Below are 243,836 nucleotides of genomic sequence, written 5' to 3'. Positions count from 1 at the left end.
GTGTGCGTCCGGCCCGTTTCCGTCTCCGGGCACGTTCTTGGGGGCTTGTCCTTGTGCTCTTGCTCGCTGTAGTGTGGGTGTATCTCACCAGGCTCTGGGGAGACCTCTATGGGGCACGGATGCTGCCATGCCTGGGCAGCATGGGCCCTGCTCCTTGGCATCGAAATTGCTCTTCGGTTTGGGGGCAGGGGAACCGAGGGAAGGTGTGGATGGGATCTGTGACGTCTCCCTGGTGCGTAGGAGCTGGACGGGGAGCGGGTACTCACAACCATGCGCAGCGGTTTAGGCATGAATGGGGATGCTGATCCAGGTGGGTCACGGGCAGCTGCCCGCCCAGCCAGCCCCTCCATGTTCCTCACCCCTCCAGCCCCGCCGTGTTCCTCATCCTGCCAGCCCGCTCCAGTTTGTAGCTCCTCTAATGCCTCTTTGTCTCCTTTCAGTGTCATGCTGGTATTTTGCGGCTTCTGCCCTGTGACAGGATCCTTGTACCAACTGTCACTGGACTGACTGTGGAAGGGAAATAACATATGGGTGAGATAGACCTTAGTTCTGCTCGTCAGGATAATTAATTCATTAGCAAGGTTCAGCACCAGGTTTGTTTAACATGAACTCCCTCTCTTGTTTCAGCTGCAGTTTCTTTAGAGCAGTTGGTGTCTCCCTAGAAATAGGCTTTTATTTACATAATGCTGACTCCAAACCCTTGAGTGGTTGTAGGGGCTGTAATTTATCCCCTGAGGAATGTCTGGACAAAGCACGGCACTAATTCTGCCACCTGCACTGATGATGTGTCTGAAGAGACTATGTCAAGTCTCTATTAAAAGCTGAGAATAAGACAGAAAGCCTGAAATCTTTACCTACAGAAGATATATGTGCGTAACATAAGGCTGCTGCTAATTCTTCCTGGGGATTAATAGAGACAATCAAGGACACTTTCACTCAATGTTGCTTTTCTTTTTGTAAGGCAAAGCTTCCCCAAACCTGAGGCGAGACGGAAACATGACTTTGAGGCTATGTTGCTGTCTTTCAGTCAAATGGAAATAGCTGTCTTTATTTTAAACGTCTCTGTTGGCACCGCAGTGCTGACGCTTTCTGAGACAATGAAATGGACAGGAATCCATTTTGCAGGCTGGAAGGAAGGCAAAAAAATAAATTGGAAGAATGAAGAGTGAGGAGGAATTGAGGTATTCACAGTGTTCACAGCGCAAGTGATTGGAAGTGATGGGAAGAAGGCAGAAAAGGGATTTATTTGTTTAAAATACAGGACTAGGTTTGACTTCAAGGTGCCCGTTGCATCACCAAGGAATCCGCGCTGCCGTGTGTGTGCTGGGGCGCAGGGCAGGGATCCCCTGCAGACACCCCCAAACAGAGGCAGCGCCCCCTGCCAGCCCCACAGCCTGTGCTGGGGCTCCCGGCAGCCCCGCGAGGGGGTCACAGCCTCTGCGGCCCTGGAACAGCTGTCGGTTTGTGGAAGCGGCCAAGCTTGCCCTGTGTGGGGCCAGAGGAAAGAGGGTGAGCTGGGGAGACCGGAGTGTGCCAGACCTGGAAAGGTCAGGGTGCAAGATGTGCGCCCAGAGGAATGCTCGGGGCGGCACTTGGACCCCAGCTCGGTCTCTGCAGGTCCATGACAGGCAGATGCCAGCAAAATCTTGCAAAACATGGTGAAACCAACACCTGCCCAAGCAGCTGGGGAAGGATTTGTTGAGTTTCCTGGGTGTTCCTGCCTGGTGTGACCTGGTTCCCCCCACGAGTCCTTCGGCCAGTGCTGCTTTCAGCATCGCATCGTGCAGCTCCCATGTCCTGGTGAGGTATGAAGACATGTCTGCAAAAACGTGTCTATTTTTGCACTGCAACTTGTCACATTGCACCTGGCTAATGAAATTTGTCCGTCCTCTCTGGCCGATGACATTATGCTCATTTTACTTCAGTTCACATCTTGGAAGCAGAAAGTTTCCTGTCTATAAAATTCCTGCAGACATTGATTTGTTGTCATCTCACGGTAGCGATTTTTCCCTGCCTCGCTGTTTATGCTCGGCATTGCAGATGCATCCAGAAATCGATGCTGCTGCTCTGGCTCCCGACAGGCAGCTCCGGGACCTGCTGCCCACGGCTCTTGTGCTGGTTTTCCTGCCCGTGGTCTCTGCCGTGGCCCTTCCCTGGGATGATGGTTCTGTTTCCCGAGTTCCCTATGTAGGAAACTGCTCGGGTGAGTGATCAGACACGGGTAAATCTGGGAAGGATCCTTTTGACGTCTGCCGACGCACAACCTGCCACGAGCCCGGGGTCAGCGCGAGCCTGGGATGGGTTTGGCAAGGCTCGCCATTGTTGTGAACAGTGATTAGTATTAATTAAGCTGCTCTGCCCTTGTGCGCTGCTGGCAGTGGAAGCAGCAAGCCCAACCAACTGTAAATCTGGCTGTGGGGATTGTGGGTTTCCAACAGTCCTGGGCTAAAGTCCAGTCCCAGAACTTGAGGAGGGTTTGATTCTTCAGTTCTTACTAAAACTCTCCAGCTCCTTTCTGGGAGATTGGGGTTGATGTTTTGACAAATCCTGTTGCTAGAAATTAGCTTTTGAGTCTGGCTCTGGGAGGGTTCGCTCATCCCGACTCGAACGGGAGCGCAGGTGGCGTTCCAAAGGCACATGTTCGCTGACACCACTGTACTGGTTGGCACAGCATTTTAGTTTGAGAAGCATGTAGTTCTCCTAAGTTTTCCCTAAGCTTCTGCAATTCTGAGCATTAGAGAAAAAGTATCAGTGAATTTAATAATATTTAATAAAAATATAGTATTTATTTACTTTAATATTATTCTTCTAAAGTTCTTGTTGCTGTTTAACCTGCCATCTTGCTGAGACGCAGCCTCGGGGCAGTTCCAAGTTCCAGAGGCAGCTCCAGAGCATCTTTCCTCTGTGGTGTTAGTCTTCCCATAAGCGCTTCCACTTTCTAGCATTTGTGTTCTGATAATCTTTTCATGCATTTCTTGCAATACTTCATTTTAATGTATATTCTCTTGTCACTGCAGAATGGAATTCAGCCTTCTGGTAAGTGATATCTAAATCACTGCTGCAAGGAGAGGATGAAATACGGGTGTGTGAGGGGGAGGCAGAGGCTGCGACTGAGCAAGAAAAGCTCGCACAGCAAGAAGAAATATCTCCAGTATGAAACGTGCTGCGTTCCCCGCAGCTGCTGTGTACTCACGTGCGTGTTGTACGAACACGGCTGTGTCCTCTCGCCATTTAACTGGGAGATTACCTGGTCTGTGTGTGCAGCCGCGTTGTGCATATGCAACGACTCAGGTGTTCGTTGCACACGCAGCGGCATCTGGAACCGCTTGCTAATCCACGTCTGCCCGTGCTCAGAGCCGCCTGTTCCGGCAGTGACATTCCTGCCGTGTGTCCAGGGCTGGAGCAGCGTCTGCTGAACCTTCACTGTGCATTTGGGGTCACCACTTGACCCTGGGCATTGGGGTGAGGCCCTTTGAAAGGAAACCAAAAAGGAGAAAGATGGGTGGGTTGTTCCTGGCAGTAAAAGCACATCAGGGCAAGCAGCAGAGTCAGCCTCTCCCTCTCTCTTCTTTGGTATTTCCACCTCTCCTGTGTTTGGTTTTTGAGGAAATAGATGGTGTCTCTGTTCCATCCCTGTTCCCCAGACCCCTCTCCATTCCCTCTTTGCTGCTGGTTTCTCCTGGGTCTGTCCCCACTGAACACGGGTGGCCAGACCTGAACAAAGTCCCCAGATAAGATCTTCCCGGCGCTCTGCACAATGGAAACTTCCCTGAAACCCGGCCAAGGTGTCTGCTCAGGGAGATTTTCATCCCTGAGGGATGAGATTTTCCTTTGAAATACTCATTCAGATAGCATGAGTGTTGCTTATTCAAGATTATATTTTTTCTTGGCTTTATACATTTCATTACAACTTCGTTTTTTACAGTCAATTCATGACACCTTTTACAGGTACAACTGGAATCAATTTGAAGCTCAGTCTTAACAAAGCCAACATTTGTCAGGCTTCTGTAACTTCTCTGTGTCACTTTTTGTCAAGAAAATATTTTTCCAGTGCTGCATTTGAAACAGGAATGAGCATTTTAAGTCCCACAACTTTGCAGGGATTGGGAAAAGCTGATGATTTCCTACAATAAGGCTCCTCGAATCCCTGCCCGTACGCTCTGTGTGCTGCCTTCCCGTGCAGGCAGCCCCGTCAGCCCCCTGTCACATTTAGATGCCTCAATAATTCTCACCATTTCCTAAAGAGTTGGTTTCCTCCAAAGAACTGGGGCCACCAGCACCGGGCAGCCTTTTTAACCCAGAGCAGGGGAAACGGCGGCGAGCGAGTGATCCAGGCTACAAAGGGCAGCGGAGCCGGCGGTGACGTTACTGGTGTAAATCAGGAGGCGGCAGCGGGTGCTGCTCGGGGCAGGGGCACAGGGTGGGTGCTCACGAGACAGGGGTTTGGGGCAGGTGTGTCTGCTTGGCTGCAGGTTTTATATACAGGCAACTTTTTCCATCTGGGTTGCAGCACAGAAAGGGAGGACGGCGCAGAGTCTCTGTGAGTCCCGAAGAGCCCGAGCGGAGCCGGGAGCCGTCCCAGCGCTGCAGCTGATGCAGGTGACACCGCGGGCTGGTGGAGGCTGCGAGGGGACAGGGTGACCTGTGCTGGTGGTGGTGTCACCTGCAGCTCTGGCAGGACCTGGGTGATGTGCCTGGTGCTCGGCTGCTTTAGTTTGAGATTCTGCTGTGCACCAATCATCTGCCTATGTCTGTTATTTCAAAGTTAAATTTCTGTTGATAGTTATTATTTATAACTTTATAGTTAGTTTATTTTTATCACTTGAGCTTTGGTTTATTGCTTTTAAAAGTTAGAACAAGACAAATCCTCAGATGCTTCCCTTGGCAAAGGCCCCCACCAAAACACGTGTAACTTTTCATCTAGGGGACACAGAAATAACAACAGCTTCAACAGCAGTTTGGCTTTCTTTTGTGTGAACATGTAGGATATTTGGGGCAGGTCCCAGGGGACAAGGACAGGGCTGGTGTTGACCCACGTGTGTGGACATGACCCAGGTCCTGCAGCCCCAGGCCCAGCACAGGGGGGTTCTGGCTGCACCTCATTCCTCATGAGGTCGCTGGGGGCTTTGGAGTCTCTGCCCCCGCTTCCCACTCTGCTGTGTGTCTTCCCAGCAGGGGACTCTGCTGGAGATGACGGTATTGAAGCTTTTTGGAATCGTCCTTTTCTGTGGCCTCCTCTCGCCCTCCCAAGAGGTCCTGTCGGCTCTGTCCTGTGCCGTCAGTCCAGTGGCGATGCAGAATGGTAACTAGAAACATGAGCTGTGTTTGGTTGGAAAGCTCTGTGGGGCCATGACGTGGAGTGAAACTTCCCGAGTGTCTTCACCTTTATTTTATAGTTCCTCGGGGCTGCAGACTTGTAGTGTCTGGCAGCCCCCGCCGGGCTCGTGGCTCAGGGAGATCTGCTCTAGAACTGGGACATGTTTCAGCACCGAACAGCCACACCGAAGTTCAGGGCTGTGTCTGGGTTATTTCCTCTTTTTGTCTTAGTTTTTCATTTCCATATTGGAGCAGCTGATATTTGGCAAACAACTGCTGTGATGTTTAGCAGCCATGTTAATATTTGCAGTTCTCCAGGAGGAAAAAAAAGAGGCTTGTTTCAAGTTGTTTCTGTTGAAAAAACAAAAAGCAAAACAAAACCAAACCAAGCAACCAAAACTGCTTTTCAAATGGGAAATGAGTTGCAAGTTAAACCCAAGTGGTGTTGTTATCACCCCGGCAGTGTCTGACTGTCCTGCAGCGGTCAGTCGGACGCTCTCTCCTGCTGGTTCGGTCACTACGGGCAGCTTCGGGTTAGCGCATGTTGTAAAACATCATCCCCTGTGTGATCTGGCTCCACTGTGACAGCTGATGACCCTGCAGCAGCTCTGGGGCGGGGGGGTGCGCTGGTGCTGGCTTTGCCAGGCTGGGCCTGGGTGGGCGGGTGCGGCCGGTGTGTCCTGCAGTGCTGTGTGTCCTGCAGTGCTGTGTGTCCTGCAGTGCTGTCTGTCTTGCAGCGCTGTCGAAGACCATCCTGCAGAGCAAGCTCTTCGAGCGGCACCTGCAGGGCCTGGTGCTGCCCAGCATCCTGGGGAATGGGGGTCTGCTGTCCGCCCCCACCAGCATCACTGGGTGAGTGCAGGGCAGGGGCTCCGCGGGGGCAGCATCTCAACCGGCAGCTCCGCAGCAGCAAACCTGAGCTGCAGCTGCACCCTTGGCCACAGCAGTTATCCTCATCTTGTGGTGCTGTTGAAATTCCAGCCCACCAAAAGTTGTGTGTTTAGATGGCGAGGTGCATGGCAAGTTGTGGAAGCAGATGCAGAATGTCAGCACTGCTGCTGCTGTTGAGATCTGAGACACTCGACAGCACTGAGCAATGGAGGAGGGGGCTGCAGAGAGCAAAGCTGCCTGCTCTGGGAAGTGCCTTCCACCCCAGTGTGCTTCCAGGCTGCCCTCATTCAGGGTTCAGCTGCAGACCCGTCTCCCACCATGGAGTCGCTACCTTGTGCTTACAGTGCTCTTGCCTCCAGCTGGGGGTGCCCCTGGTGACACGGGTGCTGTGGGTTCCTCAGTACATAGAGCTGTGCCCCTCTGCTAGCAGAGCTTTCAACTTGTGCCGCTTTTGCTGTTGTTCGCAGGCTGCACCTGGTCAGGTCTCAGCTCCCCACGCTGTCGGTGACGCTGCTGTCGGGGATCGGGGTCCAGCTGAGCATCGCTGCCGACCTGGAGCTCCGGGGCAACTGGTGAGTGGGTGCGTCACCGTGAGAGCCGTATCCACAGGCTTCCTCCTGTGCCATGTTTTGCACCTTTTATGGATTTCTAGGTGTTTCTTACCTGTAATAAAGTCACGGAGTAACAGGCACCAAGGGATGACTGGTGGCAACTGTGATAAATTGTGGTGCGGTTTGTGGCCACTGGCTTTGCTGGGTTTCTCTGCTTAGAGGCTGAGAGATGAAATCTGTTCAACCCATTTGCTTTTTCAGCTTGGTTGGCCTTCTTTCAGACCTAATTGATATCTCGGTGGCTGTGAACATCACTGCAAACATTAAATGCACGAATTTTGAATCGGGCACAGTGCAGGTCGTCATTGAAGACTGCCTCTGCATTCTCGGGGCCATAAAGATCAATCTCCTCTCTGAGTAAGTGCCTGTGGATTTATGTTTGCCATCGCCTGCAATCCTCCTCTCTTTATCCGCTGATCTGGACAGGCTGCCAGGACACAGATGGTGCTGAGCAGATACAGGGCCAGGCCTCGGGGAAGTCGTTTCTTTCCTGTTGCCAAAGCCGGTTGCTTCAGTGGAGCTGGGAAAAAATGTGATTGTTGGAAGATGAGGGTTAATCTGCCATGCTTGTCTGTGGAAATTTAAAGAGGTTTGATGCCTCTTCCATTGTACTTCCTTTAATTTACCTTGTGAATTGATATCCAAAGGGTAGGAAGAGCAGAACAGGGGGTGTTCCAGGAGAGCAGCTTCTTGCCCTGGTTTCACACTCTGCCCTTGGCTGCTGTCACGGAAAGATGTTGGACATATGGACTGTGGCTCTGACCGCTGTGGAGATGTGTAATTCCATGCAAATGTCCCTTCTCCCGCTCAGACTTATTAAATTTTTGGCAGAAGGAATTTGCTGACTTCATGTATTGATGGATGCAGCAGTAAATTGATCATGAGAAATATTTTCTTTTACTGCTTTTGAATTACTCACTTTTCAGGTTCACTGAATTTCTCCTAATTATTTTTTGCATTATGCATTATATTTCAATCAGTGCAGCAGCTGGTTTGAAACAGACTGTGTAAGTGAGCAGAGGAACACAGCTCACCCTCTCTGGGGTCACATTTTAAGTGTTAGCAGGATAGAAGTGGTGGTGTGTAGGACGTGGGCTCTGGGGTAAGGGGGAGCGAGGATGGACGCATTTGGCTTCGTGGCAGTTCCTCAGATGCGTCTATAGGCAGAACTTGGGCATAAAGAACAAGACATGATGAATTCCTGCTGGCTGTGGCTTGCCGACTGTGCTGCTGCATGTTCCAACTCAATAGCCCAGTAATATATTGATTATCAAAAGTAAATGGCTCTGCGCTGCCTGCAGGCATCCTGCATCCCTGAGCGATCTGTTCAGCAGCAGCGCTGCAATGTTACACAGCAGATTTCTCCTTGTTATTCTCCATGTAAATTGTTTCCTTCCCATAACTAACACGGAGATATTTCATAATGGCTCCACCTCCCCTTAACTACAGCACTGATTTAAATAGCAGCCAGCTGAACACAGGTGACGCTGCGGGGGTCTCACTCCTTCACTCCAATGGTTTCTGTACCCCCCCAGTGCTGGAACCAGCCCAGTTCTGTCCCAGTGAGGCCAGCAGCTCCGTCCCCTCCCGCTCAGCCCCGCTGGTGTCACCTGCAGCAGTGTCACCTGCAGCAGTGTCCCTGCGGGGATGGCTGGGGACCAGTGGGGTGTGAAATAAAGGCTGGAGATGCCTTGGTCTCCTTTCCTGCAGCTGTGTGTGTAGTGATGAGGAGTTTTATTTTTTTCTCCTTTCCAGCTTCCTGTCCCTATCAGTAAATGAGATAGTGCTTAACCAGCTGACAGCCACTCTGCCCGGTTTGGTAAGCCTGAAGATTGCTCTCCTTTCCTAGCTGAAACACAGAAATATTGGGAACAGCATGCTGGGAGGTCACAGCAAGCTGCACCGTTATTCGGTGTTGCTCCCCGTGTCACCGGCGCTCATTGCCAGCCCGGCTGTGCCCGCGTGTTTCTGCCTGCCAGGCGATGCCTGGGGCGCTCCCCAGCCCCAGCGGTGCCCTGGGTTTGGTACCCAGCTCCAGGGATGCTCCACTGCCCCAGGTCCTTCCCAGCTGCTGCCCGAGGCCACGCAGCCCCTCTGCCCCGGGGATTTGGACAGAAGGGGTCTGGGCAGGCAAGGGTGCTGCTCCTGCAGAGTGGTGCCCAGGGCTCAGCGTGTCTCTGTTTGTGTTGCAGCTGTGTCCAGTGGTTGATATGGTGGTCAACCTGGTGAACATCCACCTGATGAGCACTCTCAACGGTGGGTGTCTGTTGGAGGGGGAAGTGCTGTGGCCACATTTCCAGGCTGGTCCAAGGGCAGGAGCTGCTCCCTGTGGGGCTGTCACCGAGCCCCGGAGTCCCACCAGCAGCCTGAGAGAGCTGCTCGCACCTTAGCCCTCCTTATGCCTTTTTTATACATCACCCTTGGCTTCAGCTTTTCTTTGATGCTTTTTTTGGGGCTGCATTCTGAAGGCAGATCTCACCCAGTGGAGTTTGGGGATGTTTTGGCTGTTTGGAGCAGCAGTGAGCATCCCACAAGCTGTGTACGCTCAGGACCTGGGTGTGCGGTCTGGCTGGTGGCCGGTGGCAGGGGACAGTTTGTGTTGCTGCTCGTTTCCTGACATTGTAACGATGTTTTTTCTCTCTGAAGTGATGATGCCAGTTGGTACGGCAGGAACGATTCACTACCAGCTGGCCAGCCTCCCATTTACCTCCGGCTTGTTCCTGGAGCTGGATTTGGATGTAAGTTAGCGCTGGGTGACAGGACCCTGCAGGTGTGACTGTGACATGGTGACTGTTCATCCTCATCCTGGGAGCACTTGTCTCCTTCCAGTGCAGCCACAGGGAGGAGCTGGGCTGATGGTTTGTTTCTGGAAACTCTGACTGAATATTTAGATCCTTACCCAAATCACCCCTAAGTCACTGCGTGCACTTTTCCTCAAGCCTCCGTTTGCTCTGATTGCAAACTTGTCCTGAGTCTGTCCCAGACTGCGTGTCTGCTCTTCATCACTGCCGAGACAAGCAGTTTGCATCCTCGCCCTCCTGCAGCCTGGGCGCAATTGCTTTCTGCCTTCGCTGTTCAGTGTCCGTGGTGGGTCAATGCTAAACCAAGCTAATGGGCTTTTTTACTACTGTCTCACTGGGGAGAAAAAAACAAAGAAAAAGAAACCAACAAAAACCAAGCAGTACTTTCAAATAGCTTAAATAGTGGCTAGCGAGAAGTGACTGGGACTGTCACAGACCCCACACCCTCCCTCTCGAGGATCTGGGCTTTGAAGGGTCGATGTAACATCCGTGTCCCCTCTCCTGGCAGGGTGTGGTGCAGGACGTGGGAGGCAGCATCATCCCCCATGACTCGTCCCCCGCTGCTTTGCCTCTGCTGCTGGACAATCTGCTTGTCATGGGCGTGCGCCCAAGCTTCCTCAACGCCGTGGTGACCCTCATGTTCCAGATCCCATCGCAGAACCTCACCTGCACACCCGGAGCTGTGAGTGTGGCAACCCCTGTGCCACCCCGGGGAGGTGGTGAGGGACACACGTGGCCGTGGCTCTGCGCAGGCTGTGCACCATGTCCCTGTGCCCACCTGCCGATGCTCCAGCCCCCGCGCTGCCTCCTCCCTGCTCCTGTCAGTAATCTATAGCAGCACGTGCAGCCATCAGCCATTGTCACCGTACGGGCACCCCAGGGACCTGTTGAAACCAGTCGTGTACTGGTTATGCCACAGACTCCCGGAGGTCTGTCATCCATTTCAATGAGTCTTCAAAATATCATCGAGAAGAGCAACTTTGCACACACAATGCAATTCTCCAGGCCTATGCATTTTTTGTACCTCTGATCTGTATTTCCACTGGGAAATATTAGGGGTCCACACACTGGAAAATGTGGAAAGCCCGTGGGTTACGTCTCCTCCTGCGGCTGGTTGCTCTCACCTTATCAACTGACCAGGAATTGCCCTGGCAGCCGAGGAGCAATGGAGCAGGCGGGGGCTCCAGTGCTGGCGCCTGCGTGTGGCTGAGCTGCCCGGGGACAGGGGGTGAGGTAGGGCTGGGGGACCGGCCCCAGGAGCACAATGAGCTGTGGGGACAGGAACACAAGTAGGAGAGGGATGGCCCTGGCAGGACAGTGTTGCTGGAATCGGCTGGAGCGCTCATTGGGGCTGTTTGTGCTTCTGTTCCAACAGTTCTCTGGTGCCAGCCAGCTGCAAGAAGCCATCACGACCCTCGCTCCCTCGGAGGTGAGTGGCTTTTGCTGGTGTGAGGATTTGTGTAAACCTCACCAGGTCCAAGGCCATCCAAGTGATGCACCTGGACGTGCTGGGGAGCTGCTGCCCCAGGTCTCTGCTCCTCTGCTGCCCTCCCCATCGCTCTGTCCGGCTGTGCCAGCATCGCTTTGTCCTGGTCCCTTCCAACCCAAACTGTTCCCTGATTCTGTGCTGCCACCTGCCTGCTGGGAGCAGCTCATGGGCTGGCGGTCTGACCCAGCCCATGGTGCCTGCTCTCCTGTGTCCCATTGGCTCTACCTGAAGTTCTCCCGCTCCCTAAGCAGGGGAACGTCTCCTGCAGCTCCCAGCATTGACAGAAAGAGCTGGTAGACATCTGGCATCCCCCGTTTCCTGGGCACCTCTCATGGCCGCAGCCCCTTGGTGTCCACCTGTGTCCCCTCAGCCCCTCACTGCCCCAGCAAGGAGAGCTGACCTCTGCTGCCTGACCTATTTGCTCTGTAAATTGGGCTTGTCCAAGGTCTGTGTGACCATGAGGGAGACCCTACAGAGTTATGGGTCTATGAGAGTCCCCCAGAGAGCTGCCTGTCCCCCGCCGGGTCAGTGTGTGAGGTGCAGGATCCACCTCCACGTGTCCCCAATCGTCATAGTGCTCTGTCTGCCATGGAACCCATCCTCTGAGCATTCAGCTGGCCTTGGCTGGGAACCCGCTTATCCTCTTGGAGGAAAACCAAGCCACCCTCAAGCTTTCAGTGCTGATTCGCGTGTTTGTTAATTTGGATGGATCCATCCTCAACCTCCTGCTCCTGAAGGCTGTAAGTGTGGATGGCAAGACCTCAAACTGGTGCAGGGTGCAGCTGGGCAGGTGGCTGCCAGCTGGGCTGGGGACACCTCCACCGCCTGATCCTCACCCTCTCTGCTTGCAGGACCTCGGGCTCAACGTCCATGTGTCAATTGCTGGAGGCAAACTGGTGCTGGGCTTGTCCCTGGGCAGGTGAGTCATCCACGGGGGCGCTGGAGCTAAAGCAGAGCCCCAGCCCACTCAGTCCCTGGGCAGCCCCAGCCCTCGGCCGTGCTGGGCGCTCCGGCTGGCTCAGGGGAGAGGTCTAGTTTTCTGGGAAGCAGTGGCCAGAAGAGAGCAGGACAGGCTGCGATCCATTGGGGATGCTCCCAGTGCTGCAGCAGCGTGTCCCTTGGTGACACAGCATGTCCCTCAGTGGCACGGCGCTGCCAGAGCTCCTGGGTGATATCAGAAGGGACGGGGTGTTGCACAGACACGCTGTGACACAGCCGGGCACCACTGCCCTTGCACGGGCTGGGGATGTTCTCTAATGTTGCTCTGGAGCCACTAACATGGAATGTTTCTCAGTGTCTGTCAAACAGGCGTTTCATTTCCCCAGTCTGGGCGTTCTCTGGCTGGCCGATGGCACAAGGGGGAAAGGGACTGCTGGCTTTCGGGAAATGTGACAGCAGTGGGAAAATAGTAGGAGACTGGGGGAAAAGGCTGGGTCAGTTTTATAACCAGGAGAAATGAGGTAACCTGAATAACTGTGAGACTGTCAGCTTGACTGGGATCCTGGGCAGTAGCTTGAAAAGTCTGGTGTTGGCCATGAGTGATAAAGGACTAAAGGGAAGTGCTGTCATTAATGCCAGTCAAGGTATGATTAAAGATTGGAAAGCGTTTCTTATAGTGTGATGCTTGAGGATTTTAAGCCATTTCACTTGTCAAAGAGTTAGATTTAGAAGGAACATTGGCATTGCTTGTATGCAGCAATATAGAGAATAGAAATGCATCAACGGGCTTTTAATTCAATAGACAAAGATATAACGAGATTCAATGGAAGTAGAAAAGAGAAATTCCAAGTGGAAATAGAGCATATGTTTTAGCTATGGAGATAGTTGTGTGATTGCAGTGATAGATTGGGAGCTGTAGCAAATTCTCCAGAGCTCCTGATCTGTAAACCCAGGCTGGGTGCAGCTCCTACAGCTCCGCTCTCAGGCGGCTCCTCTGGAGGGTCAGTAACTGCCCGGGTGCAGAGGGGAGGCAGGAGCCAGCGTGTGCCCTGCTGCACTTACACACAAATAAAAAAATAGTTTAAGCTTTTATTTTCCTATTTTCTTCTCTCCTGCAAGTGTGGCAGTGCCTGCTCTTTGTGTTACAATATTGTGATCCCTTATGGACGCTGTGGTGATGCCTCCCGGGTCCCTCGCGCAGGGGCTGGGGGCAGCGATGGGATCAGGCTGTGCTGGCCTTGTGGCTGACGAGCCTTTGCTTTCCTTTCCCTGCAGCACTTCCATCTCCCTGGAGTCCTCTGATGTTGGCATCAGTGATGTAAGTCTGGGTGCCAGGCTGGGCTTAGTCAGGCGGGCAGAGCGGCTCTGGGGCAGGAGGGGACACGTGGCTGCTGCACAATGCTGAGATGTGTCCTGGCTGGGGTGGGTAACGGCTCTGAGGGTCTCGGTTCTTCACTCCTCTACTCTGTGGGTTGTAGCAATTCTTCTTTTGCTTCTTTTTGTTGTTGTTGTTCTTCTGCCTTTTCTAATAATGCAAATGTAAAGCCTGGAGTCTGTTTATTCATCCCTGCTTGGCAAAGCTTACACGGAGCTCCAGTGAGAGATTTACCTGGTAGAGAGATTCCCAAAGGAAGGATGAAATACAAATCAAGGAAGAAAAGTAGACTTGCTTTGAAGAAAAGAGGGACTGTTTGTTCTTGTGCTGTGTCAGCGGGCAGTGGTTCCCAGTCCCGAGGACGGGGGGCTCCCAGCGCTGCTGCACTGTTTGATGCTCCGTGTCCATGGCAGTGCTGCTCACTCTTGTTCCTTGTCCGGTGCAGATCTCGATGCTGCAGCCCCACTGCATCAGCCTGCTGGCAGAACGGCTGGTGCCCTTTCTCAATGGTAAGGTGACCGGCAGCGCTGTGACGTGGGAGGGCTCGGGCCAAGGGGCAGAGGGATTTGTGTGTGACTGGACCTGCAGCAGGAGAGCTGGGGCGATGGAAAGTCTGCAGTCCCCGTTCTGAGCCTGGGCTTAAAAGTCCCAACCTTATTCTTGCACTATTTGCCTCAGCTCCAGCCCTGAGGGTCCTGGTAGCGACTGGTGGCAAAGAGCGTCAGGAAAGCCAAAATGCATCATTCCGGTGATGCTGCAGCGTTCGTCCCCCCGCGCAGCTCCGCTCCCCTGGCAGCTCTGCCGTGTGGTGGGAACCAGTTCAGGACCTGTCTGTTCCCCACAGGAATTCTAGAACTCGGGATCCCTCTGCCGAACGTGCTGGACATTTCCTTAATGAAGGCGGATATTCAGATATTGGTGGTGAGTGTCCATCGGGCTGTTTCCCCACAAGGCACCAATGTGGGTCACTGAGACCTGCCAAGGGAGTTTAGTGTGCAAGACCTGTAGATTTTAAGCCTTGAAAGGCCAGAAAATGTTGCTCTGCCTGACCTCCTTCTGAGCACTTCATGCCCATGAGTGTCAACAAATCAGATCTGCAGTGAGGAACGTTCAGCTCCCTGGGCAGGTCCTGTCCCCGTCCCGGCTGCTGTTCCTTTCAAGAGAGCTCTGGGAGCAGCTCAGACCTGGGTCTGGGAGGCTCTTTCCAGTGGCCCCATTTAAAGTGTCCTTAATTACACCAAATTCCAGCCCTGGGCACCCTGGAGATGTCCCGGAGCAGCTGGAGTGTTAGCCGGTGCTTCCCAAAGGGTTCCGTGCCTTAGTCCAGGTCTGCCGGGAGGATTTTTGCGGAGGGTTTGTTGGCTCTGTGCTGGCCCTGGCAGCCGGGCCGTGACGCGGCCGTGTCGCTCTTGCCCCTTTGCAGGGGTTCCTGTTGATCCGGGTGTGAGCACAACAGCTCCAGGCGCCGAGAGGGGGGAAGAGAGACCAGTGGGACGGAACATCGAGACCAGCATCATCGCTTTTATTTTCTCAACTTGATTCAAAATTCTTTAACATTTAAGACACTTTAAAGTTAATTGGCTCATGTGAGGGGTAAGATATGTTCATAAGCCACAACCTGATAGACAGCTCTGTGTACAAATATTTATATGGAGAAATTATCATGATTTGGGGGTCACAGAGCAGTTGCATGTGGTGCTGCAGTGCCATTGTTAAATTTGTTCTGAGGAAAAATTGTTCTTGATATAATGAAAACATTTCACATGGCTTTCTCAGTAAATGTCGCCATCCACGATCAGAAGGATCTGAAGTGCTGAGGGGGAGCTCAGGATACATTTGCCATGTAACTCTTTTAATAAACATTCCCAATTTTTTAGTGCTTGGAATGAGGTTCTGGTTTCTGATGCTTCTCAGGGAGAGTATCTGTCCAGCCTCTTGCTGTGGGACCTGGTTCCTTTGTGACAACAGCTACTTTGTTTTTTGGTCTGAAAACTTTTTCTACTTGAACTTCCCCAAAAAATTACACTTGAATATTCAGTGGCTGCTCTTGGCTGGGGTGACCTGCTGACCAAATGCTAATCCACATACAGAAATCAGAATGAGATTGAATTTCCGAAGGTCATGAAGCATTTCCCAATAGAGTCTGGACACGCTGGTACAGCCGTGGTGCTGGTCCAGCGGGGCTGGGGGCTGCCTGGCCCTGTCACACCGAGCGGGACGGGTGTCACCGTCACCCGCGCCAGCAGCCGGAGCACTCACAGCCACCTCGGGGCTACACGGTTCATCAAACTCGCCGTCTCCATCCGTCGTTTTGCCTGCAGGCTGGCACAAAGGGCTTTGTTAGCACAAGGTTTTGTGCTGGTTCCTGTGCAAACATCTGCTGTATGGTAAGTAAAGTTTAGACTCTTTTCTGCACTTGTTTGGCCAGCGCGTCTGTATGCATTCCGGTTTGCTGGGAGGGGATTAATTTTGCTGGCGCTACAGAATAATCTGTGATTGTCGCTGTCCTGGGGTCTCTTCGAGTTGAGAAGGAAAAGCGTCACCGCGAGTCTGGGATCGCGGAAAAGTGGAAATATTGTCTTGTGTGTCTGCAAATGGCTTTTCCTCCTGGGGCTCGGCCTCTGTCACATTGTCTGTCACATAGGGCTGAGCAGAAGGGGCAGAGGAGCCTTTTCTAAAGGAAAGGGCAGCATGTCCTCAGTGTAACCTGGTACTTCTGCAGCTCTAAATCTATTGCTCTGAATTGCTGGTATGTTCAGGAGTAAATCCAGAGCAGGAAAAACTGCAAGTTGGAATTCACAAGCACTGGAACAATCCAGTCCCCAGGAGAAACACCACGCGGGGGTGCAGAGCCAGGCAGAAACGCCTGAAGCCAGAATATCCACCGGCAAATAAATACAGATTTTTACTACTGTAGTTTATTCCTTTTGGGAAACTGGTTTAAGATATATTAGTCAAAGAATAATGGTTGCAGCTCTACCAGGAAACTTTTATTAGGAGCAGTTCCCGCTATTGCCAACTTCAGGCATTAAAATCATTAGTCAGGTCCCCAAGCTGGGCATATAAACCTTCAGGGTTTTTTACTCCTTATAATAAATCCACTTGGCTTGTTTTGTTTGCTTTCCTATTTCTGAGTCTCTGAAATATGAGGTTTTGAAGTGCTTTTCAGCAGCTCCAGAGGCCAGGAGCCCTGTGCTTAGCTGTTGCATGTGGAAGCAGATGTGTGTGATGACCGTGGGTTCGTGGGCAGCCCCGTGGCCGAGCTTGACCGGAGCCAATGGTCACAGCGCGGGGGCTGCTCCATCCCAGCACCTGCTATGGGGCAGCTCCATCACCACCCCACCCTGACAGTGTGGGCTCTCAAGTCTCTTGTGGGTTTTGTTGGGTTTTATTTTTCTCCCCCTTTATTTTGCTGAACAACCTCTTGAGCACAGAGATGCATTTGATCTGTAGGAAAGAGCATCCCAGTATGGACCAGTGCAGCTGCTGGTGCCCCAGGCAGGCGTGTGGCACCGTCCGACTGTCGACAGCCGTGTTTCCATCAGCGTTTTCTCTGTGATGGGCTTTGTCAGAAATATACTTTTGAAAATATAGCTGGCTTCAAGTCTAAAATTAGAAACCATTGTGCAGGCTGATTTTTTTTTTTTTTTCTTCTTTTTTTTTCCATTTCTAACCCAGGGAAAACCACTACCCATAATGTTCCCATAGTAACGTGAGGAGTGGAGGAAAAGCAGACGCAAGGTTTCTTGTTGGTAGGGGCTGTGTTGTTCTGCAGCTGAGAGGCACAGGGCTGCTTTGAATCCATATAAGTTAGTGGAATTTTCATGCTTCCTTAATTAAATGTAAGGTCTGGACATCTGTACTGGTGCTAGTTCTTAGCAAAATTCACCTGGCTTTAGGTGCAGATTGTTGAAGGGAAAAAAAGTCAATAGTCATATCAGAAAATGCAGTATGAAAGAGAAATGTTTAATTAAAGTACAGAACATTGTTACAACCCATCCTCTTTCTGCAACAAAAATACCAAGAGCAGGACTGGAAGAGAAAGCTGCTAGTGCAACGCTGTTATCATCCTAAGTCTGATAAGGTGGTGTTTAGATAAAGCAGGAAAGCAGATATTCAATATTTCAAGCAGTGACAAAACACGAGGGGTGATTTCAGCGTCAACAGAACCGTTCTGCTCCTGTTTCACTCCGGACACCAGAGTTCAGACCATGGTGCTCTGCTCGCCTGCCCGGGCCAGCAGCTGCAGGTCGCAGGAGACCAAGACGTAGTCCTGCAGGGAGGATGGGCTGAGGGGTCTGGCAGCCCCGGCCCCCCGGCACAGCCACCGCTGGGCAGCGGGGACAGAGGAGCTGGGACTGCGCAAAGTGATGGAACGTGGTTCTGCGGGTTAACAGGCTCGAGGAGCAGGCTCTGATTTGTTCTGCGGCCAGGAGGTAAGAGTCGCTCCCGAGTTCCCTTTAAATCAAACACAGCAGGGAGCGGCTCAAATGTCTTATTTCTTACCTTGTGAATCATGATGTTGACATTGGTGTAGGTGAAGTTGGAGATGTGGGGCAGGATTACTCCTTCACTCAGGACCTCTAGGAAAAAAACAAAAGGAGGGGCAGTTGTTGTTGGGGTGCTGCCTCTGTCCTCATTGTGTGTCCTCGGTGGCGGCTCCGCTGCAAACCCACCGTTGAGCTGGGCCGGGACCTCCGCACGCAGCGTGGGCAGGAGCAGCTCCTCCAGCAAGGCAGCCTGCCAGGGGACACGCGCTCAGCTGGAGCAGGGCAGGGACAGCAGGACAGGGCTTGGGATGCTCACTGCAGCTCTCCCAGTCCCGCTGGACCTGCTGCTGAGCAGCGAGCACCCACAGTTCACATTTCCCTGCTGCCACCCACTGCCCGGGGGGTTTTGGGGCAGCCTCAGCTGGCTGGTGCCGCTGGGGTGACCAGGCTGGCAGGGGATGGTGCTGAGGTGGGGACTGGTGCACTCAGCAGGTGACAGCAGCACGGCACAGGGATGGAGCACAGCTGTGCTCGGTCAGTTTGGGGTGTGGGGCTGCGGGCACCTACCGGCACAGGACCCACATTGGAGGCAGCCAGGCTGAGGTCATTGTCCCTAGAAAAGAAAGAGCAGCACCGGAGCTACTTGTGAGGAGTTGTGGTGAGAAGTGGCTTTGACCCCCAAACACCAGGGCTGAGCCAGCAGCAAACTTGGTGCCCAGGTGTGTCTGAGCAGGGACTGGGGCTGGACTGTCCCGGGCACAGCAGCGAGGGCTTGAGGAGGTTTTGTCCCCCCTGACAACAGCTGCATCGGGCAGTGAGTGGGCTGGGGACACTGTGGGGCTGCAGTCTGGAGCAGGGGTGCCCAGGAGCCCCCCAGGACCCCCCGCCGCAGCTGTGGTTGCCGATGGGGCAGCCACAGGCAGTTCCCCCGGCAGCGGTGCCGGTGGCGCAGCAGGAGCAGGCAGGGGTGCTGGTGTGTGCTGGTCGTCTGCATACGCCTGTGCTGAATGCGGGGGGTGGATGGTGCAATTCCCACTTTTCTCTCTACATTACTGGATTCTCACTGTTTCCTTCAGGGTAGAGCTACCTCTGCAATGGCCAAACCATGAAAGCCAAGAAATTCCCCAGAGCACTTTGCCTCTCCTGTCCCTGCTCTGATGGGGACATGTCCCCTTTGAGGTCAGGGCAGAGCTGGGGACATTACTCTATCGCTGCTGCAGAGATTGTCATCCGTGTGTCGGCGACGCTCAGGAGGAGTCCCGCAGACATGTCCTGAGGAAAGGGAGGGCAGGATCAGAGTCAGCAAACAGTCCTGCATCAGCTCTGAATAGTGGGATGCGATGAACCTGTCCCTGTGCTACCACCTGTGACACATCCCTCATTCCTGCGCTACCCAACAGAGGGAAACGCTGCCGGGGACTTTGAGTGCTGCAGCAGGTAAAGGCCAAACCAGCAATGACTGCAACCGCTGGGGTTTGTGGCAAAGTCTTTGCTTTCCTGCTTCCGTGCAGCTCGGACGTTCTCGCAGGGCTCACTCACCACGTGCACGCTCACGAAGCTCTGCAGCGCCGGCGATCCCGCCCCAACGTGCACGGTGAGGAAGAGCTTCAGGGCTGCCTTGCCTTCCTCCAGCACCATCCGCGGCGAGCTCCTGAACACAGCTTGCAGCGTCACCGGGACGTCCTCCTGGAACAGGGAGCCCATCTGCCGAGGGAGGGGGGTTGTTTTGGGGCATGGCAGGTGCCGGGGGGCATTGCCTGAGACAGGGCTGTGCCCCTCGGAGGGACAGCATCAGTGCCAAACCTGTGTGATCTTCTGTGCCATGGCAGCGGTGGTCAGCGGGCTCTGAAAGACAAAGCACAACTGGTGAGGTGGCTGCCAGCTGCCTGGGCTGTGCTGGGGCTGGTGAGAGTTGTGCTGCTCATGGGGACACACAGGGACCTTCCTGCACATCAGCATGGGCTGGGAGCAGCAATTTGGTTACTCTTCATGGCAAGTTCTCCATGCACCGTCACACCAGCAGCATGTTTGGGAGCCTGGGGATGCCTGACTCCAACAGATACTCAGAGACACCCACGCTTTGCAGGGTGCACAGCTCCTTGAAGCCATTCGTGGGGCAGGGCTGTCCCTCCAAATGCAGGTTTTCTACCTCTTCCTCGCTTACTCGCTCTACTCACCGGGATGGTCATGTTGAAGGCTCCGGCCATCTCCAGGGCGAAGAAGAGGCTGGTGTAGAAGTGCTCTGAGAATGCCAGGGTGAGGTGGGAAGGGCTGGAGCTCGCGGGCTCGGGCATGCTGAAGGGCACGGGGCTGACTGGTAGCGGGATCGCCATCCCTGCCACCTGGAAAGTTGTCTGCAGGGACACAGGCAAGGAGAACAGGAGTTTGGGGTGTCTTGGGCACATAGTGCTGGGAGACAGGGGCTGTCCTGAAGGCTGGAGCTGGGCTGGGAGTGCTGGAACACGGGGACTCACCTGCAAGGAAATGGTGACTCCCTGCTCGGAGAACACGGGCGCAGCCAGGGGCAGGTACTGGACCTGGCAGTTCGGTGTGACGGGGAACTGGGCTGTGAGGTGAGCAGAGGGATGCTCAGGAGGGGCGGGAGCAGTTAGCGGCAGGTTGAGCTGGGAAGTGTCTGGGTTTCCCGAGTAAAGGGGTGGGGATGGAGCTGGGTGGGGGAAGCAGGTCCCAGGGAGATGACAGTGGCAGAGAGAGCCCGTCCAGCCCCATGACCTGCTCCAAAATGAGCCCCGGAACCCTTTGCCTGTGAGGACACTGAAAACTAGATGCTCACCTGTCAGAGACATCAGCTGCTCATTTGGGAAAAGCAGCAATTTGGAGACTTCTGGGCAAATCTGTAGAACGAAGAACAGAAAGAGAGGCAGTAGATGAACACAAGGGTCTGCTGGTGTCAGCTGTCCCAAATGCCTCTGGTGTGGGTGTCCCCATCGTCTGACCACGCGGCAGCAGGAGATGGAGCCCGTCAGCATTTGGTGACCACAGGGTAAAGCACCAGGGTGGCTTAAAGTGCTCCAGTTCTTACAGAACTGCACGACCTGATCTTGTGCTGTCTCATGCCTTTGTCTTACCTTATTGACATTAATCTCCTTGTCCATGTCTGAATTAGAGGACTTGCTGGATGAAAACAACAGAAGATGTTAGGCAAGAGCCAGCTTGGCCAAGCATTGCTGAGTGTCTTTTATCTGACTCAAAAAGCAGCCAGAGAAAGTATTGCCATTATTTTCTATCATCTATTAGGCTATGATTACAATTCAGAATCCTAAAACACTGAGGAATTCCATTAAAAATGTTCCTACTTCACTACTTTAAAAGATCCAGTCCCTTATGAGAGAATGAATCTCAAAATGGGGGGAAACCAGCCCTGCAAGCAGAACAAAGTTCCTCCCATGCAGATGAAGTTTTGTGGTAACCTTTGTAAGCGTTTAAGGCAGCGAGCAGAGCTCAGTCACGTCACCCTCCTGCCTACAAGTGGTTGTGCCTCAGTTTCTTCTTTTCCCCCGTTACCCAGGTCCCAGAGGAATGAAAACTGCGGGGTCGACCTTTCCGTGTCCTCGGTGCTCTGCTGCTCCTCCAAGGTGGGTTTGCAGGCAGAGGTCACAAGCTTCAGGTTCCCCTCGGGGGTCATTTCCAGGTGCAGGTCAGCCAGGATGGACAGTCGCGTGGCCTTGGTGCTGGGGCTGTGCCGGGAGAGGAGGAGGCTGGGGTAGGGGAAGCCCCCGTCCCATTCACCCCGATCCCCTGGGACCCTGGCTGCCTCTGTCCCATGTCCCCGGCACTCACGGTGCAGGGGTGACATCCAGGTCCGCATCAACGCTGAGCCGCAGGCCGGCATCCGGGATGAGTGACAGGGACAGCTCGGTGACTTTGACGGAGTTAATTTGCTTCCTGCAGGAGCAGAAATGAAGGTATCGGGAGCGATGTGCAGCCCCTGGCTGCTCTCACAGGGGGCAAAGCTTAAAAGTCCATGAGATCCGTACAGTTCAGGGACAAATAAGTGCCCAAGGGTGGAGCCAGGGCTGAGACCCCAATGGAGGAGCCAGGAGCTTGTTCCTAAACTGCCCTGGCAAACAGCCAGGTTAGTCTCCAGGAGGAATTTTGCCCTTGTTGGCAAAATACTTTTGTGGCGATATTCAAAGCGGTAGGTGGCAAAGCCAAGCTGCAGACTCACCTGCTGGGCTCTGGGGAGCTGGGAAGCAGGTTTGGGGCTGTGGGGGCCACGAGGTCCTGCCTGAGGACGTTCTCCGTGTGCGGCTTCGAGACTTGAGCAACTGCGAGACAGGGCAGGTGCTTTATGAGACCCTCTGGAGCTGGTGGCCCGATGGACAGAGCTGGACAGGCTGAAATCTGTCCAGGTGACATGCATCCGTCCTTCGCTAACCCCACTTCTATCCCTCACTAACCCCCCTGTAGAGAGGGGATAGTGAACAGCAAAAGGTTCTGGTCACAGTGTTTGGTATTTTGGATGCTGCTGCCTCCCCTCCCTGCTGTCAATGTGGGAGATGCAGGATCTGGACTCACGGTAGCTCAGTCCTGATGGGGTGAGGATGCCCCCGCAGTCGGGGGACCTGGTGGCCTGAGCAGGGACCAGGAAGCTCAGGAAGATGCTCAGGGTGCAGAGCGTTGCTGTGTCAGCGCCTGGAGAAGGAAAACACCCATGGTAGATGGTGAGAGTGGCCCTGGCCCAGCCACCGCAGCATGTGGACATGCTGGGGACACAGCTCTGCTCCCTGGGGGGGTCGTGAGCTTGTGTGAAATTTGTGGAATCCTCCCACAAGTCTGTAAGCTGGAGCGGTGCCTGCAGCCACCTGGCACCTGCTGAAGAGCACATATTGGCCTAAAACTGGTGTAAAACTAGCAAGTAAATGGGAGCTAAGATTAGTTGAGGAATGAATGTAAGTTATGGAAGAGGCTAAAATCAAATCAAAAGGTGAAAGTGTTACCTGTCTCTAAAAACATTTGGGAATTGTTTATAATGTTTGTAATGCTCTCACAATATTAAGAAAACAAGTAATTCAGGCTGTTTAACCTACATAAAATATTCATATTTACATCAGTCTTTGCAGAAAGCAGACTTCTGATGAGAACTGAGCCTTGCAGAGACACCCCAAAGTAAGTACAAGCAATGCCTATACCAAGCTATTCAGTTTGCAAATGAACCTTTACCTTTCCTGGCCAATCTTCTCATTCTTCCAACTCAGCCTGTGTCTCGCCGTGGCCACACCAAGGATTTGTCCTGGCTTTATATATCTTCACAGCTAAGGCTTGTGGAGCAGAAATTGGCAAAGAGGGCTGGAAACCAGGACATCGGGTGGACGCTTTGTTTTACATATGATTTTTTATTGTTTCCCCACATACTTGCTTACATTGGCCATTGACCGAACGCGGTGAAATATTGAGCAATGGGTGCTGGGGCAGCTCGCCTTCCTCATGGTGCTCCTGAGGAGCACAAAGAAAGGGCTCTGGGAGAGAGTGCCAGCAAATCATAGTTGGAAAGTGAACGTGGGTTTCTGTGCTGTGCAGCTGTGCTTTCCTCCTGTTCCACTGGGGCATCTCCAGAACCTGCTGTACTTTGTGTCCCGGTGCAGATCAGTAGGGATGAGACCCACACGTGTTGTGCTGAGGTCTTGGCAGTAGGGTCAGGCCTGGGTAAGTCTGTTGAAGGCAGCAGGAATGTTTCTGTGGGGCTCAGGGAGTTTTACACCAGAGAGATCAGGCTTTTTTAAGGTATACCTCCTCTGACCTCCAGAATGGCCCATGTCCCTTTTCCTTCTTCTCTTTAACCCATCCCAAATCAAAAGCCACTGGTGATGTTTACTACAGCTGGTAGAAAATGTGGTGGATGATGTCCATCCTCTTTGATAATGTCTCTACAAGCTGTGAAAGTGTTCATGGAAGGGAGTCCCAGTCCCTCTCCTCCCTGTGCTTGGGCTCCATGGTGTTCTTCTGTCTTCCTTGGCCTGGAGGACAGGACGTGGACCACCTGGAAATACCACATTGGCCCATCCTCTGTGGTCTCACTCAGCTCTCCTCTGACTTCCCCCACAACCCCGATAGTTGTGATCTCAGCTCCAAGCCGTGACCGCTCTTCCCAAGAGGACGGAATTGCCCGTTTTGGTCTGAATCCCTTGGCAATGGGTGTTCAGCACTTGCTGGAACACCTGCTGCTGGGTGGGAACCATTGTCCTTGTGCACTGAGAAGTGAGTCACTGGGCGCTGGCTCCAGGTGCATCTTGACATGTTCAGAGTCTTGGCTCTCCCCAGCGCCGGGCTGCTGAGAAACGCTCAGAAAAGCAGAGATCAGCCACGTTGTGCATTTCCGTGGAAGCATCTGAATAGCCCTGTCAAGAGAAAATATGAAGATATACGTCTAGAAAATATGAAGATATACATCTAACAGCATGCCGAGGGAGAGCAGGATTTACACTTCTGCGCTGATGAATGCAGCCCATTTAGAGGCAAGAAATGTGTTCGTGAAAGTAAATCCACTGAGAAGGTTGTGACCTGCAGACATGTCCCCCGGGGCTGCAGGAGGCGTTTCATGGCATCTGACATCAGTGGGGAGACAGACACAACCTAGAAAAGTCCCTGAGAAATAAGCCTTTGCGGTGTTTTAGAGCAGCGGTTGGAAATTGGCCCCTGCTCGACCTTGTTCCAGCACAGGTAATACCGGCAGCTCTGGAGATTTATCTGTGGAGTGTTGGTGTAAATTTACGGTGGCGCAGGGTCTGGGAATGAGCTGCAGGGACGAGATGGCACCGCGGTGCTTAGAGGTGGATTTTCTCCTCCTGAAGAGCTGTTCTGATCCTGGTGATCCCTGTGGAGCCTAATTAGGTGTCAACTTATAGCATAATGACTGATCAAGTTACTGCCGGAAAGACATCTTTCTGGCATGATGCGTTCCTTATCAGGCGTTATCTGTAAACCTTACGCTCCTGTCAGATAAGATGTAAATCTCCCTGTCTGGGCTTAGCAGAGAGAGTGCATCACTGGGAGGGGAGTGATGGCAGATTAAACCTCATGACATGTTTTATACAGAAATGAAGAGAAGAAATAAATTACTCGGTGCTGCAGGATTCCGCTGGGATGAACTTCTCAGGCGGTTCTTCTCAGCCTCGCTCCAGCCCTGCTGAAATCTGTAAGAATCTTACTGAGATTATTGCAATTTCCACTGGGTTTTCCACCAGCTGATCTCATGTCCCTCCCTGGCATTTGCAGAAGCTCCATGAACTTTGGGGGGTGAGAGCCACTTGTCCCAAGAGTCACTGTTACACGGGTGTCTCCAACAGCAGAATTTACCATTGCAAGTCTTAGGCTTCTCCTTGCCCCCACTTCTGTCTGTACCATGTAATTAAACAGAGCAATTTTTTCTCTTTTGGACTTGACAAGTTTCTGTTGGCTCCTCCTGGGGTTGAGCAAGAGCTCTGGCTTCAGCCGGCCAGGAGCACATGCCTGGTGCTGCGGCTCCAGGGCTCACCTGGGCTTCCAAATTTATCTGTGAAATTATTTGTATTGGCAGATGTCAGCAGCCCTCGGTGATCAGGTTACACTGCAATAATCACCCAGCCCTTTTATTCTTTCATTTTTCCTCTCTCTCCATCAGGGTTTATATATGGGCTGTTTCTTGTGCTCTCCAGGAGATCTGTGCGAAGCCTTGACAACCTCTGGGGACCTTCTGTGGGGAAGAACTGGGTGAGGTGACAGCAGAGCCGGTCCCCGTGGGAGCTCTCATCATGGAGGGGGCAGCAGCTCATGGCATCTCCCCCGGTGCGACAGGAGATGGAGGCCAGGGCGGTGGAGCCATGTCCACAGCCCGTGGAGAGGCCCATCTCACCTCCTGCCATGTCCACCAGCCACAACCTCTCCTGCTGTCCCTGGGGCCATGTGCTCACCAGGCAGCTCCAGCCCTTTCTCTACAGCAGGTTTTCAGCATCACAAGCAGCTCTGGTGCTTGTGGAAGAGGGAGGCTCAGCATCCTCCTTGGCTATCAGCTGCAGGGCGGGTGGTACAGGACACAGGCACGTCCTGATGGGCTGTTGACAGATGTCTGGATTTTGGGGAGTGATTCTTGTATTCAGGCTGTGTTTTGGCCGAGGTAGCTCTGTTGGATTTGCACTGAGCCCTGCTCGCTTTCATCTAGTGTGAGCGCAGCACTCAGGCCCTGTTGTGTGGTTTGGGAACTGTCTCCAGCTCACTGTGTCTCTGTCCGTTGAATCCCGTACACTCCTGTGAGCCGCTGTCAGCTCTGGAGCTCTGTGAGCAGCCGTGCTGGATCGGAGGATGTTCAGGATTTGGTGCGTTTTATTGCTCGGTGGCTGGCTGGCATGGTTGGGAGGAGCTGATGGGCCAGGAGCTGTCCTGGGGATCGATCTTGGAATGATTGACTGTGGTGAGTGCTCAGCTGTGTTCACACCCATGTGTGGACATGAGTCTGTCTGCAGAGAAGTGGGCAGCGCTGTGCACAGTCTGCATCCCCTGCGTGTCCCCTGTGGGATGCTGCACGTGGGACCCCACGGCTGTGACACCCTGACAAGAGCACATGAGTTATCTCAGCGGTGGGCAGTGTATTATGGTGGGAACCTGAAAATGTGCCCGTATCTCATGTCTAAAATCGCAATGTGTGCGCAGTGAGCACCCACCAAGCTCCAACGATTGCCAGGGACAGCAGAGATGGCTGATAATCTGAATGTATGGCATCTGGAGGGTCCTGATGGTGCCTGTGTGTGTTAAATGGGAACATGTTAATAACGATGTCTCATAGGGCGCGGTGGGGGCTGCTGAGTCCCCTCACCCTCTGGCACAGGCTCCTCCCTGTGCATTTTGTGCTGAACTCCTCGTCTTGTGCAAATCTTCCAGCGGTTCCACTGCTCTGAATGAGAGTGATGTTCTGCAGAAAATGGCAGAGGAAGCAGGAAACAAAAAGCCAAACGCCAAACCCATCAAAGGCATCTCAGGGTGAGTGATGATCAGCAGCATTTCACCGCGAGCCCCAACCTGGGAATGAGAAAATAAAAGCAGAAGGTTGGGAAGTGTCAGCCTGGAGGCAGAAACGAATCACTCCCTGCTAACAAGTGCAATATTAAAGCCAGTGATTTTCTGCATGGTTGTGTCTACAAATACGTGGAGAAACTATAACTTAAAGGCAACAAAGCGCGTCGGCTCCCGCTTCAGCACCGCTGGGGATGCGGCAGCGGCTCTGTGGCGCGGGGGCTGTGCTCTCAGAGCCAGGGTGCCCAGGTTCTGTCCAGAACAGCCCGAGGGAACCCCAGGATTTTGGGGGGGATCAGAGCTGGCCCTCGGTCCTGCAGATTCCTGCTGAGTGAAAGAACAGAGAGGTTTTGAATGCCAAAATGCTTTTTTTCCCAAAATTAAACTGCGCAATCTTTTTGTTAGGAAGGAACATGTTTCTAAATTTAAAAGTGGTTTTAGATGGAAAGTTTAAACAAAAAGTGAAAGAACAAGTGGTGATGGCAGCATCGGTGACAGGTGACTTGGCTGCCAGCAGCCTAACCTGGCAGCTCTGACGGCTCCTCTTTCCCAGCTCTTCTCTCCCATTATTTCCCTGCAGGCTGAAGGTGAGGGGTCTCTGTCCCCCAGTGGTGTCGCTGGTGCTGGGCTCGGGGCTCTCTTGGTGCGAATGGCCATGGCTGGGAAGAGGTGAGGGGGCAGAGCCACTGGCGGGGCTGGGGACCTGCTGTCCTGCGGTCTGTCCTGCTGTGACCCAGCTTTGTCTGAGCAGCATCATGGGAGAACACGTCGAAACGGCTCCGGCCACGAGGCTGACGGCAGCGGTTGCGGCAGGACCCACGGGTGTCCCCAGCTTCAGCTCCAGGACCTGCCACATCACCCTCCCAAGAATTAAAACCAACCTCCCCAGCTGGTGAGTGACCCCGATGGACGGTTTGCCAATATTAATAATACTTAAGAGGTGGGTAACAGCACCATTAAATCTCACAGTCTCCAGGGGTCGGTTTCTACGGAACACAAATATTTTTCACTGTTAATTTTTTCCACTGAGGGAACCCAGATGTTTTATGGACCAGCTCAGGCCAGCACTATCTGTGTAATTCCAGGCAATGTTAATCTTTGGCATAAGTCTTAATTTAAGTGCTGTGCTCTCAGGATATCAGAGATACCAGAGCTTCTTTAAGGCATGGAAACCTTTATTTAAAGCCAGAAGGTGGCATTCTTGAGAAAAGGTTTGTAGAGAGAGAAAACATCTTTTATTAGACACCTGGCATGTTTTGGCTTAATCCGTACCAGAATAGGCTTCTTTAGCACTTGACTTTATCGCCTTTTGGTTTTTAGTCAATAACGATTGCTATGTGCATGATGGCTGTCCCTGCCGCGGTGTCCCTGCCGCGGTGTCCCTGCTGCAGTGTCCCCTGCCGCGGTGTCCCTGCCATGTTTCTCTGCCCAGCGTGCTGCCCGAGATCACAAGCATGTTTCTGAACAGCACCCTCTAGAAGGTGCTGCCAGGTCGGGTAAGTCCCATCCTCCTCCCACCCTCTTTTCCCAGAGACCATCACCTCCTCATCCCCCTGCACCGCCGCAGGTTTCCCGGTTTTGCCCCACAGAGGAGCTGGCAGGCTGCTGATGGGAGCGTTTGGAGCAGTTACTGGTTTTCTACCATCAGCACCCGCAGCGCAGGCACCGTCACTGCGCAGAGCCCGGTCCAGCCGGGGGTGAGTGCCGCGGTGCTGGGACAGGGCTGGTCTCCAAGCTGAGCACGCTTTTTCCTACTGCTGAGCATAGACCAACTTGACTGACTCCCACTGACTGTGGTGAACACCTTCGATGCTCAGCACCCACCAAGGCAATCCCCAGAGCAGTGAGCTGGGAAGGAAGGGGAATGTCACCCCTTTGCTTTGACCTTCCACAGGTTTCCAGGGTGCTGCCTCCATCGCAGCTGGTGGTGACTCAAATGTGAGAAGCGAAAAAAACGGTGGTGACCATCACCGCAGACAGAAGCTCTGTGCGCCTCTTCAGCAGCACCAAGTTTTGGGTTTCCCCTTCAGACTCTGCTCCCAAATCCCGCTTCGTCCTGGATGTTGTGAGTTGAAGCCTTTTGCCATTGGTGAGGGCTCAGTGTGGTCACCCTGCCCGCGGGGGACTCCCCTTCCCTGTCCCCAGCAGGACAGTGACCTGGAGGCGGTGTTCTTTGCAGAAGCAAAGCTGCAGGTCCCCCTCTCTCTGCAAAGGTAACAAGGCTGCGGGTCCCCAGTGCCACCACCGGCACAGTGCCAGTCCCCGTCTGCTGGGGAGGCACACGCTGCACCTCAGCCCTGCGTTTTCAGAAGGAACCTTTGCGTAATTTCTTTAGCATTTATACTAACAGCTGTTTAAAAACAAGTGAGGGTTGACATGACATAATCCAGCTGACCTAGAATGACTTGGTTTGGTTTTGTTTTTTCTCTCTAAGTTTGAAGAGCTGAAGTTGTCCTGGCTCAGGGTAAAGAAGATGCTCCGGGTGGGGGAGCAGCCCCTTCCTGCTGGGGCCAAGGTCTGGGTGAAGAGTTTGTGGGTTCCTGCGACATTTCTCCCTCTTTCCTCAACTTTTCAATAATGTGACTCCACGAGCTGAAATGCGAAGACCCCACCGCCCCATGGCGAGGGTCTGGCCAGCAGAGCCAGCTGGGCATGGCTGGGCAGGGGTTGTGTTTCTTGGAAGGATGGGTCCCTGTATAAATCACATTTGCAAAGCGATAGCGGATGCATCAGTGCACGGGGGCAGCGCCCCCATCTGCAGGAGGGAGTGCGAGAAGGGCCCCCCCGGGTGTATGTGCTGTGAGAGGGGAGTGTGGGTGGGATTAGGCTGCTTGGAATGGGTTAGAGATGGGCATTTAGGTATCGCCATGTATTTATTTGCATTTCAGAAGTGCCTGGCATCGTGGTTTATTGGCTGCATTGCAGATGCTGATCCCAAGCCTATAGTTCACTGATTGCTAGATAATTACCTGCCATTAGTAACTCAATAAACAGCTTCGATCTTTATTTCATGGAGCCAACAGGATTTGAATGTTTTTTCCTGGTGACAGGTAGCTACTGCAGCATTAAGGATATCTTTGAAAAGATCATTGTGTTTTTAAGAAATTGTCCCCAAGAAAATCTGGCTGTGAGACGGGCTCTGCAAACCCCATTTGTTTTCTGGTGTGTGCTGCCGGGCCCAGCAGGCGGCTGTTCCACAGCACGGGGAAGGAATCGTCCTCGTCAGGAGCCCTGGGCAATGGGGGAAGCCACCATAAAACCAGCTCCCCATGAGGACAGGGCTTTGTGGTGCCTTCTGTCTTCGTTTTGCTGCAAACACTGTCAGTGCCAAGCACATTTTTTAAAGAGGTTTCCCTTATTGTTCTTGCATTAGCTAATAAATAATCAAACAGTTTGAATCTGAATTCCCTTAAGAACAAAAATGAATCACAATATCTGTACGCAGTCAAGGCTGGAAATCTCAGGGGGCACCAAGCTGATTTTTCTGGGAACATTTAACCAGCTGCCAGGCTGCACCGTCACGTCACGGGTGGCTGGTGCCCTGGGGCACTGGGTGGGTGCAGCCTTGGGACACGGCCCCCCAGCCCTGACCCCCAGCAGCGGGGGTGTCCCAGTCTCTCGCAGTAAATGGTCCCAGAGGAATGATGGAACACCCCAAGGCTGTTCTGGCTCAGAGGTCCCCACAGAGCTGGTTTCCTCAGGCAAAAGGTCCGTGTCTGGGTGATGTCTGCAGCCAAGCGGAGCAGAACCCTCTTGTTTTCCAGCTCGGGCTGACGTTTCTCTTTGCCTGCCTGGCCAGAGCCCCGTGCGAACGCCAAGATCTCTGACGCTTTGTGGGGTTTGTCCCTCTCGCTGCCGGCCCTTTCGTCTCCATTTCCAGGAGATCTGAGCATCAAAGCAGCATCAGTTTGCATCGGTCTCTTTCTTCTCCCTTAGACCAAACCCGTCCGGGTTTACTCTGTGTTTCCATCCTCACATAGTGATTTGGCTTTGTGTTCTTGGGGCTTTGAAAGTCACTTTAGCGAGACCCGGACCTCACAACGTCATTCTCTTCGTGGGAATCTGCTTCAACTTACCCAAAATATTTAGTTGTTAGAGACCTCTGCATTCAGCAACGGCTGGTGAGAGGCCAAGTGACCGTCACACCTATAAGGTCACTTCTCGGGAACTATTCCGGCAGTGCTCAGTGCCCCCCTGCTGTGTGCTGACCATTATCAGCTCTCTCTTCATGGTAATTCGGGTTTCATGTAGTGATTGCCCAAAGTATAAAGCGTTTCAGGAGGGACAATAACATAATACCATCTTGTTAACGCCCTCTTCCGCTTTATCAGATGTCATAATCTAGCCATGACAGAAAGGCTTTGTGCTCCCGAGGTGCCCGGCTGATCAGGTTGCAAGGAGAGTGACAACTCCTCAAGCACTTTGGCAGCTTTGCCATCCCTTCCATGGCCTTTAGCTGGGATATTTTTTAATCCAGAATTAAAGTGTGACAAAATCTGGCTAATCTGCTGGAAATACTGATTTCCAAGTTTGCAGAAAGTATTAATTCTGCACAAGCATTTTTCTGGACTATTATTCTTCATAGCTGGGGAGCAGCCCCTCTACCCCTGTTGTTACTGAGCCCATCGTGAAGGGGACAGTTCACTGCTGTCCCCTTGGCCAGCGCATTGTCCCCTCTGCCTCGGGCAGCCTTGGCTGTGCACACCAGGATGTGATCTGCACACAGGGACTGCGTTTGCATGTAGGATGTTTTTCCTTTTCCTGCCCCAAAAAGCTGCTGTCCTGGTGCAGCTCGAGGCAGTGGCTCCCGGGGCAGTGGCTGCTGGTGATCGGGCCAGGATGGGGCAAGAGGCAGAAATCCAGTGTGGCTGCGGGGCACATGCTGTTGGCTCAGCAGAAACTTTTGGTCCTTTTCTCCTGGCTGTAGCAGTAAATGAACTGGTAGTAAATGAACCAGGATGGACCAGGTGGAACACAATTTTTTAGCATGAAAATACTTGGCCAGACATCTAAGAGGGCAGGGCCTGGACAGAACTGCGGTGCCGAGACAGAAGACCCTGGGCAGTTGCAGGACATTTGTTGCATGAGGTAGTGGGACATCTCTTGATGTGTCAGCTCTGGGACCAACAGAGTCCCTTCAGGACTTCCAGAGCCAACAAGATCTGGCTTGGGAGCTCCCCAGCTTCATGGTCAATGGCATCACCCTCTCCAGAGTATGTCCCTGTCACAGCACATCCCACCTCCAGTTCTCCTGGAGTGCTACGAGGCAGCGGTGGTGGACCTGGAAATAATGCTGTGCCAGTTAGACCAGTGCAGCATTTCCAAATCTGATGGGGTCTCTCCCAAGAGTCTTACAGCTCGGGGTATCCGTAAAGCCATGACACCCAACCGGTAGACCTTACCATGGTGTCACCATTCCTTCCCAACTCAATAGCTCCTTTTCCTCAATTATCAAACGGATCATGAGCCGCTCAGGTCGCCGGACAGGCTCTGGTGGCTTTGGTAAATGTTGGGTAAGGTCACAGTCTTTGGGCATGTCAGGGTGGGAACCCTGGGCATGTCCTGCTGGCCTGGGTGGTGAATGTGGGCTCTGCTACTATCTGCACAGTCTGTCTTTACACTGAGAAAGGTGCTGCCTGGTCCTTCATCCACCACCCATAATGTGCGGCACATCTCCACTGCACGGGCTTACTGTGAGTGCTGCAGCACGGAGGACTGTACAAGTGCTGAACAGCGAGGGGTGACCAGTATTTTGACACACCTTTTAGTCAAAACCTCAATTTATTTGAAAAAAAGAAAGAAGTATTTTATGGGGGCATGGCTTTTCAGCCATGTCTGCGTCTGGACAGGAGCACAAGCCCCCAGGCTGATGTCCCAGCCTGCTGGGTGTGCGGGCTGGCCCTGGGTTGCCCCGTCTGCCTTGGTGCCTCCAGGGCGTTGCTCAATGATTTACCCAGCTCCTGATACCTCCAGGGAAATATTTGCGGTAGAAGTCACCAGAAACCATCCGTTGTTTGTTTTGCTCCCCACCAATTACCCTGGATGTCCTCAATGACATTGGGTGCCTCTTTCCTGCTGCGAAGCTCTATAAATGGGGACACTTGGTGCAGGTACCTGCAGAGGACAGAGACATGGGCTGGAGAACATCTCGCACGCAAGAGCTTGGTCAGGTAAGAGCAAACTTACTCCTCCAAAAGCTCTGCTTCTGTGAACCTGAATGCCGAACCCAAAGGAGAATCCTTGACATTCATTTGGGTGTATCGGCTTTTTAAAAAATTGTTATTCTTGCCTGCTGCCTGCCTGAACCATCCTCTGACAAGTCAAATGTGCACCAGCTTTCACTGTGAGTTTCTCAAGAGCAGCCATGCACATTCGTTGTATTTGCAGTCCTTGGAGAAGAAAGGGTATTTCATGGTTTTCATGAACAATTATAACTTAAATTATTTTTTGTAAAACTTGGTTATCACAGATAGATTTTTACCTGAGGTGAATTAGAACTCTCACGCTACTTTTGATCCCTTTTTGATGTGCTTTTTCCATTTAAATAGATTTTGGGCAATGTAGTTCATTATTGTAGGTCCTGCAGAAATATTTCGATGACACTGAAAGTTTAAAAATTATTTTCTCTTTCTTAAATTTTAGCAAAAGGTGCTTTCATGCAGAGGGAAGCCTCAGCTGTCTGGTGTTTGTGCAGAGATCCTGACATCCAAACAAGGAGATGCTCTCCTTGTAGATGTGTTGCTGCTGCTGTCCTGTGTAGATGCCACTGTTTTTCTTTCCGTGACTAGAGATGATCATATGTCAGAAGTGTCTTGTTTTCCCACCATGTGGGATACAGGATCTTGTTTCTCTGAGAAGTTTACCACCCAGATCAGCTGCTCCCCAGATCAGCTCCCGCACTGGGGGTTGAATCAGAAATGACTCTACAGCCACTTGGCTGCAGTGATGGTCAGTCCTTGCAGCAGCAGTTGAAGTTCTGGTTCCTCCTGCAGGAATGTTTTGCTGTGCCCACCACTGTGGTGATGAGGTGGGAGAGGTCCCAGCAGCTCCAGCTCTGATTTTGTCATCCCTGCCTGGAATTCCTCCTTTTTCTTTCCTTCACCCTCCTCTGTGCTCCCTGCACTGGCTGGTGCTCACTGTCCCCACATTGTGCTGAGGACAATTACTTTCCGCAGTTGTCAGGACCAAAGATGTTGGCGTTCTGGGCTGGGTTCCTCCTCTGCAGCCTGTTGACCCCTGGAATCATGTCCGCGGTTGTCAAAGTGGATGTGGATGGTAAGTATAGAAGAGACAGGATTTATCTTTAGTTTTGAGACCAGTTCTACTCTTTCTGTCTCTTGACCATGCTCAGAAAATCAGAAGCTGATCCAGATCCATTCAGCACTAGTGGCAATGCTGATAATTTGCATTTCTAAAGTGCTTTGGAGGTGGCACTTCAGATACTTTACAGTGGCTGGTGCCACCTCTATTGTACAAAGAGAGAAACAGAGGGACAGTGGAGGGGAAGGAGCAGCCAGGGTGGCACAGCACACCTGTGTACTGAGTCCACATCGCTTACAGTCACCTCTCATCCTTTTTTCAGATACTACACACTCACTAGCCAAACGTGACCTCCAGAAGCTTCCACGTAATCTCCTTGGTGGCAATCTGCTTGGTGGTCTCCTTGGCGGAGATGGCCCTGTTGGCGGTCTCCTTGGCGGAGATGGCCCTGTTGGCGGTCTCCTTGGCGGAGATGGTGTCCTTGGTGGTGTCCTTGGTGGAGATGGCCTTCTTAGTGGTCTCCTTGGTAAAAATGGTGTCCTTGGTGGTGTCCTTGACAAAGATGGTATCCTTGGCGGTGTCGTAGGCAAAAATGGTGTCATTGATGGTCTCCTTGGCAAAGATGGTCTCGTTGATGGTCTCCTTGGCAAAGATGGTGTCGTTGACGGTCTCCTTGGAAAATATGGTCTTCTTCATAGACTTCTTAGTGCTGTGATTGGCAAAAATGGTCTGCTTGGCAAAAATGGTCTCGTTGGTAATCTTCTTGGTGGAAATAATGGAGATGCACGAGGGTGAGTGAGAGTGGGAGATGGGTGTCCCTGAGCTGCCCTCAGTGTGTCTGGGCCATGCTGGGGAATGACAACAGCTCTGTTCTGGAGCCTGCTGTCTGAATCCCCCTTTTCCCCCAGGGCAGGTTCACAAACAAGGGTTGGGCTGTTGGGAGTTTCTGTAGGTACCTGCTGTGCAAGGGTGACCTGTAGGTGTCACAAGCTGGTCCCGGGTGGGAGGGATCCCTGCTCACCTGGGGCGGAAGGACCCCAGGATGGTGGCTTTGCCATCAGCCACAGCACTGGGGGCTGAGGGGATGGGGCATCTATGGTACAAACATGCCAATTTCTGCCTTTTCCTTGTTCCAACCACCCAGGCTGAGAATTGTGAACAACACCCTCCCCAAAATCAGCCTGCGCTCCGTGCCAGGCTTGGGGCAGCAGGTGGGCTACAGCACCCAGCTGCTGGTGGAGAGCACCAGGTACAGTGTGGCCATCGGACACGGCTTGGGGAGTCACCACCTTTTTGGCACACAGGTGTCCTGAGCTGCCATGTTTCCCCACCGCAGCGCGCCAGGCAGGACACTCTGCGTGCCAGTGGAAGCAGATGTGGCCATGCTGGTCCGGGACAACGGGGCAGCTCTCCAGAACAATCAGGACTGCGAGACTTCTGACGTAACCATCCGTGTGAGGTACTGTCCTGGGAGGTGACACCCCCGTGAGCGAGTGCTCATGGCCAGCACTTGGTCCCCAGGGTGGGGGGACACCTTGGTGCTGTTGGCCATCGAAGGTGGCACTTCTGTGCCTGATGCCTTGGAGGCTGAACTACCTGGCTGCCAGCCTCCAAGATGAACTGCTGACCTTTTTCCTAAAATTCGGGCTCAAGAAAGAATATTTGTGTGTTGTGCTGGTAACCTAGTGCTGGGCCAGATTCAGAGGGCTTGTTTGTGGTGATACTTTGGCACTGAAGTAAAACCCTGGACAGTGCAAGCGAGGCATTTTCTCTTGTGCAAAGTACTTTTATTTTCCAGCTCCCAATTGTACATCACTTTTTATTTCCTATTTTCCTGGTACCCAGACCCCAAGTGCCACTTCCGGATCAGCCTTTAAAGCGCTTCCTAAGTGATGCCGTGCGCCAGGTGGTGAGTCTGCAAAGCGATCTTTGTTGAAGCCGTGGGCACAGGGCTGGGCAGCGGGCAGGGCAGGCAGGGCAGGCAGCGGGCCAGGCTGTCCCTGTGCACACGGCTGTTTGCACAGCTGCGGCTCAGCCAGGACAGCCAGCACATCCTCTCACTGACGGACACCATTCCACTCCGGCACCATCGCCTGTGCCCAGCTCCACGCTGGTTTAGTGGTCGCAGTGAGAAAATCTCACCCAGCAGAGCTGTTTTCTGCTGTTAATGCAAAATGCAGCAGCTGGTGCTGTGGGTCCCAGGGCTCTGACTGTCCCCTCTGTCCCCAGGCATGTGACATTGCCAAGGCCAGGCTCGGCATGGTGGGCTCCTTGGTCAGCTCCAGGACCTGTAAGTGCTGGCACCCCCATCCTTGTCCCCTGCTCCTGTCTGACCCCTGTGCTTAGGGTTGGGTGTTTTTTTACACTGGGGTAAATACAAATATTTTAACAATTTCCTACAAACACAACTCTCAGCTCAAGCAAACATGCCATTTCCCTTGTCCCAGAGCAGCAGCAGCAGCAGCAGTTTTTTCCTGCAGAAAGCCACTTCAGGAACTGTTGCTTTTAGAAACAACATTTTTGCTGCAAAATAGTGCTTTTCAGTGGCTTGCCCAGCTGGGAACACTGAGCAGGAGCTGCTGCTGGTTCCAATACCTCTTGGGACTGGGGGATTTGGGAGCATCGCCCCTGACTTCAGTTCAAACCTTTCCTCCCGTGTCGCGCAGCTGCGGTCCCGCAGGGGACTCTGGACAATCTGCCCCCCTTCTCCATCCTCGGTGCTGACACCATCCAGCTGGATGTCAATGTAAGTGCCCCTGCTTCTCCGGCCCAAACACTCTGACTTAGTGAGTTTGGGTAATTCATCGGATGTGGTGGCTCTTTGCCGAGGGCTTGTCTTGCCCCAGCTGCCTTCAGGAAAACATTTGCTAGAAGGTGCTGGTGAGCGTGGTCCTACCATGTCCTTGCCAAGGCCACCACTGGGTCTCTGTCTTGTTTTTACTTGCTAATCCCTGAAGGCAGCATGAGCCAGACTGGCTTGACACTGCTTAATTAAGTATAATTACAGCACTCTCATAGCTGTTAATCAGAAAAGCTTAATTTCATACACGAGCAATGGCCACCATTCACAGGCAGGTTCCATTTAAAAGCGTTTTGTAAAAGTTTGGTGTGTAATAAGTAGGGACCATCATCAGGCTGAAAATATTGGCAGCATGTGTTACTGCTCAGGGATGTGATGGGGTTTTAAGGGAAAGCTGCAGCGGTGCAGCTGCTGCTGGTGTAGAGCAGCCTGAAGATGCCGTGTGTTCATCGAAGTGTCGATTAACCCCGTGTGAGCCTCTCCAGGGGCGGGCAGGGTGCTCGGTAACACCGCAGCCCCTGACCCGCTAATGTCCCTCCCTGCTCTATCCCTGTAGCTCGGTGCTGGAGACGCGACGGGTGGTGTGGTGGCCCCAGCCGCGATGCTGCTGTCCCGTGGCCACCTGCCGCGGCTGCGCCTGTCCCCGCGTGTCCTCGCTGCCCCGCTGGAGCAGCTCCAGGCTCAGGGAGCCCTTGACGTCAGCATCACCAGCGACATGGTGGGTCGTGACGCCCCTCTCAGGGCTGGGTCAGGGTCCTGGTCACTCTCGGGTGGCCTAAGAGTGCTCATCACTGTGTGTTTGTGGGTCCAGCGGAGCCCAGCATGAGCTTTGCACAAACCCCAGTTCCTAATGCTGCCGGTGCTGTTCCCACAGGTGCCTGATGGTGCCTTGCTGTCCACGGCCGCCCTGCAGCCCATCATCCCCAAGGTCAGCTACCTCCTTCATGTGCACCAATCCCCAACCCCACCGCCGCTCACCACGCCAACACCCCCTTGTCCTGACCCCCCAGCTCGCCAGGATCCTGCCGGCCTCTCTGCCGCTGCAGCTGCGTGTGCGGGTGGGCAGCGAGCCCGTGGTGGCCATCAGGGACGGAGGAGCCACCGCCACCCTCAAAGCCACCATTGATGTGGTCAGCCCGGCCCTGCAGTCTGAGTCCCTCTTTTCCCTCGACACGGTGAGTGGGCTTTCGGGGGATGAGACCTCTGAAAAAAGGGTGAGCAGAGTCTGGCTGTTCTTGGGCTTAGCCATGTAGTACTTGTATTTTTTAATTTACTACATCTTCAAAACAGCGATACCTAGTCCTTTTGTAACCAAGCACAAGTGAAATGTTTAAGGAATAATACAAAATAAAGACATGAAGGGTAAACCCTGGGGAGAAAGATACCTGATGCCATCCATCAGAAATGCAATTTCTCAGCACAGACAGGTGTTTTTTCTCAGAATGAGTTATTTACAACTACTCCAGCTTTTCTTTTCGGTCTTAGGAGTTACACAGGGAAATAATTTCATTTCTTCCGTTGTTCCAATTGCAGGACATTGTTCTGGACTTGAACCCATCAGTCTCCGATGGCAAACTGCAAACCTCCCTGGCCCTCAACAGGTAGGGCAGGGCTATGCAGTGGGTGCTGGTGGGACACTCCTGGGGACCTGACAGGACAGTGATGGGGAGGTCAATGGGGATGTGGAAGAGGTGTAAAGGGCTATGGAGCTTTCCTGCCTCCTCCCAGCCCCAGCCTCACACCAAGGGATGTCTGAAGTGATGACAGAGTTGTAGAAAAGTTGCCCTGTTTTCCAAATCCTTTTATCTTTGTGTGGCTGAGAAATTCCAGTCCAAGAAGGGCCTGAGCAGCACCTGGAAAGCGGGAGGAGGGCTGTACCCGATGCACCCCAACTCTGCTGTGTTTGTTATCTTTTGTAGCATCAACCCCACGCGGGTGCCCACAGGACTTGGCCCTCTCAGGGTGAGTAAGTGCTGCCTCGGACCAAGGCGCTGCAGCCAGCGATGTGAGGGGCAGAGGCTTGCTGTGGAGACAGAGAAACAGACTTTCTATTCTTCTTCAGTCTTCCCATTTCTCCTTCTCTCAGCAGAGGCTAATTGCCATCTGCCCTGTCGGTCCCCTGTGTCCCACAGCAGTGACACTTGAATGTCTATGTTCACTTGTTGTCAGCGCACGGGGGCTGCTGGGAAGGGGGAAGGAATAACCAAGAAGAAATTATCCAAAGAGCAAGTCCTTGTGTGTCCCCACCCTCCGTCCTGGAGGAGTGTCGCTGGAGGAGGGTTCCAGCCCTTGTGTTTCACAGCTCCGAGCAGTGACAGAAGGGAATTGATGAGCCTGACATGGCTATTTGCATCTCAATAGCAGTTGCTCTCTTCTTCAGACACTGACACACGTTTTCTTCCCCTCAGGTCTCCTCGCTTTCAGAGTGGCTCAAGGAAGTCCTTGGTACCACATACATACCGGCCATCCAGGGTACGGCTGGGTCTGGACCCCCTCCTCCCACACCCAGCCGGGTTTGGTGTCTCTCAGGGTTCCCCCATGATGAGACACTTTGACTCGGTTTTGCAGATGCCGTGGAAGTGGCAATCCCTCTGCCCAACGTTCTCAACTCCAGCCTGGGCAATGTCCCAGTTGATATCGCCAAGGTGAGGATGGCATCTCCCATGGGCGCTCCCGCTTTCCAGGAGGCTCTTTTGCCTGTCTGAGCCCCCAGGAAACCTCATCTGGGATATGGGGGAAAGGTGGCAAAGGTCCGAATGAGAAAACTGAATATTTTTTGTGCTGCTTCCCCCAGGCAGATGATTCTCTCGAACAGGCCGCTCTGCAGTGCTCCTGCTCAGGGGACCCCTCGGCCCGGCTCGCCGGCTGAGGTGTCACCAGCCCCATGGCCCCGCTCCCCCCGCCAGCCCCATCTTCAGTTTCTCTTGTGCAACGTCCTGTGCTGTCGCCGTGTCCTCAGGGGGACAAGTGACTGGCTGGTCGGCTGCTCCTGGCATCGGGGCAGGGGAAGCTGCTCGGCTGGGGGTGTGTGGGGGTCTGTGACCACTTTTAAAACCTGTAGTCAGGAAGCAGAGCTCTTCTTTAGGCATAGAAGTTACTCTCGTATTGCTCTTTCAATAAAATCTTTCTCTGCCTCAGTATTTCTCTCTCTGAATATTTATTTGATGGGGGTTTCTGGCTCCACCGTGCCCCTGTGCCATGTGGCAGCTGTACCTGTAGCACACCTGCCGGTACCTCACAGCAAGTGCTTCTGCAGCTCAGAGGCTGTGGCACAAGGTGAGAAACAGCAGATCCCCGGCTCGCCATGCGGAGGATGCGGGTTCAGCAAAGCCTTTGCTGACATTCCCTGCTCATTTGGAGCCCGCTGGGGCAGCAGCTCCTGCCGGGGGCTCTTTTGCAGCAGGTCCCACCCGGAGCCCGGCGGTGGCTGTTGTGCAAGGCTCTGCAGGAGCCAGGCACAGATAAACCGAGTTTACACCTCCCCTTTAATAGCCCATTATCCCCTCATTGTGCAAGATGCACGGGTTGTTTTCAGCTGTGGCCTTAGCAGCAGGTTTTATCTCACAAAGGCATTAAGTGTTGAGGACAGCAGGACAAAGGAGCCCCTTTGTCTGGAGCTGGCGTGGGTCGGGTGTCCCAGCGCACAGGGGCTTTTCTGTGGGAACACCGGGAAAGCGGCTGGTGGCCGCGGGGACGGGCGGGATGAGCCTCGGGAGCTGCTGCTCAGGGCGAGCACTAAAGGAGATAAAAACCTCCCGGTGCTTTTCTGAAGCCTCCCCAAGCGTTCACTGGAAACTCGAACAATTACCCCGGTAGGGCAGTTTGTGTGAGACAGCCCGAGTGCAGGGTTACCCGGGGTTTGGCTGGAAAAAGCTCATTTTCCAGCACGGCTCTCAGGCTCATTGCAGCTCCACGTGCTGCAGCTCCAATCTCGGGCTCCTCCTTTGTATCAGCGCTTGGGTGCTGATAACCCTGATAACTGGGATCCAATAACCTGTTGCTCAATGCTTTTCCCTGTTTTAGAAATCTTTATTTATTTTGGAATATATTAAAACCACAAATGCTGCTTTCTACACCCAATCCACTAGCCCAGCTTTTACAATTTAGGCATCTTTCCACTTTTTCCGCATCAGCTTTGCTATATAAGGGCCCGCTGTTCTGCACGGGGAAGCAGAGCTGCAGGTCTCCCCTGGACCGAGAGCCAAGCGCTGGAGACCAGAACCAGGCTTTGAAATTCGGGACAAGATCGGGTAAATATGCTCAAAATAGTGGTGTGGGGCGTTGTGAGCCTGGGGCCACAGAGTCACCATTTCACATACAGGATTTACAATACACTCTGGTGAGCAAGAAAAAACAGGGGAAAAATACCAATAATGGTAGAAATGCTGGAATTCTGAAAAAAAATGAGAAAAGGTTGATATAGTGAAATAGAAATCCTTCCCTGAAGAAAAAAACATTAATTTGATACAAAAGTTATGGATTTCATGTGTTGCAATGTCCTCTTAAGGTAGTTGTTATTATTTTTATTATTATAAGGGTAAAACACACCATTTTAAAAAGAAGGGCTTTATTCCAAACATGAGGTGCCTGTATAATTGCAGCATTAATTTGCATACCCATTTACAGGGTGGTTATTAGGGAGGGGGCCTCAGTGCAGTCTACAGGTTATAAGTAACAATTTCATACTGGCAACTTACAGTTATGTCACCATGACCAGGGATGGAAGGAGCAGGTTGTCCGGGCTGCCCATAAATAGGAATAAACAAACAGGTGCTGGAGTTGTGCAGAACCCGGCCTGGAAAGGTCCCTGCAGATGTGGACGCCCCCTCCTCCCTCTCTGTGTGTGTCCCCAGCTGTTGGATGAATGTGACTTTAACTCAGGAACAGTTTTGGTTCTCCTAAAGCTCATATAAATTTTCTATTTGCTAAAAAATTTTCACTCAGCTCAAAATATCCAACTCCCCTTTATATCCAGGTGCCACCAAGGAGAAGCCACCATGTCACCAGCCCTGGGCATCGCCCTCCTGTGTGCCCTGCTGACCCCAGCACTGGGCCAGCGCACAGACGCCGTCCTCAGGCTCAGCAAAGGTGTTTTAAGCGATGGTGAGTATCTCTGTCCCCTTTAGGAGGAACCTGGGCATGGGAACCACCAGGGTCCCTGGGGCTTGACACCGTGGTACCAGCACAGCCCGATCCACTGGGGAGGGAAATCGCACATGGAGGTGACGAGCATGAGGCTGCATGTGAACCCCCCTCAAACTGGAGTAATTTCTGGAGTCATTAAAATTCCAGCTGGCCAGGCTTCTAAAAGGAGGGAGACATCGCTCATGTGGGACATTGCATGTCCCAGAAGCCTGCACCACTCAGGAGGTGTGAGCCACAAAGCAGATTGATTATCCCAAATTCAGGACTGATCAGTGCCCAACCCTGCGATGTCCCACACCTTTTGCTGTCTTACTGGTGCAGCCGCAGACAAATTCCCCCAAGCTGCCTTACATGGCGCCTCCTGTCCTGGCTCCCAAAACCCTTTTTCTGTCACATCACACATGGCACAAACTGTCAGCGGGTAGCTGGGGACTGGGATGGGCAGTGATGGCAATGGAGCACCGGCCCCTGGGCAGCCCGTGCTGGAGGAGCACAGAGAGCGGTGGTGCGGGCAGGGGCTGGCAGCTGCCTGCAGGTCCCTGCGGCGGTGGCCGGGGGGCTCTGACGGCAGCGATGTTTCCAGCTCTTGCAGGCTCGCTCCGGCACGGCGACGTCCTCCAAGGTGCCCTGGGAGAGGTGCCGCTGGGAAGGGGCCGTCCTGGTGCAGATGGAAGTGCAGACCTGCGGGGTGGCCTCGGAGGAGGTCTCCGTGGTGGTGGTGGTGGTGGTGGTGGTGATGGTGGCCTGCTGGGTGGGATCACTGGTGGTTTGCTGGGTGGCGGGGGGCTCCTGGGGGGGCTGCTAGGGGGTGTGCTTGGTGGAGGGGGTGATGCTGGTGGTGGTGGAGGGCTGCTGGGGGGGCTGCTTGGTGGCGGGGGCGATGCCGGCGGTGGTGCGGGGCTGCTGGGGGGGCTACTGGGGGGTGTGCTTGGTGGAGGGGGTGACGCTGGTGGGGGGCTGCTGGGGGGGCTGCTGGGTGGAGGGGGTGAAGCCGGTGGTGGGGGGCTGCTGGGTGGGTTGCTGGGTGGTCTGCTGGGTGGAGGGGGTGATGCTGGCAATGACTTGCCAGGTGGAGGGGATGGTGGAGGTGCTTATGTGGGGTGGCCCAGAACCTCCCGCAGAGGCAGGCCGGCAGCTGATGGTGATGTCCCCAGTGATGGTGTCCCCGCAGGGGTGGTTGGAGGAGCGCTGGGACAGGGAGGTCTGCTCGGTGACAGAGGTCTCCTCGGCACGGCAGGGATCCTTGGTGGCACCGGTGGCCTCCTTGGCAATGGAGCACTCCTGGGCAACGGAGGGCTGCTGGGAGGCGGTGGCGTGCTCGGCGTCCTCGGGGAGGGCGGTTTGCTGAGCACCGTCCAGGGGCTCACCGGGTAAGGACAGCACCAGAGGGTTCTTGCCGGGGGGCAAGCCCTGTCCTCTTTGGGGTAGTGATGGTGCTTCTGTAGATGCTCAGATCTGCCTTGGGGCTGATGCTCTGGGACAAATGCTGCCTGGAGGTCTCAGGTTTGCATTGCCAGCTGCAAAGGAGCCTCTGGAGCTGCGGGCAGAGGGTTGAAGGAAACAGCAGTCAGAAGGCGCTTGCCCATAGAGGGTGCCCCAAGCTGTCCCTCGGCCCCGTGGAGCCGGTACCACGGCTGCCAAACCAGTGCTCGTGTGTTTGCAACTGCCTCATTTTAACTCATTTGAAGCCCAGCACGGAACAGAAGCAATAATATGGCAATGAGGACAAAGCTTCTGATAAACTGGAAAATAACTGAGTAAATTTGGTGTCTTTTGCCATTTCTGGTCTAAATGGCCTCTGAGTCACCCACCCCTGAGCAGTGGCTTTGTGCAAGCAGCAGAGCCCGGGGCGGGGTGCTCAGACCGTGGCACTGGTGTCCCCTCGCTGTCCCTGCAGGCTGAAGATCGTGGAGCTGACGCTCCCCAGGGTGTCCCTGCAGCTCCTGCCCGGTGTTGGTGTCCACGTCAACCTCTACACCCGAGTGGCCCTGAACGCCAAGTGGTAGGTCGGGCCACAGGGGTGTCCCCAGGGCACTGCTGGCTCCTGGCAGCCGGGAAGCGGCTGCTGCTCTGACGGTCACCGCTTCCCCTACGCAGCCTCCTGGGTTTGCTCGACATCGCTGTGGAAGTGAACATCACATCAAGGGTCAGGCTGACCATGGATGACACGGGGTCCCCCAGACTGGTGACAGAAAGATGCAATACCCTCCTCGGTGGCATTAAAATCAGACTCCTGAGAGGGTGAGTGACAGAGGTGTCCTTGGCCAGTGTGAGCAGAGCGGTGAACACACAAGGGCATTTCCCCATCACATCCTAATCCCATGGGGGACTGACACCAGCAGCCACTGTCCCTGCAGGTGTCAGTTGCTCACTGGACATGTGATGGGGGTGACATAAGGGCTGCTGGAGGTGGTGGTCCCTGTGTGCCCCTCGCGCAGCCACAGCAAATGGACGTGTTGTCCCAGAGGGTCACAGGACCCCACAGCAGGCCTGGAGGGACATGTCTGTCCTATGTGCCGTGTCCATGGGTCATTTTAACTGACATTGCACGGGGTCTTCTAAGGTGTAAGCGCTTGGTGTGTAAATCAAACAAACCACTTGGGCTGGGGCTGTTTCTGCTCATTTAAGGAGACTATGCACCAGCAGATAAAAGGCAGCAATAAATTTCCCACTGGCTATTTTGGGATGCAAATTACACTTATCTCATGCAAAATCCAAGCATACATGATGCACTTTGCTGCCGCAATTGCCTTGCTCCAGGAGGTCTGCGCTCCATGCTATTCACAGGGAATTGTTTAACAAGCCCCATTTACTTTGCAGCAGGTGTTTTTTCATGGTGCTTCTTTATTTTTCCACAGCCTGCTCCCAATTGTAGATAATTTATTGGCAAGTGTCCTGAACAGGCTTCTTCCTAGTCTGGTAAGTCAGAAAAATTCTCCACCTTGGAAAGGAGCGATAAGTCTGAAAACCCATGGTGCAGCTCCCCCAGCATCGCTGCTGTCCCTGCGCGGGACCGTGGCTGCTGTCCTAGTGCTGCTGTGTCCATCCCCACCCAGCGGTTTGGGGTTGGGGGGTGATGTGCCACATCTCCATGTGCGTGGAGAAGCTGCTTCTCCCATGCCAACGCAGGGTCAGTGAGCCTGGCACAGGCTGCCCCAGTGCTGCGAGCTTCTAATGATGCCCTGGGCTGTGTCATGGGCTGGTTGGTCTCTGGTCCCTCCTGAAAGTCCCGGGGACTCTCCAGCTGCCCTACATGGGCTTCTGAGACCTACCCCTGTTATGGGTGAAGTGCCCAGGGCTGGACCCAGAGCTGGTGCAGGCCCCGCAGCACCGTGGTGTCACTGTGGGGACCGCCATCCCACGCCCTGGTGCTCCTGTCTCCAGGGAAAATGAGGCAGAGCCAAGCTGGGCTGCATGTCCCTGTTCAGCTCCAGATGTGGGTCACTCATTGTCCCTCCCCGACTCTTGCAGCTCTGCCCAGTGGTCGATGTCGCCCTGGGACTCGTCAATGACCAGCTGGGGCTTGTGAACTGTGAGTGCTCAATGGGTCCCACGCTTCCCCCATGTCACCTCTGCTCTGGCCACATGAAGACTGTGGCACTATCCCCCCTGCTGCACCCCAGGCAGGCAGAGCAACCTCCCCACATCCCCCCGCAGACCCCAGTCCTGCCCCGTGCTGGGGGGGGATCTGGCAGCTCCCTGCCCAGAGCCTGTCGCCCGGGCATCAGCAGACCAGAGCCCCAGCACGCCCGCGGATGCTGTCTCCTCCCCAAATCTCCCTGCCCTCTCCCCGGCTCTAAGCACAGCCCCCTGGGTGCATCAAGTGGCAGCAATGTGGGCTGTGAGCCATCCCCTCCTCGGGCCCAAGGGGCTGCTCTGAGTCCCCCAGCAAGGCAGGGCAGGGGACATTGCCCCAAGCGCCGGGGGAACCGCTGAGCTGCTTTCTCTCCCCAGCACTGGTGCCGCTAGGATTGCTGGGCAGTGTCCAGTACACCGTGTCCAGCCTTCCCCTGGTGACCGGCCAGTTCCTCGAGGTGGACTTGAACGTGAGTCCTGCAGCTTCTCCTTCTGTCTACATAAAGGGTTGGGGTGTTTCACTGGGGTTTGGGGGACTCTCCTTGGGGCACGTACACCCCAGCAGCACTGTCCACGCTCTGAGGTCACTGTGAAAAGCTGGGGAGGTGCTGGCTTGGTGCCTGGCTCTTGCTGCTGTCACCGTCACGGGAGAGCGCAGTGGGGTTTGCATTTCATGAACTTCTGGACAAAGGAAGTGTCATGGGGCCTGACTTGGCGTGGCCATGCGTGCAGCGATTTCACACTGAAGGAACATGAAGTTAACCGTAAAGGCAAATATTGCAAACATTTTGGCTTGTGTTTCCTTCCCCTGTACCTGCAGACTGTCGTTGGACGAGTGGCAGGGGGACTGGTGGACTATCCACTGGGAAAGCCAGAGACTGTCCCCACACCGCCCCGGGTCCCCATGCCACCCCTGCCCCCCATGGCGGCCACCAGCTCCTCCCAGCTGTTCCTGTCCGTGAGCTTCCTGAGCAGCGTGCTGGCCGGACTGCAGAGGCACCGGGCCCTGGACCTGGACATCTCCACCGGCATGGTGAGCGGGAATGCGGCCTCGCTGGGGCTGGGAGTGCTGGGGGCGGTCAGACGTGCAAACTGGTCCCACTGGGCAGTGCCTCAGCTCCTCTGTGCCATTTGTTATGGTTCGCTGCTGTCTTAGGTGAAAAATGAGCCTGAGACCATGTGGGGAAAGCCCCAGGCATGTTGCTGGTGAAAGCAAATATCTGCTGACCACAGTCACACAGACACGCAGCATTTCTCTCCTCTCTGTCACAGTTCCCTGAGCTTCCGCCACTGACGACATCCACTCTAGGAGCCCTGGTCCCCACGGTGAGTCCTGGTTCTCCCAACACCGACCCCACCAGAGAAGCTGCATCCCGGGCAGGGATGTCCCCCTGTCCCTTCCTTCTCAGAGACACCATGCCATGAACTTGAACAAGCTCTGACTTGGGTCCAAAACTGCCTGGTTTGTCACCCTGTCACCTGCAGCTTGCTGGGTTAACAGAGGAGCCGGACAGCATCCCCGTCTGCCCGGGCTCCCTGTGCTCCTCTGGCGGGATGAGCTGCTCCAGCAGGGCTCAGGGCGTCTCTGGGCTGAGCTCACAGCTGGGCTGAGCTCACAGCTGGCCTGGCTTTGCTTCACCACGTGTGTGGGGATGAGCAGCGTGGGTCAGCTGCGCAGTGGCTCCTGCTCACAGCACCAGCCGTGCTCCCACTAGAGCAGAACCTTCCCATCTTTGGCTGTTGACAGGTTTTCAGAACATACCCCGAGCCACGTGAATTGCTGCTGAAAATTGCCGTCCCTGAAGCACCACTGGTGAGCTTAAGGAAAAATAAAGGTGTGATCCAGCTCAGGGCCACAGCAGAGGTGATGGTGATCCAGCCAGGTGACGTCCAGGAGTCTCTCTGCCTTCTGAACATCGTACGTATGAAAGACCAACCCATGCACATCCCCTCCCTGCATGGTGGACACACGGGTGCTGGCAGAGGTGACCTGCACCTGGTGTGACACGGGCTGCAGGGCTGGCCCTGGGCAGGGGCTGAGCAGCTGAGCGCTCTGTTTGAACACAGGACACCTCCCTGCTCGCCCGGTTTTCAGTCATGGACAACAAACTGAAGATCAGCGTCATCCCGGAGAGGTAGGACACTGGGCTTCATCTGGGGGGATGGCAATGGAAACGGGGCCTCCTGGACTTGGTGACAATGAGGGCACGGGCAGGGCTGAGTGGGCAGGGGAACTGCTGGGATTGACCCCCCCTCTGCTTCCTCCCGCAGGGCTGAGCTCTCCCTGGTGTCCTCCTCCGTCGGCGGCTTTGATGTAAGAACACGAGTAGCCTCAGCAACGCACGAAATCTATTGCAGAAAGCCAAGTGCTGATAGATGTTAGCTTGGGAGAAATAAGGGCCAATTACAGTGTGACAGTTGTGCCATATTTTAAATAGCACCTTTCTTTCACCTCCAGAGATGGATTTTTTTTTAATGGATGATCCATGAGCAATTTTCAGAAAAAATCCTGGGAGGGAGGCATTTTGTATCCTCAGTGAACTGCAGGATCCCGTACATGCCCCTGGTGTCCAAAGGTCAGGAGAACCCTGGGCTCTGCCATGGGTTGCAGCAGTGGTTACTGAGGCAGCTCTAGCACAGGGCCTGAGCAATGCCAATATTTTGGAACTAAAATTCACCACAGAAATCTTAAAGTCCAATTTCTGTGAAACTGGGAGTTTGCACTAGATGGTTGTGGAGCTGGAGCACCAAGGTCCAGGTTGGGTTCAGCTGGTGTGAGTAGGGTGACCCAACATGCCCAGGCCAGGCTGAGGCTGGGGACCACGGGACGGGGACCAGCGCTGGCTCTAAGTGACTCTCTCCTTGTTGCAGGTCTCGCTCCTGGAGACGCTTGTTGGCCAGATTTTTGATTTTGCCTTCCTGCCCACAGTGAACAGTAAGGAAACTTGAATGCCTCATCCATGCAGTTGTGCTGGACTGTGCACGATACCAGGGGTTTGTGCAGGTCACACCTGACCTCGTCCTGTAGAACAGGAACCAGTGGGACCGATCTGCAGTGACGGGGAGGGCTCATTTCAGGCAGCAGCATTTGTGGGGAGATGAACCCCCACATCACAGCACAGGGCCCCACAGCCCCTCTGTGGGGCTGCCCCTGCCTGCTGCTTTTGCTCACAAATTACAATGTCTTTTGCCAAAGCGCTCAGTCCCATGACCCAGAGCCTTCCCGGGGAGCCCGGTGCTCACGGATGGGGGGTTTGCACAGGGGGAGGATGGAGTTGGGGGCTGAGCTCGACTGTGACCCCCCTTCCGTGGTGCTGAGCTGGGCTTGTGACCCACAGGAGTGCTGGGTGTGGGGGTTCCGCTCCCCAGGCTGCTGAACATCGACTTCACCAATGCGAAAATTGACATAATCGAGGTAAGTGGCGGGGTTTGCCCTAAGATTCCCCCTGGCACCCCGGCTCCATGTGCCTGTGGCTTGCACGGAGGATGCTCAGAGGAAAGGTGACCCCTTTGCTTCACCAGGATCTCATTGTCCTGTCGTTGTGAGCTGGGGGCACCAGGCTGGGAAGGGAGCCCCGGTCTTCAATGTCCGACCCCGGAGAGACCCTGGAGAGTCCCCACCGCATTTCTCCTCCTGCCTAAGAGAGTGAGGCAGCAACTTGGTCTTTTCTGTGCAACTGTTGTGTCCTACCTACATGGCTTGGAACAGAAGGAACACAGGTGGCTTTTGCCTCCGAACCTTGTGTTTTGGACTCTTTTGTGGATGCTCCGAAGGATGTGGGTATATTGTGTGTTCTCACACTCAGGTTCAATAAAGTCCAGCCCTCTCTGCAGCCACAACTGGTGCTCTAGACTGGGGTGGTCGGTCCGGTGACCCCCAGGGCTCAGGACAGGCCCCCTGTGCTGGAGGTGACCCCCAGGGCTCAGGACAGACCCTGCTGTGCTGGGCTTTGTCCCAGGAGTGCTCAGGGACCTGGCAGTCATTCCCATTTGTGCCCATGAACTCTGAAGAACTGCACAGTCCATTTGTCACAGGCTCTGTCCTGCGGTTCAGCTGCCTGTTGAAGCAACGAATCCGTTGCTGATTGAAGGTTCTAAAGTGTCTATTGCCCCTGGGGTGGAACGGACCAGAGGGGACAGCTGTGATATCGCTGCCTTGGGGACAGTGTCCTGCCTCTGGCCAGCCCAGATCCACCCTCAAAGCCACCTGGAACCTGAGACTCAGGCTTTCTGTCATCTTTCATATTCTTTTTCTCTTCCCTCTGTATATATTTGCCCATTTTCTTTTATTTGTTGTCTCTCAAGCCTCCTTTAAACTGCCAAGATCTGTCCTGGAGGCACAAGCCATCTCCTGCATGCCTTGGGGTGACAGGCAGTTTTCACGGCACAGCTGGCTTGCCATAAATCCACACGCTCTTTAGTTTGTGATAACTTTTTTCTTTTCTAAATCAACCTTGTGCTGTTTCTGTATGTAATTAAGTCACTGGGAGGTAATTGCTCACCTCACACCGTCCTCAGACCCTCGTGGTCCCTTGAACGTGATGGAGCATCCCCTGGAGTGGAGCTGCCCTGAACTGTCTGGGGACCCTCTGCTCAGCCAGAGACCCAGGAGCATCCCCGGCCCCCCACGGGCTCACTGGGTGCTGCTGGGCTCACTGGGTGCTGCTGGGCTCACTGGGTGCTGCTGGCCACAGTCCAGTGCAGCTGCGTGTGGCATCCGGGGTCAGGCTGGTGGCACCTGACGGGCAGTGAAGAGGAGCCGTCCCTGCTCCATCCTCCCTGGCTTTTCCTGGTTCCTGCCACTGGGTATATAAGAGCAGCTCCCACAGCGCCCGGGGACATCGTGAGCAGCTGCACCAGCACATCAAAGGGCTCCAGGTAAGTGGCATTAAGGGACTGTGGCCACAGAGCTCCTGTTCCCACTAGATCACCTACAGCAAAGTAACTTGGCTTTGAAAACAAGAATTTTAATGATGTTTTCCTTTGATTTCTGTAGCAGCATTTAATCATTTATGCAAATTAATTTTTAAAGCTAGCAGTGCTCTTGCTTGTCAAATTCCACCTTTATTTTTGTTGTTAAGTTTGCTGTAACAAATAAGCTAGCAGAAATGACTAGGATTTTGTTCATTATCTTGGTCACCAGAATTCAGAACAATTTTCAGCTTATCAGATCTCAGCTGGTATAAAATGAGGGTTTATCTGCAAAGCCATACCTGCATTTTGCATGTACGAGATGTTCAGCTCGCTTAAATGTGTGTGACCAAGGAGGTACCAACCTGATAGATATTGTTAATAACTGCAGAGGCAGTTTGTCACGTATTCTCTCTAAGAGCCCTTGTAAAAGACCTGCCGACCATTTCAGCCTCCCTTTACAATGCTGTGCACGTCTGGCAGAGACCCTCCAAAAAATCCCCCTGATTTTATTTGACACTATTTTCAATGGGAGCTGCTCAAGCCTCTCTCTTTCTCTCCCGTTCAATAATCACAGCTACAGGAGCTGTGCATCATTACATGCTGATCAAAGGGAAAATGTAAAAGACAGGCTACTGAATTAAAGTCTAATTTAATTGTGCCAAGAACTGTCATAGAGGGATTTTTTTTTAAGTATCTGGAGCAGATAAAGAAGTTGTTCAGTCTGACCTAAATAATGTTGTTTCTCTGTGTGGAACCTCTGCAATCTGCAGCCCATACGTTGTTTTTCTAGAAGGGCCGGTCGGGGTGGCTGGGCCGCGGGCTCTGCCGGCGGTTGCTCCTCAAACCAGGGCCATGGCAGCAGTTCTGCAGGTGCCTCTTTGGTGTCTCTGCAAACACTGTTCTGTGCACACACAAACACTCCACAGCGCTGGTTGCAACCCCAGGCTGTCCAGCTCCTTTGGGAAAGCGAAGTCCTTGAGGGCGCTTTCTTGCGAATAGAGGCAGATTAAATATGGGAAAATGGGCTCTTTTCATAACCTGAATGGAGCAAGATGAGAAAAACAAACAACCTGCCCACAGAAAAGTGAGTCTGATGTTGGCTGCACTTGGAACTTTAATAACACAAGGTGTTCTTCATAAGGAGGAGAAGGACACACTTTGACGCGCACCGCTCTTTATCTGGCCGTGCCCCTTTGAGTGTTCTTCTTTCAGGACCATTTTGGCGCTGTCACCAGCCATTCGTCTCTCTTGGCACAAGATCCTCCTGCCTTATGTCCATCTTTCCTGCTCTCTACAAAGTGGCATTTTCTCCCTCTGAGCCTCCCTACACAGTCAGGCTCCCAGCTCTGCAGTGGGTGGCCTGACCGGGCATGGGGACACCAATGACTCCGGAGGAGCCGTCACAGTGTTCCAGCTGCTCCATGATAACCAGCAGCAGTTTGACCTCTGGGTGGTCAGAGGGTGCTGTGGGGCAGGGCTGGGCTCTCGGGCTGGGGAGGGTTCCTGGGGGCTGTATGACCTGTCCCACCACCCTGCGGTGGCACATGTGAAGGACAGAGAGTGGGGCCAGTGCCCAGGCTGCCGATTCCCCTGTGCTGGAGCTGGTGCTTGGGCTGATGTGTGTCTCTCCACAGGTGCCGGGTCAGGAGATGTTGCCCTTGTGGTGTCTCGTCCTTCTTGGGGGCCTCCTGCCCCCCTGCCAGGGCCTCCTCAACCTGGGCAGTGCCCTTGGGCTGAGCCCTGCGCAACCCAGCGATGGTGAGCTGGGGGGTTTCCTGCGTGTCCCTGGGGAGGGTGGTGGTACAAGTGGCCACATACACACCCCCTGATCTTGGTGTGTCCTCTGCCATGCTGGGCTCATGGAGTGTCCTTTTGCTCATCAGGGACCTGCCAGGCTCGGCTCCATGGGGAACCAGCTTTGGTCAAGCTAATGTGGCTGAACCAACCTCTCTTGTCAATGAAATCTTTCCAACAGTGCAAGTCTGATTAGTAACTGGGACTTCCTCGGTGCAGGTCTGCTTGGTACTGGTCTTCTCGGCAGTGAAGGTCTCACCAGCAACAAAGGTGGATTGCTTGGCACAGGCCTTCTAGGTGGAGGTGGCCTGCTTGGTACCAGCCTCCTGGGCAGGGGCAGTCCAAGTGGAGAAGAAAGTGGAGGTCCCCTTGGTGCAGGAGAACAGTCCAGCAGCTCTGGGATCCTTGGCACAGGCCTCCTAGGTGAGGAAGCTCTACTTGGCACGGGTGTGCTTGGGAGATGAGGGCTTCTAGGTGGTGAAAGCCAGAACAGTAACGGAGGTCTGACTGTTGCAGGAGGACAACCTGGCAGCAGCGGTCTGCTCGGCACAGGCATCCTTGGTGGGGAAAGCCTTGGCAATGGCCTTCTTGGCAATGGCCTCCTCAGCAATAAAAGCCTTCTTGGAGATAAAGGTCTGCTTGGCACAGGCATCCTTGGTGGGGAAAGCCTTGGCAATGGTCTTCTTGGCAATGGCCTCCTTGGCAATACAAGCCTTCTTGGAGAGAAAGGTCTGCTCGGCACAGGGCTGCTTGGAAAAGGAGGCCTCCTAGGCAATGGAAGTATGCTTGATCTTGATGGTCTTCTGGGTGGAGGAGGACTCCTAGGTGGAGAACTGCTGGGTGGAGGAGGACTCCTAGGTGGAGGACTGCTGAGTAATGGGGTCCCTCACAAGTCAACACACTTGGCCTGGTAAGTCAGAGCAGAAGCTTGGTGGTGGTGGTGCTCACTGCAGGGTAACAAATAATGTTCAGAGGACAGGCTCCCCTGAAGGGGAGCTCCAGAGGACCAGATCCTTCCTGTTACACAACCACCAGCCCTGGGCTTGCAGCTCATGTGAGGAGCTGCAATGGGTGAAATTCCAACCAGAGGCAGGAAAAGTCCTCCCCGTGGCAGTGATGTGACTCTGCAATGGGCACCCCGAGAGGCAGGGGAAGGTTGAGGTTGAGTCTCAGTGGGACGTGGTCCTGAGAAACCTGGCCCTGCTTTGCAGTTGGGTCTTCTAGGAGCGGGATTGACCCTTCCCCGTCTTCACTTTTGACTGAGAATATCCACACAGGTGACAGGTCAGATGGTGAGCAGGGAGCGATGGGGCTGTAGGGTCCGCTCCTGCTGGTCACGCCATCTCAAGGAGGCTTTGCTTCTGCGCCCACCCCCAGGTTGAAGGCACTGAACCTCGAGAATGTCAGAGTGTCATGGCAGATCCTCAGTGGGCGTGAGCTCATGCTGAAGCTGTACTCGAAGCTGGTGCTGCGCTTGCCAGGGTGAGCAGGGCTGCTGGGAGCGAGGCCGCGGGGCCTGGGGCTGCTGGGGCGGACGGGACGTTCCTGGTGCTGCAGAAACGTCCCCAAACTCTGGGCAAGGGGCTGGCAGGGGAAGCTCTGCGCGGAGTTGCTGCTGCTCCCTGGGGACGTTCCCAGCTGTCCCCACGCCAAAGGCACAGCCGTAGTCTGCGGTCTTGGCAGAGGCAGAGGTGGCGGAGGCAAAGAGCCAAGAAGGCTCCATGCTCCTTCATGTTGCCTTGTCCTTCCTTGTCCTTCCTCCCCTGAAGCCAAAACTGTCCTGGGAACACCTCAGGGCCTGTTGGCACACTGTCCTTGGGTGACAATCTGCCAACAGGACCAGGGGCCTGGTGAAAGTTCTGGGACTAAAACCTTGTCCCAGCTGAGCCCAAGCTGGCAGCTCAGCCACAGACTCTGCTCATCTCTCCTGCTTTGATCTCCTTCATAAGCCCTCGAGCCACAACAGTTACCTCCTTGTTTTTCAGGATTTTTCACTTTCTGAGCGGATCTTCGGTAGAAACGAACATCACGTCCCACATTGCCCTGACCCAGGACACCCCCGGGGACCTCAAGTTCATGGTTAAGGATTGCAGCAACCTGCTGGGCGGCTTCAGGGTCAACCTGCGCCCGGGGTGAGTGCCAAAGTGCCGACCATCGCCGGGCTGGTGTCGCGCACCGGGGTCCCGTGTCTGGCCTTGAGACCACCCAGTGCTTCACGAGGAAGGTTAATTTAGCAAAACCCCCACGGCAGCGTGTGGAGTGAGTGGCAGCTCCATCACCGTGGGGTTTTCTCATAGATCAGCCAAGTTTTTGGAGAATGCTGCAAGGGGTGGGATGTTGGTGTGTGCAGGGGAAATAGTGAAAGGCCTGTGCAGGACCAGCCCTTTGCGAGTTTGCAGTGGGGCCAAATTTCCATCTCAGATCTGGGCAGCACAGATTTATTTACACATTAACAATCAGATTTTGAGAGGCAGATATCCAAGTCCTGAGCATCTGCAATACCTGCTGTAGCCTGGGGGAGCTGTGGGCCTGCGGAACTGTCACAGCAGAGCCCAGGGGCAGCGGGCGCTCCCGCCCGCACTGGGGCAGCACAGGAGCTCGGCTGGGTTGGGTTGGACACCTTCCCTGGTAACTGTCACTTGTTTCCCTTCCCAGCCTCCTCACCAACCTGGTGAGCCGGTTGCTGAACTCCTCTCTGCAGACCCTCGTGCCTGCGCTGGTGAGTGCCTGGAGCCCCTTCGCTGTAAGACGCTGCGCTTGAACTGAAATTACTGCTCTTGCCATAACTATGTAGCAGATTTACGTATACGTACATATATATATATATATATGTGCGTGCACAGACACACACCGACATCCCATAAGTGAATTCTGCAGACTTCCTTGGTCTTTCTTACAGTCAGGATTTATTTGTTAGAAGTAATTCCAATTCCATCAGGCAATGTTACGGGATAATTTGTAATCAATTGCTTTCTGAAGCGCCTCCTGGTTCCGCGCCGGTGCAGTAAGCAGGACTGACAGCCTCACTTAGAGAAAAGGTGCTCGTTAGAAAATCCCTTATTCTGCTAAATAGAATCTGTGCCATCTTGAGAAGAGGGCTGAACAATTTATATTGCTCTTTTTCCACGGAGGAAACTATGCTGTAGGAGCTGATTATTCCATCTTGATTTAAAGTCTGTGAAACCCAAATGCTGTTAGGAAAACGCGCTGCTACACCCACGATATTCTCACCAAAGTTGTGCCTCTTGTTACCACTGCAGCTTTGCCCATTAGTGAATATTTGGGTCAGCATCATCAATATTAAGCTACAGTTCCTCAACCGTAAGTTGTTAACTTTCCTCTGTTAATTTTGAGAGTGACGTGGGGGTTTTGCGTGTCCCCGGGGGAGCAGGAGCAGCCCCGCTCCATCAGCAAAGCTGCGGTGGTGGCGCTGTCCGGCTCAGCCCCCACTGCTGGCAGCACCGAAGCACCAGGATCCTCCTGTTCCCAGGGCTGGTTTGTAACCAGGGCCACCCCGAGCTGCTGCCAGAGGGGGCTCTGCCGGGACCCCTGTTTACAGCCCTGCAGAGCGCTGGGTTTTCCCTCCCAGGCTCCGTTGGTTTCTATCCCTGCACAGACACAACTGCTGCTTCCTTGCAAGCCACATTGTCCCCATTTACCCCAAACACCTCCCAGGTGATGGGGCATGTGCCTGGCACCTCCGGCTGTCACAGGAACCTCTGAACCCCAAGGGGAAGATGAGGGTTTTCCCTCCTCTGGTGACAGGGATGTCCCTGGGCAGCAACTTTCCCTCCTCTGGTGCCAGTGCGGCTCTGGGCAGGCTGCTCCTGGACGGACAGACAGGCACAGACAGCTCCTCTCCCTCCCGCAGGCCTCATCCCCTTTGGGCTCCTGGGGAAGATCCACTCGGCTCTCTCCAGTTTGCCGCTGACGTCTGGGCAGTACATGGAGCTGGATTTGCAGGTCTGGCCGTGTCCCGTCCCTCTCCCCCCACAGCCCCCCAGTTACACATTTTAAGACCTTTTTTGGTTTTTGTAGCGTTCCCCATTCCCAGGCGCCTTCATCGACTGGCTCCTGCAAAGTAAGTCTGGCCGTGATGCATGATGGGGATCCAGTGGTGTTTGTGACCAGAGGGACAGTGGGGCTGCCTGGGGGGACAAATCCTGGCACAGGGAGCAGGTCCTTGTGACCCCCATGGTGCAGCCAAAGCCCTGGGGTGCTGATGCATCTCAGGGCAGCATCACCAGGTGCTCACACCCACATGGCGCAGCGGTGCTGGGGCATAGTCAGTGTCCCTCGTCGCCGGACATGTCCCCGGCTGCTCTGTGCTTGGTGGCTGCAGGCATGTGGTGGTGAGACAAAGTCTGTGGCTCATACTGTGCCCTGCACAGCCTTGGAAAAGTCGCTTCACCTCTCATAAACGGATTTAATAATATTTACTTAGTAGGAGCGAATAATGGTCCTCGGGATGCTGTGAGGATTAATTAATATTTGCAGAGGTGATTGGAAGAGCTTTCAGCTTCATCTGCAAAGTTAATATATAGGGGAGGGAAGGAAGAGCTGGAAGCCGTCCCAGCTTCCCCAGAGGTGAATTCCTCGGGGCACTAAATCATCTCAGCCCATAAAGCTGGGGGGGCTCTTGGGCTGCTGCAGAGCCCAGCCTGGGGCACGGGCTGCAGGGCTGGCGGCCAGAGGTTCGGGTGGGCACCACTGACCTGTGTCCCTCTGCCCCAGTTGCAGGAGTCAACCCCGGGAGTGCTGAGTAGCTGCGGGAGCAGCAGCGCCGTGGGGTAAGGACCGTTTGCTGCTGGGACTTGGTCACGGCTCTGCTGCCGGCTGGGCCAGTGCTGGTGCCGGTGCTGGGCAGGATGCACCCCGGGGCTGACCCTGATTCCTGGGGCAGGAGGGGACAGGGAGCACGAGGCTGCTCCGAGCTCCCGCGCTTCCCCAAACCTCAGTTCTGGTGTCCCCTCAGGTGTCCTGGTGGCAATTGCCCCCATATCACCCTGAGGAGGAGAAGGAGGGATGTGAGGAAGATGACTCGATGCCTGCAGAATAGACATGAAAATGGAGGAACCCCACCAAGAAAATACACTGTATTTTCCTGCTTTGTATTTCAGCCTTACCACACTCTGATGTCTCTGTTCAGTCCCGGGTTAGCCATGCCGATGGTCAGCTGTGCCAAGGGTTAGCTGTGCCCCCTGCCCTCCCAGCTGTCCTGGCCATGAGCTGCTTGTCACCGCAGTCACTGACAGAGCCACCCCAGTTTCACGCTGGACCAGGACATCCTCACATCCTGGTTTGTGCCCCCACGGCCGCTGCACTGGGACTGAGTTTGCACCAACTGCACCAACTTCCCGGGAGGGGCAGAAAGAAAAGGAACAACTGCTGCTGAAATGTGAACACTTTGTGTTTGCTCTCCTGCTTCTGCTTGATTAGCTGACTATTTCAAAAAGAAATGTTGCTGTTTGTAGTGATTTCATACTGTTAGAATGCAAAGGCAGCCTACAATCTAATCCAAACATGTACTTGGCTGATGTGTTCCCAACCAGTTATGCTTTGAACTGATCACAGTGAACGCTATCCTGTCGTGTAATCTCCAAGTGGATTTGTCTGTGTTGTGGATGAGGCGGATTCACGTCCCTTCTGTTGCTTCTTACAATAAAAAGGATTTTTCTTCATCTGTATTCATCGCATGACTTGGTTTATTTTCAAACTGCCGAAGGATTTTTGCATTTGCAAGGGTTTGGTTATTTATCTCTCTTATCAGCTACAGAAGTAAGTCACAAGCAAAGAATATTCAAGAGCTAATTGTGCTAGGAAGGTGGGAACCAAACGTGAACCTTGGTGTTGCTTCTGTGCTTCAGCCGTTACCCTTGGCATCTTCATGGATGCAGAAAGGGGCGGAGGACAATTCTGTCTGGCTTCCCATTTCCACAGCAGTGTGCTGAATATTAATGAGCCTGAAGCTGGTGCGGCGGCTGCTGCAGGTACCGGCTGCACCGGCTGTGGGTTGGGATGGGTTTGGTGCAGCTCCCGGCTGGGTTATGGGTTTGGTGTGAGCGCTGTGCCAGGCAGCTCCTTCGCTGTCCCCAGAGCACCCGACAGCTCTATTGGAACCGTCACCGTGCGGCGGGCTGGTGTCACACCAGGAGCACCTTTCTCCTCCTCGTTACTGCAAGAGGTTGAGTAGGGAAACCAGGTTCTTTTCAGCTTTAATCCTCCCAGCCTGTGTCCCTGGGTTTGCTGCTGCAGGGGGGGCACAGGAGGATCCAGGGGGAGCATAAAAAGTCTTTGTCTCTTTTTCCCAGAGAGAACCCAATACAGCTGTCCAAATAGATTGCACCAACTCTGCCTCACGGGAGGTATTTTAATTCCTCTGTTGACTCAGGCTCTCGGGAGCACCCGGCGTGGCAGAGCTCAGCCTGGGCTCAGAGCTGCACCCCCATGTGTCCGACCAGCTCTGCACCCTGACTGCGAAAGGAAAAAATACTTGAAAAACTGTCTGGAAGATATAAAGCCATTAATGAAAAACATCAGAAAACAGATATCAAGCAATGACACCACGATGAGAGCTTACTAATAGGGAAGTCTAAAGATAAAACTAATTTAAACCTGATGAGACAGGACATCTCATCTTCAGGAGAATGAGAAGTCAATAGTCAGCTGTCAGCAAAGGAAATAAATTGCTCAGGAGGGAGGAGGCAAAGCCACAGGACTCCCGAGCCCCAGAGAGCAGCACTTACTGTGACGGACGTGCACGATACGCTCTGAATTCACAAACTGCGAAAAGCCGGAGCTGCCACTCACAGCAGCAGCTCTGCCACTGATGTTCAGCTCACGGCCCCAGATACAACTGATTTTAGAAACAGAAAACATTTTTTAAAGTGTTTCATGTTGCATTAAATCCCTAAGCTTTACACAAAGAGCTTGGGCACTGGTGATGAAAACCCAGGGGAGGAAACCTCAGCAGGCTGCGGCTGCAGCGGTACTGCTGGGGGGAGAAAAGGGGGCCGGGGAAAGGGCCGCGGGTGCGTGCAGCCCGTCTGCTGCAGGGAAACCCCCCGGGAAGGGAAAGAAAGCGTTTCCCCCAGCAGGACGCTCAGTGGCGACGCCTCTCATCACCTGCCACGGCTTCAGCAGAGCAAAGGCTCTGGCCAACCCACATCAAACTGTGCCTACAGGCTGCCATCGGGAAAATGTCAGTCATTCCTCCAACTGCATTGATATTCAGAAAGAAAACAGCCTGCAGCCCTCTGGGGCTTCTTGGGAAGGACGTGACACAGCACAGGCAGCTCTGGCACTGGGAAAACCCACCTGCTGCCTGGAGAGCCCTGGAGAGGAACAGGGCTGGGCAGGGAGCGACGGGCGGTTATTGTGAGATTGTCCTTGTGCAATATCGGGCAGTGAGGAGCAGATGAACGCTGGCTGAGAGCACCCGCCGCCGCCTGTCCCTCCTCCATGAGCACAGCCCAGACCTGCAGACAAACAAACAAGACATGCAGACAAACAGGTTTGTGCTTCAGGGCTGGGGGACAACCGGGCCTGGTGAAAAAACAAGCTCTTGTTCTCTTGGAGAGCGACCTTTCTGCCCCGTGGAGCTCCCACTGTGCTGGTGGTAGGTCCAGGACAGGAGAGCGTGTGGACTGCACGTGCTCAAACCCTGGGCTGGGGAGACACCTCGAGCACGGCTGTGCCTGGCAGTAAATGTCAGGGCTGTGCTGGGAAAAGGGAGCTGCCAACCGCCTCGTTAGGTGTTTGCCAATGGGTGAACAGGGTCAGACCTGTGACAGGGCTGCTGGCTCCTGTGGCCCCTCGGGGATGCACCAGAACTTGTTTGGGATACCAGAGGTGAGGGCTGAGCTTCATCACAAAATGCATCTTAGGAGGACACTTACAAAATTGGTTGGAATTAAGGCTTTTAAACACTACGCTCTGGAAAATAAAAACCTAGCAGGCTTCTTTGTGGGTAACAAATCCCAGACACTCATGGTCCTGCCAAGTCTGGATACCAATTCCTGGCTCTGTGCTCTCTCCAGAGGAGAGATTCTGCGCCCGGTGACATTAACCAGCAATCCCAGCAGAACAAGCCCCTTCCACCGCTGAGCTGTGCCCAAATACCACAACACTTCAGTCCCAACTGCAGAAGGCACAGGTGTAAATCAGCGTGGGGGATTTGTCATAAAATCTGTGGAGTTCAGGCCTCTCATCCCTGCTCAGGCTGGGAAAAGAAACAACCAGGAATGAGCTCGAGGCAGAATGAACACAGACACGAGTTCAGCTTCCTTAACAGCCAAATTCAGGGAGCAAATCTGACACAGAAACCACATCCCACCTCTAGCCCCCGAGAAAAACACGTTCCTGCTTCCTGGCAGAGCCAAATGACGAACTCAGCAGCCAAGGTCAGTGCAAGCGCTGCTGCACGGATGTGTCGCTGCTGTAAACCTCAACCCTCGTTCCACAGGCCCATAAAAACTAAGGAGGCGAGGCAAATAGTGAGTGCTACGGCTCCCGGGGGAGCCTGTGCAGCCAGCACCATCACCTCCTCATCAGAATGTAAAACTCAGCTCTCCTCCTCATTAGTCTCCTGCTCTTAAAATAATGATTGTAAAACGGCCACAGCTGGCCCCAAGGCTGGGTGCAGAGGGGGACGCTGCACCCTGCGCTCGACCTCCCACTCGGAGAGGTGCCGGGGGAGGTCAGAACTGGCAGCGAGAGGTGGGCTCAGCCCTCCACGGGTGCTGCCTCCAGGCACTTGGGAAACCAGGCTGGGAGCTGCCAGGGGGCAGGAGAACCAGTACACTGTCCCAGTTTTAATTAGCAAGCAGACAAGGGCTGAAGCACCTGCTACTGCTGAGGGACAATGCTTACACATCCTTACACATCCCGCTGCTTCCTCGGGTGTTCCAACCCAAACAGCTTCGCACTACCACTTCCTCCAAACCCATCTTCCAGAGCTCACCAGGCTGCAGAGGTCCAGGACCTGCTCTAGGAATTTAGGCCGAGGACACGTCCCCATCCGGAGCCAGAACGGCAGCCAGTGTTTGTCAGCACCTCAGAATCAGCACTGACTTGTGCTGATTGTGCAGATTCACTTCCCTGAGAAAAGAATCAGCTCTGAGATAATAAGCAAAATGTATTTGTTTCTTCAACTAAGGCCTAATGAATATTCAGTGAACCATGCTGTTCTCAAAGAGATACAATTATATCCCAGAAAGAGCAGAGCAGGAGAGAAGGCTTTCTAGCAAAACCCTTTCATGTTTATTTTAAAATTCCGCACATTCATGTAGTGACTGCTCTATTAAGAGCTGATCAGCTGTTCCTTCAAAATTTGTCACTGGATAGAGCCTTTTATGATTTATTTAAATAAAATTATTACCTATATTAAAAAGGATGATTCTTTCTCCCATCTCTCAAGAGAGAGTTTACTCACAAGTGCAGGTTACAGGTCCTTGTTTGAATTTAGCAGGCCAGGCTGGAATGTCACACAATGCAGCCGGGGCAGCTGTTGGCTGATAACAAGAAGGAACTATAAAACACACTTAAAGAACTCATTGGCCATTTAAATCAATACAACCCTTTCTCTCCTCTCTTGAGCAAAGGGAAGGACATCACAGATGTCTGGATCACAGCCAGTTCTCCCCCTGCGTCCCCTCAGGCCTGGGGATGGGGAATCCTCACTAAGCCGGACCCAAACATCCCAGTGCAGGGCCATGTTCCCTCACCCTCAGGTGCAATAGACAGAGCATCACTCGTGCACATTAAACACCATTTTATATTCCACGGTTCAGTGCCACACCCCATCATACAGGCATGGTGCAGTTCTCACGTCCCTACTCCAAACATTCTGCAGATCGGGAAGTTACCAGCATTTGTAAAGAGTTCATCACATCCCTCCCTGTTCTTTCAGTTCTTTGCTCCCCATGGCAGCACTCCTGCCATTCCCCAGCAGCTACTGCAGCTGTATTTTCTAGGCACTGCCAGTTTTTGCAGCTCCTAAATCCACTGGCGCGAGCAGGAAGGCCCTGCTCTGCTGCCAGACATGTCTTGGGCTGGGCCGCGGCAGAGGACGTGAGCAGAGCACAGAGCTGCAGCACCCGAGGGTGCGCCCAGCGGACAGCAGGTGAAAACATGAGACCACACACACAGTATGGGGTTTGGCAAGTCCATACCCGGCTTCCATCCCTTCTGCCTTCAAACTCACACAGCACTATGAGGGCTAGGTTGTTGCCAAAATAATAAATTATATGCATATTTTATTATTATTTCACACATGTATTCTAATATACATACATTTCCCTGTTTCTATCCTACCTCCACCTGACCAAACTCCCGTGTTTTTTCCTGGAGAAGAGGCACTGGTAGCAGCGCTGGCTCAGCGAGCAGCCGCGGCGCGGGAGAGGCTGGTGCGGCAGAGCAGGACTCCCCTCAGGGTCTGTGAGCCAGCAGCCGTCACCTGCAAGGGACACACAGCCATCCTCAGGAGCAGGAATGCCCAGGAGGATCCATTCTAATCCTCGGCTCTCATGGCAGCAGCTGCTCTCGAGAATAGCACTATGCAAAGAAGAGAGCCTGAGGAAACACATTGCAGACAGGTCACCTTCACCAGCACGTAGTCCCCCGGCTGGGCTCTGACCGGCGCCCGGCAGCCCGCAGCGTCCTCCGTCTCGGTGTCGGGGAAGATCACCTTGATGTTGCCGTCGTTCCTCCCGCACAGCTCAGAGGCAGAACGCTTGCTGGGCTGGGAGGAGGACAGGGACCATTACCTGTGACAGCTCCTGTACACCGCTGGGCTTTAGAGCCTCAATAATTAATTGAGCGCTATTGTCAGCATTAAAACCCACATTCCACCCTATTAAACATGCCGGATAACAACGTGCTACAGCCAAAGCTGCTGCGTGACACCCCCGTGCCACAGCCAACGTTTCACAGCCCGCACTAGCACAGTGCTCAGTCAGCCAGAGGGAAGCAGGACACTGCTCGGCACACACTCACCCCCTCCACCAGCACCAGCTGGGCCTGGCCCACCATCGCCCCGTGTGCCCTCGCAGCCTCCTCTCGGAACACGGTAATGAGCTCCTCCAGCCGCCGCTTCTTCACGTCTGCAGGCACATCATCTTGCAGCCGGTGATACGCCCGGGTTTTCTGTGAACAGACAAAACAAGTGTGGCCCCTCAGTAACCAACACGCTGAGATCAGAACCTCGCCTGACCCCAGCCAGCAGCAGCCATCCATCCATACATTAGTTTGTATTTACAATCCCGGGGAACATTTTCAGTTGCTAAGCACCAGCAATGTCCTTCAGTTCCTCACATTCTTTCTGCACCACCTTTGTGGCAGAGATTTGGTGCAGGGCACTGAGTGTGTGTGGAATAGTTCTGCAGCTCCTACGAGGTGTGTCTGCTGCCTGACCGGCCACAAAGTCAGGCAATGGATTCTACTCCATCCAGTCCCAAATGCTGCAAGGTGATCCATATTCCCTTGCTTGTGTTTCCTACCTCCTGTCCTCCTCCCCATTGGCATCATGCACTTTGAGCACATTCTAAAGGAAACTTATCACCTATCCACTCTTCTCATGGAAATACCTTCTGAAAACTCACCACTTCCCTCCAGACTCAACTGTCAGAGTTTCTGTAGCTGGCTCCAGCTCAGCTACATCAGCACAACTTTCATTAGCAAATACAAATGTACCTGCAGACACATCTCTGCAGCCAGGACTGCTTCCCTGCAGTCACTCTGGGGCATCTGCAGGGCCAGGTCACTCGGTCACGAATCAGCCCTGACGCTCACACAAGGAGCTGGAAGCCTTTCAGGCACAAAGGTGACCCCTACAGAGCCACACACACTACAAGTGCTGCATGCAAGCAAAAAAATCTACCTGTATACCAAGTCTTTAGCTATTATCTTCAATAGCTTTTGTTTTAGTGTCTTATTGTGAGCAACAGCACTCAGGAATTAGGTGAGATACCCAGAGAGAAGAGTCTTCCCCCTTGGGCCCTGCACTCACCTGCCTCATGCTGTAGGCAAACAGGAACCCCACGTTGTAGCGCACTTCCCGCAGCAAGGACACAGTCTGCTGGTGATCTTCCTCTGTCTCTCCGCAGAAACCAGCAATGAAATCACTGCTTAAGCTCACTCCTGTAAGAAAGACACAGCTTTACAGCTCCCTCAGGGAAGAGAGGAACACTTCACAGCGAGACACAGCTGTGCTGAGCTCAGACCCAGCCTGAGGGAACCCCTACCTGGAATGGACTCACGCACATGCTGTACAAGCTCTAAATACGCTTCTCTTGTGTATCTGCAAAGAACAACAGGGATCTGCTAATCAAAAAACCACAACAACAGTGAGGAGAAAGCAGCACCCTAAAAGCAGGCAGGGTACAGGACTGCCCGTGGGGACACTCACCCCCGTCGCATGGTCTCTAGGACTCGCGTGCTCCCACTCTGTGCTGGCAGGTGAAGCTGTTTGCAGATGTTGTGTCGCTCCTGGATCAGCTGCAGGACCTGCAATGGGCAATCATGAGACAATGTCACAGGCAGCTCTACACTACCAGGATGCCTGCCTAACAGGATTTCCTGGGTAAAAGGCAACAGATTCCAAACCTGCCAGCTTTAGCACAAACATTTACCCCCGGGAGCTGCTGTTCCCACCCTGTGATTCCGTGTTCCCTCTGGGAAGGAAGTGCAGCCCACACACCAATCACATCTCACAGTTCAGAGCTGCCTGCCCTCAAGGAGGGGTCTGGGTGTTTATTGTACACTTGCCTCATCAGGAAAATCCTTGGGGTGTGGAGAGGTGAAACGGATCCTCATTTCTGGATCAATCCTAGAAACCTGGTCTAGAAGATGCGCAAAACGCAAGCCTCCTGGTTTAGCTTTGTAGACTGTGCTAAAGCCACGACTGAGCCCTGGGGCAGCAGCTGATTGAAACTGCACCTCAGATGTGTCTCGAAAGCTGTTGACGTTCTGACCCAAAAGGGTCACTTCCTTCACTCCCTGCAAAGATAAACAGAGAGGAAAAAACATAACCCAGTCAGGATGGTTGAGCTGCAGGGGCAGCTGCTGTTTCATTCATACTTCAAGAAGGAGTCTTCATAGGAAGCCCTTCATTCCCTGTCTGGTCCAAGGTGTGACTGCACACACTGTCACCAAGAACCATCCTCTGCCTCACCTGGTCCGAGAGCATCCTCACTTCCTGCAGGATGGAGGCGACGGGGCGGCTTCTCTCACGGCCACGCGTGAAGGGCACGATGCAATAGCTGCACATGTTGTCACAGCCCCGCATGATCGACCTGCCCAGAGGAGAAGCCCAGGTCACACCATGATTGCTCCAGAGGAATTAACCGTGTTGCATCCTGCCCTGCTCGGACCTGGCCCAGCGCCAGCACACACAGCACCAGCTCTGAACGTGGCTCACACCACTCCAGGCAGAGCTGCCTCCTGCGTGTCCCCCTCACACCCGGTTTCCTGAGTGCAATTCCAGGAAACCTGGGAAGCAACTACTGAGGCACAGACTTGCAATGTGGCTGAGGTGAAAGACCCCTCTGCAGTCTGTTCCCACAGACAGTGACACTGTCCTGTGCCCCATGGCCCCATTGAGCAGAGTCTGATTTAATGTTTTGGAATCTTATCATCAAAACCAGGCAAATGGAAACAAAACCAACAGAAGTTACAGTGCATGCAGGATCAGAACTAAATAGGAGAACCTGGGGCAGGACACAGCAGAAGGCCGGGGATGCGAGAGGCACAGAGCTCAGAAAGGCACAAATGTCGGTGGGACAGAAATCACGTGGTGCAGCACAGGGCTCAGACAACCAGCGCTCTCCAAGGAGAGGAGCCCAGACACCACACCCCTGAGCAGCTGCCGTCACCAACATGGCTGCTCCGCAGAGCAGCGTTCCCAGAGCTGTAGAACCACACACAGGGCAAAGGTACTTACACAAACGCTGTGGTGCCACCCACACTGGTCTGGACTGGCAGGATATCTGCGTAAGTCTCATCCAGCGACAGCAGGACATTGGCAGCTTGCTGGCCAGACTCTGCCACGGCCAGTAGCCGCGGAAGGTCACGGTATGCATCAGGGCCTGCCACAATATCGACCAGCTTCTCCCTGTGCAGGATCTCCTCCTTAAGCCTCTCGGCCATGCATCCTGCACCAAAGGAGAAGGGTCCTCGTGAGGCAGCGCCTGTTACTCCTCCACACCCCTTCCTGGCTGCCCTCCCCCTGCAGAACAGGCCTGATGCCACTAGGGAAGGTGGCACGATGGGACATGGCACAGCAGCGTGTCATACACTGCTGTGCATTCCGACAGGTACCCAGGATCCCGATGCGGAGAGGTGGGCGAGCCGGCTGCCGCCGGGCTTTCAGTGCCTTGAGGTGCCGCAGGCGGTTCCAGATGGTCTGCTCTGCCTTCTCCCTGCCAGGGCAGGACACTGCCATTACCAACAAAACAGCTGTCACTCCCATCAAACTGCTGCTGTTCCAATCAGATACACACTATTTCAATCAAACAGCCATTATTCTGATCAAACAGTCGCTATTCGTTCCAAGCAAACAGCCGCTATTCTGATTATCACACTTTAACAGTCCCACAGCGTGAAGCGGACCAAGTGCTTTGAGAAGAGAACTCAGGTAAAGACAGGGAATCATCCACTTGATGATCTGATGGCATGAGAAAGTGCCATTTGTGGTGTGATTATGGTTTTACTCTAGCTTATCTACTATCACATTGCTCGCTTGGGAGCATCTGCCCTGCAGAAACTAGGGGACAAACTCTTGCCGAGACAGTCTGCCTGAGCCCGCCAACATGAGCTACCCTGCAATGACACTGATCACCCAACATCTGCTGCGTTCAGAAAAAAAAGCAAAATTGTCTACATATTTATATCCCAGATTTCCCTTAAAACTTATTTTCCAAATTTTTAAAGCACAGGCTCTGTACTGGGCAGACAGTCACTTCAAGAGAATATAGAATAAAAAAAAATTATAATCATTAAAGCACAAATATGCACAGATTTCTAACGGCCCATGACGTGTACACAGAGCTTACACTACCAAAGAGCTTCTCACTCTACAGAAAAGCAATTAATAGCACAACTAATGTTACACGTTGTAGCACCAGCTAGCTCTACCTCTAGCTACATGGGCAGTTTCACATCTGCATGCTCTTTTACTCACACAACACATTTATTGCCTTGTTTTTTAAATGGTAATTCCTTAAAAACCGTACAAAACCAGCAGTGACAAAAGTTTCCTTACCTGACAGAACAGGTGACAAGGAGAATCACATCTGCCTAAAATGAAAACAACAAAAAAGGAAAAAGAATTTGTAAAAGCCAAGTGGTAAGTACTCATGCCCTGCACAGGAAACCTGACTAGGCAGACTACAAAACTCATTTAACTCAGTGAAGAAGATCTGCCCAGGTGCATGGCAGGTTTCTGCAGAAGACAAGCAGAGCCTTCCAGTAAATGGCAGAAGTAAACTCAGACAAAGATGAGTCAGGAGTATCCCGCTGTGTCCAATCCCTCTCCAACTGAGAGGAAACCCAGCAGTTTAAAGACAAAAAAACCCTGAAAAAGCCCAAACCTCACAGCTTTCTAGCATACATTAAGTAGTTTCTTTACTCTCCAGAACTTAAACTGCAGAACCCACGACATCCTACAGGACTGTGCTGCAGACAGACGCCAGGACGCGCAGGCACAGCGCAAGGCGGCGCCTCCAGACCCGCTGCCGGAGCTGCCAGTTCCCCACCTCAGCCAGGTCCCTGGTCCTCACGTAGCCGCTCTTCTGCAGGATGGCCCAGGCGATCTCGGTGTCGTTGACGTTCATTTGGCAGCCGTACGTCTCCAGGTACACTGCAACAAAGGCGCCGTGACACAGCTGCCTGCCTGGTGCTCTCAGGGACCCTCTCCATAGGGAGGAACTTCAGTCCCACCATGGGAGAGTCAGGCAAGCTGCATAAAAGCTGCTTCACTCGCAGCCCGTACCGAAAGGATAAAACAAACACAAAGACAGGCTCTGAGGAGCCCGAGGGCCTCAGGGCACGTCACTGCAACACCACAGGCCGTGACTGTGCCTGGCGCCTGGCAGAGGCGCAGGAGCCGTGTTGTTACTGAGACAGCATCGAGTGCAACGAGCCCCATCCCAGAGCCAAGAGCTCTGCCCCATTCCCGAGCCCTGCCCCTTCTCCGGCTGCCAACGCGCACACGGACCGCAGACAGGTCAGAGCAACCGCTCCCCAGCGCGCCTGCACGGCCGGGGAGACACAGCAACGGGTACGTGGGCAGCGAGCTGGACTTCTGCTAACGTTAAAATAACCTTCTGGCCCCCAGGGCACCCGAATAACCCGAGTGTGCCGGGCACGCTGCGCTGACCCCGCTCCGGCTGCGGGGCACCACGAACCCCGGCCCCGTCCCGGCCACCCCCCGGCTCCCGGGCCCCGCCACGGACCTTTCCCGGGCCCGGGGGCAGAGCTCGGCTGCGGCTCCGGCTCTGGCTGCGGCTCCCCCGCGGCGGCCCCTCGCAGGAAGTGCCGCAGGTCCGGCCCCGCGGGCAGCGCGGCCCTGCGCCCCCCCGGCCCGCAGCGCGCTCGGCGGGCGGCCCCGGAGCGGGGGAAACCGGCCGAGCGGAGCAGCCCCGCGGGCCGCAGCGCCCGGCGCCAGGGCAGCATGGCCGCGCCGGGGGAGCGCTTTGCGGGACGGACGGGCGGGAAGCGGCGCCGACAGGGCGGGGCGGCCCCGCCGTGCACCGCCCAAACGGCCCCGCCGCGCCCCCGCCCCTGGGCGCTGCGTTCCGCCGTTCCCGCCCCGCTGCCGGGCGGAGCCGGAGTCCCCGCGGCGGAAAAGAGAAATAACGAGGAAAACATGATGGTGTGTGGTGCTTTGCCACGACCGCAGGGATAAAAATAACCGAAACAGGCGTTCCTCGGCGCCTGCGGCCGCCTCCGGGCCGGCGCGAAGGGTCCGGGAAGCATAACACGGACATGACGGTCACGCACAACCACAGCCCCCACCGGCCGCCTTTATTGCCATCAGCTGCCTCCGCCACGGCAGAGGCGGGAGAGGAGGGGACCGGGGGGCTTGGGGTCCGGGGACCCCCCAGCAGTGCCGGGTGAACCCGGGCTGGGGGGGTTCAGCTCCAGGGGGGGCGGTGCTGCCGTCCGGGCAGCGGGGCGCGTTGCGGCAGAACCAGGCACTTCAGCTCCAGCGGTGGGGCCGAGGGGAGGGAAGGGGTGACAGGGGCAGTTTTGGTGCTCGAGGTCCCTCTCGTTGCCTTATCTCCCGATCTGGGGCTGAAACTGCACGTCTGCTCCCAGCAGCAGGAAATTCTGGGGGAAAAAGAGAAAGAATGGTGCTGCGCCTGGCCTGGGTGGCTGTGGCCCCCAGCACCCACCACATCTCAGGCAGGAAGGGCAGGCACAGGGGGTTCTGCCAGCCCTGCTGATGAATTTTGCCCTGGGACGTTCCCAAACTATTTCACAGCCCCACCCTTCCATAAATGCTCAGCATCCCCATAGTGAGACCCTCTGGGGCTTCCCCAGGGCCGCCCACAACAGCAGCTTCCTCTGCTCCCAGGCCCTGGCTGGGCTCCTGCCCCCAGCCCGGCTGCGGTGCCGGTCCCGCCGCAGGCAGATGTGTCCAGCTGCAGCTGCTCTGGGCTCACAGGCAGCATCCTGCCCAGGGAATGCAGGGGCTGGAGGACAATGCTGCTGCAGAGCTCTGTGTGCTGCTATAAAAAACATCGTGGGAAACTCAGGCTCTGGGTTTAAGAACTGGGGGAAAACGTGGTGCCACCCAGGGGGTGCAGAACCCGGACCCAGCCCATGGAGAGGGGAGAAGCAGAACCCAGACCAGGCCCATGCAGAGGGGAGAAGCAGGGCTCTGGTGTGCAGCTGTGCCGCCAGGATCCCAGCTGAGCATCTTCTTGAGCCCAGTGTGGGCAGGGGAACTGGCTCCTCACACCGAGCGGCAGGCGGGGGCTCAGTGCGGCAGGACGGGCTCTGGCCAGGTGCTGCCCTGACTCACCTGGTGGAACCGCACGAGGATGTTGGAGAGCTGGATCCTGTCGGGCAGCGGCAGCGGGAAGCCCTGCCCTAACCTGGCTGGAAAAGACAACACACATGGATGTGATGGGATGGAAGGGGAGCAAGGGGAAGCACAGGCCATGCAAAGCAGCGACCACCTCCTTTCCCCGTCGCTTTCTTTGCCCACACTGCTCCCGAGGGAGGCAGAGGAAATCCCTAAACCCCTCCTGAGCTCCACAGAAGGGCTGGGGGCTGCATGCTGTGCCATGGCACCCCCCCGCCAGGCCCCTGGCAGCCACCAACACCACCCTGGCTGCATGTGCAGGGAGTCACAGGAAGCAGTGAGCGGGGGCGAGGGTCTGGAACACATTAGGATGGGCAGCAGGCTGAGTTTTTCCATTGCGTTCACTGCTGGATGAATGTCACAGCACCAACAGGCTCCTGCATGCAGCTGCCCACAGCCTTCGCCAGGCACCTTTTCTGCTGTCTCCTGCCCTCACTGCAGCTTTACCCACCCAGCAGACTTGACAACAGGGATTTAATTAGTTAGCTGGGCCTGCTCAGATGGAACAACCTGGCCAGCAACTCCTCCAGCACCCCCATTCCCCCCAGCAGGTTCTCACCATTGACACGCGGGAGCAGGATTTTGGAAGCCACGATATTCATGATAGACTGCAGCATTCGCACCTGGGGGCAGAGAAAGGGGCAAGAAAGAGAGCTTTAGTCTGCGGGAGAGCAGATGACAGGGCACTGGAGGATAATTAGGAAAAGGAAGATAGGGAGGAGCTGGGATGGGCACACGTCTCCAGAGAGCAGCGGCTCTATCTGGCCACGCTGGTGTGGTGGGAAGAGCAGCAGTGAGAGGTAGCAGCAGCTGGTCCTGCACCTGCCCCAGCCCCACAGGCTGAGGGGTCTGTGAGGTCAAGCGCAGGGTCCTGGGTGCAGCCCCAGGCCCTGTGTCAGGGGCAGCAGAATGAGCCCCCTCCTTGGCCCCCAGCAGGCTCTCAGCTCCATGGTCATGGCCAAGGACGGCTTACCTGGAAAGCACCGACATCCGACCGCTTCAGAGAGAGTTTAATCCTGTGCAGAGATAGAGGTGATGCTATCATGGCTGTCCCCACGGGGAGAGTGAGTCCCACCTTGGTGCCACCTGTCGATGGCTGGGGGGCTCCCGCTCTCTCCAGCCCAGCTCATCCCCTCTGTATCCTGTCCCCAACTCTGGGACCTCCCCACCTCACCTCTGTCCCCAGGAGCTCAGAGCAGAAGCCTCCCCAGCCCCCCAGCGCTGCTCCCCCTCTGTACCTGCCCACAGTCAGGCTCCCAACAATGTGCCCAGATGTCACATCCACGACGGCAGAGACGTTGGTTGTCTAGGGGGAGAGTGCAGAGCTCTGGCAGTGCTCACCCCCTCACCCAGCCCAGACCCCTAGGGAACGGCCCAGACCAGCCGGGGCAGGTTTATACAGTTAAAGCCGGCACTGGTCAGCTTGGGTGTTTTCCTGTTGGGGACACCCCACGGCAAGGCTGGTTTTGGACCGTGAGCAGCCCCTCTTGTGGCAGAGCTCACAGCAATGGCTCAGCATCACTAAGCGCAGCAGGAGGAGGGTACACAGCTCCAGCTGCTGTTTCAGCACTGCTGAGGAGCGGGAACGAGCCCAGCAATTGGAGTGCCACAGGCTGAGCCCAACTCACCAGGCTGAGGAGGAAGAGGGGAGCCAGGGTGGCATCGGGGAGGACGGCGTATGCCTGCACATCCACCACGGGCTGCAGCGAGAACCCCCCGGGTCCAATGCTCAGGAACGGAGCGGAGCGGGTGGAGAGCCTGAACTTCATCGGCAGCTTCGGGTACATTGTCTCCAGCTGCAGAGGAGCAGGGAGAGGATGGAGACAGCAGCACAAACCCCTGCACCTCGGGGAGAGCACCGTGCACGGAGCAAACCCCTGTGCAAAGAGCAGGAGCTGCAGGGGTACTCACCTGAGGAATGAAGGCTGAGAAGGTGGAGGTGTTCAGGCGGAAGTCAGCACCCCCTGGGATCTGCGGGGATGGGATGGTCACACAGGGATGACACAGAGTGGCTGAGCTGTGGTGGGATCAGCACTCCGCTGCCGTGCCCCCATCACACAGCCCCCAGCTCTCAGGCTCAGGCAGCTTGTCGGGGAAGCCAGGGGAACACCTCAAGTCCACAGGCTGCCACTGAGCTCCCCTGCAAACGGAACCCACTGCCCAGGGGCGCAGGGTCAGCCCCATCCCAGCCACTGCTCACCATGGAGTCCGAGATCTCAAAGACCAGTGCCCCGGCGCTGTGGTAGGCAAAGCTGGCGGTATTGAAGAAGTAGCTGGAGGCTCCAAAGTAAACCATGCGTTCATGATCCGGGGGGAGGCCCAGTGGCAGTGGAGTGAAAGGGACGGTGGAGCGGTGGGCCAGGGAGAAGAACTCGCCCTAGGAGGAGGGAGAGGGGTGAAGCAGGAGGTACTGAACCCATTCCCACTCACCTGTGGCAATGGCATCAGCCAGCTCGAGGTTCCCCAGTGCACCCTCTCACCTTCAGGCCCGTGTCCAGGGAGCGGGTGGTTGCAGTTGGGGGTGCCACCAAGGCGTAATCGATGCCAGTCATGGCATCTATCCCGGCTGTGACTGTAAGACACAGGACAGATAGATCAGTGAGGGGAGGTGGCACGGGGACACCGGGAACAGATGCCTCTGCTGGCATCCAGGCAGAGCTGCACCTGGGCTGCCCAGTGCACCTGTTCAGTCCCAGCTTCGTGTGTGTGTGCGCTTCTGTTGAGAAGCAAAAATCCCATTTCCCTCCTAACTCAATTTTTCAGCCACATGGACTAACTCTGGAGCAGAGGAGTGGTTGGGGGTCCCTTGGCTACAACAGCCTGTGCCCCCGCCCCAGCTCTGGGGCACGGCGCTTTGGTGGCTGCTGAATGGGTGCATGGTGACAAGTCGCTGCTTGTACAGCTTTCCCAGCTCCCAGCATGGGTGTAGAAGTACAAGGCAATGGGGAGCGGGCACAAGACAAAGCACTGTCCTCACGGCTGGGAAGAAATGCTCCTGAAACCCCGTGTGGTGCCGTCTGGTACCTGGCAGGGTCCGGGCATAAGGCTGGAGCTCATTCCGCACGGCCTTGGCCACGTTGTCACAGACCTGCGAGCAATAGAGGCAGCGAGGTTGAGCGAGGGCAGTTCTGCCAGCACAAGTGGTTCACCCCACTGGGTTGAAGCATGAGCTGCACTCTCTGCTTTGCTGCTCAGTGCTGGTTTTATTCCTTACAAAAACCACCTGCTTAAATAAAAATCCCTTCCAACTCAGGACATTCTATGATTCTATGACCAAGACCTCCCAGTGAGCAGGATCTCCCTGTGACAGGCTCCCCTGCACTGGGGGCACAAGGGCCATCCGGGCTGGTGCAGCAGGAACAGGAGGCAGCCCCGGTGCGATGCTGTCCCAGCCCCTGCTCTCTCCTGCCCATCACCCCTCGCTCTCACACATGGAGGAGGACATCAAGAAACATGTGTTGGGCAAAGGGGCCTGGAGGAGGAGCCCAGGGCGGCCACAGTCTCCTTGGGGCCCCAGGACTACTCTCTTCCAGGAGGCAAAACAGCAGAAAAGGCGTTTGAGCCCCAGCTTAGCTCCTGCTGCCAGCCCATCTGCTGCCGCGGCCTCGGGAAGCCTGGACACAGCACCGGGAATGGCGCCCGGGCAGGAGGATGTGCTGCGGGAGCGGGATTTGCCTCTTCTCCAGCTGCTCCTTCCCGAGCAAGGTTCACATCCAGGGAGGCTGCACTGCCTGCCAGGCAGCCTTGTTCTAATTACTGTGAACAGCTTGTTGCCATGTCTTGCTGCAGGTCCCCTGCATGCAGGCTTTTGTATGGGGGTACAGGACCAGACCCCCCCCGACACACCATTAAAACAAGACAGCAAATGTCTGAGCTCCAGAAATGAGGGTTTCCACCCAGCACTCCCCAAAGCACATGGGAGTGTGGCTGGTTAAAGGACAGCTCCAAGTGGGCTTCCTCTGTTAGTCAGTTTGGCTGAGGTGTAAGATCTAATTAACTGACCACATGGAAACAAAAGGCTTTGTTAATTAGTAACCAATTACACTGGGCTTTGGCAAAGGCTGCAGGTTTCAAATTCAGCCTAAACCACACAATACTATGGAGACGGCAGTCAGCGATGCCCATTTTCACCAAGTGGGCAGCACAAACACACCTAAGTGTCCTGCTCCAGTGCAATCCCTCCATGTGCTCTGACCCCTCACATCAACTACCAGCAGGGGCTGAAGCCACCAGGAGAACCCGAGTGCTGCCTGGCTCACGTACCTTCCCCTCCAGGGCCTTACGCAGTCTGGACTCAATGGCCTTTTTGAAGAGGTTGTAAAGCCACCTGCAGAGAAAACCAGAGAGGAGTCCCTGAGCCCAGGGGCTGCTGCAGGGTTATGTATCGGGAAAAGGAGACACTAGCAATTCTGGACACTGGGGACCACCATTCCTGCACCAGTTTGGTGTCTGGCTTAGATGTGAAGCCACAGCAGGACAAATCAGACCAGGTTCAAGTCCATTCAGCTGCCTCTCTGGACGAGAAGAACATCGCCAGAGCTCAGAGGAGCTGCCTGGGGTGTGTGAATGGGCAGGATGGGTGGTCTCCCAGGGACCACAGATGTGCCAGCATCTTATCCCTGCACCGGGGTCTGGGAGCCAGTTCCTGTGGCAGAGGGGCCACACGTGGCATTTCTAGCCCTGCACAGTGAATACGTACGACAGCTTGCCCGAGAAGTGTACGCGGACTTTGGAGATGTGGGTGCTGCAGCTGGATGTGTCAACAGTGGGTTTCCCGGAGCTGTCACTACCCAGCCTCAGGTTGATTCTGATATAGATGTTCTCCACATTCAGGTTAAATGAACCACTGGACCGGCTGCAGGGAGAGGAGCACAAGAAAGGGACATTTCTCACCAGTGAGTCCTGGTCAAATCCAAACCAGCCAGAGCTTTGGGACATCTCTAATTAGCTCAGGCTGTCCCTTGTAGTGAGCACCCAGAGGAGACCAGCAAGGCTTTCAAACTCAGGGAAACCAAATTGCACTGGAACATAAATGAGGAGAGGTCACCTTTAGATGGAGAGGACTGAGAGCAAGCGTGGGATATGGAAGAGAAGAAGGAGAGATAATGCACAGCTCCTTCGTTATCCACCTTGTTCTTGCCTCCCACCCTGTTTTAACCATCTCAGTGGCTTTACAAGCGGCAATGACCTCTGCCCACCCCAGTCCTGGCTCAGCTCTGTCCCTGTGGGAGCTTGGGAAGGTGGCCCCAGTGTGAGTGGGAGGGATGGTCCCTCACACCCCAGGTACCCCAAGAGGGGAGGTGGTGTCCACATTGCTCCCCAGCCACTTGCGAGTGTGATAAACGCTGCCTGGCCAGCACCAAGGGCTCCCAGCACAGAGGGAGACCTGGGGCTCCCCTGGGGCCAGAGGGTACCCCAGGGTGAGGGGCTCCCAGATGTGCATCGGGAACACAGCAGCTGTGGGAAAGACAAGTCAGCACTTCTGGAGAGAGCGAAGCAACAACTGCCCAGATACCGGGGAGACGGAGAGGAGAAAAAACCTGTCCAGACCCAGAGAGCGGGACACAGAGCGAAGCCCCTGAGCAGGGTGGAGGTAGCTGGGCACATACATGAATCCGTACTTCACCCGCCAGTTCCCGTTCAGCTCGGCAAAGGCGTTGGAGATGGAGACCTGCAGGCCCACGTTGGGGACCAAGGAAATTTGCGAGTGCGGCAAGTGGAAAGTGCGAAGGTCCAAACTAAAAATAAATAAATGAAAAATAAGACATAAGTCACATTACAGGGGTGGCTCACCTGTGGGCACAAAGCTGGGGAGGGAGGGAGCGGGGCCACCGTGCCAGCAGCGTCCTCAGCTCCCGTCCTGCTGCGGCACAGCCACGCCTGGCAGGGATACGCAGAGCAGAGCGGCGCCTTGGGAAACATTGTCCCCGCAGCCACGCACAGCAGCTCCAAACCCCACACAGCAGGAGCGAGAGGTGAAATGGGGCAGCGAGGAGCTGGGCCAGAGCACGGGCAGGACTCACTTGGAGATCTGATAGTGCACCCTCCCCAGGAGACGAAAGTCACCCGAGATGTCCGGCAGCTTCAGCCGGGCCAGCTCCTTCTCCAGGAAGGCGATCGCATGCTGGTGGGCTGCAAGGGCAGGGGGAGAGCGTCACCACCACCCGCTGGTACCAGGGCCGCTTCCCACTGCCCAGGCCACCTTTAGAGCTCATCTGGGTGCACAGAGCCCCTGTGAGCACACAGGGAATGCTGCCTGACATCTGCTTGCAAGCCCCAGGGGCAGGTGGTGTCCAGGAGGCACAGAAAGGGAGCAGAGGTGCCAGTCCTGGGCTGGGCACCCTGCAAGGGTGTGGGAGGTCTCAGCACCGCAGGCAAAGCTGGCTGGAGCACACGACCCAGGGAGCAGCTCGGCACAGATGGGTGCTGCAGCCCTGCATCCCTCTGGGGAGACACGTCCTTCCCTCCCGCACGGCTGGCAGAGCGGCCAGGTAAATGAGCCGTTTCTCTCGCAGTGTATTCCCATCCATAACCGTGCTCTGCCTGCCTCAATAACCCAGCATGGGGCATATCCATCTCCATCACTGCCCCCTGCAGCTCCCCCCCGCAGCTCCCGTCGGGCTCACAGCTTGGCTGCCTCACATGTGCTGTGACCACGGGACACCCCAGCCCTGCGCATCCACCACCTGCCCGGGCAGACCCCCCGAGACCCCGTGGGGCCACACACCCCACAGGGCTCCAGGAGGGGTGGTGCGGGCAGGTGGGTGCATCTGCAGGGACCCCTGGGTGATGGTGCGTTCAGCACCCATGGCCGAGGGTCCCCTGTCTGCCCCAGGACCCTGCACTCCGTGAGCAAGAGCCCAGCTCTGCCCCTCGGCCACTGCAAAGAGAGAAAGCAGAGGCCAAACCCACCATAGTCCAGGCCTGCCTGGGTGATCCTGACCACGAAGCCGGGGTTGGTGGCGCCGGTGAGTGCCAGGCACAGGGCCAGTGCCCCACATGCCACTGCCAGGCTCTGCGCTCGCATCCTGGCTGCCCCGCGGTGCCACTGCCGGACTGTCCTTCCGCACCCCCTTTATATCCCTGCCAAAACGGGAACCGCGGTGAGGCGGCTGTGCAGACCAGCTGTGGCGGGGCGTCCCCGCAGCCCCAGGGCTTCCTGCTGGGCCACCGCCCCGCACCTCAGCACCGCTGGCACCCGCGCCAACGGCACGGCACACCCACACCCCACAGCACCATCGCTGCAGAGCAGCCTTGGGACACAGTCAGGGCTAAAGAAAGCAAATTATGGTTTCTCACCCCATGTGAGCAGACCCCGGGTCCCCCGCACCCATGGGGCAGCTGCCTGCACTGGGGTTGCATCAGGACACCTGAATCACAGGGTGCCCTGCACCTCCAGCCCTGGCACCAGACTCTGCCACAGAGCAGCCCTGTGTGGAGGGGATGTCCAACATGCCAGGAACAAGCCCCAGGTGCAAAACTCCTGGAGCCCTGACGTCCCAGCGCTTGGGCTCACAACAGCTGGAGCCGGGTGCAGCCAGGCAGGAGGGGCAGCAGCCCACAGCCCCAGCCGGACCCTCCTTGGCTGCAAAACAAAACATTTAAGCTACTTTCATTTCCCATCAGGGAGGTGGCAGGAGCGGGCACAGGAAGCCCTCAGCAGCTGATGCAGGCAGATCTCATGTTGCATCCAGGGAAGTCCTGGTTGCCAGAGGCAACATCCCTGATCAGGAGCTTGTGAAATGCAGCTATTGCTCAAGCACAGCCTGGGGCTGTCCCCATGGTGCCACGGCCCCTCGAGGCCTGGGGAGACAGGAGCAGAGCCTGGGTGTCTGGAGAGCTCAGGGCTCTCGGACCTGCTCTGCCTTCCTCCATGTTTCAGCCAGGGGCCCTTGCAGGCTGCTGGGCAGCTGCACAACAAACACCTACAGATGCACACACAGCTATGGCTCCAAAGGGCAGCACCGTGGCTGGCGGTAGCGCTCGGGTACAGGGCAGGAAAACAAGGACAGAGCAGCCCAGCAGGTCTGGTGCTGCTGGTGCTTGCTAGAGACAACGGCCATGGAAGAGCCACATCCCACAGGCACCCAGGCAGCATCCCAGGCTGACATCCTCTTCTCTGTGCTGGCCCCAACCCACCCTGGGGACCAGGAGCCCATGGGCACAGCTCATGTTGCCCAGAGAGAAGAAGCCAACAACAGAGAAGAAAAAGGCCAAGTCCTTGCTTGGTCCTCATCAACACTTTGCTGGGTCTTTCTTGGTGCAGACAAGGTGCTCCCAAAACCCTCCTGTCCATGATGCTGCATCTCAGCAGAGCTGTTTTGAAACAATATTTAAGATATTCAGGATGAGCATTGGGGAAGCAGAACCTCTTCAAGGAAGAGAAATGAAATTTCATGGAGAGCAACACAGAGAGGAAGCAAAACCAGAGGAAGCAAAACTTTCTTTTGAGTATGAGAAATTTTAAAGTTGAACTGAAAAGACCCTTCAAACAGCACAAATCCTGACAAAACACTCCTGTGCTTGGTGACAAACAGCTAAAAGCACATCTAACACCCCGGCCAGTCCCGGCAGTGCTTCATGAGAGGGATGACAGCAGGGAACTGAGCGGGAAGCGCTGCCTGGCCCTGCAGAGGGGACAGGGCTTTGCCTGCCAGCTGGCTGTGCTGGGAACACACCAGTGTCCCCAGGGCTGGGGTCTGCTGTGCAGGAAGGGTCATTGTCAGATGGGATGGGCTGGGAGGTGCGGGACGGCCCTCTCCTGTGCCACTGCTGTCCCCTGCCGGGGCTGTGGCTCGGGACCCGTCCCTGCTGTCCCCAGGCCACCCCCAGGCCAGGGCTTCCTCTTGCCCTGCCGCTCCTCAGCACACACGGGCAGCTCCCCATCCTGCCCGCAGCTCTTTCCACATCTCGTGTGGTGCAATGGCCCAAACCATCCTGCCATGGCAGGCTGGGGCTCCCCGGGACCTCAGGGTTGAGCTGTGCCCCAGCTCCATCCCCAGCAGCCAACAGCTCGGGTGCCCTGGGCTCACTGACACTCCAAGCCCCGTCCCGGGGGGCCCTGGCATGGGCTGCTGCACCCCAGCTGTCCCGGCACAGCCGCTGGCAGATGTGAGGCAGCACAGCGGCTGCTATTGATCCTGGGCTGCAAGCAAGGACACGCGGGCACGTTTGCCTTCTGCAAGGAAATTCGGCCACATCCTTTTCCTGTGATGCCACAACTGCCCTGGGATTTCCCCAGGGCTGGGCAGTTCCGTGAGTGCCAGCAGCATCACTGCTGCTTGTCCTCTCTCCCCAAGCCCCAGCAGAGCTGCAGGCTGGCAACACTCTGCTAGGGAAATGCAGGGGAAAACCCGGGGAACTTGGCAAGAAAAGTGAGAGCAACCCAGCTGGTTTTGCAGGGAATTTGGAAAAAGAGAAGTCCACAATCAGAAATAAAATCTCCCCCTATGCATCTCCAGCCAGGACAAGTTCACTGCCACCAACAGAACCAGGCTCTGACCAGAACTGTGGCCACCATGGTTGTCTCTAGACCCACAGGGACTCCCCCAGAGCTCAGCAAGACCCTGTCAGCATCGAGATGTGGAGGGCTGCAGCTCCTGCCCGCTCCCACACATGCGGGATCGCTGTCCCACCCGCTCCTGCAAGTCCCTGACAACCTTGGATCAGCAGCATCTCAGAACATGGCCAGGAGATGTGCGGGGGCTCCCGCACTATATGTTTTCCCAGCTGCAGGACCGGCCTGACCTGGCCCCGGCTGCTCCTGGAGCCGGGAGGGCTCTGTGCCAGTGCGGGGTCACCGCTGACGCCAGCCCTGACCGCTGCATCCAAAACAGGCAAACGGAAACACTCGGGGACCCAACTGCTAATAACACAGGAGTCCTGCACAACACAGTGAGCGGCTGCGCCAGCAGACAAGAACCCTGGCAGCAGGGAGGCGGCCAGAAGCAATGAGCCTCTCAGACACTGTCCCCGACGCTTGGTTCACCACCGTCACTCTCCCTCCGCCCAGCACCCTGGTGGCATCCCAGGGTCCCCACGGGAGCAGCACTGCAGCCAGAGCATCGCCCCCTCCTGCCAGGGCTGCCATCACCCCAGACAGGCAGGCTCCTCTCGCAGCACAACAGCTCGTGACATGAGGTCTGGGAGCCTCGGGGGAGACAAAAGGGGATGCAGAGAGCTGAGGGGGATGATTTTGCAGAGAAGTAAAAATAAAAATGCAGGAATGGTGACCTCAGGCAGAGCCTGGGGGGATCTGAATGGTGGCTCTGTGCCGGTGGAGAGGCAGAGCAAGAGGCCACATGCAGCCTGTCCTGGCAACTGCTGGGGACAAACAGGACATGGAGAGAGGGAGCAGCAGAGGAGGGTGAGCTCATAGGGTCAGGGGCACCCAGGAGGCCCCCAGAAGCTCTGCCTTTTGCTGGCCAGGCTTGGTCCCCAGCACCATTCTGTCTCAGGAGAGCACAGGGAGTTGCTGTGGGTGCTGCAGGGACGTGGGGCTGGGTCCAGGGTGGGCTGGTTGAACACAGCTGATGGGAGCCCCCAGGAGCCAGGCTGGGAGCTGCTGCCCTCAGCCACTCCCTAACGCTGGGTTCCCCCAGGCTCTGCTTTGCATCCTCCCCCTCCTGCTCCCCAGTCCCAGTGCTGCAGAGGGACCCTACCTGCTGGTTCTGGGACCCAGTCAATTGCCCTGCCTCCTCCCTGCCCACTGTCTGCTCACCAGCCTCTCTGGAGGTGGACGAGCCAAAGGAAGTTCTTGGGCTCATTTCAGAGGTAACCAGGCAATTAAAGAAGGTCAAAGCATGAGCTCATACTCCCCTTGCACTCAGTGATATAAAAAGGCTGCAGCAGCGTATGTGAACCAATGCAATTAAGGAGCAATTGGCTGCTGGTGGGGAAGGGAGGAACTGGCTCAGCAGGCCCCAGTTTGCATTATGGATCCTGGGCAGACGGCTTGGGCAGGGTTTGAGCCAAGGGCCAGCGCTGCACAGAGCTGCAGTGGTGCCTGTGAGTCTGTGGCCACACCATGGGCTGCAGTGGTGTTTGTGTCGCAGCTGTGCCATGGGCTGCAGCAGTGTTTGTGTCGCAGCTGTGCCATGGGCTGCAGCAGTGTTTGTGTCGCAGCTGTGCCATGGGCTGCAGTGCTCCAGCCCCTCTGCCCAACTAGCGTGACTGCTGGTGCCTGAGCCCTTGCAGCACTCATGACCTGCACTGGCGACGAGAGGGCTCTCGCTGGCTCCCAGGGAAGTGGGAAGCAGACGCAAGCCCTCCCTGGCGCTGTCCTCCCTCCAAGGAGCCAGCAACCCAGCTGTACTTCCTCCTGTCTCGGCTTGTTTTCACAGCGTGTCCTTTGGCTGCTCACAAATCCCTGGACAGGCGGTCGTTACTGAGACTGACTCGGCAGCTCCAGCCCACGCTGTGGTTGTCCCACCCATCCCTGGTCCTGTCCCCGGTCTCATCCTTGAGCCCATGCTCAGGAACACGACAGCAAACAAGACTTGAGCCTGAGCAGGGAGCAGAGGGGCTGGAGTGACGGACACTGTGCCGGGGACTGGGGAGCTGTGCTGAGCCAGCAGCAGTTTGCACTGGGATAGACCAAATCTGTGGCTTTGGCGCTTATGCTGATTGTTTTTATAGGAGTTCTGGTTGCTAAATCACACAATTCTGCCTTCAAGTAGGTACTTTCCATCACTGAAACATCCAAAGAGCCCTAGGAGACACTCTTCTTCTGCTGTGCTTTTAGGCCAATTCACAAATGAGAACTCAGGCTGTGCTAAGTGCTGTGTTTCGAATCCAAACCAGCCCTGATGGCTCACATCAACGCCGGCCTGTGTTTATTTAAAACCAGGGGAGCCGCCGATGGCGCATGGCTGCCTGTACACACACACACACACGCAGTTTTGCATCTTCCCGAGGCTGTGCTGGACCCCCGAGCCAGGGCAGCAGCTGCTGGGGGGCGGGGAGCGGGTCGCCCGGCACCGTGCCGGGGAACCGGGCAGGACCCGCCGGGGCAGCCGCCCCCCCCGCCCCATCTCCCCGGCAGACGGAGCCGGCGCCGCGTCCGCCCCTGCCCGCCCGTCGCCCTGGGGGCGGCCAGCGAGGAGCCGGGGGGGCCGAGGGAGTCCCCGGGAGGAGCCGCCGCCTCGGGAGCCCCCGGCGGAGCTCAGCTCGGCCCGGCCCCCCCGGCCCCGCGTTGCTACCCGAGCCGCCCCCGCCAGCCCCCTCCCCCGGCCCGCCCCGCCGCCCTCGCTCTTTCTTCGCCTTTTCTTTCTTTTTCCTTCTTTTTCTTTTTATTTTTTTTAATCCCAGCAGAGGCGCGGCGGCCGGAGCCGGTGCGGCCGGGAACAGCCGCTCGGAGCGCCGGGCGGGGCGGCCGTGGGACGGGAGCGTCGGTGCCGCGGTGCCCCCGGCCCCTCAAAGCTTCCCAGTAAACATGGTAATTCCTTCTGCTTTCCCCTCCGCTCACATTCCCTCGCTGCAGGCCCCCCCAGCGCCGGGTGGGCAGCGAGGGTGGGGTAGAGGGGGGTGCAAAAGTGGGGTGTGAAGGCGGGGGCAGGTGTGAAGGTGGAGGGTGGGTGTGAACGTGGTGGGTGGGGGCATGAATGGGGGACGCAAAGGTGGGTGTGGATGGGTGCGAAGGCGGCCATCTGCTGGGGCAGGCGTGTGGAGGGCTGCAGCTCCCGGTGCATAAACTTCCCTGCAAAAGTTTGGCAGTGGGAGGGGTGCAGCAAGTGGGTGCTGCTCTGTGAACCATGCCTGGATGCAGGTACAGGACACTCGGCAGATTGTTCACGGTTGGCCGTCTCATTTGTTGCCGCAGCTGGCATGCTCCGTTGCCCTGGACTCTGGGCGATGCTGTGCTCAGCCCTGGCCTCCAGCTCCACTGGGGCTGTTCGTTACCAATGGCATCGGGCCCTGCCAAAGCTGCTTACAGCAAGAGCTGCAGGAGAGGGAGAGGAATTGTTATTCAGGGCTAGTCCCGGCACTCAAACTTCACTCCTTTTGAGCAGGGGGGAGAAGGGAGATGGAGCTGAGTCACTCTGTGGCTTTGGGCACAAGTTAAACAACTTTACAGCACCAAAACACCAAGCACAGCTCATCCTGTTGGTGTAAACCACTTTAAAAAATATGGGTATTTGGGGAGAAATATCAATCTCTATTTAACAGCACTTTGGCTTATTAAAATGGAAATAGCTTTGCAAATGTAAATCTCCTTATGCTCTCTAATGCCTTTTGTTTCGGCTCCGTGCTCCCTTGCAGCTGGCGGAGGGGCAGGGGCTAATTGGTTGCTTTTGGATTTCTAAAGGCTCCCCAGCCGATCTGGCCTCAGCTTCTCCCGCGAACGCAGAGCCGCTGCACCACGGTTACCCCAAATCCTCCGCCACTGATGAACTGCTTTGTGACACTCAATGAAAACATTTTTAGTCATTCCAGGCCAAAATACTCCCCAGCACAACCCAGGCTGCGTCTGGTACCTCCATCATCAGTGGTTCCGCCCGCCACTGGCTCACGCTGTCCCCACTGCTGGATGCCATCCTGGGCGCTGTCGTTCCATTGACAGCAAAGCAGCTTTGTTTATTCGGTTGATTCATCCTCTGTGCGTCCTTTGCTGTGGGGTTTTGGTGGTGGTTTGGAAGATTTTCCTTTTTCCCTGCAGCAGGGCTGTTCCCTGATACCCCAAGTTTATCCCAGCCGGTTTACCCAAACTCTGGGCATTTCTCCCCAGCTGCCAAGGTGTGGGACCAGGGAGGCTGCTCCAGGGCTTGGGGGACAGAGTGGTGAGAGATGGGGTGTGGGATGGGGCTGCTGGCAGCGCGTGCCTTTACCCCACGGCCAGGTTTGGGGCTGCCTGTCCCCCCGCAGCCTGCCCGGAGCAGAGCCCTGGCCTTGGGGCACCCGCTTTCTCTTTCTGTTTTCATTTGTGTTTTTATCAGTGCCACATGAGCTCAGTTGGGAAGAGTTTAGTCTGGTTTCAAAAGAGCTGGTTTTGGGATGTGCCAGGGCTGTGCAAGGGTGACCGGGCAGTGGGCTCTGGCGCAGGCAGGGCTGGCCCATCTCTCCAGGCAGCATGAGGAGCTGACAGATCCCCCTTTGCTGTGACAGACGGTGGCTTCTCACCTCAATGCAGGGACGGGGAAGGAGCTGAGCTCGGTGGTGGTCAGGGCACCAGGAAGGGACTTGCTCTCCTCCTGCCAGGCCTGAGGGCAGGAGATCCCTGTGTGGAGACACAGAGAAAAAGTAACGAAGAATTATCCAAAGTGTGACTGGAAAAGTGCTTTAGCTAAAGCACATTAAAGCTAATTAAGCTAAATTAACCGCGGCCACTTTGTATAGGCTCCCAGGCCAGGGATTAGCTGCCTGAAATTAATGCTCACCTTCAGCTAATCCCACCTTCAACTAATCCCACCTTCAGCCTGTAACCCACCCTGTGCTGCCTGTAGCACAGCTGGGATTTCACCGGAGCCATCTGATGTCTTCCCTCTGTGCCAGCCAGGTCTGCACAGCCATCATCTCCTGTGGAGCTGGGAAAGCGAACTCAGAGCCACCAGTTTACACATGGCACAAAAACAGCGTCCTCGCCTTGTCTGGCAGCAGCACACGGGAGGGGGCTGTAACCCAGCAGAGCGCTCCCCAGAAAACACTGGGAGGACTAATTTTGAGTTTGGTGAATTCAGCAATGAGTCTGAACTAAAACACCCAATCCATCTTCAGACGTCTGTCCTTCCTGCCATCTGCTGCATCCTGTAGCTGAGCCTGGTGCATCCCCATGCTCTCCGTTTGGCTGGGCTGAGCCCCTCGGCTCCTCCGTCTCCGCACAGCCGTGTTCCTGGCAGGGCCACAGCTGTGCTTGGGACTCACCCCGGGCTCCTTAAACCACAGCCCAACACTGGGAACAGCAACGTGCTCGGTGCGCTCTGCACCCAGTCCCTCCCCAGTCTCCAGCCCAAGCAGGTTTGAAGCTGGTGACGTTGCCAGTGTGGGTGGCACAGGGACCAGCAGAGCCGTGGTGCTGCGGTGGCAGGATGGTGGGCACAGGCTCCAGGGGTGACAGTGTCCCATTGCAGGGCCACTCTCCCCACCAGTGACACTTTCATCCCGCAGGACGCCGGATCACTGGACACAGCGGTGCAGGGCGCACTCCAGGCTCTCTACCCGCCCTTCGAAGCCACAGCCCCCACGGTGCTGGGCCAGGTGTTCCGGCTGCTGGAGACACGCTACCAGGGGGACGGGCTCTGCTGCCTGCTCCGGTTCCTCATCCCGGCCAAGCGGCTCTTCGAGCACGTGCGACAGGCAGCCTGTGTAAGCCCCCCGCCCCGCGGAGCCCTCAGAGCCCCCACCCCGCCATGCAGGTCTGCCCTGCCTCCTGGTCCCTGCACTGGGCTGCAGCTCCCTCTGCACATCCACCTCCCTGTCCCCATCCCTGCCCCGCAAAGGGGACCACGGTGAGCCCAGCTCCCAGCATAGCTCTGGCACAGAGCCTGGCACACACCATCCCCTCCATAAGGGCAGGGGGACTCCTGGGTCACCTTGTTTTGCCCCTGGAGAGGCTTCAGTGGGGTTTCCCCTCTGGGTACCACACAGCACCTTGGGAACAGCCATGGGCTCGGATGGGCTTGCAGGGCCCTGCTGTGGTTCAGTTCAGGGACATCCGATCAGGTCACTGAGCTCTTCAGCCTCCATCATGGGAAGGGCGGAACGTGGCAGTGAGAGCACGCGGGCTCGGCTGAGAGGGCATGAAGCCAGCGAGGCTCTTGCTCATGTGCTATGTTCTTCCTCCCTCCCAGGCTCCATACTTTAACTGCATCTTTCTCCATGAAGGCTGGCCCTTGTGTCTGCATGAGAAAGTGGTCGTCCACCTCGCGCCACTCAACCCCCTCCTGCTGCGCCCCGGGGACTTCTACCTGCAGGCTGAGCCATGCGAGGAGCTCTCGGCGCGTATCACCCTCAAACACCTGTCCCTGGACCTGCACACGGTGGAGGAGACGCCGGTGCCCGAGGCCGCCTATGCACTGCTCTTCACCAATGAGTGGCTGGAGGAAATCAACAGCAACCAGGCCCGGGTGCCCCTGCACACGTGCCTGGTGGCCACTGAGAACGGCGTTGCCCCGCTGCCATGGAGCAGCATCGCCACACCGGAGTTCATCGACAAGCCCAAGGCTGCAGCCGATGATGCGCCCGCAGGGGCTCAGCATGGCCCTGCTCCAGAAACCACAGCTCAGCTGGCAGCACCCAGCACACCTGTGTCCCACGGCACAGCAGGCGTTCCTGGACCCTACAGCAACATCGCAAGCACCATCCCAGGCTGCAAGGGCACTCCGCGGAAATCGAGCCAGGGCAGGTACCCGGGACTGATCAAGGTGGAGCAGGCTGGGCTGCAGAAGCAGCCAGCTGTGCTGGCCGTGCCCAGCCTCTGCCACATCCTCAGCCAGAACCTGGAGGGCGAGTATGTGGACCTGCTGGAGCCCTCCCAGGAGCAGCCGGACCTGCTGACTGGGTCTCTGCCGCCTATCTGCCCGGCGGGGCCAATGGGGGCCAGGGTGACACTCCCCTGGGCGAACGGGGGGCCAGGGGCAAATGCTTCTGTCTGCGGGGGGGCAGAGGAGGGTCCCTGCACCCCATGCCTGGGGTGGACACTGAGCCGGGAGCAGGGGCCACGCAGCCCACGGTGCCGCCACCGAGACTCCTACCTGGCCGCGCTGCAGAACCCGCTGAGCCTCAGCCCTGGGCTGATGTCAGCCATCCTGGAGGAGCCAGATGGCCCGGGCCCTGAGCCACCCCCCACCACTCCTAATGACACCCCCACACAGCTGGGTCCAGGGTCTGGCACCCGCCGTCCCCACAGAGCGAGTCCCAGGGTGCAGGCAGGGGCACAGCCAGGCAGCCCCCACCTCCCCCCGGCCCCCGCGGGCTCCAGCCACAAGTTCTCCTTCCTGAAGGGGCCGCGGCTCGGGGCAGCCCCTGGGGACGAGCGAGCCGCCAGCCAGCACGAAGGAGCCTGGAAGAAGATATCTGCCATCTACTCGCCCAGGATGGGCAGAGCCAAGCCCACCGGGAAAGGTGATGTCCACGTTGGGGCCATGGCACCTGCCTGGGCTCTGGTGGGGCTTTTGCATTTATCTGCCTGGTTGCACATTGGCAGCTCCTCTATCCTCTGTCCCTGCCAGCAGGTATGAGTGGGACGGCCCTGGAAAGCAGCAGCTGCAAGAGCAGCCCCCCTGTGCCCAGCACTGGCACCTCTGGCCGGGAGCCGCCGGCCTGGCAGGACCTGCACGCTGGGCTGCTGCGCTCGGGCATCGTCACCCTGCCAGGTACGGCGGGACCTCGGCGGGGACGGGGAGGCCTCTGGAGGGACAGTGAAATGCTGCTGGAGACGGGTTTCTGGAGGAGGGTTTCAGGGCTTTGCCAGAGGCCAGAAAGCTCCCAAGCAGAAAATTTCCTTTCAACTGGGAAAAAAAATGAAAAACATAAAAACAAGCAGTCTGCTCCGCGCAGCTGCCCTGGTTCCCAGCTGCAGCGAGCCCTCCCACACCATTCCTCACCAGTGAAGCTGTTCAGCTTGTAGCTGCCAAACACTAAACATTTGGCTTCTTCCTTTTCCCCAAGAGCTGAAAACCAGTCACAAAAACCATCTTCTCTTTTTTTTTTTTTTTTTTTTTAAATGAAAAACGTTCTCAGCAGCTCTACCCTGGCATTTCCAGGGCTGGCTTTGGTGCCAAGAGCCGTCATGTGCTGGCACTGCCTGTACAGAGGGCCTGGGGGTGGTAACACTGGGGTGGCACTAGGAGAGCACCGGGGTGGCCCCTGTGCCACCACAGCTGCACGGTATTAACCTGACTGAGCCCCCCGTGCTGAGCCAGTGCAGAGCCCATTCCTGCTTGGTGAGCAGCAGTGGGGCCGGTGGGAGCTCTAGTCCCCCAGGGTGCTCAGGGCTGGGGAAGCAGCTGGTGGGTGCTGCTGGAGGGCTCACTCGCCCGTTTCCCCGCAGGGAGCTCGGACAGGCTGGGCAGGGCCCTGCTCCAGGTCAACACCAGCAGTAGCGCCTGGAGGGCCACGTGGTGCTCGGCGGCCGAGCTGGCGAGGCTCATCCTCCACCTCTGCTCCCTGCCCAGGTAAGGGCCAGGGGACCTGCTGGGACCCCTTGGCTGCTTCCCAGCTCGGGGGATGGACGGCCCCTGGGCCAAGCCAGGATGGATGATCAGTGTCCTGCACACGCTGCTTTGGGCACATCCAACATGTCCCCAGTGTGCCCCCTTGCAGCCAGCCCTGAGGACCAAGTGCCCCTGCCCAAGGCACATGTTTCTGCAGGGCTGGTGCTGCCCATGTCTGGGGTGTCTCACAGGGACAAGGCCATTGCCTGCAGCTGCACAGTCCTGCCTGGCGACACGGAGCCATAGGAAGAGGCTTTGAGCAGGTCCTGCCCCCTCCATGTCGCATTTCTAACCAGTGCCATCTCTCTCCCACTCTGTCTCCCCGGCCAGGCAGGAGGCGAAGGACGGCGGAGTGACTGTTGTGGTGGACGCCAGGAAGCAGCCACCTGCTCCCATCCTGTTCTCGGCCCTCCGCTCTGTCCAGGTACGCTGGGCTCTGCATCCCTGTGCGGGGAATGTGCCAGTGGGGTCCCTGTCCAGGAGCAGGTCTGTCAGAGCCACCCCTGCACCCACCACTCGGTGCAATCCCTGGCTGGCAGCAGCCTCTCCAGCAGCCCCCGGCACTACTGTGCCTGGGGCTGTGGTTTTCATCTCACTAGATTTTACCCATAAGTGTCGTGGTGCAGATGCACTGAAGCAGCTCTCGGCTGCACCGCAATGCGCTGATCCAGAAAATCCATGTCCCTCTCACTGCTGCCCCCCCAGCAGCCGGTCCTGGCTCCTGACTCCCTATAGGTCTGGCAGCACTCACACAACTGCCACTTTTTTCCCAAAGCTGCGGCTGAATCTGATTTCTGAGCACATCTGCAGTGGCACAGACTGTCCCTCAAAAGGGCACAAAGACCCCGTTTGCCCCCAGCCCCCGAACCGAGCTCACACCAGAACTTATGTCTATCCACGAGGCGCTGACGGTTTGGGACCAAAGGTCCCTTCCCAGCCCCACGGGGTCTGTCCTTGTCCCCGCTGTCACCCAGCACCACGCCATGCCCCAGACCCCATCAGCATCCACTGTGCTCACCTGGGAACAGGCTCCGCAGCGCTGGCAGGTTCCTGCGCCGGTGCTGGCAGTGCCGCGAGAGTGCCCTGTGCTGTCGGGGGCCGTGGGGCGCTCCCCGCCACAGCACGCTCTGCCTCGGTGTACTCAGGGCTTCAGGGCTTGGCTGCAGCCCATCCGGTAGATCCCTCACTGGCCTGGTGTTCCTCAGGTGGAAAAGCATCGCTGGTGCAAACAGTGGGGTCCGCTCATAGGCCTCTTCCCGTGGGTCTGTTCTGCCCAGGAGCTGGTGGCTGGGCCAGGGTTGTGACCTGAGTGACTCGTTTCCATTTCGCACACCAGCGAGCTCGGGAACTGTTTCCTTTGCAATGAGCTCACTGGCCTCAGTCAATGTGGGTAACAGCGTGGAAAACCCACAGCTGCGCTGTGGGTAACTCGGGGCTGTGCGTGGGTTTGCACCGTGACTCTGCCCCATTCCCACAGAGTGTCTCGCTGGGCTGCATCCACACCGTGCTGCTGCTGGCTGAGAAGGAGCTCGCCCACCGCGAGAGGCTGCCCGGCGTGCAGGTGAGCCTGTCCCCGTCCCCTCCTTGTGTCCCTGTGTTGTGTCCTGTGGGAAGAGCAGAGCCAGGTCAAAGGAGCCTCCCACCTCAGGGCACCCTCTGTCCCCTCACCTGGAGACCCCCGTTACCTGCTTGGGGACACCAGGCAGGGCAGCCCCTTGCTAAGGGGCTCGCTGGGAGGTGGAGGCAGCAAAAGCTGCCCTGGGGTGGCCAGAGCTCCCCAGTTACCTGCAGCAGCCACACACAGGCACTGCTTGAAAGGGTTTATTGTTCTTTTAGTGCTGCTCAGTGTAGTTAATACGTGAAACATTAATGAGCTCAATCACCTAGCTTGGCTGTCATGGCAAATTATTGCAGTCCTGGCCATCTCCCCTGCATCCAAACACTGTGGAGCTGTCGCACGGGACATGGTGTCTTTGGGACAGGGGGGTTATGACCCCTGTGCCGGGCTGCCCCTGGGGACCTGGCGTGGGACCTGGCGTGGCCCCATGGTGTTCATGAGCCCCATGTCCCGCAGGTGGAGACCCTGGCATCGCTGAAGGCGCTGGGCCGCTACATCGACAGCTCCCAACTGACGCCGGAGCTGAACGGCACCTTCTCCTACTGCCACAGCGAGTGGGTTCAGTTCTTCCAGGTGTCTGGTACCAGCCGTTCACCATCGCCTCAACCCCCGCCCTGCCCCTCTATCCCCACCATGGCTGCCCTGTCTCATGAACATCCCTGGAAAAGTGACAAGAATGCCCAGGAGAGGGGAATGAAAATGAGAGCTCTGAGCACAGCCCCCTCCTGCCTGACTGCCTGGTGCCATTCACACTCCCTCTTCAGCTTTAACCTGCTGCCCCCGGTACTCCCTGCTCTGGCCTGGCACTGCTCTCCTCCTCATCCTCCTCCTCCTCACTGCCTGCCCTCCCACCCTGCTGCCAGTCCCCAGCCCTGACAGGCCATGTCCCACCTGCAGAACCTCCATCCCTTCACGGCTGGGCTCAGGCGAGCATTGGAGCTGCTGCAGAGCTGCATCCAGGAGCTGCGGAGCACCAACGTGCTGGCGGGGACGCAGGTAACAGGGGCTGCGGTACCGTGGGTTGTTGGACTTTCCAAAGAGCCCATCTGCAGTCCAAAACACAGCAACATTTCGCCCGTGTTCCCCAAAGCTCGATGCAAATGTTGCTGCATCAGCCACTCCTGGCTACAGGGCCATCCCCTGTCCTTGTCCCTCGGGATGCGGCTTCGGGTGCCCATCCTGTGCTGGCACAGGTGGGACACGTCCAACCCTCTCCACAGGATGCAGCCGCTGGCATCAGGTGGCACCAGGAGCTGATGCAGAGGGTGCTGAGCGACCCGCAGCTGGTGCAGGTGCAGCGTGAAGGGGGGGCCATGCTGGCCCGGCTGCGCAGGGCGGCCGCCCGGCTCCACAGCTCAGCCAATGTCAGGTAGGAGGGGGCAGATTCATTGGGAGCGAGGTGCACGCACAGGGGACCCTTGGCCTCCTCCACTCAGCAACAGAGCCGCCTCCCACACGAGCTTCTCTCCAGCATGTCCCAGCGCTGGGGCTGTCCCCCTGGGCCTGGGGCTCATGTCTCAGACAGCCCTTTGCAGGAGTTCCTAGCTGGGGAAGGTGTGTGGGTCCCTGGGGGGGTCTCCTGCTCCAGGATAAGGCTCCAGGGCTGCTCTGCAAGGCCTGCATGAGCCGGGCTTGGCTCACGCAAAGCCACTAGATGGGGCCAAGCCCCGGCAGCACTGCGCTCATCTGGTGGTGCTGCACATGTCCAGCCGCACCACGCTCATCTGGTGACGCTGCACATGTCCGGCAGGGCCATGCTGGTCCAGCTATGCTGCACATGTCTGGCAGTGCCACACATCTGGCGGTGCTGCACATATCTGGTGGTGCCATGCTTGTCCCATGGTCCATGCACCCATGGCGCAAATCCCACTGCTCCCTTGTCTTGGCTGGGCCGCTCCAACAGCCAACGCGATCCCATCACGTGTTCCATGACTCCTGTCTCACTGCCCAGCACTCCCAGGGAGCACCCTCATGTCCCTGGTGGGCTCTGGGGATACACAGGGTGGGTGGAGAAGACAGTCCTTGCTCCGCTCCGGGCCCTTGCTAGCCGCACGTACTGGGTGGTTGCCTGTCTGCTGCCTCAGCCCCGCGCTGCCTGCATGGCCACACTCCAGCACCCGCTTCCAGGGAGCTGTCCCATCGAAGGGTCCTGCTCGTCGAAGAGCTGCCTGGCCGGTGTCCTCAGCCCCGGCACTGACGGCCCCTCTCCTCCCCGGCCCCCAGGACCAGCATGGAGTTGGCCGAGGAGCTGTACAGCCAGCTGGAGGGAGAGCTGCACGACCTGGTGTCCCAGTCCAACAGCTGCCTGGAGCGGCTGGAGTTCCTCCAAAAGGTCCGGGAGCTTGAGGCCGAGTTCAGCAAGGTGAGGAGGGTGTCCTTGGGGTGATGCTGTGGCTGCAGCAAGTTGAGGTGGTCCTCCGTGGTGTTCCCACGGCTGAGCATTTTTGGCACATTTCCTTGTTTTTTGATGATGAAGGAAGCATGGAGAATAACAGGATTGCCTGAGCTTTGATTTTCATTGCGGGGCAACTCTGCATAACCACGCCTGGGGTGGGATCCCTGCTCGGGGAAGGAAAGGGAGGTGCTGCCGCTGGCCGGTGCCTGACCCCGCTCCTGCTCTCTTGCAGCTGGGCAGCTGGCTGGACGGGGAGGCGGCGGCGCGGCTGCAGGAGCTGGGTGCCGAGGAGTGCAGCCCCGACGGCAGCCAGGGCTCCGCCGAGTGGTGCAGCGAGTTCTTCGGCCAGGCAGCGGTGCGTTCGTAAGGGCTTTTCTGTAACACACATCCCTGGGGTATCGCTGCCAACTGCACTGTTGGGTGGCTCCGGACCCTGCCTGGCACTCGGCAGAAACTGAAAATGCCAAATTAGAAACATTTAGAGTTAGAACATTTAGAATTAGAAGATCATTACAAAGTTTGATACAATCAGTCCAGATCCCCCAAGTTTGGAATGAGGCTTCTGGGCAAACCTGGTGTCCCCTGGCTGGCTGGTTCAGGCTTTGCTGGGGTCTCTGGGCAGCCCCGCTCCGGGGAGGGGGACGGCTGTGCTGCTCCTGGGTGCGCTTTGGGCTGGGGCTGCTGTTCCTGACCTCCCCATGCTCCGTCCTTTGCAGTCCCCATCATGCCATAGGGCCAGGCTTCAGAGCCTGGGTGTCCATAAGGCAGATAACACGGTGACAACGTGTTCCTGCCATACCCCTGGGTGGGGAGGCCAGGGAGGACAGAGCAAGGTGACCACACCCAATACAGGATGGTGCATTTTGTACATTTTGAGCAGAGCCAGGACAGAGCAGAGATTTTGAGAACCCCAGTTACCTTTGTTTCTTCTCTCTTGCCCAGCAACATTTCCCGTATAGCCCAGATAGCGACGGCGAGTGCTGACTGCGGTGATCCTCACCTGCACAGAGCAGGTCAGCGCCGTTCCCTGCGGGAGCTCGTGTCCTTCCTGCCGTCCCTGCAGGCTCGGTACCGGTGTGGCCTCACCCTGTGCCAAGAGGCGGCTGCGGTGCAGGATGCGGTGTTCCCCGAGGCACAGCCCTTCCAGGCGGCTGCCACGTTGTTCCGGACGAGGCTCATGAGGTTCCATGGGCAGCTGGAGCGGCGGCAGGTGGAGTGGGAGCTGCGGCGGGAGCTCGGATGCTTCTCCAGCAAGGTGGGTGCCAGGGCTGTCCCCCGCGGGCCGTGTGCTGCCCGGGCAGCGTGAGAGCAGCCACTCTGCCTTCTGTTCCAGCTGGCGGGGCTGCAGCGGGGCTGCGGGCAGGGCCCAGCGCAGGGACAGCGTGGGGGCGGCCGGGCGCTGCGCTGCCTGCAGAGCTCCTTCCAGAAGCTGTCTGTGGAGCTGGCCCTGGAGAAGCTGGAGGAGATGAAGGCTCAGGTGCGTGGGATGCAGCGCAGCCAGGGGCTGGCGGCGTGGAGTGATGCACGGCAGCGCTACCGGGACAGCCAGCGGATCCTGGAGGAGATGCTGGTGGAGCTGCGGGAGGCCTGGGGAACACAAGCCGACGGGCAGGGAGACGCTGCAGGGGCCGCAGCCCCTTGCAAGGAAGACCCAGGCTGCAGAGCAACCACCAGCCCCAAGCCGGTGGTGTTGGGGAGCCGGGGGGCAGCGGAGCAGCTGGAGCCCAGCGGCGGGGGGCCAGGACAGCCCCAGGCTGGCAGTGTCCCCAGCCCCATGCTGGGTGTACAGCCAAGATCCCCGCAGCAGCAGAGGCTGGAAGGTGAACAGGATTGTCACTGCCACGTCCCTGCTGCCACCTCCCTCCCTAAACCTGAGCATGGAGCCAGCCTGGGGACTGCCAGACACATCTCCCCGAAGCGCGGGCAGCCCCCGCACAGGCAGCCCCTGTGCCTGCCTCCCCAGGCATGTGTCCCGGGCACTGACCCGCTGTGTCCCCCCGCTGTGCCCCACGAGGCAGTCCCAGTCCCCAGCACACACCGTTCACCTGCCAACACATGGGCAGGAGCCACCCAGTACTTCCAAGTTTCCAGCCAGAGCAGTTTATCCTCTGAAGACTCAGACTCTCAGAACTCCACTGAAGAAGCCCCAGCAGCAAGCCTGGCTTTGCTCCGGGACCTCCCGAGCTCCAGACCCCCTTGCCCCTCTGAAAAGCCCCCCCAGATTGTTTACCTGGAGAACCACCGCACCGAGAGTCCAGTTAAAGCAAATGCCAAGTCAAAACAGTCCCTTCCAGATGGGGCGGTTCCTGCCCAGATGTGGAAGCCTTGATCACCAACGTGATGGGACATCCCATGTTCAGTGGTGGGTCTCGGATCCGGTGCCCCATCATCAGTCCCAGACCCCTTCAGTTCCCTGTACTTAGCACTGACCCTGCTGCAGAGCAGCAGTGACCCCATCACCAGCCTCACCAGGTTCATTAATCATCTCCCGGGTGTGTAGCAACCCTCCAGTCAAGTGCCTTTGTCCCTGCAAGCCCCAGGTTCGCCCCAGGACAGCGGCGAGGGCTCCTTGCACCCAGCACTCATGCTCCGAGTGTCCCACGGCAGTGCAAGCCTGTGCCGAGGCTCTACCGTCCCCCTGTGCTGCTGCTGTGGCATCTTGTTTGTGTGCACTTGTTAATGTGGGACTAACATTACTAACATTAATAAACCTGAAGAGAAGTGCCTGGTGTGATCCTCGTGGAGCAGAAAAAAGAGCTGTGTCCTGCCCAGGGCCAGACATCAGCTGCTCACCCAGGTTCCCACCGCCCTGGTGCCATTGGGCAGCTGGTGCCACCACAAGAGCCCCGGTGTCCCCTGCGCAGGCTGTGGATGCAGCCGGGCTGTCCTGCCCACTGCCAGGGTTTGCTGCCAGGAGGATGGTCCTGCCCAAACCGCTGCTGGCTCATCCCTGCTGTCCCCTGCCAGGCTGCAGCTGTTTGCAGAACGAGCCCCTCTCCCTTTTTGGGGGGTTCAAAGCAATGTCTCTGTCTCCAGCTCTCACTCCCATCCTACCCCCTCCCTGGTACATGGGTGCCATCCTGCCCAGACCCTCGCTTGTTGGGAACATGCTGTCCCAAAGCCTTGGGGATCTGGCTGAGCTGGGCACAACCTCACAGATCGCCGTCCCAAACAGCCCGGCGTCCCCGGGGATCCCACCCAGCCCACTGCCCGTTCAGGCACCCGGGAGTGGCCAAAGCCAGGCAGGGGACAGGCTGTCCAGCCAGGACACTGCGACACCCACCACCTGCACCATGAGCTCAGCAAGGGACAGCACAGAAAAACCAACATTCTGGCCCTTTCAGAAAAACACTCTCCCCCTCCCAGCTGGTGGCCCCACACAGTGCTGCACCCCAGCAAAGGGCACTGGCCCATCCCGGCAGCTGTGAGCATTGCCCATACCCCCCGAAGCCTTGTTTGTGCCAAATCCCCGAGCCCAGCCCCGCTGAGCTCCTCTCTGGAGGCTGCAGTCCCGGCCGCCCCCCCACAGCGTTGTGCTCCTCCTGCCCCCATCATTAACAGCTGTGTTAATGAAGCCCAATCCCAACCCACTGCCCTGGGACCTCCTGCCCATCGCTTCTCCCGGTCCTGCCCTTTGTCTGCCCTTTGCTTCTCCTCACATTTTTTTTAAGATCCATTTTCTTCAGCTTAAATACCAATTTCCCTAGTAGCACTTCTATCACTGCTTCCCTGAAATCCCAATAGCTGAGATCTATCCTCTTCCTTTTCACTTATAAGTCATTAACACAGAGAGACATTGGGAGAGTTCTGCACGATCCGCCTGGGTGAACCAGCCAGCTTTGTTGCTTTCTCCAATTAGCACCATATCCGGGACGTCACCGAGGTCACCCCAGCAAGGACACTCTTCCTACCTCTTCATGTTACAGTATTTACCTGTGACCAACCATCTGGCCCTACACCAAGTTTAAAGGGCTTCAGGAATCCCCTTGCTGCAGAGATTTTGGCTCTTGCAATGTCTGCTCCCCATCCCCACGCACACAGCTGGTGAATGCCATGCCCAGCTCATTGCCAGAGCCAAAAATCTCTTCTACCTCCAAAAGCCTTTAAAGACCAAACTAACAGTTCCCTCACTCTATTTTCTGCTCTACCGACAGCCAATGTGTTGTATCCTGCCGTTACATGTTCGCCCCTGCAGCGCACTGAAGCAGCAGCACGCCTTCCAAACTCCTCTCTGGATACCAGTTTTTGCCTGTCATTTCACAGAAGTCCCTGACCTCAGGAGTCCTCATTCTGAGCGTGGCTGAGCTCTTCTCCTGCCACCCACACAGCCCACGTCCCAGCGCAGCCTGTGCCGGTGCCATGGGCTGGACACGCCGCCCACGCCGCGCATCTCCCCTGGGAAAGTCAGCCCGGGCGCTGTGGCGGGCGCTGAGCTCCCCACGGCCACCAGACTCGCAGGGACATCCCTGCAGGACTCGTGCCATGGCCAGGCGGCTCCCAGCCTGGCGAGGGTGGCTGGGCCACCTGGGAGCTGCCCAAAACCGGGGCAGCTGCCTGCACGGCCGCTGGCATCGGGACCAAGGGTCTCCCCCACCACTCCTGCTTCCTACCTATTACTGAAATAACATCGCATGGAAGCATTTGGCTGATGCCATCGTTGCACACAAACCCATCTCCACGGCACTCTCATGGGATAAGTGTCTCCCATCCCCAGCTGAGGCTGCGTTGCATCACTCTGTGATGCTCCCATGGCCACTGCCGGCTGCAGAGAGACAAAAATGCCAATCAATACTTTTGTCATTTTGGGGGTTCATTATTCTAATTAATTCTGGGAGCCATTCAGCTGACTGCGGACAGATAGCAGCAGGCCGGGATCTCATTTATCCCGTCATATAATTCAGGAGGTGAAATCTCTCCAGTGGCCACAAGTAAAACTTCGTATTGATTCCAAAGAGCTTTGATGGTTTATAGGAGTGAAATCTCCAGTGCCCAGCAGATGTTCTGTGCTTTGCTGCTCTCCCACACCAGCTCCAGCAGTGACACGAGGTCAGAGGCTGAAACCACCCAAATCTGTGATGGGTGGACATGGTGGGGACTGAGCCTTGTGTGGGAAGAGGCTTTTTCCCCCCTCTTCGCTGTCCTCCTCAGCTTGGGAAAAGTTGAGAGTTTTAAAATTTTTGCTTAAGAGGTTAGGGGGAATAGCACTTCCCATGGAGAAACAGAATCATCTTTCAAAACAGATGGAGTTCAGATTCTTCTGGCTAAAGCAAACAATGGCTTTCCTGTTGTTTTTCTTTTTAAAAAAGAAAAAGAAAATTTAAAAAAGGATATTTTGCAAATCCTGAGATTAACTGATAACAGAATGGAGAATTTCCGGCCCCTCGCTGGAGGGTGAATCGTGTCCTTGTGGGGCCCTGTGCTCCCAGCTGCCCTCAGCCCCCACAGCTGGCTGGGCACAGCTGGATGCCTCCTGCCAAATAGTAGTTTTGCAACATTTTGCCAAAGTTTTCTTATCTCTGCTGCTCCTTCAGCACTTGATTTATGACTCCAAGTCTGACCAATTAAGCTATAACCTTTCCAGAAAGGCAAGTACAGGAGTTAATCACTGTCTCCTTCCCAGCCATGAAATGGCAAAATTCTTTCTCACGGGCCAGCGGGGGTGTCCAGCAGTGCTGGGGTTTGGGTGTTTTGAAGCACAGGACGGGGGCTTGGCCCACGCCACAGAGCAAACACAGTCATGCCTGGATTTGTCTGCCCAAGGGGCACTGAGGCAGCAGGTCTGGTTTCAGCAGGTAAACACTGAGGCAGCCCATAACACCAGAGGAAGCCGAGCAGAACACGAAACCAGCCGGCACGGGCCTTGGCTTTGCTGAGTTTCCAAAGTGGCTGCGGGCAGAGATGTCCCAAATCAGCTTCGTTATCTCCAACAGAGCAAACTTGGGTCTCACCCTCACTGAGCCGAGGTGGCTGATGCTCCCGGGGACCTGCAGAGTGGCCACGAATAAATGAAAAAACAAAGAAACAGCAATAGCAAAGACAAACAGGGAAGGTGAAACATAATGCCAAAGGGTGGAACTCCAAGGGCTACTTTCTAAACTCCCAGCTGTGCCCCATCCAGAGGGACTTCTGGAAAACACAAGCATGCCAGGGCTCACCCCCACCCCCAGAAGCCACCAGTGGGACAGATGGACAGACACCGGCAGCCCCCAGCGTGGGAGACGCATCGCATGTGACTCCAGGGGAGTAACTCAGCTTCAGGCAGTTAAATCCAACACTGGCGCTCACAAGCGCAGTTACACCCCACAGCACGGGGGAGCGCAGAGCCCTTGTGTTCCCCCCGCCCCAGGAGGAGCCCATGGGCAGGGACGGCAGGCTGCTGGGGGCAGGAAGGCTGGGGGATTTCCAGCAAACTTCTGGGAAATGACACCAGGACACTGGAATTCAATTCCCACCAGGCTCACCCAGGTCAGGTTGCAAAACACCCTGTCCCTGCTCACAGCTCCCCAGCAGCAGGTACGTGTCCATCCCACACAGGAGAAACGGCCTCATGTCCATCCCGGGGTCACCAGTACGGAAAGGCTCGACACAGCAGGAGAAGCCACGTCCCCTGCACAGGCTGCTGCCACCCACAGGTCCCGTCGCTCTGGGGGCCCGGCCAGGGAAGCCCTCCCGGCCCCGAGCACCACGGGTGGCAGAGACACCCTGCCCCAGCCCTCTGGCCACACTGAGCACAGAGACCCAATAAATCAACAGACATGGAGAGGTTTGTGTTTCTCCTTTCTGTTAAATGAAAACACAGATTTGGCCTAAGAACAAAGAAGGTGACATAACAAATTCCTCCTCAACCCCCCCCCTCTGGAAGGGGGTCAGAGTGACTTTCCCCATGGCTGGAAGCTGGTTATCAGCTGCTGGCTCACCCCCTGCAGCCAATGCTGGTTCAGGGATCCACATGTGTCGATAACAGCCCCTGGCTTGGTGTGAGCCAGAGCCCAGCACCGTGTCTGACACCGCTGGCATGTCCCTCCTGCCTGGGCAGCAGGGGACACCCCAAACCCGCAGGGCTGCAGCCACTGGACACCCCGTGGCTGTGACACCAGAGCACGCTGGACTCCCTGGACCTGCCTGTGGGGCCAGGGGGAAAAACAACTTGCTTTTCCTTGGAAAAGCCACTTCCCCTCCCAAAGGAAAGGCTGCCCGCTCCCTGCACTGCCTGGCCTGGTGGGCAGCTGCCTGGTCCTGCCCGCCGTACCGGGAACAAGAGCCCTTTGTATGGCTCCCCAAGCGCTGCGGCAGCGCCGAGCCCAGGTTGCTCAACCGCTGGTCCCGCGCCAGAGCTGCCTGCGGCGACCAAAGGCCCCGGCATAGGAGCGGTGCCTGTGTAGAGCCAGCTGCTGCCCCTGCCCCAACAGCGGCATGTCCCCGTGCCACAGTCACTGGCCCCAGCTCCCCAAGCTGCGGTGCCTGTATGGGTCATGTCTGCCACCGCTGCCAGCCCTCAGCTTGGTCCCTTCCAGGTACGGAGCTATAGGTTTTTCCCCCATGATTTTTCAAGTATTTTTCCACACTTATAGATCAGAGCTTCCCTCCAGCTCTGCAGAGTGAAGGACAACTGCCGTATCCTCTGTGCCAGGATCCCTCTGGCCAGCCACAAACACCCCCACTGGCCCCATCATCACCAGCATAAAACACTTTCTCACCCTTTACGCTTTTCCCAAAATCACATCCCAGCCCTTTCTGGACCCGCCACCCCAGTGTGGAGCCCAGGGCACGGCTGGGACTGTGCCAGGTTCCGGTGAGTGGCTCCGGTGCTGGAGTCACCACGCAAGGGGGGAGCCGTGGTCACCCCAGCTCTGGAGCAGCAGCTCACGGCTCTGCTACAGCCCTGCTTTGGGGAGCAGCCCAGGGCGGGAGGCAGCGCAGGCAAATGGGCAGATCTGTTAAAGTTGGTTGACAACTTCACAGGGCAATTCTGAGGAAGACACTGTCCCTTTTCATGGTGTGTTTATCTGCCGGCACAAGCACCCGAGCCGGGTGGCGCGGGGCTGCAGCTGCCGGCACACACCCAGGACAGCAAACAGCGGCTCTGGACAGGGAGCGACCATACAGAGGCTTTGAAGCTGCTCCAGCCCCGGGGCGGGTGCGAGGGAAGTCATAGTCCTCTCCTGAACACCTTGAGCAAATGAGGAGTTATTTTGGGCATCCAGCAGTGTAAACACCCTCTTAATGCAACCTTGTCTTACTAAGGAGAGCAAAAATAATGCCACCAGTGTGGTTGGCCTTCCATGTGCAGCATTTTCCAGTGCCTGGGCAGGCAGATGACTCTGCGATATGCGGTGGTTAATGAAGTGGGCACTAAAGATGGAAACAAGGGAGGTTTCCTCTCGCTGAGATGCTGGACCAAGCCCAGGGCTCCCGAGTCCCTCACTAACTTCCCACCATGGCTGTGGAGCTACTGGAAGCCGTGGGCATGGGGCTGCGGGGCAGACGCCACTGTCACGTGAAGCCTCAAACACCATCAAGCAGCATTTCTGACAGAGGTGCCAGTGCAGGGACAGACACTGTCAGTCCTTCCTGCTCTGTGCTTGGCTCAAAAAACAAACAGAAATTGTACAAGTCCCTCCAGCCCAACCAGCACCACGCACCGCGGTTGGCCTGGCCCTGCGCACCCCAAACACGCTGACACCCCCGTGGTGAGGAATGGCTCCCGCCAGCATGCTGAGCAAGGAAACCCTGGTTTGGATCGCCCTGTGGTGCACAGGGCCATTACGGGCTGTTTGTCATATGTTATCCAACACAAATTAAACACATCCCAGCGCCGGAGCTCGGGCTGCGGGTGCAGCCAAGGTTCACGCAGGGTACAGGAGGAAGAGTGGGCTTGTGCGGGCAGAGCCGGACCTGCAGCCTCCAGCGTGAGCCCAAACACACCTGCATATGGCACCACTGATGGTGACAGCAGCTCAGGACAGGCAGAACATGGCAAAGCTCCCCCCGCTGCCACCTGCCCACCCCAGCTTGTGCACACACATGGTGCAGCGTGGATGGCTCCACACAGATCAGCTGCTCCCAGCTGTGCCTCAGCACGGGTTTGCTGCACCCACTGTGACCTCCTTCCCTCCGCGTGCACAGATAGAAAAGGAGGGGACTTCCCCAGCCACCGCATCAGTTCAGCTCTTCTGCAGCGGACACTGCCTTTCCAGGGCTCCTCTGCTCACTGCCACGTGAGGTGGCACAGGGCACCACCGCTGCGAAATCAGCCCTGCGCCCCCACAGCAGAGCTGGGGCCCAGCCACACCAGGAAGCCCCAGCTCACAGGGCTTTTCCTGGGTCTTGGGGTGCTCAGACCTTACTGGAATGCTGTCTGTACCAAAAAGACTCTTTGTGGAGCCAGGAGAGGTTGCACGCTTCGCTGCAAACCCTGGCAGTGCAGCACTCCAGCACGCCCAAGCAGAAAGCATTGCCTGCGGCTGGGGGCCCTCGCCAGGGCTGTCATCCAGCTTCAGGACAGGGACAGGGCACACAGGGACACGGGGAGCGCCCAGGACAGCGGGGGTGTACTGGGGACAGACTGTGCACGAGACCTATGGGGTCACCTCGAGTACACCAAGTGACAGACCTCAACCGCTCTGAGGACATTGCCACCCACAAGGTTCTCGTTACCCGCAGCAGTCCTGGAGCAACGCACCAACCACCAAACCTCCTGGGCTTAAAGAAGGGGATGGGGTGAGGTGTCTGGGGGAGCAGGAGGGGACTCATCAGGCTCAGGAAGGTTCCCAGCACACAGCCACCTCCAGCACAGCAGCTGCAGCATCCCACACCGCCAAGGGCCAGACAAAGATGGTTGGCATGGAGCTCCACAAGGAACAGCACCCATCCTTGGTCCTGGTCAGCTTACATCACATGAAGGAAAACCAGTAACTAAGCGAAGCCTGCTACAGATGTGGAACATCTCAAGACCTTATTCATCACAAGCCATGATGATCACAAGACCATGGCGGGGGGGTCTCTGTCCTCTGCCCCTGCCTCTGCCAGGTGGTCCCAAGTGTGCTGGGTCATGGTTGGGATGCCCAGGGAGGGCCAGGCAGCTGTGCTGGCATCCCATGGGGCAGGGCAGAGACAGTCAGTGCAGGGGGCAAGGGCTGCCAGGGAAAGCGTCAGTACCTGTTCTGTGCACATCTCCCCATGGCACCGTGCCCTGCAGCAAACACCAAGCTTTTCAGCACGTTTTCCCTCCAACAGCAAAGTTTCCAGCACTTTGCCTCTGGCTGCTCCGTTTCAGGGATGGTTACGGGAAGGGGCCTGGCGCTGCAGCCCCACGCAGCCGCGGGCCTCGCCAGAAATAGTCGGGCATGAGATAAGGCACGGGGGAAGAAAACTTTATAAGGAGAAAACATTCCCCAAGTTTCTGGCATCTCAGTGTGAACTGCACAGCCCCTCTCCTCCCCCCAGTATTATTTTTCCCCTCCTCTTGACCGGCAGCGCCTCAGCCCCTGCCCGGGGGAGGCTCCGGGGGCCGCGCCGGGGGCCGGTCCCGGCGCTTCTGGTGGGAGCTGAAACCCTGGAGGCTTTTTTTTTTTGGGGGGGGTGGGGGGGTGGGGGGGGGTGGTTGTTTTAAATAGGTGGAACCGAAACCACTTGGTTTCCTGGAAACTTTGTTTTCCTTTTCTTTCCCTCCGCCGTCCCGGCCGCGGGGGTGTGCGCGGCGCCGTATAAACGGGACGAGCGGCGGGGCCGGGCGGGGGGGCAGCACCGGGACAGGCACCAGCACACCCCGGCGCAGGCACCATGGCCGAAGGTAAGACCGCCCGACGGTCCCCGCGTTCCTGGCCCGGGGGGATCGCGAACCGGCCGGAACCCCCCGCCGACCGGAGCCCCCCCCCACGCCGCCGGGGCTCGGCGGCACCTCCAGCCGTTCCGCTGCGAGCGGGCACCGGAACCGTCTGAGCGAACCCCAGGGAGAGCAAAGGGCGGCGGGACCGGGAGGGAACCGAGCGGGACCGGGCAGCGGCGAGCAGGCAGGTCCGGCCAGTCCCTCCGCAGCCACACGCTCCCCTGCCCGCAGCGGCGCCAGGATTCGCAGAATGGAGCTCGGTGCTATTTAAAGTTTCAGCGCTCTCAGAGGAGTGTTGACAGCCGGACTAGGAACATGTGCCCACGTCCCAGCCTGCTCTAAGGAGCATTTCTGGAGGCTCAAGCAGAAGTGATGCTGCTGCCCTTCAGAAACCCCTCCACGCAGGTGGCTTTTCAGACTTGCATGAGGGAGCAAAGGCAACCCCCACTTTCCACAGAGCTGTCTGCAAAGTCACAGGAACGATGGCTGTGCGATCCCCATGGGGGCACAGCCCTCTAGGTGAGACGGCATCACCCAGCAGCACCACAACACCGATGCCACCGCAGGTCCCTGCTCTGGGCCCTGGCACAGGCACTGCCAGCTCCCAGCACAAAGCTGAGCCGCGACACCCCAGGCAGCACTTGCTCCTGCGGGGCTGTGCATGGGTCCCCGCTGCTGTCTGCACACCCTGGCAGTACTGCAGCCCCCTCCCACCCGGCTCTTGACACCAATCAATTTGGGAAGAGGCACCTGCACTTTGAAAATCTGCTTTTTGCTAAATCCACTGAGGGCGGTAACCCTCTGTGACTGGGACAGGAGGAGCCCTGGTCCTGCTCTCTTAACACGCTCATTTGCTCCAAGTTTGGCTCAGTGTCAGTGAGGTTTGCACTGCACAGGTCACGTGCTGTGTTACAGAGCCGGGACTCTACTTACAAAGTGGGGGAGGTGATAGGGGAAACGTGCTTTCTGTGCTCCCCATGGACCTTGCCCTGATTTAGTGACAGTCCCAGCTGCCCGCAGCAGCTCTCACAGTGCTGTGGGGACTGGTGATGAGTCCAGCTGCCTCCCTGGGAGGAACGGCATGGCCAGGGGAGCTGCGGCACACTGACAGCACACTGAGCATCGCCCCTCTGAGCCACCCCGATCGGCACCAAGCTCACTGCATGCTCTCCTGCACTAAACGCTTTTGCTTATTCTGGCAACTAACCCATCTAGGCAGAACATTCCAGGGTCACTGGCCTTGAGCGATGATGAACGATATCATATCGCTCCATCGCTGTGCCTGGGGCAATAGGGACGTGGCTGCACCGGCACGCAGCCCCACTGCACCAGCACTGGGCTGGGTGGCAGAGCCGAGCAACTGAGCCCGGGGAATCAAACACCCTTTTTGTCACCAGATTTATAGTCAGAGTCTCCAGTTTGTCAGCAGTCATGGGACAGTAAAGCCGCCTGGAGAGCTGCCCTTGGCCTGGCTGTGGCACAGAACCGTCCCTGGTGTTCTCCAGAGTGTCTGCATAGAGACCGCAAACCCCAGCCAACAGGCCCCGCGCCTCCCAGAAAACAGAGATGAGCGCTGGGCTTTGCTCCAGTGCTGGATGCTGTGAGCCACAGACCTGGCACGGCTCTGGCAGCACACGGTGCCCCTCCTCTGTGGTGGTACTGTGGCGGGCAGCGCCGCGGCACAAGAAATTCGTCACAGTTGGGTTGGGAGGGCAGCGCTTCGCTGTGAGCTCAGCTGCAGGACCCCGTCCCTGACCCAGCACAGAACGTGCATTCAGCTGCAGAGCCCTTGGGAGGGCTGCTCAGAGCCCGGCACAGCCGCAGCACCCAGGATTGCACCATGCACACCAGGGAGGTCGGAGCAGCCTGGGGAGAGGAGGCTGCCAGCCCCCAGTGCCAAAACCCAAACCCAGGGCTCAGCCTGGGGTAACAGCAACCCCTCCTGCCCGCCAGCAGGATCTGCCTGCATGGGACACGCAGGGGACAGCTGTACATCCTCTGCCTCCACAGAGCTGGTACTGGAGACGTGGGACCTGCAGTGCGAGCGCAATGGCCGGGAGCACCGGACGGCGGAGCTGAGTGGGCAGCAGCTGGTGGTGCGGCGGGGCCAGCCCTTCACCATCACTCTGTGCTTCTCGGGCCGCGGCTACGAGGAAGGAGTGGACAAACTCGCCTTCAACGTGGAGACGGGTGAGTGTCGCCGTGCCACGCGCTGTGAGCTGCCCCTGCTCCAGGACTTGTCCTGTGGGTGCTGCACTGAGGGACCTGCCCCATCTCATGCAGTCCCTGTTCCCCTGTCCCCTCCCAGCAGAGGCTGATGCTGTGCACAGCTTTTATGCCAAAACACAGAGAAAAGGTAGAAACTTGGCTCCATAACAAGAGCTGAATGGAAGCGATAAAGAAATTGAACAAAAAACTGCCACTACCTCTGCCATCCCCTCCTCCCTGTGGCCAAGCCAGACTCGGGCTGTGCCAGAGCCGCCGGCTCACCGGGAAGTGTCGTGGCTGCAGCCAGGGAACCCTCCCGAGTCTCCTTCCTTCTGAGAAACGTCAACAACGAATCCTTCCAGCCAGGGGGTCTCACACACTCCTGCCGAGGGGCTTTTTCTCCAACCACCCCTGGCCCGTCACTCAGACACTCCTGGAGCGGGGTCTGCTCCAGGAACACAAACCCTGGAGAAGGGAACGTCCCCACTGAGCCTCCCCAGCACACAGCCCTTGTGTGACCCCCGACCAGTGCCGGAGCCAGCACACGGGAACAAGCGCAGCCTCCGACAGGTCCCTGCGGCTCCCACAGCTCCTGCTGCTGCCACCCTGGCGAGAGCCCGCGGGGGCAGTGGGGACGGGGACATTGGTCCCATGGCTGGAGCCGGGTGCGGCCGCCACGCCGGGGATCAGCCCTGGCCAGCTCAGAGCAAAGGGAGAGGAAACTCTTGGGCAAAAGTTATTTTGGGGCTGCAGCATCCTGCTGAGTCAACCAGGCCAGAGCTCAAAGTTAAACTTCACCCGAGTTTCCTTACAGCATAAAATGCTCTTTTTTTCCCTAAAAAGCTCCAATCCCACCATGCGGTGATGAACACAAACCCAGCACCCCTCAGCTTCACCCTAAACTGGCAGCTCCCCATTCCAAGCAGCCGTGGGGGGTCCTGCCCACCACCCAAACCCACTGGTTCATACGAGGTCTCTCTGTGTCCTGGGCTACGGGTTGGTTGTGCAATTGAGCAGCAGCCCCAGCAGGGCTGCCAGACCTGTCCCCAGGACACCGAGGCCATGTGCCACCTCCCATGCAAAAATAGAGCAGGCGTGTTTGAAGAGCCCTGCTCAGGCGCCTGGGGCCCAGGGATGCTGCGTGCTTTGCAGGCAGGGGTAGAAGGCTCCCATGGCCGCCTGTCCCCACGGCCACGCCAGGCTGGCCCTTGCCAAAAAACCACAGTTACTTCAGCCTGTCCTCCTCAGAAGGACAGAGCGGAGAAACTGTGTCACTCTGATGAGTTCATGAGTATTCCTGGTGACTCGCCTGGCGTCCTGCCCACGCTGCGGGCAGGGGACCAGCCCCAGGCTGCGGTCCCAGGGGAGCGAATGGCAGCACCGCTGCACCGGCTGCCGACCCACATAGGCAGCGGCATCACCACAGAGCCGCACTCAGCGTCCCCGAGGAGCAGAGTCGGGAGCCAGCTGGGCGCAGGTGGCTGGCGCAGCCGCACACTCGGCCGGATCACACTGTCCTGGGCTCGCACAGCCACTGATGTAATGGCCAGTGCTGGGATGTTTGCAGCAACGCCCAAGGCTGCGCACACACAGTGGGGCTCCCACTGAGAGCACCCCAGCTCTGCCGGGACACCCACACTGAGGAGCATGTGGGCACAGGGACCTAGTGGCTCTGCTCTGAGCCAGGAATGGTTCGGGTGAGAGGAGGAGATGTGGCCCTGGGGTGCACACGGGGTCAGCACCTGCTCCACTCTCCTACAGGGCGAGTCTCTCCTTTCTGCCCCTTCCCAAAGAGCAAGGGACACGCCTGAGCTCCCCACAGCCAGGCCACCCTGCACCCTGACAAACAGCCAACGCTCCTGGGCTGCAGAAGGTCCAGGCAGCCACCACAGGGCAGGGGACACTCGTGGGCAGGTCCCCTGGGTGCAGCCCCCACAGCATGGGGCTCCCCAGGCCCCCCAAGAGCTGACGTGCTCCTCTTTGCAGGGCCCTGCCCCATCGAGACATCAGGAACCAGGTCTCACTTTGCCGTGACCGACTTCCCAGAGGAATCGAGCTGGAGTGCCGTGATCCAGCAGCAGGATGGGGACTCGCTCTCTGTCTCACTCTGCTCCCCTCCCAGTGCGCGCATCGGCCGCTACCACCTGACGCTGGAGACCTCCACCGGCTACCAGGGCTCCAGCTGCCACCTCGGGGACTTCGTCCTGCTCTTTAATGCCTGGCACCCAGGTGAGGCTGTCACCTTCCGACAGCAGGGTTTCCAGTAAGGGGGGCACAAGCTGCCCCCCAGGTCTCACCCCATTGCAGACCCTAGTGCCCCAACCCTGCCCCAAGCTCAGGTCTCAGCAGAAATCCCCACTTTGTTCCACTTCCACGTGGTCCCCATAGCAGGTCAGGGCCACGAGCACTGTCCCACACCCCAGGACACACACAGCCCCTTTGCCAACCCTCCAAACACCCTGTACCCCACCCAGCTGTCCCCACCACACAGTGCCCACAGAACTCACCTCTGTAGTACAGACATGAAGCCCTGGGCAGCCCCTAGCAGCAGCTCCCAGCCAGGCAGCTCTCAGAGGAAAAGCCTCTAATTGTCCCTAATTAATTGCCCCTAATTAGTTGCCCCACCTGGCCCAGCCCTGCCCACCCCCAGGAACCGGCCACAGGCTCAGGGTCGAGCCCGGGGTGCTCCCAGGAGTGTCACTGTCCTGCTGAAATTCGGGCAGCCCAACACAGGAAAGGGTTCAGTGCTGGGACTTTAATGACACCCGGCAAACACCAGCTGGGATTTTCATCTCTCCCCATCCTCCCTCTGCCTGAGGAGCAGCCCGAGCTGCCCCGCTCCCCCCGGTCCTGGAACAGCCGGTTTCCTGAATCCCAAACACTCGAGCTGGCTCCGCTGAGATAAGGGGCTTTAGGAAGCTCTGCTCGCCCGGGCTGTGCTGAGCGCTGGCACTGAGGATGTATGTGTTGGGCTTTTTTCTGAAAACATTTCCAGTACATAGTGATTTTTCCAGCAGTAACTGCTGCGCGAGCGAAACCGTCTCAGCTGCGCTCTCAGCCACGCTCAGAGTTCCCACCGCTCGCTTCTCCCACCAGGGAGGTTTCCCTCCTGGGAAAAGACCCGACTCCATAAAACAAAAGAGAGGAAAGAGAGAAATGAGAACGAATAGAAAACAAAACCACAAGCCCGCTGAAACTTTCCCATCAGCTCCAATCAAACTAGGTTGAAATTCTCCAGCAGCTTTTTGAAGCGGGAGCAGATCCAGCCCCTGGTGCCTTGTTTCTCCCCAGATCCAGCACTGCCTGGCACAGCCTGGGGAGGGGGAGCCCAGAGCAGGGTCAGGGAGCTGGGGCACGTGGGGCAGAGCTGTGTCCCCGTCCCCATCTCTCGCTGTCCATGCAGAGGACACAGTTTTCCTCCGAGATGAGGACGAGCGCGGGGAGTACGTGCTGGCTCAGCAGGGGCTCATCTACCAGGGTGCCTGCGAATACATCACCTCCACCCCCTGGAACTTCGGCCAGGTGAGGGAGACACAGCCCCAGGGCCCCCGGCTGAGTCCAGCCCTGTCACTGAGGGCGTGGGGGCTGCTGCCACCTGTGTGTCCCCAAAAGAGTCCCCTAAACGCAGCCAGCACCCCTGGCAGGGTCTGCCCCCCATCCGCTGCTGTGGGACAGACAAACCAGGGTCCCTTTGCTGAGAGGGGAGCAGGTGACAGCGCGGGGCAGAGCGAGGGGATGTTCCTGATGGCTCCGGGGGCCCTGGGGCCACATGTTCCTAATCGGGGTGACCACGCTGTGCTGGGAGCTGGCACCGATAACGTGCTCCCCGGCACCGTGCCAGTTGTGCTGATAAGGCAGCACCCGCACCCCAGCTGCAGCGCCCACGGCCACGCTGGGGGGACCCGGCCGCCCTCTGAGCTCTGGGCTGTCCTGGGGGCTGTGGGGGGGGTGGGTGCGGGGGTGCCCATGACCCTGCAGGATCCTCAATTCAGGGAAGTGCCGTGACTCACCAGTGATGGGAAATCAGTGGTTTTCCTGGAAGTCGGGTCCTGACCCCCCCATGGCGGCAGCTGCAGGATCCAGCCCCTCGTCATGGCGGCACAAACCGGGGAAAGTCACCCAGGGGGGTGCTGGCTTGGGGAGGGAACCCCAGGGATGTGTGACCCCCCCCATGCCTTGCAGCTTTGCTTCCAGGGCACCATGGTGAGCAGGGAGGGGGAATAGAGACAGAGGAGCCCTCATGCAGCTTTTTTTCCCCCCCCCCACACCAGTTCGAGGACGACGTCTTGTCCATCTGCCTCAAGCTGCTGGACACAAACCCCAAATTCCTGAGGGACCAGAACCGGGATTGCTCCCGCCGCAATGATCCCGTGTACATCGGACGGGTGGTGAGCGCCATGGTGAGTCCCACATGCCGGGATGCGGGCGGACGCGGTGCGAGATGGCACCGGGATGCACGCGAACGCGTGCATCCCGGTGCCATCTCGCACCGCGTCCGCCCGCATCCCGGCGAGCTCTTGCGTTGCTCCAGGATGTCACACAGAGGTGACATGTGAGCTGGAGGACGGCGCTTTCCCTCTCTTGCCAGCCTCCCCCTGCCCATCCATCCATCCATCACAGCCCTTGTTTGTGGTGCCGCAGGTCAATTGTAACGACGAGGACCAGGGGGTGCTGGCGGGGCGGTGGGACAACTGCTACGAGGACGGGACGAGCCCCATGGCCTGGATCGGGAGCGTGGATATTCTGAAGAGGTGGCAGAAATTTGGGTGTCAGCCAGTCAAGTATGGCCAGTGCTGGGTCTTCGCTGCCGTGGCGTGTACTGGTGAGAGCGGACGTGTCCCGTGTCCCCATCCCCGTGAGACAGGGTCACACTTTTCCCCCCCATCTCCCACTCAGTCCCTGTGCTGCAGCAGGGGGGAACCGCTGGGGCTGATTGCAATCAGCGGCACTGATTGCTTAGCGATAAAGCTCTGCTATTCTGCTGTGTCAGGAAATGGGAGGGGAAAAAATAGCAGAAAAAGGGCTCTGGCTTTTCAATTAGCGCCGGGCAGAGGGGGGAGGGCTGAGCTCAGGCACAGAAGGAAAGTGGCTTTAAGGTCAAGTTTGCAATAAAGTAATGAATCCACTGAGATCAAAATAATTTCAGTGCCACTGAGGCAGTCAGGCCGGGGCAAAAGAGGAAAAAATTCCAGGCTCACTGCTGTTCTGTGCGCACACACACACACACGCCTTGGCTGGGTTGTGAGCACGTGTGCATTTATATGTCACAGATATATGAGATCCTTTTTAGAGGAGAGAAATAACAGAAAACTAAAGTGGATTTTCTGCGACTCTCAGAAGTTTATAGCCTGCCTTTGAAGCGTTCTAACTGCCTCCCTTTTCCCCGGGGAGCTCTGCTCGCAGTAAAAGGCAGCTGGGAGATTAAATGAGAGGTTGCAGCGTGCTGCTGCCCGCGTACTCCCTCAAAAGCTCTCGCAGCCACTTTTGTGCCTTTTTTCTCCTGCGATATCAAACCCGACAGGCTGGCAGTGCCGCTGCCACCTGCCTGGCCCGCGGTGCCGCAGGGACCGGCTGGGGCTCCGTCCCTGGCACCGCTTTGGGGAGAGGGACGAGGTGCGCAGACCGGGACCCCCCTGCGCAGGGCCCCCCTCACCCTGCCCTGTCCCCCAGTCCTGCGCTGCCTGGGCATCCCCAGCCGGGTGGTCACCAACTACAACTCTGCCCACGACACCAACGGCAACCTGGTCATCGACCGCTACCTCAGCGAGACGGGGGAGGAGGAGCGGCGCTCCCGGGACATGATCTGGTGAGCAGACCCCCAGGCAGCCTCTGCCCCTCCCCAGCCACCCCCGGGAGCCAGGGGAGCCTGAGGCTCCCATGTCCTGATTCCATTTGCAGGAACTTCCACTGCTGGGTGGAATCCTGGATGGCCCGTCCGGACCTGGCACCTGGCTATGATGGGTGGCAGGCGCTGGACCCAACACCCCAGGAGAAGAGCGAAGGTACAGTGTGTACTGTGGGGCTGCTCCTTTCCCCCCAGCACCGCAGGGTCTCCCCCTGCCGCAACAGTGTCTTGTCCCTGTGGCACCCAAACCCCGGGCAGTGACAGCGGCTCCGCTCTCTGCAGGGGTTTTCTGCTGCGGGCCAGCCCCCGTCAGAGCCATCAAGGAGGGCGACCTGCAGCTGCGGTATGATGTCCCCTTCGTCTTCGCGGAGGTGAACGCGGACGTGGTGTACTGGGTGGTGCGGCAGGATGGGTCACAGAAGAAGAGCACGCACCCCTCAGTCGTGGGCAAGAACATCAGCACCAAGAGCGTGGGCAGGGACAGCAGGGAGGACATCACCCACACATACAAGTACCCCGAGGGTACGTCACACACACCTACAAGTACCCCCAGGGTATGGGGCAAGGGGGGATTGGCTGTTGGAAAACAGAGCGGGGAAATGATTGATTAATGCAGCAACTGCACCGGGAGGTCTCCAGGGACCAGGGCAAAGCATCCTGGACCATGTGTCCCGGTGCCGCTCCGGGAACCCCAGTTTTCTGTGAACTACAGGGTCTGAAAAGGAGCGAGAAGTGTTTGCAAAGGCAGAACATGAGAAGAGCTCCCTCAGGGAGGAGGACGAGGGGCTGCACCTCCGGATCAAGCTGTCGGAGGGTGCAAACAACGGCTGCGACTTCGACGTCTTTGCCGTCATCACCAACAACACGGACACGGAGCGGGTCTGCCGGCTGATGCTCTGTGCCCGCACCGCCAGCTACAGCGGCAGCGTGGGGCCCCAGTGCGGCATGAAGGACCTGCTGAACATCCCCCTCGAGCCGCGGGACGGTGAGAGACCCCCGGCAGCCGCGGGAACAGGACACGCGGTGTGGCTGGGGTTGGGGCTGTGGTTCGCCCGTGTTCAGCTCTATCTCGGGTCTGCAGTGGGGGCTGGTTGGGGAGGGGGCAGCCCTGACCCCTTCTGCCTCCCCTGCCAGAGAAGTGCGTGCCCCTGCGGATCCTGTATGAGAAGTACAGGGAGAGCCTTACCGCGGACAACATCATCAAGGTGGTGGCTCTCCTGACCGAGTACCAGACGGGTGACGTGGTCGTGGCCGTCAGGGACGTCTACATCCAGAATCCGCAGATCAAGATCAGGGTAAGGGCTCAATGCTCTGTTCCAAGCGGGTTTGGTGGGACATTTCCCATTCACAGGGGGTTGCTGCCGTCTCCCTGGGGGTTTGTCCCCACCACGGCAGGGTCCTGTATCACAGAGTGGGGCTGCATCCCCGGGGACCTGCATCCCCAAGGACCTGCCTTGGCCCCCCAGGCTTGGGGAGCACCACAGCCTCCAGGCAGAGTGGTGCTGGGGGTCCAACCCCTCCTGCTTGCAGGTTTTAGGGGAGCCGATGCAGCAGCGCAAGCTGGTGGCGGAGATCAGCCTGGTGAACCCCCTGGGAGCCCCCCTGAACAACTGCGTGTTCGTGGTGGAGGGCGCCGGCCTCACCGAGGGGCAGCAGATCAAGGAGCTGTAAGAGCTTTTCCTCCCTCCTGGGCCTTTGGGAACGGGGCAGGTTTTTGTACCGGAGCCCCCCGGGGGGACGACCATGGGGCCCAGTTCCACCATAGGCACAGTGGGAGCCACAGGTGGGCTGGTTCCCATGGGGCGTGGGGGCTCGGAAAGGGGAGGTCCTGCTTCCCAGCACTGTCCCACAGCACCGCGGGCACAGGGGGGGTGATGGGTCACCGGGAAGGACCCCAGCCACCCCCTGACCTCCTGTCCCCACAGCGAGGAGCCCGTGGAGCCACAGGCGGAGGCCAAGGTCAGGCTGGACTTGGTGCCGCGCCAGGCGGGGCTGCGCAAGCTCATGGTGGACTTCGAGAGCGACAAGCTGACGGGGGTGAAGGGCTATCGCAACGTCATCATTGCGCCCCAGCCCAAGTGAGGGGCTGCCGCCCCCTGCAGACACCCTGCGTCCCCTCTGCCCGGGGCTCGTGGCCCCTGCTCGCTTTAGCCCAGGATGGTCCCCACGGCACGTAAAGGACGTTGCCAAAGCCCAGCCTGACCCAGCATGGCAGCCGCAGTGCCGGCTCCTCCCCAGAGTGCTCGGTGCTGCAGGAGAGATGTGACGGAGCAGAGACAGGAGGGGGCCGGGGGTGTCGGAGCTCCCCAGGCAGCCGCTCACTTTGCTGCCTTTCCCTCACCCATGGGTGGAACTGTTCCTGTCCCGCCGGTCACCCAGCATGAGACCCACAGGGACCCCTGCACCCCGCAGGGACCCCCGCACCCCACACAGCCTCCCCCCTGCAGCACCGACAGCCCCGGGCCACAGAGCACATCCCATGAACCAAAGAGCAGAACAACCTTCTCCCGCACGGGTCGCACCTCTGCCACGCTCACACCTGAACGCAACGCACTAGAGAAAAGATTGTATACTGTGAGGACAAAGCTGTGTATATGCTATATACATATATAACAAATTATTTATGGCTATATAAATGCATACTGCATATAACCCTACTGCATAGGTAAAGCCGGGTATTTGCTTTAATAACTGTCCCTGTCACTGCAAACACTACAGTGAGGGATGGGATGTACCTTGACGTGAATTAACTATGCAAGCACTGAATAAAACCTCTATTTTTCACTTTCAAAGCCATCCCAGCTCTTCCTGAGTGTCTCTTCCTGACAGAGGCACCGGCAGCTCCTCACCCAGCACCCAAGCGGGTGGGGGGCAAGTTCGCCCCCAGCCCAGCTCCCCTGGCCCCACAGCCCAGCTCGGCAGCACCCACGGCACCGGTAAAACCTGCACCAGCCCCAGGGGCTCACAGCGGTACCAGGTGCTCCCGGTGCATCTCTCCCACAGCAGAACCACACAGTGCTGCGATGGCACCGAGGACAGGAGGGAAAACCCACGTGGAGAATTAAACACACAGATTTCGCACACCCAGACTCTACCCAGGGCTGCCCACGGGCTGCCAGTGCAGCCAGAGGAAGCACAAACCAGCACCCAAAGCACCAAAACCCAACCCAGGAGCATGGGAAAGGGGGGCTGAGTGTGGGGGTGTCTCAGGCCTGGAGGGGGTCAAGGTGCTGCTGAGGATAAACGCTTCCCACACCAGACACAGACCCGCCGCTTCCTCCCAGAAACGTTGTGGGAGGTCCCTGCCCCTGTTAAACACCAGAGAAACCAGTACGGGACTGGTGTGTGCGGCAGACAGGGCTCCCCGCCCCACAGCAGCCCCGTCCCAGGCGCCGCAGTGCCCAAGGGGTTAATGCTGGACCCGGCGCTGGGTCTGTCGGGAACATTCCTCAGCCCAGCGATGATGTACGGCCGGCTGGAGCATTTGTTACCCGGCTCTGCTGAGCCAGGCTTCCAGCTGCTCAGCGCCGGGTTAAAAATAACAGCAGCTCCTCTTGTTCGAAGCTGGGTCCTGATAAAATAAACATTAGCGCAGCTATTTCTGAAGGTCACTCCATCCATCTGAGGCTCGGCAGCACACGGCGGCTCCAACAAGAAACCAGCTCGAACATTCCACTCAGGATTTGGCTCTGGGTTTGCAGCTTTGGGGCTGGTTCCCTGCTCATCCCCAGCAACCAGCACCCCCGGCAGAGTGCAGGGCCCACGGGCCTTTCCCCACTCACCTGCTCAGTGGCCCATGAAGGACCACGAGGATGCTGTGAATGGTGACAGTGACGTGGGGCCTTGCCAGAGCAGAACCGGCCCCGCTGGTGCCGCAGCTCAGGGACAGGTTCCCTGTGCACACCCCGATCCCCGGACCTGCCCCGTGCTACAGCTGCCAGGCTCTTCGGCACTTGTGCAACAAACTATAAATTAAATATTTACAGCATCCATTGCACGGGATAATGTGTAATTCAGCATTAAGCCAAGTGTGGAGAAACGTGAGGCTGTTTCCGTGCAGAGAGGTGATTAATACATCTCGGCTCACCAGAGGTGCTGACTTGCCAAGAAGTGACTGTAAACTCATTTTAGACTGGAGGACCTTTAACTTACCTTCATTGACAGATTGAGAGCAGAACAAACTCCCATAAATCAGAGCGTGCACAAGGACAATTCTCGGAGAGATTCTGGGTTTTCCCCACTGCTGCTGGCACTGAGGCTGATCAGCACGGAGCAGACCTGCTGGAAGCCACTCCATCTCCCAAGACAAATATTCAGTTTCTGTCGCCCAAGAGCATCAGAAAAACTGTGAAGACACACAGTTTCAGGTGAGGAAGAATTTTTCATAGTTAACTCTGTGACAGAAAATACATGAGGCAGACGCAGGGAGAACTTAACTGGGTGAACTATTTAAATACACAGTTTAGCCTCTGTTTCTTGGACAGCACACAGAACATCTCAAACCCCTGGTTTGATGACTGCAGCAGAGCAGATGATTGTCACCTGCTGCGGCAACCAGCGTGGCACATGTCCCAGCACCCACTGGGACGGCTGCTCCACCGATGGACGCGGCAAAGCCGGGCAGGTGAGCGACTGCGGGGGTGCTGAGTGCGGGGTGCAGGGGACGGCCCCGCGCTGCCGCTCTCCTCCAGTGAAGTCCCCAACCTCATCCCCCCTCACATCGCTGTCACCTGCCCCAGCTGTGTGACAGCCACCAACACCAGCCCCTCCCCAGGGGCCGCGGCCGCTCCGCAGCAGAAGCCTCTGCAGTCTGGGCCAGCAGAACCACAGAATGTGATTCACACGGAACGAGATCCCTCTGCTCCCGCACACGCCGGGGCCTGGGAGGGCTCAGCCTCTACCAAACTCTTGCTAAAAGGTGCCATGTGAAAGCCCTGCTGAAAACACAAATCAAGACACTATTTTCTACCTACTGATTCCTGCAAGCAGTGGGAGAAGGGAAAGGCAGCAGCTCTAGAAGCCACGAAGGCACCGTGGTTGTGATTCACACCCTCTCCATCCTCCTTCCACCAGACCGGGCCGTCCACCGCATAACCCCTCAAATAAGCAGATTTGCATCTTGGACTCTGCAGAGAATCCTGAGTTGAACTCACTCAGTCCCGTGTGCCCCAGGTCCTCTCACCACAAATCCAGCCTGTGGGGTGTAAAACCTCCAGCTTTGGTTCCTCCTTCCCAAACCAGGTCCTGCCCCAGCCCGACACCCGCCCCAGCACCTCCTGCCCCACGGACTTTGCACCAGGGACAGACAAACTGCCGCAGTGGGGCTGCAGAGCGGGGGGAGCAGCGTCCAGCGGCCCCCGGGACTGCAGGGAACAGCAAACCCGGAGCGACAGCTGCGCCGGGACAAACCAGTGAGACCACTGCTACTCAACGACACCCTCTTTATTCAAAAATAGATATCTATGAGACATTTCAGAATATACTGCTGGCACAAATGGCAGCCTATACGTCTAAATTAATTCCTGAATCAATTCATATACAGATTTGAGCTTTTGTTAAAAAAAAGACACACCTTGGGGGAAATCTGTTCAACCTTCAGAGAACGTCACCCAGTTCACCAGATGCCCTTTGCCCAAAAAGTAAAACAAATAAAATTAAAAACCACAAGACTTCAATTAAATTAAGCAAAATAAAACACACACATATATTTGGAAAAAAAAAAAAATCAAAACATTTCAATTAAAAAAGACATACAACTCTCTCACAGATCTGCCCAAAACAACGGCGTGAGATCCCAACACACTTGTCTACATAATTTTTTTATGACAGCTTTTTTGTCCTCTAACGGCTACACATTCAATCAATGGTCAGAACAACTATTGGTTAAACAGCCTCGGGTGACTCCACGAGCTGCGACAGGACAGAAATGAGTCTTTTGGTTTGGGTTTTCGAGGCTTGGGGAGGGGAGTTTGTTTTTCATTTTTGGCAAAAGCAGAGAGAACGTCCAGTGCTTGCGTGAGGAACATTTGGCCCCCACGAGGCTGCACAACCAAGGCAGCTGGGAAGGAACAGCTCAGCCACGGACAGCGCCTGGGCCGGGCCCCAGGGCCGGGCTGGGCAGCGAGGGCGCGAGTTCTGAGAACACGGACACGCTGCAGCGGCAGGAGAAAAGGACGGGAGCTTCTGAACAACTTAGTGACCAACAAATGCTGTATTACGTGTTTTAACTGAGTGCTGAATAGGCTCTGGATACCCTGGACAATAAATTACTGAGCACACAGAACAAGCTTTGCGTTCCTGTAGGTCTCCTCTCATGTCTGTGAGAACAGCAGCTGAAGACTATAGGGAGGCACAAGCACAGCACGTCACTCAACCCATTGCAGCCTGTGTTACAAAACCGGCATTACCAGATCAAGTGTTTCCACAAACCCAAAATGTTTTCTAGTGAGAGGTGCTAAATTTAAACAGAATTGTTATCCAAATTGGAATGCTTTTCAGTGATCAGAGTCCAGCTTGTTAACCTAACACACAAACCGAAATGTCACCGCGCCCATGGCAGCTAAACATCAGCTAGCGACATAATGCAGTTAAGAGTGTCTTAAATTGGACTTTTTTCCTGACTTTTCCCAATTATCAAAATCAATTCACAATAATCTGCGACACAAAATTAAGTACATCCTTCTAATATCTACATGCATGGACATGGTACATGTGCATACAGGATATGTGCATATATATGGGTCTATTTTCTATATAAATAAATATTTATACCACATTTAACTTCTGTTCATTGAATAACTTCACTAAAGCTACACGGAGAATTTATAGAATAGTATTTTCAGCGTAACCACCCTCAGAGTGGATCAGACAGTGCCGGCCACCGGGATGTCACCATTCCAGCTTCTGCAACCATCTGATTTTGTATAAGGAAGAAGAAAAATGTGGTATAAATCTAAGGTAGCTAGAACAAAACTTCCTCTCCTCCTCATTCAGGTAATATCCAGTTCTGCGTTGCTCAGCAGAGAAGCTCTCTCTAATTCACAAAGAAAAGCTGCTTATTTTTATTGCCTGTGGCGAGTTCCCGTTGCCGTACACGCCGAACGGGAACTGTGTCCGTGTCAGTCCCACAGCAGAACGAGGAACTGTAGACTCAAGGACAGTATTTCTCTGTACCAGTGCTCGGTAAGCGCCGCGCGGCTCCGCTGCGCGTTGTCAGCCCTGGGAGCACAGCGGCCGCCCCACTGCTCAGAGACGAGGGGCAGAAACCAAACTAAAACAGACAAGACTTATTCAGAAATCATACAATATGTTTATAGAGAAAAGATGTTATATGGTCAGCCTTTCTTGGAAAACTTTCCAGGTAAGTATGTACATGATTCTCGTGACTTTTGTGGGAGTAACAAGTGCTAAGAGCAAACAGCAACTAAAGAGTATGGAAAAAGATGAGACACGTCTTCCTATCTGGACTGTCCCCACTCCCTTCTGAGCTCACAAAAACTCACTTTTCTCCTCCCCTCAGCGTGAGGAAACGCACAAAGCGCGGGGGAGAACAGGAGCAGCCGAGAGGCCGAAAGCAGCGTCTGCAAGTTCCTTCCTACTGCAGATCTCAGAAGAGTGGATTTCCAGCCAACACCAGTCGTCTTCCTTCTGCTGGCAGCGGAAACTGGGGACAGTCTGTCCTAGTCTGTGGAAAACAGGTCACCAGCCGACGGCAGCGGTGCCAGCCCTCCCGTGACGTTGGGCAGCAGCGACAGGTCCGGCAGGCTCTGGATGTGGGATTTCAGCTCCTTGCGCACCTGGGTCACCCGAGCGAGCTTCTGCTTGTACTCCTGAGGGAAACAGAACCAAGATTAAGCACAGGTTAATTAACGAAGCTTGTAGTTAAGGCAGGACTATTTTCCAGGTGAGGACTCTGGGAGCAGGTGGCAAGATCCTGGTTCTCTGAGTAACTGCTACATGACTCAAATTCGCAGCCTGTCCCCGGGCTCTGGCACCCACGAAGCACTGATCCTGCCCCATGGCGCTGTCACAGAACCCGCGTGAAATGCCCCCAAACCTGCAGGCCCCAGTGGTGGGTATGGCAGATCTTCCACAGCATTTCCACAATGCAGGCAACAACGAGCTGAAGAAAAACTGTACACGGCCTTCCATAGTCAGTTGTAATACTAACTTACTTTTCATTTCTTAATTACTTGGCAAAGAGAACAGTTTACCAGAGAACAGAAGTCTGTCTTTGAAGATCAAGTAAAACTAGACACGCATCTAATCAAAGCATCCTTCTGAAGAGTTTACAACTTTAATGCCATCTTTCTAACCTTCTCAGTGATGGAAATTCTCTTTGCCTTCTCCAAATATCAAAGCAGAGCAGTTCCTGCGGGGTTACAAGCAACGAGTTTCCATTCTCTGTGTTTCATTATTTTGAATTAGAATAGCGAGAGCAGCAGCCGATTGCAACAGCTCAGAATAGCCCTGTGCCCAGAATGGCTTTATAAATATATTCTATAAATTTCCTGCCAATACCAAGTAAGAATGTCCTTTAACAGCTGATTTCCAACTTAAATCCTTCTGTGAGGCTCAGTGAGTTAACACACCGCCATAACCAAACACCCCTGTTAATGCACGTGGGATATGTGCTGAAATAGTCAGGCTCAAACAAAACTCCACCAGCTTCACAAACAGCAGCGTGCTGTTCACGGGGCTGGAGGAGCAGCCGAGGAGGAAAACTGTGAAGCGCTGCACCGCGTGTACTTCTGCAAGAGCCGGCGGAGCCAGCGCTGGGGAAACGGAGAGACACGAACGGAGCATCTGCTGCTGGCAACGGGGAGAGGGACCTGTGGGGCAGGGACACGGCACCAGCTCCCGCACGGATGGGACACGGCAAAGATACCTACTGTGTTATTGTATTCCAAATGCTTATGGACAGAAGGGGGAAGAGGCTGCATTCATAGGGCTTGTTTTTCCCCTAAAAGACTGTCTTAAAAAAAAATAATCGTAACTCAGGACGTTGTCAGGGAGTGACGGATACCAAGCCAAGAAAGAAGGGGCAGCACTTTCTCAAGAATGCCAAACACTGTCAAGAGTGAACATCAGCAGTTTTCTTTTTCTGTAGTAATTCTTACTAAAGATAGGAAAGAAACCAAGAAGAGCAAGGCAGCTGGCAAGTCCTCCCGGTCTGATAAATGGGGTAAAAGGTGCAAATACCAAGCATAAGCCAAAAAATCTCAAATAACGCTTGAATTTCCAAGACCCATGCACGAGAACCATGTAAAGCCAGGTACAATGCAATGTCTGTTCCCCGGGAAGACTGATGTTCTGCGCTCGTAGGGCAGAACTGGCAGGAGGATCAGCACATGCTGCTTCGAGGGACGCTCAGGAGCAGGACACTATGGGTTTTCTTAGCCGAAGACAATTTGTATAAACATTAAAATTGTCTTAGATCCAAACAATATTTCTTCTTCAGAACTGTTTGGGGGAGCGAGAATTTTTGCAATGCCTTGGTGACCCAGCTCCGAGGACACACGCTGACGAACGAAGCAGCACTGGGAGGCGTACAGACCACACTTGTGCTCCAGCAAACACGAGGACTTGGGAGCAATTCATCCACACAACAGCAACAGCCTGTCCCCAGAATCACAATTAACAGCTTAAAATGGTTAGAAAAATATTGCTCTTAACGTTTTCAGGGATACTCTGCACTGAGAACTATCTGCAGTACTGAGCTATCAGAAACACCTCAATGCAAACAGAGACTTGGGTACACAGGACAAAAAAAAAGATCAAGTCACCTTGAGAAATATCTCCATTCAATTCTAACAATTCTACCTTACTAGTAGGTTAATGCAGGGATTAACTAGTCCACACCAAAGTCTGTTAAAGCAGTAAGGCCTAAATTGTACCTATTGATAAAAAAAGATGCTCACAAGGAAAAGGCAACAACAGCCCCAAAACCATTAAGAAATCTGGCTCAGAAAAAGGTCACTAAATTCAGGAATGGAAATGACGTTCTAAGGGAGTAACTCGGGAACCCAAGATTTCCTAGAAGAGATGAATACGTGCTGTGCAGATGGGATCCGCAGCACAGACCCCACTGCAGAACTTTCCGTCTGCTCCGGTACCCAGCGCGGTGCTGACAGGTCACAGCAGAAACTGCACCGTGCAGGTTTTGCATAACGTCTCTCCATCCTATAAAACTGAAAAAATATGAAGTGCACTTAAAAGAAGCGACTGTTTTCTGAGGTCTTAGTTTGTACTCCATGTGTCTAGCTAATTGCCTCGCTGCAGAGGCGGCTTTCATTAAGATTAATAGTATTTGGATGCTATTTGCTTTTTTTAGTCCAAATAATGAGATCTTTGCTGTAAGCAGGAGTTTCAGGATGATACAGAAAAAACTGGCACTGTGCCACGCGGATGCTTTTCCTAATCAACATTCCCTTTCAGTATGCAGGATTCAACACCCACAGCGGCCAAGTCAATCAGATCCTTAGTCCTTGAAAGAAACGCAAAATCAGAATTAAACACCACTGAAGAATCTGACAGAAGGGCTGCATTCCAAAGCAGCCTGACTTGAACATTATAAACCCGACTGCGATCGATGTGACAGGAAATTCAGCCCGAGGGCTGCTGCCCCGCGTGGTTCACCTTGGCGAGTCACAGCACAGGCTTCATCTCATTTCAGCTTCGAATCTGCACTGGACACCTCCACCCCTGTTCAGGGTCAAGCAGGAACACGCTGTAAGTCATCACAGCAATTGCAGCTGCTGGAAAACATCTAGTTCAGCATTAATGAGAATTCAGAACGTGAGGAGGAAGAGCAGCCAGTCTCAGTTTTGATATGCTGCAGCTTCAGCCAGACGTACGAGAGCAAAAGTCCACAGAAGTCAGGGGGAAAACGCACCAGCAGCTCGACAGGAATTTGGAAAGAGTCCGTAGTGAAGCAACAGGTTTGACAGTCATATGTTTGTATGGCTGTGTAAAGTCTTCTTACAGCATTAAATACACAACACTAATAGAGCAGGTTGCTTAGGTATTCTTCAGCTTTGCTGCTTGCCTCCTAGCCAAAGTACTCTGAAACATTAAAACATGTTAGAATAAAGTGTCACAATTACAATGTATTTCTAAGAACTGACCAATATGAAGGGTGTCAGGAGAAAATACTCAAAAAGCAAAGCTTTCTAAAGCCAGGACATTCACGTTCCTGCTCAGCGAGTACACGAGCAGCACATGTAAGTGCTTGATTTGTTCAGATGTTCAACACCAGCATCCACCATTCCTTTCAGTAAGTTAATCTAGGGAATATTGACCCTTAAGAATACATATCTTGCTATGGGTTGTGTAGCATCAGCTTTGGTCCATCCCTCAGTAAAGTAATGCTAGTTAATACACTTTTGATTTGTTCAAGTGCTGCCCTCCGAGTAGCACCTGTCTGTCCGTATGTCACGAAACTGGGGCTCTGTGGAGCCTCCTCCGTCCCCACCAGCGCTTGAGCACCGCGGAGTCTCAGCCCAATCACACCAGTGGTGATCGATGTTGAACTGTAACTCATTGCCCAAAACCACCCTTCCCAGCACCCTGTCCCTCAACTAAACAGCTTTTCTGCAGCTGATGACAAGAGCTGTGTCCCAGGGTTTTCACATTGCCAAATGTGTGGAGCATTAGCCCACCAGACATAAATACAGTGAGTTTATGTGTGTCTTGAGAATTTGCCATGTTTCACAAGGGACAGTATTAACAGGATTAGTAAACAACTGCAGCGCTCTAGACCACAAAAGCTGCTTTTCAAAAGATGTAGATGAGCTACTTTCATTACTATCATAGTGACAGACTTTGCTTTGTGAGTAAATAAAGCACACAAAATATCCAGAGCGATTTCCAAATCAGACACTTCCATGTCTTACAATAAAGGCCTGAGTTGTGTTCCCACCAGAAACCCCTTCCCAGCTGGCAACCCGGGCAAGATGAGCACAGTGAAGTGAACAATCCACCTCCACCTGAAACGCCATCTCAACTGAGTCAGGAAACTGACTGAACGAGAGAAAAACTCACAGTCGGTAGTACCCAAGATGCTGGAAAAGATAACTGGAGAGAGCAAATCACACAATGAGAAGATCTGTAAAATTAGATTGGTTCAAGTTGTTTTCTTATTTCAGTCTTTGCTTGGAGTAAATGTTTTGGCTTTTAATACATTCTTAATTGCTACAAGAATTTCAGAGCCTCCTATTAAAATGCTTATTAGCACTACAAAGGAAAACCCAGGCTTATCACTAACATTGCTGTGAGAACATCAAAGACTCAAAGAAAACTGATGAGCAGATATGCCTGCCAGATCTGTAACTGTCTTCCACTATTTATTAACCCCCACAACTCAAGAACAATGCAATGCTTTAATCAGGCAACATCCCCCAGCTAAGATGTGAGATTTGACACCAATATGAATTGTGCCTTCATGTTTTCTGGAGTGGCATTTCCTGCTATGCATTTCAGACTTCACAGTACTAAGGCCACCTTGTTTGTCAAAACGGCAAAGACGCCAAGCTAAACAGGTATTTCGTAAGATCATTCTTTAGCTTCCAACATATTTAAGAATGTGTGTACATTCAACAGTGGGCAAGCAACCTGTCCTGTTGCTATCAGCAGGATTATTCTTATTAACAAAAGAACTCAGCCAGCAAATTGCCTGATTTTCAGGATTACATTCATTGTGAATTTCTTAATTTCACTGTCTCAAACTGACTCAAATTAATGGACTGTTCCGGGCTTTTTAAAATAATGATGTGCAGCATCTTGCTACCTATTTCTTTCATTTTTCTAAAAAAGTAAAGAGCATTGTTTCTATCATTTATATCTTTATATATACACACACACATCTGTGTTTCTACTAGACAGGTGTCCTTTCAGCAAGGAAAAAAAAAAAAAAGAACAATACAAAACTTCCACTAGCATTCAGCAAATAAATCAGGTGCCAAACAGGATTTGGTTTTATGGCATCTGTCATATCCACACCTGAAAGTGCCTTTTAATGACTCGGTCATAAGGCAGACACTATGCTTGAAGAAATTCAAGCTAAACAAGCTAACAGAATTATTAACTATCCACTCTAATTCTGAGTGCAGCATCAGCACTTGTTTGGCTGATCTGGGAAAAACCTTGCTCTGGAAAAGCAACATATTCACAGCCACAAGACACGGATAAACTCTGGTATACACACCTATGACAACGGAAACATCCCAAATTTCCCCCAGAACAACGTTGCCTAGCCGTCAGAGGACGAGCTTGTCACGACAGTGAGCAGAGGCTGCACGTGCTCCAGCAGAGTCTCCTTGCAGCAGGTTTTGTCCTCTGCAGCTGCTCACAGCACCAGCAGCCCGGGGAAGCGCTTCACGTGCCGCCCAGGGCTGCTGAACAGATGGCAGAGTGACACACAGCCACGGTCGGTAATTAAACCTCCCCACTGCTCCCAGGACGTGGCGCTCAAAGAACCTCCTCCAAGAGAGCCCGTTTGAGATGGATGGCGGGTGTCGCGGCCCCTGGGACGTGCGGCTGGTGCTCAGGCCCTGTTGGTGCGTTTGCCGGCGTTCTGCCTGTGTTCAAGGAGCTATGGCAGGACACGCAAGTCACCAGCCTTTCCCATCAGCCCAGTTCACACCTCATCCCTGAAGCTGTTGGGAAGCGGCTGCTGAAGGATGGATGCCAGAAGATCTTGTTTAAACAGCAGCTCCTTAGCAAGAAGAGGCTGGGAAGGCAGATGAGGGGCACCCAACCATAAGGAAAAGAATAACAAAAAAAACAACTACTAAAAAAGCGCCAGATAATTGTGGCAAAGGGACACTGAATTTTTGGAAATGCAATTTAATTTAAAAAATAGTGTAAATCTGCAGAAACTTCGTTGGGTGAACCTATTTTTCTTTAAAAAGTACCGAGTTCTGGGCTTTCCACGTCCACATGCATTAAAACATACCAGACTGAACACCAGAACAGGTTTGTCTTCTCCAGACTTTTTACACCGCATGCGTACTCCTGTTTTACTCCAAATGTAACGCTCACATCTATAATAATTTCCCCTGAGAGGAACACAGATGAGGGGCCGAGCAGGAGTGTGTGGTGAGGCAGTCAGCTCCCTGCCACCAATACTCACCTCCAGCTTCTTCTCCTTCTCGCTCAGCACGTCCTTCTGGTTCTGGGTGTACTCGATGAGCATGCGTGCCAGCTGCCGCCGGTCCTCCAGCTCGGCCGCCAGCCGCCCGTTGTACTCGGCCAGCAGCAGACACGCCTCGTCCACCGTCTTCGAGAGTCGCTCAGCTGCCTCTTTGTCTGCGTGCACAAGGGTCGGGTAACGCAGAGGACAAAGTTTAGAACTTTCCTCTCTGACAGAGGGGCTGCAATTCACCAGCCACACACACAATAACATCTCACTCATAAACATGCCCCTGGCTTGACAGGAAAATGAGAGTTCCCGCAGCAGGGGATACAAAGGAAACAGGACTACAGCCCAAGAATGGTGGTTTTGAGATGCTGACATGACTGATGGCCTTTAATCCTTGCAGAAATGTCGGTGACTGGTGAGGGAATAAATCTATGAAGTTAGCCTCTATAAACTGGCTAATCAAAAGTTTAACTGAATTCTGGAAGTGCAGTCTAAACAAATCAGGTGGTTTCCACATTTAAACATGGTTTGCACTTTTTAATTGATCTTTTCTTTGAACAACTCCTAATGTATATGAGCAAAGATAGGAATTGAACACTAGTCTTCACAGTTGGACACTGTAAGATTATATTATAAAGGACTGAGTAAGTGACAGCTCATAATGAATTCTACATTAAAACTGCTTGAAGGAACGAGAGTCAAATCGGTTCAACCTTCAAATGCTTCTATTAAGATTACTTTTCAAATACAATTGTAAAAGCCCATTTAAACAAGGACTGACAGACTAATGGGGGTAGCAAGTTTCCTTTTCCATAGCAACCAAGGACTATGCGTGTACTCAGCACAGTCTGATAAAACTCAAAAATATCTGACAGTCAAGGTGTTCAAAATCAAACGCATCCATTTGAGAACTCTGGCCCTATGTCCTTTACATTCTTGCAAAATGCTGTGGATGCTCTTCAAGTACAAAAGCCTTGGTCCAAGCCAAAAAAATGGAAGCAGCTATGAATTTCCATCTTCAACCTTACTTCTCAGCATTGCTGCCTATTCATTACCCAAGAGCTACACAACAAGGACATAAAAGCAAGAACTCACTCCACTCTACCTTCTGATTATTTAAAGAAAACCACCTTTGATTTCTAAGTTATTCCTCAGACCCATGTTTATTCATCTTCCAGTTCCATACCTGTAATTTTCTCCAGTAATGAAACATCTTGAACTTCCTGAGGCAAGGAGGCAATTTTTTGCCGCACTGTTGCATCTCCTGATGCTGCATTTTCCAGGTCTTGCAGGGCTTTGATCAAATCCTCGGTCTACAAGACAAGTAAGCAAACATTAAAACCAAGTAACTTTTAAGCCATTTCCTGTGGCTGTGGTCACTGCATCTGAGGTTTAACACACTCATTTTGTAGCCTTGAATGCTCAGAATGATCCTCTATTTAATTTCTACTAAAATAAAGTCTTCAGAACTGGTTTTCCTAACCAGCTCCATACACATCTATCAAAGGTTGGGCTTTTTAATAGCTCATGGAGAGAGATTCTAAAAAAAAAAATATTTAACTGTGTTACAACTTTGGGTTTGAGAGATTATACACTGTTCTTTGCAAGAATTTAGAATATGGTCTGCTCTTCCAGCAGCCCTTCGAGATTCTCTACTGGTAGTGCCCCTCGGACTCAGTTTAGACTACGTGCAATCACCCAGGAGCGGCAGAGCGTTCCAATATGAAAAAGGAACCAGTTCTACTTCACAGGGATTTCTCAAGCCCCACATGAATGTCCCCATGAAAGCACTTGTGGGCAGCTCCACCTCGTGGCTGCACCCGCGGGAGGTGCCTCAGCCCCGCTCCCCACGTACCAGCAGCGGCCCAGCGCTGGGGTCCTGGGGCGAGTAGCTCCCGGGATAATCGTCATCTTCCTCCTCTTGGATCTGCTGAAAAGTTCGCTTCAACGACTTCTTCTCCTCTGCAACTGAAGACACACGTAAGTAACTCATCTGGATGCCAGATCTGCCCACCCTGACTATCTCTACTTAAAAAAAAACAGCACCAGATGCTCTAACGATGAAGCTCTCTAAAGAGAAGGGTGACCACAGCTGGACTCTCACGTTGGCACCATATTCCAAACACTCAAAGGCAAAACAGCAATAAAAGGCTGATTTTGCCCACACATGCATCCTGTACGTGCAAGTACTAGGATACAGTCTCTGTATCAGCCATGTGCACTGTACACATACTTCTACCTCCTACACTGAAGGACGAAAGGCAAGTAGATATCCTATCTGCCGATAAACGGTGGGTCTCCAAGCCCACTCTGATTCTCTGGTTCATACCATGTACGCAGCTCAAGATTTCTACCAGTAGAAATGATGCATCGACACCAAGATACACACGGACAGAAGAATTCCTTGTTATCGTTTGGCACCAAATATATGCTCATTGTGGTCCCACCATGAACTGAATGACCGCTGATTATTCAACCTTCCACTTGTCTGTCAGAGTAGAAGGACAGCTCTGTGAAACAAAAACCCAGCAATGACAGCAACAGGCAGAGCATGAACCGACCTCCAAGCAGGTAACCCAGAGCATTCAGAAATAAGGATTTCATACAGCAAGGCAGTGTCGGTTAAGGCAGTGTCATAGCATACCCGAGCTTGAAAGGGGAGAGAGAGTTTATTGAATGAGTCTGAAATCCCAGTGCAGCCTTTGCTCCAGTCACAGAGCCTTCAGAAGAAGACACACCATTCTTCAGACTTGCCACCAGAATTCATAAGGGCCAGGGTGATTTGTAAGAAAGCTCTGGACACTCTTGTGAACATCCCTTCAATGGAATCAAAGTCTTGCCAAGATAATAATGGAGTTCAAGGAAAACATTTGATTCACAAGAAAACCGAAGGACACTTGATTTTAAATGAGATCAGCCTGCCCAGCTCTAATGAGGAAGGAAACAGTAGAGTTGGCCCCTAAATCCAGAACTTTCCCTGCTTTTCAGGTGGGACATATGTCTGAAAAGCTTTATTTCCAGAGAGACAAAGTCAGAGGCGCTGTACATGCTGCTGTGAGAAAAAGCTGAACAACCCTCGTGAGGCCGACACAAACACATTTCTGTTAGACAACAGATTTACTCAATGCAAGGCAAAGAAGCACAGAAAACAGTTACCCTCAACCAAATTACTTTTGATGCATGCTAGAGCAAAGCTACCTAGGCTAGAAAAAGGTACAGACTAAGTATTGTATGTATACCATACGTGCAATAACGCTTGATAATCTGACTGAAAAGATACCAGATCAACACAAAAACCACCTGCTGTCCACTGAGCTCTGCAAAAGGGACCAGCCGAGCTCAAGGGAGATGTGCAGGTGACAAAACGACCAAAGAGAGCAGTTAAAGTTGTGCAGCCCAGGACAACCTGTCATCAATATTTATCACTTGTGTGCACTTACCATAAAGTAATTAACCAAAGGCTAAACACAAGATAATCAATAAAAGAATGCATGTAGTGTGCACAGAAATGAAAATAAAAATGAGAACTGGGATTCAAATTGCTGAAGAACTATTCCTGCTGTGTTGCCAACCATTCTAGCACAAGACAGTATTGTGCCTGCTTACCACTCTTAACGGTGAGGATTCAGAATTGAATTTCCCATCTGAACAAGACGAAGGGAGTTGGATTGGAAAGACTCTACTGAAATAGCATTTTGGGCATGAATAGCATGACATAACAGTGGACTGTTGCACTTCTTTCCTTGGCATCAGCAAACAGCAGCAGTGGAAGACCTCACTGAAGAGTCCTAGAAACACCACCTCCATTACAGCAAGATAGAAAAAAAAAAACCCCACACTTATTATTTTCAAACTCCAGAGCGTACAGCAGAAGAGGACCTCTGAGAGAGGCAGGAACCCAGGCATTAATTACAACACTCCCTGCTCAGGTAGCTTTCAAAATCTGCTAGCCAAAAGTAATTGGACCATTGCAGTCTGCACTTCTGAAAAAGCCCATCAAATCCCAGAAGGGAAGAGGAAAGCCAGCATTAAGAGCACCAGGACCTGATCCGAACCCAGCGGTGGTGTGTAACACATCTTCTGAAACAATCGGGGTATCCTTGGAGAACATGGGCAGTTTCCGGCAGGAAAATCATGAGGCCATTCCTGACACAGCCATAAAGAAGCCTGAGAAGCCACTACTGGAGATGCAGTCAGCCCTCCTGCTCCTCGGGCTCTTTTCCACAGCTCAGAAACCAAACTGCTCCCCGCAAGCCTTCAAAGAGCAAAGCACTTTGCTCCTCCAAAGCAACCAACTGCCATCATAACAGCTTTGCAGTGAAACTCCACATGTTGTTATCTCGCTGTTGCAGTGTCCAGCGAGACTTGTAAAGGTATTTCTCCACCAGCCTTTCCGTCTTCAAACCCTCTCTGGTGCCTGAGAAAGCTCACAGCGTCACAGACCATGGTCACGAAGCCCAAGGTTTCCTCCGGCTGGGAGACTTTCACACCCAGGGGTTCACCTGTTCTCATCTCCTCAGGACGTGTTTTACAGGTAAACAGGCTGCTCTGATTTGACTCCAGGCCCATGTGCACAGAAAAGAGAAACGAGCTGTGGAATCCATATGCGCACATACAAAAGGATAACTAGAGTGCAGGAACTTGGCTCTGTTAAAAACAGTGGCTTTATGTATGGTTTTTTTTTAATCTCAAGGCAACACAAAATTATTATCTGCTCTCATGAGGACCTGGTTACATTCATCTCCTCGCTCATGAAGCAGCCACACCACACGGTAGGGAACTCCCCGTGTAGATAACGCCTTTCACTGGAGGGAACTGCGCAAAGGGTTCCAATAAGAAAAAAGTCCTTATTTCACATGAGGATTTATCAGCCCCAGCACAGCTACATCACCCACCTTTTCTGACAGTTAAGCACACAGTTATAGGACAAGCTGCATGAGCAGAAACTTCTGCCTGCAGGGAAACGTGCAAGGAAACCCCATTTCACAGCTATTGTAGTTCTAGAATAACGGCTAAACCTGTAAAACAGGGGATTTGACTTGTGAAGTTCTATAGGTAACCATTATTTGAAAGACAAACAAGCTGAATTTAAACCATATCTTGGGCTGAAAAGAAGAATACTCATTATTACAGCACCAGATACCCTTAAGGAGCTTCAAAATGTTAATGGCACAACCTTGTATCAATCTAAAGACACACTGGTAGTTATTCCCCAGCTGTGTCTACCTTGGATACAGACAAACCCAGGACGTCAGAACGATTCTGGAGGAGCAGTGTACTACAGTTTTCCCCTTTTATGATAAATGTTAGATTTGTAAAACCCAACACATTATTATCCATCTCGCTTACATTCATCTGTTTGAAAACAGAACAGAGTGACTACAACAAAGCCTTCTGTAACATACACAGTCACCCACCAGAAACTGGACAAACACCGATTTATCTCAGAAATCCATGAAAATCCCACATGAAACTAGCTCTTACCATTAAGCAGCTAATTTGAAAACAAGCCAGTCAAAACAAGGAGAAACTCAGGAGAACTCTGCTGAGTTTTTCCAATTTCTTTTTCTCTTAGTTTAAAAATCTCCATTTCTTTTTTTACAATGAATTGACAAGGCAGCAATATTCACACTCATGAAAAGGCCTGAACTGCTCCCTCAAATACAGGACACTACATTAATATTTCCAGTTACCCAGACAAATCAATAGTTCTGGACAAGTGAAGATGTGCACACGGGAGTTCTTAAAACATTGTTATTTCTTGGTTCTGCTTCCCACAGAGACAAGCCTGTTACACTTGGGAAGGGTCTGATTTTGCATAAACATGTGAAAATGGAGAAGGTAACAGTAGCAGGGCTGAGGACACCACCGGCCACAGGAGGACACATGGAGCCAGGGTCCTGCTGCTTCCCCAGGAACCGCCTGTCCCTGGACACACAGTATCACTTGGTTCACATTAAAAATCAAACACTGGTGAAACACTTCTCTAGGTGCCATACCTTAAACCAACAGTTTCAACCCCTCAGTTACTTGGCCTAACAGGAGTTCAGGTAAGTAAATTCTGTCCCTTACACCAAGCAGTGCCCTATGCGTTGTGCCCAAGCAGAACCACGTAGTGTGAGGTTTGGCAGAGAGGCTGTACCCCCACCCTGCCTGCTCCCCGTGGGCACAGAACCCCCGGGCAGGGCCGGCGCCTCCAGTGTTGGGGGAAATGGCCAAACCCCCTGGCCGCCCCACTCCGGGTAGGGCAGGCTGGGAAGCCGCTGCTGCAGCGCCAGCCGGGACTTGGGCCTGAAGCAGCACCTTGAAAACACAAGCCTACAGCCCCAGATGGATGTCTGTACATGCACATCTTGTATTAATGCTCATGTCTTTGTATTCATTCTGTATTAATTACCAACTCCAGTAGATGTATCTTGCTCATCTTCACCACCTAAGACCAGCATTAGAGCACTTTGCTAACAGCCAAGCCAACTTGCTCACAAATTATTGCAGCCCTGTGAGGAACAGAGCAAAACCCACTTGAAGCAGCAACATGACTGCAGGTGATTTGAAGACACTGACAGTTCCCTCAGCTGCAAAGTGGACAAATATTCCCCTGACAGAACACTGGCCATTAACAACCCTCACCTGTCACAGGTCATGCGTCCTGCTGCTGCCCTTGTCAATACAGCACTACTGGTTAAACGTTTTCTGATGCTGCAGAAGAGGCAGCAGTGTCTGCCAAAGCAGCACGAAAGCAGTAAACGCAAGAAGCTTATGCTCAGTTACTCACATCTGTCTCATGCAATAATAAGGATATTACCATGATATTCCAATGATGTTAAATGATGAAAAGTTCTTGTTTTCCCAAAATATCATCAGTTAGCATTAAAAAAAAAAAAAAAAGAGACTAGACAAACTTCTGGACATATATTCCAGACTTAAATTCTTAAAATGTCCTTGTTGAATTGTAACAAAACATACCAACTATGCAAAACAAAAAAAAGAGAATGAAAGTACTAACAATATTGAATAAACCATTATAAGAGCCCAGCTGGTCATGCTCAGAGATGTAGAGTGAGACAATTCAACTCTTAAGGTGGACGCAACAGTCTCCTGCACCCTGCTGAGCTGTGCTCACCCCGGAGGCAGCCCTGCAGCGCTCTGCCCGCACGAGGCGCTCCCTGTGCCCACTGAGCTGTCCCCAGCCCTGCAGCGCTCTGCCCGCACGAGGCGCTCCCTGTGCCCACTGAGCTGTCCCCAGCCCTGCAGCGCTCTGCCCGCACGAGGCGTTCCCTGTGCCCACTGAGCTGTCCCCAGCCCTGCAGCGCTCTGCCCACATGAGGCGTTCCCTGTGCCCACTGAGCTGTCCCCAGCCCTGCAGCGCTCTGCCCGCGAGCAGAGACAGAACCACGTGCAGCGCAGCGTCCTGCCGCCGCCCCACGGCAACACACCTGCAAACCTGAACTGCCAGTTTAACCAAAACCAGGCTTCTCCCAAGACAATCCCGAACAATCTCCTGCCCAGCTCTGGGAACAACTCAGCTCCAGGAGCCCTGAGCTCCCCTCCTCGCAGCGGAACATGCACCAGTTTAAAAACAAAGTGAGGCAGACAACAAGAGCAACAGGCATTTACCTTTAGTTTGGGGGCTGTTGGAGTCTTCCATAGAGAGTTTCAGCTGCTGGATGAACTCACTGCCGTACACACTTCGCTCTTGCCAGATGTTAAGCAATCGTTCCAAGGGCTTTTTGCAGCCCTCATCTGCTTCTCTGTTCACAGATTAGAAAACAATTATAATTCGGCTGAAAAACATCCCTTATGTTTTAAGAGAGCATCTGCCAAACTAGCAGCTGTGTCTGTTGCCATACTTGCACATTTGGAGAAAATCTTTCTCATATTGTCTGGGACAAACTTGCAAAACACATTTGTGGTCAATTTTCTCCTTTAATTGGGGCCAAAGATTGCCTGGAAGTGCCCCGCATTCCCACCCCAGAGTAAAAGCAGGAAAAGTTTTGAAGGAAGAAACTTGCTATTGTTCAGAATTTGCAAGAAGAATTGTAAAACACCCCCAAGCTGACACATTTACAACTCAGAGTATTAGCTTTAAACAGTTGTTTCAGTCAATAACATCCCAATTAAAAAGCATGTTGTTTGGATCATTAGGCACTTAACTGCACTCACACAGTGCTGGAAGCTCCACAGCCACCCAGAGCTGCACCCCCAAACACACAGCACCAACTTCCTTAATTGTGATAACAGGAATTATTATGCTAATTAGAGAAAATGCTAACTAAACTACAGTCCATTTTGGATAGGATGGCAGCTGTGTGTCTTCTTCCCTTTCAGGTATAAAACTCATTCTTCCCCCAGCAAGGAGACTATTGATCAAATAACTGTTACAACAAGCAAGGCAAAAAGAATCTGTGCTTGAACCAGGAGACTGATGATAACCCAGTGACCCAAATATCAGCTGGTTTAGAGGCAATAGGGAAGGGCCATTTGTTATGCGGCAACTATTCAATTTCTCCACTCTGAACAGATCCGTAAGACCTTTCGGTAACAATTAAAATAAAGCATTGTGTTCAGAGAACAAATACATTTAAGCCGTCAGGGGCTGATTCACACACAAACATGCTTCCCCAAAGAGAAATATTAGCGCTAAGCAGCTCCTCACTCTAAAGTAGTCAGAATCACATCTCTACTAGAGAGTGTATGAGCATCCCTGAGATCTGGTAAAAAACACAACCGAATTCAACTTTGTACAACAAGAACACCAATCTCTAGAGAGAAAAGCTGAAGAAATGCCCAACACAGCAACATACCTGGCGACATGAGAAAAAGCGTCCACGAGAACTGACTCAAATTCCCTGGTAAATTCAGGACCTTTCCTCTTGCTGTTCTGGATGACATCGTTTGCTAAATACAGGAAAGTAAGTTTCCTACTTGATTTTGCTGGGAAAGGGAAAAAAAGGAAGAAAAAAAAGAGTTTGCGTTTATTTCTCAATTCTTCCACCTGGAATTTTTGAAATGGTTTTCAAAGTTGCTTATAGGCTTTTTAGCCTAAAAACAAAGTTCAAAACATTTTCATGCTACCAAAGCAAATTAGAGACCTTTAAGTCAAGTAGTTCTTCATCTCCTTACTTCTCCTGGGTTTTTTTCTAACTGGTCTATAAAACAAACATGAGCTTAGTACCTTTTGCACACAGGGACACATCAACCCTGAGGAAAGCTGTGTAATAAATAAACATTAAGCACTTTATTAAAGTGAGCTGTTGTAACCTACCAGCAAATTAATGTGCCAACAGACTTATTTTTAATTAACTACAGGGAAATAAAACCAAACTTGGTATGGAACAACTTAACTCAGAACGGAGTGAAATTGCAGGAGAAATCTATTGTGGAGACTCCAATATTTTTCCAGGCAACGCTGTGCCGAAGCGATGTCAAATTTCTTCCCTACACCAGAAGTTTTTCCCATCCTGCACCTCCAGTTTCCATTTTCCTACAGGCAGAACCGGCGGCACACGCAGTTCTCCGGAGCACAACGGCCACACATCCACACAAACACAAAAGCAGGGATTCCCACAGCAGGGCAAAGCCCCAGCTTTCCAAAATTCCCGCTTCATGTGCTTTAGCGACTGCGCGAAAGGCTCCGCTGGGACCTGCTGCCCAGGCCAGGGGTGACGGTGGACACCAGCACTGACGTCCCACTGCTCTGGGGCACCGTGTGGGGCGTCACCAGCACTTAGGAAGGGAAACTTTGGTTAAGCTGATCTGCAAGGATAAGAACTACAAAATATTTCTGGATGAAACCACCAAAGCGTTTCTATAGATCTCTACAGTCACGTTCACCTGGCTGAATTGCTGATTTGTCAGCGCAGTTCCATAATGGATAAGAGGCCTGAATCCGAAATTTAACAGCAAAATCTCGGAGCTGAGCACGTCCCGGTTCCCCGGGAGCCCGCCGGGCACAGCTCCGCTCCCGGCCCGGCCCCTCGGCCCACACTGCCCGGCCCAGCACACGCATCCGCCGTTGTGCGCGGTAATCCCGTATAGTTCGATAAACGACCACAGCAGAGCGGCGGCCGCGGCCCGGCTCCCCGCCGCTCCCGGGTCACCGAGCCCTGGGCCCTGAAGAACCGGCCCGCGAACGGGAGGCTGGAGCGGGTCCCCGAGCCCGGGGAGCGGAGCGGCGGCCGAGCCCTCCGGCCCGCGTACCTTTGCGGAGCTCCCGGTGCCAGACGGAGACGATGGGCCCTGCGTGCTTGCGGTGGTGGATGAGCCACAGCGACAGGGTCTGCACGCTCTGCTGCGAGTTGCTCAGCTCCGACAGCTTCTTCTCCAGCGCCGACTCGGAGAAGGAGGACATGGCGGCGGGCCGGCCCGCGCCGGGCCTGCTCCGCCCGCGGGGAGGGCGCGACGCCGCCTCACCGACAGCCGGCCGCCGCCACAAGATGGCCGCCCGGCCCCTGACCCCGCGGCGGCGGGTCGGAGGGCGGCATCGTACGGGTCGCCGGAGGGAGAGCGGAAACCGCCACGCTCGGCGCAGAACGCGGCGGGGGAAGCAAAGCGCATGCGCAGCTTCCCCGCCGATGCACGCCATGAGGCGCATGCGCATTGCGCGCACCCGGGACTTTTCTCACAACACACCCCGCGCTGCGTTCGGATGGGTGCGCTTTGTCGCGCTGATAGCCCCAGCTCTCTCAGCGTAACTTCCGGTACGTGTCCGCCCCGCCGCGGGAGCAGGTAGGCGCCCCGGCCCGCAGGGGCCGCCCCGGGCCCGAGCGCGGCGGGTCCGGCCCGGGGGAGCCCGTAGGCTGCGGCCCGGCCCCCGGCATGGCCGTGTTCGACACCCCCCAGGAGGCCTTCGGGGCCCTGCGGCCCGTCTGCGTGCAGCTGACCCGGGCGCAGACCCCGGAGAACGTGGCGCTGCTGCAGGCCCAGCTGGCGGCGGTGGGCGCGGCGGCGCTGCAGGAGCTGCAGGAGTACGTGCTGTTCCCGTTGCGCTTCGCGCTGCGGGCGCCGGGCCCGCGGCGGGAGCGGCTGGCGGAGAGCGCGGTGCGGTGCGTGTCCGCCGTGCTCGCCGCCACCCGCGTGCGGCGGCCCGAGCTGCTGCGGGAGCTGCTCTCCGAGCTCGGCACCTGCCTCCCGGCCCCGGGCGCCGCGGGTAAACCGGCCCCGCAGGCGGAGGAGCTCACGCTGGCTGCGATCGAGGCGCTGCACACCCTGCTGCACTCAGCTCACCAGGATGTCGTCCTGTCCCTGTACCAGCCTGCCACCCTTCCGCTCCTGGGATTTGCTGTGTCTTCACTTCTGGGCCTGGCAGAGCATGAGAAAGCAAAGCAAATTAAGATCTCTGCTTTGAAGTGCTTACAGGTCCTAGTCCTGCAATGTGACTGCCAGGAGCATCGGTGCCTGGACACAGACGAGGCGCAGCGATGTGGGGACTTGTTTGCTTCCTTTCTGCCTGGGATTTCCATTACGCTGTCTCGGGTTATTACTGGAGACCTCAAACAAGGTCACAAACCCACCGTTTCTGCCATCAGACTCTTTTATCTGATTGTTGGCTTGGTGATGGCTGATGCACAGCTAGCCAGAGTCCCAAAGAATAAAGAAAAGCTGCCAGTGGAACAAAGCAGAATATCAGAACTAATGGTCCATAGAGGACCTGACTGGAGTAAAAGTACTGCTGAAAAACTCTTGCTCCTCCTGCATAAAATAGTTGAATTCTCTTCAGTTCACCCACACTGGAAAGTGAGGCTGGAGCTGGTGGAACTGGTCCAGCACTTGCTGCAGAACTGCAGTCGGTCACTGGTGGACTCATTCAGTCACCTTTTAAAGGCCTTGGTTGGGCTGGTGAACGACGAAAACCCCGAAGTGCAAAGGCGGTGTCAGGAGGTTCTGCAGGGCATGGCTGAGCAGGGGATGGTCGCGCAGAACCGGGCTCTCGCTGATGTCCTCTCCGAGAACCTCCATTCCCTCGCCACAGCCCTCCCACGCCTCATCAACACTCAGGATGACACAGGCAAAGTTTCCACTTTGAGCCTCTTACTGGGCTATTTGAAGCTGCTGGGCCCCAAGATTAACTTTGTCCTCAACTCCATGTCCCACCTCCAGCGTCTGTCCAAAGCGCTAATGCAGGTCCTGGAGCTGGACGTGACGGATGTGAAGATCGTGGAGGAGAGAGGCGGGGGCGGCACCAGCCCGTGCGGGCCCACGGGCTCCCTGGCGCGTAGGTGGCAGAGGAAATACTTCCGCTTCTTCACGGAGGAGAAGGTTTTCCAGCTCCTGCAGCAAGTTTGCCGTGTCCTGGGCTACTATGGGAACCTCTATTTGCTCGTGGATCACTTCACAGCGCTGTACAGTGAGTCTGGTGTGTACCGAAAGCAGGCAGCCATGGTGCTAAATGAGCTGCTGGCCGGGGCTGCTGGCATGGGCGTGGATGTGCTTCAGGAGAGGGAAGTTTCACCGAATGTGGATGATCTCAAAGGGTCCATAACATCCATTCTTGATGAGTACACAGACCAGGCGAACTGGTATTTGGTCACCAGCATTGATGCAGAAGAAATCAGCCACGAGCACTCTGTGCAGCATTCAAAGCTCACCGCCCATCCCAGAGGCGCGTGCAGCAGCGTTCTCCTTCCGTCCCCAGAGCCTCCCGCAACGACCCGCACCATGAACAGCAACATCTGGCAGATCTGCATCCAGCTGGAAGGCATCGGCTGCTTCGCCGCTGTCCTGGGGAGGGAGTTCCGCTTGCTTCTGCTGTCGACTCTCTACCCAGTGTTGGAGAAGGCCGGTGACAAGACTCTGCTCATCAGCGAGACGGCACTGGGGACACTGGCAGACATATGCGAGGCCTGTGGTTATGACTCTGTGCAGAGTTTGATAAATAAGAATTCGGACTATCTGGTGAACGGGATCTCCCTGAATTTGCGCCAATTGGCGCATCAGCCACACGCTTCCCAGGTCCTGGACACGATGTTGAGGCATTCGGATGCCAGCTTGCTGCCTCTCGTAGAAGATGTTATCCAAGATGTCTTGGCTGCTCTAGACCAGTCCTACAGTCACCAGGCTCCCACTTTCCTCAGGGTCCTCCACTCAGTCACGACAGCATTAGGTACCTGAGCAATGTTCCCTTTGTGTAGTTCAGGCTCACTGTAGCCAAGGGTTCTTGTTTTTGACATTACACCTTGCCACGGGAGGTTCCAGCAGCTGAGGTGCCGTGGCTGGTGGCAGCTTTGCCGTACTGGTGGGGCAGTGATTGCCAGTAGCTTCCCCCTCCACAGCCAGTTTGTTTGGCCTGCAGATGTGCAGGAACACAGCCCATAGTGGCCCAGAAAGGATGGATTTCCTGCTTCCATGTATGTTCTGTGTGAGCATATGAAGCGTATTCCTCTTTTTGGGGGGTTTTAATGTTCTCCTACCATCAGGGAGGTCAGAGTGATGCAACAGCAGGTGCCCTATTCTGTAGTTCAGTCCCATGAGACTCGTGTTTGTCTCTCAACACCTTGTTGATGTTCAGGAGGGGACCATGATCGCTTAGTAACATACCGATTCCCTTTTTACAGTGCGGTGGTTTGGCTCATCCTGCGGTGGGGAACTCCAGGCTGCTGAGGGCCAGAGCGGGACTCTGTCCCTGGGGCCGCAGGTGGTGACAGGGCAGGAGCTGCAGCAGTTCTTCCTTGACTACGTCAGACAGAAGCAGATTGCGGAGGGCGATCTTCCTGACACAGACGAGGAGGCAGGTCAGTGCCTGGAGAAGAGCATGTTCAGCTTGGAGGAAGACCATGACCCCTGAGGTTCCCTTTTGTCAGACGGGGCCGTGGGAGCAGGGTGACAGCCCAGCTGCTCCTGACACTCGAGGCTGCTTTGAGCTGGCCTGAGCTGGAAGGTGCTACTGCGTGTTCTCACTTTGTTCTGTGCGTGGCAGTGGGGGAAGAGAAATGTTTGCTGATCCAGGCTCATCTGGCTCTAAGACACAAGCACACTGTTTTTCCTGACCTCATCACAGGCTGTTTGGGTTCAGGATGCAAAGTTTCCTCGTTCCGGGATCCTCCTGCATTTTCCTCCCCCTCCCTTGGGAGTCCCTGTACCATTTTCTCCCAGCTAATGATGCCACCAGTCCCTTCTGTCTTGGCCTTGGCAAGTCCTGCAGACATTCATGCAGGGAACTTCTTAGTCTTTCCTGGGCTGTGCTGCAATCCTGACCTTTACATACTTCATCTTTAAATACCCAGGCTTTTCATTTTTAATAAAAATCAATGGGAAGTAAGTCCATGGTGAGGAGACACTGGAAATGTCAGATCAACTGCACTGTCCAGTGAAGAACACAGACCTTCCCCAGTCGCACACTCCTAAATGAATCTGACACTTAACTCGCAGAGCTCAAGCGCAGACTTGACTATATCTAGATAGGTTAAAAAATGCCAAAGGCCTCACTTGGGGATTTGCAGAGTAGTTGTGGGTGGGTGTTGTGATCTCCCAGAACTCCCAAATCATTTTTGTGGCTTCAGTAATGGTTTTGCCTTCCAGATGAGGTTCCGCCCTGTGCTAAGCTGGACCCAAATGGCCCTGACACAGAAGGAGAAGCTCCCCTGCCGAGCCACGCTCAGCTGGCCAAGGACACGATGGAGAGGTGCATCCACCTGCTGTCTGATGGGAACCTCCGTGTGCGGCTGCAGGTCTGTAAACTCTGCTCTGGGAGGGCAGACGGGGCCCAGGAAGGGGGCTGGTAGTTCATTAACACAATGGGCTTCCTAACATAACGAGGTTGCTAATTTGGGACAGAGGCTCCCCAGGCTGGTGAGAGAAAGGGGGGTGGTTTTCTGGAAGCAGTCCAGTTCAAGAACGGCAGCCAGGCCGATCAGGATCTGAAGGATGGCTACATGTCAGGCACCTTCCCTCGATGCTCATGGTAGTCAAGGCTTGTGCCTCAGCCTTTGGTGGAGGATGCAGAATCATATTTCTCCCATCTAGGTCTCCCATCCCCCTTCCTCAGACTGTAGTTCACAGACTGATGAACATTTTTGAAGTTGCTGGGGTGATGATAAGCAGGGCGAAAAGCCTGGGTTTTTTTAATTATAAAAACCCTTTGAAGGTGGCCTCCTTTGAAACTGCAAAGCAAGGCAGAAAATGCAGCAGTGAGGCATAACCCAGATTCTTACCGCAGCAGCCCCAGCCCTGCCCAGTGGTCCCGCTGCCATGCCGGGGAGCAGCCGGGTCCTGCAGCTCAGCCCGTGGAAGGGCCAGGACCTGCCCTGCTTCCAGCACAAGCAGTGCCGCTGTGCCACTGGTCCCTTTCAAACAAGCCCGTGCTCTGTGCGCTGTTCTGTTATCCCAGTTCATGCTGAGGTAAAACTGTACCTTTGGTATGAAACCTCCTTTCTCCTGGCTCTGTGCCGGGGATCCCTGGCCCCACAGCGCTCAGTCTGTTCCGTGCCCCTCCTGCCAGGCCCTGGACGTGCTGGAGCTCTGCGTGACTGTGCTGCATCCTCACGGAAACCACCTGCTTCCCCTGGCTCACTGTGCCTGGCCAGCTCTCGTCACCCGGCTAATTAGCGACGACCCTCTGGCGGTGCTCAGAGCCTTCAAGGTACGGACGCAGATCTGCCAGCAGCCTTCACGCTGCTGCTGCTTGGGAGGCAAACAGGCAGCGCTACAGCCCGCGAGAGAGGCGCTGGGCTTGTGCGGTGATTTTTAAACGTGGTTTGGCACACGGGGTCACCAGCCTGCCATGCGTAGGCTTGTACCGCTCCCACTGCAGCTTGTCCACAGATAAAACCTTGACACCGTTCCTGGGGGAAACAGCAATGTGAGTGGTTATTGCAGGGAAGTGGAAAACCGGTCTTTTGCTACCTAAGCAGCTGTCAGAGGTGCTGTACAGTGCAACTTGCCCTTGCTGGAGCCGCAGTCTCAGCACTGCTTTTGGAAGTCTTAAGCTGAAGAGAAGGGATTGTTCCATGATTGAAGCATTGGCAGGGGAGGGGAGAGGTTAAGCAAAGCCGTAACCTCGTAATGACACTATTCCAGAGCTCCTGCCCACATCAGCTGTCTGCGTTCTCCTGACTCACCAGCTGCACAATAAAGCACGTTTGCAGAGGTTGCCAGCTGCAGGGTTTCACAGCGCTTCCTCTGCTCTCCAGATTCATTTTAAAGTCCTTCAGTATGAATAAAAGGAGAGTTTCAATTCCCCAAATTCAAGAAGCCATACACTAGCATTTCGGAGTAGCCATACCTCACACGTGCCTGCCCTAAAGGAAGGAGAGGTCACTACACAGAAACTAACTCATCAAAAGTTTGAGGGATCATTACAATTAGCATGAAGTTTGGGGTTTGTTATAAGAAATCCCCCAGGGCTAGCTTCCTAAATCTCAGGACAAGCAGCGTAATATCAGTGAAAGCCAAATACAGCATAATCAGCATCTCAGTCGTGCACACTGAAACCAGGAGCTTGGTGAAGTTCTGAGAGAGAACAGTGTTCTGTCCCTGTGGATCTTCCTCCATTTTCAGGTGTATTTAAGGCCATTCCATGGGCTGGTTTGTTTCTGAGCCTGGGCACACACCAGTAGTGCTGGGTGCCCTATGCTGTAGCAATTGGTCTTTCTGTTCACTAGCACACTTGTAAATATGGACTGTTTCCATCACAAAGGGAATCTATATTTTAATGGCATTTTCCGTCAGAGGGTCCTCCAGCAGTTCCGAGTTGCCGAGCTCCCCAGCTCTGCTGTGCTGGTGTGGGAAGGGCAGTCCTGGGACAGCCCTGGGGAGCTGAAGAGCAGCGTGCAGGTCTCTCCATTGGCCATTCGCCTTCTGCTTGTTGTGGGAAGCTGTGGCAGGTGTGGGTGTGTTGCTCTCAGCTGCAGGAGTGTCACAGGAGGATGACAGCCTGTCCCGCACTGGTGGGGTGTCCCAGCTGCCCCCAGTAACCGCTGTGTCCCCCAGGTGCTGTGCACCCTGGCTCAGCGGTGCGGGGACTTCCTGAGGCAGAGGTTCTCCAGGGACGTGCTGCCTGCGCTGACCAGCTCCCTGCGCAGCCAGGCCCCAGCCAGCGCCCGCGCCGGGCCCATCTACAGCCACACGCTCGCCTTCAAGCTGCAGCTGGCCGTGCTGCAGGGCCTGGGTGCTCTGTGCCAGCGGCTGGACATGGGTGAGTACCGGGGACAGCAGAGGTTGTGCCACAGCTCTGCCCAAATCACCTCTTTGATCCTCTCAGCTGCCCAGGCCTGTGCTTGCTCCTCATCCTGCTGCCCCGGGGGTTGGTTTCCTGATCTTCTCCAACCTCGTGCCACCCAGGTCCTGTGAGACTTTTGTCTGTCCACTCACAGGGGCTGGTCACTCTTTATTGCTCAAGAGACAAATAGTGGGAGGGTGCCCAGCACCTTGCAGAGTCTGCTGCTCATCTCGCTTGTGTGTGAAGAGGGTGTGAGGTGGAGTGCAGCTGCCGCGATGCCTGCTGGGCCATGCTTTGTTCTTCGTTAGCTGAAGAAGTGGAGCCCAGAGAAGCCTTCTGGCTAAGCTGACTGGTTCTGTTTTGAGGCATCTCTCTGGGTGACCCTTTAAATGCAGCATATCACATTCTTCTGCTGATTGAAACTCTGAAATTGTCCCAGGTTAAATATCTGGAGCTGCCTTTGATGAGGGAGAAGGTTTGCTGGCCAGTTGCTCTTTTCCTTTCGCAATGCCCTTGATTGCTTTCCTGGCTTTGCAGCAAGAGGCTTAAGAGGCAAGGTCAGAAGAGCTCTGGGTCAGGCAGTTCAAAGGCTCAGAAGCCACTTGCTGCCAATTTAGAGCCAGTTCTGTTAGGCAGCAGCCGCAGCGGAGTCGGATCTCTCCTAGCCTTCTTTTGTGTTCCATTTCTGCAGGCGAGAGTGACCTGAATAAAGTGGCAGATGCCTGCCTGATCTACCTCAGTGCCAAGCAGCCCATGAAACTGCAAGAAGCTGCCCGGAGGTAATGTCTGTTAAACACAGGTATATCACGTGTGCAAATAACACTGGACAGAGGGAGCACGGTAACCCCTTCCCTTCTGCACCTTCCCCATTCCTCCCTCCTACACATCTGAGTCCCATACAACAGGGTCTCTCAGAATTTAACCCCTTTCTCTGGTGAAGAGTCAGTTAGTGCCCAAAATGAGCTGGAGAGCTGGGCTTGCCCACAGGTTACAGCTGACAGTCAGGTAACCTCGCCGTGGATTTGGGGCCAGGTGCTGCTTGCTGTTTTCTGACCACCTCCTGTGCTCCAGTATTCAGGGCTCTTGGCCCACTGGTGGCATAAAACTGCAGGGGGAGGACAGCTACACAGGAACACATGCCAGACACTCCCATGCGTTTTATCGCTTTGTACCTTCTGCAGGCTGGGGATTTACGTGTGTTATCCTCCTGTTTTCCCTGGGCTGCTGTGATCATCAGCGCAGGCTCTGCTGGGCGGACAGAGGCTGATTTGGAATTGTCAGTCTGGGCACCAGACTCGCTCCGAGGCAGCTGGGAGAGGTGAAAAGAGCACAAACAGTTGAGGTGAACACACAGCAGCTCTGTGAGCTGTTGACAGACATACTTTGCTGCTTGGTGTTCAAACTCCTGCTCAGGATGTTCCTGCTGCCAGGAGAAGAAATTGCTATTGTCATATGTTGTCACCTGGAAACACGGCCAGCCATGCCAGCAGCCAGACCCAGGCAGTTACAGACCTCGGACAGCGGATGAGGAAGCCAAGCAGCTCTGTCCCTGCAGGAGGACAGGGGGACAGCCTCCCCTTTCTGGGTGGCCCAGCTCCCCACGGGCAGCGAGTTCCCGGGTGCTGGAGTTTTGGCTGCTGCAAAGGGCAGAGCCGCCCGTTCCCTCACCTGAGCACGGCCCTCCCGTAGCTGAAGTGCTTTGTGTGGCTGGGCAGCAGTTCAGAGCGCTCCCAAGCTGTACTCGTACCTTTGTTTGTGTTCCTGCGCTGGGGAGAGGAGGTTTATTTTTATCTTGGTGGCTTTTATTGCATCGCAGCAGGCTTGAGCAGCGTTTGTTCTGCAGAGGGGCTCTGCGCTGTGGGCTCACATACCCTTCATACATAAAGCGTTCATCTGTGTAAGCAATGCTGGAACAGAAAGCAGAACACCAGGATTCATCTAGATATTTGGAATCTTAAGCTTTTAAATCATTAACAAAGGAGCCTGAAAAGCTGTGCAATTTCCCCCCCCAGCAGGGGTGGGGGAAATACTGAATTAGCCCTATGATGCAATACAGTTATTAGAAGCTATATTGTGAAGCGAGCTCCTTGTTGTTGGAGAAAAAGGAGCAGCAAAGTTCAGGGTTAAGTAACATTTTTCTCCTGTATGTTATTTTTATTCTATTTTAAGGGAAAAATGCCACGTTACACTGCTCCCTCCATGCCTTTGGTGCACCGTATGTTACATATCTCACTGAACAAAGCGAGGGCTCTGTGAAAAGCTCTCCCGTGTGCAGCTCTGTTGGCCGGACTCACCCGTGCACTGAGGCGTGGATCATGTCTAGCGCGGTACTAACCACACACATGGCAGGACTTGGCATTCACTTTGCTTTTCTTTTTGTTCAGTTTAGTCCTGTGTGATCCCTGGTCCTGGATGGATCAGAGTTAAACATATCACGTCGCTTTTAACTACAGCACATGTGAGGTTTCAGCTTGGGAAAATCAAAATTACAGTTTGTACCATAACAATCAGCTCCAGGACCAGGATCCAATCCCGGCCGTGCCGCAGCCCCTTCCCCCGGCTGTGGCACCACCAGCATCTGGCAGCCCTGGTGCTCGGCCTGGCTCTCCGTGTGCTGAACTAACCCTGCAAACACACACGGGTCATCACAAGTGACGCCCTTTCCATCTCAGCAAGGGCAACATTGTCAGCCTGCTACATGAAAAATTCTGCATTTTAAATGCTTCTAAAAACAGACAGACCAGAACTAATCTTAGCTGCAGAATGAGTGCCAACATACGTCACATAACTCAGCTTTATCACTGCAGAAATCCTACAAGGTAAAAGGATGTTTGGAATCAGCTTGCCATATTGATTTATACTCACTGGCCTTTGCTCAGCCTTTTGGATTCTTACTCAACTCATGAGTTGTGACCTGCCAAGAACAAGGTCGGGTCTTACAAAGTCAGCTCCAGCCCCAGTAACTCCCTGCGGGAGGTGACGATTCTGCAGGTACATGAAGGGCTAAGCAGGAATTTTTGGCCAGGATGCTGGAGCCACAAAAAGAACCCAAACAAAAAACAAACCTGAAAACAAAAAGGGTGTTTTGGCTGCCTTCCAAGGATGTCATCATGGCCCGAGGAGGCTGCTTAATCCCATTTATGGGACCCTGTAGTTCTATTAGATGAACCAGTGGGAGTAAGTGAATTTTGTAGCTGCAGCTTCGTGCAATACTCAACAGGCAAAAATAGATGCTAGGGAAAAAAACATTAGAAATTAACCCAGCATGTCTGAGGAAGATAAAATGGGACTGCTGGGAGTATTCCCGGAGAGGAATATTATCCAAAGCTTGGAAAAAAAACCCCACAGAGGCATTGGGGAAGGCTGGGGAACCCCAGCTACATCTCAGCGTTACTCCCATGGAAATCAGGCAGTGCCATGAGCAGCAAGGAGCTGGTGTGGGAGCCGGGGGGAAAGATGGTGCAAACTGGCAGTCACAATACGTAAATCTGAGCTTCTCATCAGTTCATTAAGTTGCATCATCCCTGAGAAACTGGTCACTTTGGGGGAAAAAAACTTTGCAGGAAAAGAGATCAAGAAACTGTCCCTGGCCTGCGTCAGCACTTCCCAGGAGTTCTGCGCTTTTCCAGTTTGAAGTGACTGGTTTGAAATTTACACTTAATTCCTAGCAAGTGTTTACAGCCTGTGCAGTTTAACATGTGCCCATTTGGTCCGCAGTCTGGATAGGATCAGGTTTTTTTCCCCAGGATGTGGGAATCATTTCCCCAGTTTGCAGTGCACTGGCTGTGGTTAAACACTTGGCAGAGCTGCCCAAGGCAGGACCCGTCCCGCTGCCTGTCCCTGTGCTGTGGCTTTGCTTAGGGCCTGGGAAGAGACAGGGCAGCAGAACAGCCGGACTGCTCTGTGCTGGTAGAACAGGTTGTGTAGCTGGAGCAAATGTGAGCTATTTTTGGACCTTTTCTGATACCCAAGTTGATTACACAGCATACCTCTTCTGGCTTGATTGTGTAGTTCGTGGAACAGTTGCTGACAGCTGTCACTCACAAGCCGGGCTGAAGTACACAAAACCAGCCACCTGCATAAGGCAAAATTCAATAAAACAGTATTTAAGTATTAAAAGAAAAAAAAAAAAGGCAACAACAGAAAATAGACCTGGATTAACCCCAGGATTCTTTGCCATGGAAACAGGTTGCTTAGAAACTACCCCAGAGTTAGTTTGAAAATGTAAAAGTCAAGTTGTTCTTTCATCAGCGCAGCTCAGGTTATCAGATCATCCCAGGGACATCACAGCCCCAGGGGCAGGAGCTCCCGGACCGAAGTGGGTTGGGAAGGGGCTGCAGAGCTGCTGTTGTTCTCCTGGCCCCATGGTTTCAGCAGACACAGAGATCAGCAGGACTGTCCCGTCCCTGCAGCTGCAGCCAGAGGCGAGAAGTGCACACTCAGGAGTCAAATCCCCACATTACCTGGGGCATTGACATTCAGAGTGAAAAACATCAACACAGCAGTAAAGCACTAGAGGAAGTTGTCATTCCTCTTGTCCTCCATTCTATTGTTAATGAAGATTTGGGTTTTTTAAAAAAAAATCCTGCTTTGTGAAAGGTGCTATTCGGAAGGAAGAAAATTTGGAGGCAGGTAATGAGGACTTGGGGTGAGGGGAGACACATAAACAAAACGCCCTCGGTGCAGGTTCAGCTCTGCCTGCAGCCAAGTCAGGCCAGAAATACCCTTGTTTTCAGTACCTCTGAAAACTGAAGTCCAGGGGGCTTGGCCCCTCTTTCCCTAAAAACCAGGACAATGTATACAACTTCTTTTGTTGTATATTGTCCAAACAACACCAGATGCACGTAGCACGTACAACGCTCCGCAGTCGCCTCTGGGACAGGCTGATGTCCGAGGCTTTGCCAGCAGCAGCTGTGGCGACACCAGAGCCCGGGCCACTTAGCCACCGGGTTGTCTGGTGTTGATAACTTACCATGGTGCACAGTAACTGTTCTTCTCTCACTTGCTGGTAGATGTGCAAGCTCTGAACTGTCCTCACTTGAGCACAGGAGACATTTCACTGTCTCATGAGCCTCCAGCTCTGCTCCAGCCTCGGGCTGCAGACACAGAATCACAGAATGTTAGAGGAAACTGAGGGGTGACATTAATGTTTACAAATATATAAAGGGTGAGTGTCAGGAGGATGGAGCCAGGCTCTTCTCGGTGACAACCAACGGTAGGACAAGGGATAATGGGTTCAAACTGGAACACAAGAGGTTCCACTTAAATTTGAGAAGAAACTTCTCAGTGAGGGTGGCAGAGCCTGGCCCAGGCTGCCCAGGGAGGTTGTGGAGTCTCTTACTCTGCAGACATTCCAACCCGCCTGGACGCCTTCCTGTGTAACCTCATCTGGGTGTTCCTGCTCCGGCGGGGGATTGCACTGGATGATCTATTGAGGTCCCTTCCAATCCCCACCAGAGCTCCGGTAGCTCTGGTAATGACCCTGCTGGGGGCCAGTCCAAGGACCTGCTTCTTACACACCTTCCCTTTCTTCCTGCTCTTTTCCAAAGTGTTTTTCTCCACCTGATGCACATGGACCCCGACAGCACCTGGCTGCTGCTGAGCGAGATCTGCTGCCCCGACAGGTACCGGCCCCCCCACGCCAGCCTGCGGCCGGTGCAGCTGCCGGGGATGGGGCGGCAGCGGGACGAGTTCACCGACAATGTGCTGGGGCTGCTGGAGCAGCTGCAGCAGCGGGAGAGCACGGAGCCACGGGCTGGCGCCCACCGGGACCCTCCTCCCTGACAGAGGGGACAGAGCTCACCGGGGAAAATCCCCACATTGGCCCGATCGTTCTGGGGACAGGGGAGGGATTGCCCAGGCTAGGGCGCTGCCTGGACACCTTACCCATGGACAGAAGCTTATTATTTATAAACTGTGTTTGAGGACGAGGTGGGTACATTGCACCGATGCAGCAGCTGCCTCCAACAGACGCCCATGGAGCTTTACGCGGGTGAAGCACAGGGATGGGTCTGGCCTGGACATTTGAAGCAAGCTCAAAATCACAAAAAACCAAAGCAATAAAGTGATTGTTACATGGAACAGGCATGTGCGTCACTGCTGGGGATCCTGGGTGAGCATCCAGAACATGTCTCAGCTGTTGGGACAAGGGGACAGCTGCTGATCTCCACCCCCCATCGCTTTACTCCTGGTTGCCTCTGCAGGGAGAACACAAGTCAGTGGCTTTTTACCAGGTAGGACAGGGCTGCAGTTCAGCTTTTACCTTTTTATGCTTTTAAAAATATCTATTCAGTGCTTAATGTTGGGTTGAATTTTGTCCAAAGGAACCCTTCAGAGCTGATCTGACAGGAGAGGCAGAAAGGTGAAATATTACCTGGGGCTCCAGAGCAGCCTGGGGGGTGGTGCAGAATTTTCTGGATTGTTGTAGCACTTGATCAATCTCATCCATCAGGTGCAGATGCCGCATCCAGCCCGTCTCTGCCATCGCTTCAGCGCTGGTTGGGGCTCCAGTGTGACAGATGAGCAGCATGGTGATGGTGTCAGTATTGCTGCCCAAACTGGTTCCCCAGCCGCAGCCCCGCGCTCCTCCTGCCAGGGAGGGACAGACATCCCCTGGGAAACCTGTGCTGTGGTCCTGCAGCGCGGTGTCACCCCCAGACCAGCCTGCTGAGCAGCACCGGCCTGTCACCGGCTCACAGGGATTTACCTGCACCTGCTGCATCCAGACCGGTCACCCCGGGAGCAGGAGTCACCACCCAGCCCTGCCGGGTTCACCTCAGCACAGACTGGACCAGCTTAAGAGAGAAACCAATAACCTGTATTCCAGCTGGTTTTAGGATAAAGTTGCACATTTCTGAAAGGAAAAGCGCATCCCCCTGGCTGGGCCCTGGCACAAGCAACTGCACCAGGACACCCACCGCATCCCAGCGCCGGTGTCTCCTGGCGCGTCTCGGCTCTGCAGAGATGGTCCCTGCGGCCGCCGGGAGAGCCTGGCCCGGCTGCGGCTCACCGTCCCTGTCACAGCTCTTCGCAGCTTCGTTATCACCCCTGCTTTATTACAGGCAGAGTAAATTGCTTTTGTCTGAGGCAGGATAATGGTCAGAGGAGCGACTGCGTGGAAATGGCATTTTCATGAGCCTGGTTCCTCCCCAGCAGTGACTTGCATATCAAGCTCAGCCTGGGGGTTCTTCCCACAACCCCTCCCTGGGCTGCACCGAGCACCCCAAACCTTCCAGGGTGTGGGACTGATCCACAGCAGCACCCTGAAGCATGGGGGGGGCCCAGCTCCAGCCGTTGAACCCCTCAGCACCCCGGAGCAGACCTGGCCCTTCCCCGGCCCAGTGTGGGGCTGCCAGCCCGCTCCCCCCACACCCCGGGGCTGGGGCAGCCCTGTCCAGCTGCCTCCAGCACGAACCCCACAGCACGGGGAGCCCAGCACCCCGGGTCGGATACGGCCTCACGGGGTCCTGCACACGGAGCCAGCGCTGTCCTCTCCTCCAGCTCCCACTCCCAAGATTTCATATAAACTCAGCAAAATTAATCTCTTCTAATAAAACCTGTTATTTTTAAAGCTTGCCTCTAGGTTTTGCAAATTACTACACCACACAGCAATTTGTTTACTCTCCATTTGAGGTGATTTGCAGCCTTTTACCCTCCCCAAAGCAGCTCCGGCTCTCCATTTTCCTCCTCTGTAGATTATTTTTATTGCACCCGTGGCTGACACCTCCTGCTCCCCCTGCAGCAACACGGGTCCCTGACAAGGACCGTGGAGTGCAGCATAAGCCCCAGGTCTCCATCGAGGAGCTGCGGCACGGCGGCTGTCGGTGCTCGTGGCAAAGCACGACGTCCAACGGCAGCTCCTTGCCCTGCAGCTGCTGGATATTTCTCTCCCAACAAAGCACCCCGTGTGGTTACAGGCTCCTGTGCCATTTGCTGCCCTGAGACCACAGCTCTGCGGTGACACCTACAGCGGGTGGCAAAGGTGAGCGTGGCTCTCGCCGCGTGCCACCGTCACCAGTCGCGCCATGCCATTCCTCTGCCGCTGGCTGATGCTGGCCCAGCAGCTCTTGCTTTTGTTACTCTAACACATGACAAATCGCTTCATATCAGCAAAGCGAGAGGTGAGCGCGACGGAGCTCCAGGGATTAATAACAGCAAAGCAGCCGGCAGACTCCCAGCAGCCGGGGCTGAGCGGGCGCTGCCAGTGCTGGGAGCTGCTGTCCCACGGGTGGGGGCTGCAGCACCCACGTTGGGGACCCAAACTCCCACCTGGCCAGGGACAAGGCCTTTGCTCCGGGAGCCCAGGCAGGGGCCAGGGTTGGTACCCGGCAGAGGGGCCAGAGCCCCAGCGCCACCCACCCCACTGCAGAGCAGCCCCCGCTCACCCAGACCCAGCCACATCTCACACACACAGGCAGAAGCTCCTGGCAGAATAGGGAGCTCCCAGCTGCCGCTTTTAAATGCTCTGAGCCCACAGCTGCAAGTGATGATGATAATAATGATGATGATGATGCCCATTGCCATCCCCAGCAGCCCCCAGGGCAGCCCCAGCCGTGCCCTCTTTTTCACCAAGCCAGCGCCAAAGAACCATTGCCTGGCCATGCCAGGCACAGAGACCGCAGATGCAGAGGCTTTGTTTAAAGAGCTTTATTAGCTGCAGCGGGTCTGGCGGCGGCAAGCTGGGCGGTGGGGGCAGGCGGAGGGAGCAGCACCCGGCACCCAGATGGGGAGACTCGGGACCACCCTCCCTCCCTGCGGCCCTGTCCCCAGCAGCGGCGTTTGCCCACGGGGGCACCGGGGCTGAGCTCTGCCGTTCACACTGAACATGAGAGCCCGTGAGCTGGACCCTGCCCGGGCAGCACGGTGCCATGGGGCAGGAGAAAGGGGACGCCCGGGCAGCAGGGACAGAGAAAGGGTGGCTGAGCCCCCCATCCCTGTGAAACGCGAAGGGCAGGAGGAGCGATGGGTGACAGTGACCCAGCTCCGATGGCATGGCTCCCTGGTCACACGCGGACAGAGGGCAGGCTGCTCAACTGGGTGATGCACAGTACAGCGCACAGCACCATGGCTGTGCCAGGAGCGTGCCGGGAGCGTGCTGTGCCCTCCTCCTCCACTGAGCTCGGGCCTCGACGTGCTGGGGTGGGCAGTGGCAAAAGGGGCAGGAGGGGCAATATACCTGGGCTGGAATGGATGCTGGAACTTATCTACACACTGCGGGGCGGGAGCAGAGCAACTAACCTGGGGCTCCTACGGGACAGACGCTGGTTCTGCAAAGCACGAGGCGGGTGGGAGGGTCCTGCTGGCAGGGGGGCTCCACTGGGCACGTGAAGCCGGGGCACAGCATGGCCAGTGGCACCGCGAGGACAGCGAGCAGCAGGGTCCCCCTTGTGCGGGGCCAGGGGGATGCAGACCTGTGTGTGGGCGAATGCCATAGCCCTGGCACAGCCCCAGTGGTGCCACCCTGGCACGGACACGGTCCTGCTCCCACACCCAGCCCGGCATTGCTGCACCGCGGGGCTGGGGATAAAACCGAGCCAGCAAGTGTCACAGGGATGGAGCCAAAACGGAGCTGGTGTGGCCGTGGCGGGTGGGAGAAAGTGGTGGGGGCGGTGGGCAGGACGGGGCAGTGGGGCCAGTCTCTGGCAGGGGCGCGGGGCCCTCGATGGCTCCGCTGAGTCCGGGGCAGCGGGGGCTCCGGCATCCCCGGCACCTACAGCACGCAGGAGGCGTCTGCCGAGCGCTTCCTCAGCTCCTTCCCAGCCCGGTGCTGGTGGGGGTGCGGGTGTGCGTGGGCTGAGCCCGGCACGGGGGGCTCTGGCGGCGGGGCGCCCCGCAGCTGGGTGTCCTGGGGGTGCCCGGGCGCCCCCGCCGCCTCCACGCGCAGGTACGCCTTCACCTTGTGGTGCCGCGCCTTGCCATCGCTGGAGTCGATCACCCGGCACTCGTACGTCCCCTCGTCCGCCGGCTTCACCCGCGACAGACGCAGCTTGTGGGAGATGTTGCTGCCGACCACCTTCACCACCTGCAGCGGGCAGAGGGGTCAGGTGGCCCCAGGGCCCCACAGCCCCGCACACGGGGGTCACTGCCACCCCTGACCACGTGCCACCGCACTGTGCCCAGCCCCATGCCGGGGAGGACACAGCGAAGGGGGCGACGCTGGGCAGTGGGCACGGGGGGACCCCGGCCCCGGTGATGGAGTCCCCAGTGCACACCCAGCCGCGTGGGCTCCGAGATCAATGCAGAACCACGCGGGCTAATTAGCTTTTCTACCAAATTGATTCGCTCTCAGTATTTATCACTCCATGAAATTTAAGACTGGGTAGCCAGAGCTGTGGCTGCTGTTCGGCTGGGTCAATAAATCAGATTTATAACCTGCCCCGAGGCCCCTGGCTCTGTTCCCTATAATCACACTGGATGGCAAAGGCCATTTTTCTACTTGCCGCTGCGTTTGTTAGCTGAAGATTTTATGGTGTTTAGAAATGGGGCTGGGAGCTGCAACCAAAGACCCACAAACTCACGGCCCAAAAGGTAAAGGGGACAGCACTCAAACATGGGCAGCAGCGTGGGGAAAGGAGCTTCAAAACAACCCCTGCGTGTCCTAGGAGCAAGGAGACACCAAAATTAATGGCTGGGAAATTGATAACTAATAAAAGAAACCCCCAATTTGCCGGAGTCTCAGACCATGGCAGCTGATGAGCGGGAGGGACAGTTTTGTGACGGTCAAGATGTTCCTGGAGTTGCAGGCTCAGACAGGACGGTGACGCTGAGCAGCCTTGTGGGAGCGGGACGGACAGACGGACAGGGCAGCGCGCGGCCCCAGCTCAGCTCTGCAACACGCCGCTGCTCGGGGGCAAAGCAGCAGGTGTAAAGAATTCAAGGGGGAAAAAAACAACCCCAGACCTGCCGTGTTTGGTACCGCACAGCAAAGGGCGGCAGCAGCTCCCCCTCAGCATCCCGGCACAGCGCGGTGGCACTGGCAGAGCCGGTACCGGCACCTCCGACACCGAAAGTGTTTTGATGATAAAACTGGCCCAGGGGTGCCGGACACAGCGGTTTCTGCATCTGATTTACATCATCTTGCATTGTTTGACGCTGACGTTTGTTCTCAGGCAATTGCCGCGGTGCCTGTAACGCACGTTTTATCAGAACTGCTCGTGGTGCCTTGTCCGTGTTCGTTTATCTCCTCTGTTCCATAAACACTTAATAATCAAGGACATTTAAAATAACAAAAACAAAAAAAGGTTTGGAACTCAAGCCTCTCCCTGCTGGCTTGATCTGGAGGAGACGGCAGAAGTGTCGCACCCTGAGTGCCTCAAAATAAATCCTGGTTACACATGCACACGCATCGATTACATTCCAGTGTGCAATTAACTGCCTAATTATACTGAAAAATGCGACGGCTGAGCTGAGGGGGTGGCTGGCCCAGGAGGGCTCTGCATCCCCCCAGTCTCTCCTCCCACCCAGAGGGGCCGTGGGCGCCGGGCGAGCCCCGTCCCCAACACGGTAGGGAAACCGGACACGACACCAGCACGGTGCCCGGGCAGGGGTGGTGGGGGACCCACTTTCCGCTATTGCTGAGTTTCCGTGGCACCCCAGACGTGAAGCCCCCCAAGGAGGGGAGGCCAGCAGTAGGGGGCACATGCCTGACAGCGGGAAGCCAAGAGCGTTTATTTTATTTAACTGATTAGTGTCTCCTCATTCTGCTCACGTGAGCCTAAATGGCTTTGGGATGCTAATCCGACGAGTAAATTAGAAAATTAGATTATTTTCTCAGCGTAAACGTGTCGCTCAGATGCCGACAGCAGGCAATGGGGCTCCTGGTCCAGTTGTGGTCCTCAGCACTGGGGGTGGAGGTGTCGAGGCTGGGGGCGTCCAGCCCACCCAGTGTCACCAACCCACGGCACGGCAGCACCGGCGGGACCAGCAGCCCCCACTTCGCCCGGATGCCTCATCTGGAGCCCCCAGCCTTGTGTAGGGACCCAAACCCCAGGAGACCCGCCAGTCCCAGCTCCATGTGGCAGCACCAGGGGAAATGTCCCAGCAGTGCCACCGGCCCGAGCCCCCACAGAACCATCGGGGAAACTCACACTAATCTTGGTTGCATCCTTCCCCGGATCCTCCGGCGGCGACAACGGCAGCTGGTGGGACGAGCAGATGGAGGGAGAGCAGAGAGGGTAGAGAATCATCAGCCAGGCTGGGGGGACAGGAGCCACGAGGGAGGAGAAGGGAGTGGGGAGGAGGGCGAAGGGCAAACCCGGGCATCCAGGGCAACCAGGACACGTTTGGCTGGGAAGGGAAGGGAATGGCGGCACCAGGAGGTTAGGTGCTCCCCCAGGGCCCCCTGCAGTTTGGCTCATCAGCGGGTGCCACCTGGGGACCAGCTGCCCACAGCATTGCCCCCGCGGCACTGACCCTGTCCCCAGTGACCCCCACCCTTCACAACCAGAACCTGCTCTGACCACCATCAGGATTCCCAAATCGGCTAAATCGGCAGCGCCCTGGGTCCCCTTTGGTTGTCATCGTCAGCACCAGGGCCCAGGTGTCCGGGGTCCCCGCACAGTCACATAGCCCATCCACACCGGGCACCCCTTGTGCCCTGACAGCCCCACTCCACACCCCCAGCCCTGCTCCCCAGCAGCAGCGTCGCCCCGGTGCTGCTCTCAATTTATGGTAATGCCAGGAGTAGCTCTGCCAAAGACACAATAATAAAGGCTCATTAAAATACCTAGAGCTGCCTGCCCATTATTTGGCCCTTATCTCTGTGTGAGCAGAAAGAGAAATAAAGAGGCAGCTGTTTGCTGAGCCTGATCCACACGGAAACCAGGAGAACAAGGGAGGGCCGGGGGGCGGAAGATGCGGGACGATGCGAGGGGACGAGTCGGTGATGAGATGGGAGAAGGGACAAGCACAAAGACAAAGCTCAGTCCCCAGGGACCTTGACGGGCTCTGCCTCCCGGCGCCGCTGCCGGAGCAGGGGGGACGTTACCTGGTTGGAAGCCCACGACTGTTTGTCCGTCCAGTCCCGGTGGTTGCGGACGTACCACCACTGGATCTCAAGGGAGTAGGAGGGGGAGCCGCTGCCGCGGAAGGAACACGCCATCTCCACGTCCTCGCCCGCCTGCGCCGTCATGTCGTGGGGGGTCTCGGTGAAGAGGGCTGCGGGGGACAGAGCGAGGGCTGCGGGGACGCGCCACCACCTCGGAGAGGGACGGAGCCACTGGCCACGCGAGCGGTGTCACCAGGAGCGCCCAGACCCTTCCCTGGCCAGAGCCAGGCAGAGGGGACAGGTCCCTGCCATGCAGATGGACCCTCCTGTCCCCGCTGCCCCTCGCCCACCACAGTGCCCCCTCCCCAGCCCGGTAGCGCCCCCTGGCCCCAGCACCTTGCAAAGAGCAGCAGGAGGAGCAGGGGGGAGCAGGAGCCTCTGGGCCCACCCTGTCCCCTGGGACCCCCCCAGGGCAGACACAGGACCCCCATGTGCCTCTGGGATGGAATACATAAACAAAACATGATCACATCTCTGCTCAGATCAGCGCATAAATGAAAAACAAATCCTTGTTTAATGTGGCCCCCAAACAGTCTCCCACATGCCATATGGTTTGCTTTCCTCGCTCAAAACAAATATTGTTTGGAGATGTAATTAGAATTCTTTTCATCTCCTCTGGAGAGAATATTGTTCCTCTGTAAAGACGGCCCCAGCGTGCAGGTCACCAGCAAATGTTATTGTGACAATCTGTGGTGGCTTCTCCCCAGCCTGGCACCACACGGGGATGGGGCTGAGCCCCCAGCACTGGCACAGCCGGCCTGGGGCTGCCACCCCCGGCACTGCCTGGGGCACCGTTTGGCTGCAGAGATGAGCAGGGGCTGTGGGGCACAGGGACCACCTGCCATGTCCCCACCACCTGAAGAGCATCACTTTGGGGCTGGCAGCAGCACCAGACAAACCTGGTCCAGCTGGAATCTGCTCCAGCACGGGGCTGGCCAGCCCTGCCGTTCCTGCCCCACAGTGCTCAGTGCCCAGTGCCCAGCCCGGGTTGGTGACAGACACCAGATCAGGGTCCCACCAGGTGCCAGGTGCCCTGTCCCCTCCCGTCTCCAGCGGCCACCTCGTGCCACAGGTGCTGCCGCTCACAGCTGCTGTGCGGGTCCCTCCGGTGCTGTCAGAACACCCGGGACACACATCCCATCACTGCTCGCACAGCCCTGATCCTCTCTGAAAATGAACAATTATCAGCCCCAACAGAAAAGTTAATGCCTTTAAAATCTCCTTGTCTCTCCAGAAGGATGGAAATCCCATACACTTATCTCTTCCATTTACTCCATCTGAGCGGGGCACTGGGGGGAACACCCAGCACGGGGGTTTGGGAATCCCAGTCCCCCCTGGTGGGTTCCCAGTACAGGTGCTGCACCCTCCTTTGCCTGGGACCCCGGCGCCCTCCGTGCTGAGAGTGGAGGGAACTGGGGCTGGGGAGCAGCTCCAGGCTCGAGGGTGCGGGAGAGCAGGCGGCTGCAGTGCTGCCGGCACGTGGCGACAGCTCATCCCGCAACCAGCACAAGCCGACCCTCCCCACATGCGCCCCAGCCACACCGGGATCAGGCTCTGCTCCGTGGGATTCCTGGGGACAGCAGTGATGGCACAGGCAGGGGTCCCTGCAGAGCCCCCCAGCCCCGGGACCCCACAGAGCAGAGTGGGGGCGATGGCCTGAGGGCTCCAGCCGTGTCCAAATTACCCCAAACACAATTAAAATCTGCTCCCACAGGTGGGAATTTGGCAGCTGAGCAGAGGAAAGGTTTGATTGAATCAAGCATCTTCTTTCAGATTTTAATTGGGAAGCGTATGTATTAATTAACCCCAGGGCTCGGCCGCCTCAGAGTGCATCCAAAGGAGGGCAGGTCCTGCTGGGGACCCGCTGATCCGGAGCACCCAGCGCCCCCAGGGAGCCCCTGCCCTGGGACCCCTTCCCACCGCACGCTGGGGCCACAGAGCGCAGCGAGATGAGCGGGAGGAAGGTCAGAGTGTGTTTGCAGAGCCCCCCCAGGCCCCAGAGCCCCACTGGGCTGCCAGGAGGTGACACCTTTGGGGAGGGACAGAGGGGCTGGTCCCCATACCCCCAGCAGCACCATGTGCCCTCCCTGGTGGACACCATGGACCCCGGCACCCAGACAGAGGTGACACAGTGGTGACTGGCCATGCTGTGCCCCCCAACTCCAGCCCTGCTGCCCCACAGGGACACAGATGGAGGAGAAACAGCCCCCCCAGCAGCTCCAGCCATGAGAAGCCTCACGGGGGGCACAGATGCTTTACCGGGGTGGCTGAGCTCCCACCGTCACCACCAGCAGGGCCGTGGGACAGCCCAGCCACCCCCCAGCCACCCCGGCCCCTCCATTGCCCATCACCACCCCCTCCCCAGTGCTGCCGTCGGTGCTGCATCCTCCCAGTGACAGGGAGGGGGCCGGTGCCGGGCTGGCTGCTCCGCGTGCTTTATGGCCTGTACCTGTCATAAACTGAGAGAATCAGGATCGATAAATCTTCCAGGAAACAAAAATCAGGGGAAATAAAATGAACTCAATGGGGAAACACAGATAAACGGAATTGAAAACGCCTGCTGGGACAGCTTGGTGCTCTCATAAACCAGAGATATACCGGCTGCTGCTTTCCCCCCTGCAGCGGGCAGGATCCGGCCCCGCGCGGCACAGGCAGGAGGGTGCAGGCAGACAGTGGGGAGTGGGGGGTCCCACCTGGGGAGGTCCCACCCCCCCATGCCAGGGCCAAGACCAGGTTGTGCATAACCCCAGGCACAGCTGTGTCAGCCGCTCCTCCCGACCTGCCTGCGAGCAGGGACGCTGACCCGGGGCACCAAAAACACATCATGGCCACAAACGGGTGCACAAGCACAGTGGCACAACAGCTGGCGTCACCAGCAAGAGCCGGGCATGCAGCTCCAGCCCCGGCAGCTCCAGTGGACAGCAGGGAGGGGACACAGGCCAGGGCTGGAGCCGGGCACGAATCGGCCACAGAGCCCTTGGGCAGCTCTGGCTGTGCCGGCGGGTGCCGGCAGCCTGGCCCCCGCCCCGCGGGAGCTGCTCCCCCCCAGCAATCCCGCAATTCCCGTCTCCAAGAGAAACCCCAGGCTGGAGTGCCTGCCGCACACTGGGACAGGAGTGCCATTTCTCTGCCCCTATTTGCTGTCACATTAGCAGCAGAATTAGCTCAAATTTGCAGCATAAATGAAAAAAAAATTTAAAAAAAATCAGCTAATTTGGTGATTGTGATCCGGCCAGAGCTCACCTCGCCAGGGAGCGGGAATTAACCTTGAAACCTGTGAGTATTTCCAAGAGTGAACCATCGCGGCTGGGCTGTCCCCAGCTCCTGCAGCCCTCCCGTGCCCAGGATTTACCAGCCGGCACAAGAGCTGCCAGCACTGAGAACCCTCCAGCCTGGTACCAGGAGCTTTGAGCAGGCGAGGGGACTCACTGCTCCCAGCGGCCTCCCGGAGCCGTCGTGGTTCCCAGACAATTGCCTCCCGAGAGGAGCGAGGAGGAGCAGTTATCTGACAGCATAAGTAGCAAAAACCTAAAAAGGCCCATTGGGATGGCTCGGTGGGACCCTTGGCAGTGCCATGCAGCCATCATTCACTGCCACACGCAGGGACGGTCCCAGTGGGCAGGAGCCGGGATGAGGCAGGAAGGAACACCACTCTGCTGGAGATCAGCCCCCCTGGTCTCACACCCAGCACCCAAAACACAAGCGACTGGCACCAGCAGTCGCTGCAGAGAGCTGCCCACGCCGCGCACGGTGCTGGTGTCTGTCCCGGTGCTTGCAGGCGCAGTGTCGCCTGCCTGGCTCTGCCTGCCCTGTGACTGGTGGGCTTGTCCCAGCAGCTCTGGATGGAGCACACGGTAAAAAGCACAAATGCACCTGGCACAGCCAAGCCCAGCGCCAGCACCAGCCCCGGCGCAGTGCAGGAGCCAGGCAGGAGCTGAACCCACAGCCACGGAGCAGAGGAGCAGGGACAAAGGCAGAGCCGTCAGTGCTGGGCCAGGACATTCTGTTCATCCTGGGGCACACGAGTCCTCAAACCACGCAGCAAAATTCCAGAGCACCCATGATAGGAGGAGCACCCGAACCTGTCCCCACCTGGGCGCCTGCCCAGCCCTGGTCCCCGGAGCAGCATCAGCCACGGGGGGAGCGACGTGGAGCCGACAGCCCCCCGGGTCTCCACTCCCCCCCGGCCCCGGTGCGCTGCCCACGGCTCCGGCCCGCGCGCAGCCGCACCGGCTGCTCGTTTGATTTGCTGCCTCGCTCGCAGGGAACGTTATGATTAAAATTAGCTGTCACTGTCCTAACGTAATAATTCCCAGTGTCTGGCCCATCGTCTGTCAGCTTCTTCAAGGGAAAAGAAAGCACAGACATTTGATGAGGAGAGGTGTCAGAAGTAATTGTGTTGAATGACTGCACGAACAGCAGCAGGAAAAACACATCGGGTGGAGAATTCCCATCAGGAAGCATGAAAAAATCCAGCAGAATGCAAAGTGTTTATGAAAGTAATTGATAGAATAATCATCGGGGTGTGTGAGAAAGGAGCAGGGCAGCACCCTGGGGAGCTGGGGCGCTGCTCCCTCCAGCCTTCAGCCCTTCAGCAGCAGCTCTAGTGACGGTGAGACACTAACGCTTGAAAACGACGCAGGAAAGAGCTTCTCCTCCTCGGGAACACCAGCTGCTCACCGAGCGGCTCTCCGTGTCCTGCGCTGGGGCCGGCAGGCCAGGAAGGCAGCTGGAGCTTCCCAGCCAGCGCTGGTTTGAAAGCCGACGGCAGCAGCCCAGCGTGCACAGGCTGTCTGCAACGGGGGGCATGAATAATTGAAGGCGCCAGCCCGAGGAGAAGAGAGGAGAGAGGAGGGGAGCGCAGCAGCGCTGTGGGTAGGGGAGGGATGCCGGGAGGATCCTGCAGCTTGGGCACTCTCCTGGGGGCAGCAGGGCAGATGGAACCCATCCTTCCTCCATCCTCACTCGAGGTAGAGCCTTTACTGTGGGGGCAGGGAAAGGACTTTCTGTAACAGTCTTCTTCCCTCCCTGAGCAGCCCTGACTGCCATGTGAGCAGGGGCAGGAGCTCACCAGGGTGGGGGAGCCCTTGCCCTGAGAGGTGTTCAGGGCCACCTGCCGATGCCTGAGAGCGCACCCGGCTCCTGCTCAGCTCCCTCGCTGCATCTGCCATGGGCAAGTTAACAGCAACGGTGACCGCGCTGCCAGGCTGTGCCGGTGCAGCAGAGGCTCCTCCAGGCCGCCCGCACCAGCAGAGATGGCGGCGAGTGCCGGACGCTGCGGGCAGAGCCCGGCAGGACCTGCACACCCCTTGCTGAATCCATCCCCTTGGCCCCAGCCCCACTCTGCGCCCCGACCCGCCGAGCTCTCACGGTGTGGAGGGAACGCTGTACCAGCAAGTAATGAAATGATCAATCTCCGATCTGCTAAACAGCAATTTATACAGGTTTTCAGCACACACAGCTTTTATCAAATTGGTATTCACCTACTGAACACAAATGGCTTATTATACATGACCCATTTATTCACTGCTTTTCAGTATCGTTAATAAAGGTTTCTGTTGTGATTAAGTGAGTTGCTGCAGAACTGCTCATAGTAGCAGCTGTAATGTGGCTCCAAAGTGCACGCGTCCTCCCAGAATATTTCTTCTCCTTTGCTCCCTGCTCCCTCACAGCAACCATTTCACTATTTATTTGCCTATTGCTGAATTTCTGAGGGGAGCAGCAGCGGCTAATGGAGGCTCTTCGCCCACATCTCCTCCCGGCATGCCAGGCTGGCAGGTCCAGAAACCTTCCTGCCTTTGCCCCTCCAGCACAAAGGCAAATCACCCCTTCCCGTGCAGGCAGGTACGGTCGGCACACACCGCACCGCGCAGGACACTGAACACCCCACGGCCCTGCCGTCTCTGTGCCTGGTGGCTCCTCGGGGCAGAGAGCGGCTCCTGCCGTGCCGGGAGCTGCGGAGCTGGGCAAGGGGAACAGCTGCAACCCGGGCACCGGGCACCCAGCACGCACCCCATGGACACTCCTCGGGCTCAGGCTTAAACCCGCCCGTGTCACCCCGCAGAGAGCAAGGAAGGTCTCAGCGCTATCCTCTGAGGGGGCTCTGTCCCTTGTCACCTGATCCCCACGTTAGGACAGACTTTTTCGCAGGAGGCTGCAGAAAGACGCTCCCCTTTCCCAGCCCCCGGCTGGGCCCCGGCCAGACTCGGCAGCACCGCGGACCCGCCGACCTGCCGTGCACCGGAGCCGGCAGAGGAACGGGAGACGGGAGCGGAGCCCGAGTGCTCCCGCCGCCAGCGGCGGGTGGCACCGCGCAGGGAGGCACGGCGGCTGCACGGGGGTGTGCACGGAGATACACCCTTGCACGGGGGAGCGCACCGGGACGCACCGTGCAAAGCCCCCCGCGCTCGGGAGCCCAGCGGCGGAGACAGAGGCCGCCCCAGGGACGGCAGCGGCGGAACCCAGCCCCGGCCGCCCCCCGCTCCCCGGAGCCGCCGGCGCGACGGACCGCGACGCGGTGCTGCCCATAGCGGCGGAGCTCAGCGCCGCCGCGGGCACCGGGACCCCCCCGCCGCCCGTCCCGACCCACCGCCGGGACCGGCAGCCCCGTGAACCGACACGGCGGCGGACCGAGCCACGGGAGCGCTCCGAGCGCAGCCGGCCCCCCCTTCTCCGGGCAGCCGCCCGCTCCGGATCCCGCGCCGCCGCCCCGGCACCGCCCGCCCCGCTGCCCGCGCTCACCGCTGCCCGCCGCCGGGGCGTCCCACGGGGGGTGCCGGGAGGCGGCGCCGAGCTGCAGGTAGAGCCCCAGGTAGTGGAAAATCCCCAGGGCCAGGGCCAGGGCGCCCATCTTGCCGCGGGCGCGTCCGTCCCGGGGGCGGCGGCGCCGCCGGGCCGAGCCCTGTCCCCGGGGCTGCGCCGCGGTCCCGGCGCCGCCGCGCTGCGGAGCTCTTCCCTCGCGCGGAGGGCGCCGCGCGCCGAGGCGGTGCCGCGGCTCAGCCCGGAGCCTCCCCCGCCCGGCGGAGGGATCCCGGCCCCGCGCACACCCCCAAAGTTTTTCCCACGGTTCATTCTAAAATTGCGCGGGGCGGGGCCGGGCCCGCCGCGCCCACGCGAGACCCCCGCCCCGCCCAGACCCCCGGTACCGCCACGCGCACGGGCCCCACGCGGGAAGGGGCTCCGCCGGGATCCCGCCCCGGCCCCGCCACCCCCGTGCGCCGCCGGTCCCGGCGGGGGCGGCTTCAGCACCCGGGACAGCGCCCGCCGCCACGCGCCGCTCCACCGGCCCGGCCCCGCGGGGAGCGATGCACGGGGGTGCGGAACCGGGGGTGATGCAGTGCCCGCCACCCCCCGTGTCACCCCCAGGCGGGGCGCGGGGCCGGTGGCTGCACCTCAGCCCTCCCACCAGGGACAATCGGGGATTTCTGGGGAAAGAAGGTGCCGGGATGATTCACAGCTCCCGGCTCCCCCCGGAGCTCCCGCTGCAGCCCCGGGAAAGGGGACAGGAGCCGGGACCCCCGGTATGGACGGGGGACGTGCCACGGCTGGGGTGGTTTTCTCCTTTTTTTTTACAGGTTAAGGGAAGAGCAAGGGGGCGATTCCCGGGCAGGTCAGGGATCGCTGCCACGGGCTGACCAAGGCTTGTCTCAAAACCGAAAACCCTGAGCCGGAGTATGTGCGGGCTCAGACCCACCCTGAGGACCTGGCTGGAGCATCGCTGGTCACAGCCCAGCCAGGGAGCTCCCGAAATCAGCCCTTCGGGGGAGAAAGGCTGTTCCAAGAACCCACCCTGCCAGGCTGGGAACAGCAAACCTGCTCCTGCCACAGGCAGCAGGTAATAGAAGGGCCAAGATCCTCATCTCCCTTCAGCTGCACAAATCCAGAGGCCAGACCCACCAACAGCACCGGCCTTTCCCCAAACCTGGGCCTTGCAGAAGATCAGAACCATGGCACCATGAGCTATACAATTTATACACCTATTTTGAAAAGTCCAGACCGTAAAGAGGAGGAGGAAGGCAGCAGATCTCCACCCTGAACAGCAGCTCCAATGCTGAAGGGAGGGCACAGATGCAGACTTCACTGACATGATATTATCTGTGTGCTACGTAGCGAGCTGAAGGATATTTGCTCTCTAGCTAAACAGTAAAAATCAGATTATTTCAGGTGTTTTCTGCCATGAGATGACAGATGCTTGCTACAAAGAGATTGTTTAAATTTGACTTGAAAATACAAACTCTATTTCTTCGCCCTTCCCTCAGCAGGGTTCCTTCGGTCTTGTGTGCTACAGTGTGGCCCCAGAGACAGAGAGGGAACCTGAGTGAACCCAGCACCTCCAACCTGCCCCCCCAGACCTGACACCCTCAGTCTGCAAAGCACCCGCTGCAGTGCAGCCGGGGACACCCCTGGGGTCCCTGTTCCAGCGCAGCCCCAGGAGCAGCACGACGGCCCCTTCACAGCTGAAACCTGCCGGGATCTCCCAGGTGTCAGCACAGATATTTAAATCACACCACGAGAAAGCAAAGAGCATCAGTTCCCCAGGGAGCTGAGAACACCTCCAGATTGTCCCATTTCCAGCTGATTTTCTGCCGCCACAGCAGGATGACAAACGGAGGCCGGGGCTGTGCAGGGGCCCAGCAGGTGGGAGAGGGGCAGAGCCAAGCATCTGCGCACCTCAAGCACACTGGGAAGGTTTCATTTTCCTCCTCAGTTTTAATTCCTGGGTGCCGAGGCCCGGAGCAGACGCTGCCGGCTGCTGCAGCCACGCAGCGCTGCTGAACCCCGGGGTCTGACAGCGATAGGAGGGAAGGTCGCTCGCTCACGGGGCGAGAGCAGAGCCAGCAGCTCCCGACACCGACACCAGTGCTCGGTGCATAACGAGGCCCCTTATCTGCAACTCACTATTGCTCTATAATCGCTGGTGTCTCCCTTGCAGGGCTCCTGTTCCAGCTGAACCTGCCCAGGGACTCGCTCTCAAGGATAAAACATTTCTTATCTCCGTTAGTGCCAGGTTTGCTGCTTCCTGTTTAATTTTGCATGTGCCATCAGTTCTGCTCAGGGTAGGCAGCTGCAAGACGGGGAATCCAGTGGCCGTTTCCAGGTAGTAACACCGTGAAGCCCCTGGTGGTACCATGTGGTGGTTCCCGTGCATGTTTTCCTGGGGACACCCATCTGTTGGGCAGTGGAATCTGTGGGGCCAGCAGCTGCAGTGAAGCTCTGAAGAGCTGGATGAGAGGGCGGAGGGCAGGGGGACCAAGGGGCCCCAGCCCCATAAGCGGCACCTCTTGGGGCATCGCCCTGACCAGCGCCCGGCAGGACCCAGACCCCACGGGGCACCGGGATGATCCCCCGGAAGGATCCACTGGCCAGGACGCAGGGAACGTCCCCTGGTGACACAGCCTGGGCCTGGCAGCCTCAGGGACACCCAGAGCCACCCCAAGGTGGGGTCAGTCTGTCCTGCTGGCGACCGCACGCTGCTCACATTTGTTCTGACGCAAGCCCAACCCTGTGTTCCCTTTTGACAGCCAAGCAACACAGCACCTGCACCGTCAGCTTCGGGACCCAGGGAAGAGAAACAAAAACCCACCACAAACCCCGCAGCTACTGACGTGCTGAGCGCTGCCTCCTGCATTATTTTGAAATTCACCTTTTTAAGGGTTTGTGCGGGGGCACCCTGGAGCTCAGCCCCTCACTCTGGGGCACAGCAGGGGACATGTTTGCTCTCCTGTCCCCCCTGCCCACCCTGCGTGTCCTGCCCGTCCTGTCCACCCTGCCCGCAGCCGCTCTCACCCCCAGGGTGGCTGGTCCCATGTTCCCCGCGGGTCCCAGAGCCCTCGCAGGGCCCACGAGCCGCTCAGATCCGCAGCTGCCGGGAGCAGATTGGGTTGTTCATCTCTCTGACGGGCAGAATAAACACCCTCCACATTGATACCGAGCTCATTTCTGAGACTTGTTTAGAGACTTGACAATCCCTGTACAAAAGGATTTCCTTCCACAGCTGAAGTCTGACATTCCTGCATTATTAGATTATTTGCAAAGGTCTGTGTGCGCTGCAGGAAACAACACGACTGACATCCAACACTACAACCTTCTCCTCCACAAATCATCCCAGGCAGAATCCGCGGAAAACCATGGTGGGCAGCGGCGGGGGGAGCCCAGGGGAGCGAACACGACCCGGCCACAGCACAACAACGACAAATAACAACAGTAAATGAGACAAGCAGGGAGGCTGGGCCAGGAGAGGGGAAGGTGGTGGGAACCCCCACCCACCCCAAAGGGCTCTGGGGTCACCGGCCTCTGCCCAGAGCCGCCCCTGTGCAGGGCAAGGTCACCCAGAGCACAACATTCAGAAGGAAATTACTTGAGAAGAATTATTTCTTCAGAGAACAATTCATGCCCGTTTCCAGCCCATTAACTCCCTCCTCCTCCCAGGGCCGGTCCCAGGTTCATGGAGGGCAGCGCTGTCACCGTGTCAATCGCTTCGGCTGCGGTTCCCCCTTTCCAAACCAGGGTTTTAAGGGCCAAAAAAGTCAAATACAAAAAAACTCAATCCAAAAACCCAAACCAACCGCCCCTTCCCCCTCCCGGTTATTTACTGCCTTACAAGAAAACCATTCCCTGAAAGCAGATTCTTAAAAAAACTACTAAAAAAAAAAATCAATAGTTTAAGTGACTTATTTGTGCTACTGAAGGTACGTTTCCCCATTTTGACAGTGTCTCTTTGCATTTAGTGCAGCCTGGGTCTCTCCACCAGGATCCCTACCGGGATGTCAGGAGATATTCCTCAGTCATCATTTACACTCATTTCCCCCCCGTTTCAAGCGGCTCAGCCGGGAGTGGAGCTGGATCCAGTATCACCCTGTGGCCATGGGAAACGTCACCCACGCCAGGTAAGTCCTGCAGCTGGGACCCGACCTGCACCAGGGTCCCACCATCACCACCGTGGGGCTGGTGGCACCGTCCTCCGCCCCTCCCTCCCCCACCGACGCCCCCAGGACTCACCCAGCAGAGCCTCAACTGCCCTGGGGAGGACCCGGCCCAGGCGAACCCCATCGGGTGAGCACCCACGCCAGAGGAAGCCAATGGCTCTGCAAACCAGGGACATGGGGACAGCATCTCCCCGTCCCTCGCTGTTCTGCTTTCCAAAGGCTGCCCAGAGCGGTGCCCTGGCAGAGCCCCGATGCCGTGGTGATGGGCTCCTGGGGGGAGCTGAGCCCCGACCCCGCAGGGGGCTGGGGGGCGAAGGGCAACAATCCTGCTGCCGAACCCCCACCCCTCTCCTTTCTCTCAGTGCAAGTTTCCCACCTCCCCATCACCTGAGTGCCTCATCAATCATGTTCCCTCTAATTAATGTCTAATCCACCTCCTTAGTCAAATCTGTTTACGATCAGAGACAAGAAAACATGAGCCAAGGAGAGGTTCAGTGAACACTGCTCCCCCCTCGCATGCTCCACGGCCCCCGAACCGCAGCCGACAGCCCCAGAGTGGGGCCAGCAGTGGGGGCAGCAGCCTGGATCCCCGGGGATCTGCCCAGCCACCCCCCGGGTGGGTCCAGCATCCCTCCCAACACGAGATCTCCCACCGCCACCTCGGGTGGGCACAGGAACCAAACCGAGGGCTCCCAGACCAGCCAAAGCCACCTGGAGACATCCCTGTGGAGCCCCCCTGGTGCTGTGGGGTCTGCACCACTCCCGCTCCCAAAAGCCAACAGCGATGCTGCCGCCCCTGAGCTCCAGCTTGGGGTCAAAAAATTAGATGGGGTTAAACCAGGGAACAAACCTCACTGTCCATCCACAACCTACAAATGCTTCGTTAAGAAAACGTGTTATTAGCTCAACCCTTTTATCCTCCCCCAATTACAATACCAATGTCCCCACAGCTGCTCAGGCTCATGGTGCCCGTCCTTAGAGATCCGAGGCTCCTCTGCTGCTCAGCGTCATCACAAAAAGGAGCTGGCCTGCAGCAGCACATTAGGCTGATAATTACCTTAATTAATAATAGCGGGCCAGGTGGGCAGCAAAAGGACCCGGTGCCTGCAGTAAAGGCACAGGTTTTCGCAGTGCCGGGGGTTCCCCCAGCCGCAGGAGGGGCACAAAGGGACTCCCCAAACCCACCCAGAGCACAGCTTGGCTGCCACGGCCCAGACCAACATCCCCATTTACTGGTCACCGCCCTCACCCAGTGCATCTCCTGCTCCTCACCCGATTCCACTATTTCCTGCTGACAGTATGTCCAGAGCAGGGATTTTTCCAGGCACAAGCGCTGGGAGCAGCAACACCAGCGCAGAGGTCCCGCAGCAGGGGGACAGGATGGAATGGCGGTTCCCACCCCCATCTGTGCTGGGACGTTGGGGACCAGATGCTGTTGCCACACCCAGGTCACCAACACCCACCAGGCTCCAGGAATTCTAAAGGGGTTTTTTTTGTGCTTTACTGTGGTTTTGTACAATTTAACAGGTTTCACCTGTACCAGACAGGGCAGGGACCATCGGGCAGAGGATCCCAACTCCTGAGCACTGGGGTTCCTCCTCCTGAAAGAGTCTGGAAATTAGGAGAGAACAATTCATCAACCACCTTGTAAAAGCCTGACCTGCACTAACAAGCTCTGCGCTAATTCCTCAGCAGCATCTGGAGCATCCTTATCGACGAGAGACGCCACAGCTGGGTGGTGCTCAGGGAAGCACAGGCCGTTGGGCTTTTTTAATCCCTGTAAATACCTCCTTCAGCTCACAAGTAAAAATGAGTGACAACCCTCCTGCAAGGGTTCCTGCCCCCCCAGCACCCCCAGCAGTTATCCCCTCTCCAGGTGGGAAAGTGGGGACAGCACTGACCACTGAACTCAGAGCAACACCAGGACCTGTCCCTGCTGCCCTGGGTCCAGCAAACCCGCACGGTCTGGCACCACCATGGCACAGCCTCGGCACCGCCACGGCACAGCCACCACCACAGCACAGCCCCGGCACCACCGCCGCCCCGCGCCTTCAGTTCCTGCGCCGCTGTCCCTCAACCAGCACCGTCAGACAGAACCACAGCTCAGTTTCCAGGAGGAAAACCAGAGACCTGCTCTAACCACAAATCCCATCTGTGCTGTGGAAAGGGAACAATTCCAACACTCAAAGTAAAAAACCGAACACATCTGAAAGATAAAGGGGAAAACACCTTTCAGGGAGGGGGGTAAAACAGAAGAAAGAAATGAGGAATTCAAACAACCTTGGCAACAAAAACGTATTTTTGCAGCTCTTTGTGGCGGCTGAAACCTTGACTTCCACGTTGATCCCGAATAACGGCGTTTGATGGCGCCCAGGCCAGCAGTGCCTACGCACTCATGATTGAAGGAAGCCTTTAAGCTTCCCTGACAATGCATTTTTCTTGGAGATAAAAAATGAATGCTGCCAGCATGCAAATCTCTCTAAATTAGGCAAGGCCCAGCTTGCTGGAGCCGCGATGTTTTGTGATGACAGTCATTAACTTCAGCAGAAGAAAAGAGGATGCAGGAAAATATTCTCAGCTCCTTCTCATCCCGGCTGGGAGCGGCAGGAGGGGACACGGTGGGGTTTGGACGCAGTGGGGTTTGGCACGGGGTGGGGTTTGGCACCAGCCAACACCTGGAATCACCCCACACATGCAGAGGGTGACGGGACCGAGCTGTGCCCTGTGCCGCTGCAGCCGGACAGACAGAGGGACGTCACCGGGTCCTTGTGCAGCTCCCCCGCCACCAGCAGCACGAGCGGGTTCTCTGTCTGGGAGATCACTGCTGTGCCCCATTCCAGAACCGTTACGCTGATTTTCTACAGAACAAACACAGCCAAGACCCAAAGCCAACTGCCAAAGTCATCAGTGGAATTTGGGCATGTTATTGATCACCTACCTCGCTCTGAGCTTTGAGCAGGACCTGGCCAGTGGCTGCAGCATCCCTGGCTGTGCCAGGACCTGCCTTTGATCCCCACTCACCTCCAGAAAGATGCAGCAGGAACAGCTGATGTGGCGATCCCTGGTGCCCCTCGGCCACTGCAGAGCAGCCAAGCTGGACACAAACCGGTGCCTCAGCCTCCCTAGTCTGTGTCAGCACAGTGGGTTGTGTGTTTTCATTAAATGCTGGGTAGAAGTAACTTGCTCACAAGCTCCTGAGCTCCCCAGGCAGCCCCTTCCCCCCGCTTTGCTGCCTGCAGGGTTGTGCTGGTTAGACTGACCGCTGCACTCTGACTTGGGGGGAAAAAACATATATAAAAAAGGAAAAAGTACACAGCTGCAACCCCACTGACAGCATACTACTTAAATAACAAACAAGGGATTTAAAAAAAGCAAACTATCTTTAATATCTCCAAAACCCCATGTGGAAGCAGTTTCACAGAAACATCACTTCTATCGTGCAATCAAGACCGGAGGAGGCAGCAGAAAGAGGGAGAACCAGACACCGCGTCCTTGGGGGCAGACATGGAACTCAGCCCCGCGTCTCAGAAATTCTCCAGCAGATCCAGGATCCGCTTCTGCTCGCTCTCCCGAAACTCCTGGTTCTTCCCGTCCCCGATGTTCTCCGCGTACTCTGCGGGGGAGAGAGCACAGACAACAGACACTAATCAACAATGGGCAGCTTCTCCTGCAGGTACCACCGCAGAATCGAAACCTACATCCACTGCAAACAGCTGAATGGGAATTTATGCAACGAGCATGATGGGTTTTCTCCACATTCCTGAGGTTAAAGCTTTGCCTAATAAACATCCACTGACTCCTCATTAAAAGCTTCTGTAGCAAACAGAGATTGTAGCAGGAACATCCAGCTCGTGTCATAAAGAGCACAAGGAACCCGAGTGGACACCAGCACCCAGAGGTGGTTCCTGTGCCCACACCCGTTCCCTGAACAGTTGTATCACTGGCTTCTCTCAGACAGGAGATCCCAGCCAGCCCTGCACAAACAGGCTTTCCAGGTCACTGTTAACGCTGAGCATTGTCAGCGAAGGTCAGGCAGGGACCGGCACAAAACTGTTAAACATTCCTAACCCTAGGTTTGATCTGTCTGTTGGCCAAACATCTTAAATGAGGGGTTTTGTCAAGTGGAGACGGTTCCCCAATCTACAACTGCTTTTAACCCATCTGGAAGAAAGCACACCAGTTCAGATTTAACTACAAACTCTTTGTCTTCAGGCAGAGGACACCAGACCCTGCTCAAGGACTTGCCCATCCACAGCCACAACAAAGCACTGTGGAATCAAAAACCTCCTCCTGGCACCCACTGAAAGCCGGCAGCTCTCACCCCTGTCCCAGCTCCATCCCTGTCCCAGCTCCCTGTCCTGTCCCAGCTCCCTGTCCTGACCCAGCCCCATCCCTGTCCCAGCTCCCTCCTTCCTGCGACCAGAACCTGCGTATTCAAAGACAGTTCAAAAAGAAAAAAGAAAAAGCAGGTTGTGAGCTGTGAAAGCGAGGAGCTGAACAAATTTTAGTAAATCAGGAGCAGACTGTCTGGTTAGACAGCGTTCTCCAGCCCCCGCCTTCTCACAATCTTTCCCTTCTTCCTAAACAAACAGAACAGCTTGTATTCAGCATCTGAATAGTACGTTACTGTGGAAAGTTTGCTTTAATATTTATACGTTCAGCACTGCTACATGCTTCTGAGCTCCATCAAAGCCTTTATTATAAGAGCACTGAAAAGAGTGAGGACAGGCAGAAGTTGCTGCTGTGGGAGTGTTCCCTCCTGCGTGCGCTCTCTGTGTTCGAGAAGCGCAGCTCTTTGCCAGGGAGAAATCCCTTTGGTGTTTATACACTGTACCAGGGCAGCAGTAACGCCGGTTTGCTGATGGCAGCCCCGGCTCCTGGCTGTGCCGGCTGTCTGGGGGCCGAGCTGGCAGCACCGTGGCGCAGGCAGCGCTCCCGCCCGGCTGCGGCACCGCTGGCGTGCCAGAGCATGGCTCCCCAGGGACCCTGAGTGCCACCAACGTCACTGCCCATCCCCTGCCCCCTGAGAGCACTCCGACCACAGCAAGCCACAGATTCCTCTGATCTTGCCCAAAAGCTCAGCAGTTTTCCTTCTAAACATTTAAGCTTTGTAAGACTGAAATCCCAGCGACTCGCAGGGCAGACTGTTTACTGGGTTACCAACTGTCGCTAATGCTGATTTGAAGAGACCAAATACAAGCCCTAGCACCAGGCTTGAAAAAAATACATAAAAACTCAGTCAGAGATTTTTATTACCTTTTTATTTAAAATTCCACCACTTCAGTGAGAGACCAAACCCATCAAGGTAAGCTCCCCCTGCCAGCACTTAAACAGAGCTTCCACATTGCTGTAGCTACACAAAGGGAAAGGACCTGAGATTGGTTTCCGCTTCATTAGACAAAATACAACGGTTACAGAACAGTAAAAATCAATAGGGAAATACTGAAGCTTGTAATGGATATTGGAGGCTCCGAAGCCGGCACGCAGGGAGGGAGCACAGGCCAGTTTAGCACCGTCTCACACACACCTGCCTTTGCTGTGTGGTTACCCTGCTCTGGTTTGTCACACTCAGCAGTTACTCCATCCCCCCGGCTTCCTGATGTGCCAGTTCCCTTCACCAAAAGCAGAGGCTGAACTCAGCATCACCTGTCGGTACCCCCGGGGAAGGGCCAGGGCTGGTCCCCGGGTCAGATGGCGCACGCACTGTCCCCTCACAGCGCCGAGTGTCACGGCTCTGAGCCACCACGTGTCCCCGGCGAGGGACGGGGGCCAACACAGACACCACGGGCTGCCGTGAGCACCAGGCTCCATCCCAGAGACATCCCCCAGCCAAGGCTCGGCCGTGCTCTTCCAAAGGACAAACCGACTGTCCCCTTGCAAGTAACGCTTGATCTTCCAGAAAAAGGAGCTGCAGGAGGAGCAGTCAGCCCACAGAAACGCGCTTAACGAGCCCTCGGCCATCCCTGCCCGCTCCCCCTGAAAGCCCCACCGTAAGGAAACGGGCTTGCTGCTGCGCTTGCATCCTAAGTAATGCTGAGCAACCCCGGGGGACCCATCAGCTGTCAGGTTGCCAGAGAAACATGGAGAATATGTAGGCCATAAAAACCAAACTAAAAATGAAGCACCTAATTAGTATGCAAAAAATAGAAAAAAAAAAAAAAAGAAGAACAAAACACTGAACGAAAAGTAAAAATAAACCAGCCCTCGTCTGTCCTGAGAGCAAGTTGGAAAGTGCCCTGGAAATGTGTCAGCCAAGGCTCAATGCTCCCGACCTCCCAGCCACTTGGGACACATTCCTACAGCTCAGACACCAGCTACGATTCGGAAATCCCTGCAGGAACACTCCAGGGGCCACGGTCAGCCCAGGAAACAGCTCTGAAGAGGCATGAATGTGTCCATGGGGCACTTCTGCCAAAAGACGGTGAATCTACAGTGACAACATATTTGGACATAGAAGTGTAAGTACTGAAAAACTTGAGTTTCACCAGCGCAGAGCTCAGGTGAGCTCAGTGCTGCTCCTGCCTGGCAGGAACCTCCCAGGTCCCACTGCAGGATTTCACATGGGACCACCAATAAATTGATCTCTGAGGTCACTGACAATTGTGGCAGCAAAAGTCACTAAAACTGGCAAGCATGAGAGTTGGGGAAAGTGAAGACAGAGCCCCAAACACTGTGTCCCTCACCCGTATCTTCAACGTGCCACACATGGCCTCTTTGGGCAGAGAACATGTTACTGCGGAGAGCACCAACCTGACACGCAACCCACAGCTTGCAGCACACAACAAAACCACTGAAAAAGGTTCAGAATGCAAGGCACGGCTCGTGAAAGAAAGAATCAGATGAAATTCTAATGCAGCTGCCCTCCAAAGAGCTTTGTGTGTAAATCACCAAACCAAAGACACGAACGTGAGGTGTGTAAATCCAGCCAGATGTGTAGACAAATCCCTCGGGCAGCCGTGGCCCAGGTCAAACGTGGCAATCTGCGCGTGGCTGTGAGCCATACCCTGCGCTGGAAGTGCACGGGCTGGAGGCAGAACTGTCAAGCATCACAATTAAAAGCAGAAAAGACATCCTATCCAGTCCCCCTGCTCATCAGCAGGCATTAACCTGCACTTGCTGGCAAAGGACAAGGGCCAAAGCGATTGCCTGTAGCTGCAGGAAATTTCACACTGTCAGAAAATCGCTCTCAATTTTGTCACACCAGCCGTCCTTCTGATCCCCTTCTTTCCTGCTTACGAGAAGGGAGAAAAACGACAGGATCTGCACGACAAAAGATGCCTGTACCTGCCAGTGTTGGGGGGAAGAAAAGGCCAGCAGAACATCGCTGTGATTCCCAAAGCAATCAGAGCCTTCAAACCAGAAGAACCCACAGCTCAGTGCCCTGGAGACAACCTGCCCATCTGTCCAGGAGAGGAGAGGGAGATACACTCCACACCCTCCCTGCTCTCAGCACAGCCCTGGGGAGCAGAACAGCCCCGCAGTCCCAGACGCAGGTCAGGGGCAGCAGGTCCTGGTCCTGTCCCCATCCCAGCTCCGCCTGCTGCTCTGCTGAAGGACAGCGGGCTACAGGGGACAGCCACAGCTCAAATCAGCATCGCCCTGATTCAACATAAGCTTTAAAAATAACAAGCAGTACTTTAAAACTGGGATCGCAAATCACAACAGCTACATTTTAAAGCTACAGAGGATACTTTAATGCTATAATCCATATTAATCTGACACTAAGAACAAGACAAATACACCATGGATACTAATACGGTGCAGATGGTGAAGTGCGGGGCCGTGTTAATGAAAGATGAGACTCCGCTGTTCTCATCTCTAGAATGCATGTACACTCCCCTTAAATATTTACTCTAGCGTTCATGTCGGCAGTGAGTTCCAGGCAGGCTGAGCTGATGGCAGCACCCAGCGCTGTGCTGCTCCGTGACCATGCACAACACGAGTGTCCTGTCACACAACACGTGCGGCTCTGTCAGGGTGACACCAGCCCTGCCCACACGTCAGCATGGCCCAGCCATGGCTGGAGACACCAGTGAAGTCACGGAGAGCCCCATGTGAGGGCTGATCCCACCAAGGAATGGCCAGGCTGCCCCGGCGGAGGAGACATGCAGAGGAACATCTCAACTCACCCTTTAGGATGTGTCGAACAATTTTAATGGAGCTGCCTCTCATGTTCAGAATCTGATGAACTCTCTGACGGATCTGACAGGGGATAGGAAAGAGAAGAAAGTAATTTCCAACACAACACAAAACTACGCACACCCCTTTGATCCCATTGAGGGAAGAGCAGAAGCCCTGAGCACCACAAAACCTGGCTCAGCCTCGCCAGTCCCCGACCCAGAGCAGCTCCCCAGAGACACCCAAGCCATGTCTGCCAGGACTGAGTCTTGTCTGTACCATGGATGGAAACTCAGACGATCTGCCAGCCTTGGGTACAGCTTTACCTGGGGAACGTTGGCATTACAGATCTCTGCCATAATGTAACAAATGAGCTGCAGAACAAAGAGACCGGCATCCAGGCGACGGAGATAAAATTCGTCTTCCATGTCATCATCTATTATCTCTCCCCGACGTACCATGTCCTGTAACGCAACGCAAAAGAAAGGTGTGATGACTGTCTCTCAAAGCGGCAAAATGTTGGTGATACTTGCGGTTTCTTAAGAAATGCTTTGTTCCCCAAAACATTAACATCCATATATTTCTCCCCAAAGAATTACTTTTAATAATTCATTTAAATTCACAAAACATTTCATTCAGTTTTGAACAAAGTTTTGCCTTTGCTGGTTGTGAAGTGTGTCCATCTGCAAATTAAAATTCTAATTCAAACATACAAATTACGTTTCTAAATTGAGCGATTAGAGACTGTGAATATGGAACAAACCAGTGTCTCTATTATTTATCAGTTCTTTGTCAAAATGGAACAAACAGCCACTCTTTCACTGGCCATTTGAGGGTGCTGTTCAGCAGTGCAGAACACGACTCCAGCAGGCTCCAAGGCCCATCAGGCTTCCAACTTTATTACTGACTGATCAATGAGAAAACAGGTCTGACAATTCTGCACAAGCCTGGCTTTGCCAAGCCCAGCCTTGCTCCCTGTGTGAGGGGCAGCAGAGCCCGGGTTCTGTGATCGCTGACGGGTTTTCTCCCTCTGCTCCAATGGCATTTCGCTGCGAGACCTGCCCAGACAGAGCCCAAACGCAGGTGGCGAGGGGCCACTCCGTGCGTCTTCAGACAGAGCATCTTCTTCCACATGTCCCAGGGCACCCGGCGATGGGCTCAGAGCAGCTTCCCCGCAAGCGGCCGCGTCAGCAAGTGCTTCCTCGGGGCACACACGCAAGGTCAACGGCATCAAAGCTGGTCCAGGCTCCTGAATTCTCCTGTTCCGTCAAGCCACGTCCCAGCATTGAATTTGAGTCTTTCAGGCGCAAGAAGGAAAATGAGCCCAGTGCGCTTCCCAGTGCAGAGAGCACAATGGTGCCCACCACCCAGAAACTGTGTCCAGTGACTCAGTGCAGCTCACACCGGCTCCTGAGAGGGGACACCACTGGTCACGAAACGCTTCTCCCTCCTCCTGGAAATCCAGCTTGCCAGTGAAAGAACAGGTCAGGTTTAAAACACAATGCCTAGCTACCAATGCCACAAAGTCAATGGTTTTGGCTCCATTTCAGGATGCTCCAGCATCAGACCCTGCAGATTCCAGCCTTTGCACAACCATCATTAGCGCCAGGTTCTCAAACCCCGAGCACAGGCACGTCTGGGCAGGACTGGCACACAGGCTCTTGCCAGCAAAAAGAAAAATCCAATTTTGTGCAAGGAGTGAATTTTCTCAGCCTGCATCCATGCCAAAACTGCTTGAATCTGACCAAATCTTGTCTCTAACGCTAAACAATGTTGAGTCTGGCTAGCAAGAGATCGGAATATTGAGAAGAATTCAAGAAAGATGAGAAGGCACTCGCTCCTGAACCGCTGCTCACCCTGCTCAGCACACACACTCCTCTCAGCAGTGCTAAATTCCTGAACAGAAAACACCATCAGGGCAGGACTGGAGTCTATGGAGCAGAAACAAAGCGCGTCTCTGCTCTGCATTCCAGCCCAGCAACCAGAGGAGCTGAAACAGGCAACTGCTGCCTTGATTACAGAGAGGAGGCAGCACTTTAACAGCCCCTCTCGACAGAGAAGCAAGATTATTTTGTGCCAGTAAATTAAGCAGATATGAATTAGAAGACAAGTACAGTTTTAAGGTGCCTTTTCACAACCTTTTTTTTTTTTAAACCACAACCACCCTTTAAATGCTAATCTGCCTCCCAGTACAGTGCCGAACTGCCACCTTTCCACTTTGTCTCTCTCTGCGAGCTGTCACGTCGCGAACCTCCAAATGAGCACTTCGGTGCCATTTCTAATCTGCCAGCAATATGTGCTGAGGTGCCCCTTGCTGATGGGAGAAGACAGCAATAAGATGGGCTTCTGTGAAGCTAAAATGAGCTTCTCTCACACTAATGAGGCAGGACTGACAGGCCTCGGGGTGTCAAATAGAGACTGGAAACCTAAAGACACACCAGCTCTGCTGTTGCCGTACAAGAGATCACATCAGCTCTGGTTGCTGGAGCAGGGCCTGCCTGGAGCTGCTCCTCACCCTCCTGGTCCCTCCTACACACAGCATGGGGCAGGGAGCGGGGACAGGACTGACGGGGACAAACCCAAAGAGGACTCCATGTTTGCTGTCGCGCTGGCAGGACAGCGAGGCCACAGCCAGGCACTGCAGAGGAGAAAGGGAATGGCCATGCATGGAACCAGCTACCACCTGGGCCCCTGCACCACGTCAGACCCTCTGCCCTCACTGCTCTGTTGGGGCTGCTGGGCACAGGCAGGTGACACCTGCAGACTGCAGGGAACAGCTCAACTCCAGGTCATCACTGAGCCCTCGCTCACAAAGGGACGGAGACTCGCAGCAGGAGAGCAGCGAGGAGAAGCCCTGGGGGAAATCAGCCCCTGGCAACCAGGGCTGTCCAGGGCCACCTGCTCGCAGCTGCCAGCTGTGACAGCGATGTCCCCTGCAGAGCACACGCTTTCTTCAGCAGAGCGACCACTGTTTTCCCTGGAACACGGAACGTCGGGACGCAGCCCTGGCCAGGTCGTGGACTGCAGGCGACAAGGTGACCTAGAAGCTCTGAGAACCACACAAACCACCAGAGCCCATTGCTGCACGAAGCACTTTCTTCGGTTCTGCCTCACAAGCAGAAACATACTGGAATTTCTGTAAATTGAGAAACCAATCTGCAAAAGCTGGAAAGTTCGTTGCGATTGCTACAAAGCAAACCACCACTTCCTAGTCAGGAGAACCAGCAGCACCTCCTGCAAGGGCACAAGCTCAACGTCGGCAGCGAGAAATGGGCCCCCCGTCAGGGCAGCTGTCTGAAGAGACCCACCAGGCTCAGCTCCAGAGCCCTAAGCCGAGCCCAGCCGGCCAGCAGCATAGTCCTAAGCCAAGCCCATTGGCCGCATAGCTCAGCACAGCCAACACGAACCCGTCAACTGCAGAACCTGCACACCTTCCCCTCCTTAAGATCTAAGCTAAAGATTACCGCGTCTCTCTGCAGCCCCGGGCCCGACGCTGTGTCTTGCCCTCAGAACCGCTCAGGCAGTTCAGTTTATCTAAACCCGGCTGGAATGCTGGGCTCATGCACATTCCTGTTTCAATTATGCCGGTCTGCGGACACCGCTCTCATGCCAGGAGTTCCACCTCTCCCTTTCAGTGACTTCACTGTAGCACAATTAGCATGTAATTTGTAAGTCATTACAGCGCAAAGTGTCTGGTGAGAATATTTTAAGCAATAAACCTGCTGAGCATAATTTTCTGTGGAATTATAAAAATATTAAACCGTCTCCTGTCTTTTCCCACCATCTTTAGAGATCACTAAGGCTATCGTTTCCGCCTGTAATTATACATCATTTTAGAGAGAGTTTAAAGCTCTAGGATTTTGCACCCTTTCCTACAGAAAGAAGTGAAGAATTTGAGAAGGGAACAAGGCATTTTCTACGTTTCATTAACAAAAAACTCTGAGAAAAGTGCTAAGACAAGCATCAGGTATCGGAGACAAATGCTCACATGCACTTCACTCCTGGGTTTCACGTGGCAATTTGGGTAATCACTAAGTTACTACTTTAAAATATATTCCCCAGAGCCAGTGGGTGACGCTGGAAGGGAAGCTCTCCCTCCGCACCCCCGCCCATTTCCAGGTTAAGGGTGCAGGCTCATTACAAGGGGCTCCAGAAATTCCCCCCCTGCCTCCTGCCCCGAGCACCACACACCTGCACAGCCATGGCTGAGGAGAGGGCTATACGCAGATCACTACAATAAACCATGCTAAAAGAAAGAAAAAGGAAGAGAACTGCAAGAGCAGGAGTTTCTTATGCCAGCTGCACTGCTACAGATAAAACCTCAGGTACAATACACTCCGTCATTCCCTGGATAATCGAGTTTTCACTTCTTGTAATGCAAGACTTAGCAGGATACTCTGTCTGTCAGACTTGGATCTTGTTCTCCTCAGGACAGGATAAGCCTGTAAAATCCCATAAGGTATCATTTTTCTTGGGGCAGGAAGAAAGGTGAGGATCTGTGAACTGGACCTTGGGGTGCAATGTCCCCTACTGCCAGAGTAAGGTCAAAGCCCCCAGGTGATGCAGCAGTTTCTAAGGGACCAAGGGTTTGTACCATCCACTTCAGTGATTCATGTGCCACAATGAGAAATGCTAAAGTGCTCCATAAATCCTGTCCCTGGAGTGCCGGGAGCTGATGGACAGAATGACGGCTCCGGCTCCTTCTGTGTGGGGAAACCACCTGAGCCACTTCAGATCTCAGCAGGTCATTTCCCACTGACCATTTGAGGATGCTACAAAACAAAGCAAACTGTAATTCTAAGAGCGTTCCAAGCACGGAATGAACCTCAACATTGCATTTCCTACATGTTGTGCCCAACATATTGCACAAGATGTTCCTGCCAAATCCTGTTATTAGCTCTAATAGGAGTGGAGAACCGAGATCCATTTATTCACACCACCCTGGCCTGCAGAGCCTTGTGAAGGGGCAAGTGCACAGTGCCCTCTGGATACAGGAGGAAAAGCTGAGCTTCTTGTGGTTTCTCTTCTCTCCTGCATCAGTAACACAAATGGCTTAATATTATTCAAGAGCTTCCACAAGAGCTTCTTCACAAATTCCCTTCGCCCTGCTTTGTGCTGGCTGCAGAGGTTCACACCTGCAGACAGGATCGAGGGCACACGCATGGGCTCTGCACGCTGCATTTTGGGGCTCTGCACAGCAGCGGCCCCTACGCCACAACACTTCGGCCAGAACAATCCATTCTGCTCTCTGATTTCTAAAACCAACACACCAACGCTGAAACATAAAGAATAAATGATTTCTTGCTCTGTTCCGAGGAGGAGGAATGGAGCATGGAAGGATCACAGGAGAGGGTAAAGGCTGGTTGTCTTCAGGCCACCGTTCAGTTGTGAAGCTGCAGCTGTCCATATGGAGCGTGCACGCTGGCAGCAAACGCAGCTCCATTCATCACTCAGCCCGTGCCTCTCTGATGCCCTCAGAACATTTGCCGGTGCCCAGAGAAGCGGCCTTGGCTGCAGGCAGCCAGCGCTGGCCGGCACCTGGCAGAGGCCGAGCCCGTGGCACGCCGAGCTCGCCCACGTGCGGGGACGGCGGCTGCACTGATTACTCTCCGTCAGCGCTAATCAATCTCACACCCTCTTCAGTGCTGATACAGATAATCTTGTGGGAAGCCAGCCAAGCTTGCTAACAGCTCTGCAAGCTGCTTCCTGACTCCAGCAGCTCATTCTCGTTCAAAAAGTCTGTTCCAGCTCCAGTTCCAAGAAAGTGTGGTGTGGTACCAAGGCTCATGTCATTCAAAACGATTCACTGCTGGTGTGCAGAGAGCACACCAGCCTTTGGCTGCAGCCTCATCTAACTAATCAAAATAGACGCGTTCTCGCAGCTGATCAGAACTCTAAAGACCAGGGTAGGAGGCCTCGCACATTATCATGTAATTGTCTCTCTGCATTTCACTTACTCTCCATCTGCCAAACCAAGCAAGATTGCAGCCAAGTAAAAGTGAAGGCAAATTGAAGCACAGACTCAGGCTCTCCCAGTAAAATTCACTCTCAGAAAAGGCCAGAAGCACTCGCTGTGGAGAAGCGCTCAGCCCGTTTTATCTGAGGGCAACTGGAAGCTGGCGAGCAGGGCAAGAAGAACCAAAAGGTGACAGTACAGGTCCAAGGGCCAGCTCACAAGTGACCTGGCTGAGCCAGGAGCTCTGTGCAGAGGTATCGTAGACACGAGCTGGCAGAACTTAAGCAATACATACGTGTTTCTCTCCATCAATCTTCTTATCAGCTGCCTGCATTGCATCCAGGTACTTAAAATACAGTTCCATCAGCCTGTCGACCTGCAAGGGCAGAAGAGAGAGACCTAAGCAAGAGAAAAGAACAATGCAATCATCTTTAATCCTTCATGCTATGTTGTTTTCCTCCCAGCTGCAGCATTCACAAAGTAACAGGCAATTCTGTCACTCAGAGGAAGAAATACATTCCAGAAGGACAGAACAAGTGTTGGTCGGATGCGCACGCTGAGTCTGCAGGCATTTGAACGTAATCCCGCATCACAATATGGTCTCGTCAGCTCCAGCTACAAGGCAGCAGCCGCGGCCCTGGCTCGCTCGCTCTCCTCTGCTGCCGTTCTCCAGTTCTCCCGGCTCCATCACGGACCCTTCTGCCGATGCTGTGAAGTGTATCGGCCTGTTACAGCTCTCCTGCTCCCCTCTGAATTGCATCAGGCAACTGAAAGCCTGTCAACTAATGGGAAATTTTCTGCAGCTGGTAGCACAGGTTATGAAAAATGCCTTTAAGAGACACTAATGAGGAATACTAAGGAACCAGTATTTTTTCCCCAGTGACAGAATTTACAAATCCCTTGAGAATTACTGTTTTGCAAAAGCTGCTGTTTCTGTTTCACAGCTATTTGATCTATCCGCCACCATGTAAATATTTTGGAAATAATTTCCCAGGCTAAACACCACTAAAGTGACACATTCTAGGAGAGGAATGGGGTGTGTTAAACATGCACTATAGCAATTCCTAAACTCTCTGCAAAAGAGCTTGACCAAAAAACTGTCACCTTTGCACGCTGCCCAGGCTCACGGAGCCAGCACAGCGCAGCCCCACACAGCATGTGTCACCGTACGTGACGCAGGCTGGGAATCACTGCAGCCATGCGCTGGAGCACCAGGAAATGAGCACAGACGATGTGGGAGGCCAAGCACTACAGGCATCTCCAGTTCTCCAGTTTGTAAGTAACAACATCAGCAGGAGAACAATGGCGTGTGAGAGGACAGGCTCTACAAATACAATAAGGGCTCTTCGGTAGCTCCAGGAGCCTACAGGCACCCACTGGTACCGAGTATCTGCCCAGCTTGGTACCCAGAGCCTGCAGACACACTCAACACTCACCTTCTCACTGTCATTCTCTGTGAATTTATTCAGCAACCGTGTCCTCTGCTGCCCTCTCAGGTTTCGCAGAAGGGAGGCCAAGATGGAACAGACATGTTCTGGAGACACAAAATGAAAACTGCATGCTGAGATCAGGAACAGAAGCTTATTTTCTCCGTAACGTGCCATTAAATTTACTCCCAGCGCTCCTGTGTGTAGCCATTGATAAGCAGAACGCTGGCTGCTCCCATGGCCGGGGAGTAGCAAGTTGTGTTTGTGGGAGCACAGGCAGCTCCTCACCCTGCAGCAACGGCTCCTCCGGCTCTGCTGCACCCATCTTGCTTTCTGCTGTGACCTGAGAAAAGCTCCTTACGTAAAGCCGCGCTCTGCTCCTGTTTGCCCCAGGCTGGCAGCCCAGGCTCCCGCTCCCCTGTCCCAGCTGTGGGTGCAGCCGCTGCTCCTCCCCAGGGCTGAGGGACCCCGGGCAAAGCCAGCGCTGCCGCGCAAGTGGCCAAGTTTGCCAAATAGGGAACAGGCCCTGACACAGGAAATCTTGAGGAAGGAATCACAGCTCCTGCAGAGACTTCACTGGTATTAGCTAGAGGAAAAAATCCTCAAACAAACCACTTGTATTTACAGAAAATCCCGTGGACTGAACATAAATGTGCCACAACAAACCAGACACAATCAAATAAACATGTTCTACAGTCTCCTCAGTTGCTCCTGGGGTCATATTTTACAGCACAAACCTCAGAGCCAAGTAACAAGTCAACAGCACAAGCACACAAGAGCCAACACCGATGCTCATGTCCCTGCACAGCTGATAGAACCGAGTTCCTAGGCCTGCTGCAGCTGGTCCCCAATTGACAAGTCACTGGTGTCACCTCCTGCCCACAGGTCTGCACTGAGCACAGACCCTCTGCTTTAGATATCTCAATATATTCCAAACGGTAACTTCGCCAAGATGTCCTTGCTTTAATCTTGCTGATTAGGACACAAGAACAACAATGGCCACAAACATTTCCTCACCCACAGTGGTGTGGAGAGAAGGAGTGTCAAGATTTTTTATTTTCAGAGAGGAAAATGCAACATGCAGAGAAAAAGGATCATCATCTTACTACTGTCAAACCATCTTAACAGGCGTTTCCACAGCGCTGCCTGGCCCGAAGCCACGAGGAGCCTTGACGGATCACACCAGCATCCTAAGAACCAGCAACACGCGCTTGCAGGGGGTTCTCAGCACCTGCCCACGCACAGTGACGCCGCTGCCCGGCCGCGGCACAGGTCCCTGTCCCACACGGCAGCGAGCACAGGGCAGCACACACCGCTTCATTAGCTACTTATAAATGTGGCTTCCTCAGGAACAGATTTCTGCCCGAGGTGGTGTCAATTTGTCACGTTCCAAAGAGCCAGGGAGCGGTGCAGATAACAGGTTTATCGGGCGGCTGCTCCGTCATCCCGACAGGATAACGCGGGTGAAGGATGGCTCAGGTTCCTGATGCACAGAAACAGCTACACAACAAAAACCAATGCCAAATTAAGCATCTACATTAAAAAATACCCTAAAAGCCTCCAAAGTCCTTGCAAGATCCTATTTTCTTAAGGTGAAGAAAAGCATGACAAAAATTAAGACCCTTTTTTCAATACATCCCAACAATCCTCTGCTGTTATAGAAAGAAGTCAGCATTCTGCATTTCACGCTATTTTTTCTCAAACTTTATTTTTTTGGAAGCGTTTAGGAGTGTTGACATGGTATTTTAGTAGAAATATTCTCACCAGTGATATATCTTCATTGCTTTTTTTCGATATTCCTTTACTAGGAAATGTATTTTAGCCATCGTTTTTCCTTTGGTGCTCATATGCAGACATTCATCCATTTCATCAATAAAATCCTTAAAACTACTGAGAAGCCTAAAGAAGCTGACATAGGTTTTTTAAGAATGAAGTTATTCTTCCAACATATCACTCCAGAAAACCCAGGCAAAGCAAACACCCAGCTGAGCCACGCTCAGCACCAACAGTTCCTTAATGGAACAACAGTTACCAGCTGGCAGCCAGGATGCATCAAAAATGATCTTTTTTCATATCACCAGCCCAAAATCTCACAAATTTGCAGACAGAGGAAAGCAGAGGCTGATTTTTCATTAGCAGGTATCTCTGTTTTATGCCGGGTTGGCTGCTTCACCTGCACGTACTGCTGCTGGCCGGGACACTGATGCTGCAGTGGCCACACAGGCCATGTCCCACTGCATCTGTCACCCCACCAAACTGAAGCACCAGCCCCAAGTCACCACGGGCTCTGGGGGGCCTGTCCCTCTCAGACAGACACGAAGGCCTGAGAACGCCAGTGGTGTTTAAAAGCCCCTAATGAGATCGATCCCGCCTGGGGCTGCGCTGTGCTGAATACAGATGAATCTGCTCCACGCCGGCAGCTGCGGCAGCAGGAGGTCCTGTCACATCACGCTCCTCTGCCATCACCACACCCTCCTTTTCTGTTGTTTTTCACATTTCATCCTGTGGGACCCCATCTGGCGGGGAGCTCCCCACATCCTGCAGCACCATGTGGACCAGGCCGCGTCCTGGCACGGACCAGGTCATGTCCCACGGGGCCACGTCGGGTGCAGGACAGCGGGTGCTCCGGTGAACCCAGTGGAACACAGCGGCTCTAATTAGGAACAGGGAAGTGCCAGGAAACAAACACACACACACCTCTTTCAGAAATTTCTGCCCTTTCTACACACAAACCACATTGGTACTCCGCATTCTAAAAGACTGGCCCACTCAACTATCTCAAAATATTTTGCCAAAAAAAATCTCATCTTAAAATACTGATGGCAGTAAGAAATTCTGATTTTACTGATGGGTAAAGTGGGGCCTGGAAAGGTTGAAAAAGCTCCGCACAATGCCCCGGGTGAGCTGACATTCAAGCATCATGCTGAATGTAAAACACAATTCTTTCTATCAACTGAGAAGGTTTATTTTTGTGATGTTCTTGTAACAGAGAATGCTAACTTTAATTGAGATAAATTTAACTCTGTACTCGGCATCATGGCTCATTCAAGTAACAGATTCCTGCCGTATTCTGGAGGGTTGATGGTAAAATAACAAATTGGCATAATAAAGTTCTGTTCAGCCAGACTGATGCCTTCCCTGTGTATTCACTCCAGACGACCCCCACATGACAAATGTTCGCTGCTCTGGCACAGGGTGCTCAGTTGATAAAGACACTCTTTGTCAAACCATTTTTCTGTTGCTGCCTTTTCACTGCTCCGGACCCAGGGAACTCTGCACAGGACTCACCGCGGGGATTTGCTGCCTCTCAGTCTGGGCTACAGAGGACAAAGAGCAGATTCACTAAGAAACGGTTTTGCTGCTGTTGTTTTTTAAAGGAAGCGCGTAGCTGAGCAGCTCCAAAAGAGGGTTCCGTACTGCGAGAGGGGAACAGGCACAACAGCCTTGGAAAGGGGCTGAGCTAATTCTCAGGTGATCAAATTAAGCATTCCTAAGTAAAACTCTCATCCAAGTCTCAAGAAGGCACTTAAACGAAGATGACTTGGGCAAACACCCTTTTACAATTCCCTAGAGTCTCCAGGTGACACGCAGGGCTGTGGCACACAAGCCCACCAATGTGCAGTCAAACACCACCAGCCAAATCTTCGGACTCGGATCATCCATAGAGACAGATAAGAAATTTTCCGCTCCTTTTTTTCCTAATTACATAGTGTATATAAAGCATAAATACATGCAGTTTGAATTTAAATGGTTCACAGACTCCCTAGAGTAAAATCATTTTTAAGCAGTGACAGTGTTTAAAACGTGGCTAACCAGCACTGGCACCTTTATGCTAGCTTTAAAAAAAGAGATAAATACATTATAGGAAAGCTATTTTTATCAAATTTAATCTGGATTCTAGATTTCTGTAACAAATAAAAGCTCGCTAAGTCACACCGAGATTTTGACATAGACATTAACATTTTCCTGGCAGAAGACGATCGTTGTAATTAATTTTGTTTTTAAACAATTTGAACACAAGATAAAGTTTCTACAAGAAAAGGTGACAAGACTGAACAGCAGCATTCCCTTTGATAGATCAATGCAGACAGCAGCATGTTCGGGGCTCTGACAGCCCGGAGGACGCCGACTCCCAGTCACCCTCCAGCCACGCAGCGTTTCCCTCAGACCTGGGAGCGTCGCAACCCCAGCGCCCCGAGCACAGAGTCATTAACAGTAAAACACACACGGTGCCGCGTGTACCCACGTCAGGACAAGGGCTGTGCAGGCTCCAGGGGAACCCTGTGAAACATCTCAATTAGCTCTCGTCATTAGAAATTCAGTAACTCACCTGCCCAGCGATGTAAAACAAAGGAAATTTGCCTTACTACCACAGTGGTTTAGGGAGAGTTTATTTTAATAAAACTGATTTCTGGACTCATCTTAATGTCCTCCATTTCTCCTGAATATGAATGAGATGGAGGTACGAGACGGAGCCTGCTTGCACGGATCACTCCGTTCTCCTGAGGGCAGATTTGCTTTTTTTCCCTATCACAGAAACAGTCAGGAACTGACCCTGTGAGGGTTTTCCAGACTGGTACCAAATTCTCACAGCAGCCAAGACTTTCACAGAATCACAGAATGTCAGGGGTTGGAATGGACCTGGAAAGCTCATCCAGTGCAATCCCCCCATGGAGCAGGAACACCCAGACGAGGTTACACAGGAAGGTATCCAGGCGGGTTGGAATGTCTGCATAGAAGGAGACTCCACAACCTCCCTGGGAAGCCTGGGCCAGGTTCTGCCACCCTCACTGGGAAGAAGTTTCTTCTCAAATTTAAGTGGAACCTCTTGTGTTCCAGTTTGTACCCATTATCCCTTGTCCTATCATTGGTTGTCACCGAGAAGAGCCTGGCTCCATCCTCCTGACACTCACCCTTTATATATCTGTAAACATGAATAAGGTCACCCCTCAGTCTCCTCCAAACTAGAGAGACTCAGCTCCCTCAGCCTTTCCTCATAAGGGAGACGTTCCACTCCCTTCAGCATCTTTTTTTGCCACAGATGTCATCTGCACTCTCAAGACGAAGCAGACAAGACAGAGATTAACTCGCTTTCCCAAACCAAAAAATTCAGTCAGGGACGTGAGCCACAGACCCAGATCTCGACTCAGAAGCTTGTACTCTAGCTTGAGCTTTCTCAGTAGGAATTAAATCACCTTGTTTTCATACTGTAAAGTAAGATTTCAAACCATCCCCTAAATCCACCATCTAAGCGGAAATGCACTCTTCGCAATTTCATTGCACCAAACCCCAGTACCAAGCCGGGCTGGTTGGGTTTAGAGCTCCCGGTTTGCTGTCATCTCTCTCCCGTTCCCCTTGGTTTGCTGCCAGGACGGATATTGGCAATCCTGACACCCACTGACACCTCTTCAGCTTTCGACACCATTCACCCTTTACAGAACTGAGATGAGTAACAAACTGCCACAAAACCTCAAGCACCTCTGGCAGTATTTAAAGTTTCTTCCAAGACACAGTCAATTATTAACCAAATGGAAAAGGCAAAGTCACCAGAAGCGGGAGGGACCGAGCCGGGGATTCAGTTCAGCAGAAGGTTCTGCAGTCATACTTCACAGCAGATTTCTGTTCAGAGTTTTCCAGGGGAGAAAGGAAAAAAATAGAAAAACAAAACAACAAAAAAAAAAAGCAACTTCAAAAGCTTGCAGTTTATTTCTGCAATGCCTGATGTTCATCGAGTCACACTCCAGCGCTCAGAGCCACGAAAACGCTGCTTTTGAGGTGACATCTGTAGTTGCCTCATTACTCTTTTCAAAAGAGTTTTGCATCAAAGAGTCAGAGCTTCAAACAACAGGCCCTACAGGAGTAAAATAACTTATTAACAGCACATGAAATGGAATTGCTAGGCACTGCTGCTACCAAAACAAGCAGGGCAAGCGTGTCACCAACAGCTGACGGTGACAGTCACAGCGAGCAGGACCCTGGACCTGAGTGCACCTCGGAGGTGCTGCTCCCGCCCCCCGTCCTGGGCAGCACACCCACCTTCGTGCTCTTTTTCAGTCGTTCCAACCTTCTTTATCTTCTTGGGTGATTTCATGAAGAGAGGAAAGATGGTCCTGAGTCCCAGAATGTCGACAAACTTGTGGCAGTTGTCGGTGCCCTCGGGCCCGATCATGGCGTGGTCCAGCACCTTCAGCGCGCTGCTGCGGGAAATCTTCTTCTCCCTGCCAAGGGAAAGCTGCACGTTACAATGTTCGGGGGCATGAGGAGCTTTGGACCACACTACTTCAAAAATACAGCACGCAAAGGGAAACAAACATGACAGGGAAAGTGCAAAGAGTCTGAGCACAAGCTCTTCCAGGAGCCAAAACATTATGTCAGCAAATACTCTTTTCAAAACTGTGGCTGAGAATAGTCTCTCGGTTATTTCTTTTTAAAATGTTTTTAGTATCCTTTTATTTTCTATTTTCTTTTTATTTCATTTTATATATTTTACTGTTATGGTTTTATTTTCTTACTTTTTATTTCTCGGTTATTGAAGAAGTTATTGCTTCCCCACCTCACGAGCACTGGCACAGACTGGCAGGGCAGGCTGGGTTGGACACACAGGGCAAACACCGTCACACCAAAAGGTGAGGATTTAGATCTCGCAATAATGCAGTTTAATAAAGGAGCAAGTTGGGTGGTCATCTACGAAAAAGAAACCCCATCTCCAGAAATCACCTTTGGAAGGATGCAGACAGATTCTGGGCTATTCCGGTTTAATATGAGTTCAGATACTGGTAACTCACACCAATAACACACAGATAGTCTGAAAACCATCTCCAAAAGCTCTGTACCTTTCAGACCAGAAACAGAGGAATTTATAATTCATCCAGAGGAAAATTTAAACTATCTGATGACACAACGAAGAGCAGAGAGCTGAGCAGGGAGCATTGCGTAGGCCAGACAATATGAGAAATGTTTTCAGGGGAAGTAATTGCATATTGATCAGCATTTAGGAAGGTTGCACAGAGCTGATCTCTGGAATATTCATTGGGTTTAAGTTCAGGCTGTTAGAGATCAATAGCTGCTTGACTGGACTGTCTAGAGTTGATTTTATTTGAAATATTTATCCTGCCAGAGGGCAAGCAGTTTATCTTACTCTCATCTGTGCTTATTGAGGTAACTTTTAGCTGAACACTAATGCAAAGACAAGCACACATGAGTATCACCAAACAGGGGTGACCTCAGGCTTCACAGGAGCTCTGAATTACACCTTGATTTGCTGACCATTAGTTTTCCTCCTTTTAATACCATCACATCTGAGATAACTCTTTTGGTACGTTTATTATTTCAAAACAAAAGGGTGCCAACATTATTTGGACCTTCCACATTAGCATGACACAATCTCTCGCTTTCCAAAACACCAGCAAAAGCAGAATACCAGATCTTCTGGGAAGTGCTGCATAAAATGGTTCTGTTTAATTAACCAGAAGATTTAGTAAAGAGACAGTCTAAGTTTCCATGGGGTCATTAGGAACAGCAGGACAAGAAAATATAAAAGGATTTCAATGATCACAAAAATTACACCCTGAAATAACTCTGGCCAAGCCATGGAGCCGTACAGCTGGTTTTGCTGTGAGGGAGCAAATGCATTTCTGAGGGTCACGAAGAGCCGCTGAGCAGCTGCAGAAGGAAGATGGTGTTGCCCAAGTGATGCAAGTTTCCCTGAGCTCCCGTCGCCGTGTTTGTCTGTGCACACACACACACACCTTCAGTTGATCACTGGGAAAGCCACGCGGCATTTTTCCTGTGCAATGGAGACTCTTTCTGCCACATCCCTGGGAGCGCAGCGGCTGCGTCTCCTCCAAAGCCCAACACAACTCTGCAGCCAAAGCCACGAGCTCCCTGCCAGCCTGTGCACAGAACTCACAGCACCAGCCTGGGCTTCTGTCTTTTGGCTTTGAAAGGTAAACTGCATTTAGGTCACCAAGGCAAGGCTGAGGGACTGTGTACTAAAACTGTGCTTCCTGACCTAAAAAAAATATGTATTTAATTCAATTCTATATTTATACATTTTTTACTGGTGGCTACCACCTTGACAAACCATCTTATTATTGACAAAGACACTCTATAAATTAAACGAGCCTCCATTGCTGCAGAGATGCCAATCAAATAGTTACATATACCCGTGCTCTTACCCTGCTTCACAACTGCCCCTTGGTCTGTGCTGCCACAGGCTGTCCCTGTCCCAAACCCTCGGCTCCCTGAGCCGCTCGGGGACGTCCAAGGGCGAGTCCCCCCAGCACCGCCAGCCCGTGACCAGGACACGCTGGGGACGCGCACAGCACATCAGCCACATCAGGCACCTGTTCAGGTGCCACCGCTGGCTCCCCATAAACCAGTGCGAGTTCACACAAAACAACATCTTTCACTGTTGGCGTTTGTGCAGAACACAGTCCTGTTTTCATCTGTGTCCACAGGAACATCTCGAGCGCGTTCCAGACGCGACGCTCACCTGCAGGTCTGTGTGCCCAACCATTATTAAAGGAACAGCTTGGCCGGATGCACTGGGCAGCACGAGATATAGAATGCTCTGTTCTCCAAGACAGTCCTGGAGATCCAAGCCTGATATCTTTATTCTCACGCAGCTTATCTATCTCACATCATGTCAATAAACTTTCAACTTTGCTTATTTGTTCTTTCATCTATACAGACCATAGTACAATGATTAACCGCCTTCCACATAAAAACTAAAAAATAACAGATCTCTTCCCCCAGTCTTCAGAGGACACCGACAGGAGAGAAAAATATCCTGCCCAGTTTGTGGGCGAGGTGGTCGATCACAACAGAGCGGCATTGCTGTTCTTTGCTGTTTATCATGAAGGTATCAAGAAGACACAGAAGCGAACACTCTGGTGCAGCTCTCTGGTCACAGCTGTTATAATGAGGATCGCTCCCCATTCACAACTCTAACCTGCCACTACCAAAGTGGCACCAAAAAAACAAGCTCCTGTGAGCATACAGCAGGAGAACTCCCAAAGACAACAGAGGTTAGCAGAGTTAATAGCCATTAAATAGCTTCTGGATATTAAAATCTGTAAAAAAAACCCACAAGCACTCAAAACCTTGCAGTGTCAGTTCTCACACACTTTGTCTGGCAAACAAGGTACAGGAATGAACTGGCATGTCAACACCACAGATAGTACAACATACTACGAAAAGTGGTTGGCAGCTCTTCAAAAGAAGAAAAACATTAATCAGCAATAAAATCAGCAGCTTAATGCCTCTGACTCTCTCTGAAGACATCATTAGAAGCAAGAAGTTTCCTCGCTCTGTCCAATGAGGTGCTGCTCTCTCTAAATGACTTGCAGGGTGGGACAGGCCAAGGCCAGGAGCTGCGCTGGGATCAGACTCAGTCAACCAGCAACTCACGTTATTTGCTCAAACAGCCAGGTCAGGAGAACTTCGGCTTTTCTACTACTAGAAGAGTTTAAAAAAAAATAATCAACTGTCAGTATAGTCCATGCTTATGGACAGCAGCAATGTAAGCTTCTAGAAAATGTTCTGTGAACTGTTACTTGTTTTCCATTGTCACTTTATCAATCCCATTCAGACTGTAGAATAAGTTTGGTTTCTGAGCACCAAAAGATTGAGGTACTGGAAACTCCTTCCATCAGACAGAGCTGCTGCTGGCAGTTAAGTCAGGCTTTGTCCCTCCTAATCCCTTCACAACTAGCCAGGGGGACAGGAAAACGCATTCAGGGAGAAATTTTCCTCTTGTCATAATTTTCCAGCTGGGGTCCTGGTACAGAGAGTGCTAAATAGCAGAGTCCAAAAATGAGGGAAAAGCTATTAAAAATCCAAACGCTGAGTCCCACCCACATGGCACAAGAACTCCAAGTAATTAGTTCTGCAAGGTTAGCTTAGCAGCTTAGTACTGGAGGCAGAGGGAGGCCTCCCTCTCGGTCTTAGTTTTGAAGCTTTTCTTTAATTAGCCTCAAGAAAACCCAGCGTTCCTATTTGAATAATCCACATTTGGGTATTTATTCAGTTCCTTGCTGCTGCACATTCCTCAGCCATGCACTGCGGGAACTTGTCGCCGCTCGCTGGCGTTGGCCAAACAGCCGCCGCACAGCTGGGGACGGACAGACAGACCCACTCTGGGGCAGCCGGTCAGTGGAGACACAATCCAGTGCCAGGAGAGAGAGCAGAGAAGCCCTGGAGACTCGTGGTGTGACAAGACATGTCACAAGAACTGCATGTTATGCCTGTGTCACAAAAGCAATTTTTGTATCAACATCCACAAAAATTCATCAGCTCAGAGGATACACAACAGTGTGAATCTTGAACCGGGGAACAAAGGAAAAACGTTTTCTCTAGAGACATCCAAAGGTTCCCTCGCACCCTCACAGGGGTCTCTGAAATCCTTAAAGGATTCATGGCCTGCCCTACAGCTTTGTTTCATCTGGCCACCCTGCACTGCTGCTCTCCAGCACCTATTGCACTATCCCCATTTCCTAGGAAACAAAGCTAAAGACAAAGAGCGGAGCTTTTATTATGTCTGAGAAGGTCCAACTATACGCTGGAAAAAAAGAAACAGAAAATGGACAAATATGCTAACACAGACATTTTATAATCAGAGAAACACAAGTATTTAGCCAGGATGAGTGTTGGTAGGTCAAGAGCAGGCAGAAAATGGCAAAGTGACCAGGGTACCTGAGCATCAGGTTCATGAGCTGCAGACCCTCGCCCTTCAGGAAGCGATCGCGGTTGGAACTGAGCATCAGGCAGGAGCACAGTGAGTCAAACAGGTTCTCCATCATCTCCTGTTCTTCTGCTGTGCCAGGGTTGTGGCGTTTGAACACCTGCATGGCAAAGATGACAGAATTACCCCAAAACGGAGGGCTCTATTCTGTCCCTGCTGTTGTAGAGCACACGTGAACATTTTACACCACAAGCACCCTGCCCAACTCCAACTTGCCCTGTCACTATAAACAAAGCAATGTAACTCCCACACACCTCTGCATTAAGATCTGTAAACCAGGGCTTAACCTCCCTTAACACGGATGACACACTCATGTGGAAGTTATTCCGGGCCTAAGCCTGCACCAAACACAAAGCACTCGGGACGGCCACAGCGCTGGCCCCACAACTCCCCACCTCCTCTCACCCTCGCAGAGAGGGTGCAGGGAATTACTCACCGATAACTGCTGAAGCAGCACATCGATCCCATCCAGCTCCCCGAGCAATTCTCTGTTGTCTAGACGGAGGTGGGGGAAAGGGGGGAAGAAGAGAGAGAAAAATGAAGCTAACTGTCAGATTTTACAGCCGTCTAACACTGATACATCAGTGAGCAAAATCAATACAGCTTGACAGAGCACAAGGGCTGCAGGGGAGGAGATGGCGCTCACGGGATTGCCCGGGCCGGGGCAGGAGCGCTGCGGATCCCCGGGGCACGCTCACCATCGTTGTTCTGCAGCAGGATAGCCAGCACCTCGCTGCAGTACAGCTTGTTGGCATCAAAGGGCATCTTGGCCTGCGGGCAGGAAGAACACGAGGCTCAGCAGGGCACGGCTCTCTGCATTTCACTCATCTGAACACATTAATCAAATCACCCAACGTGTGAGCAACATTTAAACCAACATACAACAGTGGTAATTTTGCAGTGTGCCTCAGTGACAAAACAGCAATAAATCTCTCTGATTGCGGGCTATGTGTGCCTGTGCACACGAGTAGAAGCTCCACTCCAGTCCCTCATGCTGTCCTCCATAAGCAGGTTTGACCAAGTTGGCTCAAAACCCCTGAGAAGAGTGTCAGGTTTTTTGCAACATAGGATCTCTTTCCTGTGATGAACTTTCCATGATGTTCTATAACTGTGGCACAGCATGCACCAGCTGCTGTCCTACGACACACGTCAGGAAACCATGGGTGGCTCTCTCAAGGCTGCCCACAACATCATCAAACGCCGACTGTGGTGGAGCAGTGAGCTATTAAGCTGTCCACCTGAGCCTTCGGAGGAGGTTCTGACAGTCAGAACACAATTACACAACCTGACGCCGAGTCAGAAAACAGAAACTCGCACTGCGCTGTGTGCCAGACGTGGACAGAACCCTGATGTTAACTCATCCCACAGCCCTTCTCCAGCAGTGCAAGGCTCTGCCCAGATGCTGAGGTCCTGGTTTCATCCCAAACACATCTGGCAGGGCCAGAGACTTGAGACCACGCGCTGCCAATAGCAAAGGTGCCTGGGCAAGGGTTCCATTAACGTGCAGCTCCCCGTGACAGCATCTTGGTCAGAAAGAGCAGCGCTGAGCACATGGCCCAGCCCAGGCACGGCTCACACAGACACACGCAGCACCGAGTTTATTTTCTGTGGAACTAAGCAAGGGAATTCAGGTTGTGATTATTTTACCTTCCCAAGTTTCTGGGTCTTTCAGCTGCCAGAGTAATTACAAGGCGGGCGGCAGAGCCACACTCAGTACACACCTGCCTGGAATAAAATTAACTCCGCTTTTTGTTTTTAAGCAAAAAAAATATTATTATGCTACTACCTGTAGTGAGAAATTATAGGTTACTTCTGCTAACAAGTATTTGAGGGGTACAGAGGAATTTCTGCACACTTAGAAAGCTGAGAGAGTATTTCTGTGATTCAGAGGCCTTCTGACTATAAAGACATTTAAATGTGTAAGTGCTAATAATGCCTTCCGAACAGGTCAGGAAAAAGGCAGAATCTGTTTGCTAAGTTTTCTTCACGAGTTCTGTAGGAGACGAACCTCCCTACAGTATTTTCCAGGGAATGTTTAGGCATCTTTTCACACAAGACAGAGCTTAACTGTGTAACTCACTGCCACAGGACGCTAAGAATATCAAAGAGTAATTTTAAATTCAAAAGGCAATTAGATGAGTTCAAAGAAAAAGCCACCGCCAGCAGCCGTTAAAAAAAGACATCACTCAGAACTCAAAAAAAGTGTTAGAGATGTAGGAAGGAAAGGCAGAAGTTGTGTTTTTTAGTTTCCCTGCTCACGGATAAGCTTTTATATTCCTCAGCCATGGACCATACAGGAATTATATCAACAGAAAAAAAAGATACTTTCTACTGTAAGACGTTTACAATATAAAGACAAGACAGAAGTGTGTCCATTTAAACTAAACTGCAGAGGAAACAAACCCTGAATTCTAGCTTTTCGTCCTTAAATTGGCTTCTCTTAACATATATGCAAAACTGGCTTATTGTAAGGGCTGCTTTAGGTGCAGAGCAGCTGCTCTGCGGGGGAAGGGGACAAGCAGAGCTCCAGCACTGGGTGGTGGACAGACCCTCATTCTCATGGCAGGGTGAGGGACATGTCAACAAAAATACCTCCCACAGAAACAAGTGAAAGCCTTCAAGTCGACTGAACATCAGATGCTCTTCTAGGCAAACACTACAAAAATGAGAGTACTTCTACTCACAGACTTGCATCACATTGTGTAAAGCCAACTCTTTCCATTTTGCTAGTTTATAAGAAGTTTTAAAAGGGGCAAACTTCCCAGTTTGAGGCGTTTTGAGTTCACTGTATTCACAAATGTTAAATCTTGTCACAAAGATAACCTACAGAAATGGCAAGAGCCAATACTAAACAGCTTTGGGCCTGTAACCCATCAGTTTGTGCTGTGACACGTCCCAGCACAGAGGAACCCGCTCACCTTCAGCCTCTTGAGCAGCCACTGCATCAGGCCCTGCTGCGCGGCCTCGGTGCACATCTCCGGCCGGAACTCCGCCATGTTCTCCACGATCGCTGGGGAGACACACACGAAACAGCCGCTTTGCCCCACCTGCTGCCCAGCCCTGGCCGGATTGACACTGCTTCGCCAGAAGGTCCTAGGGCTGCGCTGCTCTTCTCAAACTTACATCTTCCTTACAAAACCACCTGGGTTTTGAGTGAGACTTTAAGCTCAGGTGTACGATACCCTCTCAGGTTTCACATTGCCCACATAGTCCATCCTCAGTGCAACTCTCCTTGCTGGAAGAAGCCTGAGACACCTTCCCTCTACTGCAGCAGCGATTCTCACTGCACAAAACTAAACTAACACCAACAGCGGCACAAAAAATTCCAAAACTCGTGTTTCCAGCCTCCATCATTCTTCCAGTCCTCGGGAGATCACAATCCCAAACAACTGCAAGGAGCAGATGATGGGCTAAACGCTACTAACAGTGAGACACTGCAGAGCAGTGACTGTTGTACAAGGACTGGGGAACAGAGAGGTAACAACGTGCTCATATGAAATACAAATGTTTTGCTACCTAAAAGTTAAATCTATTCCTAAGACATAAGCAGCTCTCCTAAGGGAGAAGGTAGAGCTGACAGATGAGCATGTAGCAAATACATAAGCAGTGGAGCCCTCCTGGAGCAGGGCAGTTTCATCTGAGTGTCATCACCTCCCTGTGGGATGAGACACCTCAGAGCAGCCCTGGGGCAAACACTGCTCCAGGGACCAGGCTTCACCTCAGCTAAAGCCGAGCTTGAACAAAAGCTGCTCCAGGTCCTCTGCTGTCATGTTGGCAGTTCAGGAGGAAAGGAGTCAGGAGGGAAAGCGGGGGGATAACCCGCCCCCTTCGCTCAAAGGGCAGGAGGGAGCGAGCGGCTGCGCACCAGCCACTTACCCAGCGTGTTGTGGACGCCGTCCGCCTCCTCCTTCACACTCTCATCCAGGCGCTCTAAGTTCTGGACCAGCAAGGCCACAACCTGGCCCTCCACCTAAATCACCAGGGTCGTGGGAAAGATGAAAAGAAAGATGACTGAAAAAAGGAAGATGAAGGCGAAATACTGTTAATAAATAATAAAAATCAATAAGCCCTACTGAAAAATCCTACCAGACATAAGCAGAAGACATTAACAATCTTGCTTGAAAATCTCAGAGGAAGAGAAGGAATCACCAAGTAAATCTGGCACTATGTTTGTTCTAATTAATTAAATAACTTCCGTGTTTCAGATTAAACAGAAAAACATCTGGAGGCAAACATGCACCTTGTTGCAGCCTTATTTCCTGAAGCAGCCTGATTGATTTCTAATCCCTCTGCAGGGGTAAGCGCGCGGCCCCACGTCAGTGGCCTACACCTCTGCTGGACCTTCCACCTTCACGGGCACAAAGAGCTGGAGGAACAACCCTCCCACACGAAGATTCACATCCAAAAGCTGAATGATCACCAGTTGAGGCCTTGCATCTAAATCCCAGCAAGATGGAAGTACCAAGCTGACTTCAGTGAGCCAAAACCCAGACAAAGCAGGAGCAGGAACCTGCATCCGCAGGTGGAGCCTCCGACCAAACACTCACACAGGTATCTGTGACTGGGCAGAGCCTCTGGCCCACTCTGCATTGCGGACATGAGCCCGGAAAAGTTAAAATAACAGTGCCAACTCAAACACTGTTCACCAGCTTGGGGCCCAGTGAACCCCTGGAAAAAATACAAATCTCAGCCGCTGTAGAAGGAAGCGCAACAATCTTCACAAATACCCTACATTATACCTACTTCCTTAAAAAAAATAATCTGAAAAGCAAATATCTTAAGCTTTTCTCCCAAGCTCTGCCTGACCTGTTTCTTTCAAGGAGGACAATAAAACCTCTAAAACTTGGCTGTTATCAATGGGCTGGTGACAAGGCAAACAGAAAAAGAACTTTGTTTGATTTACTACCTCTCTGCACGTTTTACAAGAAAACATCTTCTCTAGCAGTTCCTCTCTGCCACTTCCTTCATCCAGCAATCTCTCCACGAAGGCACAGTAATTAAGAACAGCCAGAGGCCAGCCGGAGAACTTGGCTGCAGGCCACCGTCATTAACCTTTGCAAGGTAACATTACAGTGACCGGACAAGAAGGATTGTAGGAGAAAACAGAGCAGCTAAACAAAGCAAACAAAAGAAAACCCGCAATTCCCCACCTTTCCATTTCAACATAATAGTTACAGAACACAACACAGCCACAGCGATTCACAAACGCAGCAATTCAGCAGCATAAGCTGCCCAAGGTAGGACAGATACGGAAATCTCAGGTTTTGCTGGTATCGGTTCTCTGGAGGGCTCATGCTCAGTTCGGTGGCCGAGGAGCAGGGAACACCCAGCGCAAACACCAGGAAAGGGAGATCCACCCTGGAGACCAGGAGCCGCTCAAGAGTTACCCGGGCAGGGAGAACGTCAGGCTGAGCAACGCACCTTCTGCTGCACACAGGTCATCTTCTGGGGTTGTTTAACCTCTGTGCCAAAAAGGATCAGTACCTCTGAACCCTCCTCTGCCCTTAAGCTCTGCTACACGAAAACTTTCACACTCTTACTTCTTGTTCAGAACACGTACCCTCACTATAACAACACACATCCCAGTTCCAGCACAGGTTTTGGGGTCTGAAACAAGAGTTACTGAGTGGAAGACGACTGGTGACCCCTGCAAGAGATCAGAGCAGCCCCACTGTCCTTCAGCCAACCCAAACCCTGCCACAAACCGCAGCTTCTCATGGTGAACAAGCTCACCCTGTTCTGCAAGAAGGGAGGAAAATGTAAATCGAGCTCCTGTTTTCAATAGAACACTAAGTCACAAATATTACCTCATTCTTCCTCCCTGCACAAAAAAATCTCCCATCCTACACAAATCTTGCAATGTGAGTGTGTTCCTTCCAAAAAAGAAGTGGTTGAACAATGGGCAAGAAGAATCTGTTCCCCAAACTCTGGCATTCCGCTCAAAACACCGCGGTGTTCCCCAGCACACGTCCCCGCCGCGGTGAGCAGCCCCTGGCCCGGCCACCTCCGCCCCGAGGGCACCGGGGTGAGCGCGGCCACAGAGCGCGGCAGTTCCGCCACCGCGGTGCTGCACGGGCACACGCTGCTCAGGCAGCGAAATAATCCAGCGGCTACTACTTACCAGAGCGTCTATGAGGACTTCAGCTCCTTCTTCACTCTCATGGAGAGTATCTATATCAGTCAGCTCCTGAAGCAAGTCCACCACGGCTATGGAAACATGTGCAGGTGTTAAGGACAATGAACACAGAGGCAGATGCCCGGAGTATCACAAGTAGGGCGCTCCGGGGCCAGTGCGCTCATACAACGATCCAACACAGCCGAACATGTTCCAGCATGAGGGGAGGAACAGCCGAGCCCAGAGCACACAGACACTTCAGCACTCAGTCCTACAAGCACCAAAATCAGGGAATCCCAACAATTAGGAATGATAAAAATGAACATGATTGTCTGCTTACTGTCTCAGGCAATTTTACTATTTCTTGATATTTATTGAGTTTTTTACATCAACATTTCTAGAGCTGGTATAACCAGGCACCATTTTGCCTTGTCAAGATCGAACACAAGCAAAAAGATATAAGTTCCAATAATGTGATTTGGGTGTTGTGCTCTCAGCGGCAGTCCTGTAACCCGCCGCAGCAGGAGCAGCCGCCATCACCTCTGCCCAGCCCAATTAGGCCAGCGCACACCATTAAGCCAGGCCTTGCAGGAGCAGCACAGCTTCTGCCAGCCCCATTTTCACTCATTAACTCCAAGCTGCATAACACAAGGTTCCCTGGCTGCTCCACAGCCCTCCTGTACGACGAGACATATTCCAGCTCATTAGACCCACTTCCCCATTCTCTCAGACACGCTGATCAATCTTGCCTGAGTCCCACTGGGGCAGAACAGGGTTCGCAGTTTTCTGCACGTCCTATATAACAACTTTGTGATGAATCTCTTTAAAATGCCCCAGCTAACGAGCCAGGCTCCCAGTTCTCCTATTTGTGCATTTGCTCAGACACACGAGCAGCAGCAGGAAAAGCATTTTCACATGTCTTTCCTTAGCAAGGTTCCAGTTGTGACTTATCTAAGCTGAGGAAAGGCTGCAAGAGCTGCCTGTCTCAGGCCCACATTAACCCACGTCTCAGCACAGCAGATGTGTCTCACTAAGACAACCTCTTTCTTTCATTTACAGCACTCCCTACCCGAGGTCGAGCTCTCTGCACATGCTCCTGATGGCAATGTCACCTCCCGCTGCACCTGCCACCAGGAACCGGCTGGGCGGTGACTCCTCACCGAGCACAGTCACTCCTGCTCACACAAAAACATGGCCAAAGGTGCCAGGGTACCATTTTTAAAAGCAAGTTGCAGTACGGCTCAATAAGTTAAGAGAAAATAACCTGCCTTACATTTATTCTGCAAAGAATCAACTACTAATTACCAAAATCTGGAGGAAGGGACCGATATGAACCTTGTGGAGCTCAAGAGATGCCAAGTGCTGCCCGGGAAGGGAACAGGCTCCACTGCCCAGGGAGCTCCTGTTCCTGCCAGAGCATCAGTTGTCCTAGAGAATTTAGGGGACAGAAAAGCAAAACCTCACTTGAAGTTTTTGTGTCTTTCATTAATAAAACCCTGTCGGTGATCATCTTTCATTCACATGTTTTGTGTACAACTGTATGAATCATTCAGTAGATTATTTGCTCCCTCTGGACATCGCTTTTGTCTCCTTGCATTAGTCCCTCAAGACACGATATTTAAATCACATCTGAAGAGCCATTTGTTTAGTTCTCTCCTTGAAGAACTCATTTTAAAAATCTTTTTCCATTTGTTTTAACAAGAAGTCATTACAAAACTTGAGCTGTATCAATTTATTTTTGTGCTGAGATCTTCCCTTCAGTGGTGTTTCTATTCTGTCCGTGAGCAGCAGCGCAGTGCAGAGGCGTCGCTACAGCCTGGGTCCTGCTTCCAACGGATGGGAAAACACTTCAGCAGTTTTATAACAAGAAATATATTTTTCTCAAAATTGCAGTTCACAGGCCAAATTTCTACCCATAAACTTAACTGACAGGCAAGTTGCAAACCAATTAAAAAGAGTTCACAGTGGAAATACTGACAAGTCCTTGACAGCCGCGGTGACCCCAGGACACAGCTTTTCATGGCTGAGAAGACGAGGGAGCGCGTTCCCGCAGGCTCCAGCTGGGACCCCGCTCAGCACCCCCTCCGCTTGGATCTGCCTTGTGAATGAGAAACCCGGCACAAGCTCTTCACACCGTGCACGTCGTACACAAAGAGCCTGTGGTGTCTGGCAAAAAAATAAGCAATGGAACGGTGGTAGCCACAAAACTGGTTCTGCATTGTAGGTGCTTCCCTCCAACAGCAAACTGTTAACAAACATTCACTTGAGAGTAATTTCCATTCTGGATCAGAGACAAGGAAAGCTGTGCTGTTTGCAAGGATCAGCTTTCCACCGCATCGAGATTCAGCTAGATACAAGTCCAAATAGCCAAACACATAGCAGTGCTTTCCAATATAAACGAGTATGCAATAAAATATTTATGCTTTGTTTTTATCTCCTGATCGCTGCACCCACTTAGGAAGAATGAATTATGAATTCTTAAACACAAGGAAAAGTGCTAAAAAACAAAACAAAGATCTGTGCATCAGACCACAACGCTGAACACTTAACAGTCCTTTTAACACAGCGTATTTCAAAACACCTCAGAAAAGCTGCTTGCCTACATCTTTACAAACAAAGAAATAAGGAATAAATTACTTCCCAAAGGTCATGAATCAATAAAAGGGAAAAAGGAAACCCTGCTGTAGGCCCCAGTCTGAGTGCAGAGCTCTTTCCACCCCGCTTTACCGCTCTCTCTGCTCACTGGTGTTTGTCAGGACACAAACACGCCATCTCTCAAATCATCTCACAATTTCTCCGCTTAATCCACCGTAGAATATTTCACAAGCAATGCAAGCCGAGCTCCACTTATAGAGGCTGCACAACGGTAAGCCAGGCACAGGTGTATTTATCAGCTGGTGGCCAAGCACCAAGACACCAGGATAGTAAAAAAATAACACTATTTTTCTTCAAAACTACCAAAATCTCTAGCAGTATAGACAGAAAACCCTCTCTGAGATGTCCTCAGATCTTCAGAGGAACACGAGCAGTGACACAAAAACTAACTGAGCGTGGAGATGTCTCTGGATATTTAGGTAAGCAGAGGGGCTACCCAGAGCCCCAAGCACACCAAATTAAAGAGAACTGATCACACTTGCAAATGAAGACGTGGCACTGTGGTGAGCTAGTTCATGGCAAAGAGCTGAAGGTGTCACAGCTCAGCTTTCAACAAAAAGGGGTAAAACTCTTTCCTTTTTCCTGGGACTGCTCCAGACAAAGTCTGCACACAGATCAAGGCCCTGCGCTGCTAAGCCCGTACTTGAGCTTTTCCTCTATTGCTCATCTGTTCACGCTCTGACGCAGCCACTCAAGCCTAGATGAAAGGTCCATAAAACAGGAAAACAGAATAACAGCACTGAAAACCTCAGAATCAATATTACTTGAACAAAGAAGGCTTTCACTTGGAAGAAAAAATAAAGAGACATAAATTCAGTGAGTGGGAAAGAAGAGAAAAAATACACACAGAAGCCTGTGAAAGCTGGACCTAAGAGACACAGAGAGTCTGCAGAAAGCCTCTCGGGTGAGAGCTGATTTACCGACGGAAGGATATCGGTGTTGTCATGGCCCAGCAGCCCCAGCAGCGACTGCACCGCGTTGAGCTCCACCAGCAGGTGATACAGGTCTGGCATGGTGGCGATCACGTGCATCTCCTGGATGATGTCGTTCAGATCCAGCTCCGACTCCATGAACCTGGAGCAAGACAAGAACCGTTAATACAAAGGAAGAAGTACATCAGCTGCGGTCTTGCACAGCCCTTTTCAGAACAGAGACCAGCCCTCCCAGGGGGTTCCAGGGCAGGTTTATCCCCCTGGCTGAACGTGGCCCCATCATTTTGACCCTCGGCGCTGACATCCCGAGCCCAGAGCTCCAGGGCAGCTGTGCCGCCTCCTGTCCTGAGACTGCCCTTGAACCTCAACCACGACAGCAGGAGCCTTCCTACCATCGACATAACCAGACTTGTTCCAATTCTGCAAATCAGTTCAAGAACTTAGGAGAAAAAAAGAAAAATCAAGAGGTTGTGGCTACACCTGAAAACAACCACCTGCATATGAAATCAGTTCTCCAGAGCGATGCACCTTCCCCGGCTGCCACATATCAGTGTGGCAATTGTATCAGGCTGAAGTAAAGTCCATAAAAAGAATTTGAGTAAGGGAACAAACAGTAAACTGGACAAAACCCAAGGACACTCAAATGTAGGAAGAAATTCACTGAACATGAATAACAAATCTCGGTGAAAGGAGCAAGCGGCTCACTAGAACCACAGGTGTGGAACCAAACACCAAGTCTGTGACGGCTTTCAGAGCCCATCCAGCCGCTCTGCTCACCTGAAAGCTTCATACTATAGAATTATTTCCTTCCCACACGGACCACTGACTGCATATGGAAGCACAACACCTTCACGCAAAATGATGGTGTAAAATCTTTAATTATTTGGAAAGCAAAACTCCCCAGCCCAGGGTCTCAATCTTCCAGCCCACCCCCCAGAGACGCACCAGCTGCCTGTCAGCAGAGAGCGACCGCTCGGAGCCAGCGCCAAGAGAAACCCAGAAGGGAGAACTGCAGCATGGGCTGAGAACACAGACAACTAACCAAACAGAAACCCAGAAGGGAGAACTGCAGCATGGGCTGAGAACACAGACAACTAACCAAACAGAAACCTAGAAGGGAGAACTGCAGCGTGGACCGAGCTCCTCAGCGCTCGCTCTGAGCACCCAGACACCAACTCACCAAACCTTACTGAGTGTGTGCACTCCCAAAATAAAAACAACATGAGGTTTAGTGCTGAAGTTTCACAATCTATCATATTATTAATAACAACAGCAAGAATTTAATAAACTAGAACTTTTCCCTTCATTGCTAATTATTCTCTTTGTGCTGCCGGCCATGTACCAGTCACCACCAGCGTCTCCTTAATGCCATTTTTAATTAAAAAAGTTAGTCTCAAATACAACTGAGAACTACATGGCAATAAGTGCTGTTACATAAGCCTTGTGTAACTGAAAATGCCTGTATATCCAGGAAATTGATTTAGGGTTGAAAAAAGGAGTAAGAGAGAGGGGCCGAGCACGATCTTACTTCTCTGGGTTGTCAGGAAACTTGATCCGCAGCTCCTGGTTTTTGTACGATCTCTTCTCAAAGGTGAGAATCATCTTCTTCACTGAACTTTCATCCAGAGGTTCCTCCTGAGCAGAGGGAAGGGCAGAGGACAGAGCTGGGCAAGGGGAACACGGGACACCCCACTGAGGGCACCCGGGACACCCCCTGCACCCCCTGACCTGCTCCCCGCAACAAACCGCCCGCCGGGCTGGTGCAAACCAGGGTTCACCCGTGAAGGAACCAGCAGAACTCCCCTGCGCTTTCTGAAACTACCAATGACAAACAAACCCCTTGGGACAGCTCATCCTCCCTGAGCTGTGCTCACACCTGGGAGCACCAGGCACCACCACACACACAGAGGATTTTGCTGCTGACATGTAAAATGTGCATTGGCAGCTCATGCCCAGGGAGAGTTTCTTTTCTGAAGTCCACTGTGTTTTTTCTTTTTGTAGCTCTACATTTAACTGCCCCGAGTTTATGTTCTTTTGTATTTTCCTCGCTTGGATAAGTTTTCACTTTTATTTTAAAGTCTTTTTCTAAAGAAAAAAAAAATCAACATTTTACTCTAGTACTTTTTATTTCTGAAATTCTAAGGTGTTTCTCAGCTGGCACTACACATTTACATACACTAGCTGCATAACTTCTGCTGCCTCCCTGACACCTACAAACACGATTCTATTATTTTCCTTGTTTCATTATTTTAGTTAATGCACTTCTTTTAATAAAACATTGATCATATAGATTTTCTCGTGTAACCTCTTCCCTCTCCTTTATTTGACTATGCTACAACCACTATTAGAGAGAAGTTCTCAAAACAAAAAGCAAACCAAGCCCCTTCACATCTTAAGCCAAGCTGTGTGTCCCATCTCCTGTTCGGGATTAAATCAAGAGTTGCTTCTGGTGTTGAAGACTCTTTGGTTAGCGACTCTAAGCAGGAATCTTGCGCAAGACAGAAAACTTGAGTTTGTTCAGCAAACTCCATGTCAATAATAGCACCAGCCCAAGTCTTCCCTTACACGAGGCTGCCTGCAGCCTCAGGCCCAGCACACACTGCTGGTGTGAATTCGGGGTGTCCTGTGCAGGGACAGGAGCTGCACTGGATAATCCTGCAGGTCCCTCCCAGCAGAACAGTCTGGGACTCCAGCACCATCCCCCTCGTGGCACCACCCGTCCATCAATACTGAGTTGCCCAAACCATTTTCTCCCTGCACTGGGATTCCAGCCCACAGAGGCACTGTCACACACACCGGCTCTGCTTCCCCCTCTCGTTTGACTCTTCACTGTCTCTAAAACACCCCCCTGCCTCATCCGCATGAGGAGCTGCTCTGTATCTTGTGTTACCTGTGCATTCAGCATTACAGTGTCCTACAGATCAGCTTCCTTTCCTCAAATCTACTGTTACAAAGTGCATTTTGATGGCACTTTTACTAACCATGTTCCAGGATAATAAACAAGAGATTTTGGTTCCAAAGACACTTTGGACTTCCAGTCCTTAAAAGGTCCAGATGGGAGAACTGCACCTGATAGAGCCGCGGGAACCCCCAGGACCCGCCAGCTGAGAGGACTCCGGGCTACGTCCCTTCATCCTGGAGCACAATGCTACAGAAATCCCACGTGATCTTTCTCTGCCACCAGCAACAACTGTAATGGCAATAGCTCAATGTCAAACAAACGAGGGAGATTTCCAGAGACAAATGCTGGCAATGCTGCATACAGAGGCCACGATATTTTACAAACCTACACGATTCTGCAGTGGTGAATCTCACTTGGTTCTTTATCAAACAGGACACAGGCAGCAGGAAGCAAATATCTTCTAGATTTATACCAATCCATGTGTCGCATTTATAAAGTGATCTTTTCCCTGGCCCCTGGCAGAAAGGCCAATGCTGCATTGGATTTCTGTCTCCAAGGCTGGAAATCATTTACCCCTGACAGCAGCTGCCCCCTGCTCTGACCCCAGGCCCTGCTCGTACAGAGGAACGGTGGCTTTTTGCTGCTGCTGCAGAGACATAGAGAGGGGGAGTGGGAGAGGCTGCGGGGCTGGGGGCACTGACAAGGATAACAGAGTTAAAAAAACAGTGAGAATACAGAAACTTTTTCCTAAAAAACATATTTTAGAAGGTGATTTGGCTATTCCCAGCCTAAAACAGAGATCAGGCTTGAAAGCTTTCCCTTCTCTCTCCCTTTGCCCTCCCCAAGGCTTCAGAGGAAATCTCTGAGAAGCCCATTTGAAATGAATGAACACCCCGCAGGGCAGGAAAGTAAAGCCAGGACCTCCAGCTGCACGAGGCACGAGAAAATCACCAGTTATCATCTACATGGAAAGAAATGGAAATCACAGAGAAGTGACTGAGCGTTTGCTTATTTCCCGCTGCCTCCCCGCTCCCCAGAACACCAGTGATTTACTTCCTCCTCTTCCTCTTCTCCATCTCTCTCCATTATCTGAAGAAGTTTCTTCTTCTCATCATCAGTTTCATCCACAGCAACAGGCTCCTCTTCCCTGTGCCGACTGTGCTCGCGGGCACCCGCTTGTTTCCGACGTGCTTTGATTTCTTCTTCCTCTTCATCACGGGGTCTCTTTGTCCCTCTGTTGGGCTAAATCGAGAAATAAAGTGAATGAACACAAGGCTTCTGTGACCCTTGCAAACCAGAATCCCAATATTACAAGACATACTGAGGAAATTTTGCAAGTTGTTTAAAGGATTTGCTTACACAACACTTCTCAACTCTGGAAGCTGAAAGGAAATTAATTTAGTGAGGTGGAACATTAGATGAGTGGGGGAATGGCTCTGCCAAGAGCTGTGTCAGTGTCCTGCCAGGTTCGATCCATGGACACAGGTCATGGGCAGGGATCTCCGTAACCAATATTGCAGAGACCAGCAGATCAGCAACCTGGGGACCAGGACCTGGCAGGGAGACAAACCCACGACGTACAGACGGCAGAGCAACGAGCTCAGAGAGCAGAAAAAGAGAATTTACCCTCCTAGTATATGAGACTATATTAAATCCTTGTGTGCATCCTACCACGCTTTGACTTCCCGTCCTCCTGTCTCAAGGTTGCTGACACCGCTGCAGCCTCAGCGCCTGGTTTGGGTTTGCAGGACGGCGGCATCGCCGGCTGCCGCAGTTCTGCAGGGCCTGCACCACCTCGGGCCCCACCTTTACAGTTGGCTTCCAACAACTTCAGATCTCATTCCACATTCTCTACTTAATTGTCAAAATTAAAGGTAATTTGCCAGGGAAAAGAGTAAGTCCGTTAACCCTAATCCCATGTTTTAATTCTGGCAAAAAGGGATTAAACATTTGCAGCAGAAGGGAAAACTCTCCCTTCAAAACCCACAAGGATATTAGATTGGGTGTCTCACATTTTGTTGAAGGACAGACAAGCTGGAATGGCAGTACTGCATGCTCTGTACCTACAGGAAAACAAAGCTTCATTCTTCACTATTTAAAAGAAGCCTGTGTGCTAAGAACAATGAAAACAATTGGAAAAATACTTTTACTTTCTATCAGCTGCTCAAGTTCCTGGTGGATGATTTTGTAACCCAGCAGGTCCAGCATTTGTCTGACCTAGTTCATGAAACATGACCTGGCAGGAAGACCCCATTTTTCTGTTGGGTGGAATCTCTGTCTAAAACCATGAACGTCACATCGATGTGAGGCTGCTTTCCACTGAGATTTGGGCTCTTCTCCACTCGATTTAAAGCCAGAAAGCTGCAGTGGGAACAGGTGACAGTGTCACTCTCCTGCCAGGCCCCACGCGGGTGTCAAAGGGGAATTTCCAGCTCCTGGCAGGTTGGGGACAACAAACCTCTGAGACAACCCCACCAGGAGCTACAGAGCTGCTGCAGCAGCTCCTCGGCACAGCCCGAGACCGTCACCTCCTTAGGGCTGTGCAAAGGAACAACCAGCAAATGCAAACTCTGCCTGCAAGAAAACGACTTTCGGGAGACGTTTAAAAACAAAAACCCACACAAACAAAACAAGACACATCACCCACACCCCCCAAAAGCAACCGAAGTGTTAATTATAAGGAGAGGAGAGGGGTAGCGGCTGCCCCAGCAGCACCGGGAAGGTGCAGAACTCAGTTCCCAACCGAGGGCTCAACACAAACCAAGGCTGAGGAGCTGCAGCCCCCGTCCCCTCCATTCCGCCCCTTCCTGCCCACGGCTCCTCCGCTCTGTCCGTTCCAGACAGTCCATTCTCGACTCAAAGCTCCTCTCAGTGCTCTCAGGCACCTTTAACGCAGTTACTCAGCTCATAATGCAATAGCTGGGGAGCATAAGCACACCCGGAGATCCTCTGAAATGAAAAAATTATTTGCTTGAAGGGTTTTGGCAGCAGATTTTCAGGGTTGCATTTTTTATTTTTTTGGTTGTTGGGCTTTGTGGTTTTGTTGGATTGTTTTTGTTTGGGGCTGGGGGGGTCAGTTTTGGGGGGTTGTTTTTGTTTGGTTGGTTGTTTGCTAAGCAAATTCCTATTACTTATCTTCTAGCTACTTTTAAATATGATTTCACATAGAACAATTTGGAAACAAATGTGTCATTCACAACAAATAATTCAAACCCTCCCCAAGAAATCAACAATTCAATAAGGAAAATAAAAAGAAAAAAGGTGTTGTTCTAAATGACATTCTCAGGGAAAGGCTCTGGTTAATATACATTCCCTGCTCAGTGCCCCTAAGGGCACCCAGGTCTGTCCTTCCACTCACTCCTCGATAACCCCCAATTCATCCCAAAGCACCTCTGACAGGTAACGTTACAACCACAGACACAGAAATTAGTGCCACAAAAGTCCTGAAATTCACAACAAAAAGCCATCCGAGATCTGTCCCAGACGCTCCTCATGCAGTGAGTCACAATCTCATTCCTCGCTCCCATTTCTAAGATGAAAAAAGGAACAAAATCCCCGGAGGCGGCAGCGGAACGAGGGAGGGAGAGAGCGGGGGCTTGTCAGAGCCAAGGTGCCGAACAACAGGGACTGATCACCTGAACGAAACCCAAATTCAAACTCCATCGTGAAACCAACACCATCTCCTCTGAGCACACAGCCCACAGCAGCAGAATTTACACCCAGCTCCAGTCTCAGTCTTTTAATCCTTTTTCATATGTATGCATTGTTGAGGGGAAGGAATCGTCTGTAACACAACAGAAATCATGATGATGAATTATGGAGGTGCCCCGCGTGCCGTCATTAACGCTGCCAACACGCCGGCAATCGGCAGTAATTGAATTCCCGGGCAAACGCTATTAAGAAGGCATTAAGGTTTTTCCTTTTGTTATTGATGTTACACAAAACCTTCCCAAGAACATTGCAGGTTTCCAACCAGCACCGTTAGAACCCAGAAATCAAGGCCTAAGTGCAGCCCCTGGGTTTGTGCTCATTTCGCAGGGATGCGCGGCCGCCAGCACCGGATTCACGGGAGCACCAGCCCTGGGCACCGGTTCCCACCTTCACATCACGATGGTGTTTGCTACGGGATGGGTACCAACCCACAGAATTAAACACGTACATTGCTGCATTGAGACTGGCACATTTTGCTAAGCAAACACATAAATTGTGTCTAAACATGTTCATTTAAATAATTTCATGGCTTCACAAACATCTACACAAGTTTTGCTTTCTGGTAGAAAAAGGAAAGTTAATCATTTGATAAATAAATTGTGGGGTTTTTTACTCAGTTGTGCTAAGGTGCATTTGGCAAGAAGATGGAATTCATTAGGAAATGCACAAGAAAAGCATTTTTAAATTGTTTTGTTAGTTAAGCTTAATTTTGTTCCTCTTGAATGCAGTGCATTCACAGTAATTTATTCAGAAGACATTTTCATTTAAATCTAACACTGGTATCAATGCACACACACAAAAAAAAGGGTTTAAAAAAAGCTGTAAAAAACCCTGACATTTATAAATTCCAATGAAGTAAAAAAAAACTGGTGATCAGTAAAGGGAGAATTATCTGCTTCTCTTCCAGCCTTCAGCTGCACTTTTGGCTGTGAACTGACAGACCCAACCGTCACAGACCCGCTCCAGACATGACCGGGGACACACAGTCCCTGTGGGGACACACGGCCCCGGGGCTGTACCTGCTCCACTGGCACATTCACATCCCATGCCAGAGAAACGCAACCTGCTCAAGCCCCGCCGGCCACTCTGTGCAGCTGCTGCCCCACAGCGTGGGGATAGGGACCCACAGCCTGGGGACAGGGCCCCTGTCAGTGTGGGGACAGGGATCCCATCAGTGTGGGGACAGGGACCCCACCAGCGTGGGGACAGGGACCCGCACCCAGCGGGCTGAGCTCCAGGGCTCCAGCTCCTCCAGACACTGGGGTCTGGAGGAGTCTCAGGGATGGAGTTCCACACCAAGACAGCTGCTCTGCGGGTAACCTGGTTACTGTGCAGCTCACAAATTATTTGTTAATAAAATCTGAAATAAATCTTCATCAGCGATGCAGCCTGTTCTGTGCCGCCAGCTCGGCGGCTGCGGCTGCTCAAGCCCTGCAGAACCTGCGCAGCGCTGGGCTACGAACGCAGCCCCGAATCCCCAGGGGAATCTTCCCTCCCTTCTGCATTTTGCTTCTGGCATTTGTGATAAACCAGACTACCATCAATCCTACTGGTTATTGGTTTTACCTCCTGAAGCACAACACTCCTATCTGGTGCAGGATCTGAGTGTTAGAACCAGGGAGAACTGCTGCCACGAACACCTCGAGAGCCCCAAACCCACACAAACGGGGGGCAACTGAAACAGCAGACGTGTGCTGAACCCACAAACAGACAGCTCCTCACCAGCCCACCTAACGAACCCTTTCCCGTCCAGACTCAACCCCGCAGTGGGTGGCGGGACCGACCCTGCTGTGACACACACGCTGCAGTTCAGTGGCCAAGATCACACCCCGAACAGTCAAACAAAGACCCACTCGCAGCCCCGTCAGCGCCAAACACCAGCTGTGCGGCACAGCCTGGGCTCCTGGTTCAACCACGGGCAGGACAAGAGCCAGCAGGTAAGGAGGCTGCAAAGTGACGGAGCTCCTGCTCAGCCACACCGCCTCCACCATCAGATACATCCATTATATCACACATTGAGAGTTAATCAGCTGTGCCAGCAGCAGGAATTACGCGGGGCCTCCTCCGTCCCACCACAACCTGCGCTCAAGCCATTCAGACACGTGAGCCCTTATCCCATTATTTACTGCCACTTTTGTTACTTGATTTTACTAATATTCCATTAAAAAATTAGCAGTTTGTAATGATCTCTCACACCGGTGAAATCTGCATTTAATGAGTATTAAAATAATCCCCCTTACATCTTCCCAAGACAATTGAACGAGATCTCTGAGAAGAGCAGAGTTGGCTTTGTCCCCTAATTACCCTCTGTAATTGGAGACCAGACACAGGATCCAGGCGTAGCCTTTCTGGGCAGAGCAGCAGCAATATTTAATCATCACTTTAGACCATCTGCAACTGTTTTGCAGCAACACATAAAGTTTATGGATTCCTGAGCTTTGTATAAACCGCCAGGTGCTGGTTAATTGTATTTTTTGTTGCGAGAGTTTCCTTTTCCCACTCTGACAGGCACTTGGTGCTGAATTGGTGGCACGGTGCCTGCAATCTTCCACGCCGAGTCTGGCACTGAGGGAAAACATCATCCTGGTTGAGCAAGGGCACAGACCAGGCATTTAGAGACAAATCCAAAACAGGGTAAAAGACAAGCAATTATTCTGGGTTGAGCTGAGCAGACTGGCTCATTTGCAGCACGACATGGAAGCCAGGGCACGGAGACGCACACCAGTGTCATCTCCTCCTGCTCCTCCACTCCTTTCACCTGTTTTCACCATTTTACCCAGTTCTGGAGGATTGAATTCATCGACACTGAAATCCAACACTTACTCCGAAGCGTCAGCTACCGACACAGAAACCACCCATACCCAGGGGAGAGACCAGAACCGCACAGAGCAAGGACAAACCCTTCAGAACCACTTCAGTAGTTGCCTGAGAGCTGCAGAATGTTCTGTCCCGCAAGCAAGCATCATTTCAGCAGCAAGAAGTTAAAATCATAACACCCAGCACCTTGGCAGCATTTCTTTACCTCTCGCCCCACAGAACCCAGCCTCGCGCTGCCACGAGCGGTCACCCTCATCTCAGAAACCTCGTCCCAGGGAAAGCTGTGCAGAAACCAGTGAGATCGAGGCAAAGCAGCTGCACACCCTCCTACAGAGCAGAATTGGATCCTGTGGCTTGGCAAGAGGAAAACAAACAAAAATCCAAACTAGAACCTGGCTAAAAAATTAAAACAAATAGAAGTTCAACACAGGTTTGCCTTTACGCGCCTTAGATGTAAACTGCATCAGGATCATTAACTGTCACTGAGGTGGGGAAGAGCAAAGAATTTAAGGAACATGAGAAATGATCGTTCTAATATGATATTGAAAAATCACAGGAAAAACGGTCGGGATGGAAACCCAAAGGCAGAGCAGATCTCAGTGTGCACAGTGAGGCAGGAGGGGTGTCGGACAGTGACCCACGGCGGAGAACGGCCCAGCAGGGTTCCCACAAGCCATTCCCACAGCCACACCACAGTGTTTTCGTACCACTGGGAAAAGAAGATAAGAAATTTCTCGAACCCAAAGGTAACTTTCCTGCCTGCCCTATGCATCCCAAACAACCCGTTCTGACAGTACAGGCACATCCTGACTGGCAGAACACACTTCTCAGCTCCCAACACACGCAGAGACCCTGGCCCAGCATGGACCAGGCTGGCAGGGGGAAAGCAGCTCAGGTAACGGTATCTGAGTGAGGGTGTAGTAACTCAAGTGTAACAACTGAGAGGTCACGTAACCCCCTACTCCATCATGTCTCAGTGTGTTTCTTACCCCCGTTCTGCAGGGAAAGGCCCTGGCTGCAGTTTGCCCCAGAACCAAAGTACGAACCAACACTGTCGGGTGCGCAAATCACAATGAAAGTGGTTGAAACATCATCACAAACCGGAGCTCTGGGTCCTGACGCACCGGGAACACGTGGAATCCACCCCCGTGTCACCACACGCGGGATTCAACACATCTGCCCGTGAACCGACCTGAGACACCGGCCAGAACGGGCAGAGGAGGGAGGGGAAACGGGCACAGGAGAAAAGGAACCTGTTACACGAAGGGAAACTTTCACCAAATGCTTGGGTAAAGATTAAATTAAAAGAGTTTTGTCACAAAGCAGGTAGGAGGAAAAAAAAAAACAACCGAAGGGGCGGGCAAGGCCCAACCGAGCAGCCGAACGGGCACGGGCGGCACAGCCGCGGAACCGCCCGGGACAAACGGCCCCACGGAGCCGCGTTCCCGATGAGCCGCCGGTAGCCGGGTCCCAGCGGGGCAGCGCTCCCCCGGCCCGGCGGGGCAGCGGGAAGGGCCGGGCCGGGCCGCTCCCCGCGCACCGAGCGCTCCCACCGGCGCAGGACCGGGCAAGGCCCGGGGGAGCAGCCGGGCCCCGCCGCCGCCCCCCGAGCGCCCCGGGAGCCGCCGCGGGGCCGCTCACCTGGTAGCTGAGCAGCTCCCCCACGTCCATAGCACCGGCCGGGCCCCGCCACCGGGAAACTGTCGCCAAGCACCGGAGCCGCACGACACCGTGCCGTAAGGCAGGGAGCGCGGGCGAACCGGGAGGGCGCCACTCTGCCGGAAAGCGAGGCGGGAGGACAGGTGCCGGAAAGCGAGAGGCGGGAGTCGCCACACTGCCGTAAAGCAGCCCCAGGATTCTTGCGGCCAGGAGAGGGCAGGGGAGAGAGCGCCGGGGGGGGAGCGCCGGGGGGGGAGCGCCGGGGGGGGAGCGCCGGGGGGAGAGCGCCGGGGGGAGAGCGCCGGGGGGAGAGCGCCGTGGGGAGAGCGCCGTGGGGAGAGCGCCGGGGGGAGAGCGCCGGGGGGAGAGCGGGGCTGGGCCTGCCCGGAGCCCGGCCTCGGCACCCGCGGTCCCGCCTGTCCGGGACCCCCCGGTACCGGGAGAGGAGCAGGAGTGGCCAGGCTGGCGGTGCTGCGGGCAGGGGGCAGAACCCCCGGGGACGGGCCCTGCAGAGCGCCCAGCAGCTCCCAGAATGGGCGTTTTTTTCCCTGTTTTCTGTCACCCACGAGCCTCCATGGGGCTGGGCAGCCGTTCGTCCATCGCCAGCACGTGCTGCCCACACCCGCCACCAGCCGCCGTCACCGTGAAACGAGGCCCAGAACGAGCCCCGGGGGCGACGTGATGGTCCCTGTTTGCCGAAGTGACAAATAGTCCTGTAATCTGCCGAGATGCAGAACCACTGACAGATTAGAGGCATTTTTCAATTTAACAAATATGAATAATTAGAAGAGAGTCAACTTGGCCAAAATCTTATTGAATTTATTTCAACTATCCTTTAAAAAACAGCTTTGAGCTAAAATAATTTTTCATAACATAATGATCGCAGATATTATGCAGTTATCTCAGTAGGAGTCTGGGTTGAGAACACTCACAAAATTAAAAATATATATAATGTTTTCAAAGAAGGCCCTGGCATCCCCCGTTGTTTCAATAAAATACAGGAGGTATCAGTCATGACAAAATTAACTCAACAAATCTGCCTGTTAGAGATGAGATAAATAGGAGATAATTACGGGATCATCCGGCTTCACCGCTGAGTGTTGATTCACCAGCCGTGCGAGCGGAGCAGCGACACTTGTGAGCGTGACACACACCAGGCACCAGTGCCCCCGTCCCCTCCGCCAGGAGGGTTCACACCCCAGTGGGTCCTCAGGATGTCCCCAAAGCCCCGGATCTGTGAAGAGCCCATACACACCCATGGGGGTCTCACCTGGCACCATGAACCCTGGGCTGCGAGCTCAGAGCACGGGGCAGTGCCACTGAACAGCCACCGACTCCGCTGTCCCCTCCTGTCCCCGTCACACCGAATGGCCACATCGCTGTCTGGGAAACCGGGCTGTCCCCGAGCCGCTGTGGGGCAGGACCGGTAACAGATTTATCCATAAGGGCAGCTGGAGCACAGGGACAGAACATTGAACTGAAAAGTAAAACCAGGAGCAAACCTGCAATCTCGAAAAGCCCCAAGGAGGCGAAGGGACAGGCTAAGCCAGCCCCCTGGGCACAGGGACACCGGCCACTCTGGGGGCTCCGGCCAGGTGCGACAAACCCACAACTGAGAGCCCATGGCAGCTCCACACCCCTGGCACCACCCACCGTGGGGACCAGGACATCACTGGGACCTCGGGGCTGCCCAGCCAGGGGCAATGGGACCTACAGCACCTCGTCCCCTGTCCTTGGCAACATCCCGGGAGTTTGGGGTGTCCCAGCCCCTCTGCCCTCAGTGCACCAGCATAACAGGCAGCGATGTCCTGCTGACCCTCTGGCCTGCCAGCAGGCACAACGGCCACCCGGTGGCACCTCTGGCCCTGGGGACACAGAGGGACCAGGTCCCGGCAGCCCCCGGAGATGGGGACGGTCCCCAGCTGCAGCACTGGTGCCGCAGGAGCTTCGCAGGGCACGGGGAGGCTCAGCCCTGCGGCGGGAGGAGAATCCTGCCTTAATTTTATTCCAAGTTCAGGTTTCAATCCAGATGCCTGGAGATCTAATTCCGAATAAATAATTGTACTGAGTAACCCAGGTCCCCTGGTGATTAACTAAACACACTGAGGCTCACTGAAATTGAATTAGTGGTGTGCACTCAGCCGTTATTACCCTCCCCACGTCATGAATATTAATGAGGGGTTATTAAGAAATGTAAATGATGCCTCAGGGGGTTAGGAGCACGAAGGGTGCTGGGCCGTGTGGGCTGATATGACAAACCATTAGGAAAACAGCCTGATTGAAGCCACTTTTTAATTATGTCAGATCTCGCTCTTTCTCGGGCACAGCCGCGTTTCCGGACGCTTTCGCTTCTATGAAAATGAGAAAAAGGAACAAGTTACAGCTGGAATGTGAAATGAGCGTTTGCAAGGTGGCAAAGCCGCAGCCCCCGAGCACCCGGGCAGGGGTGGCGGCCGGGCCCTGCCTGCACCTGCGGGTCCCCACCGCCACCAGCCTGGGCCCCCCAGCTGGGCATGGGCAGGGGGACAGGGGGACACCAGCACCCCCACGGCACCCACACCGACCTGGGCCCCGCAGCCCCTTCTTTCCCCGGTTCAGCATCACTGCCCAGCATGGCTGGTAAATCTCTGGATAAATCTCATGCATTTTAAGAGGCTCTTGCTGGCGTCCCCGCGCCACGGAATCAGAGCTGACAGGTGCAGCTGAGTTAATCAGAGTGGATAATGGAGGAAAAGAAAGAAATCTCAGACCAAATTGCTGCAGGAATCATGAGCCGGGACTCAAAACCATCCAATTAAACCGGGGTGAAGCTTAAAGGGGAAGACGGCCACGCTCTGAGCCTCGTGTCCCACCCAAGAGGGAGAAGGGGACCAGTCCCGGGGCAACCCCAGAGCCCCTGTCCCACAGGAGGGTCATCCCACTGGGGCCATGCCAGCATCCGGGTGCAGCCAGCACTGCTTCATTGGTGGTTTACTTGTAAAAGGGACGAAACAGGCCTGGGGCTCTTCTTCCAGAGATAACATTGGACCTGATGCTTTAATGGGGAGGCGAGTGTGGTCCCTTCCCAGCCCTGGTTCTGCCACAGCCACCATCCCACTGTGCCAGCACCGGCTCCTGCCTGGCGTCTGTGTCTGCCCGCACCAGCGCTGGCACCCACGGTTCGGGAGGGCCAGGCTACCGGACAAGCTAAAAAACGAGCATTTAACATCACCAAGGCCCATTCCTGCAGCAGTGGAAATGCACCGGCATTGCTGCAGTGTGAGCATGGGCGGTCAGGATGGGAACACGCGGGGAGCTGTTGGTATTCAGGTCTCTGCATCGATGGCTCCATAAGACCAGGCTGGCCTCTTAATTGCACCCGCAAGCACTGAAATTACTGAAGGGTAAAATGCAAATGGGCTGTAACCTTCCCAGAGCTTGCACCACCTCCACGCCAAAAGGGCGGCACCTGCATTTCTGCCACTTTTTCTAAATTGCTGCTGGAGCTGTTGGGCGATTGCCCCCCAGCCCCTCGCAGCCTTCACACCCCATCCCAGTGCCGCCATTCCAGCCCAAAGGGTTTGGGGTGATACCTGCCGCAGCTCCCGGCCGGGGTGCCAGGTCCCGGGGCTGAGCGCCCACTGAGCCGGCCGGCACCGCAGGGCCATTGGGAGACGCCAGCTGTGGCATAACATTTAATGAGATTTTCATGAACCTGCCGATTCGATTCATTTGGCAGGCGGGCAGGGGGGGCAGGAGTGGGTAATTAAAAGGAGCTGATCTGTGAAATCCAGCTGCGGGGAGGGCGAGCAGGGGGAGCCGGGCTGGTGCCCCCACCCCAGTGCGGTGACCACGGCCAGGCTGCTCCTCCATCCCCGCGCCGGTGCCGCTCGCTGTCCCGGCACAGCTGGAGCCAGAGCGGCACCTTATTTATGGCTCCGCTTCCCCGAGTTAAACTCCACAAAGCGTGACAATCAAAATTAAAGATTTCTCCAGAAAGGCAGCCTGGGGGGAAATCACTGCTGAGGCCAACAGAGATTTCCCAACGGTGACTTTTAAATTAAAGGGGAAAAAAAATTTCTTTAATTTGGTGGCGTGCTTGGGATGCAGCTCACTGGCCACGTTATTATCCAGCTCAGCAAATGCTCCCAGAATTCGCTCACGCTCCAAATTTCCAATCTTGAGACAGCGTGTCCCCACCTGCGCCAGCGGCACAGCCCTGTGGTGGGGACACAGCCCCTGCCACCCACCGCACCCCCAGCACATGCCAGAGGCACTGCCAGGCCCAGCCATGGGTCACAGCAACATGGCTTCACCGTCTGACCAGAGAAGCCACCACTTGTCCCCAGTGCAGGAGTTGCCCAAGGTGACAGGGCTGGTGGCCCCAGGACAGCCCTGCCCAGAGCCACAGGGAGCACAGGCAGCCCCAGACCTGCCTCCCCTGGCACAGCTCTTCCCCTTCCTCTCCCCCCGCCCCTTCAAGATGAAGCAATGAAATTATTTTTCTACTTGAGTAGTTTTCAATTTAGATTAAGAAAAATCTGTGCTCCGTTAGCGACGTTGCAGTAAATCACGAGCGAGCGGCACTCTGCAGCTGACAGCCCGATCGCTTATCGGCTGCAAACCCTTTTTCACACTGACAGGCTCCAAGTGTGACATTGAGCAGGGGCAGCAGCAGCTGGTGTGGTGACCGTGTGGGGAGAGGGACCCGCGGCCAGAACGCACCCTGGGGCACCACCCAGAGCAGACGGGATCAGGCCCTGGGCACCACAACCTGGGACAGACCTGGAGCCGCAGGGGCAGCCCTGGCTCTGCCAGCCCTGGCACTGCTCCTAGGGCCACCATGGGAGCCGTGTGGGTGACATGTTGGCTCCCACCCGATCCCCACGGCTCAGCAACATGCCGGGGCTGAACCAGCACCTACTGCCAGAGCTGTTTGGTGCTCCAGCATCTCGCTGAGCTCCGGCCCGCCTGTCACCACAAACAGCTCCCAACACAGCCGTGACGATGCCCATTACTGGCTGCCCACGGCCACACCGGGAGCAAATCCACATCCTCAAGCCAGCGCCGTCAAAATAAGCATTTGACAGAAAACAAACTTTTTTTTTTCCCCCCTCTGGTTCTTCATGCTTGTTTATCGCTTCCAGGGGACAAGCAGAGCTGTCAGTGCCTGAACCTCACTCATCCGTTTAACCTTGGGGGAAGAAACACATTTGCGGCGGGTAACGTGCATCAGATGGTGGCACTGGGAGCGCCTGTAGCTGCTGTGCCTGATGGATGGGCTACACGGGCCTCGCCTGACCCGCGCTTGTATGTTATCTGCAGCGCTGCGGGAGGCTTTTCATCACGCCGACAGCTCCAGCATCACCTGCCTGCCAGGAGCTCCTCGCCAGGGATGGCTGCCGGCAGCAGTGGCCAGGAGCGGCCCAGCCACGCAGCTGTGGCTGGCACCGCGCCGGGGAGAGGCCACCGTGCTGGGGGTGGCGCAGACTCCGGCTGTGGTGGCACTGAAGGGACAGGGACAGCCCTACTGGGAGCAGAGCTGGCGCCTGCCATGCCCAAGGGGACAGAGGACGCCCTCACTGCTGGCAGTGCCACCAGCCTGGTGGGAGAGGCCAAGCTGCTGCACATGTCCTTTGGGTGACGTTCTGCCAACGAGGGGTCCTGTGACAGTGACGGAGAGGGTACGGAGCTGGGCAGCCCGGAACCCCGGTGACAGATGAGCACTGCCAAGTGCCGACACAAAAGCCATTTGGTGTGGGGAAATGATAGATGCTAACACTAATTTTAAGCACAGGCAGCTGAATTCCTCCAGACAGTCGCGGCGCTCAGGATTTAGGGCACAGCTGCTGGGTTCAGATAAGGTGTGAAATCAGCCTGGCGTGCACGGTGTTACTTAATAATGAACGTCTCATGATGGATGGGGGTGGCTCAGTGATACAACCTCCACATTTGGAGCCTTTCAAACCTCTTGCCATCAATCCTGGTCCCTGCCAGGCGACAGGAGGGGCAGCTGGTACACACCCGGCTCAGTGGGCACCCTGCCTTGGGCTGCACAACCCCCTCCCGCGCCACGGGCACCTTCATACTGGCTGCAGCACTGTGGGGAGCCTGGGGCCGCTGGTCCCTCCAGTGCCACCAACAGCACGGCCCCAGCAGCTCCTCATACTCCCTCCAGCCCAGGACCATCACTGGCTGCTCCCGTGGGCCACTGCTGCGTGAGAAGGGGGATGGAGAGATGTCATGCCCTCTCCAGGGACATCCCTGCTCACCCAGCACCAGCTCTCACCCCACCACAGTGAGTGGGCTTTGACCCACGTGGGCAGCGCAGACACAGCGCCCGCCCAAAATATTTATGGTAAAAATGACGTTGGAAATGGCAAGTGCTGTGCTTGTCTGTAGCATTTAATCTTTCTTCTGACCCTAAAAAAAAAAAAAATCTATTTGCATTGAGATTTTAAATTCACTTCTTACATCACCTACTACAGACTTTACACTGTATTAATTTCTCCTCAAGCAAATGAGTTTAAGAACACGCTAGGCCGCGACAAGAAGGGCTTCGGCCTTTCATTGCAGGCTAAAAACGCTGCAGCCAAAGCCTCAGCGTGGGCTCGAGCACGTATTTTTGCCTTTTCTACCTCTCTACCTCTCTTTGCATAATTGGTACCCGTATACAAGCTTCCACCATCTCCGCCCGAGAAGCTGTTTTTCCCAAGCTGGCTAATATCTGTCAGTATTGGGTGTTTGCATTTGTCGTGGCCAAATCTTTCCCCATAGCAGCTTTTGCCTCTGGAGTCAGGTTAGGAGAAGCATCTATAGCTTCTTTTAAACGGTCCACAAACTTCATATACGGCTCCCCAGGATCCCGCTTTATTGTAGAATAGGGTGGCACAGGGTTACCTATATTTGGTAATTCTTTCACCGCCGCCACAGCGAGCCCTCGCCACAAAATCCTCGGAGGAAGCGCCGCCCGAGCGGCACCATCCACATATTGCCACGACCCGGTAATCGGTCCACGCTAGCTAATCGTAACGGATCATCAGCCGGTAAATGAACGTTTTCTAATACTGCCAATTCCACCTTCCCCTGCCACTTGTCCAAGAACAGCAAATACCCCATTGGGGGAAGCAATAACTCTATCAATGCCTTAATATCGGTTGGAGTTAGTACTCGCCCCTTGAAAAATGAATCCATTAGTTGCATCACGTGCCTTCTTATCCATACCATATTGCATAATTGCAGTTTGCAATTGCTTAACCATTTTCCAATCAAAGGGCGACCACTGCCTTTGTCCTCTGTTATTTATGTGCAGTGGCATTGCTGTAATACCGCCAGGTAACATAATCCCTTCAACGGTCGCATCCCTGACTACCCATTGTCAGCGTCGCCTCGCATTATGAGAGTCATCTCGAGGAGTATCTCTACCCTGACGCATAGGGGCAGCACCCAAATTATCATTACTATCATTCCTATACAATTTCCTTGTCTTTCCCTGCAGATCAGTAAGTCGAAGCATATTTGTAAATAGATCTGCTGACCCAGTCTCCAGCCCTTTTCCATATTGCACTCTCAAATATTCATCCGCTTCTCTTACAGAAGCACAGACCATCCTCTGCACATTGCCTAGCCCATTTTTGTATTTGCTCCTTTTTAATACAGAGCTCCTCAGGAGTGGGGTCCAATTCCGCCCCTTCCGTTCCCGTTTTCCCCGTTTTTCACATTCCCTGCCAATTGCCTCTAACCCGTCCTTAATTGCATATGATGCCTTTTTATATGCTATTAACTACGAAGTTTTACCATTACTGCCATCTAATGGTTTCTCACCTTTAAAAACTTCCTGCGTCTGGCTCTCCTGCCGTTTCAGTAAGTCCCTCGGGCTCTGCACACGGCTCTCCTCCCAGAAGTCAGGGCGATTCTGCGGCTCTCCATCCCGGCGTTCCAGCAGGTTCTCCGGCAAAGGCGCGTCAGCCGGATTAACTCGTCCCGGCTCATCAAAACTTGCCGGTCGCTGCCGTTCATCTTCGTAGGCAGGCAACGGCTCAAAGGGTGCAGAGGGTATAATTTGCTCTCCGCTCCAGAACTACAAATGTGATACGGGACATACCAGGGGTATCGATTTTTCAGAGTTCTCAGAGCAGGGGCAGCTCACGGCAGGCGGCTCCGAGGGGACGGCACACGCTTCCGGCTCCCCCGAGACATCCTCCATCGGCCGACTGACCTCCCCCTGTTGTAGTTGAGCTAACTTTTACTGTATCCAGGGTTTTCCTGTGTTTGGTTTTGTGGATGGTGTCCAAGGTTTTTGCTTGATGCTGTGTCCAAGGTTTTTGCTTTACTTTGAAGTTTTTCGGGTTGTATCCAAGTAGATGTGCATTCAAGCATGATCTTATATAACCATACCCTATTCTTAAAATTGACATAGATTTATGACCTATTCTTTAAAACAGGTAACTGAGAAACAGCTGCTAAACATGCGAATGTTACTTTAACAACTGATAAACATGCGAATGTTACTTAGCATCGCTTAGATAGACAGTTTGTGTTAGAATAGGTGTGGAATATGCTAATGGTTGTCAAGAATTGTAATGAATATGTATGTGACCAAATTGTATAAATATAGTGAAGTTCGAAGCAGTGGTCGAAGCCAGCTTTGGGTGTGAACCCCTGGTTTACCAGCGCTAGAATAAAGCACCGCATATAACTAAGCCCGTGGTTATGTGTCTTGATTGCTAACACCCCCGCCAGGGTCCAGCGAGGTCGCGAGCCTCGTGGCTCCCCCTCGTGACCGTTTCCCACAGTTCAGTCCCGATCTCCTCCCACGTACCGGGAGAAAAAAATCCGTCCGTCGATCGGACACAGCCCTTCCGCCAGGCCAATAGTAAAAGATGCCCCACCGTGTCTTTTTCCAAAAATCTTCCTGTTTGTGCAGCCAGCCGCAGAATACTTTTCACTATTACTTTTTCTTTCGCAGATGCTGCGTTTCCCACGCCACCTGATTCCCCGTAGATCTTTTCCTTTTAACACTAGGTCACAGTTGTGAAGAATTTGAGAGAATGTGTCATGTTGTCTGATCCTTCGGAAACTATTCATAGTACTTTGTAATTAATGATATTAAAAGTTTGGAAATAGGTGGGTAGCTGTTTGATCTTATAAGATTGACAAACGGTTTAACATGCTGTTTTAGTTTGTCTAAACCCTAATTCTACTATGACAATTATATGTAATGCAGTTGTGCTGCAGCACACAACACATGATTAATAAGTACGGCTTATTTCAAAGATGAATCAGCGCGTTGCAAACAAGGCCTGGCCGGTTCAAAAACCAAAAGGGGGAGTTGTGAGAGATTTGAGGGATTTTCTTGAAGTCAATGTGTGGACAGGTTTCTATTAGATGGAGATTTGTTACTGAACTAGCCAGGCCCCCCAGGAATTTCAAGGCCACCTTGGAAAGCCGAAAACACAACGTAAATCAATAGACCTATCAACAGCGAGACTCAGGCGCGTGGACAGCTGTTGAACACAGATGATATCCAATCAGCTAACGCACGCTCGGAGCGTGGACGCGTGATCAAGAAATAACTGCATATATAAGGAGGCTTATTTCTGTAATAAATGGCTTCGCTTCAATTCATATGAGATTGTGTGGAGTCCATGATTTTTCACCCTCGCAGGGGGCTCACCCCTTGCCCCCCCGCTTCCATTAAAGTGATGGATTTTACTGATGTCACTGCTCTCTGTGGGACAGGGCCAGGGTGCTGTTTGGGGACAAAGCCCCATCCCTGGTGCTGAAAGTGAAGGATTGGGGGGACTAGGGGCAGAGTCTATAGGGGCTAGGGGGACACGCTAAGGATGTCATGGGGACCCCGGTCTTCGGGAGCCAAGGATAGAGTGGGGGGGCCCGCTCTGACCTTTGACCTCGAGTGACCTTTTAGAACTCAGGTGACCTTTTGACCTCAGGTGACCTTTTGACCTCTGGTAACCTTTTGACCTTTGGTGACCTTTTGACCTATAGTGACCTTTTGACCTCAGGTGACCTTTTAGACCTCAGGTGACGTTTTGACCTCTGGTGACCTTTTGACCTTTTGTGACCTTTTGACCTCGGGTGACATTTTGACCTTTGGTGACCTTTTGACCTATGGTGACCTTTTGACCTATAGTGACCTTTTGCCCTCAGGTGACCTTTTGACCTCTGGTAACCTTTTGACCTCGGGTGACCTTTTGCCCTTTGGTGACCTTTTGACCTATAGTGACCTTTTGACCTCAGGTGACCTTTGGACCTATAGTGACCTTTTGACCTCAGGTGACCTTTTGTGACCTTTTGACCTATGATGACCTTTTGACCTCAGGTGACCTTTTGACCTCAGGTGACCTTTTGACCTTTGAGTTTGATATTTGCTCTTTTCTGGTACCACCAGTGCCAGATGCAGAGAGGACACACGCTGTGTCTCCCCAGACCTGCAGCCTGTGCTCACTCCCCCCGTGCCCACCCCCCCCCCACATAATTCCACCCCCGTATACACACAAGCACCTTCAGGGGATCCCACGTCCTCCAGCACTGGGACAGGTCCCAGCAGCGCGGCTGCCACCTCCCAGAGCAGGAAGAGAAAGGCTCCAGGATGAAGCCTCCAGAGCGCCCGGTCCCGCTGGAGCGGAGCCGCTCTCTCCTGCGGTCCCATCCATTCGGAGTGATCGCTGCCTGGAGCGCGGTCAGCTCACCTCATTATTGTGCAAATTGCAAATCGGGTGCACCTGGGGATAAGTGATTAACAGTATCACCGCTGATTAAGGTCATAGGGCACTTTCTGCTTGTTCAGGGCGCCTGCGCTCCCGGTCCGCTTCGAGTCCAATGGTCGGGTTATTTTACACCTGTGACCGGGGATCCTTACGAGAGGCTTGATTAGGCTCTTGCGGCTACTCGACGAGACCCCGCCGACCGCCCCCCGGGATCAGAGATGCTCCGGCCGGGGTCCGGCTCCTCCAGCCCCCAAGCCCCCCGCCTCTCCCCGGCCCGGTCCCCCGTGGGGCTCCTCATCTGCTTAACGGGCGTGAGCAGCATGCAAACCACCGTCGGTTATTGCCGAGGAAGCGCTTAATTTAGGCAATGTATTTAAAGGACCTAATTAGAATTGTATTAATATTTATGAGCCTCATGGAGAAGCTGATAGTCGCTATTGAGGGTATTAACTGTTATCTTGTACCGGGCAGGACCGGGGTGTTTGGAGGCAACTTTAATTGTGGTGAAAACAGACGACATCTCGCCAGCAGCCGGTGGCAGCGGCCAGCCCGGCGCGGCACATCCAACTGCGTCTGCAGCGCTGAAGAATGTCCACTGCAATTAACAACCCTGCCCATGTGGTGCCCCCCGCCAGAGCGGCCAGGCATCCCCCCGAGCATCCCTACGTGAGGGAGGGGCCACCCACTCGGGGCAGGGAAGGCAGAGCCCCCGCATTCCCCTGGAGCAGCCCCCAGTCCCTGTGCAAGTCGCGGTGCCACCGGCCAGCAACCCCACCTCATCCATAACCAGCTCCCTGCCCACACCCGACCTCTCGCTATAGCAAAGTTCACACCAATTTTCCTTCCCCTCATTTGTCTGTAAACCATGAAGAAAAATCACCACCATCCACCTGTATCAGGCCACCGCAGTGATGTACGGCTGTAATAAAAACCCCATTTGGGGAGGCCACCTTCCCCATGCCGCCAGCCCGTGTGACATGCATGGCACAGGGCTGGGGCTGCCAGCGCCCGTGGGCAGCCAGCGCCAGCCTGGCCCCCCCACACCTCCATCTTGGTCTCGCTGCAGCTGGCGGCTGTGACCAGGAGCTGCCGGAGCCATTGTGGAGCCGCAGCCTCTGCACCATGTTCAGGCAGTTGGTGCCATTAGCACCTGAGAACAGGATCATGGGGACTGGAGGGGGCAGCATCCTGCCTGGGCCAGGCACCCTTCAAACTGGGGGTCAGACCTGGGACCACGCACCGCAGCCCTTTCTGAGCTCCCTGTGCAGCCCCACTGGCTCCAGAAGGATGGGGTGCTGGGGACAGGGAGACAAGGACAGGGAGATGGGGGTCTGGGATCCCTCCCTTTGTGCCTGCCCCACACAGGGACTTTCATCTCTGCAGCAGCCATGCTGCTGGCTCAGGGCTGAGCAGGAGCAGGTGGGGAGGGAGCTGAATAATAAATTGGCATTTTCAAGAGGTTTTCATCTTTTCTGTTTCAAGTTCCTCCCTGTCTCTACCTGCAGAGCTCACCAGCGGCGCACAGGGAGGCAGCATGCAAGGCACTGTCTGACTGCTGCCAGTTTGACATGAAAACCCACTCAGCATGAGCCTCTGAGGCACTCCCGCCCCCCAGCTCCCCAGCCTGTCCCCATGGTGGCCAGGGGCAGTGTGGTGTTGCCAGAGCGGGTGGGCATCACCCACCAGTTCGGCACCAGCTCCCCAGCACTGCCCGGCTCCGCGCAGCCACGCGAGAGGTTGGGGCACCGCACCAGCCGCCTGCTGGGGCTGAGCTGGGAGCGAGGGGCTGCTGCCTGGCATCCAGAGCAGAACCGTGCCCCTCGTGCCGGTTCCCTGGGCTCAGGCAGGGTCTGGCCTTGCAGCTCCAGCATACGTGGATGTGAAGGGAAGCAGGAAGGCGCTAGGAGCACGTGGGGGCACAGGTCAGGCCAGGCAGAGGAGACAGGGCTGCTGCAAGCCAGGCATCCTGGCACTTTATTGCGAGGGGCAGAGCATTGCGGCCAGCACTGCCACAGACCCCGGCTCCGGGGCTGCTGGTCCCAGGGGATGTGGGGCAGGCCCCGCTGGCACCTCCTCCTCAGGGTCATTCCTTGGCTCTCCCTGGGGACAAAAGGGAACAGTGAGGACAGGGGTGCAGGCAGCAGGGTCCTGGGGAGCAGAGCTGGCCCCCCAGACTGGCCGCTGCCCTCACCCCCAGTGCACTCACCCCCACCCCAGCCCTGGGCACAGGCTGCCCCCCTGCCCGCAGCTCTGGGGACATGGCACAGCTGGGAGCAGCCCTCGTGGCTCCAGTGTTGTGTGAAGACACAACCGTGGTGCCCGGGAAGCTGAGCAACTGTTGCGGCTGTTCATCCACCAACGGCCCCAACTGCCCACAGCTTCAGTAGGAAACAAATGTCACAACCAGATGAGTGCCCACATGGTGCCACCCCCCCTGCCCTGGGGGCCACCGCGGCTCCGCCACCTCTGCCAAACATATTCAGCAGAGACATGGGAAGGCAAGTTGCGTGAGCAGGCTTTTCCTCCGGCCTCTGCAGGCTGAGTGCCTCCTTGGTCAGGTTTCCTACTTTGGTCAGAATCAGGCAACAGTGTCAGTAATCACAATTTTGCAGCCTGATTATCAAAGATGACATAGCTCCCAAGATGGAGGTGCGAGCCGGTTGAAATCACCCAGCATGTACAGCCCGAGGCTGCTGTGCAGTGTGCCAGTGTGAAGCGGGGTGTTGCCACGCTCCCTGCCACCGGGGGGCTGCCCTTGTTCCATGGGGACCACAGCAGACCTGCCAGGTCTGGCTACCCAGCTGCAGGGAGGCAGCCCTGCACTCCCACCCTGCCCAGGCAGGGCAGCCCAGTCCCTCCTCTCACCTGGTTGCTGGCAGACCTTCTGGCACTCCTCCACCGTTTCAAAGTTGTTGGGGTTCCCCTGGCAGCCGCCGTAGATGAAGGGCTGGCAGGTCCCCATGGCAGGGTTGTAGACATAGCGACGGTAGCGTCCCCTGCATGGGCCATGGACGGGCGGGAGGTGACAGATGTAAGGTGAGGATACAGGGCTGTCGGAAGGAGCAGGATCCAGCCAGTGGTGCCTGCCAGTGCGTGGGAGCGGGGCCATGGTAGCTTTGTCCGGAGACAGGCAGCCGAGGCCACAGCCCGTGAAGCAGCACTTTTTGCGGCCGGGACAGTCGGTGTCATCGGTGCAGGAGTTGTTGCAGGGGGCAAAGGTCTGCAGCACCTTTCTCTTGGGGCAGACGCCTGATTTGGCTGCAGGTGGGAAAAGCAACAGGGTCACAGGTGAGGTCTGTCCTGGCCACAGCCCCCTCCCCCCAAGCCCTGGGGCTGTCCTTACCTGGCACCGGCTGTACGCACTGGACGTGGCAGCCTATGCTGCAGCACTTCCCGTTGCCTCGGCACTGGCTGTCGCTGCTGCACTCCGCAAGGCAGATGCTCACCACGTCAGGGGCCTGCGGGCAGAAGCCCCTCTTGGCTGGGGGTGCCAAACAGTGTCAGAGCCCCACCAGGCACTGCCTGACCCCACCACCCAGCCCAACCATGGGTGCTCACCCCTGGGCCTGTGGGCAGGGAGCAACAGGCACCCCTGTCCCCCAACACCAGAGGGGCTGAGAGCAGGGATGGGTGTGTGGGACACCCTTGCCGGCCCTTGTGGGTGATGCACCCCGCAGGCAGCAGCTCTGCTTGGAAGGTTCCAGACCCAGCACATCCTGTCCACACGCTGTGACAGGGCATGGGGGCTGGCAGGGCTGCAGGACCCGCTCCCCTTGGAGAGCACTGTACAGGCTCATCCTTGTCTACTGGGGCAAAGTGACCCCCTCACCTCCGATGGGCAGCCGGCACTCCCGTCCGCAGCCGGTGCTGCAGCAGCGCCCGCTGCCCGGGCAGTCCCCGTCCGAGGAGCAGAAGTTGTCACAGCGTCCCACGGGGATCCGGCTGGGCGGGGGACACTCGCCATCCCTCCCTGTGGGGACAGGCAGGGGGTCACGGCGGGCGGGACTCCAGCACGGGCAGTGGGGCACGTCGAGGTACCAGGCACTGGCAGGATCGGGCACTGGCGTAGCTGCCCAGCACCTCGGGAGCTGCCAGCGGGTGAGGGACCGGGGGACACGGAGCTGCCCCAAGGGGTCCAGCCCCGCTGGGTGCGGGCTCTGTAGCAGCGGGGACCGCGGGGCTGCACAGGGCGTCCCGCGGGATGTCCCAGCTCGGAGACCGGGGACCTCCAGCGCACTCCCACCGAGGCGACCCCGGGGAGAGCGGGACGGTGGCGGGAGCGGGACCGAACTCAGGGCGCAGCCAGGGCTCACCTAGCAGGCGCTGCCCCGCGGCCGGGCCTGGGGGACGCGGGAGGGCCGCCAGCAGCAGCAGCAGGAGCAGCCCCGGCTTCATGGTGCTGCCCCGCGGCGCCCACGCCCGCTTAAGTAGAGCCCGGGAGTCCCGGGCCGGGCTGGCGCAGCGCCCGCGCCGCTCCCCACCCCCGGCCCGGCCACGGCGCTTCCGGAGCCCTGCAGGGCCCGGCCCGCTCCGGCGGAGCAAGAGCCTCCTCTGCCGGCCGCCCGGGATGTGCGCAGGATCGGGCCCGAGCCCACGGAGCACACGGAGCCCAGGGAGCTGCAAGACAGCAGGGACAGAGGGGGGTCTGGGCAGGCAGAGCTGGGAAGGCCCGCAGGCGCGGAGGGGCTGCACATGCCCGGGGTCGGTTCCCTGTGGCCAGGGCACAGCGGCAGGAGGACATGCCAGCTTCACACTGCCTTGTGCCAGCAGGACTCAAACATGTCATTAATGGCACACAGCTATGTGCTGTGACACGCGGTGAGTGTGCGGCAGCCGAGAGAAGAAGAGCGCAAGGACAAAGTCCCGCAGAGTGAGGGGCCACCAGTGGCAGCCAAAGGACCAGGTGCTGCTTAGAAGAGGCTGGTGACTCCCCACATCACCACTCCGGCACTGCAGCATGTGCCACGTTGGGGCAACGGTGTCACTCGGAGTGACGCTGTGCACATTAACCAGGGACAGGACTGCTTTTACAGCCCCCAGTTTTCTTGTTCCATTTGTTTCAGACCCAGACTTTCTGTAGCAACAGGTGCCTTTGGGCACTTGGAGCAAGGATGGCGCAAACAGGAATTTCCAAGTGGGGAAATATGATCGTTGAGCTGTAAAACCCCATATGAGATTGCAGAGGCCACGTCAGCCTCAGCACAGACACTTCCTTCCAGCCATGCTGGCCTTGTGACAAACCCCCAGGCAGGGAGCGTCCTGCCCCGCACACTGGGACCCTGGCCAAGACCTTTCTCCCCAGCTCCAGCTCCAGCAGAGCCTGAACCCCTTCCACCAGCCCCTCCGAAACCCAGTTCCTGCCCCTCTCCACCCCCGTGGCCATGGGCTGCCTTTGCTGCAGCCCTGCCAGCCCCCCTGCGCCCAGCAAGCCAGGCTCCTCTGCCCGGCCTGCCAGCGGTAGATGCAGGTGCCCTTGGCCATGGGGGGACATGGCGAGCTGTGCCAGTGTGGCCAGCAGAGCCTCAGGGCGCAGCAGCAGTGTGGGGTCCCTGTGAGCACCGAACACACCTCACCTTCGGCCCCATCACCCATTGCACATTCGGCTGTGCCGAGTTCTCTGTCCCCTCCCCACACCGTTAACCTTGGGGTCCCCCACCCTGCCCTGGACCACCTCCTGCCAGTCCTGGTGCGTGGTGAGGTGAAAGGCAGCCCCGGTGCTGACCCTGCTGGAGCACCCACCTGCCGTGACACGTCTGCAGCCAGTCAGCCTGCCGGCACCCAGCCACCTGCCTGTCCCTGCAGAGGAATGGTGCTCAGTGCACAACGCCTGGCCTGGCATGTCACTCAGCCTTCCCACGCTCTGCTCCCCCTGAGGCCACACTCACCCTCAGGGACCCAGCCGGCTGTCACCTGCAGATCTGTGGGCAGACACAGCAGGATGCGGGCACCAGGCCAGCACCAAGGCAGTCGCTCCATCCCAAAACGTCCCTGCGCCACACTGCCAGGACAGCCCCCACCCTAGGGCTGCATCCTCCTGTTCTGTGCCTCCTGGATTCTTGTCCCAGCAACTCATCTAATCACTTGTCACACCTGGGCAGAACTTCACATCTGACATGTTGACTCCCAGAGTTTGGTGATGAGACCACCCGCCCTCTGCCCCTTGCCTGCGGGCCCCCTGCAGTGCTCTCAGCTCCTGCAGCCACGGAAGAAAGTCCCGTCTGCACCCTTTGGGCCACATGGGATGTACCAACGTTCTCCTATCCCGTCTGTCCCCTGTTTCCCAAGCCAAAGAGCTCCAGCCCCTTCCTCTGGGCTTGCCGTGGCCATGAGGGTCATGATGGCTGCATCTCCCTTTCCACCAGAGAGGGTGCCGTTGGGTGCCGATGTCCCCACCCTGTCTGCAACCTGGCTGCTGGGGCTGGGGCCATGGTAAATGATTTCTCAGGCAATAACACATTGTGGGGCTGTCTCTGCCTCGGGCACACCATGAAACACAGCAAGAGTTTCGATACATCAAGGTTATGTGTGTGGCGGCCCCTCCCCAGCCCCGCGCAGATATAAACCCTTGCTGATCCGCATTGGTCATCCAGCACTCGCAGGAACAGCCATGAAGATCACCGGCATTCTGCTCATTGGCATCATGGCCCTGTGTGCCCAACTGCAGGCGGCTGCCGTGGCTCCTCGGGGCACAGGTGAGTGCTTGGGCGTCACGGGGTGCCCACGTCCCCCGGCTCTCAGGATGTTGCGGGGCTGGCTCAGGCCAGGGATCCTGCATGGGACACGCAGGTAAGACCAATCACAACAGCACACGGCCAGGTGCTTCCCCGGCTCTGGGGCTCCCCATGTGCCACCACCGAGCCGTGAGGCTCCGGCTCTGGGGCTCCCCATGTGCCACCACCGAGCCGTGAGGCTCTGGCTCTGCAGCGTGGGGAGGGGCTGCCGAGCTCTGTGCCATGCAGGCAGCACAGGCAGCGGGGGCTGGCGGCAGCAGCGGGACGCGGCAGCGCAGCGGGTACCGTCCTGCCTGTGGGGACACCACCCCCCAGTCACCAGCCGCGTACACAGCTGGGCCCCAAAGGGGTCAGATAACACCCCATGCGCCAGCCCGTGCACAGTGCGGGGTTCCTGGGCTGCGACTGCCAAGGCCCGAGCTCTCCCTGAGGAAGGGTGCCCCTCTCCATTGCTGTCCCCTGCTCTCCTTGCTCTGTGCAGCAGCAGGGCGCTGGCTAGCTGCCTGGGGGCATCATGCCTGGTCCAGTAACTCTCCCCTTTTAATCATTGACCACCATCCCTTGGCAGGCAGGGAGATGTGACTCCAACACCTTCCCTGCTGCCATGAAGGAGCCGCAGTCACCTGCGGGGCTTGGGCGCAGCTGGTGTGACCGGGCTCCAGAGTGGCAGGCATTGTCACCCAGGGATGCTGCAGGGAACAACCTTTGGGGTCAGGCTTGGGGCTGCTGATCCCACATCCTTGGCCAGGATTCTCCTCTGGACGTGCCTTGGCACGGGGATGGCTGCCCACAGCTGTGCCGGCAGAGCCCTGCACTCCCCACAGCCGTCCTTGGCCTCTGATGAGGAAGGAGCTGGCAGAGCCAGGGTGAGGACAGCAGAATCCCCAGTGGCACGCACTGGGGACAGGAGCCAGAGCATTTCTGTCTCCCGGAAAGCGATGCCAACCGCATGGGCTGGAGCCCTGGCCCTGCCACCTGCATGTGCAGCCCCCCCCAGGCTGCTCTGGCTGGCTGGAAGCAGCTCCGGCTGGATGAGCTGCTCAGCAGCCAGCCGGGCACAGTGGGGCCAAGGTGCAGCCTCAGGCAAACCCGCCGACACCCACACTGCTCCCCATAGCTCTCACCTTCCTCCCCCATTTCCTCTTCATCTCCAATTCTGGGCTCTCATCCATGCTCATGCAGCTGCCCCGGTGCAGCCCAGCTGTAGGGACGAGCCGCTGGGTGGGCAGCGTGGGGCTGGCAGCAGCACTGCTGCGCCAGGTGAGGCCGCAGGGTCCAGTGGGCTCTGACTCTGCGCAGCATGGGCAGGGGCAGCGCGGGTCCCCCACCTCTGTCCCAGAGGGCAGCACTCACACCGCCTGGCCAACTGTCATGTTTGCAACAGCCATGTTACCATCCCACCCCGGCCACTGCTGCACCGTGCCCTGGCCCTGGCACGGGGGCCACCAGGCTGCAACACAGCTGCCTTTATTTAAGGAGTTCCAGCAAGGGCCCAGGGCTGGGAACACCAGCCCAGCCCAGGTCCCCACATCTCTGTCACCAGTGGGGACCAGATGCATGGGCAGAGCGGGAGCATCCCAGCCAGCCTGAGCGTGGCCAGGCTCTGTCAGCCTCCCCGGCACCAGCCACCAAGTTCCCCAGCCCAGAGGGTGCAGGGACCAGGACTGCCCTGCTGCTCTCCCTGCGCCCCAGGCCTGTCCCCTGTCCCCATGAATTGGCTCCTGCTGCCGAGGACAGTGAAGCACGGAGCAGCAGAAGGGCAGGTGGCTGGGCCGTCTGTGCCGGCTCCTGTTACTGCATAAACACCCACGGCAGGGAGGCGACCACAGGCAAGGCAAACAGTTACTGATTTACTGCCACTCCGCTCCATACCACATTGTTGACTGTGGGGTTAAATTACCTGGAGACGGACCCCGGAAGAGCGGACAGCAGCTCGTGACTCAGGGCAGGGACGGTGTCCCTGGCCCCCCCACCCCCAGCCCATGCGTGTCTGCAGGGTGCTCCAGCCCACAGCAGGGGCTGCCCTGGAGCCCCTGCCAGTGACAAGGCACATCACTGGAGAAAGGGCAGGTCTCACCCTCCTTGCTGTGCAGGAGAGGCTCAGCCTGGGACCGAGCCCAGGATGGGTCCGAGGGAGCTAGGATGCTCTGGGATTGTCCCCTGGCTGGGCAGCACCAGCACTGTGCACAGGGACCTGCATGGTGACAGCAGCCAAACGACACAAGGCATTGAGCCAAAACTGGGAGCTGCGAGCAAAGGGGTCGAGGTGCTTGGCACGGTGCTGAGCTGCTACTCTCTCGTCAGCAGCCCTGAGCAGTTAAAGCCACCCCTGGCAGCACCTGCGGAAGAGACAGAAGCTGGTGGGGCGACAAACGCTGACGAGACCAGGGCAGCCACACTGGGCAGTCTGGGCCACTTGGTCAGCTGGGCCTACCAAACACACCCCAGCTCAGCACCGCCGGTGCCATGAGGCAGCACATGTGCTGTGGGACAGGGTTCCCCAGACCAGGCCCAGAGCTCTGGGGTCATACGACCCCCGGCACCATCACGGCACAGAGTACCAGACGCACAGGCAGAGCGTGCTGGCGGTGCGCTCCCCACCTGCCACTCACCCAACCGGCACTGCCGGCTGGTCCAGGCCACATCCCTGGGGCTGCAGGAGGCGGTGAGGATGGCAGGGGCCATGGGATGAGGCCACGGCCAGGCACGAGGAGCTCCCACGGCTGCCGGGGAGGTGCAGAGGAGCCCTGGGGCAGGCGCCTGCCCAGAGAGCCTGGAGGGCCCTTCAGTTGAGGAGCGAAAGCTAGAGAACAAGTGGCTGGAGCAGGAGCCGGGCAAGCAGCAGCAGCAGCCAAGCCACAGCCCCTGTCTGCGGGGCCACAGCTCATCCTGGACCCTGGGCATCAGCAGCCCAGGCTGGAGGCTCCACTCGAGCTCATGATGGCGGCTGAGGTGGCACAGGGAGAGTCTGAGTCGGGATGGATCATGCCATGTCCCCATGCACCCGCGCCTGCCATGCTCACCGCTGGCAGCAGCAGCGGCATCCCCGTGGCCGAGCAGCCCTGAACCCTGACTGGCTTGGTGCTGGGGCTGGCTGCGGTCTGGCGTGCGGCACATGGTGCCGCGGCTCTGGCAGGTGGCTGCTGTTCCTGCCCAGCAAGTTTTCGGCGTGGCCGCCCGGTCTCCTCGAGGCTCCCCCTCCCTGGTCGGCAGCCAGCCGGGCAGATACCTGATACTCGGGTTGTGCAAGCGCGAGGGGGGAGCCTGGCCCTGCCCGGCCCTGGGAGCCACCCGGAAGGCCGAGCCCTCCCACCCGCTGGCCCCACCTGGAGAGGAGCTAAAAGGCCGGCCGGGGCCCCGCGGCGCAGCGCCGGCTCCGCACCATGCCCACGGCCCGCAGCGTGCTCGTCCTGGCAGGGCTCCTGGCTCTCTGGGCAGAGCTGCCTCCAGCATCCGCCCAGAATGTCACCAGTGAGTATGAGCGCACGCTCGGCTCGGCACGGCACGCCCCGGGCCGGCAGCCAGCATCGCTGCAGCCCTGGGGCCTGCTGTGCTGGGGGCCGGGGCCAACGCCAGCCGGTGCCTGGCGCGGTTGGGCTCAGCAGCATCCCCGGACCCAGCCCTGGGACTGGTGGCAGCATCTCCTGCCTGGAGCTGGCAGCCCTTGCCCTGTGCCAGGGGGCCGGCAGCCCCGGCGCCCGCCCACGCCCTCCGCCTTTGCCTTGCAGCGAAAGCCGGCGTGTGCCCAGACCCGGCGATGGAAGCAGTGAACTGCACGGTCGGGTGCCAGTCCGATGGCGACTGCGAGAGCACCCTCAAGTGCTGCCCGGCGGCCTGCGGCAAGGCCTGCCAGAAGCCAGATGGTAACACTGCCTCCTGCTCCCGGCCCTGCTGCCATGAGCTGAAAGCCTGTCCCAGCCGGCAACACCGGTGTTCTGGGGCACGGTAGCAGCCGTGGGCCTGGGTGCCCATTGCAAATCTGGCTGCAGCGCGGTTATTGTTATTGGGGGCTACACAAGGAGCCCGGTGGGGTTGGGGTGTGCCCCCAGGGTGACCTGCTGGCACAGTACACCCACCATCCAGCCTTGCCAAGGCAACACTCACCTCTTCTTCCTCCCAGTGACACAGGGGTTGAGCTGACGCCTCCAGATGATGCTGGGGCCGGTGCAGAGGGCAGGGGCCTCCTCCTCACTGCCCACTCAGTCTCTTGAGTGGCTGACAGCGTGGGATGTGGGCACTGTCCTGCCTCCCGACCCTGTGCCTGGGAAGGGTCTCCCAACAGCATCATCCCAGCACTGCACAGGACTGGGCCCCACAGCCACCCAGTCGAGTGCACTTACTGTGCCGGTCCTGCCGGAGAGCAGCTGGGACAGCAGGAGTTGGGATCTCCAGTGCAAACGTGTGGATGTGAACCAGAGACTCCGGTACCTCCATTGACACCTGCAAGGACAATGCTGGCCTGGCTGTGCCACAGTGGAGGACGACACAATGCAGAGCCCAGAGCACAGCACTGGTGGCAGGCAGCAGGACAGGAGGACAGGGCACTGCACAGCTGGGGCACAGGCCATCTGGGGGGCACATGCGCCCCACTGAGCCCACGTGCCATGAGCACGCAGCTGGGACAGTCCGTGGTGTCTGTGGGGGAAAGCAAGGTCAATGCTGCCATCAGGGCCATGTGCTGCAGCCGTGCATCCTGTGCTGGCCACACACCCCTGAGTGGGACGCTAAGCACAGGGACCATGGGGGCCACCATGCCACGTGGTGTCCCCGGCATGTCCCCATTGAGTCAGGCTGGTGGAAGCGCCAATAGGTAGAGCTGTGGGGTGGAGAAGCTGCTGCTGGCACAGGGATCTTTCCTCTGCGACAGCTGGGGCTGGGGCCATGCCCACAGCTCCAGGAGCTGCAGAGCCGGCCCTGTCCCTCATACCAGGGCCAGCAGGTCTCAGGTCTCTTCCCTTTTGCAGAGAAGCCCGGCACCTGCCCGCCTCTCAGTCCAGGGATCCCCATGCTGGGTGTCTGCATGAACCAGTGCAAGACGGACTCCAACTGTGACGGGACCCAGAAGTGCTGCAGGAATGGCTGCGGCAAGGTCTCCTGCATGACACCCCTCCCCTGAGGTCAGCGGGGCACCCACCAACCCTGGGGATCCCACAACACCTGGGGCATGGCACTCATGTGCCCATCCTGCTCACGGCATCTGCTCCCTTTGCAGGCGCCCCCGCCTCCTGCCAGCCCGGCCACAGGGAAGCTGCTGCCTGACACGAGTCCTGCAAACCCAGGCCCCAGCCCTGCACCATCCACCCCAGCCCAGAGCCTTCAGCCTCAGCTTCCTCCCCAGGACCCCGTTCTTGGGGTTCACCGCAGTCCCCTGCACTCTCACCAATAAAGCAGCCTCTCCCTGCCACACGGGTGGCCGCTTCTCCATCCTGCCATGCTCCTGGTTGGGCAGATGCTCTGCTCAGCCGCAGCCACGTCCTGCCTGCCACAGGGGCTGCTGGGTGCTGGTGCCTCCTGGAAGGGCTGCACCTGCCAAACACCAGCGCTGACTGTCTGCACCGTGTCCCCGAGGGACCCCAGGCAGTGCCCCTACCCAGGTTAGCCCCATGGCCCAAGCTGCCCTGGCACGCCGACTCCTCCACCTTTGCACAGCCGTGCTCAGAGCGGGGCCATCACAGCATGGCTGCATCCCTGTCCCATGGGAGCAGAACTGCTCTCTGCTCTGCGGTGACCAGGGGACAGAGATGCTGCTGGCGTGTGCCATTGCATGAGCATCACCCAAACCCCCTCCTGCCCCAGGCACTCACAGCCACAGCGGCATATCACCCATGGCAGGAGCCTGAAGGAACTGTGGGCCATGAAGCCTACACCCCTGACCCCCCATCCCATGGCTGCCCCTGTCCCATCCCTCCCCGCCCTGCTCACAGCCAGGCCCTGCTCCTGCCCCACTCTCCCTGGCACCTCCTGCACCCCATGGGTATCCTGGTGCCTTGGCCTTCTGTGCCCACCTCACTCCCTCTCCCACCCCTGGAGTAGAGCAAGATATTCCACGTGCCTTCGAGGTGCTGGCACCCCCAGGGCCCCCACCTTTGCCAGGGACAGTGCACAGCTGTCCCCAGGGCAGGGTTATCTCCTCACCCTGCCCAGCACAGCCCAGTGCCCGGTGCCAATTCCCCCTCTCCTTGCGGTGAGGGTGCGGGCTGGTACACTCCAGCTCAGCCCCACGGCCCTCTGCAGCAGCTCTGCCCATCCTGTGTGCCGGGAGGACACTGAGGAGCAGGGACAGCACACCGCTCCTCCCTGTCCCATCCCTGTCGCTGGCTGGGTGCAGCAGGGGGGCTCCCGGAGTGCTGCCGTCCCCTGTCCTGGCTGCTCGCGGGTCACCGGTGACCTGGAAAGGTTGTGCTGTGGAAGATGCATCAGCCACGGGCTGCGAGCCCAGCGCTGCCCCGGGACTCTCCCCCGAGCCCGATTGTTCGTGCCGGGCGCTCCCACGGTCCCGACAGGGTGCTGCCGTGGGAAGGGGCCGCTCGGCTCGGCCGATCCCCGCCCCGACTGGGTTTAAATCCCGGCCAGTGGCCCCGCAGCACGGCTCCTTGAGGGCAGCACGATGCCGGGTCAGCGCACCCTCCTCCTGCTGCTCCTGGTGCTGTTCGAGGAGCTGCCGCCCACCCCGGCCCAGCAGCACCGTGCTGGGGCCCAGGGCGCTGCCCCCACGGCCACCCCGGCCCCGCGCCGGGCCCCGCGGGGACGCCGGCCCCCCGCCGCCCGTGTCCCCCAGAAAGCGGGGGAGTGCCCGGCGGGGAGGAGCCGGCTCCTGAGCACCCCCACCCTGTACTGCCTCTCCGACCACAGCTGCCCCGGTGCCGAGAAGTGCTGCCAGATTGGGGAGGTCAGGACCTGCCTCCTCCCCAGCACAGGTACCACTGGCTTCCCTGAGAGGTGCCAGCGCAGGACAGGGTGATGGGAGATGGGTGGGATGCAGGCAGGGACCGGTGCCCATGTCAGGCCTGGGGCCACACTGAGCATCTCCCTCCGCAGAGACTCCGGGCTACTGCCCCCGTGCCGGCAGCCCCGCTGGGACCAGCTGCAAGATGAGCTGCCGCAACGACACCGTGTGCAGCCCCGGGCAGAAGTGCTGCACCCGTGGCTGCTGCGCCCGCTGCACACCTGCCCAGCCAGGTAAGGCACCCGGGTGTCCCCGTGCCAGGCTGGTGGTGCCACGTGTCTGCATCCCCTCCTCGCTCTGTGGGGGAGATGCAGGTGCTGTGGTGCGAGGCTGGCTCCGCACTGAGTCCCAAACCTGCCCCCCCTCAAGCCAAACCCGGCTTCTGCCCACGGAAGCGTGCCCGGAGCAGCGCGGCCACCTGCTCCAACCGCTGCGCTGATGACCGGGACTGCCCCGGGAACCGCAAGTGCTGCTTCTCTGGCTGCGGGCTGGCCTGTGCCCGCCCGGACACAGGTACAGCTGCACCGTCCCTCCCTTGGGCCCATGGCTTGCCAGACCTGCACCCCCCACCCAAGCATGTGCAGCCCCAGAACTGCCCATGGATGCCCTGCAGCTGCCCTGCAGCCACACCAGTGGGCTCCTCCTCCCCTGCAACGCCCGACGTGTGCCCAGCTGTGCCACCAGACAAGCCCCAGCAGCCGTGCCCGGCCAAGTGTGCAGCCGTGGCAGCCATCCAGGCCCTGGGAGTGTGTGCCACCGGCTGCAGCATCTGGTGCCATGCAGCACACGGTGCCACGCACCTCCCCCTGGCACAGCCCCCGATCCCTGAGCCCCCAGGCAGGAGCATAACCTTGGGGCATTGTGGGAAGGGATTGTCATGCCCAGCTCCTCCATTATGGGTTTGCCATGGGTGTGCCATCCCATCCTGCACCCTGTCCTGCACTCATCCTGCATCACACTCAGGCTGGGTGCTGGTGGCCAGTGTTGTCCTACACCACTACAGCTGCCAACTGGCATCCCATGTGCAGCTGTGACTGGTTTCACTGAGTCAGACTGGTATGGGCATGAAGCTGGTGGCTGTGGACAGCACTGGGCTCCGGGAGGGAGGGTGTGGGACAGGATGGGGGCAGCAAAGGAGTAGGCTGGAGATGGAGGCTGTACCAGGAGGAAGCAGGATCCCAGCATGGGCGCAGTCCATGTTGTCACCAGGGGGACACGATGCTGCAGCAAAGCCCGGCGTGTGCCCTGTGGTGCTGCGGGGCTCCGTGGGACCCTGCCTGGAGCTGTGTGACACTGACAGCAACTGCACCGGGCCCACCAAGTGTTGCACCACCGGCTGTGGCCACGTCTGCAAACCACCCATTGAGGGTAAAACCACCTGTGGGTCCGAGACCCCAACGTGTTCCCTCTCTGCTCTGGTCCCAGGCTCAGCACCCCTGGCCAGGGCCAGCACCCCCCTGGCTGTGTCCGGGATGGGTCCCCCACCCTGGAGGGACACCCTGCCTGCAGGGATGGGACCCTCACCCCTACCTCTCCCTGTGTGTTCCAGTGCGTCCCGGGCTCTGTCCCCCCATGACTGATGATGACCCAGTAGCCGAGTGCCTCCTCCTGTGCCTGCAGGACAAGGATTGTCCCCCCAGCCAGAAGTGCTGCCTGCGGAGCTGCGGCCGGGCGTGTGTCCCCCCGCTGCAGGGTAGGACCCCCTCATCCTCCCACCTCCTGGGTCCCAGCAGCCCGGAGCACGGTGCAGGTCTTGCCTCTGTAGCAGGTCCAGCCTGGAGGGGAACCAGGGAGGCCGGGGGGCACCAGGGTGGGGCACCCTAGGGCCCCCCACCCCTCGGGGGAGTGCTCGTTCTCCTCTGACCACTTCGCCTGTCTCTTCCAGACATGGCCTAGCCCAGGCCAGGGAGGGCTGCACCAGGAGCTGCCATTTTGGGGGCGCTCCCCACCCCGCTGCCATCACACCACTCTGGGTGAGCAAAGAGATGCTGCTGTCACAGTCCCCTCTGCCCCCCGTGTCTATCCCTCCCCTGGACCCTCTGAACTGCTGCCAAGAGGGTACCGGCATTGCCCGGAGGGGTTCTGGTTGGGGTGCCAGCACCCCCAGCTGTGCCATTGAGGGCTGCGTGCCACCTGCACCATCCCACACCAGGCCAAGGCTCCTGGCAGCGCAGGCACAGAGGCAAACCCCATCCCTGTCAGCCCCAGCTGCTCAGCAGCACTGAAACAGAATAAACCTTCTGGTTGCCTTCTGCTGTGCATCCCCATCCCTGTGCGCGGCTGTGGGTTCCCAGGACGGGCAGGCAGCCCTGGGCTGTGCACAGGCAGGAGGTACAGGCAGGAGCTGCCCTGGGACAGGGAGAGGTTCCCATTTGCATGTGAGCACCCTTCAGCCACCATCACCCACAGTGACTGTCCCACCAGGCCTAGGGGCTGCATGATGTCCCCTCAGCAGTCACAGAAGGGAGTGCAGAAAACAGTCCCCTTGGATTCCTTGCACCAGGGAAAGGATCATTTGCATCCCAAAGTGTGAAAACCTGGTTGGAAAAGCAGTCATGGGTCTGGGCAGGTGAAACACTTGGCCAGGGGAGGGGGTAGGGAGCATCACCCATGTGCCAGGGGCCACAGCAGGACCCACTCACTCCCTGGTCCTGTCACGGTGCTGGGACACTGAGCCAGCCCAGGACATCTCTCCCACCCTGTGGGGCCAGATTCTGAGGGGTCCCATAGACAGAGGCTGTACCAGCTGAGCCAAGCCATGGCTGCAGAGTAACGCCAAGGTGGCAGAGCTGGCAAAGCCCCTCCAGCTGCTCCCACTGCTGTGCCAGGGATGAGCTGCGGGCTCTGCCCATAGCCCCCAGCGTGTGGAGATGAGGGATAAATGAGGCTAGAAAGAAACCTGGGCAGAGGGTCACAGCCAGCCACAACAGGGACAGAGCCGTGCACTGCAAGGGACAGCAGCCACCTGACCCCACCTCTCCTCCCTGACCCCATGGGTCACCCTGACCCAAAGTGCGGCTTGGCTGGAGATAAACAGGGTGGCTGGCAGGGTGACGGCGGGTTCTGGGAACTGCCCCTCCTGCCCGTGGCACAGCCAGCAGCTGAGCTTCAGCTGCCCATCACCCCGGGCACCCCCACCAGGGACTTTAAACCCAGCCACAGCTCAGCTGTGGACACGCACATCATCCCCAGCAGCACCATGAGGCCGGGGGTTTTCCTCCTCCTGGGGCTCCTCATCCTCAGGGCAGATCTGGGCACTACACCAGAGGAGACAGGCGGTGAGTACCGGCAGGCAAACCCAGCAGAGGGTCCAGGCTGTGGCTGACACATCCTTGGCACAGGTCCCCGCTGCTGGGGCCCCCTCAGCCTGGGGGCAATGCTGGAGCAGGGGTGCCCAGCTGCAGTGCTGCTCTGCCTGCCATGTGACAATGGTTCAGTTCCTTTGTTTTAACCGAACAGCTGCTGTTTGTGGTGAAACCTCCCAGCAGCAGCTCTGTTTGCAGCCCAAACAACACAGCCCTGCCAGGAGCCGGCAAGAGTTGTTTGCAGAAACTGCTGCTCCCGCCACATCTCCTGGCTCATGGGTGGGAGCCGGGCACAGGTGCCAGCTGGAGCTCGCCCATGCCAATGCCAAATTCAGGGCTGTCCCGATTTTCCCAGCATGGCCAATATGAACACAGGGTGCCAGGAGGAGGATGAAGAGGAGGAGACAGCAGCAAAGAGTGTGCCACTTGCAGTGAGGATGTGCGGGACAGCAGGATGCTCAGGACTGGATCCTGACCTCCAGCTGGTGCTGGCTTGGTGCTGGCATCTCCCTGGCAGGGCCAGTGACATCCTTGTGGCACTCAGTGCCTTCCGAGGGCACACACAGGCTGCATCATGCAATGTTATGCTGATCTCTGTGTGGGGTACAGCAGCCCTGTGGTGTTGCCATCAGCCAGGCATTGCCATGCCAGTGAGGGAGGGTCAGCAGGAGCCAGGACCTTGGTCCGGGGCCCCCAAAGGCCGCGTTCCTGCTAGGACCCTGCCCCCCGCAGCCTGTGCCCCCCTCTCCGGTCCCCTGTCCCCCAAAGGTGGGACCCCTGCCCCACTCTCCGGGGGATGGAGGGTGAGGAGCTCTGTCTCCCGGCGCTGCCCTGAGGCCGCCGTCCCGCTGCAGGGCAACCACACAAGCCGGGAAGGTGCCCACGGGATTTCACACGCTGCTTGCGCCTGGAACCCCCCCTCTGTGCCAATGACTCCAGCTGCCCCGGCTGGCACAACTGCTGCCCCCGGGAGTGCCGGCTCTGTTGCACCCCCCCAGCAGAAGGTACCGCACCGCGGTGTGGCCACCGGCACACCTCCGCCCCCATCCCTGGCCCCATCCCCACTGCCACAGAGCAGCTCTCCGTGCGCTGCTGGCAGCCCCGCGGGATGGGGCAGGCAGAGGGGTCCGGCGGGGCAGGCAGGGACCCCAGCCTGGGCAGGTTCCCGTCTCTGCTCCGGGACGCTGCTGGTGCAGCCTCAGCTCGGCCCCGCTCGGCCTTGCAGAGAAACCCGGCACCTGCCCGGCAGCGGCCCCCGAGGGGCTGTTCTACCCCTGCGCCTTCCCCTGCCTGGAGGACAGGGACTGCCTGGGAGGGCAGAAGTGCTGCCCGCTGCGCTGCGGCGTCACCTGCCTGGAGCCGCTGCAGGGTAAGGGCTCGGCGGGGCCGGCCGGGAGCGCGGCACTGGGACCACGGCTGCCAGCCAACCGGGATATGGGCGCCGGGCGTACGTGGGCCACGGCGAGGGGCTGGGGACCACCGGGGGCACACGGCAGCCCGTCGTGGGTGCTGAAGCCTCGCGTCTGCCCTGCTCCGCCAGACCGACCCAAACCCGGGGGGGTGCCCTGCGGCGCAGTCGGGGCCGTCGGGGACGTGCCGGGAGCGGTGCCGAGGCGACAGCGACTGCCCCGGCACGCAGAAATGCTGCAACAGCAGCTGTGGCCACCAGTGTCTGCCGGCAGCCCCGGCCGGTGAGACGGGACGGGACGGGATGGGCAGGGCCGTGGCTCGGGGACGAGGGGTGATGCCGTGGGGCCATGGCCACCCCAAGGCACAGAGCTGTGGCACAACGGGGGCCCCTTCGCTCTGGGCTTGCCGATGTGGGTTCTGCGGAAGCGTCTGCCTATCCCCAACTTCTCACTGCTGTCCCCAGTGAAACCCGGCACCTGCCCCGCCAGCCCCACACCGGACACCGACCGGCCGTGCCAGGATGCCTGCGCCCACGACAGCGACTGCCCCGGCCGCGCCAAGTGCTGCCCCCTCGCCTGCGGGCTCGCCTGCCTGCCCCCCTCGCACGGTGACCCTGGCAGGGCCGGGGGCTGCCGGAGGGGCTGCGGCTTCAGTCGTGAACCGGCATGGCACGGGGGACACGGGGTGACACCCGCGGTCACCCGCGACCAGCAAAGAGGGGCTGGGGACCCATCGCGCGACTCCCAGGTGGGTGCTGGGGTGAGGAGGGGACGGCGAAGCCTCGCACCGGAGAGGCCACCGTACCATTCTCCCCTCCTCCCTGCCGGTACCGCCGGCCGGGCCCTGCTCTGCGGCGCAGAGGACGCCAGCCCTGCCCCAGCCACCCCACAGCCGCT

General features: G+C 55.3%; 15 protein-coding genes and 1 long non-coding RNA gene across 22 annotated transcripts in view; 9 read left to right on the top strand and 7 right to left on the bottom strand.

The window, feature by feature from the left end:
- Window positions 1–14,942, top strand: part of LOC309446228 (BPI fold-containing family B member 4-like) — a gene marked incomplete at its 5' end in the record, with an annotated part of 15,345 nt that extends 403 nt beyond the window's left edge. The window contains 16 exons of the mRNA XM_082065777.1: window positions 2,041–2,187; window positions 5,173–5,302; window positions 6,054–6,168; window positions 6,675–6,779; window positions 7,020–7,175; window positions 8,574–8,637; window positions 9,011–9,074; window positions 9,465–9,556; window positions 10,128–10,301; window positions 10,995–11,048; window positions 11,684–11,848; window positions 11,960–12,027; window positions 13,323–13,365; window positions 13,868–13,931; window positions 14,267–14,343; window positions 14,846–14,942. Of these exons, the coding sequence (XP_081921903.1) occupies window positions 2,041–2,187; window positions 5,173–5,302; window positions 6,054–6,168; window positions 6,675–6,779; window positions 7,020–7,175; window positions 8,574–8,637; window positions 9,011–9,074; window positions 9,465–9,556; window positions 10,128–10,301; window positions 10,995–11,048; window positions 11,684–11,848; window positions 11,960–12,027; window positions 13,323–13,365; window positions 13,868–13,931; window positions 14,267–14,343; window positions 14,846–14,869 (1,542 nt within the window). The 3' untranslated portion in view covers window positions 14,870–14,942. The remainder of the gene's footprint in view (window positions 1–2,040; window positions 2,188–5,172; window positions 5,303–6,053; window positions 6,169–6,674; window positions 6,780–7,019; window positions 7,176–8,573; window positions 8,638–9,010; window positions 9,075–9,464; window positions 9,557–10,127; window positions 10,302–10,994; window positions 11,049–11,683; window positions 11,849–11,959; window positions 12,028–13,322; window positions 13,366–13,867; window positions 13,932–14,266; window positions 14,344–14,845) is intronic.
- Window positions 14,943–18,058: 3,116 nt separating this feature from the next.
- Window positions 18,059–25,774, bottom strand: LOC309446227 (protein TENP-like; the record flags this gene model as incomplete). The annotated part of the gene is made up of 14 exons (XM_082065776.1): window positions 18,059–18,081; window positions 18,126–18,162; window positions 18,480–18,525; window positions 19,117–19,184; window positions 19,311–19,616; window positions 19,716–19,757; window positions 20,090–20,266; window positions 20,387–20,478; window positions 20,707–21,057; window positions 21,438–21,610; window positions 21,714–21,818; window positions 22,102–22,201; window positions 22,452–22,568; window positions 25,765–25,774. 14 exons carry the CDS (start codon window positions 25,772–25,774, stop codon window positions 18,059–18,061), a joined length of 1,647 nt encoding a protein of 548 aa, XP_081921902.1.
- Window positions 25,775–34,902: 9,128 nt separating this feature from the next.
- LOC309446226 (BPI fold-containing family B member 4-like) lies at window positions 34,903–38,583 on the top strand (the record flags this gene model as incomplete). Its single annotated transcript, XM_082065775.1, has 10 exons — window positions 34,903–34,973; window positions 35,323–35,427; window positions 35,515–35,637; window positions 36,024–36,087; window positions 36,408–36,468; window positions 36,845–36,924; window positions 37,535–37,696; window positions 37,853–37,906; window positions 37,989–38,153; window positions 38,512–38,583. 10 exons carry the CDS (start codon window positions 34,903–34,905, stop codon window positions 38,581–38,583), a joined length of 957 nt encoding a protein of 318 aa, XP_081921901.1.
- Window positions 38,584–39,390: 807 nt separating this feature from the next.
- On the top strand, window positions 39,391–39,924 carry LOC309445969. The gene is made up of 3 exons (XR_014185391.1): window positions 39,391–39,450; window positions 39,547–39,623; window positions 39,773–39,924. It is a non-coding gene; the product is annotated as an uncharacterized lncRNA (long non-coding RNA).
- A 2,051-nt stretch (window positions 39,925–41,975) lies between these two features.
- On the top strand, window positions 41,976–49,525 carry LOC309446225 (BPI fold-containing family B member 4-like; the record flags this gene model as incomplete). Its single annotated transcript, XM_082065774.1, has 15 exons — window positions 41,976–42,081; window positions 42,716–43,493; window positions 44,021–44,125; window positions 44,221–44,364; window positions 44,982–45,042; window positions 45,595–45,655; window positions 46,078–46,169; window positions 46,520–46,732; window positions 46,972–47,025; window positions 47,447–47,617; window positions 47,767–47,834; window positions 47,971–48,013; window positions 48,571–48,634; window positions 49,038–49,114; window positions 49,222–49,525. 15 exons carry the CDS (start codon window positions 41,976–41,978, stop codon window positions 49,243–49,245), a joined length of 2,061 nt encoding a protein of 686 aa, XP_081921900.1. The 3' UTR covers window positions 49,246–49,525.
- Window positions 49,526–53,189: 3,664 nt separating this feature from the next.
- On the top strand, window positions 53,190–57,916 carry LOC309446224 (BPI fold-containing family B member 4-like; the record flags this gene model as incomplete). Its single annotated transcript, XM_082065773.1, has 9 exons — window positions 53,190–53,317; window positions 53,785–53,889; window positions 54,393–54,539; window positions 55,063–55,126; window positions 55,668–55,728; window positions 56,279–56,370; window positions 56,446–56,488; window positions 57,142–57,197; window positions 57,383–57,916. 8 exons carry the CDS (start codon window positions 53,190–53,192, stop codon window positions 57,171–57,173), a joined length of 672 nt encoding a protein of 223 aa, XP_081921899.1. The 3' UTR covers window positions 57,174–57,197; window positions 57,383–57,916.
- Window positions 57,917–58,117: 201 nt separating this feature from the next.
- CDK5RAP1 (CDK5RAP1 mitochondrial tRNA methylthiotransferase) lies at window positions 58,118–69,097 on the bottom strand. 4 transcript variants are annotated; one of them, XR_014185435.1, is made up of 16 exons: window positions 68,859–69,097; window positions 68,160–68,263; window positions 67,667–67,701; window positions 66,724–66,824; window positions 66,347–66,557; window positions 65,579–65,699; window positions 65,173–65,403; window positions 64,814–64,911; window positions 64,650–64,705; window positions 64,415–64,545; window positions 63,403–63,552; window positions 63,008–63,148; window positions 62,722–62,863; window positions 61,787–61,919; window positions 59,154–59,885; window positions 58,118–58,881 (listed from the first exon to the last, which is right to left on the bottom strand). XR_014185435.1 is itself a non-coding variant. In XM_082065828.1 (13 exons), the coding sequence occupies exons 1-13, from the start codon at window positions 69,076–69,078 to the stop codon at window positions 62,783–62,785; spliced, it is 1,680 nt and encodes a 559-aa protein (XP_081921954.1). In that variant the 5' UTR covers window positions 69,079–69,097; the 3' UTR covers window positions 62,628–62,782. The 4 variants fall into 4 exon arrangements, 1 of the variants encoding a protein (XP_081921954.1); XR_014185436.1 differs by having other exon boundaries at window positions 59,725–59,885; XR_014185437.1 differs by lacking the exons at window positions 58,118–58,881; window positions 61,787–61,919 and having other exon boundaries at window positions 59,754–59,885.
- A 300-nt stretch (window positions 69,098–69,397) lies between these two features.
- Window positions 69,398–77,562, bottom strand: LOC309446130 (bactericidal permeability-increasing protein-like). Of its 2 annotated transcripts, none has more exons than XM_082065564.1 (15): window positions 77,408–77,562; window positions 76,519–76,627; window positions 76,105–76,233; window positions 75,195–75,350; window positions 74,759–74,822; window positions 73,520–73,583; window positions 72,976–73,067; window positions 72,696–72,872; window positions 72,407–72,466; window positions 72,124–72,291; window positions 71,734–71,801; window positions 71,469–71,511; window positions 71,055–71,118; window positions 70,433–70,509; window positions 69,398–69,735 (listed from the first exon to the last, which is right to left on the bottom strand). In XM_082065564.1, the coding sequence occupies exons 1-15, from the start codon at window positions 77,520–77,522 to the stop codon at window positions 69,682–69,684; spliced, it is 1,440 nt and encodes a 479-aa protein (XP_081921690.1). In that variant the 5' UTR covers window positions 77,523–77,562; the 3' UTR covers window positions 69,398–69,681. The 2 variants fall into 2 exon arrangements, with proteins under 2 accessions (XP_081921690.1, XP_081921691.1); XM_082065565.1 differs by having other exon boundaries at window positions 76,117–76,233.
- Window positions 77,563–82,814: 5,252 nt separating this feature from the next.
- On the top strand, window positions 82,815–97,026 carry KIAA1755. 2 transcript variants are annotated; one of them, XM_082065160.1, is made up of 15 exons: window positions 82,815–82,931; window positions 85,598–85,795; window positions 86,281–87,553; window positions 87,664–87,804; window positions 88,482–88,605; window positions 88,975–89,068; window positions 90,122–90,205; window positions 90,719–90,835; window positions 91,160–91,258; window positions 91,483–91,631; window positions 92,486–92,624; window positions 92,890–93,012; window positions 93,721–93,912; window positions 93,991–94,134; window positions 96,812–97,026. In XM_082065160.1, the coding sequence occupies exons 1-15, from the start codon at window positions 82,929–82,931 to the stop codon at window positions 96,959–96,961; spliced, it is 3,030 nt and encodes a 1,009-aa protein (XP_081921286.1). In that variant the 5' UTR covers window positions 82,815–82,928; the 3' UTR covers window positions 96,962–97,026. The 2 variants fall into 2 exon arrangements, with proteins under 2 accessions (XP_081921286.1, XP_081921285.1); XM_082065159.1 differs by lacking the exon at window positions 96,812–97,026 and having other exon boundaries at window positions 93,991–95,749.
- A 6,289-nt stretch (window positions 97,027–103,315) lies between these two features.
- On the top strand, window positions 103,316–114,334 carry TGM2 (transglutaminase 2). The gene is made up of 13 exons (XM_082065700.1): window positions 103,316–103,449; window positions 105,496–105,675; window positions 107,680–107,922; window positions 109,097–109,215; window positions 109,965–110,093; window positions 110,335–110,515; window positions 111,364–111,499; window positions 111,592–111,695; window positions 111,821–112,060; window positions 112,251–112,523; window positions 112,673–112,833; window positions 113,069–113,205; window positions 113,464–114,334. Exons 1-13 carry the CDS (start codon window positions 103,440–103,442, stop codon window positions 113,618–113,620), a joined length of 2,070 nt encoding a protein of 689 aa, XP_081921826.1. The 5' UTR covers window positions 103,316–103,439; the 3' UTR covers window positions 113,621–114,334.
- Window positions 114,335–116,962: 2,628 nt separating this feature from the next.
- On the bottom strand, window positions 116,963–136,221 carry RPRD1B (regulation of nuclear pre-mRNA domain containing 1B). Its single transcript, XM_082065626.1, has 7 exons — window positions 135,879–136,221; window positions 134,483–134,612; window positions 133,296–133,429; window positions 127,534–127,646; window positions 126,865–126,991; window positions 125,670–125,845; window positions 116,963–119,367 (listed from the first exon to the last, which is right to left on the bottom strand). The coding sequence occupies exons 1-7, from the start codon at window positions 136,027–136,029 to the stop codon at window positions 119,218–119,220; spliced, it is 981 nt and encodes a 326-aa protein (XP_081921752.1). The 5' UTR covers window positions 136,030–136,221; the 3' UTR covers window positions 116,963–119,217.
- A 106-nt stretch (window positions 136,222–136,327) lies between these two features.
- On the top strand, window positions 136,328–148,914 carry TTI1 (TELO2 interacting protein 1). The gene is made up of 7 exons (XM_082065586.1): window positions 136,328–138,780; window positions 139,232–139,408; window positions 140,196–140,344; window positions 141,115–141,255; window positions 142,605–142,809; window positions 143,525–143,612; window positions 148,383–148,914. Exons 1-7 carry the CDS (start codon window positions 136,497–136,499, stop codon window positions 148,615–148,617), a joined length of 3,279 nt encoding a protein of 1,092 aa, XP_081921712.1. The 5' UTR covers window positions 136,328–136,496; the 3' UTR covers window positions 148,618–148,914.
- Window positions 148,915–152,542: 3,628 nt separating this feature from the next.
- Window positions 152,543–162,728, bottom strand: VSTM2L (V-set and transmembrane domain containing 2 like; the record flags this gene model as incomplete). The annotated part of the gene is made up of 4 exons (XM_082065274.1): window positions 152,543–152,854; window positions 154,920–154,970; window positions 155,819–155,988; window positions 162,620–162,728. The coding sequence occupies 4 exons, from the start codon at window positions 162,726–162,728 to the stop codon at window positions 152,543–152,545; spliced, it is 642 nt and encodes a 213-aa protein (XP_081921400.1).
- Window positions 162,729–170,164: 7,436 nt separating this feature from the next.
- On the bottom strand, window positions 170,165–213,947 carry CTNNBL1 (catenin beta like 1). 2 transcript variants are annotated; one of them, XM_082065102.1, is made up of 16 exons: window positions 213,822–213,947; window positions 206,706–206,894; window positions 204,279–204,385; window positions 202,753–202,892; window positions 199,170–199,267; window positions 196,925–197,018; window positions 195,967–196,058; window positions 193,747–193,819; window positions 193,485–193,543; window positions 193,000–193,148; window positions 188,341–188,522; window positions 182,314–182,411; window positions 181,173–181,253; window positions 175,248–175,385; window positions 174,933–175,005; window positions 170,165–170,416 (listed from the first exon to the last, which is right to left on the bottom strand). In XM_082065102.1, exons 1-16 carry the CDS (start codon window positions 213,849–213,851, stop codon window positions 170,328–170,330), a joined length of 1,692 nt encoding a protein of 563 aa, XP_081921228.1. In that variant the 5' UTR covers window positions 213,852–213,947; the 3' UTR covers window positions 170,165–170,327. The 2 variants fall into 2 exon arrangements, with proteins under 2 accessions (XP_081921228.1, XP_081921227.1); XM_082065101.1 differs by lacking the exon at window positions 213,822–213,947 and adding an exon at window positions 212,386–212,451.
- Window positions 213,948–226,496: 12,549 nt separating this feature from the next.
- Window positions 226,497–229,020, bottom strand: WFDC3 (WAP four-disulfide core domain 3). The gene is made up of 5 exons (XM_082065236.1): window positions 228,862–229,020; window positions 228,378–228,518; window positions 227,892–228,029; window positions 227,414–227,806; window positions 226,497–226,648 (listed from the first exon to the last, which is right to left on the bottom strand). The coding sequence occupies exons 1-5, from the start codon at window positions 228,941–228,943 to the stop codon at window positions 226,632–226,634; spliced, it is 771 nt and encodes a 256-aa protein (XP_081921362.1). The 5' UTR covers window positions 228,944–229,020; the 3' UTR covers window positions 226,497–226,631.
- A 5,585-nt stretch (window positions 229,021–234,605) lies between these two features.
- Window positions 234,606–236,617, top strand: LOC309446119 (WAP four-disulfide core domain protein 2-like). Its single transcript, XM_082065545.1, has 4 exons — window positions 234,606–234,750; window positions 235,008–235,142; window positions 236,244–236,396; window positions 236,492–236,617. Exons 1-3 carry the CDS (start codon window positions 234,663–234,665, stop codon window positions 236,393–236,395), a joined length of 375 nt encoding a protein of 124 aa, XP_081921671.1. The 5' UTR covers window positions 234,606–234,662; the 3' UTR covers window position 236,396; window positions 236,492–236,617.
- Window positions 236,618–243,836: the final 7,219 nt, after the last annotated feature.

This window comes from Streptopelia decaocto (assembly GCF_964273445.1).
Source record: "Streptopelia decaocto genome assembly, chromosome: 14".
Classification (NCBI taxonomy): Eukaryota; Metazoa; Chordata; class Aves; order Columbiformes; family Columbidae; genus Streptopelia; species Streptopelia decaocto.
Note: the sequence above shows the minus strand (reverse complement) of the source record. Positions and strands in the feature narration are given on the sequence as shown.

What these genes read in the sequence shown, in the direction of transcription:
- CDK5RAP1 (XM_082065828.1), bottom strand. Translation starts at nt 69,078, where the DNA reads ATGCTGCCCTGGCGCCGGGCGCTGCGGCCCGCGGGGCTGCTCCGCTCG. An exon ending in TGCCCCCGGGCCCGGGAAAG is followed by an intron (nt 68,264 to 68,858) that starts GTCCGTGGCGGG and finishes CCTTTGTTGCAG; the next exon opens with TGTACCTGGAGACGTACGGC. An exon ending in CTAGAGACCATGCGACGGGG is followed by an intron (nt 64,706 to 64,813) that starts GTGAGTGTCCCC and finishes TGTTCTTTGCAG; the next exon opens with ATACACAAGAGAAGCGTATT.
- LOC309446130 (XM_082065564.1), bottom strand. Translation starts at nt 77,522, where the DNA reads ATGCGAGCGCAGAGCCTGGCAGTGGCATGTGGGGCACTGGCCCTGTGC. An exon ending in CGGGTGAAGTACGGATTCAT is followed by an intron (nt 75,351 to 76,104) that starts GTATGTGCCCAG and finishes CTCTCCCTGCAG; the next exon opens with CCGGTCCAGTGGTTCATTTA. An exon ending in TCCTCGTGCGGTTCCACCAG is followed by an intron (nt 69,736 to 70,432) that starts GTGAGTCAGGGC and finishes TTTTTCCCCCAG; the next exon opens with AATTTCCTGCTGCTGGGAGC.
- KIAA1755 (XM_082065159.1), top strand. An exon ending in AGCCAAGCCCACCGGGAAAG is followed by an intron (nt 87,554 to 87,663) that starts GTGATGTCCACG and finishes CCCTGCCAGCAG; the next exon opens with GTATGAGTGGGACGGCCCTG. An exon ending in CGGCCCTCCGCTCTGTCCAG is followed by an intron (nt 89,069 to 90,121) that starts GTACGCTGGGCT and finishes CCATTCCCACAG; the next exon opens with AGTGTCTCGCTGGGCTGCAT.
- TGM2 (XM_082065700.1), top strand. An exon ending in CGCCTTCAACGTGGAGACGG is followed by an intron (nt 105,676 to 107,679) that starts GTGAGTGTCGCC and finishes TCCTCTTTGCAG; the next exon opens with GGCCCTGCCCCATCGAGACA. An exon ending in CACATACAAGTACCCCGAGG is followed by an intron (nt 112,061 to 112,250) that starts GTACGTCACACA and finishes TGTGAACTACAG; the next exon opens with GGTCTGAAAAGGAGCGAGAA.
- RPRD1B (XM_082065626.1), bottom strand. Translation starts at nt 136,029, where the DNA reads ATGTCCTCCTTCTCCGAGTCGGCGCTGGAGAAGAAGCTGTCGGAGCTG. An exon ending in CCAGCGCTGGGCCGCTGCTG is followed by an intron (nt 126,992 to 127,533) that starts GTACGTGGGGAG and finishes CTTGTCTTGTAG; the next exon opens with ACCGAGGATTTGATCAAAGC. An exon ending in ATTACTGGAGAAAATTACAG is followed by an intron (nt 125,846 to 126,864) that starts GTATGGAACTGG and finishes TTGTGCACGCAG; the next exon opens with ACAAAGAGGCAGCTGAGCGA.
- TTI1 (XM_082065586.1), top strand. Translation starts at nt 136,497, where the DNA reads ATGGCCGTGTTCGACACCCCCCAGGAGGCCTTCGGGGCCCTGCGGCCC. An exon ending in CTCAGTCACGACAGCATTAG is followed by an intron (nt 138,781 to 139,231) that starts GTACCTGAGCAA and finishes CCCTTTTTACAG; the next exon opens with TGCGGTGGTTTGGCTCATCC. An exon ending in CTGCAAGAAGCTGCCCGGAG is followed by an intron (nt 143,613 to 148,382) that starts GTAATGTCTGTT and finishes TCTTTTCCAAAG; the next exon opens with TGTTTTTCTCCACCTGATGC.
- CTNNBL1 (XM_082065101.1), bottom strand. Translation starts at nt 212,436, where the DNA reads ATGAGGGTGACCGCTCGTGGCAGCGCGAGGCTGGGTTCTGTGGGGCGA. An exon ending in GCTGGGCCATGACAACACCG is followed by an intron (nt 199,268 to 202,752) that starts ATATCCTTCCGT and finishes TAACACCTGCAC; the next exon opens with ATGTTTCCATAGCCGTGGTG. An exon ending in CTCATGAACCTGATGCTCAG is followed by an intron (nt 188,523 to 192,999) that starts GTACCCTGGTCA and finishes TTCCCTTGGCAG; the next exon opens with GGAGAAGAAGATTTCCCGCA.
- WFDC3 (XM_082065236.1), bottom strand. Translation starts at nt 228,943, where the DNA reads ATGAAGCCGGGGCTGCTCCTGCTGCTGCTGCTGGCGGCCCTCCCGCGT. An exon ending in CGCGGGGCAGCGCCTGCTAG is followed by an intron (nt 228,519 to 228,861) that starts GTGAGCCCTGGC and finishes CTGTCCCCACAG; the next exon opens with GGAGGGATGGCGAGTGTCCC. An exon ending in GTGCGTACAGCCGGTGCCAG is followed by an intron (nt 227,807 to 227,891) that starts GTAAGGACAGCC and finishes TCCCACCTGCAG; the next exon opens with CCAAATCAGGCGTCTGCCCC.
- LOC309446119 (XM_082065545.1), top strand. Translation starts at nt 234,663, where the DNA reads ATGCCCACGGCCCGCAGCGTGCTCGTCCTGGCAGGGCTCCTGGCTCTC. An exon ending in ATCCGCCCAGAATGTCACCA is followed by an intron (nt 234,751 to 235,007) that starts GTGAGTATGAGC and finishes TTTGCCTTGCAG; the next exon opens with CGAAAGCCGGCGTGTGCCCA. An exon ending in GGCCTGCCAGAAGCCAGATG is followed by an intron (nt 235,143 to 236,243) that starts GTAACACTGCCT and finishes TCCCTTTTGCAG; the next exon opens with AGAAGCCCGGCACCTGCCCG.